At 36.7% G+C, this 288,358-nt stretch overlaps 3 protein-coding genes and 2 pseudogenes across 6 annotated transcripts; 3 read left to right on the forward strand and 2 right to left on the reverse strand.

The window, feature by feature from the left end:
• Positions 1 to 19,955: 19,955 nt before the first annotated feature.
• SH3BGRL (SH3 domain binding glutamate rich protein like) lies at positions 19,956 to 121,939 on the reverse strand. Its single transcript, XM_007992163.3, has 4 exons — positions 121,687 to 121,939; positions 35,240 to 35,425; positions 33,976 to 34,056; positions 19,956 to 21,299 (listed from the first exon to the last, which is right to left on the reverse strand). Exons 1-4 carry the CDS (start codon positions 121,729 to 121,731, stop codon positions 21,267 to 21,269), a joined length of 345 nt encoding a protein of 114 aa, XP_007990354.1. The 5' UTR covers positions 121,732 to 121,939; the 3' UTR covers positions 19,956 to 21,266.
• LOC119621116 (small ribosomal subunit protein eS28-like) lies at positions 36,288 to 36,730 on the forward strand. Its single transcript, XM_037989496.2, has one exon. The coding sequence runs from the start codon at positions 36,333 to 36,335 to the stop codon at positions 36,540 to 36,542; it is 210 nt and encodes a 69-aa protein (XP_037845424.1). The 5' UTR covers positions 36,288 to 36,332; the 3' UTR covers positions 36,543 to 36,730.
• LOC140710844 (vacuolar protein-sorting-associated protein 36 pseudogene) lies at positions 53,579 to 82,162 on the reverse strand (annotated as a pseudogene).
• On the forward strand, positions 91,018 to 102,142 carry LOC140710847 (large ribosomal subunit protein eL34-like; annotated as a pseudogene).
• A 151-nt stretch (positions 121,940 to 122,090) lies between the features above and the next one.
• On the forward strand, positions 122,091 to 209,356 carry HMGN5 (high mobility group nucleosome binding domain 5). Of its 4 annotated transcripts, XM_007992164.3 has the most exons (7): positions 122,098 to 122,198; positions 201,613 to 201,750; positions 203,519 to 203,548; positions 204,579 to 204,608; positions 204,854 to 204,907; positions 207,056 to 207,193; positions 208,177 to 209,356. In XM_007992164.3, exons 2-7 carry the CDS (start codon positions 201,736 to 201,738, stop codon positions 208,774 to 208,776), a joined length of 867 nt encoding a protein of 288 aa, XP_007990355.3. In that variant the 5' UTR covers positions 122,098 to 122,198; positions 201,613 to 201,735; the 3' UTR covers positions 208,777 to 209,356. The 4 variants fall into 4 exon arrangements, with proteins under 4 accessions (XP_072869651.1, XP_007990355.3, XP_072869652.1 ...); XM_073013550.1 differs by lacking the exon at positions 203,519 to 203,548 and having other exon boundaries at positions 122,091 to 122,198; XM_073013551.1 differs by lacking the exon at positions 204,854 to 204,907.
• Positions 209,357 to 288,358: the final 79,002 nt, after the last annotated feature.

A 288,358-nucleotide genomic window follows, 5' to 3' on the forward strand; every position in this document is an offset into this window, starting at 1 on the left:
ACAATGAAACTTCAGTCCAATATCCTTGATGAACACAGACACAAATTCCTCAACAAAGTACTAGCAAACTGAATCCAGCAGCACATAAAAAAGCTAATCCACCACAATGAAGTAGGCTTGATCCCTAGGATGTAAAGTTGGTTCAACATACACAAATCAATAAATATGATTCATCACATAAACAGAACTAAAACCAAAAATGACCTTGTCATCTCATAGATGCAGAAAAGGAGTTTGATAAAATCCAACATCCCTCCATGTTAAACACCTTTAACACACTAGGCATTGAATGAACACACTTCACAATAATAAGAGCCACCTATGACAAACACACAACCAACATCATACTAAATGGGCAAAAACTGGAAGCATTCCCCTTAAGAACTAGAACAAGAAAAGGATGCAATCTCTCAACTCTCTTATTCAACATAATACTGTAAGTCCTGTCCTGAGTAATCAGGCAAGAGGAAAAAAATAAAAATAAAGGTCATCCAAAAGGGAAGTCAAACTATCCCTGTGTGCAGATTATATGATTCTATATTTAGAAAACCCCATAGTCTCTGACCAAAAGCTCCTTGTAAAGATAAACAACTTCAGTAAAGTTTTGGGATACAAAATTAATGTATAAAATTCAGTAGCATTCCTATACACCAACAACATCCAAACAAAAAGCCAAATCTAGAACACAATCCCATTCATAATAGCCACAATAAATGGTGCTGGGATAATTGACTAACCATATGCAGAAAATTCAAACAGGACTCCTTCCTTACACAATATGCAAAATCAACTCAAGATGAATTAAGGACTTAAATGTAAAACCTAAAACTATAAAAAGGCCAGAAGATAACCTAGGAAATACAATTCTGGACATAGGACCTAGCAAAGATTTCAGGAAGATGTGAAAAGCAATTGCAACAGAAATACAAATTTATAAATGGGACCTAAATAAAGAACTTCTGCACAGCAAAAGAAACTATCGACAGAGTAAAGAGGCAACCTATTAAATTGGAGAAAATATTAGCAAACTATGCATCAGACAGAGGTCTAATATACAGAATCTATAAGGAACTTAAATTAACAAGCAAAATACATCCAGGTGCTGTGGCTCATGCCTGTAATCCCAGCACTTTGAGATGCAAAGGTGGGAGGATCCCTTGAGCCCAGGAGTTTGAGATCATTTTGAGTGACATGGTAAAATCTGGTCTGTACAAAAAATACAAAAATTAGCCATGTGTGGTGGCCTGCAGTTGTAGAACCAGTTATTCAGGAGGTTTATGTGGTAGGGTCACCTGAGCCCGGAGAGGTGGAGGCTGCAGTGAGCCAAGATCACACCACTGCACTCCAGTACTCCAGCCTGAGCAGGAAAGTAAAACCCTATATCAAAAAAAAAGAAAAAAAGGCAAAAACCAAACAACCCTATTAAAAGGTGGACAAAGGACATGAACAGAAATGTTTCAAAAGAAGACATACACATGGACAATAAGGATATGACTACATCACTAATCAGTAGAGAAATGCATATCAAACCCCAAATAATATTCCATCTTGCACTAGTCAAAAGGGCCATTGTTAAAATGGAAAAGAAAAAATGATCCTATACCTAGAAAACCCCATCGACTCAGCCTAAAAACTCCTTAAGCTGATAAACAACTTCAGCAAAGTCTCAGGATACAAAATCAATATGCAAAAATCACAAGCATTCCTATACACCAACAACAGACAAGCAGGGAGCCAAATCATGAATGAACTCCCATTCACAATTGCTACAAGGAGAATAAAATACTTAGAAATAGAGCGAAAAGGGGAAATGAAAGACTTCTTCAAGGAGAACTACAAACCACTGCTCAGGGAAATAAGAGAGGAAACAAACAAATGAAAAAAGCATTCCATGATCACAGCTAGAAAGAATCAATATCTTGAAAATGGCTGTACTGCCCAAATTAATAGGTTCAATGCTATTTCCATTAAACTACCACTGACATTCTTCACAGATTTAGAAAAAAAAAAAACTTTAAAATTAATACGGAACTAAAAAGAGCCTGTATAGCCAAGACAATACTAAGCAAAATGAACAAAGCTGGAGGTATCATGCTACCTGACTCAAACTATACTACAAGGCTACAGTAACCAAAACAGTATGGTACTGGTACAAAAACTAGACACATAGACTAATGGAACAGAATAGAGATCCCAGAAATAAGACCGCACATCTAAAACGATTTGATCTTCAACAAACCTGACAAAAACAATCAATGGGGAAAGGATTCCTTATTTAATAAATGGTGCTGGGAGAGCTGGCTAGCCATTTGCAGAAAACTGAAACTGGACCCCTTCCTTAAACCTTATTTTAAAAAAAACCTCAAGATGGATTAAAGACTTAAAAGTAAAACCCATAACTATAAAAACTCTAGAAGAAATTCTAGGCAATGCCATTCAAGACACAGGGAAGGGCAAATATTTCACGGCAAAGACAACAAAAGCAATTGCAACAAAAGCAAAAATTGACAAATGGGATCTATTTAAACTAAAGAGCTTCTGCACAGCAAAATAAACTATCATCAGAGTGAACAGACAATCTACAGAATGGGAGAAAATGTTTTCACTCTATCCATCTAACAAAGGTCTAATATTCAGAATCCACAAGAAACTTAAACAAATTCACAAGAAAGACACAAACGACCCAATTAAAAAGTGGGCAAAGGACATGAACAGAACCTTCTCAAAAGAAGACATATATGCAGCCAACAAACATATGAAAAAAAGCTCAACATCACTGATCATTAGAGAAATGTAAATCAGAACCGCAATGAGATATTATATCCCGCCAGTAAGAATGACGATTATTAAAAAGAGTCAAGAAACAACAGATGCTGGCGAGGCTGCATTTCTCTATGTTTTACTTTATCTCTGGCTAAGATATCTATCTTTTAACTGATAAATAAAAATTATATATATATTTATGGTATATATGATGATTTCTTAAAGATGAATTTTCTGGTTTGGTTCTGGGTTTTCTGGAAATTTTTCTCTAATCAAATTAAAGATATCACAGACTCTCTTTCAAGTGGTAAACAGGGCACTCTGTCCATGGCATGATGTGTCAATAGAGATATGCAAAATTTGACCATTGGATACTTCTAATTAAATACTTATAAAGGCAAGGTTCTGGGTTACCTTGTATTTGATAGCTTAGGACATTTTTGTCAAACTAATGGTTATAATGATATTGACAGGCTACTCCTAACTGCACTGGAGAAAGTAGGACAAGCAAAAAGAAGTTTCATTAAATTTATTTTCCAATTACAGTCTTTATGGGGAGATAGATATACATGCTTATAAATATGTATATAGTGACTGATGTAGATAAAGTCTTATATACTTATAGATCTACATTTACTTATTTATTGAGTCATGATTTAAGGTACACTTTTCACTGGAGATCATAACCAAAAAGTTTGAAGGCCATTATTATAATGGGTTGAAAATAAATGACTCAAGTTAAGGCTACTTTACATTATTTCAGATTGTGTATGTGAAGGGTGTGACAAGCTAAAGAACATTTGGGACCCGGAGTTTTCTGACTCCCTCCTTTCTATGTCAAGAATACTTAGCTGAGACTTTATTTCAGGTTAATTTTGAAAACTAATAGCATTGTGTACAACATATCTAACACAGAATAAGTGCTTGTAATGGTAGCAGTCCAAAGGATAAATAGTAAAGTATATTTCATTTATTTATCCATAGATAGTCTCTTGTAGTATCAGTTGCCTGATTTAATGATCCAATATAAAATCTGCTTATTAATCAAGTACATTAAAAATGAATCACTAGTTTGTTATATATATGAAGTCCATTGGTATAGTTCAGGGAAATATCAGTCTATGACTCTTTGTGTTTGAAAAATAGATATGGTATCTGAGTTGAAAAAATATATTTTAAATTATGAATATATAATATTTACAGTTCCTTTAGGCAGAAACATTTGTTCCTCAAGTGTAATGGCTTTCAAACTGTTCTTTAAAAAGGCTTAGGGTGTCCCAAGAGTTACTTGGTGCTTGAGATGGAGTGGGGGAGAGAACAAATACACACACACACTTATTTCACTCAGAAAAGCTTCACTTACAAATAGTTCATACTGGGCTTATACATTGTTCAAATAAATAACTCTTTCTGGTGTTTTCTAAGACACTAATCATAATCAGGGTGGATTAGCATTGAAAACAGAAATGCACGTTTTTCAAGAAAATCTTGAAGTATGCACTTTATAGTAATTTTCCTGTTACTTCAGAAAATTTCTCTTTCAAGATGACCTTAAAAGACATATAGTAGAAATACCACTGGATTGAGTAAGAAGCGCCAGAATTATTCTTCCTTTGCATGTTACAAGTTTTGAGTCCTGGGGTATCATTTGATTTTTCTGTATTTCAGTTTCCTTGTTGGTAAAATGAGGTTGTCTAGACTAGATTGAAGTAGCAAATAGGTTTTAACTCCTGTGCCAGATGTAATGACTGGTAGCATCTTCCTAAAGTAATGTGTTCAGAAGAATTCTGAGACTCCATAGGCAAAGAACATTTACTACTATAAGAATAGCACCAAGCCTTTCATGAGGAATCCTCCCCCATGTCCCAAACATCTTTCACTAGGCCCCTCGGCCCAACACTGCCACACTGGGGACCAAATTTCAAAGTGTTGTGGTGGGAACAAACCAATCATCCAAATGATACCCAAACCAAAGCATTCTCCCCGCCACCCCCCCCGCTCAACTCATGTTCTTCTCACATATGTCATTTCATCTCAGTAGTCTCAAAAGTCTTAATTTGCTCCGGCATTAACTCTAAAGTCCAAAATCCAGTCTCATTCAAGACTCAGGCAAGTTCCTTCCAGCTAGGAGCCTATAAAATAAAAAGCAAGTTTTTCACTTCCAAGATATAATGGTGGGACAGACATTTGGTAGACTTTCCCATTCCAAAAGGGAGAAAAAGGCCAAAAGAAAAATGATAAGCCCCATATAAATCTGAAATCCAGCAGGGCAGACATGCAGAATTAAATCCTTTTTTTTTTTTTTTTTTTTGAGACTGAGTCTGGCTCTGTCCCCCAAGCTGGAATGCAGTGGCGCGATCTCGGCTCACTGCAAACTCCGCCTCCCGGGTTCACGCCATTCTCCTTCCTCAGCCTCCCGAGTAGCTGGGACTACAGGCACCCGCCACTGCGCCCGGCTAGTTTTTTTTTTTTTGTATTTTTTTAGTAGAGACGGGGTTTCACCGGGTTAGCCAGGATGGTCTCGATCTCCTGACCTCGTGATCCACTCGTCTCGGTTTTTTTTTTTTGTTTTTTTTTTTTTTTTTTTTTTGAAACAGAGTCTTGCTCTGTCACCCAGACTGGAGTACAGTGGCATGATCATGGCTCACTGAAGCCTCAATCTCCTGGACACTACTGACCCTCCTACCTCAGCATCTTGAGTAGCTAGGATCACAGGTGTGTGCCACCATGCCAGGTTAATTTGTTTTACTTTTCACAGAGACAGGGTCTCCCCATGTTGCCCAGGATAGTCTTGAACTCCTGGGCTCACGTGACCTTATCGCCTTGGCCTTTCAAACTGCTGGGATTACATTATATCCTAAAGCTCCAGAATAATCTCCTTTGACATCGATGTCCTACATCTTGGGCACACTGGTGTGAGGGGTGGGCTCCCAAGACCCTGGGAAGACCTGCCAACATAAGTTTCCAGGATGTAGCCCATGTTACTGCTCTCACAGGTTGGAGTGTTGAATGCCTGTGACTTTTCCTAGCTGGTATTGCACACCGCCTGTGGCTCTATCATTCTGGGGGCCCAGTGGTGGCTCTGCCCCTATGGCTCCATTACGCAGTGCCCTAGTAGCGGTTTCCTGTGGTGGCTCCAACCTGTAGCAAGTTTCTGGATGGGCTCCCAGGCTTTCAGATACATCCTCTGAAATCTAGGTGGAAGTCACCTGGCCTCCATGACTCTTGCATTCTAGGCACTTGTAGACTTAGTACCATGTGGTAACTATCAAGGCTTACTACTTGGGCCTTCTGGAGCAGTGACCTGACCCATACCTGAGGCTGTTAAGGTGATGGCTGCTCTACCCAGAGTGGTTGAGAATTGGGGAGCAGCATCGTGAGTTGATGTAAGGCAGTGGTGCCCCAGGATCATCCTAGAAAACCATTCTGCCCTCCCAGGCCTCTGGGCTCGTGTTGGAAAGGACAGCCATGAAGATTTTCAAATGCCAGTGTAGCCTTCTTCTAATTGTTTTGACTATTTGCACCTGTCTCCTTTTTAGCCATGCTAACTTCTTTAGCAACAGGTTGCTCAGCCAGTCTTGATTCCTCTCCTGAAAATCCCTTTTTATTCTCTACCACAAGGCCAGGCTATGAAATTTCCAAATGTTTATGATCTGCTTCGTTTTTAATTATAAATTCTGGCTCTTAGGTCATTCCTTTGCTGCCTTAACTAATCATAAGCTATTGAAAGTAACCACACTAATTCTTGAGCACTTTGCTTTTAGAAATTTCTTCCATCAGATATGCTAGGTCATTATTCTTAGGTTTGGCCTTCCACAAAGCTGTAGAGCATAGACACAATGTAGCCAAATTCTTTGCAACTTTGTAAGAAGAGTGACATTTGTTCTACTTTTCAAATAAATGCTCATTTTTATCTGAAATCTCATCAGAATGTCCTTTACTGTCTATCACTACCACTTACCCAATCTCTAAAAAGTTGCAAACTTTCCCTCATTTTTTTAGTCTTCTTTTGAGTACTCACCAAAAGTACCCTAATGCTCCCATCGCTGCAATACCATCTCCTTCTAGCCTGCTCTTTCAAACTCTCCCAACTTCTGCCCTTTACCCAGTTCAAAGCCACTTTCCCATTTTCAGGTATCTATAACAACCCACTCCTTGGTACCAATTTTATGCCTTAGTTAATTCATTGTTGCCATAACAGAATACCTGAGGCTGAGTAATTTATAATGAAAAGAGGTTTATTTACTTCACAGTTCTGCATGATGGGAAGTTCAAGGGCATGGCTTTGGCTTCTGTTGAGGGATTTCATACTATGTGGTCATAACATGGCAGAGAAGGTCAAAGGGAAAATAGACACGTACAAAGAGGCAAAACCCAAAAGACATTATGGCTTATATTAACAGCCCAGTTTTGAGGTAATGAACCCATTTCCATGAGAACTAAACTAATCCATTCCCATAAGAAATAATTCAGTCTCACCAGAGAGAGAACTCATTGACTACTGTCAAAATGGCACTAAGCCATTCATGATGGGTCATCCCTCATGATCCAAACACCTCTCACTAGTCTCCACTTCTCAACACTGCCACATTGGAGGTGAAATTTCAAGATCAGTTTTGTTAGGAACAAACAAACCATATCCAAACCATAGCAATCAGTTTCTAAAAGTAGACATAATGTTTTGTTCACAATAGTATTCTCATTCTCTAACAAAGTGCCTGCCACATAGTATACAGTTAAAAATATGGGTGAAATCGGCCGGGCGCGGTGGCTCAAGCCTGTAATCCCAGCACTTTGGGAGGCCGAGACGGGAGGATCACGAGGTCAGGAGATCGAGACCATCCTGGCTAACACGGTGAAACCCCGTCTCTACTAAAAAATACAAAAAATTAGCCGGGCGAGGTGGCGGTTGCCTGTAGTCCCAGCTACTCGGGAGGCTGAGGCAGGAGAATAGCGTAAAAAACCCAGGAGGCGGAGCTTGCAGTGAGCTGAGATCCGGCCACAGCACTCCAGACTGGGCGACAGAGCGAGACTCCGTCTCAAAAAAAGAAATTAAAAAAAAAAAAAAATATGGGTGAAATCAGTGAATAATTATAATCACTATTGACAGTAGCACTTTACAGCTTAAACGTTACAAAATGTAGAGAATTTGATTTTACGACTGAGTTTTTTGATGACCCAGAATGTTTTCTTCCTTAATTATATATTCCCAAAGCATAGCATGGTGGCAGATACATTGTAGGAAACAACAACAAAAAAAGTAGAATTGAGTTGAAATGTCCATTGGCCATTAACCAATGTCCCATTTGCTGAGGAGTCAGTCATTAAACCAGATGCTAATTTGTGTTTTTCCCACCTCCACTCCAAGCTAGTTATTATAAATTTAGTAAACACACGCTTCCCCAATTCTTCCACTTAACACTTTACTAACACTTAGAAATAGTTGATATCACATGTGATCTGTATATATTTCCAATATATATAGTAAAAAAAAACTGAAAGGAAATAAAACTATCCACTGTTTCGTTCAAGTATCATCAACGTAAACAAACCTGTCTGATTATTTTAATTGACTTCACCTCTTCTAGCCAGTCCAGAAACTGTCAGTCCAATTCTTCATTTCACTTATTTTTACTGATGGAGCTGATAAAACCAACATAAGTATCAAAATTCTTTGTGAATAAAGAGCTAGATTAAAATTATACAAGATAAATAGTTGAGGTAAAATATGTACCTTCTCTGCTTTGTTTATCTAATTTACTTGCTTGTAGTATTTGCCTTAAAATTCTATTTCAAAGTTTAGACTTTCTGCTGCCAGAGAAACTGCAGCATTCAGTAAGACCAGGATGTAATTTTTAAATTTAATTAAAAAAAAGTGTTTGTGTCCAAAAATTTGACTTTATAGTCAGTGTTCAGGAATGTATTTATTTTATATATGGTCATCTAAAGGGAATTCAGGGATAGAGAGAGGCAGGAAAAATGGTTCCTTTCAGCCTCACTTTAAGAGGAATGGCAGTGAGTGGCAAAAACATAGATTTTAGACTTATTAATATTTAGAGAACTACTATTTCCCAGCTGTGTAACCCTGGGAAGGTTGCATAATTTCAGTTTCTCCATCAAAACTGTAGAGATAATAAAATCTACAGTATTAGTCAAGGTTCTCCAGATAAACAGATAGATATGTAAATAGCTATATACATATAAATCTCTCTCTATAAATATCGATATCTATATATCTATGGGCATAGATATATAGAGATAGCTATATCTATCTTCATATATGTGCTATACGCATATCTATATTCATATAGATATCTATGCATCTATAAAGACATACATCTATGCATCTATGTATATTGATCAATGTCTACATATCAAAAAGGATATATATTTATGTAGATATACATAGATATGCATGTATTTCTATCTGTATTTTATATATGTGTCTATATATACATATATAGCAAGAGAGAAAGAAAAGAGTGATTCATATAAGAAATTAATTTAAGGCCGGGCGCGGTGGCTCAAGCCTGTAATCCCAGCACTTTGGGAGGCCGAGGCGGCTGGATCACGAGGTCAGGAGATCGAGACCATCCTGGCTAACATGGTGAAACCCCACCTCTACTAAAAATACAAAAAACTAGCCGGGCGTGGTGGCAGGCGCCTGTAGTCCCAGCTACTTGGAGGCTGAGGCGGGAGAATGGCGTGAACCCGGGAGGCGGAGGTTGCAGTGAGCCGAGATCGCGCCACTGCACTCCAGCCTGGGAGACACAGAGAGAGTCCGTCTCAAAAAAAAAAAAAAAAAAAAAAAAAAAAAAATTTAATTTAAAAGATACATTTTAGGCAACTGGCTTACACAATTGTGGAGGCCGACAAGTTTGAAATCTGCAGAGCAAGCTGATCAGCTGAAAATTCCAGAAAGAGTTTATGTTGTAGTCTTGAGTCTGGAAGCAGAGTTGCTGCTTCCTCACTGGGCTTCAACCTTTTTCTCTTAAGGCTTTCACATGATTGAATGGGATCTGCTCACCTTTATGAACGGTAATCTGTTTTACAAAGTCTATTAATTTAAATGTTAATATATCCAAAGAACACCTTTATAGGAACATCTGGACTGGTGTTTGACCAAACTACTAGGCATCATAGTCTAGTTGGCACATAAAATTAACCCTCGTACCTACTTTTCAGGGCTATTGTGAAGATTAAGTGAAATTACGTATGCAGAGTACCTAGCAGAGTGCCCAGAGTAGGCGCACAACTTTCGTGATGTCCATTCACGATAACACAATTGAGACTTGGATTTTAAAAAATGGAGAAGAGAAAGGTGTTCTATATAAGTTCTATAGCCATTGTACTTTACTCAAAAGTAGGAGAAGGAAAATGAAAGTGCTAAAAACATGTGCCCGTTACTGTCTCTCTGACCCTTCCGCTGCATTACTTGAGTAGTAATACAAATCAAAAGCTCAAAGATTTTTAAAATATCAGTCAGTTAAATGATTTGGTAGGTCAAAGCTTTTAAATTTGTATATGAAATAAGATTTACTTTATTGTAAAAGGCAACCATGCTGAGCTTTTGTAATGGAAGAGTGAGGAACATGGCAGTCTTTGATACAACAAAACAATTCAAAAATGAAAATTATTTAAAACATAAGTTAAAGTTTCTGGAAGTTTTCCCTAAGGGCATAGAGCAGTACTGTCATAAGGAAATGACACAAGATGGTAACTCAATTCCACAGAAATAAATGGAAAGCCACAAGGGTAAATAAGAGTATACATATTATAAAATCCCTATATTTGTGTTCTGCTCTCTTCTCATAGTCTCTTTAAAAGACATAATATATAATGCTATAATTAAAACAATGTACTTATGGATTTGTAATATATATAGATGCAATATGTATAATTATAATAGCATGAAAATGGTAAAAGGGGACAGAGTTTATAGGAGTAAACTTTCCATACTTCACTGAAATTAAGTTAATATGAATCTGAAGGAAATTTTGATAAATTAAAATGCACATTGTAAGCCCTAGACAGAAACACTAAGAAAATAACTAAAAACACAATTTTAAAATAATCAACAGAATTAAAAGGTTACCCTAAAAATATATCCAATTAACTTAAAAGAAGATAGTAGAGAAGAAACAAAAATGACATGAGACAGAAAACGAAAAGCAAAATCACAGATGTCAATCCGACTATATCAATAATAACATTAATGTCACCAGATTGAACAATCCAATCTAAAAGCAGATAACATCACAAAAAAAACAACATCCAATTTTATATTTCTATGACACACACTCTAAATTCAAAGATAATAACTGGTTGAAAGTGAAAGGATGAAAAACAACAAGAAGATGAGTGACTATACTTATATCACAGAAGATAGATTTTAAACTAACAATAAAAGTTATTTAGAGAGAAAGAGGGACATTTCATAATGGGTTGTTACATAATGAAAAACGGTTCAATTCAACAAGAAAACTTAACTATTCTAAATATATATATACCCAAATTCAGAAAACTCCGATTCATAAAACAGGTACACAGAGACTTAAGAAGAGATGTAGATTATGATACAATGATATTAAAAGACATCAACACCCCACTGACAATGTTTCAGATCATCAAAGCAGAAAACTAATAAAGATATTTTGGATTTAAACTCAATGCTTGAACAACTGAATATAATAGACATCTACAGAATACTCCACCAAATAAGAATGGGATGCACGTTCTTCTCATCTGCATGCAGTACATGCTGTAAGATTGATCACATGCTTGACCATAAAACAAGTCTCAACAAATTAAAAAAAAAATCTAACCATATCACCCACATTCTAAGACCAAAGTATAACAATAATAGAAATCAACACTAAGAAGATCTCTCAAAAACAAACAATTACATAGAATTAAACAATGTGCTTAGAAATGACTGTGGGTAAAAAACAAAATTAATGGAGAAATCAATAAATTATTTGAAACTAATGAAAAAAGAGTCACAACATACTAGAATTGTTGGAACAGAGCTAAAGCAGTGTTGAGAGGTAAGTTTATAGCACTAAACACGTCAAAAAGTTAGAAAGATCTCAAAGTAACAACCTACCATCAAACCTGGAGGAACTAGAAAAACAAGAGCAAACCAACCCCAAAGCTAGCAGGGGAAAATAAATAACCAAACTCAGAGGAAAACCAAATAAAACTGAGATGCAAAAATTCATACAAAGATCTAAAAATCCAAAAGTTTGTTCTTTCAAAGAATATGCAAGATTGATAGTCTGCTAGTTCAATTAACAAAGAAAAAAATTAGAGAAGATAAAAATAAGTTTGATCAGAATAGAAAAAAGTGACATTACAACTAATCCCATAGAAATATGAAAAAAAAAATCAGAGATTATAACAAACACCTCTATGTACATAAATTAGAAAACCTAGAAGTTGTTTCTGGAAACACACATCCTCCCAACATTGAACCATGAAAAACTTGATACCCTGAGTAGACCAATAACAACCTCTGAAATTGAATCAGTAGTAAAAAAACACCTACCAAGCAAAAAATAAAGCCCTAGATCAGATGGATTTACAGCTGAATTTGACCAAATGTGCCAAGAAGAGCTAGTACCAATCCTACTAAAATTATTGCAAAAAATCAAGGAGGAGGGGCACCTCTCTAACTCATTCTATGAAGTCAGCACCATTAAGATACCAAAACCTCACAGAGACACAATAATAGAAGGACATTTCAGGTCAATACCCTTGATGAACATACACATAAAAATCCTCAACAAAATAGTAGCAAACGAAATTGAGCACCACAACAAAAAATTAATACCTCATGATTAAATAGGCTTCACTACTGGGATGCAAGGTTGATTCAACATATGCAAATCAATAAATGCGATTCACCACAAAACAGAATTAAAAACAAAACCACGTAATCATCTCAATAGATGCAGGGAAGACTTTTGATAAAATACAACATCACTTCATATTAAAAATCCTCAACAAATTAGGCACTGAAGGAATGTACATCAAACTAATTACAGCCATTTTTGAAAAACCCACAGTCGACATCATGCTGAATGAGCAAAAGCTGGAAGCATTCCCTTGGAGAACTAGCACAATGCAAGGATACCCACTCTCACCACTCCTGCTTTACACACTGCTGAAAGTTGTAGCCAGAGCAATTAGGCAAGAGAAAGAAATAAAAGGCACCCAAATAGAAAAAGAGTAAGTCACACTATCTCTCTTTGCAGATGATTTGATTCCATCACTAGAAAATGCTAAAGACTCTGCCACAAGGCTCCTAGAACTGAAAAATGACTTCAGTTGAGTTTCAGGATACAAAATTAATGTACAAAAATTAATAGCGTTTCTATATGACAATAACATTCACGTTGAGAACCAGATCAATAATGCAATCCCATTTGCAATAGCCACAAAAGGAATAAAATATCTAGGAATACATCCAAACAAGAACATGAAGGATCTCTACATTGAGAACTACAAAACAATGCTGAAAGAAACAATTAGACAACACAAACAATTGGAAAAATATTCCATGGTCATGTATGGGAAGAATTAATATCATTTAAATGGCCATACTGCCCAAAGCTATCCATATATTCAATGCTATTCTTATCAAACTACCAATGCCATTTTCCACAGAAGTATAGAAAGCAATTTCAAAATTCACATAGAACCAAAAAAGAGCCTGAATAGTCAAAGCAGTCCTAAGCAAAAAGAGCAAAACCATAAGCATCACACTTACCAACTTGAAACTACACTACAAGGCTAATGTAACCAAAACAGCATAATACTGTTACAAAAACACATCCATGGACCAATGGAACAGGAGAGGGAACCAAGATATACAGTTGTACACTTAAAACTATCTGATATTTGACAAAGGTGACAATGGCAAGTAATGGGGAAAGGACTTCCTATACAATAAATTGTGCTTTGATAACTGGATAACTATATGCAGAAGATTAAAATTGGACCCCTTTCTTTAATCATATACAAAAATCAACTCAAAGTGGATTAAAGATTTAAGCATAAGACCTCAACCTATAAAAACTCTAAATGAATACCTAGGAAATACTTTTCTCAACATAGGCCTTGCCTTGGCAAAGATTTTACGACTAAGTCCCAAAAAGCAATTGTAACTAAAACAAAAATTGACAAAACTAAAGAGCTTCTGCACAGCAAAAGAAACTATCAACAATGTAAATAGACTACATACAAAATGGGAGAAAATATTTGTAACTATGCATCTGACAAAGGTGTAATATCCAGAATCTATAAGGAACTGAAACAAATCAAGAAGCAAAAACCAAATAGCCCCATTTAAAAATAGGTCAAAGGACATGAGCAGACACTTCCCAAAAGAAGACTATTTAAAGCAGCTATTAAATATATGAAAATATTCACAACACCACTAATCATCAAAGATCTGCAAATCAAAACCACAGTGAGATACCATCTCACACCAGTTAATATGGCTATTATTAAAAAGTCAAAAAATAACAGATGCTGCCTAGGCTTGTGGTGAAAAGGAAATGCCTATACATTATTGGTGGGAATGTAAATTGGTTCAGCCACTGTGGAAAGCCATTTTGAGATTTCTTAAACAACTTGAAACAGAACTAGTATTCAAACCAGCAATTGCATTACTGGATATACATCTAAAAGAAAATATATCATTCTACAAAAAAGACACATGCACTCATATGTTCATTGCAGCATTATTAACAATAGCAAAGAAAGGAAATCAACCTAGATGCCCTTCAACAGTGGCCTGGATTTAAGAAAATGTGGTACATATAGACCCTGGAATACTACACAGTCATAAAAATAATTAAATCATGTCCTTTGCAGAAACATGCATGCAGCTTGAGGACATCATCCTAAGTGACCTAACACAGGAACAGAAAACCAAATATCACATGTTCTCACTCATAAGTGGGAGCTAAACACTGAGTATACAAGGACACAAAGTTGAGAACAACAGACACTGAGGACTAGTAGGAGAGGATAGTGGAAGTGGGTTGATAGTTAAAAAACTAATTATTGGCCGGGCGCGGTGGCTCACGCCTGTAATCCCAGCACTTTGGGAGGCCGAGGCGGGCGGATCACAAGGTCAGGAGATCGAGACCATGGTGAAACCCCGTCTCTACTAAAAATAGAAAAAATTAGCCGGGCGCAGTGGCGGGCGCCTGTAGTCCCAGCTACTCGGGAGGCTGAGGCAGGAGAATGGCGTGAACCCGGGAGGCGGAGCTTGCAGTGAGCCGAGATTGCGCCATTGCACTCCAGCCTGGGCGACAGAGCGAGACTCCGTCTCAAAAAAAAAAAAAAACAAAAAAAAAAACCTAATTATTGTGTACTATACTCTCTCTCTGAGTGACAGAATAATTCCTTCAGCAAACCCAGTTAACATGCATTTTACCCATGTAACAAATGGGTAAAGCACATGTAGCTCCTGAACCTACTTTAAAAGTTAAAAAAAAAAAAAAAAAAAAAAAAAAGAAAAAGAAAAAGCTTTTAGGTAAAACCAACTTAATACAAGTGGAAAACATATATGTCAAACTAATATTTCACTTAACAGCAAAAGCTTGACATGAGTAAATAAATAAATTGGGAACAAGACAAGGATTTATGCTCTAGAAACTTACTTTCAACATTGTAATCGAGGTTCTAATCGGGCCAATGAGGCAAGAAATACAACGTATCCAGATCAGAAAGGAAGTAAAAGTTTCTTCCTTTGCAGATGACAGGATTTTGTATTAATGTATAAAATATCTTAAAGAATCCACAAGAAAACCTATGAGAAGTAATAAACCAATTCAACAATGTTGCAAGTTACAAAATGAAAATACAAACATCATACGTTAAATACAGTGATCACGTGCGTTTATGTACACTGGATAGATATGAAGAAACCTAAATTAATATTAATAAAACAATTCTACTTATAATAGCAGCAAAAAGAATAAAATGTTTAGAAATAAATTTAACAAAAAAAAGGTGAAGTATAAACTCTGCAAACTACAAACCATTGCTGAAAGCAACTTAAAAAGATGCAATTAAATGGAAAGGCATCCATGTTTATGAATTAAAAGAGTTAATATTGTAAAGAAGACACTGCTTCCTATGTTCAACTAAAGATTCAACAGAATCTCTATCAAAATCCCAGCTGGGTTTTTTGCAGATATTGACGTGCTGATCCTATGAGTCATACAGAAATGCAAGGGATGCCAAAGGAAAAAAAAAAAGAATTTAAAAAGAAAGAACAAAATTGGAGGACTCACACTTCCAAGTTTCAAAATGCACTACACAGCTACAGAAATCAAAACTGTGTGGAACTGGCAAAAGTACACATATAGTACACTGACATACAGACCATAGAAAGAGAACCGAATGCCCCGAAATATACCTTTACACGCAGCATTATTTATAATAGACAAGTTATGGAATCAACGTAAGTGTCCATTAATGGATGAATGGATAAACAAAATATAATGTGTGTGTGTGTGTGTATATATATATAGCATTTTCTTTATAAAGATTATTTATAATTCTTTATAAAGAATATATATTCTTGGCCGGGAGCGGTGACTCAAGCCTGTAATCCCAGCACTTTGGGAGGCCGAGACGGGCGGATCACGAGGTCAGAAGATCGAGACCATTCTGGCTAACACGGTGAAACCCCGTCTCTACTAAAAAACACAAAAAACTAGCCGGGAGAGGTGGCGGACGCCTGTAGTCCCAGCTACTCGGGAAGGCTGAGGCAGGAGAATGGCGTAAACCCAGGAGGCGGAGCTTGCAGTGAGCTGAGATCGCGCCACTGCACTCCAGCCTGGGCGACAGAGCGATACTCCGTCTCAAAAAAAAAAAAAACCAGAATATATATTCTTTATAAAAATATATATAAAGGAACATATATATGTTCTTATGTTCTTTATATATGTTCTTATTATGTTCTTTATATATGTTCCTTTATATATGTTTCTTTATATGTGTTTCTTATATAACGTTTCTACTATATATGTGCGTGTATATTTTATATATATTACAAATACAACATAGTCTCACTTATATGTGGAATCTAAAACAATGTTGGTTAGCAGAGGCTGGGTGGGGTGGAACAGGGTGATGTTGGTCAAACGGTAAAAAGCTGCATCTGAACAGTAGGAATAAAGTAAAGTTACGGATATATTAATTAGTTTGACTAAATCATTTAACACTGTGCATATATACACATACATAATATATATTTTACATAATGGCATCACACTATTTGTAGTTGCAATTATAATTTGTTAAAATCATTAAAGTATTAAATATATAACTACATATTTATGATTATCTTATTTTTGACAAAGCTGTCAGGAAAATTTAATGGGGAAAGTGTGGTCATTTCAGCAAATGGTGCTTGGACAACTGAATGAACTTAAATCCCTATCCCATATCATATACAAAAAGTAACTCAAAATAGATCACAGACATAAGCACACAAGGTAAAACTATTAAATTAAAACAGAGAAGTAAATCTTTACGATCTTGGATGAGGCAATGTTTCCTTAGCAAAAACAAGACAGTAAAAGTAAAATATAAGCAACAACAACAAAAAAAATGATGAATTTGTCAAAATTTTAAACTTACATACTTCAAAGCATACCCTCAAGAAAATAAGACAACCCATAAAATGGTAAAACATTTTCAAACCATATATATAATAACAGACTTGTAATCAGAATATATAAGGAACTGTTAAAATTGAACAATAAAAATACAAATAACCCAACTTAAAGATGGACACAGTATCTGAAAAGACATTTCTCCAAAGAAGATACACAAATGGCCATAATCACATAAAGAGATGCTCAACATATTTAGCCATCAGAGAAATGTAAGTCACAACTACAATGAGAAACCACTTTATAGCCATCAGAATAACTGTAATCAAAAGGATAAATAACAACAAGCATTGGCTAGAAATTGGGGAAATCAGAACAATACTCATACACTGTTGGTGGGAATGTAAAATAGTGAAGTCAACTTGGAAAAGTCTCACGTTCCTCAAATTGTTAAATACAGAACAATCATGTAACTCTTCTACATATATATCCAAAAGACACAAAAACAGGTGTTCAAACAAATTTATACACCGATGTTCATAGCAGCATTATGCATAATATCCAAAAAGTGAAAACGACTCAAATGTCCATCAACTGATTAATGAGAAAACGCAATGTGCGTTTATTGAATGTTATTCAATAAAACATGTGAAGTACTAATGCATGCTACAACATGGATGAAGTTCAAAAACGTGGTAATTAAGGCCGGGCACGGTGGCTCAAGCCTGTAATCCCAGCACTTTGGGAGGCCGAGACGGGCGGATCACGAGGTCAGGAGATCGAGACCATCCTGGCTAACACGGTGAAACCCCGTCTCTACTAAAAAATACAAAAAAAAAAAAACTAGCCGGGTGAGGTGGCGGGCGCCTGTAGTCCCAGCTACTCAGGAGGCTGAGGCAGGAGAATGGCGTAAACCCGGCATTTGCAGTGAGCTGAGATCCGGCCACTGCACTCCAGCCCGGGCGACAGAGCGAGACTCCGTCTCAAAAACAAACAAACAAACAAACAAACAAACAAAAAACCAAAAACGTGGTAATTAGAAGACACAAACCACAAAAGACCACATATTGTATGATTTTAGTTATATAAAATGTCTAGAATAGGTAAATCCACAGAGACGGAAAGTAAGTTGGTGTTTGTATAGTGCTGAGGGAGTGGGGGATGGGGAGTGACTGCTATTGGGTAGAGTTTACTTGTTGGATCATGCAGCATTCTAAACTTATAATTGTAGTGATGGTTGCACAATTCTGTGAATATACTAAAAGCCACTGCTTTATACACTTTAAATGAGCAAAGTTTACAGTATGTGAATTGTATCTTAATAAAGATGTTAAAAAGACAATCGTGTGAAAATAGGAATTATGGTAACATTATAGAACTGTTTACAAAGGATTTCAAAATTTTGTTTGCTAAATAAAGGAAGGTGATAATAGATACAGGAGAAGAATGATGGATGGGAGCAGAAGACTAGAAGGTTCAAATTAATCAAATGTGAGTGTTTCTTAATCAATTTTATTGGAATTCTTCAAAAGAAAAGAAATACGTATTTTACAGTAAAAGATTAGACCAAAGTCAACCTTTCAATATTTTTCAGCATCCATACCTGGGTAATAAAATCCATGTGAATCCTCATTTTTCCTTTTGCTGAATGAATAGAATATGTGCAATGAAATCTGACTTCACCAAATTTTCTGTAAACTTTCCCAAGCAAGTAATTAACAACTTCTCTTTTAACATTCTGTTTACCCCTACACTCAGATTGCCAAAGAAATGTTGACATTTAACAATGCAATCGACATCCAATTTGCATTGTTTGGTCAAAATGAAAATCTTCCTGAGGGTCAAATATTCCCAAGAACAAACCAGCTCAATAATTGAACATAACAAATAAGCAAGTCTGATTTACAAACAGAAACAATCTGAATGAAATATAACAAGTAGCAAAGATTATATTTTCCAGCCAAATATTTTGAAAGATTTTTTAAAATAAAATTCACCTTAATATTCAGAATTTCACTTACATTTTTGTATCTACGAAACATATTTCTCAGCTGACAAAATAAAATATTTCAATTTAGGAAGACTCAATTCAACCTTTTACTTTACATATACTATGTTAATTTTAAGTTATATAAACATGGCAAAAAAATACATGTATTTTTAAAGAATGCCTGTTTTGCCAGCGTTGACTTATTTGACATTAAAATAAAAGTTAAAATGACCACATAAAATATTGCAAGTATCATCAGCGACATTTAATAAAGCTTAGGAGAAAATATTGACTAATTTTTTTTTTTTTGCGTTTTCTGGAGTGTATTACAAAGCACCCTGTTTTCTCTAGAGTTCTTTATACCATATTTTTGTAAACCCAATGAAATTGTTCATTTGATCCCACGTGTATTGTGAGAGTCCTAAAAAAATATAGAAAATGAAAAACTGGAATTGAATTCAAATGGTTTTCTTTCTATTATTTTCTTTTTGCATTCCCAACCCTCTAAAAAAAGATATTACTCATCTAAAATTACTATTATATCAACTCCAAGAACACATAAGTTATGTTTCTAAAAGTACTGAGTTTATTTTAAAGCATAGCATCAAGTTTGAATCTCATGAAACAAAGCCATCTCTTTATTATGTGTTGATTTTGGCAAAAAGTACAGACCAGCATACAACAGATATATATGATAACGTAGTTTAAAGTAAGAGGTGTTTGCTTTTGGTAATAAAGTAGTATGAAACTTACTATATAAATCTGTGCAGTTATTTAGGCCATATTTCTTGTCTTTTTAGAAGTCTTCAGACTTAATATTTTAAAAGTTGCCCTTTTTATTTGATACTTCTACTTTTTGCTGGAATAGAGGCACAGAAAATATTCTCACTGCTGAGACTAATACACTCATACAATACATGGCTAAACTGAAATTACAAGGTAAGATATCTTAGGAATAGTAGCATTTACGATTGTGAGTTGTTTTAAACGGGCAGCACTACTAAGATTTGTTTTAGCAAAAACTCAAGGGAAACCAATCTTGGAAAATGATCGCCAACCTGTTTTATAAGAGTTATTTAAAAGTCTAATCTCTTTGCTAGAGAATGCCGTTTTAAGCTTACTTGGCATCCCACTTTCATGATATACATATGCATATTTCACTGAGGGAAGGAACTTGGATATATCATTCCATCATAGCTGTGTAGTTAAACAAGGAAATTGTCCACTGAATGAATCTATTGCTTTTGTGTGTGTAGAAAGATATCTATTCTGATCACTGAAATGTGCAATGAAAGGCTACATTTAGAAGCTCGGAAAATCTGTGGTTCAATACATAGAAGTTTCATCTACAAAAGAATGGGAATGTTATAATTACCATAGGAAAATTACAATGTTTAACATATCATAAACATTACCTGCAAGTACTTTTTAATCACAATAATATAGCATCAAAAAGGTACATATTCTTGTTCACCAAAATTAGTGAGGCAACTTAGGAATGAAAGATAGGTTATTTCTTTTTCCTTTTTAATGTAGAGATGCAGATACACTTAAGTTGCCATAATAATGGCAAAAAAGGAGGGAAGGGTGTTTCTTTGTAAAATCAATAGTGTACACAGGATGCCTTGGCAGGTAGCAACACTATTTCTATGACATCTACTTACTAATATAATTTTGTGTTAATATCCCATTCTCCTCACCATAATGTTCAAATTTTAATTTCATATTCATTTTGAATGTTTGGATGTGAAAACACCAACTAATCTATCATTTCAACATTAAGCCTATTTCTTTTGAAGCAAAGCTGATTCTGCTATTTTAAAAAAGCAATGGAGACTCATTTTTCAGGATGTTTAAAGCACAGTGCTTAAGGTTCATGCTTGCTGCTTTGCTTGCACTTCTGCTTCCTGAAATGAAAAACAAACAAAAAAAGATAAGTTTAAACATCACAAAGCAAACATGCATGTGTATTTTAGTTAGACTACATTAGTTCCAACTACTAAGAATATACAAAAGCCCCCAGAAGAGATTTCTTAAAAAGTTCTTAGTAGAAAAACTATGTAATACAAACAGATTTCTAGAAACAGATATACTAAAAGACTACCTAATCATTCTTAATGATTTGGAATACTTCCATGAAAGCAAGTGATATACAGTTATAATTGATATTTTACTTAAAATAGTCAGCTAGTTTCCTTTTTGTGTGATTTTTCATGAAAATTGAGTATATAAAAACATGGTCACTTAAGTTTAAAATTAGTTGAGTTTTGGTTAATTAAGGTTTAAATTACTTAGAAAATGTGCTATCCATTAAAATATTGTAGTTTTCATGTTTTATGATAGTATACACACCAAAAACTCAGGTTGTCTTCCTCCTCTGGATAGTGAGGTACTCACCTCTAGCACAGGAACTCTGACCTACATGTGTGCTCTGGTGCTCAACATAATACTTGACATAAAATAAACTTCAAGGAAAGTTTGTTGAACTAAAGATGAGTGGCAAGACTGACTCCGGAAAAGGAAACATCAGACTTAAGTTGTCAAAATCAAGTGTGCTAGACAACATCATTCTAAACACCTGTCACTAAATCAATACTTGACAGTCTCAGGAGGACTTATACTGTACCAATGAGTCCCAGTATTACATCGAAAAGAAGGGAGAAAAGCTAAAAGAGACACTAGATTTTTACCCCCCAAAAAAGGCAAAAGGAAAGAAGAAAATATGAAACGACACCAAAATTCATTCTTCATATCCTTAAAAAAAATAATGAAATATACTACTGACTCATTGATATGGTTTGGTTCTGTGTCCCCACCGAAATCCCATGGTTTGGCTCTGTGTCCCCACCGAAATCCCATGTCAAATTGCAATTGCCAGTGTTGGAGGAGCAGCCTGCTGGGAGGATATTTGATCATGAGGGTGGTTTCTAATGGTTCAGCACGATCTTCCTACTACTGCTTGTCTAAAGTGTGTAGCATCTCTCCCTCTCTCTCCTGCCACCATGTGAGGACGTGCTTCCTTCCCCTTCACTCTTTGCCATGATTGTAAGTTTACTGAGGCTTCCCGAGCCATGGCTCCTGTACAGTCTTTCTTCCTTCCTTCCTTCCTTCCTTCCTCCCTCCCTCCCTCCCTCCCTTCTTTCCCTCCCTCCCTCCTTTCTTTCTTTCTTTCTTTTTCTTTTTCTTTCTTTGTCTTTTTCTCTTTCTTTGTCTTTTTTTTTTCCTCTTTCTCTTTCTTTGTTTCTTTCTTTCTCTTCTTTAGTTTTTCAAAATACCAACGTTTTCTTTCATTTTGTATTGTTTTCTTCATTTCCATTTGTAACTAGTATTTTGGATTAATACTAGTTACACATATAGGGAAAGAAGTTCATTTCCCTAAAGTGACACACTCTCAATCTTTCCTATAATTTGTCATAAATTCTGCAGCTCTAAGTTATCATTTTTAATGGGAGAAATCACTAGCATAGAAATCCAAAACAAAATTCATTTTAAAATTCTTTATAATTTGTCTTTAGAATACATCAAAGTTATAGTAAATTATTTACCTTTCTAATCATATTTTAATATCAAATATGTGGATTTATCTGAACTCTTTATTAGTGCCTAAAAGGAAATTGTCAGTATATATAGTATGAGTCATCTAAATCAAACAGAGAGCTTTAGGAGCAAGCATATGATGTTCTCTTCTCCGTATTCCCAATGTAAACATCATTCCATAAAGGGACTGGTTTTAAATCAGATAATCCTGGGCTAAAATTTCAGTTTTACTACTAAATCATTATATATCATCAGACAAATTACTTAAATTATCCTCTCTAAAGTGCCTCTAATTACATCTATCCTAAAGAGATGGTGGAAAGATAAAATGAGATGTACCTGAGGTGCCTATCTCAGTGCTTGGCCCATTATAAGCATCCATCCTTCTTTTCTGCTTTTCCCCTCTCTTTATTATTATTATTATTATTATTATTATTATTATTATTATTTTGCCTAGCAGCTAAAATCAATACCACAGCTAAGTTTATGAACATGCAGTCTCTCTTGGAGATGTAGTAAAAATAGGATGAATTCAGTATAAATAGGATTGCTTCAAATCTCACACCAGAGACAGACTCCATAGCTCCTCCCTGGAGCAATTTAATTCAACTAAAGCTAACAAGGACATTTCTCGGACCCATACCCTTTATTCTTTCAACATAAGTGAACATGCCTTTGCCAACAGAGTCGTTTTCCTTTCTGCACAAGCATCACCAAATATTTGTTTTGTAGTAAAAATATCAGTGATCTTATTTTATATCTCAAAACCATCATCTCCACTTTAAAGTAAGAAATGCCAGTACTAAGAAACGTTTCATATTGACAGAATTGAGTAAATCATAGTAAACAAATACATACCTTGTTTTAAACAATCAAATGTAAAAAAGAATACAACAATTATTGGTCTTACACAGAAGGATTCTTTGCTTTATGGAAATATTTGATACAGAGTACTTTTCAATATTAAGTTCTCCAATGCATTGGTTTTCAATCATTTTTTAAATGTAAAGAGTATGTTTGATAATTATTTAAAAGTAGAGAATAGGAGACAATGCATATTAACTACCTTTCAGTCTCTTTTTTTGTCCTATCTATACATTTTAAATGTAATTAGAATATTAACCATACTTAAAAAATAATTCTGTAGCTCATTTACATATATGTTTTAACAAACTTTCATTTTCTTCATGACAGCCCAAGTTCATTCATTATATAAACGACTTTTGTTGACACTATCGTTGGATACTTAACTAGTCTCTAAAGTTCAGAATTAGACACAGTATAATACTTTGATTCATGTTTTATCCATAAAGTTCATTCAATGCATGAATTAATTTGTTTGAACCTCTTGTTAAATATGTTAAGTATTTAACTTGTTTTCAAAGTTTTAAGATTATAATTAACACTTTGATTCACGTTTTCATCCATGAAGCTTTTTCCACATATAGAATTATTTCACTTGACTATAATACCCAATGTGAAGCCACTGGGTGAAGGAGTACCAATATTTTTGAGATTTTTGATACGTATTTGCCATTTTGGTTTTCAAAAAGGAGTACCAATTTATGCCAACACTAGTAACGTATTATAGCAACTGTTTAAATCCACCCTTCTCAGCACTATTATCATTTTGTTTTATTTTTGCTGATTTTACAGCTAAAAATTTTATCTCATTTTATCATATAACTTTCATTATCAATTCACTTTTTCAATGTGGGTTAACTAGTTGTCTTTCTTATTTAGTATACTTTCTGTTCATCTGGTTCTTTGTTGAAGGCTTATTGTCCTGTTAAAGGGAAAAACTCTAGAAATTGAGCTTAGGTATAAAAAATAATCATTCTGACATGAAATGGATCACTTCTAGTCTTGGAAAAACCTATTAAATACCAAAATTAAAAATCTCCCTATCACCAATACACCCTTCATGTTCACTGTCAATACCACACCTATTCTTGTTAACCCAATCTATCAGCTCCCTCTTGCTCATCCTTCATAACATTCACTATTCTTTTACTCTATTACTATCCCCAGGCTTAAGAAATGATGGAAGAAACATGATAGCCAAGATGTCTAGCTTCCTATGGGCTCATCAATTCTAACTACTGCTGGGCTCTGCTTAGCTGTTTTTTATTATTACTATTATATATGATCTTAGCCTATTCCCTAGACAATTTTCAACTAAATCCATTCAATTCTCTTCAGGGATCTAATGTTTCAAATTTCCCCTCACTCCTTGCAGATAAATTTTCCTGCTGCCTTGTATTTTCAAATGTGACCTTTCCTAACCTTCCTACACATTAAAATTTCTCTTTACTTTTATCCTTTTCTCCTAATTCCATCCATTCTAAGAACATCACATGCTCTTTCCAAGGCTAACTTCTTCACTGGATTACTGACTTTTCTATTTCCTCCATGACCTTTGTTTCATTTCCCAATCACCAAGGTTAGAGATCCCATGGCTAACTTTAATCCTGCTCAGTTCTTTACAGGCACAAGCAACTCATTAATTCCTAAATCCTGTAACATGTTTTTTTGTTTTGTTTTGTTTTGTTTTTTGGTGGGGGGTGGCTCCTAAATCCACCTTTTCCTTTCCAAAACTGCTGTCCCACTTCAGGCCCTCTCAATCACTTTTCTGAACTCTTAGGGTATCCTCTAATGGGTCAGTGTATTTCTAACTCTTAATTTCTCCAATATTTTACAATCCTTACAGCTGCCAAATTTATTTTCTTAAGACATACATTAAATCACATCTTGTTTTTTAACTTTTATTTTAGGTTCTGGGGTATATGTGCAGATTTGTTATAAAAATGGACAAAAGCTGGAAGTATTCTCCTTGAAAACTGGAATAAGACAAGGATGTCTTTTCTTACCACTCTTATTCAACACAGAATTGAAAGTCCTGGCTATAGCAATCAGGCAAAAGAAGTAAATCACATCTTAAAACACAGAGATGGTTATATAGTTATCTCTCCCCATTTCCCATCATGGTTTTTGGACACCTAGAGGATAAAGCTGAAACTACCTAACATAGCAATCCTAATCTCACCCCAACATACATAGCCAATCTCGCCTCCTAATACAGCCTCCTCTATTTAATATGTCTTATTCTGGAGCCATGCTGTACTACATTCTGCTCTGTGAACACGCCATCATGTGCAGCGACATCCCAATGGAATGGTTTCTGTAGCTGTTTCTGTGAAAGATGCCTTAGTGTTCCGTCAATATTTTGGAATCCCCAACAGCTTAAATACTACTCCCTCCATGAAATCATCCCCAGCCTCTGAGTAGGAATGTATTATTATTTCCTCTGGTCTCCTACAGCACGTTATTCACACAAATCTTATAAAATTTACCAAAAAGTGCCTTTAATTATATTATTTGCAGTCTTATTTGTTTTGTAATTATTGTATACATGTCCTTCACTAGGTAATTAGCACTTTGAATGTAGGAACTAGGCAGTATTCTCTGTACTTGCCTTACTATTAATATTCAGTTAATGCTTGACACTCAACAAATACTTTTTGAATGAAGAAATTAATGAATTAATTCTAATTTTATTGAAAAAGGAGTCATCAGCTGCAGAAAATAGACTATCTGTTCTTTCATACTTCCTCTAATCTTCACTGAACTCAGTGACAACTTGGGTCTTACTAACTTATTTTTTTTCCATAAGTTATTGGAGTACAGGTGGTATTTGGTTACATGAGTAAGTTATTTAGGGGTGATTTGTCAGATTTTGGTGCACCAATCACCCAAGCAGTATACACTGCACCATATTTGTAGTCTTTTATGCCTCACCCCCTCCTACACTTCTCCCCAAGTCCCCAAAGTCCACTGTATCATTCTTATGTCTTTGCATCCTCATAGCTTAGCTTCGCATATCAGTGAGAACATACAATGTTTGGTTTTCTATTCCTGAGTTACTTCACTTAGAATAATCGTCTCCAATTTCATCCAGGTCACTGCAAATGCTGTTAATTCATTCCTTTTTATGGCTGCACAATATTCCATCCCACGCGCACACACACACACACACACACACACACACATATATATACCATAGTTTCTTTATCCACTTGCTGATTGATGGGCATTTGGGTTGGTTCCATGATTTTGCCATTGTACATTGTGCTGCTATAAACATGTGTTTGCCCGTGTCTTCTTCAAATAATGACTTATTTTCCTCTGGGTAGATACCCAGTAGTGGGACTGCTGGATCAAATGGTAGTTCTGCTGTTAGTTCTTCAAGGAATCTCCACACTGTTTTCCACAGTGGCTTTCCCTGTTCACCACATCCATGCCAACGTCTGTTTTTTAATTTTTTTATTATGGTCATTCTTGCAGGAGTAAGGTGGTATCACATTGTGGTTTTGATTTGGATTTCCCTGATCATTAGTGATGTTGAGCATTTTTTCATGTGATTGTTGGTCATTGTATATCTTCTTTTGAGAATTGTCTATTCATGTCCTTGGCCCATTGTTTTGATGGGATTGTTTGATTTTTTCTTACTGCTTTATGTTCCTTGTAGATTCTGGACATTAGTCTTTTGTCAGATGTATAGAATGTGAAGATTTTTTCCCATCCTGTGGGTTGTCTGTTTATTCTGCTGACTGTTCCTTCTGTCATACAAAAGTTCTTTAGTTTAATTAGGTGCCAGCTATTTATCTTTGTTTTTATTGCACTTGCTTTTGGGATCTTGGTCATGAAATCCTTGCCTAAGCCAATGTCTAGAACGGTTTTTCCGATGTTATCTTCTATATATAATTTTTATAGTGTCAGGTCTTAAGTTTAAGTCTTTAATCCATCATGCGTTGACTTTTGTGTAAGGTGAGAGATGAGGATCCAGTTTAATTCTCCTACATGTGACCAGTCAATTATCCCAGCACCATTTGTTGAAAAGGGTGTCCTTTCCCCACTTTATGATTTTGTTTACTTTGTTCAAGATCAGTTGGCTATAAGTATCTGAGTTTATTTCTGGGTTCTCTCTTCTGTTCCATGGGTCTATGTGCCTATTTTTATACCAGTATCACACTGTTTTGGTGACTATGGCCTTATAGTTTGAAATCACGTAGTGTGATGCCTCCAGATTTTTTTTTCTTAGTCTTGCTTTGGCTATGTGGGCTCCTTTTTGATTTCATATGAATTTTAGGATTTTTTTTTCTGTGAAGAATGATAGTGATATTTTAATGGGAATTGCATTGAATTTGTAGATTACTTTTGGCAGTTTGGTCATTTTCACAATATTGATTGTATCCATCCATTAGCATGGGATGTGTTTCCATTTTTGTGTTATCTATGATTTCTTTTTGCAGTGTTTTGTAGTTTTCCTTGTAGAGGTCTTTCTACTCCTTGGTTAGGTATATTCCTAAGTGGTTTTTTTTTTTTTTTTTTTTCCAGCTATCATAAAAGGGGTTGAGTTCTTGATTTGATTCTCCACTTGGTCACTGTTGTTGATTTGTGTACATTAATCTTGTATCTGGAAATTTTGCTTAATTCTTTTATCAATTCTAAGAGCTTTCTAGAGGAGTCCTTAGGGTTTTCAAGATAAATGATGATATCACCAGGAAACAGTGACCAACTGACTTCCTCTTTACCAATTTGGATGCCCTTTATTTCTTTCTCTTGTCTGATTGCAATGACTAAGACTTCCAGTACTATGTTGAAGAGAAGTGGTGAGAGTGGGCATCCGCGTCTTGCTCCAGTTCCCGGTGGGAATGCTTTCAACTTTTCCCCATTCTGTATTATGTTGGCTGTGGGTTTGTCATAGGTGGCTTTTATTACATTAAGGTATGTCCCTTGTATGCCGATTTTGCTGAGAGTTTTAATCATAAAGTGATGCTGGATTTTGTTGAATGCTTTTTCTGCATCTATTGAGCTGATTATGTAATTTTTTATTTTAATTCTGTTTATGTGGTGCATCATGTTTATTGACTTGTGTATGTTAAACCATTTGTGCATCCCTGGTATGAAACCCATTTGATCATGGTGGATTATCTTTTTGATATTTTGTTGGATTCGGTTAACTAGTATTTTCTTAAGGATTTTAGCATTTGTGTTCATCAAGGATATTGGTCTGTAATTTTCTTTTTTGGTTGTGTCCTTTCCTAGTTTTGTTATTAGGGTGATGCTGGCTTCATAGAATGAGTTAGGGAGGGTTCCTTCTTTCGTTATCTTGTGGAATAGAGCCCAAAATATCGGTATTAATTCTTTGAAAGTCTAGTAGAATTTTGCTGTGAATCCATCTAATCCTGGACTTTTTTGTTAGTAATTTTTAAATTACCATTTCAATCTTGATGCCTGTTATTGGTCTTTTAAATGTATCTGATTCTTTCTGATTTAAGCTAGGAAAGTGGTATTTCTCCAGGAATTTATCCATCTCTTCTAGGTTTTCTAGTTTATGTGCATAGAGGTGTTCATAGTAGCCTTGAATGATCTTTTGTATTTCAGTGGTGCCAGTTGTAATATTTCCTGTTTCATTTCTTAGTGAAGTTATTTGAATTTTCTTTATTCTTTTCTTGGTTAATCTTGCTAATGGTCTATCAATTTTATTTATCTTTTCAAAGAACCAGTTTTTTGTTTCATTTATCTTTTGTATTATTTTTGTTTCAATTTAATTTAGTTCTGTTCTGATCTTGGTTATTTCTTTCTTCTGCTGGGTTTGGGTTTGGTTTGTTCATGTTTTTCTAGTTCTTTGAAGTGTGACCTTAGATTGTTTGGGCTCTTTCAGACTTTTTGACATAGGCATTTAGGGCTATAAACTTTCCTCTTAGCACCGCCTTTGCTGTATCCCAGAGATTTTGATAGGTTGCATCATTATTGTCATTCAGTTCGAAGAATTTTTAAATTTCCATCTTGATTTCGTTTTTGACCCAATGCTCATTCAGGAGCAGGTTATTTAATTTCCATCTATTTGCATGATTTTGAAGGTTCCTTTTGGAGTTGATTTCCAGTTTTATTCCACTGTGGTCTCAGAAAGTGCTTGATATAATATCAATTTTCTTAAATTTATTGAGGCTAATTTTATGGCCTATCATATGGTCTATGTTGGAGAAAGTTCCATGTGCTATTGAATAGAATGTGTATTCTGCAGTTGCATAAAATGTTCTGTATATATCTGTTAAGTCCATTTGTTCCAAGGTGTAGTTTAAATCCATTGTTTCTTTGTTGACTTTCTGTGTTGATGACCTGTCTAGTGCTCTCAGTGGGATACTGAATTCCCCCACTATTATTGTGTTGCTGTCTATCTCATTTCTTAAGTCTATTAGTAATTGTTTTATAAATTTGAGAGCTCCAGTGTTAGGTGCATATATGTTTAAGATTGTGATATTTTCCTGTTGGACAACGTCTTTTACCATTATATAATGTCCCTCTTTGTCTCTTTTAACCACTGTTGCTTTAAGTTTGTTTTGTCTGATATAAGAATAGTTGCACCTGCTCTCATTTGGTGTCCATTTGCATGAAATGCCTTTTTCCATCCCTTTACTTTATGTGCATCCTTATGTGTTAGATGAGTCTCCCGAAGGCAGTAGATTGTTGGTGAGTTCTTATCCATTCTGCAGTTCTGTATCTTTCAAGTGAAGCATTTAGGCCATTCACATTCAATGTTAACATCGAAATGTGAGGTACCATCGTATTCATTGTGCTCTTTGTTGCCTGTGTACTCTGGGTTTTTTCATTTTTTTTTCTTTTGCTTTCAAACTTGCATTTTTGTTTTATAGGTCCTGTGTGATTTATGCCTTAAAGACGGGTCTGTTTTGATGCGTTTCCAGGATTCCTTTCAAGATTTAGAGCTCCTATAGTGGTGGCTTGGTAATGGCAAATTCTCTCAGCATTTGTTTGTCTAAAAAGAGTTGAATCTTTCCTTCATATATGATGCTTAGTTTCACTGGATACAAAATTGTTGACTGAAAATCATTTTGTTTAAGGAGGCTGAAGATAGGGCCCTAATCCCTTCTAGCTTGTAGAGTTTCTGCTGAGAAATCTGCAGTTAATCTGATACGTTTTCCTTTATAGGTTACCTAGTATTTCTGTCTCACAGTTCTTAAGATTCTTTCCTTTGTCTTAACCTTAGATAACCTGATGACAATGTGCCTAGGGCGAAGATCTTTTTGCAATGGATTTCCCAGGTGTTCTTTGCGGTTCTTGTATTTGGATGTATATGTCTCTAGCTAGGCCAGGGAAGTTTTCCTTGATTATTCCCCCAAATATGATTCCAAGATTTTAGGATTCTCTTCTTCCTCAGGAATTCCAATTATTCTTAGGTTTGGTCGTTTAACATAATCTCAGACTTCTTGGAGGCTTTGTTCATATTTTCTTATTCTCTTTCCTTTGTCTTTGTTGGATTGGGTTAATTCAAAGACCTTGTCTTAGAGCTCTGAATTTCTTCTACTTGTTCAATTCTATTGCTGAGACTTCCCAACGAATTTCGTGTTTCTAGAAGTGTGTCCAAAGTTTCCTGAATTTTTGATTGTTTTTTTCCTTAAACTGTCTATTTCATTGAATATTTCTCCCTTTACTTCTTGTATCATTTTTTTGGATTTCCCTGCATTGGGCTTTGCCTTTCTCTGTTCCCCCCTTGATTAGCTTAATAACTAACCCCCTGAATTGTTTTTCAGGTAAATCAGGGATTTCTTCTTGGTTTGGATCACTGCTGGTGAACTAGTGTGATTTTTTTGCAGATGTTGAAGGGCATTGCTTTGTTATATTATCAGAGTTGGTTTTCTGGTTCCTTCTCACTTGGGTAGACTCTGTCAGAGGGAAGGTCTAAGGCTGAAGGCTGTTGTTCAGATTATTTCGTCCCATGGGGTGTTCCCTTGATGTAGTACTCTCCCCCTTTTCCTATGAATGTGGCTTCCTGTGAGCCACACTGCAGTGATTGTTGTCTCTCTTCTGGGTCTAGACACCCAGCGAGTCTACCCAGCTCCGGGCTGGTACTGGGGGTTGCCTGCACAGAGTCTTGTGATATGAACCATCTATGGGTCTCTCAGTCATGCATACCAGCGCCTGGTCTGGTGGAGGTGGAGGCGGGTGCAATGGACTCCATGAGGGTCCTTAGTTTTGGTGGTTTAATGCTCTATTTTTATGCTGGTTGGCCAGGAGGTAGTGCTTTCCAGAAACCATTAGCTGTAGTATTGTGGAGAGGGACCAGCAGTGGGCAGGGCCCAAGAACTCCCAAGATTATATGCCCTTTGTCTTCCACTACCAGGGTGGAAAGGGAAGGACCATCAGGTGGGGGCAGGGCTGGGCATGTCTGAGCTCAGACTCTCCTCGGGTGGGTCTTGCTGTGGCTGCTGTGAGGGGTGGGGATGAGATTCCCAGGTCACTGGAGTTCTATACCTAGGAGGATTATGGCTTCCTCTGCTGAATCATGCAGATTGTCAGGGAAGTCCTGGAAAGTCAGCAGTCACAGGCCTCATCCAGCTACCAGGCAAACCGAAGGGCTGGTCTCACACCCACCAAGCTCCCCTCCAACAGCCCTGAGTCTGTTTCCAGGTGGAGGGCAAGAGGGGCTTAAAAATTTCCCCAAGGCTATCCACCTCTCAGCTGTGGGAAAAAAAAGGGCTTTAGTTCTTCCCTTGCCTGTGAAGTCTGCAAGTGGGATTTGCACCCTCCCCCCAGTTCTGGCCAGGAGGCTTCTTGTCCCGTTCAAATTGTTACAAAATTTGGCTAGAGAATTTCTTCTTTCTGTGGAGTTTTAACGCCTGCTCCTCTGGCCACACTCCCGATGGATCCCTGTGGTGCCAGGCAGAAATGGGCTGCTTGGGGACCCAGCGAGATCCCAGGGCATTCCTATTGCTTCCTCTACCGCTGTATTTTGCTGGACTCTCTAACTTGACTCAGCTCCAGGTAAAGTTGGAAACTTCTCCCGCGAACAGACCTTCAGTTTCTCTAGTGAGGGTATGTGTTCGGGAGAGGAGGGTCTCCCTTTTGCTCTTCCTCAGTTGGGGCACTCACTGTATTTGGGGTGTCTCCTGAGACCTACAGGAGCAGACCGCTTCCTTGAGAGGGTCTGTGGGTCCTCTCAGGATTACTGGTTTGTTCTTGCAGTCTATCTGGGGCTGAAATTCACAATGCAAGCCTCCAGATGCTGCTCTGTCTGGATTGCAGATGCTGCAATCTAGTTCTCTTACTATCTTATTTAAAGAAAAGTGTCTTCAATCACTTTTCTTATGGCTCAAATTACACAAAGCCTAAAATATAACATTTTATCCATGAGAAAAGAAAGTTCGGCAAGAAAACCATTTCACAATGATATAAACATAGTACTAGTAAATTTTTGTCTAGTGAAAACAGACAGTAACACAGATTTTTAAGATAGGAGAGGGAATTGGAGTTCAAAGAATCTGTCTAACATACAATTAGTTGCTAAGAGCAAAACATAAAATGACACAGCAACATAAAATGATTGAGGCAGTTTGTATGAAGAACTACTATAAAAGGCAAAGGTATGTTTAAAGTTGATAGTTTGGGGATATCTCATTAGATAGACAATTTTATTGTTGCTTCCTTTATTTGGTCTGTCCTGAAAATGCTGCTACTTAAAAAAATTAATTTGTGTTGGCAGGAAAAAAGCCTCAAATTTGGCGAGCAAGTTAGTGACCAGTTTTGCAATGCAGATGCTCTTAATTAACTTGAATGGATGACTCTATCATTTGCTCTCACACAAAGACAATAAATGCTGCCAAGGAGATTACCATGAACTAAGATGCTTACTGTCGTCGTAGAACCACGCAGGACGGCTGGAATAATGAAGGCTTTAAAATTGCTAAGCACTTATTTGTGAGTAGGTCAATGAGAAATTTGCTCCCGTGGTCAGCTTGACGGGGAAATCACTCTACCTACCTGCTAAACACATAGTTTATGCATTTGGTTATGCACATCTTTCTGCCCTAATAGGAATTAAGTGGATGCAGAGAAGGCACTTTTTGCTGTAAAGGACTGTCTCTGACTTAATTTGAATACTTAACAAAAGTGAAAATCTTACTAACTAAAAAAGCTCAGCAGCAATAACATGATCTATAAAGCAGGAAAAAAAGGGTATCATACCTTTGAACCAGGTGGGGCTGTCAAGCCTAAGAAGGCATACACTGCGTTATTTTCTCTGGCTTCAAAGAAGGCATCATAGTCCTTGATGAAAAGAAGGTAAGATGAATTAGCAATATGCAACCAATAAAAGAAAAAAAGGAGATTTATTCGACCGAGTGCAGTGGTTCACGCCTGTAATCCCAGCACTTTGGGAGGCTGAGGCAGGCGGATCACCTGAGGTCGGGAGTTTGAGACCAGCCTGACCAACATGGAGAAATCCTGTCTCTACTAAAAATACCAAAATTAGCCTGGTGTGGTGGCACACGCCTGTAATCCCAGCTACTCAGGAGGCTGAGGCAGGAGAATCGCTTGAACCTGGGAGGAGGAGGTTGCAGTGAGCCAAGATCACGCCACTGCACTCCAGCCTGGGCAACAAGAGCGAAACTCAGTCTCAAAAAAAAAAAAAAAAAAAAAAAAAAAAGAGAGAGAGAGATTTATTCAGAATGACCTGACTAGTCGACAGAATCATCTGCTTCCTTAGGGACAGGCAGACTACCTTCCATAATACTAGAATTCTGGAAGGAGTAAGGAGTAATAAAGAGGCAAGGCTTCCGGATCTTATTTAATATAGGTTGAAAAGTAGGTATTCTATCGCACAAAAACTGCAGAACGGTTTATTCCACATCACATCAAATTTAAGTCTGCCTGCAGCTTCCTCCACTATGCAAAACAGCCACCTATTTCCCAGTAAGAAGATGCTTATTTCTGGTCAGACACTGTTGTTTCCATTCACCATATTTCTATTCCATTATTCATTTAGGTTGAGATTTTCTCAGAGCCCACAGTAGACTAGATATTAGCTAGATATGCCAAGGCCAGAAGAACAGTTAATCTTTGCTGTGTTTTGAGAAAGGCAATGAGATGTCCATGATGTATGACCAGAAGAGCAACCCAATAGTAAGAGGTTTCAACCTGGGGAATGCAAGATAATCTTCACATGACTAAATTTGGTTGGGATACCTACTGTCATCTTGTAAGCCACAAAACATTCTCAAAAAGTAACAAATAAACTTGCCTAAATTTGACTGTGATGCATAATCAATAGCAAACATATTTAGAAAATGTAGCCATTGTCTACATCCAGCCTTTGAGTGGATGCAAAGGACAAACGACTGTAAGCAAGCGACATGACTATATATATGCAGGTTTGGAGGCAGAGGTGAAAATAATGGATAGATTTGGGACAATCTATTTCAATAAACAAGAATTTACATTGTTTTCTTACCCCGCGATACTGGCTTTCATTGAAAATCTGAGGTGGCAGGGGATACCCTGTGGCTGGTCGACTATTTTCAGGTACATTTTCTCTCATCCACTTCCGATTCTCTTCATTGGCTGCAATATCTTTTTCCTCAAATCCTATTTTGTTGGCTTCTAGGAAACCAAGTACATCTTGCTGTTTCTTCTTAATCTAGGACCCAAAGAACAAGAAACCGTATTTTCCAATATTCGACAAAAGTTAAATGTTTGTGAGCTGGCAGAAATGAATTCAGACAGAACAAAGATTATGGTTTCACAGAAGTTATATGATTTTCCCTCTTTATTACTGTATTGTTAATAATGCCTCACAAGTGTATTGAAGAGCTTTTGGTCCACAGGTCCTTTTATCAAGGACTTTCTCTTTTTTTTTTTTCCATTGAAAATTCTATTTAATGATGTACATGCAAAACTAACTGATGCATATCAATACCTAAAAATGCAGTTAACCCCAAACTGTGTGTAGTGAAAAGTTATGTTTTCTGATACTCTACAAGCCTCTCTTAGTTTCAGCCTTTCTAGAAAGTTTTTCCAAATGACACAAGTCTGCTTCCCATCTTAACAAGAATAGTATACGCAATAGAAATGAATCTTTCCTTGACAAACTGCACAAGCTTCAAGCGTCATTCAAGCCTCAATTTTCATTGTTCAAAACAGAAACTGAACAAGAAGATATCAGTCAATCCTACAAACTATAAAGTTTGCAATATATCTGTACCATTCATTAGCCCTTATCATGAGCTGCTAAGGTATCTTTTATGTGTATCATGTATTAGGTTAGTGAAAAAGTAATTGCAGTTTTGGTCATTACCTTCAATGGCAATTACCTTTGCACGAACCTAATATATTCATCTAGATAACCAGGTAGAGATGACACATGTATTCTGTCTCCTCATCACAGCTAGGAGAGAGCTTTGAAAACAGTAAAATTAATACTATTCAGTTAAGTTTCTCTTCTGATATGCATTTCTTTGAGAACCTGAATTCACACATCAATGGTAATTAACCCATATTTAAAACCATAACTTAGCTCTCCGCCAGACCGCTGCCGCGCCGCCATCATGGACACCAGTCGTGTGCAGCCTATCAAGCTCGCCAGGGTCACTAAGGTCCTGGGCAGGACCGGCTCTCAGGGACAGTGCACGCAGGTGCGCGTGGAATTCATGGACGACACGAGCCGCTCCATCATCCGCAATGTAAAAGGCCCCGTGCGCGAGGGCGACGTGCTCACCCTGTTGGAGTCAGAGCGAGAAGCCCGGAGGTTGGGCTGAGCTTGCCTGCTCGCTGGGTCTTGGATGTTGGGTTCGACCACTTGGCCGATGGGATTGGTGTGTCACAATGTGCTCCTTTATTTTTTGCCCGCCACGCGGAATTGAGATGCTCCTTTAAATAAAGCGTTTGTGTTTCAAGTTAAAAAAAAATAAAAATAAAAAATAAAAATAAAAATAAAAAAATAAAACCATAACTTAACATTTCTGAGCTACAGGATCGTAATCAATAAGCAAGTTTCTTCATGGAATCACACTAAAAAGACACATGGAGTGTTGCCATCAAAAAATAAAATAAAATAAAATCTGCCCTGCCAATGAGAATAAAAATGCACAATAAGAAACTCACATACAGTCAAGTTCCTCTCTGGATGTACACACCTCCATCTACTCCCACATACATGCATATATGCATAAAGGTTGTGTCTTTGTCTTTCTCAGTTGCTTGTGATTGTGATTCAATAGTTTTCTCTATCATCACATAACCTCAGGAAAATAATTCTCAATTTTTCCCAACAGAAACTGAAAGTTTTTTTTGTTTTTTTGTTTTTTTGAGACGGAGTCTCGCTCTGTCGCCCAGGCTGGAGTGCAGTGGCCGGATCTCAGCTCACTGCAAGCTTCACCTCCTGGGTTCATGCCATTCTCCTGCCTCAGCCTCCCGAGCAGCTGGGACTACAGGCGCCGGCCACCTTGCCCGGCTAGTTTTTTGTATTTTTTAGTAGAGACGGGGTTTCACCGTATTAGCCAGGATGGTCTTGATCTCCTGACCTCGTGATCCGCCCGTCTTGGCTTCCCAAAGTGCTGGGATTACAGCCTTGAGCCACCGCGCCCAGCCAGAAACTGAAAGTTTTAAATGCTATTTTGATCAGAATACTGAATGTCCCTCTTTAAAGATCAGTTAGAATCTAGCAAAACTTGTTACACGGTAATTTTTCTACTGGGAATTCTGTTTTTTAATTGGCTTATAAAATCAAACTTTCATTCCTAAATATAACATATGCCCTCTTTTGAACTGAGAAAAATCAATGTAAAACTCAATAAATACAAGTGTCTAGTGGACTAATGCACTTGATGAAAGGTTCCATTAAATCAATGATTTTGGCCTCTGAAATACAGTAGGTGGGTTCAGTCAATGTCAAGTGTGTCAAATAATTTGTCGATCATTAGCATATTTACAAATTTGAGTAGATATAAAGATGTCCCATTAAGATTGTACTTTGAAGGCTGGGCACGGTGGCTCACATCTGTAATCCCAGCATTTTTGGGAAGCTGAAGCAGGAGGATTGCTTGAGCCCAGGAATTCGAGACTGGCCTGGGCAACATGTGAAAACCCTATACTTTAAGGGAACTTGCATTCCAACAGTTTTTTTTTTTTTTTTTTGAATGAGTGAAGAGACATGCTAAGAATTTTACATACATGAACCTGGCAGAATGTCATCAGTCACATTTGCATGAGCAGAGGACCTTTAAGAAAATTATTTTTTGAGGCTTTTCCTACCTTATTGAATGCTTACTTTGTTGAGAACGTGACTCCCTGTGCTAAGTTAAAATGGTCGCCAGGCCTGGTATCACTAGGCATGATAGTGTACTTTCACTGAAGTAATTACTCTCCAGCCATCAGTTGGAGAGTAACGACCAAGTATTTCGCCCATGCCCTGAGACTGCCTGATGACAAGTACACAAACCTACTAGTGTGTTCCACGTCTCCATAAAGTTGAACAGAATAGGCCGTAATCACACTTTGCTAATAGGTTCTGCCATGTCAAACATGAACTTTTGTTCAGCTTTCAATCTTCACGGAAAGTTAAAAAAACATTTCCTAACTTGACCAAATTTTCATGTCCAAAATTTCACATATGAAGTTTATTTCCAAGAAGGAATCTATTCCTTTAATTTTTTTTTTTTTCCAAAATAGGGTCTTGCTCTGTCACCCAGACTGGAGTGCAGTCGCGTGATCTTGCCTCACTGCAGCTTCAAACTTCTGCGCTCAAGTGGAGATTTCTAATATACAAATAATTATGGCTTTTTTTTTTTTTTTTTTTGAGACGGAGTTTAGCTCTGTCACCCAGGCTGGAGTGCAGTGGCGTGATCTTGGCTCACTGCAACCTCTGCCTCCTGGGTTCAAACGATTCTTCTGCCTCAGCCTCCTGAGTAGCTGGGATTACAGGCGCATACCATCACACCCGGCTAATTTTTGTACTTTAGTAGAGATGGGGTTTCTCCATGTTGGTCAGGCTGGTCCCATGATCCGTCCAACTCGGCCTCCCAAAGTGCTGGGATTACAGGCGTGAGCCACTGCACCCGGCCAATTATTGCCTTTCTTATACACCTATAGGCACATGTTCACTCTAACACACCCTCATAAGGGAGTATCTGGTGATGGTAATTTCCTAATTTCCCTAATAAGACTTAAAATAAAGGGATACAGTGAACACATGAGACTGCAAACCATATATTGCCAGAACCAAGAGGAATAGGTGTCATAAGCGTTCATTTAGAAATAAAATTTAAATTTCTTCCAGGATAAAAATGACTTTGGAGTTAAAAGGCTATTGATACCCTTTTCAGCAAATAAATGCATTTGCAAGTGGACAATGCACTGTCCAGGAATTTAAATAAATATTTTTCAAATAGTAAACCATAACCCTCACCTCTACCCAAAGAATTCCAAGACATTTCTGCCCGCATGTTACATTTTTGAGATTCAGGATATTCTTCTCTCCAAAGACACAGAGCAGCAGGTAATTAAACAATTGTTTCCTGGAGTAAACAGTTGTCTTCCCACAAGCCTTAGCAGGCTCCCTTTCTGTCATGCTAAGGGTCAAGTTTCTTTCAAAGACAGGGGAGTGACAACGTTTTTGCTTTAGAAGATGCCAGTGTGAATGTTGCAAATACCAAAGAATGATCAAAACTTCACTAATCATGCTTCCAATGGGAAAATACCCTTTTTATAAAAGAAAGTGTCAACTTTTCCAAAAAAGAAAAAAAAACACCCGTTTAATCAAAGTGGGAATTTTGCCTTTTTTTATGATCAAACTCTTATCACACTTTCTCTACTAACAGTTAATTAACATTGATAGAAGTTCTTGACTACGATGTGCTAAAATATAAAATGATTGTCAGAAGTTATTCAACAATATTTCTTGAGTGTCTCTTAAATGACTCTCAATGAACTTTGTTAGACTCTCTAAACTAGCTAAAGATAAATAGCCGTGATCCCTTCCTAACATTACAATCTACTGGGAGAGATTAGAAATATATGTATTTAAAAGTTCAATTACAATAGGTTATTTAAATAAGAAGCTAAGATAGCAATACAAGGTGGTTAGGTGAGAGGAGCCAAGAGAAAGGCAACACCAATGAGAGAAGAGAGAACAAGCATTTATTGCTATTAGCAATGCCACTTAGACTAAGCTTAATAAGGATAGCACAAATGTTAGATTTTTAATCCTTCTATACTGCATACAATCTATAGTTCTGGTGAAAGGGTGACGTGCTTAATAAAATTTAATATAACTGGCCAAGGGTAAAAACTGAGCTCACAAAGTTGACAGCATATTGAACTAGAACAATGAAGATACAGTATTACAAAATAAACTTGGAAACTTTCTAAATGGATACTCACAATTTCTCCTACTAAATTATTACATATAATTGAACTCTATAAATAAATCATGGTTTGTATGTGTATTTATTCGTTTTTTTTCAAACAGGTTAAAATTTTTGACTCAGTCAACATCCTCAAAGAGAAATTCAGATACGGAGTCTCTCTTCATTTGGCTCCATTTACTTCAAATGCTACCCCAGGAAGGGACACTCTTCATTTTAGAAAAGTAATGAGCCTGGGCCTGGCCTGGTGGCTCACGCCTGTAATACCAGCCCTTTGAGAGGCCAAGGCGGGCAGATAACAAGGTCAGGACTTTGGAGACCATTCTGACTAACATGGTGAAACCCCGTCTCTACTAAAAACACAAAAAATTAGCCGGGCGTGGTGGCAGGCGCCTGTAGGCCCAGCTACTCAGGCAGCTGAGGCAGGAGAAAGGCATGAACCCTGGAGGCGGAGCTTGCAGTGAGCAGAGATTGCGCCACTGCACTGCAGCCTGGGCGGCAGAGCAAGACTCCATCTCAAAAAAAAAAAAAAAAAAAAAAGAAAGAAAGAAAAGTAATGAGCCTGTCTCTGTCTAGTCTGTGTCAAATGATTTAAAAGTGGAGTGGACGAGGAGTGAACAAATAGCATTTAAAGCTGCCAATTCAGTCTTTTACTAAATTACTTACAAAATACCTAAAAGGAACATCAAATCTGAAACCCCAGTTAGTCATTTTGGCAATAAACGAGTGCAGTATTGTCACTGTGTAGTCTTTCAGTAACCAAACAGATCTGTGTACATTTTTAAATGAATACTCCCATGTCTTCTTAAACCATTGGCTTCCTTTTTTTTTTTTTTTTTTTTTTTTTTGAGACGGAGTCTCACTCTGTCGCCCAGGCTGGAGTGCAGTGGCACGCTCTCAGATCACTGCAAGCTCTGCCTCCCGGGTTCACACCATTCTCTCACCTCAGCCTCCTGAGTAGCTGGGACTACAGGCCTCCGCCACCATGCCCGGTTAATTTTGTTTTTGTATTTTTAGTAGAGACAGGGTTTCACCATGTTAGCCAAGATGGTCTCAATCTCCTGAACTCGTGATCTGCCCACTTTGGCCTCCCAAAGTGCTGGGATTACAGGCATGAGACACCATGTCCGGCCACCATTGGCTTCTTCTTGCTCAATTTCAGGGTATAACCACAGCAAGAGACATTTTTTTTTTCAGCTTGTCTGTTTGTAATATTTTCAAAAGTGGTTTGATTACAATCTGACACGTGAAACCTGTAATTCATATCTCTTTACCAACAAGAAACAAGTCTTGGTTAAAATGTCTAATAAGAATTTTCTTATTCTCTCACTTCCACCCCTGGCTCCCTACAGTTCTCATGACAGATGTTCGAAGACATTAAAGCATAATCTAAGATTTCCTATTTTATTCCTGCTAAAAGAAAAAGATCACTTCCAAGATGGCCATATAGGAACAGTTCCGGTCTACAACTCCCAGTGAGATCGATGCTGAGGACAGGTGATTTCTGCATTGCCAATGGAGGTGCCTGATTCATCTCACGGGGCTGGTTGGACAGTGGGTGCAGCCCACGGAGGGCAAGCCAAAGCAGGGCGGGGTTTTGTCTCACCGGGGAAGTGCAGGGGATCGTAGGATTTCTCTTTCCTAGCCAAGGAAAGCCGTGAGTGACTGTACCTGGAGGAGCAGTACACTCCTGCCCAAATACTGCACTTTTCCCAATGTCTTAGCAACTGGCAGACCAGGAGATCCCCTCCCGTGCCTGGCTTGGCGGGTCCCACGCCCATAGAGCCTTGCTCGCTGCTAGTGCAGCAGTCTGAGATTGACCTGAGACATGGGAGCTTGGTAGGGGGAGGGACGTCCGCCGTTGTTGAGGATTGAGTAGGCAGTTCCATGCACACAGTGTAAACAAAGTGGCAGGGAAGCTTGAACTGGGCAGAGTCCAACCCAGCTCAGCAAGGCCTACTGCCTCTCTAGGCTCCACCTATGGGGGCAGGGCATATCTGAACAAAAGGCAGCTGACACCTTCTCTGGACTTAAAGTTCACTGCCCACATGGATGAAGCTGGAATCCATCATTCTCAGCAAACTATCACAAGATCAGAAAACCAAACAATGCATTTTCTCACTCGTAAGTGGGAGTTGAACAATGAGAACACATGGACATAGGGAGGAGATCATCACACACTGGAGCCTATGGCAGGTGCAGGACTAGGGGAGGGATAACATTAGGAGAAATACCTAACATAGGTGACAGGTTGATGGGTGCAGCAAATCACCGTGGCACGTGTATACCTAACTGTGTCAACACCGCACGTTCTGCATATGTAATCCAGAACTTAAAGTATAAAAAAAAAAAAAAGAAAGAAAAAAGAAAAAGAAAAAAAAAGCTCTACTCTGACTGTTTTATTTTTTAGTTGCACTTCTACCATTCTAAAGTCATTCCTGCAGTACCTTTTCTAAAAACATGTTAAGGTCTAAATAATTTCAAAAATAGAGCTTAGAGTGAAAAGTAAGTAGATCCTTAAAGGATGTTTCTCAAAAACTGCTATGTCTTCAGGTGTTATCATTAAATATATATATATATACACAGTCATTCCCAGTTTCTGGGTTAAAAGTGTTTTTCTTCTTGACTATGAAATCAGTTCCGAAAAACTTCATCTATCCATTTCTTTTTTATCTGGAATTCCTATCTGTCTATACTTTTTCCTGGAGTCAGAAAGAATACTATTTAGTCAGTTTCCCATTTCTTCAGAGATGGCTTCATGAGGCTGTGAAATAAGGAGCACTGATAGTAACATCCTACACTAAAGGCAATTCTACTCTCGGAGCCTGAAAACCTACCATCACTGATTCCCTACTTTGGTCTTCACAGAAAGGGCAGACAGTGAGCATATTTGAAGTAGAGGGAGGGACTACCTAGAGTGAATCAGGTAATGAAGACAGTGAAGTTTCTTTGTCTCAGAACTTTGCCTAGAGTTGCCCCTATATATATTCTAACAGAGGGTCACATAATAAAGGAATAGGAAAAACCTCCCCAGATAATCCCAAAAGGAAATTTCCATGCCTTACTGTATGCTAGCAGCGAGATATGCACAGGATAAAATCGTTTACAGACAGAAGACTAACATTTGTTGAGTGCTTGTTAAGTGTTTTCTGAATATCAAACCCTTTTTGGGCTGGCTATCCATTTCACGGCCAAGGAAACAGAGGCTCAGAGATGTTAAGAAGCCTGCTCAGTAAGACAGAGCTATTAATGGTCTTTAAATCAAATTACATGTCTAAATTTAGCTGACTACAAAGCCTTGTTTTTGTTTTGTTTTGTTTTGCTGTTTTGTTTTTCATTACTTACAGTACACTACTTCCATGGGGGGATATACTAGATATACTCCAAATTCAGCTGGAGACTGACATATGAGCGAGTTCCTTCTAAAGTATGTAACTAAGTAAAACACCGAAGGTTGAGACATCTTATATTCTGTCCTAAATATCCCTTATGAGTGAACACCAATTCCTAGTTATTATAATCTCCTTTCTCTTGACCAGCCTAAACTGACTTCAACAAAGTCCTAACCCCCTATTATGTGGGCTTGCATGAACACAAGCAGCATGCACACAGGAGAACCGAGTAGAACACCACAAGGCCTCTGGTTTCCGGACCACACCGAGAACAATGCAGCACATGCCTCCATTTGTCAAGAGTTCAGTTACCTAACAGTTTTGAGTGAGCAAAGTTAGTGTGGAAGATATAATTTCTGTACTTCAAATTTACAAAAAAAAAAAAAAAGTGCAAAAGCATCAGACCCCTTCTGTTCTTTTTATTTTTCTTATTAAACACTGCACCCATCACTTTGAAAAAAAGAAAAAAGAAAAAACTGCCCAAGGAACTTTTTAAAGAGCAAAATGATCTAATTACAATGTATTCCTTTTGAAAGCAGAAACAAGCTTTGACTGAGTCAGTAACAATAAAGGGACTAAAGTTCCTTCTGACTCTGGAAAACAGCATGGACAGAGAAAAGTTCCAGACAAGAAAGGTCTGGATACATGAGATTATTCAGAAGTGATATTTCATTTAGTTAAGGAAAAGCCTTTTTAATCCAGAAAGTGGGCATGGCTGTACTTTCACCTCTTGCAGGTGAACATCGTCCCCACATAGTCTTATCAAATGTACATGCCAAGACAGTTGTTAGCTGATTAATATATGACAGTCATAAATTTGGCCAAAGGCTGAAATTCTAATAATTGAGACACATACAGTTATCCAACTGCTACTGAGGTTCCCTGTGGCCGGTTCCAACCCCTACCCTCTCTGACTGTGTAACTTTCTTTTTTTTTTTTTTTTTTGAGACGGAGTCTGGCTCTGTCGCCCAGGCTGGAGTGCAGTGGCCGGATCTCAGCTCACTGCAAGCTCCGCCTCCCGGGTTCCCGCCATTCTCCTGCCTCAGCCTCCGAGTAGCTGGGGCTACAGGCGCCGCCACCACGCCCGGCTAGTTTTTTGTATTTTTAGTAGAGACGGGTTTTCACCGTGTTAGCCAGGATGGTCTAGATCTCCTGACCTCGTGATCCGCCCGTCTCAGCCTCCCAAAGTGCTGGAATTACAGGCTTGAGCCACCGCGCCCGGCTGACTGTTTAACTTTCAACTCCCTGCATAATGAGGCCCTGCTTCATCTGCCTCTGTAAACGTATGCAGCCCCCTGTCTCCCAGATCAGATCAGGCTGCCTTTATTCTCCTCCGAACATGTCATGCCCAACACTCCAGTGCTTTTTCTCACTTTGTTCCCTTCATCTGCAAGTCTCCCCTCTCTCCACTGAGTATCCACTGAGAATCACGGAGTAGATTCTTCCAGATCTACTCCGTGAAGTCCTCTGTGGCTGCTCCATCAGACCTCCTGCAGTTTTTACCACCCAGTTTGGAGCTTAATCAAAGAGTACCAATGTTTGCCAATCATTTCGTGTCAAAGTCACATCTCTTCCGTTAGTTGATAAACTATCTGGAAGTAGGGACTATGCCTTTTGCTGTTATCTCCCCATATAGTGCTCACCACAGGGCTGGACACAAAGTAGATACTAATACTGATTGATCTCACAATTTTATTTCAAATTCAGCACCACCAAAATGTTTTCAGATTTTAATTATAATAAACTTTAATTTTGGAATGCAATTTACATTTACAGAAAAGTTACAACTCTAATAAAAAGTCTCCATATATCACTAACCCAGTTTCTGCTGTTGTTAACATCTTACCTCATAGTGGCACATTTATCACAACTAAGAAGCCAACATTGGTATGATACTACTAACTGAACTCCAGCCTATTTGGATTTCATCAGTTTTTCTAATAATGTTCTTTTTCTGTTCCTTTCCAGGCTGTGTCAGTACACTTATTTGCCATGTCTCCTTAGTCTCCTCTGGGCTGTAAGAGTTTCTCAGACTTTTCTTATTTCCTGTGACCTTGACAGTTTTGAGGGGCCCTGGTTAAGTATTTCGTAGAATGTCCCTGAGGTCAAGTTTGTCTTATATTTTTCCAGTAATTATACTGGGGTTATGGATATTTGGGACAAATACCACAAAGAAGAAATGCCTTTCTCATCACATCATGTCATAGGGCATATTATAGCAATTGACTTATTGATGGTGATATTAACCTTGATTAACTGGTTATAGTAGTGTCTGCCAGAGTGCTGCACTGTTTATCCCTTTTCCTCACTGTATATTTAGAACAAAGTCAATAAATCCAGCCCACACTCAAGTAGTGAAGGTGCTTTTATAAAAGCTCCTACTGCATCATGGGAGTCTGACCATACTTTCTAGAGTGTCTGGGAAGTTTGAGAAAAGTAAGGTGGCTGTAATCAGCAACCCATGACCGTTTATTAAAAAGTAATAAACATCAGTCTTTGGGGTTGACTGGGCAGGATTTTTCATGGTTCGATTCTTCTTTGGAAATACTTATTCAAAATAAATTTCCTGGATTAAACATCTCATGTACCAAATTAAATTGATGGGTTCTCCAAAATTGATTGGAGAAAACTCCATTAATTAGTGGGGTTTACTTATGCTTTTAGCCACTTTTTTGATGCCAGATATTCCTCCCACCCTTTAAGTACTAATGCCTGTGGAATGTACAATATGACTACATGCATTCTTTTTACCTAGGATTTGAATACAGGGAGACATTGTTCATAGTTACTGTTTGCACACAGATTCTTATCCATTCGCAACTAGCAAAGAACTTCCTTATTCTCCAAATCCTAGAACAAAGCTGATCAGAAGTAGGAGTCCTCAAAAATGCCCAGAGCCCTACAGAGTATCCTTCTAGCATATCCTATGATAAAGAGATAGCATCTGCTTTACCAAAACACAAAAAGGTTAAAGCACAACATTTTTACAAGATTTAGGGCTCTGGCCACACATATGTTACGGGCTTCTCCACCATAGAGAGACACTTCAGGCTATCAGAAGGTGCTCTGTAATTATTTCCAAATTCAGGAGGATTTCAATTTGAGGCTGTGTTCTGAAAAGACTGGAAGACAGATACTGTCTTCTTATAATTCATATTAGTAAGAGCTACCATTTGTAGAAGGTCAATTAAGTGATAATAGCTATAGTGGGCACTTTGCATATATTATTTCATTGAATAGTTATAGTAGCCCAGCAAGGTAGATATTATTATCTCCATTTTGCAGACTAGAATACTGAGATTCAAACAGGTTAAGTAAGGCCGGGCGCGGTGGCTCAAGCCTGTAATCCCAGCACTTTGGGAGGCCGAGACGGGCGGATCACGAGGTCAGGAGATCAAGACCATCCTGGCTAACACCGTGAAACCCCATCTCTGCTAAAAAATACAAAAAACTAGCCGGGCGAGGTGGCGGGCGCCTGTAGTCCCAGCTACTCGGGAGGCTGAGGCAGGAGAATGGCGTAAACCCGGGAGGCGGAGCTTGCAGTGAGCTGAGATCCGGCCACTGCACTCCAGCCTGGGCTACAGAGCGAGACTCCGTCTCAAAACAAACAAACAAACAAACAAAAAAAAAACCAAAAAACCGGTTAAGTAAATTTATCCACAGTCACAAAGCAACTGGGTGTCAGGACTGGAATTCAAACTTAGCTATCCCTAACTCTAAATCTTAAGTTTGTTCCACTATGTTTCACTGTCTAGCCTCATGATATTTTATATGGCTTTATTCTTGAGTTTTATAGAAGGTCGACAATCTTTTACAAAGAATATCACTTTTGATGTGTTCTTGCTAAATAATTTAAATCTAACTTCTACTTACTGGACTGTGATTTTGCTTCCTTTTTTATCCAAATGAGTATGTACACAATTTAATCAATCTCTACATCATTATAAACAAAATCAATGGAATACCCAATTTCAACTCTAAGATCTTCTGCTTCTAGGGAAGGATCAGTGTTCGACTCCTGTCTAACAATGTTAGGAGCTATAGTTCAATCAAGATTAGAGTCCGAGTACACATTGAGCCTAATGGCCACTGTTCTTACCCCAATAGAAGTAAAAATAAAATAAAGATAGTAGTTATGGTCTGAGGGAACTTTAATTACAATTATAAGGTCATATGTTCCATACTAGTAGATAATTTAAATGATGGAATCTAACAAGCCCTTAATCAAAGTTTGGCCTCTTTCTGCTACAGGTAAGTGGTTATATTAGGGCTGGGCTCATAAGAAGAAACAGTGAGACACAGACCCCACTTTAGAATGTGCTAGCAATGGGTTATGGAATTCTATATGTATTAAGTCTCTCTCTGCATTGCAGATACAATTGTATTGTAAAGTATAATACAATAATTATTATTTATTAAGTGCTTCCTATGGGCCAGGCACTGTGCTAAGCTCTTTACATGCTTATTTTGTTTAATTCTAACAATAATCTTATGAGACAGCTGTTATTATTTTCATTCCAAATTCATAGACAAAGAGACAAATGCTCAGATGGATTAAAGAACATGTTCCAAGTTACACAGTTACGCATGCTCTGTCAGACTAAAAAGCACCATTTGAACACCAAGCCTACGAATAACAAAATCACGCACTACAATGTATGTTGTCTCATGCTAATTAGACTGTCTGCCAACTTAATGAAGCCTACCTGAGTGCAGATATGACTCATAATACGTTTATATCACGCTTAATTCTAAAGTTTGGCCTAAGAAAAATCAAGAATCCCTGTTGGCTATTTTGAGTATTTTGAAGGTTTTATACACTATAGATTTTTTTAGGTAATCATTTTGTCCTTTCCCAGTCTGAGATCATGTGATAATGAAACAAAGAAACATGCCAGCAGCAATAAAAGCCTCCTGGATCTTTAAGATTCTGTAAGAAAAAGTTTCTGGGAAGAAGCAATGATTCATATGAATTACAATGACTTGACCAAAAGAAAGTCCTATCTCCATTTGAAATTGTTTTCATGTATTTAGTCAAATAAAGTGTGACGTTAAGAACATTGCACAACAGTGCTTCCACAACGTGTTTCCACAACAGTGTCAGTGGCTTGTGACCATAGGTGGCTACAGAAAATCAGTAGTAAAAGGGAATAGAGGAATAGGTACTTTAGGTTGTTCTGGGGGCTTTGGGAGTAGGTGCCCTTAAAGCAAAAGCCTTCCTTGAAACAAATCACACTGTCAAAAGCAAGTACCAACACTAAATATTTGTGACAAGTGCTAGCCTAATATATGTTGACCTTCCATTTCAAAAATTTCTGCCTAGAGTTACACTAAGATTTTGAAAGCAAACAAACCAGTTCATTCCAGCCTCCACTTCCCTGCCCTTATCACTACCACTATCAATCTGGTACAGTGAGTTTCTATGTAGATTTCAATTCTCTCTAGGGGAACTTTGTCAAGGGACAAGTTCAAGAATCTAGAGAATCAAGGGAATCTGACTAGTTATAAGGACCATTAAGAGCTATGAAACGATGATTATTTTATAGTCCATAAGATGTTCTCCAACTCACCACCTTCTCTATGCAACAAAGACAATCCACATCCTAAAACCACACTTCGGACAAATGCTACAGTGCTTCTAATTTTGGTCAGACAGATTCTCCAGGCAGCCTTCCCATATAAGGATAAGCACAAATACACAAACCTTCAAACAGGCTGATGTGAGGTCACAGGGCAGGCATATGCAAACCAAATTTGGTAGCTAAATTCTCCAGCTCACAACAGATACTTTAAAAAAAAAAAGACTGTAACTCCAAACTCCAAACTATCAGTTCTTGAATCACAAGAAAAGTAATAATCAATTAATCTGTTCTTGTTAGTGTTAACTGGATGACAACTATGATCCAGTCTACTGTGTGTAACATTAGCTTTTTTTCTTCTTTTACTTTTCTACTGCAGAAAACCCTACTGTAATATGTGCTGCTAAAGTGGATACATACAATAGCAGAGTACTGCATCTGAATAAATAAATTAGTCTAATCTGTCCCTGTACACAAGGAAATACAGATTTCCCAAATGTCCTGTGAGAATAGCCTCTGATCCATTGTAGGAAAGGCACTGTCCTACACTGTGACCAGGAAAAACATCCATAGACATGACATCATTTGATATGAAGGGTAAGGCAGTATTCTGAGGGTATCCATGTCTTCCACTTGAACTCCAGGGTAGAATAAGACCCTTAGAAATGGCCCATGGCCATGAAGAAAAGATAATTCTCCCCACTTCTCTCAACCAAAACACTTGGATTTAGGACAGGTAAAGATACTGTCTTCCCAGTAATCAAAGAGTTCCTAATAGCACTATCATATGCCTTGGCAATTTTGAAGGCTGTTAATTAAGTCAGTCCAATAAAATCAGAAGTATTTTGATAGCATGCACCTCGAGTCATGGAAATGTTCATGTTATTTGATCCAGTAATTTCACTTCTGGATTCCTAGTTTAAGTAAATAATACAAAAGACGGCAGAATTCTGAGTCTGAAAGTAGTTATGCACTGTGTTCTGTTGTTTTTGTTCATTCATTTGTTTTCAGTAGTGGAAGATTGAAAGTTGCCTGCATATCCCATCATTTGGAGATAAAATAAATGTTTGATGGCATGGACAGTTGAAAGAATGTTGTGAGCACGCTGAAAGTGACAGCTATATAATTTTGCAGCAACAAGAAAAAATGTTAATATCAAAAGTGAGAAAGGAATTCTGGAGAATAATGTATTTGCTCTGATTTCAGCAGTAAAAAGGAGAACTGTGCATATTTTTTAAAGACTAACAGGAAGTCAAACACCATCATTATGATGGCTTAGAGACAGCAGGCATAAGTACCTAGCACCTTGCTCAGGAGACTCATCGAACTGTGCTGGGATCATGAGATTATGGGGATTTTACCCCCAAACTTTTCTAATAGTGTTATATAGCTTTACAAAATTTTAAAAAATCAATTCATAGGTATTGAGCTCTTACTAGATGCAGCATGGTATAGTGGAACGACTGTAGATTGTGGAATCTGTGACCCACTCCAGTGTGGCCCCACCATGTTCCTGCCTCCTGGTATTCACTCCCTTGTATGCTTCCCTCCCCTTGAGTGTGGGTAGGATCTGCTATTTGCTTCCAACCAATAGAATTTGGCAAAGGTGATAGGATGTCATTCTAATGATGATGTTATGTTATAAAAGACTTTTTCTAGAAGACTCACACTAGGGTCTTTCTTTGGTGGCTATGAAGAAGCAAAATGCCACGAGCACTATAGCCTCAAAGAAATGAATTTTGCCAACATTCACATGAGCTTGAAAATTGATTCTGCCATAGTGGAGCCATCAGATAAGAAGTCAGTCCTCGCTGACATCTTGATTGTAGTTTTTCAGAGAACTTAGCTGAGCTGTGCCAGGACTCCTGACCCATAGGCACTGTGATGTAATAAGTGTGTGCTGTTTCAAGCCACTAAGTACTTAGTATTTGTTACACAGCATAGAAAACTAATACAGAACCTGACTGACTTGCATTTTAATCTCAGATCCTCCATTTATCTGTGTGACTGAGCAAGTTGATTAACCTCTCTGAGTCTCAAATTCTTCATCCATCAGTTGAGAGTCATAATACCCATCTCTTAGAATTGTTGCACAGAAAATTATATATAACAGATGCAATATGCCTATTGCACTTCCTGTCAAAAAATAAGCTAGATTGCTAATTATAAGTTCTCTCATGGCTCATCATGTTATCTAGCGCCTGCTGTCGTATCTGACCCATAGCAGGTATTCTATAAATATGCAGAGAATAAATAAATAAATAAATGATAATAAGTGCTCAAGGATTGGTAGCTAGTATTTTAAATATACATAACGAACTAGAGATATATAGAGTTGAGAGAAAATCCCTCCCCTCAAGCTATTAAAACTAATGAACGACAGAATAGTGCATCAACCATAATATAGGAAAGTCTTTCTAGGGCAGTATAATAGTGAAGGTATGTAAATGAAGAACTGGACTTTGGGATCAAACGTAAGAAAACTGTATCTGCACAATTCAATAAAATGTGTCTTAAGTTGCTGTCACTATCAATAGAAACAACAAATAAGGCAGATAAAGTGTTTAAAGAAAGCAATATAGTTGCTAGGTAGCACTGTCAGCCAAGTAGTTTACGATATGCTGGGCTGATGCCTGAGCATTAATGAAGCCTAATGACTTTCCTCACTCACATCATGGGGCTCTGAGAAACAAGATAGGCTGCTTTGTATGCCCAGTAAATGTTTAAAGGATCACTGGGAGACTGTAAATTTCTCCCTGAGAAACTTAAGAAGGCATAACAATTTATTGAATTACAGCAAAACTCCAAAAGTGTTGTGCTCAGAAAAACAGCTGACCAAAGTAAGAAATTATATCTTGATAATGATCCATTAAAAAGGAGCTTCTAAAGTAAGAGAATCTAATAAGAAAGTTGACTGGCAGTTAAATACTGTCGAGCAATATATTTCTTGAGCTCTAAGTCAATTCCCATCAAAGAACATCCTGCCAAATTGTAAAATTGCTATTTTCTTAGATTGACTGCAGTATTTGGCACCTATTAAATTGTTTCAAATGCAAAAGCATTATCTCTCCCAATGAATAGATAAATCTGAAGCAGCAGAAAATGTTCTAAAGTGAAATAAATCTGAACCTCAATCCCTACACTCAAAATCTACTCAAGTACTTAGCTAGTGTTCACTGTGAAAATCCACAAACATTTGTTTCTGAAAAAACGGGAAAACCAAAATCATTGTGAAATAATGAGGAGTAAGGAAGTTATTGACATAATCTCTGAACGTCCCTCAAATCATTCTATGAAGAAGGCCAATAATACCCAGAGAAACACACATGAAAATTCTCAGAAATGCAACTCCTAATGATTCTAGGTTGAAATAAATGTATTTCTCCACTTCTTTTTATTTTTCCAATGGGAAAAAAAAAGCTATTTTTACAAATGCCTTGCTGTATTTTCATCCCAGTAAAATGTCTCTTTGCTAGAACCAAATTTTCTCTCAATACAACAAAAATATTTTAAGGCAATGGCTTTTTTAAACTCAAAAGTGTTATTACAGTGGCAACCATAAATAACTGAACTATAAATAAAGTGAAAGAAGGGGAGCAAAACAGAAAATTATTCAAAGAGCACTGACCTATTGCTAATGGCATCACTCTGACAGAATCTCAACCTAACACTCACTGTGAAGCAAGCCATCAAATCCAGGAAAGAATCATAATCCTTTGGCATATTGATCAAGTTCACTGAAATGGCACACAATGCCCCAATTCAACTTATATAAATTTGTTTTATATACCCTTAATAATTATTATTCTATTAAATGTCTAATAGCAGAAGATACCAAATCTTTGTACACATTATATAACTGGGTAATTTCCACAGAAAATTCTGTCAGAATTTTAGATCACAAGATCAGCTTTCAAAACAATGAAACCCTTGTCTAACTAAATAGCATGCTTTATTAACTTCATATAATGAGACAAATAGGCATGCCTTTATTTTTTACACACTGAAAAATTAAACATAGCCACCCATTTCAAAACTAACCTTTAGTTACAGTCTATTCAGGGTAAAAGAGTTTAAATGGCCTCTCACAAACATAAGATGATTGCAATTTTGTTTTTTAAAAGAATTTGTGGCGGGGCGCAGTGGCTCACGCCTGTAATTCCAGCACTTTAGGAGGCTGAGGCAGGCAGATCACGAGGTCAGGAGATCAAGACCATTCTGGCCAACATGATGAAACCCCATCTCTACTAAAAATACAAAAATTAGCCAGGTGTGGTGGCGCACACCTGTAGTCCCAGCTACTGGGGAGGCTGAGGCAGGAGAATCGCTTGAATCTGGGAAGCAGAGGTTGCAGTGAGCCGAGATCGTGCCACTGCACTCCAGCCTGGTGACAGAGCGAGACTCCATCTCAAAATAAATAAATAAATAAATAAATAAATAAATAAATAAATAATAAAGAAGTTGTAAGAATCTCCACAAAGCAATGCATATTAATAAATGTTGCTTAACAATCTAAAATCTGTTTATATCAATGCCTCTTCAAGGCTGCACAGACTTAGTAGGTAGATAAGTCTTGATCAAGTTACTTTCACACACAAAAATACTGCATTTCCCTGGTCACTCTCTCTAGGCTGTTCTGGGAAAATAACTGTTAAACATCTGTCACTGATGGTGGGTCCATATGGTAATCATCATGCCTCAAGGGCTCCCCATGACTAAAGAAAACAAACACAACAAAAGCAAATACTACCTTTTCAGACTATGTTAGCTGTAACATTGGGCTTTTTCCTCTACAGTTGGTAAAGTGATAAGATTTCATTACAAAGGAAATTAAACACCTTCTTTTCAAGGGAGCCTAGCAACTTAGATAATTGTTTACCCACCAAAACAAATTTATTTGCCATAGGAAGAACAACTAGTCTGAAGCCACAGCAGTGTGCCCCAGATGAACATACCAGAAAGCACTATGAACGTACTCTCAGACACAAGCCAAAAAAGAATGTTCCAAACTTCCCAGCTGAGAACAACTGCCATACATTACCTAATTAGTTAAATAAGACCAGAATCAAATGATCCAAGAAGTTAATCAACTAGTAAACAAAGGGTGCTAAAATAAAAGGGGCTTGGATCATATAATTCTATGGGCTCATTACTGAATTTCTGTGCAATTAATTGTTAGCATAGTTATTTGAACTATGACTATCAAGAACAAGAGTATGTCCAGAAATAAGAACTACTGTCAAGAATGGTGGAGTCTGAGATTTCACCCTACTTGTAAACTAACTTGTAAGCCTGCCATAGTTTTAAGGATGCTGGCAGATAACATGAGACCCCTGGGCCACAGAAACAGCAGTAATCAGAGTATCAGCATTTTCTTTTACCTGCTTACTGATTCTCAATTTCTACATGATGATACAGAGGGAAAGGATACACAATCTGAATCCTTTATACTGGGCAGTAAGCAAATTTACCCTTTGCTCTGAAGGGTGACACTATATCTTTCAAGGATATTTGCATCTTTGAAAAGATAATACAGAACAAAAGCGGTCAGTGCCACTGCTCACAAGATGTATGAAAAAGCAAGAGACCAGTAAAAAATCGTATGCCAACATCTACCATTTACAACTTATTTTGACTATTATAAAGTGTCCAGATTTTTGAAAAGGAAGGTCATCTGAACATCAAATGTTATGTTGGGTGATTAAAGACTGTAATTTCACCACCTGGTTGAACAGAAAATGGTGGGTGTTAAGTTGTATAACAATTCAATTAAAAATAGGAGTCATGGATGCTTGAAGAATCCATCAACTGCCAGGCAAAGTGGCTCATGCTTGTAATTCCAGCACTTTGAGAGGCCAAGGTGAGAGGTTTGCTTGAGGCCAGGAAATTGAGGCTGCAGTGATCCATGACCACGCCACTGGGTAACAACCCAGGTAACAGAGCAAGCTTGTCTCAAAAAAAAAACAAAAAACAAAAAACAAAAAACAAAAAAAAAAACCCAACAAAACAAACAAAAAATAAAAATATTCCATCAAGCCAGACTAAACTCTTCTATCTCCAGGGATGATAATACAATTCCTTCATCACTCTCTTGTTAAGTGAGTTATTTATTTGTGAAATCAATTATCGTGATCCACATTACATCTTTACCTATTTTCACTCCAAAAGCAAATCTCCATATATTTATCAAAAGACAAAAAGTAAACCATGGCCTCATTTTAAAGTATATACCAGCTGCAAAGCATTTATTCACTCTATGAACATGCTTTTGCCTTAAGCATTTTGATCCTGATTCACAGAATCACTTATTGGCATAAATCTAAAAGTATTCAAGTTGAAAAAAGAAAGTAACATGTCAGCATCCTTATTGAAAGTAAAGTGCATGAAAAAAGAACTTTAATGTCTGGTGTTATTACTCAAGTGTTGTGTAAGCAGAACTGCTTTTTTCTCTTGTTTTGTTTTAATTTTATCAATATTAGTAGTAAGTATAACTTAAAGGAAATAAAATTGTAGAAATTCAAATACTCATTTTACCCACTGATTTTTAAAAATGCTGAACTGCTTACTGAAAATGTGGCTAAAACCTGTTGAAGATCCAGTGGGAGGCCATATATTAAAACAAGCTAGTCCAACCTGGGACCCGCAGGTCACATGTGACCCAGGATGTCTTTGAATGTGGCCCAACATAAATTCATAAACTTTTTCAAAACATTATGAGACGTTTTGGAATTTTTTTTAGCTCATCAGCTATCATTAGGGTTAGTGTATTTTATGTATGACCTAAGACAATTCTTTTTCCAGTGCGGCCCAGGGATGCCAAAAAACTGAATACCATCTTTACTGAAAAGCGAAGTTCAGTTATAAGCCAGTTTCCATGGTGAGAGAGTAAGATACATTTTCGCCATTAAAATGATGCATGCATATGCACAAGTGGAAGGATTTATTCTAAAGTATCTTAGGTGATTTATGCTAAAGTATCTGAGATGCTTTATTCTAAAATATCACTTAGTGATCCAACAATAGATAACTTATTAAAATATATCTAATTTACCTGAGCGTCGGACTAACTGACAAACAGGTATAACTGACAGCAAACAGGTATTGGATTCTGCCCATTATAACCTCTCTAAAATTTGAAAAGGGTACTAATCATCTCTGTGCTTCTGTACATCTCAAGTATGTTTCAGGTATATCTCAGGTAACATCTCAGGAATGTTTCTTTGTTTGTTGGTATAGATGCAGTTTCTGTAAATATTTATGGATATTTTAAAATATCTACATGATAAATATTTGTTAACGATTCTTCATCATAGAATACTGCAACTTTTTAACATTAGATTTGAAACAGACCAACACCTAAGTGACTATCTTTTTAGGGGAACAGGAAAAAAGCACTAAATATTCCCAGCCTTCCAGAATATGTAGAATTCCATATAAATAATTCAATTTTTCTTGATGTGAAAACAAGTGGAAGCATTAAGAAATAATTTAAAAAGACTGCTGCTATGTAGTAATTGTTTTTTTGAAGTTCTAATAAATTCTCAGTTGATCGGGGTTTATCTCTTAGCTCAATGTCATACAACCTCTACACGACGCAAGCATATGGACAAAAAGGATTTTAAACACAAAACCCTTAGCTCTGTGTCATAAATAAACTTGGGTAACAACGCAGGCCTTCCACTGAGTCATCACGGCAAAGATGGCCCATCTTCTGTGCAAGCAGCAACCTTTCTTTGGCTAGAAGGACAGACATGCCCACAAGCTTACCAAACTCTTCCGATGTTAGGGATCCCTTTTCTGAAACTGTCTCCAGGGCCTAGGCCACCATTTCCTCTTCCTTGTGAGACTGAAGCTCAATTACCATGACGCCACTGTCAAACACACGGAGCCTGAGAGGTAATTTCAGTGCTTCCAGCATCTTGCACGCATTCACTAAATCTTCTGGTGAGAGTAATTCCATTCCTCGAGCTCGGTTTACTAAGCAGTACACCTCCGTGAGTGACATTATTCCCCCTCGTTCCTCTAAAGGCACCTGCAATATTCCAGCCAGCTGTTTGGTCAATTGCATGTGTTACTGTGTGCCTGAGCCCTAGGTTTCTCTGGTAACTGGGTTAGCTATTCCCATGCTCAGCAAGTAGGATTTAAACCTGATGGTCTCATCTTCTGTGATGTCACCTTGTTTGTCTTTAATTTTATTAGCAATTGATTTTGATAACTCCACCATTTCCTTAGCCTTGATCATTAGTTTGCTGAGGTCTTCACAGGCCTGTAATCCCAGCACTCTGGGAGGCCGAGGCGGGTGGATCACAAGGTCAGGAGATTGAGACCATCCTGGCTAACACGGTGAAACCCTGTCTCTACTAAAAATACAAAAAAATTAGCCGGGCATGATGGTAGGCGCTTGCAGTCCTGCAGCAATTTTAAAAATGATTAATACTTTTTCTATATTCTTCAGTTCATGTTTCCAAGAAATATCCTAGCAGTGGAAGCTACCCCCGAAGTCCTGTAGGTTAGTTCTGGTTCCACAGCCTCGGTTTTCAGAAAGCAAAAAAAATTAGAAAATACTATTTTTGTTTTAGAATGTTTAAAGTTTAGTGGGACATTAAAATTCAATTTGCCATACTTCAGTGAAACATATGTGAGAATTATACATTTTAAATACTTATATCATATGCCAGACATGACACTAAGCACTGTGTCTCATTTTAATTAACGAGAAAGCAGTTCTCAGAGCAGTTTAACTTTCTTGCCCAAGAGAACACAGCTAGAAAATGGTGGAACAGAGATTCAAACTAAACAGCTCAACTTTAGAACCCATGATCTTTACCACCATATTATACAAGAGGAAATTAAAGAATTACGTCCTAAATAAAAAAAAAAGAATAACAGTAATTTGTTAAACAATCAGGAAATTTTTCATACTAAAAATTGAAAACGGGAAGCTAGCTAGTCAAACCAATGGAAAAAAAAGAGTGGCTTTAAAATAATAAACAGAAAACTATAGTATTAAAATATAAAATTACTTTAACAGTTAAAAACATATTTTAAGCAGTTATTCTAATAAATATTTTTGTCTAATACATTTTCCAGCATTCATTTCTTTTCAAGTATAGAATTGAAATCAAAAACATATTTTCAATGGTATTGCATAAAATCCATTCAAATACAAGTAATTTTCATAAAATGTCCCAGATTGCCAATTTAGTTTATGATAATCAGTAGAGAGCTGGGTGTCCCTTGACTTATGGAAAGTCTTAGGAGGTTTCTTTAATTATGCAGTCTTCATTAAAAATCAGCAGGACTTTTTATAAATATCACAAACTTAAGATTAGAAGCTATGGTATAACTTAAAGCAGTATTGTTTTAACTCTACCTGATGGTGTATTTATGAATATATTTTATTTGAGGTTTTGCTGAATGCATTCATTTCCTAAATAAACACACATCTGCTAAACAGAGTACAATTCTTATCACAACTTCTGGTCAATATAATTTTGGGGTTCACCTACATGCAGGTATGATTAATGAAGGTCTGGAAATTCCAGTCTTTCTTACCCCAACATTGTGTAGCCAGTTTGACCAAAAGTTAAGGCTATAAAATTTCTTGTAACTACTACATGTGCAGACACAGATGGAATTTATTTGTAATGTTAAAATTTTCCATTCAAAGAACTGCTGCAATTATTTTGCTCTTTTCTATCAAAATGTCTGATATATTGTAGCAATCTTTCCATGTAGCCTAGCGCAGAATAGGGGCCTCATCAACCCCAATAGCTTCTTGGCTAAGAAGTTATTTTCATAAAATGGTCTGGTCTGGAAAGGAAATTTCCATCATCTTTGCTTATTCAGCAGAGTATCAGGTCACAAAATGAAGCTGTCTAGCTTTTCCATCCAACAGGGGGACCAGGTATATTTGGATACATTCAATGACTGCCTAGTGCCTATTATCTACTAGTACAATTGAAGGAAAAGATGGCTCATGACTGTGAACAGTATTTACTGAGAAAAAGAAAAGCTTAAACTAAGGTCTAAATTCTGCATTTTTATTGCACCTAGGGTGCTTTATGAATAACAAGAATTTGGCCTTGAAAGTTTGTTCTGAGGAGAAAAAAAATAATTGAAGTTGGTAAACTTTATATAAATCAGGCTACTGTATATCGTTGAAGGCATAATTTCAACTATACTTAATAATTTCTTTTAAATGTGGAAAAGGAAAAAGAAGAGGATGAGTACAACACCAAACTTGGGTTATACCAAAGTATTATGCGGGAGACTAGGAAGGGAAATAATCACCTACCATTATAGTTGGGACTATATATATATACACACACACACACACACATATATATATATATATTTTTTTTTTTATTTTTTTTTTTTTTGAGATGGAGTCTCACTCTGTCACCCAGGCTGGAGGGCAGTGGCAAGATCTCGGATCTCGGCTCACTGCAACCCTGCAACCTCCGTCTCCCGGGTTCAAGCGATTCTCCTGCCTCAGCCTCCCGAGTAGCTGGGACTATAGTCACGTGCCACCATGCCCGGCTAACTTTTTGTATTTTTAGTAGAGACGAGGTTTCACCGTGTTAGCCAGGCTGGTTTCGATCTCGTGATCTCATGATCTGCCCACCTCGGCCTCCCAAAGTGCTGGGATTACAGGCATGAGAGAGCCACTGCACCCGGCCAGTTGAAACTATTTTTAAGAAAGAAAAAGCAAGTGCATAACTCCAGAACATGGAGACAAGATGTTGCTTAGTATACTGCATTAAAAAAAAAACAGTTAAAACCTTCATTATATTAAAAATATTTTTATATTTTATTTTAAATTATACACTGTGAAATTCACTTTTTTTGTTGTACATTTCTATGAATTTTAACAAATGCATAGAGTCACGTAACTACCATAGAGAACAGTTTAATTACTTCCCAAAAAGTTCCTTTGTACTGCCCCTTTAGAGCACTAGTTTTTAAGATTAAAATTTCCGTTCACCGATATTCTTCCTAACTACTTGCATAGTTACTTTCTGGTTTCTTTCAATCACTTTGTTGAATAAGAGTTTAGCTTTTTCACAAAAACACAAATGGATAACCGTCTGTGTGTCAGGGCAGCAAGTATTTATTAAGTACTCATTCTGAGCCTAGGAGTGTTCTGGGGACTACAAGAGAAGGCAAAAATACTACATAAGAAGGGAAACTATAGGCATGTAAAACTTTGCAGACATATAAGATATTCTGTAATGGAATGCTTAATTGCAAGATTCACATTACAAAAGGGATTGTTAACAGGATTCATGAGTCCCCTAATATAATGTGTATGTTATAAGCAATAAAATGAGACAAGGAAATCAGTGAGGAAAATTAGTATAAGAGAAGTATGCAAGATAGGTTGAAAATAGATTGTAGTTAAGAAATTATTGTTTAATCCAGGTCTGAAAGAACAAGGGTCAAGTGGAAGATATAAGTTGTAAAAATGCAGAGGAAATTTACTCTCTAAGAGACATTATTAAAATAACTAATGAGATTTGCTGATGTATTGGTTGGGAAAGATTAAGAATTAAGAATTATTCAATCAAGCACTCATTTAACAACTATTTATTGAGCTGAGACTTTTCTTGACACTTGTTCTAGGTGTCAGAGGAAGAGCAATAAAGATAGCTAAGTTTTTTTTGTCTTTTTGTTTTGTTTTCCCAAGAAGGTGTATTAGAGCATGCCTCAGCCACTTGGAAATAACAACATAGTTCATATAGATAAACTCTGTGAGCTTTAATTCAAGAAGGAAAATGAGGATTCACCAGAATTGTGAGGAACATCCCAGATCCTTGGGAGAAGAATGTCAGCAAACAGGCCCTGTGATGGCATAGAGCTGATAAAAGTGAGAAAAAATAAAAGTGATAAAAGTACATGAGAGAGGCAGAGAGCCTCCCACTATGATTCATCTTTCCACTGGGGATCCAAGAAACTCAGGCCAATGGACAGCGCTTTCTTTCTCCCAACCCCTGGAGCTAACATGGGAAGAGGCTTGAAGACACTGTGAGGGAAAGACACCAGGAAAAGCTGCGGATATTTTCCCATAGCCAAGACTAAGAGCAGGATGCGATTTTTAATCCGGGTTCATAAAAGTCAGTCATGCAACCTGGTGGCACAACAACGCAGGCATTGTAGTCCTTCGCCAGAGATTGGAAATTCTATTCTGGAGTTAAGTAGGGGGTCTCCACAGCCAAAACTGTGAAAAGTGCCTCAGCAGTAGGCACTGGAATTGTGCTCTGCCCTGCCATAAGCCTGGGTAGGGAAGAGAGCTGCTATAGCAGCTGTCTCTTCTGGACAATGAGACTTGCCACCAGGGCCAGCTTGTTGACCTGGAACTAGTCTGTGTGGGCCAGTGCTGGGTGCCCCAGCCTAGTCCACTGAAATTGTGACACAGCAGGGCCCTCATCAAAGAGTCTCTCGGTAAATGAGAATCAAGTATATACCTAGCTGTGTTGAGTGCAGCCAGCTCTTACCTGTAAGTGCCATCTACGGGCTTGTAGGTTTATCTGCATGGTACAATATAAAACCTGCTGACAGACATACACTATCTAGATTCACAAAGATAAAAAGACATAAGATTCAAATAAGCACAATCAGAAAGGACAAAGGTAACATTACAAATGACCCCACAGAAATACAAAAGATTCTCAGGAACCATTATGAACACTTCTATGCACACAAACTAAAACACCTAGAAGATATAAATACATTCCTAGAAACACACAACCTCCTGGGATTGAATCGGGAAGGATCTGAAACCCTGAACAGGCCAATATTGAGTTCCAAAATTGAAGCAGTAATTTTAAAAAACTTTCCAACCAAAAAAAAAGCCCTGAACCAGATGGATTCACAGTCAAATTCTACCAGTCAAAGAAGAACTTGTACCCATTCCTCTGAAAGTATTCCCAAAACAAAGCGGAAGGAAATCTCTCTAACTTATTCTAAAAAGCCAGCATTACCCTAATACCAAAACCTGGCAAAGTCACAAGGAAAAAGAAAACTACAGGCCAATATCCCTGATAAACCTAGACACAAAAATCCTCAACAAAATACTAGCAAACTGAGTCCAACAGCATGACAGAACGTTAATGCACCACAATCAAGCAGGACTTCATTCCGGGGATGCAAGGTTGGTTTAAGATATACAAATCAATAAATGTGATTCACAACAAAAACAGAATGAAAAACAAAAGCCATATAATCATTTCAATGGATGCAGAAAAAGCTTTCAATAAAATCCAGTATCCTTTCATGATAAAAACCCTCAAGAAACTAGGTGTCAAAGAATCATACCTCAAAATAAAAAGAGTAATCTATATCAAACCAACAGCCAACATCATAATGAATGGGCAAAAACTAGAATCATTTCTCTTGAAAACTGCAATAAGACAAGGATGCCCAGTGTCATCACTCCTTTTCAACATAGTACTGGAAGTCCTGGCCACAGCAATGAGGCAAGAGAAAGTATAAAAACATCCAAATAGAAAAAGAAGTCAAATTATCTCTTGTCACAGACAATACGATTCTATACCTAGAAAACCCTAAACACTCTTCTAAAAGCCTCTTGGAAATGATAAACTATTTCAGTACAAATTTCTAATACAAAATAAATATACACAAATCAGTAGCATTTCTATACAACAATAACATCCAAGCTGAGAGCCAAGTAAATAATGCAACTCCATTACAATAGGCACAAAAGAATAAAACACCTAGGAACACATCAAACCAAAATGTGAAAGATCTCTATAACAAAAACTACAAAACAGTTCCAAGAGAAATCAAAGACAATACCAACAAATGGAAAAACATTATATGCTAATGATTTGGAAGAATAATATTGTTAAAATGGCCGCACTGCCAAAAGAAATCTACAGATTCAATGTTATTGCTATCAAACTAAAAATAACATTCTTCAGAGAACTACAAAAAAAACTATTTTAAAATTCATATGAAACTAAAATATTGCCCAAATAGCTCTAGAAATCCTAAGCAAAAACAACAAAGCCAGAGGCATCACATTATCTGACTTCCAACTGCACTATAAGGCTACAATAATCGAACCAGCATGGTACTGGTACTAAAACAGACTTACTGACTAAGATAAAAAAAAATAGAGAACCCAGAAATAAAGTTGCACATTTACAGTCATCTGATCTTTGACAAAGTTTAGAAAAATAAACAATGGGAAAGAACTTCCTATTCAATAAACGTTTCTGGGATAACTGGCTACCCAAATGCAGAAGATTGAATCTGGGCCCCTTCCTTAAATGAAGTACAAAATTTAACTCAAGGTGAATTAAATATTTAGATGTAAGACCTCAAACTCTAAGGATCCTAGAAGAAATCCTAGGAAACCATACTGGATATCTTCCTTGAGAAAGAATTTATGACTAGGTAATCAAAAGCAATTGCAAAAAGCAAAAAAAAAAAAAAAAAAAAAGAAAGAAAAAACAAATAAAAATTGACAAGTGTAACCTAATTAAAGAACTTCTGCACAGCAAAAGAAATTAGTGCCAGAGTAAACAGACCAGAAGGTGAGATAATATTCACAAACTACACATCTGACCAAGGTTTAACATCCAGAATCTATAAGGAATTTAAACAAATTAACAAACGAAAACAAGTTAACTCCATTACAAATGGGCAAAAGACATGAATAGACACTACTCAAATGAAGATATATAAACGGCCAACATACATATAAAACAATGTTCCACGTTACTAATCATCAGAGAAATGTTAATCAAAACCACAATGAGATACCATTTCACACCAGTCAGGATGGCTGCTATTAACAAGTCAAAAAACAACAGATGCTGGCGAGGCTATGGAGAAAAGGGAATGCTCAAATGAAGATATATAAACGGCCAACACACATATACAACAATGTTCCACGTTACTAATCATCAGAGAAATGTTAATCAAAACCACAATGAGATACCATTTCACACCAGTCAGGATGGCTGCTATTAACAAGTCAAAAAACAACAGATGCTGGCGAGGCTATGGAGAAAAGGGAATGCTTATATGCTGTTGATGCAAACATAATTTATTTCAGCTACTGTGGAAAGCAGTTTGAAGATTTCTCAAAGAACTTAAAACAAAACTAACATTTGACCTAGAAATCTAATTGCTGGGTATATATCCAAAAGAAAATCATTCGACCAAAAAGACAATGTACTTGCATAGTCATCACCGTACTATTCACAACAGCAAAGACATTGAATCACCCTAGGCGCCCATCAGTGATGGACTGGACACCATAAAATTATAACAGACAGAACTATCTGAATAAAAAGAAAACTAACATGGTACAGCAAAACAAGATGATATATTCAGTAATTTCTATCTTTACAAGTTAAGAGGTTTTAATTTATATATAAATATAATGGTTATTCACACAGTAAGGCATGAACAATCAGTAAATTAATGCAATGTACTTCTCTTTTGCCTTCTACTTCCACGGTTACCTGCTGATATAACTGCTTCTGCATTTTAAGATCTCTTATTACATAAAAGCAAGCTTGCCAAGCCTAATCATTGTGTGCAAAGGAAGAAATCTGGAAAAAAAAATATACATACCTAGATATTTTTTGTGAAATATGATGTGAAATGTGAAAAAATACACTTTCACATAAAAGTCTTGTTATTTCTACTAGATAACAGAGTCTCCTCAAGGGCAGGTCTCACATCTGATTTATGTTGGTGTGCCTCAGAATACAGAACAGAGTGCCTTATACATTGTAAGTACTCAATAAATACTTTTAAGTATAGGCCTATTCAGAGCAGAAAGCCTTGTTTAAATCACAATGCATTATTTGGATAGTTCTCTCATGAGAATACTGACAAAATCTATTCTATTGATGCTGTAATCACTGTAAAATCAGTTACTAGCAGTATTTTTGTCTTTCAATCAAAGCCTGTTTTGGCCTAATTCTAAATCAGAAGACATTCACTGAAGAAAAGCAGAGTATATTGACTTTCAGGCCCAAGAACTAAACCAGAAAAGAGGGACGCAAAGTAATGAAGCAGGCAAAAATGCTCTGCTAGCATCTGACACCTTCTAGGTTTTTCTTCCTCTGCCTATCCCCAAGTTCTAAAATGACCTTTGTTTGTGGACAGGAAATAATCTTTCTTTTACATGAACACAGGGAGGGGAACATCACACACTGGGGCCTGTCAGGAGGTGGAGGGAGGGATAGCATTTTGAGAAATACCTAATGTAGATGATGGGTTGATGGGTGCATCAAACCACCATGGCACGTGTATACCTATGTAACAAACCTGCACGTTCTGCACAGGTATCTGAGAACTTAAAGTATAATTAAAAAATAAAATAAAAAAAGAATCTTTCTTAAAGCTGTTAATCAGACACTTGATTCATGAGCTACTAGAAATCCATTTAAAATTGGCTTAAGTTTAAAGCTTACTATATATTAATACATACAACTGGTTTTTGTTCTCTGCCTGTCTACTTTGAGAAAGCAAACAATTCGAAGATGATAAATACACCTTAGGGCAACAAGCATGACATTACATGTTGCATGTTGGCATAATAACCTAAACTTCATAAAATAGGAGGCTCAGCTAAACTTTTTCATAGAAATGTACCCTGTCAACTAACATTTTAAATATTAGATTAGGTGATGTCTCGTTACTTAACTACAGTCCTACAACTGATTGACAGAGACAACTACATGAACATAGTCCCAAATGAACATAATGTGTCCAGTCCTGTAATTTATGTGTTCCCCCTACCACTCCTTTCTCTTGGATTTTTTTCCTACATTTTTTGGTCTGTGTTTCCTAAAGAATTGTGAAGATTTGCATGGAAAAGACATACATTAGATACAAGGATTTTAGAAGTCAAGAAAGAAAGCCAACTTTCGTAGAAAAAAATAACTCAATAAAGATGACTAAATAAATTAATAAAATGCTGTAAAAATGTCTGACATATGATAAGCTTTCAATTAATGTCAGTTGTCATTATTACTGCTATCATTTCAATAGGTGAGGGAGACAATGTGGTGTATTAACAATAATACTGGACTTTGAGTCAAATTTGGTTCACCATTTGGCTATTTGACCTATTAGACATGAGGTAATAAGCAAATCACTTAAATCCTCAAAGCCTCAGTTTCCTGAGGTCCAAAAGAGGGACACGAGTTCTTACCCTCATAAATTATTATGATTATTCATGTAAATATATTAGAATATATGTAAAAGACCTGTATAAATACAATCAAGTAAGAATTTAAGTATTTTTTATTTTTTTTATTTTTGTGAGCACATAGTTGGTATATATATTTATGGGGGACATGAGATGTTTTGAAACAGGCATGCAATGTTAATAATCACATCATAGAGAATTCGGTATCCATCCCCACATCATCTAGAATCGGGTATCTATCCCCACAAGCATTTATACTTTTGTGCTACAAACAATACAATTATACTCAGTTGTTTAAAAATTTAGCAATTAAGTTATTATTGACAATAGTCACCCTGTTGTGCTATCAAATAGTAGGTCTTACTCATTCTTTCCAACTTCTTTTTACCCATTAACCATTCCAATCTCCTCCCGACCCTCTCACTACACTTCCCAATCTCTGGTAACCACATTTCTACTTTCTATGGCCATGAGTTCAATTGTTTTGAATTTTAGATTCCACAAATAAGTGAGAACACATGGCATTTGCCTTATTGCGCCTGATTTATTTCACTTAATATAATGATCTCCAGTTCTATCCATGCTGTTGAAAATGACAGGATCTCATTTTTATGACTGAATAGTACTCCACTGTGCATATGTACCACATTTTCTTTACATTTAATTTATCTGTTGATGGACACTTAGATTGCTTCCAAATCTTACCTAATGTGAATGCTACAACAAATATGGCAGTGCAGAATACCTCTTTGATATATTGATTTCCTTTCTTTGGGGTATATCCAGCAGTAGAATTGCTGAATCACATGGTAGCTCTACTTTCAGTTTTTAGAGGAACCTATGAGCAGTTCTCCATACTGGTTGTACTAATGTACATTCCCACCAACAGTGTATGGGGGTTCCCTTTCCTCCACATCCTCACCAGAACTTTTTATTGCCTGTCTTTCTAGATAAGCCATTTTAACTGGGGTGAGATGATATATCATTGTAGTTTTGGTTTACATTTCTCTGGTGATAAGTAATGTTGAGCATTTTTCCATATTTCTGTTTGCCATCTGTATGCCCATTTTTAGATTGGATTATAAGCTTTTTTTTTCCTCTAGAATTGTTTGGGCTCCTTATATATTCTGGTTATTAATGCCTTTTCAGATGGATAGTTTGCAAATATTTTCTACTACTCTGTGGGCTGTCTCTTCACTTTGTTGATTGTTCCCTTGCTGTGCAGAAGCTTTATAACTTGATGTGATCACAGTTATTCATTTTTGCTTTAGTTGCCTGTGCCAGTGCAGTGTTACTCAAGCAATTTTTGCCCAGACCAATATCCTAAAGTCTCCCCCAATGTTTTCTTGTAGCAGTGTCTTGTAGTACTTTCAACATCTCAGATTTAAGTCTTTAATCCATTTAAATATGATTTTTGTATATGGCAAGAGATAGGGGTCCACTTTCATTCTTCTGCATATGGATGTCCAGTTTTCCAGTACCATTAATTGAAGTGACTCTCTGTTTCCCAGTGTATGTTTATGGCACTTTTGCCAAAAATGAGTTTATTGTAAATGTGTGGATTTGTTTCAGGGTTCTCCTATCTGTTCTATTGGTCTGTGCGTCTGTCTTTATGCCAATACCATGCTGTTTTGGTTATTATAGCACTGTAGTATAATTTTGTCATGGGATCCTTGGGGTGTAATTTTGCAAGCTAGAAAACTCTGTAGCTGGCAGGACCTTGTGCTTCAGTATTACTTACAACTTCTAGGCTTATTCCACCCATTCAGTTTGGCAGGCTGCACTTGGCTCATGCCACTGTCCTGGATCCCATACCTCCCAAGGGCAAGCCAGGGGCAGAGAAGTGAGGGGTCTGTGGGTGAGCAAGTGTGGGGACCAGACACTGTGCAAAGCCAGGCATGCTGGCTTCTGCTGTTGGGCAGGCAGCTCCAGGCACTGACACAGGTACCAGCTCCATGCAAGGCTGTGACTGGACCAGATGTACCACATGTGCCTTCCACTGCAACCACCTGCGTCTGCATGTGGGGAACGTAGTGGTGCTTGGAAGCTTGCAGATGCCAGGAACTGCAGAGCCCCAAAGAGGATGTCACATCTCTGGCTCAGGGACACCCTAAGTCTGGGCTCCCCAAAAGACTGTAGCTCTTCTCTCTTGTTACCCACAACATAGTGAGCAGGGGTGCATGTGTCAGCCAGGAGATGAGCTTTATTGAGTGACAGACACTCAGGAGACCCAAGGTGAGTAGCACCTTCCTGCAGCTAGTAATCTCAGTGTCTGTCAGAGTCTGGCTGAGTCTGGGGTTTTTATGGGCTCACAGGGAGGAAATGGTTATTGATTGGTCCATGGGAAGCCATGGGTGGGCCAAGAAAAAACACCATAAGTTATCACTCTGGGCCATGGACTCCACCTGGAACTGGCAGCCTGGCCTCCAGGCTTCAGACTGTATCTGGCTTGAAGGTGGAGTTTCACCTGAAACCCATCCCTTTCCACCCAGGAGACTGTCTGCCTTCTGCCACCATCAACCTGCCATCCATAGCACCCAGGCTGTTTGTGCCAAGGGGTGCCTGCAGGCCCGTGCCAAGCAACCCTCAGTTTCCTTGGTATCCCTCTCATGATCCTCAGTGCTCAAAGTCCAGAGGAAGCTGAGGCAGCAGGGTCTGGTGTGTCAGCACCGCTCCAATCATGCAAACCCCCAGTTGGGTTGCTACAGCACCCAGACACGGCCACAACTTTGCTTCACCCAAGAGCAGGCACCAGGAGCGGGAAGAGGCCAGAGAGAGGGAGAAGGCACTTCTGAGCCTGCAGAAGCAGGGATGGCTTTCCAGCCCCACAAGAGGGCAGGGATGCCTGGGTTCAGAACTCTGGCTGGGCATTTGCAGCTGCACACAGGAGCATGGGGCTCCCACTCTGCCAATTCAGTAGGGGATGGGGCTCCCACCAGTTACCAGCCCCCGCTGGCTCTGCATAGTGTGTAGCCCCAGTTGCATCTCCCCCATTTTAGCTGGCATCCCCACAGAGGCTGCTCCAGATAGGCCACCACCACCATCAATTTGAAGTCAGATAATGTGATTCCTCCAGTTTTGTTCTTTTTTGTTTAAGATAGCTTTAACTCTTCTGTGTCTTCTGTGGTTCTATATAACTGTACAGATTATTGTTTCTATGTTTGTGAAGAATGCCATTGGTATGTTGATATGGACTGCACTGAATCTGGAGATCACTTTGGGTAGGATGAACATTTAAACAATATTGATTCTTCCAATCCATGAAAATGAGATGTATTTCCATTTTTTGGAGTCCTCTTCAGTTCCTGTCATCAATGTTTTATGGTTTTCATTAGATAATTTACTTCTTTGTTTAACGTCCAGTTATTTAATTTTATTTCTGGCTATTGCAAATGAGATTAATTTTTTATTTCTTTTTCAGATTGTTCACTGTTGGCATATAAAAATGCTAATGGTTTTTGTATGTTGATTTTGTATCCTACAACTTTACTGAATTTGTAGATCAGTTTCTAATAGTTTTCTTGCGGAGTCTTTAGGTTTTTCCAAATATAATACCATATGATCTGCAGAGATAATTTGACTTCCTCCTTTACAATTTGGTTGCCCTTTATTTCTTTCTTGTCAAATTGCTCTAGTAGGACTTCCAGCACTATGTTGAATAACAGTGGTGAAAGTAAGCAGCCTTGACATGTTCCAGATCTTAGAGAAAATGCTTTCAGTTTTCTCCATTCAGTATTTTGCTAGCTGTGTGCATGTCACATAGAGCTTTTACTAAGGTGACATATGTTTCTTCTATACCCAGTTTATTGGGAGTTTTTATAATAATGAGATGCTGAATTTTATCAAATGATTTTCAGCAACAATTAAAATGATAATATGATTTGTATTCTTCACTCAGTTGATATGTATCACGCTGTCTGATTTGCATGTTGAACCATCCTTGCACCCCAGGAATAAATACTGCTTGGTTATGATGAATGATCTTTCTAATATATTGTTGAATTTGTTTTGCTAGTATGTTGCTGAGAATTTTTGCATCAGTTTTCTTTTTTTGATATGTCTTTGTCTTGTTTTGGTGTCAAGGAGATGCTGGCCTCATAGTTTGGAAGTATTCCCTCCTCTATTTTTCAAAATCTTTGAGTAGGATTAAAAGTATTTCTTCTGTAAACATTTGGTAGGATTCAGCAGTCAAACCTTCAGGTTCAAGGTAGTTCTTTACTGGGAGACTTTTACTTATGATTTTGATCTCATTACTTGTTACTGTTGTGCTCAGGTTTTGGATTTCTTCCTGGTTCAATGTTGGTAAGTTTCATGTGTGTAGAAATTTGTCCATTTCTTCTATATTTTCCAGCTTACTGGCGTAGAGTTGCTTATAGTAGCCATTAATAATGTTTTTAATTTGTGCAGTATCAATTGTAATGTCTCCTTTTTCATGTCTGATTTTATTTATTTACATCTCTCATTTTTCCCTTAGTTAGTCTAGTTAAAGGATGGTCAATTTTGTTTAGCTTTTCCAAAAACCACCTTTTACTTTCACTGATCTGCTTTGTTTTCTTCATTTTAATTTCATTTATTTCCTTATTACTTCTTTTCTTGTACTAATTTTGCTTTTGGTTTGCTCTTGCTTTTGTTGTTCTTTAAGATGCATTGTTAGGTTACTTATTTCAAGTTTCCCCTTTTTCAGATGTAGACACTTATATCTATAAACTTCCCTGTTACTACTGCTTTTGCTGTATCTTATCCATTTTGGTATGTTGTGTTTCCATTATTATTTATTTCAAAATTTTTTTCAATTTCTTTCTTAATTCCTTCCTTGACGAACTGTTAATTCAGCAGCATATTATTTAATTTCCATACATCTGTATAGTTTGCAGCATTCTTCTTGTTATTTGGTCTATAATGCAGATTAATTTCAATATTTCTTTTTTGATTTTCCATCTGGAAGATCTGTCCAATGCTGAAAGTGGGATATAGGTCTCCAGTTAATATTTTATTAGGGACTACCTCTCTTTAGCTCTAACAATATTTGCTTTATATATCTGGATGCTCCAGCGTTGGGTACATATATATTTAAAACTGTTACATCCTCTTGCTGAATTGACTCCTTTATCATTATATAGTGACCTACCTTGTCTCATATAGTTTTTGTCTTGAAATCAATTTTGTCTTATATAAGTATAGCTATTCCTGCTCTTTTTTTGTTTTCCATCGAAATGGAATATGTTTTTCTATCCCTTTATTTTCAGACTATGTATATGTGCATATGTATCAGTCTATATCTATCTTTAGAGGTGAAATATGTTTCTTACAGGCAACAGATTAATTGCTTTTGTTTTTAATATCCATTCATTCACTCTTCAACTTTTGATTAGATAATTCAGTCCACTTACATTAAATGTTGTTGTGGGTAAGTAAAGACTTCCTCCTGCCATTTTGTTATTTGTTTTCTTGTTGTTTTGTGATCTTCTCTTCTTTCTTTCTTTCCTGTCTTCCATTAGCGAAGGTGATTCTGTGATATGATCTAGTTTGTTGCTTTTGTATTTTTTGTATATCCACTGTATATTTTTGAGGTTACCATGAGGCTTGCAAATATTATCTAATAACCCACTATCTTCGGCTAATAATAACACTGTTTGCATTAAGAAAGAAACATGCAAAATAAAACTAATAAAAACTTTACACCTTAACACCATCCCCCTGCTTTTTAACTTTCTGTTTTTACTATTTACATATTATTGTACTGTCTATGTCTCCAAAAGATGCTGTAGTTATTGTTTTTGATAGGTTTATCGTTTAGTTCTTCTACTTAGGATAAGAGTGTTACACACCACAGTCACAGTGATATAATAATCTGTGTTTTTTCTGTGTATTTCCTCTTACCAGTGAATTTTGTACTTTCAGGAGATTACTTTTTGCTCATTATCATTATAATTCCTTTGGCACTTTAAATATTTTGTCCCACTCTCTCCTAGTCTATAAGGTTTCCACTGAATAGTCTGCTGCCAGATGCATTGGAGATCCATTGTATGTTATTTCTTTTGCTGCTTTTAGGATCCTTTCTTTATCCTTGATCTTTGGAAGTTTGATTATTAAATGCCTTGAGGCAGTTTTCTTTAGGTTAAATCTGCTCGGCGTTCTACAACCTTCTTGTACTTGTTTACTGATATCTTTCTCTGTTTTGGAAGTTTCTCTGTCATTTTTCCTTTGAATGAACTTGTTACCCGTATCTCTTTCTCCACCTCCTCTCTAAGGCCCGTAACTTTTAGATTTGCCCTTTTCCACCATATCTTAGATTCTGTATGCATGCTACTTTTTTTTATTCTTTTTTCTTTTGTCTCCTCTGACTATGCATTTTCAAGTAGCCAGTTTTCAAGACCACTACTTCTTTCTTCTGTCTGATCAATTCCACTATTAAAAAACTCTGATGCATTTCTCAGTATCCTCATTGCATTTTCTGCTCCAGAGTTTCTTTTTAATTATTTTAATCTCTTTGTTAAATTTATATGATAGAATTCTGAACTCCTTCTCTGTGTTATCTTGATTTCTTTTGAGTTTCCTCATCACAGCTATTTTGAATTATCAGTCTGAAAGTTCACATACCTCTGTTTCTCCAGGATTGGTCCCTGGTGTCTTATTTAGTAATTAATGAGGTCATGTTTGCCTAGATGGTGTTGATGTTAGTAGATGTTCTTTGTCATCTGGGCATTAAAGAGTTAGGTATTTCTTGTAATCTTCAATGTCTAGGCTTGTTTGTACCTCTCTTAGAAAAGCTCTCCAGATATTCAAAATAAATTGGGCTTGTGATCCAAGCTGCAGCTGCTTCAGAAGGCATGCCAAGTCCATTAATGCTTTGGTTGTTGCATACTCATAGAGGTATCACCTTGATGGTGTTGGGCTGTTTCCAGGAGAATTCTCTGAATTACCAGGCAGAGCTCTTGTTCTCTTCCCTTACCTTCTCCCAAGCAATGGAGTTTCTCTCTCTCTCTCTCTCTCTCTCTCTCTCTCTCTCTCTCTCTGTTCTGCACTACCCAAAGGTAGGAATAGAGTGACACAAGTACCAGTGGCCACCACCACTATGACTGCACTGGGTCAGACCTGAAGCAAACAGCACTGTGTCTCACCCAAGGCCTGCTGTAATCACCCCCTGGCTACTGCCTGTTTGCTCAAGGCCCCGGGGCTCTACAATTAGCAGGTGACAAAACCAGCCTGGCCAGTGTTCTTCTCGTCAGTATGGTGAGTTCCCCCAGATCCCAGGTGGATTCAAAGGTGCTGTGCAGGAGGCAGATAATAGAGTCAAAAATCTTAGCAGTCCACCTGGTGTTCTACTATACTGTGGCCGAACTGGCACTCAAGCCACAAGAGGTAGTTCTTTCTACTGTTCACTCACTTTCCAAAGGCAGAGGTGCCTGAACCCATGGTCACTTCACCACTAATTTCCATGGTTTCAAGTCTTTAGACTGTGCCTTCTTTCTTACTGAAGGTTCCCTGCTACTTAGAAGCCACACCAGGGCCTCCTTGCACTGTCATCCTATTCTGTCTCTCTCTCTCTCTCTCCCCCTCCCTCCTTCAGTCTCTCTCTCTCCCTTCATCCTTCCCTCACACACACAACAAAACTTACTGGACTTTAGATCAGATAACTTTCTTTTCTTCTAGAATCTTGTGTATTATAACTCAAATGGTATCGGTTCCATAGTGTGAGGCAAATTGCAAATGCTGCCACTTTTTTATAGAAAGCGAGCATTCTCTAAACTATATACTTTTCAGCCCTTTCAGAAATACATGGCTCAGTCTTCTCAAGTCTTCAACTACATATGCTTCGTTACATATAGCTACTTGATGTTTTTTGATGGTGCGCCTGTTGTTGAAAATGCAGACTGTTGAGTCGCATTCCCATAGATCCAAATTTAATAAGTCTAGAGCACCCATGAATAAAATTTTAAACAGTCACCCTCTGAGACTTTTGAAGCAGGCGTTACTCATACTGCACCGTGAGAAACAATGGAGTGTTTATAGAAAACCTAACACTGAGTCATTTACCAGTCCTAAGTCATGTATTTGCTCTTACTGTTACCTCTCACAGGAGTGTCCTTTCTCTTCATCTCTAATAATAAAATTATTGTTTAGTTTTTGAGATTCTGCTTAAGTGCAGAATCCTTGTCCATTTCTCCACACCTAGCACATGTGCTTTTGCCTTTTCAGTTAGATATGGACATGATCGGCACTGGGGTACAAAGAAGTATTGGGTGAATATAGAATCTGTAGGCTATACACTCTGGAGTTTTGCATCTGAGCCCATACCCTTGAATTAAGTTTGCTATCGGGGCTCTAAATTGGGTAAACTTATAAAAAACAAACAATCCTGGGCATCAGATTGGTCAGGGTAGTAACTCAGACCACATAGAAACTAGGGAGAAGAATTGGCAGTCATGTCAGGACCAGACATTGTGGATGAGAGGTAAGGAAATTAAAAAAACAGCTGTCAGCTAGAAAACTGTACAAGTTCAATAGGGGGAGCCAGTGATAGCACTCCAATGGTTTAAGACCAAATGATGGCATGTTACACAACTATCTAATTGAGTATGTACAGTTAGTTGATTGAGTTACATGATAACAAGGAGAAAAAAAGGCTAGAGTGGTAAAAGCAGAGTTGGAGTGGAACATAAGAAGGACAGGAGCCATGGATACAGTTAATAAGTGGAAAAATAAAATAAAAATTTGAACTCATATCAACCTTTTTTTGTTATACCAGGAGATTTTCAAACCTCAGTATGACTGAAAATATACTTCAGAAAGTCAAGACCTGGGCCTAGGAATCTGCATTAAAAACACTACTCTGGGTAGAGATGGGTAGTCTATATATCATACCTGAAAACCAGTAAACTATTGCTCTTACTTGTTTGGTTGAGGCACTATTTCCCTTTCCCTATCTTACATTCTACTTTTGTCAACTGAGGCAAGTTTCCATATTCATTTTTCAGATACTCAACTACCTAGCAAGCCTAAGCATTAAAAATACAAATTATCTGATCCCTTTTCTCTCTCCCCAACCCTTCCAAACTCTGGGTTTTAAGACCTGGAGACTTCCTAAAAGAAAAAAGCAACTACTTTTTGGGACAGTTTGGTAGTGGTCTCTGCCAGGCATACTATATCCTAAATCTTTGAGCTCATAAGCATGTTTTCTTTGCTAACATTAAAATAATATTCATCATAATTTTGTTAGCTTTACCTTTAATTGAATGCTTTAATTGAGTGCCTATTATGTACTAAGCACAGTGTGAAGCACATAACATTATCTCTAAATCCTCAAAATAAATCTATGATGTTGGTATTATTATCTTCATTTGACAGATAAAGAAAGGAACTCTCTGAGAAGAGGGAAAACGTGAGTAACCTACTCAAGACAACCACCATTAAATGATGGCTTGATCCATTACATGAGATTTAAAAACATGTATCCTGAATCCAAAGTTTGTGCTTTTAATTGTTCAACTTTACAGTGTATGGAAACCCAGATGTCTCATAAGTACTCACTAGCTCATAAATATCCACAATAACTACTGGCATTAGTCCAAGACACAATCACAAAAATCTAAAAGGCAAAGGAAAGGGACATAGCTCAAAACCCAGAATTACAACCCTTTCTGATATTAAAACATGTCTAGTAAACTTCTATTAACAGGTACCTACAGTCAAAGTGAAGAATTCATATGTCTCAAGACGCAGAGAGCCTTAATGATTTTAGTGGGAGATGAAAAAGTAGAATATTTCCACAGTTAAGCTTCATCTAAGAACTTTAAAATTTCCATAAGTTCTCTTGCCGTTCAGTAGTACATACACTTTCACAACAGAAAAGTTTTCCATATTACACCAAAAAACTCAATGGAGAACGTTTTGCTATAATAAAAATCATTAAAAAAATGTAATTAATAATCACATCTCCTGGCCATATTTGAATGCAAAATAATGGAAAACTTGGAAGAATCGTTAATACCTTAAAAACGAAAAGCTGCACTGAACTGTTCATAAATTCACTTTGTAAAAATCATGAAAGAAAACTAAAGAGAAAATGAGGAAAGCCATTTCACCATCTGTATTGTATTAATGCGTAATGCAGAAATGATTTTTTAACATTTGCCTTATTACTTTGAGAAAGTGAGCAAGTCGAGGTGTTTCTATATTGATGCAACTTATTTGTAATTGTAATATACTTTTTAAAATCCAATTTGAAGAATTTAGAAAGGGCCAGTAAAGGAACTATCTATGTTTTTGCAACTTGCTCGAAATAGCCTGTGAAAAACAGACTATTCTAGACTATGTAAAGGAGCCTAGAGAGTAGAGGTCAATGTTAATAGTAAATCAATGAAAGACAAAATAATCTCTTGAATAACGGCCTTGAAAAACACACAAACTTCCTCAACAGGACATTTAAAAACACCTAGGCAGTTAAGATGGGCCTGCCAAAAGAGGAAAGTATAAAAGCAAACAACTAATTTCTGTATACTCCTGACTTACCAGTTTAAATTCAAACTTTTTTTTTTACCACCATTAACAGTGGCTGACTAGCTGACTTCTTCCTGTCTTAGTGGAACAACGAAAATGTAAAATCCTGGATACGGATCCTCGCTCTAAAATTATTGACTATAAGACCTTGGGCAAGGTATTCAAATGCTCTGAGACTCAATTTTCTTAAATGTAAAATGGGCGTAATAACACCTATTTCATAGACTACACGAAAGAGGAATGCAAAGTGCCTGGCTTTGAGCTTGGCACCCAAACGGCACTCAATAAATAGAATGTCTTCCCACATCCATTTACTCCTTTTCTCCTACTCATTTTTCAAATTCATGCCAAAGTCATGTCAATGTAAAATCCTGGATATGGATCCTGACTCGGCTAAGTTATTGGCTGTATAATCTTGGCCAAGGTATTCAAATGCTCATGGATATCAAAGTCCTATATTCTCTAAACATATTTTAGGCACACTGATTTTCCTTATATCTGAATTCTTACAGCAGTGGTTTCTAATCTGTGGTCCAGAGATCTCTGTCGGGATGAACAATAGGGAGGGAGAAACAGAGTTAGGGTTTGTAACTCTTTGTAGACCCATTGTAAAGGGTCTACAAAGCTCTATGTATGCAAAGCACTGTCTATAGACTGAATAAATAAGTCTTGCACTTAAACACACATTTTTTTTCAATATGTGTAGATGCTGTTGTTTAAAATACAAATTCATTTCAAAGTGTTATCAAATTCATGATAGCTTCTTGTTATTATTTGTTCTCCAAATCAATAGATAGTAAAAATTCAACTACTATTATAGATTTCCATATTCATACTCAGAAAAGGTGAATCCCACAATTGCAAGTTGTATTTATATCACATAGTTGTATATGATATCCTCCAGTGAGAGGAATGAGGCAGTAGTCATCCCTAGCATAAAATTTAAGAAGGCACCAAAACCACAATAGTAAAGATAAAAATACTTTAAAGAAATATTTTTAAAATAAAAACTAATGCAAAAACATATAAAGAACAAAATACCAAAAGTTTAAATAAAGACATGATCTGACAGGGTCAAGATACAGGTGAAGTGACTGAGGTGAGTCATAAAAGTTCCAGATCAGATGCTGTTTCATAAAAATAGTGAGGATTTCACCCTACATGTTTTAAGAAGGAAAGACTGGATCATTATTCCACAATATGAAAAGTGTTCATTAAAATGTACAGCTGGACCTAAAAAATAGTAAGCTAAACTATGTCATGGGTGCTTTCACAAAGAAACAGCTTGCTTTGGCATGCAAGAGTGAGAGAGAGAGAGCGTGAGAGAGAAGGCATGAGAAAGGACAGCAGGATAGGCATGTTAAAAGTGAATTTAGTAATAGAAACAATTCTGGGAGAGCATCAACTAGTAGTAAAATCCTGCTATTCAGAAAGACTAGCAGCTAGCCTACAATTCTTTTCCAGAGGACAGGTGACAGTGACATCATCTTCCTTATCATCATCATCATCATCGACATCATCATCACTAATTCACTACTATTTATTGAATAGTTACTGTATCCCAGATCTACATTGAGAACGTCACCCCTATTTATGATCTAAATTTCAGAGGGAATTAAATAACTTGCATTAGGTGCTATTTATATTTTAGAGATAATAGAGTTTAATAAGGTATACCTGTAATAATAATAATAAAAACAATAATAATATATAGTTATAGAATAGTTACTGTTTTAAGCACTGTGCTAAGCATATTGTCTCACTTAAACTTTATAACAGCCAAGTAAGTATTATTATCCCCAGTTTTACTGAGGCTTTGAGGCGTGTGTGTGGGTGTCTGTGCAGACACGCACACCTGTACATACATAAACATTTATGTGTGTATATATACATATATATATACACACACACATAGAGAGAAAGAGAGAGAAACACACAAAAACATGCATATAAATATATATGAACATGCATATATATTCAGTATCTAATATGTGCTAGTAATGATGCTAAGTACCACACAAATGATTTTATTAATTTCATTTGATAGCACCCAGAAAATATTGCTACAGCAGCCTTGGACCCAAAGCTGCCACTTTTACAACAAGGGTTTGCTAGTGGCTTGCCATGAGTCTATCTGAGTAAGCTGACTGAGCTCCAAAAGGTTCTCCTTAGAGTTATTGCCACTATAACCTATGAAAACCGATAAAGGCTACAATACCAGAACTGAAGAAGATGCTTGGAATTTAAATGGAAAATATTCTTACTTTTATTGCAAAGCAAAGTAGCTGGCCAGGATGGTGATGTGGTTTTTTTCCTAACACTTAAATATGTGTCATCTTTCCACACCAACAACCAATTCTCCATTCTCCAACACCGAGTGAGTGTCCCACAATTTGATTCTTGACACTATCTTTGTGGAAGTAATGTTAGATTGTTAAAAGGCTCAGTCCCAAAAGACTGTTCCCACTTCAGACGCCAGTCAAAAGTGGGATCCCATAGTGACCCACAGTTCTAACTGGTTAACTGAAACTTCAGGAGTTCCCACTATCAGCTCTCAGGATTGACAATTAACTAGAACAATTCGCAGGACTCAGGAAGTGCCCTACTTGCTATAGTTTGTTATAAAAGATAACAAATGAGTAGCAAGATGAATAGGTACATATGGCTTGTCCCAGAAGGGTCCCAAATGCAGGAGCCTCTGTACCTGTGAAATCAATTTGCACCACCTTCCCAGCATGTAGATGTGTTTACCAGTACAGAAGTTCCTGGAACACTGTTGTTTAGGGGTTTCTATGGAGGTTTCCCCTCTGGTGACCAGCCTCCATCCTGCAGCTCTCTGACCTCCCGACCTCCAAGAGTCACCTCATTAGTACAAACTCAGATGTGATTGAAAGAAACATTCCTCTATCTCGCTCAGGAAATTCCAAGGGTTTTAGAATCTCTGTGCCAAAAACCAGGGACAAAAATAAAATGTATCTATTTTTATTATATCACAGTGGTATTCTAAAAAATAAATAAGTCATTGTGAAAACTGTTAGCTCACATTAATTTTGCATAAATTGGACACTCTGTTTTGACTGTAACTATAATTTAATTTTTCAGCACAATTTTGACAGGTTAATCACAAAGTTGATCATCACCATTTAACAGACAGCAATTCAGTTAAATTGATAATAGCTATTGGTCAGTAAGAGTTAGGAATCTCCCTTCCAATCAGCTATATACAGCAACAAACTGACTACTTTCCAGCAAAGGACAAAATCCTATAACATAGTTTACTACTTTGTTTAGATCACTAGGTTCAGAGGGAACTGATTTTAAAAAGAAAGTAACCAAAACGATATCCTAATTTCTCTCTTCTAAAAGTGATGAACATGAATACTGACACTCAAAGGCTAACATTATAGAGAAAATAAAATTCAACTCTCTTTAATTAAAAAAGAAGCCTAATGATACCACATTTCACAACTCTTTTAAGTGATAAACTGAGTTAGGAGTGATGAGTATTCCCTTGACTCCAAATTTACAAATAGAACTTCATCTGTAAGTCCATCTTTTTAGATACGCGTCTGATGAAATGTGCCATTCTTATTGGCAGAATCTTTTGTTTTCCTAAGAGATTAAGAGTGAATAAAGCTTTTACTGCAGGCTGCTACTAAAATAATATTTAAATCTATTTCTACACAAACATTTTCCAAGGTCAATCCAACCTGGTTTTTCTGACTCCTCTCCTTGAAGAGCCACAGACCACCAAGTGGTGAACATATATGTCTTACTTCTGCACATCAACATATTGTTCTAATGAGCACTGATTCAGTGACCCAATTAGGAACCACAAGATATGAAAAATCTCATTTGGGGGAAAGTAACTACAGAAGAAACCTGAGTTTTTTTTTTTTTTTTTTTTTTTTGGGTCTTAAAGAAAGTTAGGGGAATCCAGCTTTCACCCAATTTAGCTCAGAGTCAAACCATAAAAACAGGAGTCCACAGACTTATCTTCATGTGTCAAGAGTCAGTTGGGGCCACACATTACAAGGATGAAAGAACTCAGCAATGTTATATTGATGATAATAGTGCCAATCATACCACCACCATTTTAAACTTGTATAGGATTTTACAGTTTATAAAGTTTACCACTGGCTTTATTTGATCTCTCCTCTGACTTCAATTCCAATTTTATTGCACATTATTCGGTCTGTTCTAGCCACACCAGGGATCACCTGTGTTCCTCAAATATGCCAAGATAATTTCCTCATCTAGGTCCTTTCAGTTGCTAGCCCTCAGCCTGAAATGTTATTTTCCTTGCACATCACATACCTGTTTCTTTCTTATTTCCTTTGAAACTCAGTTTAAGCATCACCTCCGGAGTGGCATCCTCCCTGATCACATTATCTAAAGCAAGTCTTTTGTTACACTCTCACTCTAAACTCTGTCCTCTTTCTTCTTGGTACTTATCAGAAGTCATAACTACATATTTATTTATGCATTTACTTCTTTAACGTCTGTATTTTCCAGTAGAATGTAACCTTAATGGAAGTAGGGACTGTGTCTATGTCGATCCTGTTCATCGCTGAATCCTCAGGGCCTAGCACAAAGTCAAGCACACAGAAGATGCTCAAAATATACTTGTTGATGAACAACTGAATTATGAATATATAATCTTTTTCATTATGACAACCTTATGGAATAGGTAGGGGAGTAGTATTATAATGTATAGTCATTTTTTAGTTGAGGTCACTGAGGTTCACAGAAATGAAGGGACCTGTAACACAGCTATGAATGGTGGAGTTCATACACAAGCTCTGAACTTCATACTCCAAGTTCAATGCCCCTTCCACTATGACATACACCTAGAATTGATACAGAAGTGGAGCATGGAAGTGCTGGGAAGGGAAGGTTGTGGTCCCTGGCTAGGGCGCCATCCCTGGGACTGTGCCCACACACCTAGGTGAGGACAGGTATTTCTGTTTTCCTGCCAAATGTTGCATTTCCCAAGACCACCTTGGCCCATTATGCCCCCATCCTGTACCCATAAAAACCCTAAGACCCTACTGGGCACACACACAAGCAGCTGGACATCAAGAGGAACACATAGGTGGAAGAACACACAAGCAGCTGGATGTCGAAAGGAACACACCAGTGTAAGAGCACACCAACAGTCGCTGGCAAGCCACCAACCACCACGACGTGCAGTTTGGCCAGGGCGGTCAGAGGACAGCCAGGCCACTGAGCAGCCTGAATCCAGGGGAAAACCACCTTCCCACTCCATCTCCCTTGTGGCTCCCCAACCATCTGCTGAGAGCCACTTCCGCTCAATAAAACCTTGCAATCATTCTCCAAGCTCATATGTGATCTGATTCTTCTGGTACAACAAGGCAAGAAACCCCGGGATACAGAAAGCCCTTTGTCCTTGTGATAAGGCAGGGTGGGGTCTAATTAAGCTGACTAACACAAGGCACCTACAGATGGCAAAACTGAAGGAGCATACTGTAACACACGCCCACTGGGGCTTCAGCTGTAAACATTCACCCTTGACACTGTTGTGGGGTCGGAGCCCCACAGCCTGCCCATCTGCATGCTCCCCCTAGAAGTTTGAGCGACGGGTCACCGAAGAAGTGAGCCATGCCCCCACAGCACATCCTGTAAGGGGTATAATGGAACTTTTCCCATTTCAGAATCTCCTTGATTACTATTAATTCCATGTCATTTAATCATGGACACTTGCTCCATAGCCCCTGGACACGAATTCTAGGGAGTAGAGACACTAATGGATCACAGACTTCCTTAAAAAGGAGCTGTCCAATTTTCCAGGTTCTTTGTAAAAGAGGACTGTCATTCTACTCAGGACACTCAAGATTTCCAAACTTCAGTAATATCGAATCTTAAACCCTCTAGATGCTGTGTGTAACTCACAAGCTGTAGTTCATATGTCACAGCTATAAGTCATTTGTGGCAAAGAGCTCTTAATGTCACTGTGTTGAGAAATGAATTTACATTATATACCCAAAACATATGAACAAAGTAATGTGAATTAACTATATACTGTATAACAAAAATAAAATCCAAAGCCCCCCAACCATCTAAATGGACCCCTCCTCTTGGCTAGGGGCATTCCAAAGTTAACCTGAAAATCTAGTTCAGGTTATGATGGGAAGGGAGAGCTGGACATGCCTCATTATACCTTCCTCCCTTTTATATTTACCAATAGAACAGGCTCTTTAGGTTTGATAAGAAACATTTACAAGCTATTCTCTCTGAAACCTGCTACCTAGTGGCTTCATCTGCATGAAAAAACTTTGGTCTCTACAACCCCTTACCTTAACCCAGACATTCCTTTCTATTGATTCCAGATCTTTAGATAGTAACTCTTTCAATCAATTGCCAATCAGAAAATCTTTGAATCTGCTTATGACCTGCAACCTACCCCCCCTCCCAGCACCTGCTTCCAGTTGTTCTGCCTTTCTGGACCGAACCAATGTACATCTTACATGTACTGACTGGTGTCTTATATCTGCCTAAAATATATAAAACCAAACTGGAGTCCAACCACCAACATGGGCACATGTTTTCATGATCTCCTGAAGGCTGTGTCATGGGCCATTGGTCACTTAGATATGGTTCAGATTAAACCTCTTCATAAATATTAGAGTTTGACATTTTTAATTGACAGTGTTATGGCTCCTTACATGGACCATTTTTCCATTTAAACCCATTAATATGAACCACCACTAGAAAAAGACTATACATATTTACAGGAAATCACTATAATATTTTTAAGCCCTGGTATCTAAAACTGCATACAAACTGCAATATATGAGAGAACAAGAAGTAACGTGGTCACAGTTTATTTTGTAATAACTTGTGTAAATTCATCAGACAGTGCAGAAATCCAAGAACTAAATGACGTATGTTATCATACGGGTTAATACTTCAGGCATTAGTTCACCAATGTACTTATCTCATTCTTGGTTTAGGCTATGTAACAGCGCTTTCAGCTTACAAGAATTGAAAAATAACAAATAAAAATAGATAAAATTATATTACTTGAAAAAGTATTTGCAAGTAAATATTATTATTTAAAACTTAAAAAGCAAATGGAATAATTATGTCTTTCAGAGACTTATCAAGATAGCAAGCAAAAAAGAAGTCATTTCTAAAGCAAAGGTAAAAACATAAGACAACTGATTTCCTTTAGGCTACGAAGCAGTCAGCAGTCCCAACAGTACAAGAATTTTTGCACATTCTTCACACAGACTTGAACTCCAAGGTTTTGCAACTGATGAGACAGGCCCTCTGTTCTCAGATAGAACCAGCAAAGTAAGGGTATATGGGTTAGCAACCGTGCAGAACAGAACATTTTGTTTGTTGTTAAGTAAAATTATGAAAATGCAACTGTTAAATAGGAAACTAATTGACCGCTTTAGCAATGGATCTGGAAATCTTCTGTAGATCAAAATAAAATGTGGCCATTTCAAATCCATAAAGTGACTGAAAAATTTCCACCATGTTTCTAACTGGTGTCGGGTCTAACAACCAATGACTCAATAACTGGTTTTTGATGCTCCATTTTTTCACAAGAATATCATTCTTTAGAAAAGTCCAACGTATTTATTTCAGGTACAACTTCACAATTCTTATGACAACCTCGAAAGATCTGTAATGTGTGCAATGTTAAACCCAACCTTATTTAAAAGGAACAAAAGCAGTGACAGAGTTAGGTGAACTGCACAAGGATACATGACTTAACAATGGCATAGTCAACAACTCTATTAGTTTCCTATTGTCAGTCTAACAAATTACCACAAATTTAGTGGCTTAAAACAACACGATTCTAAAGGTCAGAGCTTGAAATTAGTCTGACAGGGCTGAAACCAAGGTGGTGGTAAAACTCCTTCCTTCTGAGGGCTCTAGAGGAGATTCCATTTTCCTTGTCTATTCTAGTTTTCAGAGCCCATCTACATTTCTTGGCTTATGACTTTTTCCTCACATCACTCCAACCTCTTGTTTACATCATCATACCTCCTGTTTCCCTTTATGTCAAAAATTTTCCCTCTGCCTTTCTCCTAAAAAGACTGTCGTGATTACATTTAGGGCCCACACAGAGAATCCAGAATAATCCATCCTTCTAGTTATACTTAATTTAATCATACATGCAAAGTCCATTTGCCATATAAGGTGCATCTACAGATTCCTTAGATGGGAACCTGAATATCTTTGGGGGCCATTATTCAGCCTACCTCAGTAATAAAACTGAATCCAAGCATATTTATTCTTGATTCACTATGCCAAGGGTGACTTGCTCACAACTATACAGCTGCCATAGGTGGTTGTTGGTTTTCTGTGTGACCCTGAGATTCTGAAAAAAGAAATAATTTCTGTCTCTCTCTCTTTCTCTCACACACACACACATGCAGACAGACACACAAACACACATACATACATGCACATTATTAAGCCAGAATATTAATGTCATGGTTTAAAAGTGTTCTTTAGAAAAACATACAATAATAATAAAAATATAGATAAAAAAGTATTTTAGTCAATCTGTAACAGAGCAAATTATTTTTATGGTAAAAAACAAATTGTTAAATTATAGCTGCAACAATGCCATCAATAGACCAAAATGTAGAGTAAAATCTAAAGCCAGGCCTACAACTGAAGAAAAGAAAAGGAGGTCTGGTAATCATTTAGTGAATTCAGATATTGCAAATTACAAAAATCTAGTTAAACTAGATAATTCGTTATCCTTATCCTACCCCAATCCACTCCACAAAATATTCTTATCTCCATAAATAATTTGGAAGATTACATTTAAATTATGAATTTTAGCTTTTAGTTTACTTTCAGCAATTTATGTAGAACTGCATGTGATCTCCTAGTGACGTCACCGGTGAGCTTTGTGATCTTGATCAAACTCCTTTTCTCTGACTCAGTTTTATGTATGAAATGAGTTTAGACAAGATCACATCAAAAGTTCCCTTCAGGTCAAAAGTTATTACCATGAATGACGTAAATCATCACCTACAAATATATTTCCTTACTCTAGTGAAAGACAGTACAATCTAAAATACACACTGAAACCAGCAAAATTCTAATCTTCACTCTGTTACTACCTCTCTAAGAATTTCAGGAATAGTCATTTAATATCTATCATTCACTGATGCCGAACTAGCTTCATATAAATTAAATTTCCCTTGGCTTATCTTCTTCTAAAGCTTTGAGAAGAACTAATAAGACAATTATTACACAGCATGCTAATTGCTTTAGATAATGACAGATACGACACACTAGTTTATTCACAAAGATCTTAGGTATAGAAAATCAAGGAGACTTGCTTAAAATCTCCTTTGAGGCAGAAAATCATTGGAATTAGCCTTCAAAATAGGCCTGTGTTTTGTTTCTTCTGCCAAACTATCTCTAGCACTATCTCTATTACATAGTTCACAAGCATTCATTGAGAGATTAAGTCATACTGATAAGTCATAAAATACTGACTCTGCCCAGAGTGATGTGTCTCCCTCACAAAAACAAGCAGAAAGGCACAATTCCTTTGATGTCAAATTAGATATTCTTGAGTTCTGTTCATAGTCCCATCGAAACAACTGCAAAATGAGCAAATCATTGGAAAAACGTCCAATTGTTCCCTATGGAAATATCATCCTCTTTTCATTACTGGCAACATTCTAGGACTGCCTATTTTCAGTTCCCTGTAGTATATCCAGGGAAACTGAGACTAATTTGAATACTGGTGTATTAGTTTCATACTGCCTCTGTCACAAATTATCACAAACTTAGTGGCTTAAAACAACATAAATTTATTATCTGAAACTTCTGGAGGTCAGAATCCTATATGTGTCTTACTGGGATAAAACGAAGGTGTTGACAGTGCTCAGTTCTGTTCTGGAGGCTCTAGAAGAGAATCTTTTTCCTTTCTTTCTTTCTTTTTTCCACTTGCTAGAGGCTGTCTGCATTCCTTAGCTCATGGCCCCTTCCACCATCTTCAAGCCAGAAATATCTATGGAATCATTCCTATTTGGTATCACTCTGATATTGATTTTCCTGTCTCCATCTTTTACTTTATAATGAACTTTGTGATGACACTAGACTCTTCCAAATAGTCCAAGATAATCCACCTTCTTGAAATCATTAATTTAATCACATCTGCAAAATCTCTTTTGCCATATAAGGTAACACATTCACAGGTTCCAGGGATTAGGATGTGAAGATCTCTAGGAGGCTATTTTTCCGTCTACCACAATTGACCCTAAAACTAATAATTAATCCACTGTGATTGCACACAGGTACTCACCTGTGTAAATTCATTCAATGAATTCACCCAGTTAATGTAGTTAGAGTAGGCCATTGATCATAAAAATACTCCTCCCCAGTCTTTCCTACTAGAAATCAAGGGATTTGAAAACCATTTTCCACTTAACCATGAATCAGAAGCACAGCTCCTCCATCACATTTACTCCAGGTGCCATTGCCATCAGAATCTCTCTCAGTCATAAGGAAAATCCAAATACAACACTTGTTTTAATATATACATATATAAATATATGTATATTTATGTTTATATATATTTATATGTATATATAAATTTATATGTGTATATTTATATGTATATATAAATTTATATATGTATATTTATATGTGTATGTAAACTTTGTATATTTATGTATGTATATTTTCATATGTAAATGTTTTACACATATATAATATAATATATAAACAAAATATAATATAAATATCAACATAATATAAATATAAATAAAATATAAATATGTAAAATAAATAAATAGATAAAATATAAATAAAATATAATAAAAACTATATATACACACACACATATATACACACACATATATCCAAGACGGCATTGAAGACTTACACTGAAGGCTTCTGGATTAAACACTTTAAAAATATTAGGGAGGCTCAAATTAGAAGCTGGCAGCCAAGATAGTAAAGGGCATAAAATATATGCACCATACAGAATGTTTGAAAGAACTAGGAACGTTCAGTCTTTAGACAGATAATCAAAAGCTATTTTCAGAAAACTGCAAGGAGATATGACAAGGACCTTATCTTAGGTGAAGGGCTCTAATAGCAAGGAGAAGATTTACTTCAGAATACAAAAATCCCAACCACTGGATAGGTGTTAGAAAGAACCACATTTTGGTTTAATTTTTTTTTTTTTTTTTTTTTTTTGAGACGGAGTCTTGCTCTGTCACCCAGGCTGGAGTGCAGTGGCCGGATCTCAGCTCACTGCAAGCTCCGCCTCCCGGGTTCACGCCATTCTCCTGCCTCAGCCTCCCGAGTAGCTGGGACTACAGGCGCCCGCCACCTTGCCCGGCTAGTTTTTTTTTTTTGTATTTTTAGTAGAGACAGGGTTTCACCGTGTTAGCCAGGATGGTCTCGATCTCCTGACCTCGTGATCCGCCCGTCTCGGCCTCCCAAAGTGCTGGGTTAATTTTAAATCAAATTTAAATCTTTTGTACTAACTAGAGTTGTCTAACAATGGAACAGCCTATCTGAATACCCTATATTAGAGGTGTCAATGGGAGGTGGTTGGCGTTCCAGTCGGTGTGTTTCCTAAACAAAGGAATGAACACACAAGACAACACAAGACAAGACAAACATGGTGGCCGCCTTGAATGGCACGCTCTGCTTTATTTTATACAGTCGTTTGTGGAATGTTGCCAAGTCACAAGACACATTGTTGTTTTTCTGACCTTTCCCTGACTTTCTGGATTTTCAAGATGTTTACACATAAACAAGCCCCCAGGGTCTGCTGTTAGCAGCTGGCTCCTTCTCCTCCCTGTTTGCACGGAAGGAACGCCCTCCTCGTTTGCAAGAGCAGGACTTACCGGGAACGCTCTGCTTGGTTTCCAAGAGCAGGACTTATGGGGAACGTCTCGTTTGCGAGCACGTAGTCCTCTACAGGTTGGGGAGTTGTTGGTCAAAGGACACAAAACTACAGTTAGATAGGAAGAGATCTATTGTACACAGCATAGTGATTACAGTTAACGATGATATATTGTACTATTAAAAAATGATGAGAGTAGATGTTTAATGTTCTTACCGCAGAAATGAAAGCTATGTGAGGTAAAAAGAAACCATTCTTCAGAAGAAAAAATAATGTACTGCCAACACTTAGGTCAAGGTATCATTCTTCTTTCGGAGGCCTGGGATTTATTTACAATATAATTTGTAGTGACCCATAATACTGGTTAACATTTCAACTAGGATCACTGTGTTTTCTTAGTCTTAATTATACAAAATTAATTGTATCTAGCTATTGTGTTATTCACAATAGCCAAGTCACAGAATCAACCAGTGTCCATCAATGGATGATTGGATAAAGAAGCTGTGATAAAAATATACACCATGGAATACTACTTAGCCACGAAAAAGAATGAAATCATGTCCTCTGCAGTAACATGGATGCAATTTCCCATTATCCTAAGTGAATTAACACAGAAACAGAAAGTCAAATACTGCATGTTCCCACTTATAAATGAAAGCTAAACAAGGAATACACATAGTCATGCAGAGTTAAATAATAGGCAATGGTGACTATTAAAGGTGAGAGGGTGGAAGGGGGGTGAGAGATGAAAATTTATCTATTGGGTATAAAGTACACTATTTAGATGATGGGTACACTATGTAATATATCCATATAACAAAACTGCATTTGTACTCTCTAAATTATAAAAAAAAATAATAATAATTTCCTGCTCTATGCTAAAACAGTTATTCCCCTAATACTGAAGATTTAATCACATTTTATTTTTGTTGAAAGATAAAATTAATGTTTTTCCATGGTTAAAGAGCTGGTTAAAAAAAAATAAAATTGGTACTGGAGATGGCAGAGCTCACCTCAGGCTTGAAAGGCTTGAAAGAAGGCCTGAGTGTAGAGTGAAATATAGTCTCTATTTGTCCAGGGTTTTTATGAGAAAGTCATCTTAATTTCACATATCATTCATCAAGCAATTATCTGAATCATCACCTTTTTTTAGAAAAGACTGGGGCTGAGTTAGCTTTTAATCAGCAAACTCCAAGAAGAAATATCACCTTCTTGATGATTTCTCTAGTGACTTAGGGGAAAAAAAAAAAAAAAAAAAAAAAGTGTTCCCAACTCCAGAATTGAGGAAAAAGGACAAAAGACTATTGACAGAAAGAACAACAAAAAAATGATTGAACAAAGGATGATTCATAATCCATTTATTACATACTATGTCCAAAAATGTAGTTTAAGAAAAACGCAGTGGAATCATAAGTGAGGCTCAAAATAAACTTTTTGTACACAACGAAGTTAGAAAATACAAACCATCTTAATCTCACAAGGTAATTGTGACCTGAAATAATGCCTTCTAGTATCTATTCTTGATTTACTCTTAGTATTGCCTCCAATTTTATGGTTTTGGGTTTAGCACATAACTTGTGCCTCAGCTTGTCTTCCTGACTCATAAATTGTGTTTTAAAGAAGTCACATTAGGGTTTTAACCAATTATTTTGGGCTGCTAAGGAAAAAAAAAAAAAAATCCTTTATTTCAAAGAAATTCAAAGTACTTGCTATTAATCACATTTTAAAAATCTAACTACCATTCCTAGGAAGTAGGGTTAAGGTCATTTCTATCTTACCTGGTGACTGGGGTTGGGGAATGGGATGAAACAAAGGTTAACCCATTTCCCTAAGGCCCTTTACGCCCCAATACAGAGTTTCCTGGCTGATTAGCATACTGATGATGACAAAGATTTCTAACAAATTAGCATTAAACTACATTAAAAAGTCGCAGCATTCAGTATAGAGTTCTAAAACAGTGATATTTCTTCTACAACAACAAGCAGTATAATAATTCAAAGTTTTATGGCAAAATTTTTCTGGAAATTGAACCTTTTAAAGCATTGCATTGGGTATTACGTTAGCCATGACATGTAATTTTCTTCATTTATAGCACCATCAACTATCATGAATGAACAACTCCCAATACTTGAGCTTTAGGGAATTATTGATTAAAGAATTTGGCCAGGTGCAGTGATTCACACCGGTAATCCCAACACACTGGGAGGCCAAGACTGGAGGATCACTTGAGACCAGGAATTCAAGACCAGCCTGGGCAACACAGCAAGATCCTGTTTCTAAAAAAAAAAAAAAAAAAAAAAAAAAAAAAAATTAATCAATCAGGCCTGGTACTAGGGAGAGTATTGAGATGGGAAGATTGCTTGAGCTCAAAATTTGGAGGCTGCAGTGAGCTGTGACTGCACCACTGCAATCTAGCCTGGGCAACAGAGCGTGACTTTATCTCAAAGAAAAAAAAAAAAAAAGGAACCTTTAAAATTAGTTTTAATTCAGTACGTCTCAAGTTTCCTATAGGAATATTCCCCTTATCACATGATCTTACAGTGTACTGATCCACAGGCAGGAGCAATACACAGAATGCTTCCTAAAAAGAGAAGAGAGGTAGAAAAGAAAAAAAAAAAAATCAGACTTATTTTAAGTTTTTCAAAACAAAATTGCTTCTTTCAGAACTAAGGCCTTGTTCTCTACAGAGTTGAGTATTTTATTAGTGGGTACTTAGGAAATATATATTAAATTGATAACTACTGGCTTTCCATGTGTTGTACAGTGCTTGATTTCCTCTGCTTCCACAGTTTCAATAATCTGATCTCTCACTTCACCACAGAAAAAAAAAAGGTAAAAAGAAATCCTTCAGTGATCAGCCAGATTTCTGCAATCTCAGACTCAGAGTCTAGGACAATAAAAAATAGAAAGTATTACTGCAGCATATTACCAAAGGAGGTTGTATATTTCTTTCCTTGGAGAATTCACTATGGGAAAATTTATAATAATATTTCTGGGACAGTTCACAAACAGTCCTTACATGGATGGACTAGATGATTTCCCATGATCCCTTCTATACATATGCTTCTAATATTTTATTTGCAATATGTTTGATGGTGATGAAGGTGGGACAGACTAAAAGTCATTCTATACAATGGAGAAGGAACTGCCAGTGTTATGCTCGAGCTTTCTTAATAACAATTGACATTAATAACAAAAAAGAGTAATGTTTTGTTCCATGACCCTTCTACCTAGAAATCATTGTTTTAGTTCACCTAAAGCACCATTACAAAATGTGGAAAGCCATAGTGTTGTTTTAAAAAGAACAACTTTGATGCTAGGACAAAATTTATCCACTAGAGCAACATGGCCCAAATGGATTCTGATGCTTATTAACTCCTGGTAGTAAGACAACCATTTTGCCAGAGTTCAAATGTTTGCAGTGGGGATTGTTACAAATATACTGGGGAGAAAGATAAAGGGGAAAGGTGGAGCAAAAATTATGTTTACTTAGTTAGTAATCTGATGGAAACCTAAGGAGAAATAATTACTTTAGCACTTAGACTTTTTGCCATACAGTTGGCCAAAGGCAAACATTGAGCAGCCACAGCACTGAAAATTCTGGCACAATAGGTGATTCTTATCAAATTTAATTGTAGCAGCAGCATGAATTAACTCCAAAGTAAATAAAGCAGAAGGGGGAGAAGAAGACACATGCAACAATCACTGAAACACCCAGATATATAAGGCAAAAATTATTAGAGCTAAAGAAAGAAATAGACCCTAACACAATAATTGTTGGAGGCTTCAAGACCCATCATTCAGCACTGGACGGATTATACAAACAGATAATCAACAAAGAAATATTAGAATTCATTAGCCCTGTGAAACAAATGGATCTAATAGATATTTACAGAATATTTCATTCAATGACTGCAGAATACACATTCTTCTCCTCAGCACATAGACCATTCTCAAGAATAGACCATATGTTAGGACACAAAACAAGTTGTTAAAAATTCCTCAAAAATGAAATTATAAGAAATATATTTTCTGAACACAATGGAATAGAACTAGAAACCAATAACAAGAGGAATTTTGGAAACTATCCAAACACATGAAAATAAGACAATATGCTCCTGAGTGAACAGTGGGTCAATGAAGAAATTAAGAAAATTGAAAAAAATCTCTTAAATCAATAAAAAGAGAAACAGGATATACCAAAACCTACGAGATACAGAGAAATAAATAGTAAAAAATAAAAGTTTATAGCTACAAGGGTAACTTCAAAACGTTTTTAGAAAAACTTCAAATAAACAACTTAAAGATGCATCTCAAAGAACTAGAAAAGCAAGATCAAATCAAACTCAAACATAGAAGAAAATAAATAAATAAGAGAAGATCAAAAATAAATTAAATTGAAATTAAAAAAAAAACACTAAAAAAGATCAATGGAAAAAAAAGTGGGTTTTTTGAAAAGATGAAAAGAATGGACAAACTTAAACCCAGAATAAGAAAGAAGAGAGAAGACCCAATTAAATAAAATCAGCAATTAAAAAGGTGATATTACAGCCAATACCACAAAAATTGAAAAGATCATTAGAGGCTACTATGAGCAACTATATGCCAATTAATTGGAAAACCTAGAAGAAATTGATAAATTCCTGGACAAATACAACTTACAAATATTGAACCATGGAGAAATCCAAAACCTGAGCAGACAAAAAACAAGTAATGAGAACAAAGCTGTAATACAGTCTCCCAGCAAAGAAATGTCAGGACCTGATGGGCTTCATTGCTCAATTTTATCAAACATTTAAAGAAGAACTAATACAAATCCTACGTCAAAGTATTCTGAAGAACAAAAGAAGGAGGAAATACTTTCAAACTGATTCTACAAGGCCAATAGTACACTGGTACCAAAACTGGACAAAGACACATCAAAAAAGAAAACTATAGGCCAATATCACTGATGAACATTGATGCAAAACTACTCAACAACATACTAAAAAATTCATGAACGCATTAAAAAATCGTTATTCATGATCAAGTGAAATTTATCCCAGGGATGCAAGGATGGTTCAACAGATACAAACCAATCAATGTGATACATCATATCAATGGAATGAAGGACAAAAACCATATGATACTTTCAGATGATGTTAAAAAAGCATTTGATAAAATTCAACACACTCTCATGACAGCAAGTCTCAAAATACTGGGGATTGAAACATACCTCAATATAATAAAAGCCATATATGAAAGAATCACAGCTAGTATAACACTTAATGGGAAAAAAAAAACTGAAAGCCTTTCTTCTAAATCTGGAACATGACAAAGATGTCCACTTTCACCACTGTTATTCAACATACTACTAAAAGTCCTAGCTAGAGCAATCAGACAAGAGAAAGACGTAAAGGGCATCCCAATTTGAAATGAATAAGTGAATTTATCCATCTTTGCAGATGATGTGATATTACATTTGGAAAAACCTAAAGACTTCACCAAAAAATCTCATTAGACCTAATGAACAAATTATGTACAGTTGCAGGATATAAAATCAACACGCAAAAATGAGTATCATTTCTAAATGCCAATAGTGAATAATCTGAGAAAGAAATTAATAAAGTAATCCCATTCACAGTAGTCACAAACATAATAAACTACACATGGATTAACTTAAACAAGTGAAAGCTCTCTGCAATGAAAACTATGAAATATTGATGAAAGAAACTCAAGAAGACTGAAAAAATGTACACATATAAATGTACATATATACGTAAATATATATATATATATAGTTACCTGATGCTTTTGCCTCACAGCTCTTAAAATTCTTTCCTTTGTCTTGACTTTAGATAACCTGGCGACCACGTGCCTAGGTGATGATCTTTCTGTGACAAATTTCCCGAGTGTTCTTTGAGCCTCTTGTATTTGGATGTCTAGGTCTCTAGCAAGGCCAGGGAAGTCTTCCTCAATTATTCCCTCAAAGAAGTTTTTGATTTCTTTCTCAGATTGTTCACTATTGGCATTTAGAAATGCTACTGATATTTGTGTGTTGATTTTTTATCCTGCAACTGTACATAATTTGTTTATTAGGTCTACTGGGATTTTTTGGTGAAGTCTTTAGGCTTTTCCAAATGTAACATCATATCATCTGCAAAGATGCATAAATTGACTTTTTCATTTCAAATTGGGATATATCTATATCTACATACAAATAAATAGATATAGATATAGATATATAAAACCTGTCAGATTAACAGCAGATTTCTCAGCAGAGACCTGACAAGCAGAAGAGATTGGGGTCCTATCTTTAACCTCAGTAAACGAAAACAAAAAAATATATATAAGCTAAGAATTTTGTATCCAGTGAAACTAATCTTCATAAATGAAGGAGAGATAAAGTCTTTTTGAGACAAACAAATGTGGAGACAATTCCCCACTACCAAGCCAGCATTGTAAGAAATGCTAAAAGGAGTTCTAAATCTTAACACATAACCCTGAAATACACCAAAATAGAATCTTCTTAAAGCATAAATCTCAGAGGACCTATAAAACAATAACACAATTTTTAAAAAAGTATTCACACAACAATTAGCATGATGAAAAAACAGTACTTCATCTCTCAACACTAACACTGAATGTAAGTGGTCTAAATGTTTCACTTAAAAAATGCAGAATGGCAGGATGGACAAAAATCCTACCACCAATTATTTGCTGGCTTCAAGAGACTCACCTAACACATAAGGACTCACATGAATTTAAGGTAAAGGGGTGGAAAAAGATATTCCATGCAAATGAAAACCAAAAGCAAGCAGGAGTAGTTATTCTTATATCAGGCAAAACAGACTTTAAAGCAACAAAATTTTAAAAAGACAAAGGGGTATTATATAATGAAAAATAACAGTCCAACATGAAAATATCACAATCCTAAATATATATGCACTTAACACAGGAGCTCTCAAATTTATAAAACAATAACACTAGACATAAGAAATGAGCGACACAGCAAAACAATAATAGTGGGGAAATTCAATACTTCACTGACAGCACTAGACAGGTCATCAAGACAGAAAGTCAACAACAACAACAACAAAAACTGACTTAAAGTATACCCTAGAACAAATGAACTAAACAGATATTTACAGAACATTCTACCCAACAACTGCCGAATATACATTTTTTATCAGCACATAGAACATTCTCCAAGATAGATCATATGACAGGCCACAAAACAAGTCTCAATATATTTAAGAAAATCAAAATTACTATCAAGTTCTCTCTCAGACCACAATGGAATAAGATTGAAAATTCACTCTAAAAGGAACCCTCAAAACTATACAAATACATGAAAATTAAATAATCTTCCCCTGAATGATCTTTGAGTCAACAGTGAAATCAAGATGGAAAGTTAGAAAATTCTTTAAACTGGATGATAATAGTGATACGAACTATCAAAACCTCTGGGATACAGCAAAAATAGTGCTAAAAGGAAAGTTCCTAACATTAAAGGCCTACATCAAAAAGTCTGAAAGCATAAATAGACCATCTAAGCTCACACCTAATGGAACTAAAGAAATAAAAACCAAACCCAAACCCAGCGGAAGAAAAGAAATATCAAAGATCAGAGCAGAACTAAATGAAATTGAAACAAAAAAAAAAATAATAAAGATAAATGAAACAAAAAGTTGGTGGTTTGAAAATATAAACAAAATTGATTGACCATTAGTGAGATTAAGAAAATAAGAGAAGATACAAATAAATATATATAAATAAAATGGCTTTAATCCAAAGACAGACAATAACATGCTGGCAAGGATATGGAGAAACGGGAACCCTCGTACACTCTTGGTGATAAGGTAAATTAGTACAACCACTATAGAAAACAGTTAGAGGTTCCTCAAAGAAACTAAAAATAGAGCTTACATATATGTGATCCAGCCACCCCACTGCTGGGTACATATCCAAAAGTAAGACAATTGATATATCAAAGAGATAGCTGCACTCCTGTGTTTATTGCAGCACTATTCACAATAGCCAAGATTTGGAAGCAATTTATGTGTCCGTTGCCAGACGAATGGATAAAGAAAAGATGGCACATATACACAATGGAGTATTACTCAACTATAAAAAGAATGAGATCCTTTCATTTGCGACAACTTGATCAGCATTTGATATACTGATGTAGGCTTTCCTACAATACAGCTTCTAACAAAAGCAGGCTGTCACGAATCCCTGGTAATAGAATTGTTTACCTTTTTACCAACTTGAATATAACTGGAGGACATTATTTTAAGTGAAATGAGCCAGGCACAGAAAGACAAACTTTGCATGTTCTCACTTATGTGTGGGAGCTAAAAATTAAAACAATTGAACTCATGGAGATAGAGTAGAACCATGATTACCAGAGGCTGGGAAGGATAATGGGTAGGGAGGATGGGGATGGTTAATGGGTACAAAAATATCGTTTGAGTCAATGAATAAGATCTACTATTTGATAGTGCAACCAGGATGACTGTGGTCAACAATAATTTATTATACATTTTAAAAACTGAAAGAGTAGAATTGGATCATTTGTAACACAAGGAAAAGATAGATGCTTGGGTTAATGGATTCTCTATTTATCCTGATGTGATTATTATACATTATGTGCCTGTATCAGAGTGTCTCATGTGCCTCAGAAATATGTGCACCTGTGGTAAATGACAGAAACAGACAATGAAGCCACAAATCTTTAATTTATTATGACTGCAACATTTGGCTTTAATCAGAACTGTATAATAGTCATGTCTTTGTGGAATGTTCCAGTATAAAAAGGAAGTGCAAATTGTGCTTAGGACCTACTTTCCTCACTTTTCTGCACACACAAAAATTAAAAATTGAAAATTAAAACAAAAACAAAGTAAATAAGGCATATTGATACATAGAATACTGAACTAAACTTCAAATCAAACTGTCAGGAATTCTATAACCCTTGGAAAAGAAAGGGGAAAAGCCAAGGAGAGCAGAAAGAGTGACAAACAGAAAACGGTTGAGATTATAAATAAAGGAATGAATACAATTCAGATTTTTATAAGACATAATTGTTTGCACAAAAGATCAAAGCTAGGGTGATCTCAAGGTGAGGGAATTATAGAAAAGTCTAAAAGGCATTTTTTCAGATAATGAAAAAGGGAATTTAGTGGGCTTTGTTCCATAATCCCAGGGTAAATGATAGAAACAGACAATGAAGCCACAAATCTTTAATTTATTATGACTGCAACATTTGGCTTTAATCAGAACTGTATAATAGTCATGTCTTTGTGGAATGTTCCAGTATAAAAAGGAAGTGTAAATTGTGCTTAGGATCTACTTTCCACACTTCTGTCTAGTGAAATGGCAAGAAAATTGGGTAACAGTTCAACTGAAGTAATAAATTATCACTTTTCAGAACTGTCATTCAATAAGAAGATCATTGTCAGGGTGACTGGAAAGGGTAGGCAGAATATATTTGCACACTTGTTGGGGGACAGGACAATGCTAATTTCTGTGAGACAGCTTACCAACAGGCAGGCAGGGAGTCCCTAAAGTACCTCTGCCTTGACTCCCTTCTTATTTGCAGACCATGTAACTTAGTTCCTCAAACTGACATCTCCATACTTTCTCCCTCATTCTGGCTCAGGGAGGAGGCTGAGGAAATCTTTATTCCTGGCCTTTTCTCGTCCTTGAGAACCTAGGTCCAGAGTTTAGTCCAGTGACTGGCAATAAGTATTTTCTGAATGAATGAGTGGATTTGAGGGTGAAAGCAAGATAATTCCCAAGCACAAATCATAGATTCAGAATTGGCAGGACCTATCTACATAATCTATTTAAATTGTCCACCCTGCACAAGGCTCTGCACTTGAACATCTCTGCCAAGTGCTTATATGGTACATGTATGTGTACCTACTATCAAGTTAGTTCAATGTAGAAGTATTGAATGTAGAAGTATGAAATTCTAGGGGAGAGAGTTTATGGAACCAGAGCTCCATAAACTCTCTCCTCTAGAATTTAACAATGTCATTGATATGGAATCCCAAACTTCTGATTTAATTCCATTTACATTTCTTTATTTTCTTTCTTGAATAGTATTCACCAGATCCTAAGTCAGCCCAGAAATCTTAAAGGAAGTGGTATGCCTACCAATTTTCTAACCGTATACTCTTTCCAGCCTCCTAGATTGGCATTAGGAAGCTCCTAGATCCAGAAGCTAGACTGGCATTAGGAAGAAGAGAAAATAAGTGTAAAGTATTAGATCAGTTACACTTTCTTATGACTAAAATAATCCATCCCATAGCCAGAAGTCAAAGTGTAAAAAGCAATATGTTCTTTCCTATTCTGTGAAGAAAGACATTTGTAGCTTGATGAGGATGGCACTGAATCTATAAATTACCTTGGGTAGTATGGCCATTTTCAAGATATTGATTCTTCTTATTCATGAGCATAGAATGTTCTTTCATTTGTCTGTGTCCTCCTTTATTTCGTTCAGCAGTGGTTTGTAGTTCTCTTTGAAAAGGTCCTTGACATCCCTTGTAAGTTGGATTCCTAGGTATTTCATTCTCTTTGAAGCTATTGTGAATGGGAGTTCATTCATGATTTGGCTCTCTGTCTGTTATTGGTTTATAAGAATGCTTGTGATTTTTGCACATTAATTTTGTATCCTGAGACTTTGCTGAAGTTGCTTATCAGCTTAAGGAGATTTTGGGCTGAGATTATGGGATTTTCTAAATATATAATCATGTCATCTGCAAACAGGGACAATTTGACTTCCTCTTTTCCTAATTGAGTACCCTTTATTTCTTTCTCCTGCCTGATTGCCCTGGCCAGAACTTCCAACACTATGTTGAATAGGAGTGGTGAGAGAGGGCATCCTTGTCTTGTGCCCATTTTCAAAGGGAATGCTTCCAGTTTTTGCCCATGCAGTATGATACCGGCTGTGGGTTTGTCATAAATAGCACTTATTATTTTGAGCTACATCCCCAAAATACTGAACTTATTGAGAGTTTTTAGCATGAAGGGTTGTCGAATTTTGTCAAAGGTCTTTTCTGCATCTATTGAGATAATCATGTGGTTTTTGTCTTTGGTTCTGTTTACATGCTGGATTACGTTTATTGGTTTGCATATGCTGAACCAGCCTTGCATCCCAGGGATGAAGCCCACTTGATCATGGTGGATGAGCTTTTTGATATGTTGCTGGATTCGGTTTGTCAGTATTTTATTGAGGATTTTTGCATCGATGTTCATCAGGGATATTGGTCTAAAATTCTCGTTTTTTGTTGTGTCTCTGCCAGACTTTGGTATCAGGATGATGTTGGCCTCATAAAATGAGTTAGGGAGGATTTCCTCTTTTTCTATTGATTGGAATAGTTTCAGAAGGAATGGTACAGCTCCTCCTTGTACCTCTGGTGGAATTCAGCTACGAATTCTGTCTGGTCCTGGACTTTTTTTTGGTTGGTAGGGACGTTGTCTGCAGGCACTCAGAATGGTCCAGCATTTGATATACTGATGTAGGCTTTCCTACAATACAGCTTCTAACAAAAGCAGGCTGTCTCGAATCCCTGGTAATAGAATTGTTTACCTTTTTACCAAGAAGGTTGTGAAAGCACCAAAATCTGCATGTGGTGTGTGCCCAGGCAGACTTTGAGGGGTTCGTGCTGTAAGACCTAAAAATTCTTATGAGAATGTCCAAAACAAAGAAACATATTAGCAGGGCCTATGGTGGTTCCATGTGTGCTGAATGTGTTCCTGATAGGATCAAGCGTGCTTTCCTTATTGAGCAGAAAATCACTGTGAAAGTGTTGAAGACACAAGCACAGAGTCAGAAAGCTAAATAAAAAAATGAAACTTTTTTGAGTAATAAAAATGAAAAGACAAAAAAAGAATAAGGGAATAAGAGAATAAGAATAAGGGAGGAGACCACCCCTCATATTGTCTTATGCCCAATTTCTGCCTCCAAAGAAAGAAAAAGTAAAAATTAAAAGGCAGAAACAAAATCCACAAGCAGACAGCCCGGCGCCACACCCTGGGCCTGGTAGTTAAAAATCAACCCCTGATCTAATCGGTTATGTTATCTATAGATTATAGACAGTATATAGAAAAGCACTGTGAAAATCCCTATTTTGTTCTGATCTAATTACTGGTGCATGCAGCCCCCAGTCACGTACCCCTTGCTTGCTCAATTGATCACGACCCTCTCACACACACCCCCTTAGAGGTGCGAGCCCTTAAAAGGGACAGGAATTGCTCACTTGGGGAACTCGGCTCATGAGACAGGAGTCTTGCTGATGTCCCTGGCCGAATAAATCCCTTTTTTCTTTAACTCGGTATCTGAGGAGTTTTGTCTGTGGCTCGTCCTGCTACATTTCTTGGTTCCCTGACTGGGAAGCGAGGTGATTGGCGGATGGTCGAGGCAGCTCCTTAGGCAGCTTAAGCCTGCCCTATGGAACATCCCTGCGGGGGACTCTGACCAGCCTGAGCATTGCGCATCCTGAGAGCGCTCCTGGGTAGGCATTTACCCCGGTGGGACGCCTCACCAGAGCGGTGTATGGCAGGCCCCCGTGGAGGATCAACGCAGTGGCTGAACACTGGGAAGGAACTGGTACTTGGAATCCGGACATCTGAAACTTGGTAAGACTAGTCTTGAGAACTTGCCCACTCCATTTCAGTGAAAGCGTGGCCTGATCACCCAGGGCGTGCCTCTATCGGCACTTTGGTTTGGTTTTGGTTTTGGTTTTGCCTTGGTTTGAATTGCTTGACAGGACCGGTCTTGGGAACATGCCCACTCCATTTGAGTGAAAGCGTGGCCTGATTATCCACAGCATGCCTTTATCGGCACCATGGTTTTGGTTTTGGTTTTGGTTCTGATTTGGTTTAAATTGCTTGACAGGACTGGTCTTGGGAACTTGCCTACTCCATTTGAGTGGAAGCGTGGCCTGATCACCCACAGTGTGCCTGTACCGGTACTTTGGTTTTTGTTTTTTATTTGACTTGGATTGCTTGATACTTTGGTTTTGGTTTTGACCTGGCTTAGATTTTTTGATACTCTGATTTTGGTTTTGATTTTGGTTTGGCGTAAACTGTAAAAGTGTGTGTGTGCCCTTTTTACCTGTTCTTTGTTTTGTGGTGTGCGTGTGGTGTGAGTGTGGTGTTTTGTCTCGAGGAAACATGGGTCAGGCACAAAGTAAGCCCACCCCACTAGGAACTATGTTGAAAAATTTCAAAAAGGGATTTAAGGGAGACTATGGAGTCACCATGACACCAGGAAAACTTAGAACTTTGTGTGAGATAGACTGGCCAGCATTAGAGGTGAGCTGGCCGTCAGAGGGAAGCCTGGACAGGTTCCTTGTCTCGAAGGTATGGCACAGGGTAACCTGTAAGCCAGGGTACCCGGATCAGTTCCCATATATAGACTCTTGGTTACAGCTGGTTTTGGACCCCCACAGTGGTTATGAGGACAGGCAGCAGCAGTACTAGTAGCAAAGGGACAGTTAGTTAAGGAAGGTCCTCGCTCCACCCACCGAGGGAAGTCAGCACCAAAAGTCCTGTCCGACTCAACACCAGAAGAATCATGGCAGGAATTGGTACCAGCAATATCCCCTCCTTATCAGGAGGAATGGCTCCCCACTCCTGAACCCAGAGCACCTCCACCTCCACCAGATGACCACACCCCTAGACCACCCAGAGTAGACAAGAGAGGAAGTGAAGCCACGGGAGAGGCTCCTCCCTTGGAAGCTCACTTATGGCCCAAGACTGGAATCCAAATGCCCCTGAAAGAGCAGCTATATACTGGAGTAGATGAGGACGGACACACAGTGGAAAGGCGTGCCTTTGTGTATCAACCTTTCACCTCTGCTGATCTCCTCAATTGGAAAAATAATACTCCATCTTACACTGAAAAGACTCAAGCTTTAATTGACTTGCTCCAAACTATTATACAGACTCATAATCCTACTTGGGCTGATTGCCACAAGCTGCTCATGTGCCTCTTTAATACAGATGAAAGGCTAAGGGTGCTCCAGGTGGCAACTAAGTGGCTAGAGGAGCACGTCCCAGCTAATTACCAAAATTCCCAAGAATATATAAGAATTCAACTGCCAGGAACAGACCCCCAAAGGGACCTGAACGAGGGATCAGACATGGAGAAGCTAAGACGGTACGGTGAGGCATTAATAGAAGGTCTAAAGAAAGGGGTTCAAAAGGCTACAAATAAAGTCTCTGAGGTCATCCACAGAAAAGAGGAGAGTCCAGTGCAATTCTATGAAAGACTGTGTGAGGCTTATCGTATGTACACTCCTTTTGATCCTGATAGTCCTGAAAATCTGCGCATGACTAACAGGGCCTTAGTTAAAGCGCAGAAGATATCAGGAGAAAATTGCAGAAACAGGCTGGGTTTGTAGGTATTAATACCTCACAGTTACTGGAAATAGCCAGTCAAGTGTTTGTGAATAGAGATGCAACAAGCCACAGAGAAAGTCGTAAGGAAGGCGAATGCCAGGCTAGGCGAAATGCTGACTTACTGGCCGCGGCCATTAAGGGATTCCCCTGAAAGGAGAGGGGAAGGGGGGTTCAGGGAAGAATACCCAGTCTAATCGCCCATGCTTGCAACGTAACCAATGCGCCCATCAAAAGGAAATAGGGCATTGGAAAGATAAGTGTCCCCAACTGAAGGAAAAGCAAGGTGGTTCAGAACAAAAGACCTCAGATAAAGACGAGGGAGCTTTGTTCAATCTGGTTGAAGGGTTAATGGACTGAAGGGCACCGGGTTCAAGTGCCTCCAAGGAGTCCACAGTCAGGATTACAATTGGGGGCAAGGACATTAAGTTTTTGGTCAATACTGGTGCTGAACACTCAGTAGTGACCACCCTGGTTGCTCCCTTATCCAAGAAAACCATTGATATAATCAGAGCAACAGGAGTTTCCACTAAGCAGGCTTTCTGTCTACCACGGACCTGCTTGGTGGGAGGACATGAGATAGTTCACCAGTTCTTGTACATGCCTGGTTGTCCCTTGCCCTTGCTGGGAAGAGACTTGCTTTAGCAAGTTGAGAGCCACCATCCCCTTTACAAAAGAGGGCTCTTTACAGCTAAAGTTACTGGGAACAGGAGTTATCATGGCCCTTACAGTCCTCCGGGAAGAAGAATGGAGACTTTTTCTAACCGAGCCAGGCCAAGAGATAAAACCAGCTCTAGCTAAGCGATGGCCCCAAGTATGGGCAGAGGATAATCCTCCGGGACTAGTGGTCAACCAAGCCCCTGTACTCATAGAAGTTAAGCCTGGGGCACAGCCAATTAGACAAAAGCAGTATCTGGTTCCCAGAGAAGCTCTTGATGGAATCCAGGTTCATCTCAAGTGCTTGAAAGCCTGTGGAATTATAGTTCCTTGCCAGTCTCCATGGAACACCCCTCTCCTGCCTGTCCCTAAGCCAGGGATCAAGGATTACTGACCTGTACAGGACTTGCGCTTGGTCAACCAAGTTACAGTGACTCTGCACCCAACAGTTCCTAACCCTTACACATTGTTAGGGCTGCTCCCGGCAAAGGACAGCTGGTTTACATGTCTGGACTTAAAAGATGCCTTCTTTCGCATCAGAATAACTCCTGAGAGCCAGAAGCTGTTTGTCTTTCAGTGGGAAGATCCGGAGTCAGGTGTCACTACTCAGTACACTTGGACCCGGCTTCCCCAAGGTTTCAAGAACTCCCCTACTATCTTCAGGGAGGCCCTGGCTGGAGACCTGCAAAAGTTTCCTGCTAAGACCTAGGCTGTGTCTTGCTCCTGTACGTGGAGGACCTTCTGTTGGGACACTCCACGGCAGTCGGGCGCACAAAAGGGACTGATGCCCTGCTTTGGCACCTAGAGGACTGTGGGTACAAGGTGTCCAAGAAGAAAGCTCAGATCTGCAGACAGCAGGTACGCTACCTGGGATTCAGTATTCGGAAAGGGGAGTGCAGCCTGGGATCAGAAAGAAAGCAGGTCATCTGCCACATACCGGAACCTAAACCATAAGGCAAGTAAAGGAATTCCTAGGAGCTATGGGGTTTTGCAGATTATGGATTCCAAACTTTGCAGTACTACCCAAACCTTTGTATGGGGTTCCAAAGGGGGGTAATCGGGAGCCTTTTGAATGGGGGCCTCTACAACAGCAAGCCTTTTGTAAATTAAAGGAAAAACTTATACTGGCCCCAGCCCTAGGACTACCAGATTTGATAAAGCCCTTTACACTCTATGTGTCAAAAAGAGAAAAAATGGCAGTTGGAGTTTTAACCCAGACTGTGGGGCCCTGGCCAAGGCCAGTGGCCTATCTCTCAAAACAACTAGACAGGGTTTCCAAAGGCTGGCTCCCAGGTCTAAGGGACCTAGCAGCAACAGCCCTGTTAGCAGAAGAAGCAGATAAACTAACCCTTAGGCAAAACCTGAATATAAAGGCCCCCCATGCTGTGGTAACTTTAATGATTACCAAAGGACATCATTGGTTAACAAATGCTAGATTAACCAAGTACCAAAGCCTGCTATGTGAAAATCCCCACATAACCACTGAAGTTTGCAACAACCTAAACCCCACCACCTTGCTCCCGGTATCAGATAGCCCCGTTGAACATAACTGTGTAAAAGTTTTGGACTCAGTTTATTCTAGCAGGCCCAAACTCTGAGACCATCCTTAAACATCAGTAGACTGTGAGTGGTACGTGGTAGGGAGCAGCTTCTCTAACCCCTGCAAAGTGACTCTGAAGATGACGACAAGCCCTGCTCCAGTCACACCTGGAAGCTGACTGGTCCACACACGGCTGAGGTATGAGGAAACTCATTGCAGGGCTCATTTACCTTAAAATGTGGACTTTTACAGTAAGGACTTCAACTGATCTTCCTCAGACTGAGGACTGTTCCCAGTGTATACATCAAGTCACTGATGTAGGACAAAAGGTTGCTACAGTTCTATTATTTTATGGTTATTATAAGTTTACTGGAACTCTAAAAAGAATTTGTTTGTATAATGTTATTCCATACAAGGTATGTAGCCCAGGAAATGACCAACCTGATGTGTGTTATGATCCATCTGAGCCTCCCATGACCACAGTTTTTAAAATAAGATTAAGGATTGAGGACTGGTGGGGGCTCATAAATGATATGAGTAAAGTGTTAGCAAAAACAGAAGAAAAAGGGGTTCCCAAACAAGTCATCTTAAAATTCGATGCCTGTGCTGTCATTAATAGTAGTAAGTTAGGAAAAAGGTGTGGTTCTCTTAATTAGAAAAGAGACTATATGGCAGAAAATAAGTACATCCGTCATAAATCAGGACTGTGTGGAAATAAATGTAAATACTGGTCTTGTGTCATTTAGGCCACTTGGATAAAAAAAAAAAAAAATGAAAAGGATCTAGTCCACCTTCAGAAAGGAAAAAAATGGCCTTTCCTGTACTAAGGGACAATGTAACTCCTTAGAGGTAGTAATAACCAATCCCCTTGATCCTCGCTGGGAAAGAGAGGAGCGTGTGACCTTAAGAATCGACAGGGCCGGACTGGATCCTCAAGTAAATATCTTGGTTCGAGGAGAAGTTTACAAATGCTCTCCTGAGCCAGTGTTTCAAACTTTCTATGATGAACTAAATGTGCCAGTACCAGAAATTCCAGGAAAGACAAGAAATTTGTTTTTGCAATTAGCCGAGCATGTAGCCCAGTCTCTCAATGTCACTTCATGTTATGTATGTGGAGGAACTGTAATAGGAGACCAATGGCCCTGGGAAGCCCAAGAATTAGTACCTACTGACCCAGTTCCTGACGAATTCCTGGCTCAAAAGAATCACCCTGATAATTTCTGAATCCTAAAAGCCTCAATTATTGGACAATATTGCATAGCAAGAGAAGGAAAATAATTCACTCATCCCGTAGGACGACTTAGTTGTCTGAGACAGAAACTGTATAATGGTATCACAAAAACAGTCACTTGGTGGAGTTCAAATCACACAGAGAGAAATCCATTTAGTAAATTCCCAAAGTTGTAAACCGTGTGGACCCACCTGGAGTCCCACTGGGACTGGACAGCCCCCACTGGATTATACTGGATATGTGGGCATAGAGCTTATGCCAAATTACCTGATCAGTGGGCAGGTAGTTGTGTTATTGGTACTATTAAACCATCTTTCTTCCTACTGCCCATAAAAACAGGCGAACTCCTGGGCTTCCCTGTCTATGCTTCCCGCAAAAAGAGAAGCATAGCTATAGGAAATTGAAAAAATGATAAATGGCCCCCTGAGAGAATCATATAATATAATATTATGGTCCTGCTACTTGGGCACAAGACGGTTCGTGGGGATACCGGACCCCCATTTACATGATCAACCGAATCATACGGTTACAAGTTGTCTTAAAAATAATCACTAATAAAACCGGCAGAGCCTTGACTATTCTGGCCCGGCAAGAAACTCAGATGAGAAATGCTATCTATCAAAATAGATTAGCTCTCGACTACTTGCTAGCAGCTGAAAGAGAGGTCTGTAGGAAATTTAAGCTTACTAATTGCTGCCTACACATAGATAATCAAGGGCAAGTAGTTGAAGACATAGTTAGAGATATGACAAAACTGGCCTATGTGCTCGTGCGAGTGTGGCATGGATTTGATCCTGGGGCCATGTTTGGAAAATGGTTCCCAGTGCTAGGAGGATTTAAAACTCTTATAATAAGAGTTATAATAGTAATAGAAACCTGCTTACTGCTCCCTTGTTTGCTACCAGTACTTCTTCATATGATAAAAAACTTCATCACTACCTTAGTTCACCAAAATGCTTCAGCACAAGCGTACTATATGAATCACTGTCGATCTGTCTAGCAAGAAGACATGGGCAGCAAAAATGAAAGTGAGAACTCCCACTACTGGGTGAGAGTCTCAAGTGGGGCAGGGAATAAGGGAGGAGACCACCCCTCATATTGTCTTATGCCCAATTTCTGCCTCCAAAGAAAGAAAAAGTAAAAACTAAACGGCAGAAATGAAATCCACAAGCAGACAGCCCGGTGCCACACCCTGGGCCTGGTAGTTAAAGATCAACGCCTGATCTAATTGGTTATGTTATCTATAGATTACAGACATTGTATAGAAAAGCACTGTGAAAATCCCTATCTTATTTTGTTCCAATCTAACTACCGGTGCATGCAGCCCCCAGTCACATACCCCCTGCTAGCTCAATCGATCACGACCCTCTCACGCACACCCCCTTAGAGTTGTGAGCCCTTAAAAGGGACAAGAATCGCTCACTTGGGGAGCTTGGCTCTTGAGACAGGAGTCTTGTTGATGTCCCGGCCGAATAAACCCCTTCCTTCTTTAACTTGGTGTCTGAGGAGTTTTGTGTGCGGCTCGTCCTGCTACATTTCTTTGGCTCCCCACAGATCTCCTCTTTTGGTTTCTGGGCCAGGTGCACGAATGGCTTTGCAGGGAAGAGTGCCAGTCCCTTTCGGGCTGTTCAAGTCAGGGTCATTGAGGATGGAGAATTATGAGTCAAATACAAGTCCCAGTTTATCTTTATGGGTTTCATTTTCTCCTGCAGGTTCTAGTTTGCCCTTGCACAGCTCTACTTCAAATCCAGCTTTTCTTCCCAGTTGCCAGCTCTGCTAACCTATGATGACTTTAGCTCCATACCGGATGTGAAGGCAACTGCAAAGCTCCCACAACTGTGCAGGTCTAAAACTGAAAATAAATCCATTATTCCATATTACTATAGTAGTTCTGCTTCTCTAAGTGATAGGGATTCCAATAAATCTTTCCTATTCAGAATACATACTTGGTTACAAATATTCTTTTGTGCATGCCTTTCTTTTTTAAAATTTATGATATTTTCAAATGAAATAGTACTAATGTACTGAGCCTAAGTATGTTATTTTATTCTCCCTTGTTTTGGGGATAGGGACTTGGAATATACTCTTTCACACAATTCCTCTCAAAACTGGTAAGCTGAGGAATTGGGAGTCTGCTCCATAACCAGAGAATGCAGAAAAACTAACAACTAATGTGAACTTCAGTGTAATAATGAGTTAAAAACTACCTGAGTGAATTAGTTGTTTCTTTGAAATATGTCTTAATGTGACACTTGGAAAGTTATATCACTCATGATGAAATCTAAATATTAAAATGTTGGTAACAGGTTGGGCATGGTGGGAAAAAAAGCAATATGTTCTAAAGAATCAAACTGATCTTTACTAAATTTAAGCAAATAAATAGTGGTAATAAAAATTGTCCAGCTGTTCTTCATACATTTTATGAAAATTTTGACTTTGCTGCTTATTTTTTACAAGGATAATTAAATGCTTTTGAAATAATATGCATTTCTCTGATAAAATTATTCGTAGGGCATTCACAGGTAGAACAACATAAAAATATTTATTTGCTATCATTCTTTCCTATCACAAATATTCATGTTCTCTCTCTGTCACAATTTCCAAATATTAATTGTTGAATATTCCAGTCACTAGACACTGAAGTAGATTAAAGTTGATTCTATGGTGAAATTAAAGAATCAACAATGATCTGATAAATCTAGGCTGGGAAAACAGACAAACAGGATTTTTCTAGGAAAAATTCCAGTTCACTTAATTTTCTTCTTTTTTAGTAACTCTGGAATAATATCTTTTTATTTTAGCTATTTTCAGCAATCTTCTTTTTCCTTTCCTCTCACCAAACTAGTCAAATGTTAGTCTACATACTCATCTCTTCCTCATTATTTGTTCCATTTCTTAACCTTTCCCAATCAGGCTGTTGTTTTCACCAATCTACTGAAACTGCTTTTCTCCAAGGTCACTAATAATTTCCTTATTTTGAATTCAGTGACCTTTTATCAGTTTTCACAATTCCTGTATGGAACGAACAAACAATGCTCATTCTCCTTGAAAATTCTTCTCTACTATGGTTTCTATTACAAGATGCTACTCTGACCTTTCCTAATGAATCCACCTGTTTCCTGCTGTTCCTGTTTCTTTCACCTCCTCTGAAATGTGAACATTCAGCAAAGTCCTGTCCTTGGTTTGAGCTCTCTTCTCATCTCATGCTATAATTCCTTTCTCCTAGTGAGCTCATTCTTTTCCACGGTTTGAAGTAGCACCTATACATGAATGACTCCCATGTCTACTCTCCATCCACCATCTTTCCCAAACTCTAGTCACACGTTTCCAAATAGCAACTGCAAATCTCCACTTGGGTGGCCTGTTTTACACTTGAATTTCAACAGGCCATCCACTCATATGTGAACAAATATTTATTTAGAAACTTACCAATTTATAATTATATTCTGTGTAATAAGAAGTGAAAGGGGTAGATGATAAGTTGCTACTTATCACTTTGTTGAATTTTGAAATAGTACTACTATTCTACAGTAGAGTTCTACAAAGTATTTTTAACTTTTGATGGGTCCATTAATAAATGAGGAGGAAAGTTAAAAAAATAAACTGTAAAAATATTGACCATGCCACAAAATCTGTTCATTAGGTTCAGAAATCTGCCTTATATGACTTGAAGCAGTTGCTAAGAGGCAATTGCTAAAGCTTAAGAAAATATTTAGGAAAAATGCATAATGCTATTATATGCAACATGCCATCTATCTTTTTATCATATGCTTTTACATAGAATAATGACTCATCATTAATCATATGAAATAAAAAGTTCTATATATTTTTACTAAAACATACACAAATTAATGTCCACCATTCCAACTTCAAATATTTGAAGAAATTGTATGACATCAAGTGGTGGTTCTTTGTGGAGGTGTGGATGTAGAATTCGGTCATGATTACCTTAGTCATTGGGAGATAGTCAACTATTTTTTCTTATAATTGCTTTTGGAGAAATCCATGTTTTGACAATTCAAGGTTTCAAATTTCATTTTTTTTTCTTCCCCAAAATCTCTTCTCTTATATGAGCTGTCGCACAAGATGGAATCTCATTTTTTGTGCTAATAGCTCCTTTTGCGGCATTCTTCACATATATTCAGAATATAATGTTTATGCACTGTATCGCTAGTTTTATACTTTAACCAAAAAGTACAATTATAAGACTTTCCTACTCAATCACATTAGGAAATGAAAAAAAAATCAGTTCAATCTCTGTAAATGAATAATTTTCAAAAAGTAATTAGACATTGATTTACAGTAAATCCACTTGGACAGGTAGACATAATTTTGACAAGATCGTATTAGATGCTTTGGGTTTTCATGAAACCTAGAGTGACTGACTTTGGAAAGTACACACATGCTGTGTGTCTGCTGGGACCTGTCCCAAGCAGTCCCTGACATTTGGGCAGCATAAGGATCCCCTGGGATGTGTACTTTACTTCTCGAGTTCAACTCTGGGGTAGAGTCAGATTAAATCCCAAGTGAGACATGCACTCCTCTCTTAAGCGCCCCATACAGAGCCTAATCATAGTCACACAATTTCTAATTGGATGTAAACACACACTAACAAAACTCGTTCTACAACTTTAACTTAAAAATCTAATAAAAAATCCTAATCTGATCTGATGGGCAATCTGTAAATGTTTAGTCACATTTTTTTCACAATATTTTTTACTTGCCTTTCAACATCCTCTTTTCATATATATATATATATATATATATATATATATATATATATATCTCGCATGAATTCAAAGTTGAGCATAAAATTTTCCTTACTTTGGATCTTGTCACACTTCCATTTTGCTCACTTTAAAACTCACCAGGTGTTTGTCTTGTTATCTGGCAAATTGTCTCATCACCACCACCAACCCTGATTGTCCCTTCAACATTGTTTAGAAAGTTTAAATTTAACATCTTTATTCCTTTTTTTTATTATTTTTTTAAATTTTTTGTAGACACAGGGTCTTGCTTTGTTCCCCAAGCTGGTCTCAAATGCCTAGCCTCCAATGATCGTCCCCCTTGGACCTCCCAAAGTACTGGGATTACAGACATGAGCCATTGTGCCAGGCCTACCTTTACTCTTAAGTTTTAAGTAGAAATTCACTGAAAATATGTCACCCCAACTACTGCATCTTCTGAGAAGTTAAAACTATTTACCTGAATCACATGACCAATTGTTTTTTCTGAAAGTGTGAGATCAGATTTCATCATTTTTAGTAATGAATTTCCAATAACACTTTGTATTAGAGTTCTCTTAGAGGGACAGAAGTAGTAGGATATATGTATATATACATATGGGGAGTTTATTAAGTATTAACTTACATGATCACAAGGTTCCACAGTAGTCTTTCTGTAAGCTGAGGAGCAAGGAGAGCCAGTCCAAGTCCCAAAACTGAAGAACTTGAAGTCCAATGTTCAAAGGCAGGAAGCATCCAACACGGTAGAAACATGGACTGGGAAGCTAAGCCTGTCTCTCTTTTTCACGTTTTTCTACCTGCTTTATATTTGCTGGAAGCTGATTAGATTGTGCCCATCAGATTTAGGGTGGATTTGCCTTCCCCAACCCACTGACTCAAATGTTAATCTCTTTTGGCAACACCTGCACAGACACTACCCAGGATTAATACTTTGTATCCCTCAATTCAATCAAGTTGACACTCAGTATTAACCATCACACACTTCTAGAAGCTTTCTTTCATGATACTCTTCTTTTCTTTTCTTTTTTCTTTTTTTTTTTGACAGAGTCTCTCTGTCGCCCAGGCTGGAGTGCAGTGGCGAGATCTCGGCTCACTGCAAGCTCCGACCCCCGGGTTCATGCCATTCTCCCGCCTCAGCCTCCCGAGTAGCTGGGACTACAGGCGCCCATCACCACGGCCCAGCAATTTTTTGTATTTTTAGTAGAGACGGGGTTTCACCGTGTTACCCAGGATGGTCTCGATCTCCTGACCTCGTGATTCGCCCGCCTCAGCCTCCCAAAGTGCTGCGATTACAGGTGTGAGCCACCGCGCCTGGCCTACTCTTCATTTTAAGTTACTCATATTCAGTTTGTGAGAATGATGAGAGGCAAAGAAAGTTTTATGATCTACTCAAATCACACAGGCAATAGCCAATAAAACATATCTCACCCTTGCAGCTAAAAAAGCTTTAAAATCCCTTGAAAAAGCAATTCATCTTATCTTCTTTTCATTAGATTGCAATAAAATGATTTTCTTAAATCGAGATTAAGGTACATGTTCTGCATTCTAACTAATAGTATATGCTGAGCTCTTATAACTTTGATTTTCTCCTCTGATAAACTCAAGTTCTCCACTTGATAACAGACCACCAGAATTATCCTTAGTATCTATAGACCACCTGTTGCTATAGACCAATTAATTAAGAAGTATTTTTCATGGTTTTTCAAGTTCATCAGAAAAGAAGTATTACAATGACTTGTAAATCAGTTTCAGAGCTGCATTCAGAGTGGGTAATTAGTGAATATCATCAAGTACGCAGAATAGCATAGGGCTTCAGATGAGGGGCCCTGGAATCAGACAAACCTGGGGGATGCTTTGCTAGCTCTGTGACCTTGCTAGGTCTCTGAGCCTCTCATCTTAAAAACAGAGCTAATAAGAGTACTGGCTTCACTGAGTTGTCAGAAAAATGAAATAATACATGTAAAGTTCTTACCGGTGTGCCTGACTCAATGAATTATAGTTCTTAATATTATTATCCATTAAAGCTGACAATTTGCATAAGAAATTAAAGTAAGATGATTGATCATATGTTTAATAAATTAAGTACTTGTATATGTTTGTGTTCCTTCTAAATCAAATTTGATATAACATACTGAAGAGAACGGTCTCTAATATCATACAACTACTATTAAATATATATTTACTCATAATTTTAACAGAAAAATATGCTACACTTATAATGAAACAACTGGCTGAAAGGTGATGGTGAAACAGACATTTTCTCATGTAGTAAATGTTACCTAAGATGAATATTCTCTTGTGTTTGAAAGGTGAAATTTTATTTGTCTTGACTCATTTTTTGAAATCCCCCAAGCAGAAAGGGTTGGCTCGACCCTAACTCTAGGATAGGTCTCATTTCCAAAAAGGACTAAACCAAAGGGACAGAAATCAAAGACTAGAGTCTAAAACCAGAGTTTACAAGTAATAGCAGTACTGCCTTCCTGTTAATTTAGATTTACAGAATCATAGAAACCACCTTTTAATTATGTTGGCCTATAACCACATAACATGGAAGAGAATCAGTCATAAAAATTCAGTATGTAACACAGGCCAGCATAAGAAAGTACAGACAAATATTATTTTTAAGTGTGCCCTCGATTAATTCATTTGATTTAAAAAAAAAAAAAAAGAACTAAATTGTAAAAGAACATGGTGCTACTATCCTCCCTACCCCCAGCCTGCCCACCAATGCCAAGTCTCATCTCACTCTCGAGTATGGGTTATGAATGAGGACACATTTGCTACTTAGACATCATCCCCTCTTAAAAGACAATTGTATTTAAAACTCATATTAACAGGATTTTTATGTAGTATTGACAATTTCTATTCAATAACTATATACAGAGGATGTGTAAATAACACAGTGTTTAGGAGTGGGTTCTGAAGTCCAAACAACCGGAGTTCTAATCACAGCCCTGCCATTTCTAGCTCTTTGGTCTTGACCAATGTACCTATGTTTCTGGATCTTAGAGATACCCCCTCCAATTAGATAAAATGAATCTAATAGTAGTTATTACTATGTTAAAATGTTATTGTAAAGATAAATTAAATAAAATAATGTAGGTAAAGCCCTGGGCACCTTGCCTGACATATTCAATGCATAAATAAGTGTTGTCTTTACTATTACTAAAGTCAAATCTTAGCGGCTGAGCTCAGTGGCTCACGCGTGTAATCCCAGCACTTTGGAAGGTTGAGGAGGGTGGATCACTTTAGCTCAAGAGTTTGTGACCAGCCTGGGCAACATGGTGAAAACCCATCTCTACCAAAAATACAAAAGTTATCTGGGCCTGGTGGCGCATGTCTGTGGTCCCAGCTACTTGAGAGGCTGAAGCAGGAAGATCCCTTGAGCCTGGGAGGCAGAGATTGCAGTGAGCCAAGATCATGCCATCACACCACAGCCTGGGTGACAGAGTGAGAGTCCGTCTTAAAAAAAAAAAAAAAAATTAGTTATGCTAACGAAAGGGCAATACAGCAACAAAAAACCTAGCGTCATTGAATACTTTAAATATACAGTCTTTGAATTTGTTATGATATTTTTAAACTTATATTTGAATTTTTTGCCTGATGTTCTGGCAATCTGCAAGACTTCAAACAAACTAATAAACCAACATGCAAGACCTGGGCTAGAAACAAATCCCCTTGCTTAAAATTCTTCTCTGCAGCCCAAGTGTAAAAAGTCAGCTTTGTCTTTCATATTAATCAAAACAGTCATCATAAATGAACTGCCTCGTCTCTCTAAATGTACTTTTGTTTAGCCTTGGTCTGGATTGAAGAAAGTAATTAAAAACTGGGTTTAAAAGGCCTCCTAGTGGGCTGCAAAGTAGATCTGAAAGGAAACAGATGGTCAGATAGTTAACCAACAGCTTCTCTCTTAATCTGTTTACTTTTATCAGTAAGAAATGAAATACAAAATTCAACCTTGATAATTCCATTAAAGCAGGAAATGTTTTTGTAAATGATACATGGTTAATTGCATAATATATATTTCATAAAAGATTTTAAAGATTAGCTACAGAGAATATTCAATCTGGTTGATATTTGAGGTTTTATTTATTTTTTCCCTAGGCTAACCCTGGTGGAGGGTTTATTGATCAAAACCCTTTCTCAACAAAGTAACTAGTCTTTGTGCTAGAAATAAGTCCATTTTATCTTTCTCTTCTACCAAATAATGAATTTTTTTTTTTTTTTTTGAGACAGCGTCTTGCTCCGTCACCCAGGTTGGAGTGCAATGGTACGATCTCGGCTCACTGCAACCTCTGCCTTCCGGGTTCACGCCATTCTCCTGCCTCAGTCTCCCAAGTAACTGGAACTACAGGTGCCCGCCACCACGCCCGACTATTATTATTACTATTACTTCTTTTTTGTATTTTTAGTAGAGATGGGGTTTCACTATGTTGGACAGGCTGCTCTTGAACTCCTGACCTCGTGATCCACCTGGATCGGCCTCCCAAAGTGCTAGGATTACAGGAGTGAGCCGCCGCACCCGGCCCAGATAATGAATCTTTTACTAAACTTTCACAATATGTTCTTCCCTACAACCATTCAACATTTAAGCATCTTTCTAAATGCCCAAGAATCACCATCACTGATCACTGATCAGCCTCTTTTTGGGTCAAATTCTTCCAATGTTTCTGTGAAATTTAGGAAATCAGCCATCAAATACTAAGCATCAATTTGAAGGCACTGATCTTGAGTCTCTGCATTTGCCATGTGAAAGCTGCCATTTTCCACTGTTAACCACATCCAAAAAGCATGTCTCAGTCATTTGGTGAACAGTTTCTAATTTTAGTCTTCTAAGTGAACGTTTTCTATGAACACCTTTAAACAACATTCAAACAAACTTTGGAAGATATGACAAAAATCTTTGCATACACAAAATCAATGTTTAATGTAAAAATACAGAGAAAGAGCAGCAAAACATTCTGCACCTAAAATACAATTATTTGAGAATCACATAATGAAGAACTGTGTCTTGCTCTTCTATATTATCCAGATGAAGAAAATACTGTGACTAGTGACTAATGATTACACAATCAAGAATGTTGTTTTATCTGTTGTTATAAATTGTACAGAGTACAACCATAGAGGAAAATTATGTATATTTAATTTATGGACAATCCAAGCTACAACCAGCTTCTGTTTTATCAGTTATATAAAATATATCAATTTTTAAAAGTTACTTCACAATTAAAACCCTAAGAAATCTATTCCCCACAATCTTAAAATTCCTACACCAAGGCACAAATAGAATGCATAGATGCCATGAAATGGAGATCATTATGGGTCGTGGGGAAATAAGTATGGGGAAAAACTCCCAAACCAGTTAAAATTCTCCAAGCTATCATCACTCTAGCAATTCTCATCCTAGGCCAATGTTGATTTTTGTTTAAATAGTTATTGCAATCTATTAAGTTATGTAGGCTCTGGGATTCCTGTTTTCCATTAAATGTAAATTTACAAAGCATTACAATTTCAAGAAACAAAACGTGGCATATACCTCTGTGTCACAGTGAGTTAAAACATGCATAAACAATTCTGAACAGGCAGAAATCACTTCATATAGACAGACAACTTGGAAGCTGCCTTCTTGTTAAATGGTTCCCATTAAACTAAACAGTATTAAGGCCTGAATTTTATACCTTGACCTATACCAGACCAGTTTAGGCTTTCCAACTGTGTAGGTCTTCTCTATCTTCTTGGCCTTGGGTGAACAGTCACTTACCCTTCTTACTGACATTCCCTTTTAGACATAATATCCCTCCTACACACTAGCTGCCCATTTCTCTATTCCCCTATATGTACATGCCCGGGCAACTCTTCTTCCACTTACAGGACTTACTTCCTCCCCTACCTCTTACCTCATGTTCAAATTTATCTCCTCATGCCTACTAGTTGCCATAAATCACTGGGAGGATGCATTTCTTTGTGGTTAAGTATATATTCTTTGGATTCAAACATCTTGCTTGGATTCAAGCTCTATGGCTTACTAACTGTGTAACCTTGAGAAAGTTATTTACTCTTTGAACCTGTATACTGTATTTCCTTCTCTGAAAAATAGAGATAATCATAGTGCTTAATTCAAAGGATTTTTTTTTTTTTAATGAGATAGTATCTGACATACTTAAGGGTTTCTACTGACTATCATTATTATGGTTACCATCAAGAAGTCCATTACTTTGGTCTGAGCAAAGATTTTTTGGGTAAAACCTGAAAAACAGGCAATGAAAGTAAAAATAGACAAATGGAACTACATTAAGCTAAAAAGCTTCCGCACAGCAAAGGAAACAATCAATAAAGTGAGGAGAAACCTAGAAATGGGAGGAAATATTTTCAATCTATCCATCTGACAAGAGATTAATATGTGCAATATATAAGGGAGTCAGTAGCAAAAAAGAAACCCACAAAAAAACAAATAATCCAATTTTTTAAAATGGCAAATGATTTCAATAAACATTTCACAAAAGAAGACATACAAATTGCAAACAGGTATAAGAAAAACTGTTCAGCATCACTAACCATCAGGGAAATGCAAATCAAAACCATAATGAGTAACATCTCACTCCAATTAAAATGGCTATTACCAAAAAGATAACAAATGCTGGTAAGGGCACTGAGAAAGCGGAATACTAGTACACTTTTGGTGGGAATGTAAATTAGTACAGCTGCTATGGAAAACAAGACAAAGATTTCTCAAAAAAGCAAAAATAGAACTACCACATGATCTAGAGCTGCCATGGAAAACAGCATAGAGGTTCCTCAAAAAACAAAAATAGAACTACCACATGATTTAGCAATCTCACTTTTGGGTATATATCCAAAAGACAGGATATCAGTATATCAAAGAAATATCTGCACTCCCATGTTTATTAAAGAACTATTCAAAATAACTATGATATGTGGCTAAGTGTCCATCAATGGATGAACGAATAAAGGAAATGTGATATATATATTATGTATATTATATATACACACACACATACATATACACACACAAAATAAAATATTATTCAGCCATAAAAAAATGACATTCTGTTATTTGTGACAACATGGATGAGCCTGGAGGACATTATTTTAAGTGAACTAAGACATAACACAGAAAGACAAAAGACATATCACACGTTCTCACCCAGGTGGGAGCTAAAAAAGTCGATCCCATGAAGATATTGAGTAGAATGGTGGTTACCAGAGGCTGAGAAGGGTAGGGGGAAAGAGGGATGAAGAGAGGTTGGTTAATGAGTACAAAACTACAGTTAGATAGAAGGAATAAGATCCACTGTTCAATTGCACAATAGGGTGACTATAGTTACCAATATAATTTACTGTATAGCTAGAAAAAAACAGCTTGAATATTTGGAATGTTCCCAACACAAATAAATGATAAATGTTTGCAGTAATGGATATCCTAATTACCCTAATTTGATCATCACACATTGTGTGCATGTATCAAAATATCATATGTTCCCCATAAATATGTGCAATTATGATATAGCAATAAAAATTAAAAATGGAATCCATTGCAAAGACCAACATATTTGTTTTCATTTCTAAACCTTTAAGAAGCAAGTGCTACTCTTCACTATTAGGCCACTTTTTTAAAACATTTTTTTTAAATAAGGCTATGAGGTACAAAGACTCTTGGGATATAGACAAAATAAGTTAACATTGTCTTGCCAATTATCACAGATCCAGATCCCCCACTTGGCCCAGTATAACCAGTATAACATCTATTATTGTTTTTTTTAAATAACAATCAGTAGGAAGATTAAGAAACAGTCATTATTTATTTATAAATTGCTACTACCAATCCAAAGCAAAGAAGCTTTTAACTGTTCTTCAGACAACTAAAGTTAGTCACTTCAAATTGAAGTATCTCACTATCTGCAATTGTAGGGTTCCATCAGGATATTTGCTCAAAACTTTCTAACTTATGTATTAAAACAAATAGGGCATCAATCTTAAAGGAAAACTTTGGTACAGCAAACTGAAAAGTGCCTTTCTGAAGTAAATAATCACCACTCCATTCATGTTACAAAGAAGTACTCACTTTACACTGTTTTAGTATTATTTAAAAGTGTTGTAATATTATAATAAAGCAAGGATTTATTTTGGTATTATGAAGTAGAATTTTGATAACAGGTTCATATGAACTGTAATTACTACAGTAGATAAATTTCTAATTACCCATGATTAAAAAACTGAAATAAAATACAAATACCACAAACATCTGCCATTTGCATGGTCTTCAACAATAGAGTCCAACAAAGATGGGAACAATAGACACTGGAGACTACAGAGGAGGGAGGGAGGAAGGCAAAGGTTGTAAAATTACCTATTGGGTACTACACTCACTACCAGGGTGAGAAGTTCAATGGTACCCCAAACCCTGCACAGTATACCCATGTATCAAACCTGCACATGTACCCTTGGAATCTAAAATAAAAGTTGAAATCTAAAAAAAAAAAAAAAAAAAAATGGAATCCAATAAAGGAAATAATAGAAGACAGCAGCCATTTCTAAGCCTCTTGGAAACTTAAGACTTAACAAAGAGAGGTGCAGTTATTCTTACTTGAATAGAAATTCTGAAAGCAGTTTCTTCTTGAATCTACTTTTGAAGGAGGGGTAGAGGAAGGAGAAAGCAAAGGATAAATAACAGTATTGAAACTGTATGACTCCCAAAGCAAAACTAACTGCCTGATCTGTTCAGTCTCATTAGGGGTTTAAATAAAGGCATTAAGCTGGACTTTACAATTATTGGATTGAGTTGAGACTCTGAGCAACTCAAATTTTACTTTGAAGTATTAGACAATATGTATGGAAAATAATAAAGTAAGAGGCTCATAAAATGAAGTCCAAAGGCAATATAAAAGTTGTTCTTTTTTTCAACCTAAACTTGTTCAAAAAATGTCAGTTTAAATTTTCTGATATTTCAAAATTGCATAAACACATCCACACACGGTGGACAGAGAAGACAAAGTTCAAATATCAAGGTTCTTGTGATTTAACATAACCTCTAGTTCTATTCCACATCCTCTCAGGTGTAAATAAACAAGCCAAAAAATAAAAACACACAACCTGGATTAGCTCTGCTCTGCAGCTCAAGAAGAAGGAAGGGGTTCCTATATTCTACACCCTGAGCCCACACATTTGTTCTCGCCACTGTCTGCCTTTCTCTTGAGTTGTGAAAAGCAGAAGTACTTTCTTTTTTTTTTTTTTTTGAGACGGAGTCTCGTTTTGTTGCCCAGGCTGGAGTGCAGTGGCCGGATCTCAGCTCACTGCAAGCTCCGCCTCCCGGGTTCACGCCATTCTCCTGCCTCAGCCTCCCGAGTAGCTGGGACCACAGGCGCCGCCACCTCGCCCGGCTAGTTTTTTGTATTTTTTAGTAGAGACGGGGTTTCACCATATTAGCCAGGATGGTCTTGATCTCCTGACCTCGTGATCCACCCGTCTCGGCCTCCCAAAGTGCTGGGATTACAGGCTTGAGCCACCGCGCCCGGCAGAAGTACTTTCATTTATCATGAATATGCACTCATCCTTGCACCCCAGTTTATCATATTCTCCCGACAGCTGCTGAAAATTTGTTATTCTAAATTAAGAGTAAGTGAATCCATGAAGGAGAAAATCCTACCATTTGAAGCAGCAGCCACTCAGCCTGCCACTACACAAGAAGCAACTGAGTTCTCAATATATTTGAAGCAGTGAGGGAACTTTAAAAGTAAAATATTTTGAAAAAATAGAAAAAGTCAAAATAAGGGACAATATGGGGGGGGGGGAGACTGAATCTCTTGTTACATTAAGTAAAAAAAAATTTACGTCATTGTTCCCAACTTCCCCTCCCAGTTTGTCTAGTTCTAACAGGCCTTTAAGCTCAAGTTAACCACTCTCTCTTCTACACACTCTCAAAATAACTCTATTACCAGGGTCTCACTCACCCAGAATAATCACAATGCCTCAGTGGGCCTCCACTCAAACCCCACCAGTTACAGCACGTGTACCCCCATCCTTTACCGAAGTGCACTCCTCCTTGCCTCAGTACTTAGGGCGTATTCATCAAATGTCTCACTCTTGAAACTCACCAGTGTGCGATTTTACTTGACTTCACGTAACCCTAAAGACCGTATAGCACCAACTCTCACCTCCCAAAACTTGGTAGCTTTCGTTTTCCTTCAAAGGAGAAATGTGCCCCCCAATGTCACGAAGCAAACAAAGCTGAACTCTATGGGGGAAAAAAAAATGAAATCGATGCAACAAAGGGAAAAAAGGGAAGAAGAGGGGTGGGGTGGGGGATGCATGAGTCTTCCGAAGGAGAAGCTGCCAGAGGAACTTCTGCATTTTAATGGTTCTGGGGCAGCAGAGGACTGGTATGTAGGAAAACAACAAAGGTGGACTCCCCACTCTCCTTACCGCCGTAGAGCCAGAAGAAGATGCAATATATACACGGATCACCATCCTGGGAACAGCGGCTGCGGTTGTTTGGGTCCTGAAAAGGGCTGTGGAGCAGCTGCAGCAATGGCTGGAATCCAGCTAGGGGCTGAAACAGCGGTTGGCAGAGAAGGGTGGGGGAAGGTGGAAGGGGAACTCGCCAGAGCCCCGCCTCCGCCTTTAGCAGCTTCCACCGGGCTCTCTAAGCGCTGCAGTTCCAGCCCAAAACCCCGGAAGGAACAGGCTGTTTGCATCAATTCTATTTTTTTTTTTTAATAGGGAATCTCGAATAGCACCGCGAGATCTGTTGAAACATTGATTTTTGACGATTCCTTCCCTGAGAAGAGAGAGAGGAGAAGAAGAAAGAAAAAGGAGAACTGAATTGAATTAGATTAGCATGAAAGACCTTTTCACGCGGAGACTAAAAGTGCTGCGCATAACTTCCTGCTCAGAAATGTATGCAAATAAGAAGACAGATCCTGAAAGAGCAAGCTGTATGTTGAAAACCCATGTTCTCAAAGCCTTGCGCATTTTGAGATTCCTATTATGTAGTGATTTTTCTGATCTTAGCTCGTTGTAGGAATTAGGCACTGAAGTACTGAGCTTTGAAGGAAAAGCAGAGTTTTGAAGGAAAGTTTCAGGTTTCCTTAAGCCCAGAAATGGCAGGATTGGTTTTCTTTTTGAATTTTGTGTTAATTAGGGAACCCTGCTTCCGTGGGAATTTGCAGGAGGCCTGATTGGCAAGTGTAAGAATGAAGGAAAAAATTACAAAGAAAAAATTGAAAATATTGTGTAAAATGATGGATAATTTTAGTTTTGTTTTGCTTTTTAACTGACTGAAGTAAGGTATTGGGGAGAACATATTGCAGATGTTGAAATGGTGAAGAGAGAGAGTAGATGGTTATTTGTAGCTCTAAGGAAATGAGCAAACAGTTAATAATGTCCAGAGACAGACTATATACTTCAAAGTGTAGTTTTAGGTTCCCAGATCATGTTAAATGAACAGAAAAAAAGGAATTTGCAAGATGAATGAGAATGGAGTGAGTCGCTTGTCCTACTTCTTTACCTTTGCTGTTTTTCCACTGTCTCCAGTCTATGGTTTGCTATCTTTGTCTAGGCTCAGTAATTACAATAGATTTGTAACTGTTCCCTACCCACACGTTTTTGCTTCTCCAATCTGTCTTAAATACTAATTCCAAATTGATCTCTTTACATGTTGTCTTTAAAACAACCTCAAGAGGTGGGTGCTATTACATTAATTTTACAGATGAAGAAACTGAAACTCAGAAAAATAATTTTCCTAAAATCATATAGTTAATAAATTCCAGAGTCAGGACTAGAATCAGGTCCAACCAACTCCAGAGGCCACCTTCTTATTATTAATATTGTTTTAATTATACTTTAAATTATAGGGTACATGTGCACAACGTGCAGGTATGTTACATAGGTATACATGTGCCATATTGGTTTTCTGCACTCATCAACTCCTCATTTACATTAGATATTTCCCCTAATGCTGTCACTACCCCAGCTCCTCACCCCGTGACTGGCCCCAGCATGTGATGTTCCCTGTCCTATGTCCATGGGTTCTCATTGTTCAACTCCCACCTATGAGTGAGAACGTGCAGTGTTTGGTTTTCTGTCCTTGTGATAGTTTGCTTAGAATGATGGTTTCCAGCTTCATCCATGTCACTGCAAAGGACATGAACTCATCCTTTTTTATGGCTGCATAGTATTCCATGGTGTATATGTGCCACCTTTTCTTAATCCAGTCTATCACTGGGATATTTGAGTTGGTTCCAAGTCTTGCTATTGTGAATAGTGCTATAATAAACATACATGTGCATTTGTCTTTATTGTAGAAAGATTTATAATCCTTTGGGTATATGCCCAGTAATGGGATTGCTGGGTCAAATGATATTTCTAGTTCTAGATCATTGAGGGATTGCCACACTGTCTTCCACAATGGTTGAACTAATTTACACTCCCACCAACAGTGTGAAAGCATTCCTATTTCTCCAAACCCTCTCCGGCATCTGTTGTTTCCTGACTTTTTAATGATTGCCATTCTAACTAGCATGAGATGGTATCTCATTGTGGTTTTGATTTGCATTTCTCTCATGACCAGTGATGATGAGCATTTTTTCTTGTGTCTTTTGGCTGCATAAATGTCTTCTTTTGAGAAGTGTCTATTCATATCCTTTGCCCACTTTTTGATGGTTTTTTTTTTTTTTTTTTCCTTGTAAATTTGTTTAAGTTCTTTGTAGACTCTGGATATTAGCCATTTGTCAGATGGGTAGATTGCAAAAATTTTCTCCCATTCTGTAGGTTGCTTGTTCACTCTGATGATAGTTTCTTTTGTTGTGCAGAAGTTCTTTAGTTTAATTAGATCTCATTTGTCTATTTTGGCTTCTGTTGCCATTGCTTCTGGTGTTTTAGTCATGAAATCTTTGCCCATGCCTGTGTCCTGAATGGTATTGCCTAGGTCTTCTTCTAGGGTTTTTATGGCGTTAGGTCTTTCATTTAAATCTTTAATCCATCTTGAGTCAATTTTTGTATATGGTGTAAGGAAGGGATCCAGTTTCAGCTTTCTACATATTGCTAGTCAGTTTTTCCAGCACCATTTATTAAGTAGGGAGTCCTTTCCCCATTGCTTGTTTTTGTCAGGTTTGTCAAAGATCAGATGGTTGTAGATGTGTGGTATTATTTCTGAGGGCTCTGTTCTGTTCCATTGCTCTGTATCTCTGCTTTGGTACCAGTACCATGCTGTTTTGGTCACTGTAGCTGTGTAGTATAGCTTGAAGTCAGGTAGCATGATGCCTCCAGCTTTGTTCTTTTGGCTTAGGATTGTCTTGGCAATGCAGGCTCTTTTTTTGGTTCCATATAACTTTAAAGTGGTTTTTTCCAATTCTGTGAAGAAAGTAAATGGTAGCTTGGTGGGGATAGCATTGAATCTATAAATTACTTTGGGCAATATGGCCATTTTCACGATATTGATTCTTCCTATCCATGAGCATGGAATGTTCTTCCATTTGTTTGTGTCCTCTTTTATTTCATTGAGCAGTGGTTTGTAGCTCTCCTTGAAGAGGCCCTTCATATCCCTTGTAAGTTGGATTCCTAGGTATTTTATTCTCTTTGTAGTAATTGTGAATGGGAGTTCACTCATGATTTGGTTCTCTGTCTGTTATTGGTGTATAGAAATGCTTGCGATTTTCACACATTGATTTTATACCCTGAGACTTTGCTAAAGTTGCTTATCAGCTTAAGGAGATTTTGGGCTGAGACAATGGGGTTTTCTAAGTAAACAATCATGTCATCTGCAAACAGGGACCATTTGACTTCCTCTTTTCCTAATTGAATACCCTTTATTTCTTTCTCTTGCCTGATTTCCCTTGCCAGAACTTCCAACAGTATGTTGAATAGGAGTGGTGAGAGAGGGCATCCTTGTCTTGTGCCGGTTTTCAAGGGAATCCTCCCAGTTATTGCCCATTTAGTATGATATTGCCTGTGGGTTTGTCATAAATAGCTCTCATTATTTTGAGATATGTTCCATCAATACCTAGTTTATTGAGAGTTTTTAGCATGAGGGGCTGTTAAATTTTGTCAAAGGCCTTTTCTGCATCTATTCAGATAATCGTGTGGTTTTTGTCATTGGTTCTGTTTATGTGATGGATTACATTAATTGATTTGCATATGTTGAACCAGCCCTGCATCTCAGGGATGAAGCCAACTTGATTATGGTGGATAAGCTTTTTGATGTGCCACTGGATTAGGTTTGCCAGTATCATCGGAGATATTGACCTAAAATTATCTTTTTGTTGTTGTTGTGTCTCTGTCAGGCTTTGGTATCAGGATGCTGCTAGCCTCCAGAGGCCACCTTCTTACCTATTACTGTTAACTCACTGCCAGGAAGAAGGAAAGTACTAAAGAAAAAGTTAGCTAATTTTTCATCCTAAAACACCACTTTCTTATATCACTGAAGACGATGTAGGCAGAAATACTTAAATTAGCTCTCCATTAACCATCAAACTAAACCTAAATTATGTTGCTAAACAGTTTTCACCATAATCTAGGCCCACACTATTCATACAATCTTACTTATTGCTCTCTCAAACTAACTTCCCTATGTATGCAATCATTGTTGGCTACCCGCTGCAATCATCATGCTTATGGTCACTCTCATGCCTTTGCTCTTCCTGTTTCTTTCTTCGCCTTCTCCCCACATTCTCATAACCTTTTCTGCCCTCTCCACTTATCCAACTCTTGCCTTTTCTAGACACAACTCAAAATCTTTATACAAATAATCAGGCAAAAGTAAGTCAGCATGATCTAGTCACCCTCCTCATTGCCAACATCAGGGCTTCTGTTATTGCACTTTTTGGCCCATTCAACAGGAGACTCTTTCTTCTGTTGTTTTTTTTTTTTTTTTATTTTGCAAAATGAACATAATTTGTCTTATACTATCATAGTACGACCTCCCTTTCCCTTCTCAAGTGGACACTGCTATGCTCTCACCCGTCACTCAGAGCTAAGAGTCTCCAGGTGAGTAATTTTCATTCGCCACACCAAAAGTAGTTGAATTTTCTTGATCAGCAAATGCCCCCTCAGCAGAAGCACTCTTTATCATCACTGAGCTCTTTGGAGTTGTAATTCACCCTCTTTTCTTGCCCTGATAATTCCTCACTTTCCTCTTGAGGTCTTTGATATTTTTCATGTATTATAAAATACCTTCCAACATTTTAAATTCCCTTTATCAAGAGAGTTGTTCCAGATCACCTAGTCCCCACCATTTCCAGAAGCAGAAATTTTGCCTACTTTTAAACTTTTGAAAAAGTTAAAATATTATTTACCTACAAAACACTACAAAATTACAATGTAGAAATGTTTAATGAACTATCTGAAAAACATTATCATGTCAACTTCATTGAATATTAAGTTTACTATTTGTAAAAATTTCATTTCATTTGAAAACAATTTGGAGTTTACATTTTTATCTCACATAAGCAGAATTCCTGTTTCTGCAGAGAAATCACTGTCAAGCATATTTTAATGAATTGTTTGTGGCTGACAGTTTTTAAATTTTAAAACAAAGTTATACAAATCTTAGAATATGTTTGCTTAATATTTATATTTAAGAAGGATTATAGGTACATTTGCATTTTTATGTTTGATACACTGTGAAGTGGTGTGTATTAGTCTGTTTTCACACTGCCATAAAGAAATACCAAAGACTGGGTAATTTATAAAGGAAAGAGGTCTAATTGACTCACAGTTCTGCATAGCTGGGGAGGCCTCAGGAAACTTACAATCATGGTGGAAGGCAAAGGGGAAGCAAGCTTGGACCTTCTCACATGGCAGCAGGAGAGAGAAGAGGGAGGAGCAAGGGGAGAAGAGCTCCTTATAAAACCATGAGATCAGCCGGGCATGGTGGCTCATGCCGGTAATCCCAGCACTTTGGCAGGCTGAGATGGGCAGATCATGAGGTCAGGAGATGGAGACCATCTTGGCCAACAAGGTGAAACCCCGTCTCTACTAACAATACAAAAATTAGCCCGGCGTGGTGGTGGCCGCCTGTAATCCCAGCTACCCAGAAAGCTGAGGTGGGAGAATTGCTTGAAACCGGGAGGCAGAGGTTGCAGTGAGCGGAGAGCGCGCCACTGAACTCCATCCTGGGGACACAGGTAGACTCAAAAAAAAAAAAAAAAAAAAAAAAAAAACCATGAAATCTCATGAGAACTCTTTCACTATCACTAGACCAGCATGGGGGAAACCACCCCCATGATTCAGTCATCTCCCACCTGGTCTCTCCCTAGACGTGTGGGGATTATGGGGATTACAATTCAAGATGAAATTTGGATGGGGACACAAAGCATAACCAAATCTTCGTGTTTCCAAAATAAGAATGCCTGGACTCTTGGTGGTCTTCAAAGAGCCTTGATTTTTGGAAGAACCACCAACATCACTCAATGATGCCCTGGTGCCCACCTTCCTGCCTGTTCTGGCAGATGGGAGATCAGTAATTTAACATTTTTTCTCTATTAACACACAACACATTAACATATAAATATGTAAATCACATACAAAATTACCACACATTGGAAGATATACTGTTGTTCTCCTCAAGTACCAGCAGAAGGGGAGTATAGGCAGAGGAGATAGGGTAGGTTAAGTAACAGAGTGTTATGCTTAAGAATTCTTAGGCTGTCTCAGTCACCTGCTATGTAGTGATGGGCATCAGCAGGAAGCAACTTTTACTCCTTACCAGAGGGAGGCCTGGAAGTATTGTGTTTAGAGGTCTGATCTCACCCCAGATGGTACGTTCATAATTAGAGTCACTAGAGGGCGCCACTCACCTATAGAAAATAAATGTGCACGGCTTTGAAAAGCCAGACTTAGAGATGTAACTTTTATTAGCTCTTTACAGAATTCCAGCTGGGGGATAGAATGTCATTTCATTCGTTGTTCCTGAGCAGTAACAGTAAATGGTCTCAAGGAACAATAAGGCTCTACTCAAGAGCAACAGCTATTTCCAAAACCTTTTGATAGTTTGAGTAAGGGTTACTGCCCCACTCTTCCCTTAGGTATCACTGACTCCAGAGGAGAAGCCAGTAAATGTGGTTATCATTAGAAAGAGACAAGATAGGATAGGGTGGAATTTTAAACCCCTTAAAACCTCAGAAGTCAGTCTAACCCTCTGTGATGGTTAATTTTGAGTGTCAACTTGATTGGATTGAGGATGCAAAGTATTGTTCCTGGGTGTGTCTGTGAGGGTGTTGCCAAAGGAGATTAACATGTGAGTCAGTGGACTGGGAGATGCTGACCCACCCTCAGTCTGGGTGGGTACCATCTAATCAGCTTCCAGCACTGCTAGGATAAAAGCAGGCAAAGGAACGTGGAAGGACTAGACTGGCTTAGACTCCCAGCCCACATCTTTCTCCCTTACTAGATGCTTCCTGCCCGTGAACATCGGAATCCAAGTTCTTCAGCTTTGGGACTCTTGGACCTTCAACCACAGACTGAAGGCTGCACTGTCGGCTTCCCTATTTTTGAGGTTTTGGGACTTGGACTGGCTTTCTTGCTCCTCAGTTTGCAGCCGGCCTAATGTGGGACTTCACCTTGTGATCGTGTGAGTCAATACTTCTTAATAAATTCCCCTTTATATATACACCTATCCTATTAGTTCTGTCCCTCTAGAAAACCCTAATATGCTCTCTATCTTCCCCCCAACATCCTACCAGTAATAACTCCATAGGGCGGTTGTCCAGAAATTACTTATGAACACCTCCAGTTACAGTGAGCTGAAAATTCCAGAGGCATTTCCATTCTGCTTTTAGTCAGCTTAAAACATTAGAAAGTTATTTTCTGAGATTAAGCTGAGATCTGTTTCCTTTCATATTTCTTTAATTCTAATAATTACCCATCATAAACTCATCTTTATCCTTGTAGTATGAAGCCTTCTCTTCTCCAACTTAATATTTCCTGTTTCTCTAACCATTTTTCATATGTTGTGATCTCTAGAGATGTCTCTAAATATGTTTCAGTTTGTCCGTTTCTCTTTTCTACAAAAGGTCGTCCCAGAATTGAATGTCATAATTCAAGTATAGTATGACTAGCATTGTATAAATTAGCATAGGGTCCTCTTTCTGGACACTGTGTTTCTCTTTTAGCCCTTTTATTTTCCGAGGAATAGTCTTTCATTGTGGTTTTAATTTACATTTCCCTGATTACTAAGAAGTTGTGCATCTTTTCATATATTTATTGCCATTGATATATTTTTTTTGTGGAATATCTGTTAAGAATTTTTCCATTTTTCTATTTTTTTTTGTCTTTGTCTCTATTCCTAATAGGAGCCTTTTGTCCCTTATGTGTTGCAAGTAACTTTTATCCTTAGGCTAGCTTTTTTTAAAGATTTTTAATTAGTCATATGTAAAATATTTTTCTTTATGGTTAACGCTTTTCTGTGAGTTTTTTTAAGAAATCTTTCCAGACCCTGAGAACATGAAGACGTTATCTTACATTTATTTACAAAAGCTTTATTGTGGTGTTTTTTTCCATTTAGATCTACAATCCACCTGGAATTGATTTGTGTGTAAGGTTTGAGATATATGCCGTTTAATTTTTTTTTTTCAAATAGATATCCAATTATTCTAGCACCAATAGTTGAAACTACACCCTTTTCCCACTGTTTTGCAATACCACCTTTGTCAAAGATCTAATGATTATACATTCATGAGTCTGTTTCTGGTGTCTGTATGCTGTTTCATTTGTCTATTTGTCTACCTTTGTGCCATTAACACACTATATTAATTACTAGAAATTTAAATATCTTGAAATGTAACATGGCAAGTTCTTCTACTTTGGTCTTCTTCGTGAAGTGTCCTGACTATTCATTGCCCTTTATATTTCCTTTTAAAAAGGTAGAATGTTTATAACTGCTATATAGAAATACAATTGATTATAGTATGTTGACCTTGTATGAAGTAATTTTCTAAACTCATGTGTGAATATGAATAGTATAATCTGTATATTCTTTTACATTTTCTATTTACACAATTATATCAACGATAAAAAATTGCAGCTCTATTTTTTCCTTCCAATCTTATACTTTTTATTCATTTTCATTTCATTATTTCCTTTGACACCTCCAAAACACTCATTCCTTTCACCATTGTTGTGTAACAACCCCAAGACTTAGTGACATGAAGCAACCATCTTATTATACTCACAGATTCTGCAGGTCAAGAATTCAATCAGGGCACAGAGGTGACTATTTGTCTCTTCTCTACTGTAATTAGGACCTCAGCTGGAAAGCCTTGAAGTCACTTGATGGCTGCAGGCTAAAACCATTTGGAGGTTTCTTTATCTGTGTGTCTGGTGCCTGTGTTGAGATGAGTCAAACATTAAGCTCAGTAGTAAATGCTGACTAGAGTGCCTGCATATGGCCTCACCACATGACTTTCTCATGGCATGGCAGCTTCGGAGAGTTGATGTTCTCATACTGCAGCTTACAGTCCAATGAACAAGGCAGAAAGTAGATCATCTTTTATGACCTTATCTCGGAAGTCACATACCATCACTTCTCCAAACAGCTATAATCCAGGAACAAGAAAAAAACAAACAATTGAATGGACTCCAAAGGAACCTTTAAGGTGACTTGGATAGGCTCAAAAAGCAACAGTTATATGTCTTTGAAAAAAGATAGCATCATCTGGAGCTTCATTATTAGTACCACATTTTCATCACAAGGTCTAGCACTCAATTGAAAATAATCTTACCTAAAAAAATGGATGTGACTGAAAACTAAAGACTAGAAAAGCACACAAAAATTAAAAAGACATATTACCATAAAAGGAGCAGCAAAAAAAAAATTATTACTGACTGTATGTCAGAACAAATGAGAGGCAGAAGACAATGGAAACAGGGCTTCAATGTTCTAAAAGAATATAACTGTCAGCATAGAATATAACTGTGCTAAAATAATAACTGTCAGCATAGAAATCTAAAGCCAACAAAAATATCCCTTACAAACTAGTGTGAAATAAAGACACTTTCAGATAAACAAAAGAGAATTATTCACTAGAAGTTTCACACTAATTGAAATGCTAAAGGATGTATTTCAGGTAAAATAAAAGATTATAGCCAAGAGATACAGCAAGAAGTGAAGAACGACACAAATGTCAAATATCTGAGTAAATCTGAATGAGCAATGTGTGAAACAATAATAATGTGTCTTGTGAGTTTAAAATATGTACAGAACTAAAAAACATAAGAAAATTTTAAAATTTAAATTTTAAAATTTAAAAACTTCCCACAAAGTAAACTATAGGCCCAGATTGTTTCATTGGCAAAATTTACCAAACATTTAAGGAATAAATAATGCCAATTTTACCCATATTCTTCAATATAATAGATTTAAAAAGATATTTCTCAATCATTTCAAGGGCAGCTTATTGTTCATTCCAAAGCTTGATGAGTACATTTCAATAAAAGAAATTCACAGGCCTATCTCATCTCTTGAAAAATAGAAGCAAAGGTGCTAAACTAAGTAGTATCAAACCAAATCCAGTAGCATATAAAAAGGATAGTACTTTATGACCAAGTTGGATTATTCTAACTGTTAAGCAGAACATTGGGCATCACTTACTAATCCCTGGAATTGACTCTAATAGCATATGCCCATTGCATTGCTTTATCAGAGTCACAAAGAACATAATGCAGTCAAGCCCTGGATAAAACAACACTTTACTTACATAGAAAAAAGACAGAGCAAAATCAGCTTCAATGGTGTGTGTTGGTACCCCCCATGGCCAGCCAGTACCCCCTAGCAACAAACACAAAACAATTGGATAAGTATACCCTTCTTGTGCCTTAGAAGAAGGACCCTTATCTACACCCACCCCAACCCAGTCTGAAAGACAGAAAGCTAGGACATCCCTGAGAGCCATTGATGCATACACTTAGTAAAACAAAAGAACGCTTAGCAAGTCTGAAACAGAAAAATATTTCCAGCCTGGAACAGGGTTTGTAGGCTGCTTATCTCTTGCTAAGGAAATGTTTTAGTCCCAACACCTATTTTAAATGGCCAAGTGGGGGTCAAAAGACTGCATGCACAAGACTGCCTTTCCCAACACTAAGAATTCATGGTTGGTTCAACATTTGAAAAGCAATCAATGTAATATGCCTCATTAACTTAAGAAAGAAGAAAAATCACATGATCATCTCAATAGATGAAAAAAAGTAATGTGATAAATTCAACTTCCTTTCATGATTAAAAAATTAGCAAACTAGAAATAAAAAGGAGCCTCTTTAATCTGTTAAAACATGTATATAAAAAGCTAAAGCAAACACTGTACTTGGTGGTGAAATGCTAAACTTCTTCCTGTGACAATGGGAATGAAATATGAATAACTGCTATTACCTCTTCTACTCAACATAGTGCTAGATATTCTAGGCAATCTGATAAAAGAAGAAAAATAAAATAAAGTTATAATTATTGGAAGGGAATAAATTTAAATGTAGCCAATTGTAAATAATATACATGTATATAGAAAATACAAAAAAAAACTAATAAACTATTTTAAATAATAAATGGTTTGAGCAAGATAACTGCCTGCAAATCAATATATAAATAGAATGGTATTTGAAAATATTAGCAATAGACATGGGAAATAAAAATGTTTAAATATACCATTTAAAATAACATAAAACAATATTGAGGGAAAAGAACAGAGTTGGAGGACTGACACTACCCAATTTCAAGGCTTACTATAAAACTACAGTAATCAAGACAGTGTGGTATTGGTGAAAGAACAGACAAATAGACCAAAGGAACAGACTAGAGAGCCTATAAATAGACCTACATTAATATAGTCAAATTACCTTTAATAATGAAGGCAATTGAGCTAATGAGATAGTTCTTTTAACAAATGGTGCTGGAATAACTGGATATCTGCATGTAAAAAAAAATGAGTCTAGACGTGAGATTTTACACCCATTGCAATAATTAACTCAAAATGGATCACTGACCTAAATTTAAAATGCAAAACTATAAAACTCCTAGAAGATACCATAGGAGAAAATCTAGGTGACCCAGAGTTTAACAATGACATTTTAGATACAACACCAAAGCCACAATCTATAAAAGAAATAATCAATAACCTTAATATCATTAAAATTAACAAATTTCTTACATAGAATATGCAAATTTGCTTAGATAGAAAGTAGATTGGTAGCTACTAGGGGCTGGTGGTGAGGGATTGGGAAGAATAGAGGGGTTGAGAGGTAAGAACTAAAGGGTATGGGGTTTCTTTATGGAGTGGTGAGAATGTCCTAAAATTGATTGTGGTGATGATTACATAACTGAGTATAGTGCAGATAAAAACTACTAGATTGTACACTTTAAAGGAGTAAATTGTATCATATATGAATTATATTTTAATAAATCTGTTACCAAATAAAATGTAAAAGTTCAGCTCTGCAGAAGATACTGTCAAGAGAATAAAAAGAGAAGCCACAGACTGGGAGAAAATATTTACAAAAGATGTATCCGATAAGGGACAGTTTTATAAAATATACAAATACTTAACACTCAACAATAAGTAAATATACAAATACTTAAAAGTCAATAATAAGAATGCAAACAACCAACTAAAAATGGGCCACAGATATTAACCAACACCTACCTCATTAAAGAAATTATACAGCTGGCAAATATACATTTGAAAAGATGCTCAACTTCATATGTCATGAGGGAAATGCAAATGGAAACAACAATGAGCTATCACTACACAACTATTGCAATAACCAAAATCCAGAACACTGACAACAGCAAATGCTGGTGAGAATGTAGATCAACAGGAACATCATTCATTGCTGGTGGAAATACAAAATGGCACAGCCACTTTGGAAGTCAGTTTGGTGGTTTCTTACAAAATGAAGCCTACTCATACCATATTACCCAGCAATCATGCTGCTTGGTGTTTCTCCAAAGGAGTTAAACACTTACGTCTACAGAAACCAGCACACGGATGTTTATAGCAACTTTATTCACAATTGCCTACACTTGGAAGCAAATAAGATGTCCTTCAGTACATGAATGAACAGATTAACTGTGGTACATCTAAAAATGAAATATTATTAGGTACTGAAAAGAAATGATATATTGAGCCATGAAAATACATAGAGGAAACTTAAATCCATACTATTAAGTGAAATAAGCTAGTCTGAAAAGGCTACATACTGTATGATTCCAACTATGGGACATTATGGAAAAGGCAAAACTATGGATAGAGTAAAAACATCAGTGGATTCCAGGGGTTGGGGGTAGGTAGAGACAAATAGGTGGAGCTATTTGAAAATACAGTCTATTTGAAAACACACAGGCAGAGGAGACAAAATAAAAAACAATGAAGTACACCTACAAGATCTAGAAAATAGCATCCAAGGGAAAAATCTTAACACACTTACTGGCCTTCAAGAATAGGTAGAGAGAGAGAGGTTCTTGGGCAGCAGACTTTTTAGTGGAACGCTTACAGTCCAGCCAACTGTGGCATGCTATATTTAAAGTGCTGGAATAAGAAAACTTTTACTCTAGAATAGTATATTCAGCAAAAATATCCTTGAACATAAAAGAGAAATAAAGACTTTCCCAGGCAAACAAAAGCTGAGAGATTTCATTGACACCAGACCTGTCCTACAAGAATTGCTAAAAGGAGGACTTAAGTCAGAAATAAAAGAACATTAATAAGCCATGAGAAATCATCTGAAATACAAAGTAAACTGGTAATAGTAAGTACACAGAAAAACAAACAAAAATTGTAGCACTGTGATTGGGGTGTGTAAACTACTCTTAAGTAGAAAGGCTAAATGATGAACCAATCAAAAACAATAATTACAACATTTTGGCTGGGCACAGTGGCTCATGCCTGTAATCCTAGCAATTTGGGAGGCCAAGGCTGGTGGATCTTTTGAGCTTAGGAGTTTGAGACCAACCTGGAAAGTGTAGCGAAACCCCGTCTGTACAATAATAATAATAATAATAATAATAATAATAATTAGCTGTGCACAGTGGCACATGCCTGTACTCCCAGCTACTCAGGATGCTGAGGTGGGAGGATTGCTTGAGTCCAGGAGGCAGAGATTGCAGTGAGCCATGATTTTGCCATGGCACTCCAGTCTGGGTGAGAAAGTGAGACTCTGTCTCAAAAAAAAAAAAAAAAAAAAAGGAAAAATAAACAATAATTACAACTTTTCAAGGCATAGTACAATAAGATATAAGTAAAAACAACAAAAAGTTAAAACGAGGAATAAAGTTAATATGTATGGTTTTCAATAATTTTCTTTTTGCTTGCTTGTTAGGTTTTTTATTCAAACAGTGTAAAGTTTCTAGCTAAAAATAATGGGTTATAAGATAGTAATCTCTTGTAAGGTTGTAAGCTTCATGGTAACCTCAAATCAAAAAGCGTACAATAGATACACACACAAAAAAGCAAGAAATTAAATCATACAACCAAAGAAAATCACCTTTAATAAAAGAAAGACAGAAAGGAAGGAAAGAAGAAAGAGGAAACACAAATCAACCAGAAAACAAATAATAAAAAAGCAGGAGCAAATCCTTACAATCAACAATAACACTGACCAGAAATGAACTAAATGCTCCAGTGAACACACATAGACTGGTTGAATGGCTTAAAAAAATACCCAATTATCTGTTGCCTGCAAGCAGCACACTTCCCCTGCAAAGGTGCACATGGATCGAAAATAAAAAGATATAAAAATATATTCCATGCCAATGGAAACAATAAAAGAGCAGGAGTAGCTACACTAACATCAGACAAAATAAATTTCAAGAAAAAATTCCATAAGAAGTAACAAAGAAAGACACTATATAATCATGAAAGTGTCAATACAGTCAGAAAATATGACAATTTTAAATGTAAATGCACCCAACACTGGAACACCCAGATATATAAAACAAATATTATTAGAGCTAAAAGGAGAAAGAGGCCCTAATACAATAATAGCTGGAGACATCAAACACCCCACTTTCAGCATTGGACCGTTCTTCCAGAAAGAAAATCAACAAAGCAACATTAGAAATAATCTACCCTATAGACCAAAGTGAATTAACAGAAATTTACAGAACATTTCATCCAGTCCCTGCAGAATACACATTCTTCTCAGCACATGGATCATTCTCAGGGATAGACCATATGTACAGTAACAAAATAAGTCTTTAAAAAATAAAAAAAAAATTGAAATAATATCAAATATCTTCTCTAACCACAATGGAATAAAACTACAAATCAATGACAAAAGAGACTTAGGAAACTGTAAACACACATGGAAATTAAACAATATGCTCCTGAATGACTAGTGGATCAATAAATAAATTAGGAAGGGAATTTAAAAATTGATTGAAACAAATGATAATGGAAACACAACATTCCAAAATCTGTGAGATACCACCAAAGCACTACTAAGAGGGAAGTGTATAGCTATAAGTGCTACAATAAATAAATAAATAAATAAATAAATAAATAAATACTTCAAATAAGCAACCTAATAATTTATTGTGAAGATGCACTTATTTTACATTGCATGTCTATATCAAAACATCTCATGTGCCCTATAAATATATACAAATATATACACCTACTATGTACCCAAAAAATTAAAAATTAAAAAATTAAAATTAAGTAAAGTAAAAGAACGAGAAAAGCAAGAGCAAACAAAACACAAAATTATTCAAAGAAATGATAAATATCAAAGCTGAAATTAATAAATATGAAATGAAAAAATAATACAAAAGATCAGTGAAACAGAAGGTTGGTGTTCTGAAAAGGTAAATAACAAACCTTTAGCCAAACTAATTCTGAAAAAGAGAGATGACCCAAATAAAATCAGTGTTGAAATATGTGACATTTCAATTGATACTGAAGAATTTCAAAGGATCATTAGTGACTACTATGAGCAACCATATGCCAATTGGAAAATCTGGAAGAAATTAATGAATTCCTACACAAATATAAGTTACCAAGATTGAACCATGGATAAATTCAAAACCTGGACAGATCAGTAACAAGTAATGAAATTGAAGCCATAATAGAAAGATTTTCAGTAAAGAAAAGCCTGGAACCCAATAATTTCACTGCTGAATTCCACCAAACATATAAAAAAGAACTAATACCAACCTACTCACACTATTCAGAAAAATAGAAGAAGAGGGGACACTTTTAAATTCATTATATGAGGCCAGTATTACTCTGATACAAAAAACAAGACACATAAAAAAAGGAGAACTATAGGTGCATACCTTTGTTGAATATTGACACAAAAATACTCAACAAAATACTTCCAAACTGAATTCAATCACACATTAAAAACATCATTCATCATCACCAAGTAGCATTTATCCCAGGAATTGAAGGATAATTCAAGATATGCAAATCAATTATTGTTATATATCATATAAAGAGAATGAAATACTAAAATCCTATGATTATTTCAATTGATGCTAATGAAGCATTTGAAAAAAATCCAACATCCCTTCATAATAAAAGCCCTAAAAACACTGGGAATAGAAGAAATATACCTTTACATAGTAAAAGCCGTATATGACAGACCCATAGTTAGTATCATAGTTAATGAGGAAAAACTGAAACTCTTTTCTCTAAGATGAAGAACATGACAAGGGTGCCAACTTTCACCATTGATATTCAACATAGTGCTGGAAGTCCTAGCTAGAGTAATCAGAAAAGAGGAGCAAATAAAGTGTACCCAAATTGGAAGGAAAAATAAAAGTATCCTTGTTTGCAGATGATGTAATCTTATATTTGGTAAAACCTAAAAACTCCTCCAAAGAGCTATTAGAACTAATATACAAATCCAGTAAAGTTGCAGTATACAAAATCAACATATAATAACTACTAGCATTTCCATGTGCCAACAGTGAACAATCTGAAAAATAAATCAAGAAAGTAACCCCATTCACAGTAGTTACAAATAAAATAAAATAACTGGGAATTAACTTAAAGAAGTGAATGATCTCTACAATAAAAGCTATAAAACATTGATGTAAGAAATTGAAGAAAAGAAAAAAATTGGAAAGGTATTCCACAATCATGAAAGAATTAATACTGTTAAAATGTTCATGGTACCCAAAGCAATCTACAAATTCAATGTAATATCTGTCAATATAACAATGACATTCTTAACAGAAAAAGTCTAAAAATTTATATGGAACCACAATAAACCCAGAATAGTCAAAGCTTTTCTAAGAAAAAGAACAGAACTGGAGGAATCACATACCTGACTTCAAATTATATTACAAAGGTCTAGTAACTAAAACAGCATGCTAACACCATAAAAACAGGCACACAGACCAATGGAGCAGAATAGAGAAACCAGAAACTAATTCACACACCTAAAGTGAACTTGTTTTTAGCAAAGGCACCAAAAACATACACTGGTGAAAAGAAAGTGACTTCAATAAATGGTGCTGAGAAAACTGGGTACTCATTTTCAGAAGAATGGAACTAGATCCCTCTTTCTTGCCATATAGAAAAATCAACTCAAAATGGATTAAAGACTTCAACCTAAGATATCAAACTAAGAAACTACTGAAAGAAAACATTGGGGAAACTCTCCAGGACATTAGACTAGGCAAAAATCCCTTTGAGTAATAACCCACAAGCATAGGAAACCATAGCAAAAGTTGACAGATGATATCAAATTAAGTTAAAAAGCTTCTGCATAGCAAAAAACAAAAACAAAACAAAACAGAAAAATCAATAAAATGAAGAGACAACCCACTCAATGGGAGAAAATATTTGCAAACTACCCACCTCCATTACTCAGTTCTCACACTGCTATAAAGAATTACGTGAGACTGGGTAATTTGTTTTAAAAGAGGTTTATTTGGCTCACAGTTCTGGAGGCCATGCAGGAAGCATGATGCTGGCATCTGCTCAGTTTCTGGGAAGGTCTCAGGAAACTTTCAATTATTGAGAAAGGCAAAAAGTAAACAAACGTGTGTTACCTGGCCAGAGCAGAGCAAGGGGGCAGAAGGTACCGTACACTTCTAAACAACCAGTTTTCACAATAATTACTATTGTGATGACAGCTCCAGGAGGGATTGTATTAAACCATGATAAACTGCCCCCATAATCCAATCATCTCCCACCAGGCCCCTTCTCCAACATTGGGGATTGCAATTGAACATGAGACTTGGGTGAAGACAAAGATCCAAACCGTATCATTCCACCCCGGCCCCTCCCAAAACTCATTTCTTTCTCAAATTGCAAAATACAATCATGCCTTCCCAACAGGCCCCCAAAGTCTTAAATCATTTCAACATTAAGTCAAAAGTCCAAATTTCAAAGTCTCATCTGAAACAAGGCAAGTCCTTTCCACCTAAGAGCCTGTAAAATCAAAAACAAGTTAATTATTTCCAAGATACAATGGGGATATAGGCATTTAATGAGCACTCCTGTTTCAAAAGGGAGAAATCATTCAAAATAAGGGACTACAGGTCCCACACAAGTCTGAAATCCAGAAAGAAATTTATTAAATCTTAAATCTCCAAAATAAGTTTCTTTGACCCAATATCTCACATCCAGGGCACACTGGTGCAACACTGCTCCAACCCCACATTCCCCCTCCATGCTGCCCTAGTAGAAGTTCCCTATGAAGGCTCCACCCTTGCAGCAGGCTTCTGCCTGGGCATCCAGGCTTTTCCATACATTCTCTGGAATCTAGGTGTAGGCTCCCAAACCTCAACTCTTGTACTCTGCACACCCACAGGCTTAACACAACATGGAAGCCGCCATGGCTTATGGCTTTCACACTCTGAGGCAGTGGCCCAAGCTGCTTCTGGGCCCGTTTTAGCCACAGCTGGGGTTGGAGCAGCTGGGATACAGGAAGCAGTCTCTTGAGGCTGCACAGGGTGGCAAGACCCTGGGCCTGGCTCAGGAAATGATTCTTCCCTCCTAGGCCTCCAGGCCTGTGATGGAAGGGGCTGCCAATCTTGGCTGTCAGCACTTGCTTTTCTCTAAGTTATGAAAATTTCTGCAGTCAGCTTGAATTCCTCCTCTGAAAATGACGTTTTCTTTTCTACCACATGACCAGGCTGCACATTTTCCAAATGTTTATGCTTTGCTTCCCTTTAAAATATAAATTCCGGTTTCAGTTCATTTCTTTGCTGATTGGAAATTTCTTACATCAGATACCCTAAATCATCTCATAACAAAAGTGACCAAAACGTTTATTATCTTCATCTAAGACCTCCTGAGACTGGCCTTCATTCTCCATATCACTATCAGCATTTTGGTCATAACCTTTCAACCAGTCTCTAGGAAGTTACATACTTTCCTTCATCTTCCTGTCTTCTTCTGAGCCTTCCACACTCTTCCAGCCTCTGCCCATTACCCAGTTCCCATTACCCAGTTCCACTTCTACAATTTCAGGTGTCTTTATAACAATACCACACTCCTTGATACCAATTTGTCATATTAGCCAGTTCACGCACTGCTATAAAGAATACCTGAGACTGGGTAATTTATAAAGCAAAGAGGTTTAATTGGCTTATGAGTGGATAAAGAAATTGTGGTACATATACACAGGCAGGCGTACAGGAAGCATAGCAGCATCTACTTCTGGGAAGGCCTCAGGGGGCTTTAACTCATGGCAGAAGGCAAATCAGAAACAGATGTCTTACGTGGCAGGAGCAGGACCAAGGAAGGTGTGGGGGGTGGGTGCCACACACTTTTAAACAACCAGATCTCACAAGAATTCATTGTCATGACAACAGTTCCAATGGGAATGATGTTAAACCATGAGAAATCACCCCATGACCCAATCACCTGCCACCAGGCCCCACCTCCAACGTTGGGAATTATGATTGCACATGAGATTTGGCTGGGGACAAAGAACCAAACCATGTCACCATCTGACAAGGGATTTATAACCAGAATATATAAGGAGCTCAAACAGCTCTACAGGAAAATGCCTAGTAATCCAATTCAGAAATAGACAAAAGATTTGAATAGAGATTTCTCAAAAGAAGACACACAAATGATAAACAGATATATGAAAAGGCGCTCAACATCATTGGTCATCAGAGAAAGGTATATCAAAACCACGATGAGATATCATCTCACCCCAGTTAAAATGGCTTTTATCCAAAGACAGGCAATAACAGATGCTGGCAAGGATATGGAGAAATGGGAAACCATATACACTGTTGGTAGTAATGTAAGTTAGTACAAACACTATAAAGAACAGTTTGGAAGTTCCTCAAAAAACTAAAAATAGGACTACCATATGATACAGCAATCCCACTCCTAGGTATATACCCAAAAAGAAAGGAAATCAGTATATCAAAGAGATATCTGTACTCTCATATTTATTACAGCCCTATTCACAATAGCCAAGATTTGAAAGCAACCTAAGTGTCCGTCAACAAATGAATGAAGAAATTGTGGTACATATACACAACTGACTACTATTCAGTCATAAAAAAGAATGAGATCCTTTCTTTTGCAACAATATAGATGGTACTGTAGGTCATTATATTAAATAAAATAAACCAGGCACAGAAAGACAAACATCACACATTCTCACTTATTTGTGTGTGTTAAAAATTAAAACAATTAAACTCATGAAGATAAAAGCTAGAATGATGGTTACCAGATGCTGAGAAGGGTAGTGGCTAGACAGGGAGAAGTTGGAATGGTTAATGGGTTCAAATAACAGAAAGAATGAATAAGACCTAGTATTTGCTAGCATAATAGTGTGACTATGGTCAAAAATAATTTAATTATACCTTTTTCAGTAACTGAAAGAGTATAATTGGATAGCTTGTAACCAAAGGATAAATACTTGAGGTGATGGATACCCCATTTACATGACATGATTATTGTGCATTGCATCTCTGTATCAAAATATATTATGTAACCCACAAATATATGCACATACTATGTACCCACGAAAATAAAAAATAAATAAAAAACAAACAAAAAATTTAAATTTTAATTAATAATAAGTAACATTTGGTGTTAAAGATGTGTGAAGGGATATATAAATTTTCTTTTTAAATTGTTTTTATTATACAGTAACTTCTACAGTACATGTGCACAATGCGCAGGTTTGATACATTGGTATACATGCGCCATGTTGGTTTGTTGCACACATCAACTCGTTGTTTACATTAGGTATTTCTCCTAATGCTATCTCTCCCCCAGCCCCCCACCCCTGACAGGGCCCTGTGCATGATGTTCCCCGCCCTGTGTCCAAGTGATCTCATCAGTCAATTCCCACCTATGAGTGAAAATAAACGGTGTTTGGTTTTCTGTGCTCGTGATAGTTTGCTAAGAATGATGGTTTCCAGCTTCATCCATGTCCCTGCAAAGGACATGAACTCATCCTTTTTTATGGCTGCATAGTATTCCATGGTGTATACATGTCACATTTTCTTAATCCACTCTATCATTGATGGACATTTGGGTTGGTTCCAAGTCTTTGCTATTGTGAATAGTGCTGCAATAAACATACGTGTGCATGTGTCTTTATGCTAACATGATTTATAATCCTTTGGGTATATACCCAGTAATAGGATTGCTGGGTCAAATGGTATTTCTAGTTCTAGATCCTTGAGGGATCACCACACTGTCTTCCGCAATGGTGGAACTAATTTACACTCCCACCAACAGTGTAAAAGTGTACCTGTTTCTCCACATCCTCTACAGCATCTGTTGTTTCCTGACTTTAATTATTGTCATTCTAACTGGTGTGATGGCATCTCACTGTGGTTTTGATTTGCATTTCTCTGATGGCGAGTGATGATGAGCATTTTTTCTTGTGTCTGTTGGCTGCATAAATGTCTTCTTTTGAGAAGTGTCTGTTCATATCCTTTGCCCACTTTTTGATGGGATTGTTTTTTTCTTCTATATTTGTTTAAGTTCTTTGTAGATTCTGGATATCAGACCTTCATCAGATGGGTAGATTGCAAAAATTTTCTCACATACTGTAGGTTGCCTGTTCACTATGACGGTAGTTTCTGTTGCTGTGCAGAAGCTCTTTAGTTTAATTAGATCCCATTTGTCTATTTTGGCTTTTGTTGCCATTGCTTTTGGTGTTTTAGTCATGAAGTCCTTGCCCATGCCTATGTCCTGAATGATATTGCCTGGGTTTTCTTCTAGGGTTTTTATGGTTTTATGTCAAACATTTAAGTCTTTAATCCGTCTTGAATTAACTTTTGTATAACATGTAAGGAAGGGATCCAGTTTCAGTTTTCTACATATGGCTAGCCAGTTTTCCCAGCACCATTAATTAAATAGGGAATCCTTTCCCCATTTCTTGTTTTTGTCGGGTTTGTCAAAGATCAGATGGTTGTAGATGTATGGTGTTGTTTCTGAAGTCTCCGTTCCGTTCCATTGGTCTATATATCTGTTTTGGTGCCAATACTATGCTGTTTTGGTTACTGTAGCCTTGTAGTATAGTTTGAAGTCAGGTAACGTGATACCTCCAGCTTTGTTCTTTTTGCTTAAGATTTCCTTGGAAATGGGGGCTCTTTTTTGTTCCACATGAACTTCAATCTACTTTTTTTCCAATTCTGTGAAGACAGTCATTGGTAGCTTGATGGGGATGGCATTGAATCTGTAAATTACCTTGGGCAGTATGACCATTTTCAAAATATTAATTCCTCCTATCCATGAGCATGGAATGTTCTTCCATTTGTTTGTGTCCTCTATTATTTCATTGAGCAATGGTTTGTAGTTCTCCTTGAAGAGGTCCTTCACATCCCTTGTAAGTTGTATTCCTAGGTATTTCATTCTCTTTGAAGCAATTGTGAGTGGGAGTTCACTCATGATTTGGCTCTCTGTTTGTCTGTTATTGGTGTATAGAATGCTTGTGATTTTTGCACATTGATTTTGTACCCTGAGACTTTGCTGAAGTTGCTTATCAGCTTAAAGAGATTTTGGGCTGAGACAATGGGGTTTTCTAAATATACAGTCATGTCATCTGCAAACAGGGACCATTTGACTTCCTCTTTTCCTAATTGAATATCCTTTATTTCTTTCTCTTGCCTGATTTTCCTTGCCAGAACTTCCAACAGTATGTTGAATAGGAGTGGTGGGAGAGGGCATCCCTGTCTTGTGCCAGTTTTCAAAGGGAATGCTTCCAGTTTTTGCCCATTCAGTATGATATTGGCTGTGGGTTTGTCATAAATAGCTCTTATTATTTTGAGACACATTCCATCAATACCTAGTTTATTGAGAGTTTTTAGCATGAAGGGCTGTTGAATTTTGTCGAGGGCCTTTTCTGCATCTATTGAAATAATCATGTGGTTTTTGTCATTGGTTCTGTTTATGTGACTGATTATGCTTATTGATTTGTGCATTATGAAGCAGCCTTGCATCCCCAGGATGAAGCTGTCCTGATCATGATGGATAAGCTTTTTGATGTGCTGCTGGATTCGGTTTGCCAGTATTTTATTGAGGATTTTCACATCTATGTTAATCAGGGATGTTGGTCTGAAATTCTCTTTTTTAGTTGTGTGTCTGCCAGGCTTTGGTATCAGGATGATATTGGCCCCATAAAATGAGTTAGGAAGGATTCCCTCATTTTCTATTGATTTGAATAGTTTCAGAAGGAATGGTATTGGCTCCTCTTTGTACCTGTGGTAGAATTTGGCTGTGAATCTGTCTCCTCCTGGACTTCTTTTGGTTGGTAAGCTATTAATTATTGCCTCAATTTCAGAGCCTGTTTTGGTCTATTCAGAGATTCAACTTCTTCCTGGTTTAGTCTTAGGAGAGTGCATGTGTCCAGGAATTTATCCATTTCTTAGATTTTCTAGTTTATTTGCATAGAGGTGTCTATAGCATTCTCTGATGGTTATTTGTATTTCTGTGGGGTTGGTTGTGATATCCCCTTTATCATTTTTTTTATTGCATCTATTTAATTTTTCTCTCTTTTCTTCTTTATTAATCTTGCAGTGGTCTGTCAATTTTGTTGATCTTTTCAAAAAACCAGCTCCTGGATTCATTGATTTTTTGAAGGGCTTTTTTTGTGTGTGTCTCTATCTCTTTCCATTCTGCTCTGATCTTAGTTATTTCTTGCCTTCTGCTAACTTTTGAATTTGTTTGCTCTTGCTTCTCTAGTTATTTTAATTGTGATGTTGGGTATCAATTTTATGTCTTTTCCTACTTTCTCTTGTGGGCATTTAGTAATATAAATTTCCTTCTACTCACTGCTTTAAATGTGCCCCAGAGATTCTGGTATGTTGTGTCTTTTTTCTCACTGGTTTCAAAAAACATCTTTATTTCTGCCTTCATTTCGTTATTTACCCAGTAGTCATTCAGGAGCAAGTTGTTCAATTTCCATGTGGTTGTGCAGTTTTGAGTGAGTTTCTTAATCCAGAGTTCTAATTTGATTTCACTGTGGTATGAGAAAAAATTTCTTGTGATTTCTGTTCTTTTACATTTGCTGAGGAGTGCTTTACTTCCAATTATGTGCTCAATTTTGGAATAAGTGTAATGTGGTGCTGAGAAAAATGTGTATTTTGTTGATTTGGGATGGAGAGTCCTTTGATGTCTATTAGGTCTGCTTGGTGTAGAGCTGAATTCAAGTCCTGGATATCCTTGTTAACCTTCTGTCTCATTGATCTATCTAATATTGCCACTAGGGTGTTAAAGTCTCCCATTATTATTGTGTGGGAGTGTGAGTCTCTTTGTAGGTCTCTAAGGACTTGCCTTATGAATCTGGGTGCTCCTTTATTGGGTGCATATATATTTAGGATAGTTAGCTCTTCTTGTTGAATTGATTTCTTTACCATTATGTAATGGCCTTCTTTGTCTCTTTTGATCTTTGTTGGTTGAAAGGCTGTTTTGTCAGAGACTAGGATTGCAACCCCCACTTGCTTTTGCTTTCCATTTGCTTGGTAGATCTTCCTCCAGTCCTTTATTTTGAGCCTATGTGTGTCTTTGCATGTGAGATGGGTCGTCTGAATACAGCAGACTGATGGGTCTTGACTCTTTATCCAATTTGCCATTCTGTGTCTTTGAATTGGGGCATTTAGCCCATTTACATTTAAAGTTAGTATTGTTATGTATGAATTTGATCCTGTCATTATGATGTTAGCTGGTGATTTTGCCCATTAATTGATGCAGTTTCTTCCTAGCATTGATGGTCTTTATTATTTGGCAGGTTATTGCAGTGGCTGGTACGGGTTGTTTCTTTCCATGTTTAGTGCTTCCTTCAGGAGCTTGTACGGCAGACCTGGTGGTGACAAAATCTCTTGGCATTTGCTTGTCTCTAAAGGATTTTAGTTCTCCTTCACTTATGAAGCTTAGTTTGGCTGGATATGAAATTCTGGGTTGAAATTTTTTTTCTTTAAGAATGTTGAATATTGGCCCCCACTCGCTTCTGGATTGTAGGGTTTCTGCTGAGAGATCTGCTGTTAGTCTGATGGGCTTCCCTTCGTGGGTAACTCAACCTTTCTCTCTAGCTACCCTTATCATTTTTTCCTTTATTTCAGCCTTGGTGAATCTGACAATTATGTGTCTTGCTGTTGCTGTTCTTGAGGAGTAACTTTGTGGTGTTCTCTGTATTTCCTGAAGTTGAATATTGGCCTGTCTTTCTAGGTTGGGGAAGTTCTCCTGGATAATATCCTGAAAAGTGTTTTCCAGCTTGGTTCCATTCTCCCTGTCACTTTCAGGTACACCAATCAAATGTAGATTTGGTCTTTTCACATAGTCCCATATTTCTTTGAGGCTTTGTTCATTTCTTTTTACTCTTTTTTCTCTAACCTTTTCTTCTCACTTTATCTCATTAATTTGATCTTCAATCACTGATACCCTTTCTTCCACTTGATCGAATAGGCTATTGAAGCATGTGCATGAGCCACAACGTTTTCATGCCATGGTTTTCAGCTCCATCAGGTCATTTAAGATCTTCTCTACACTGTGTATTCTAGTTAGCCATTTATCTAACCTTTTTTCAAGGTTTTTAGCTTCCTTGTGATGGGTTCGAAATGCTCCTTTCGTTTGGAGAAGTTTGTTAATACCAACCTTCTGAAGCCTACTTCTGTCAACTCATCAAAGTCATTCTCCATCCAGCTTTGTTCCATTGCTGGTGAGGAACTGTGATCCTTTGGAGGAGAAGAGGTGCTCTGATTTTTAGAATTTTCAGATTTTCTGCTCTGTTTTCCCCCCATCTTTGTGGTTTTATCTACCTTTGGTCTTTCATATTGGTGACCTACAGATGGGGTTTTGGTGTAGTTGTCCTTTTTGTTCATGTTGATGCTATTCCTTTCCATTTGTTAGTTTTCCTTCTAACAGTCAGGTCCTTCTGCTGCAGGTCTATTGGAGTTTGCTGGAGGTCCACTCCAGACCCTGTTTGCCTGGGTATCACCAGTGGGAGGCTGCAGAACAGTAAATATTGCTGCCTGATCCTTCCTCGGGAAGTTTTGTCCCAGAGGGGCATATAGATGCCTATATGAGGTGTCTGTCGGCCCCTACTGGGAGGTGTCTCACAGTTAGGATACACAGGGGTCAGGGACTGACTTGAGGAGGCAGTCTGTCTGTTCTCAGAGTTCAAACGCCGTGTTGGGAGAACTACTGCTCTCTTCAGAGCTCTGTTGGAAATGCAGAAATCACCGTCTTCTGGGTCAGTCATGCTGGGAGCTGCCAACTGGAGCTGTTCCTATTCGGTCATAGTTCCATGTGGCTGGGGGAAGCCTCACAGCAGAAGGTGAAAGGCACTTCAGTTAAAAGCAGGGGCTCCAATGGGGTAAAGGCATGCTCCATAACAGATTATTGGCCTACAATGGCGGGTGGAGCCAAAGAGTTGGGAGCACAGGCTGTGGGAGCTACAGCGATTGACCACTCGACATGCGGCTGGGGAGCTTCTGGGATATATAAATTTTCAGATTTAAGGGTTATGGAATAAAAATATGTAAGTGATCCTGAAGACATGTTTTCATCTTACATTTACGAAATTTCTTCACACTCCTTATATAAATTAAAATATAACATGATTGCTTATTTTCCTTTCCACAAGTCTTGTAAGTCTACAAATAAAGAAAATTAACTAAAAACTATAATTAACCAAAACTATATTTCATAGGCCATCAGTCTAGAATAAGGATAAATAATACACATATATGCACAAACACACACACACACACACACACACACACACAAATAGAATTGTTCTGTGCTCAAATACTTTGCTAAATACCTGTTTCCCATATTTATTTGGCCATAGAACAGAGTTTTAAATTCTAGCACCATTATATTAACATTTAGTATTCTGAGGGACACGAGTTTAAGTAACACTGGTTTCGCATAATACATTCGTAGTGAATCCACATTGACTTTTAGTAACATCCATTTCTTTTTCCAAAGTGGTTTTTAATACATTTAGAATCTTTCTTAGACTTCCACTCTTATGTTCAAATAAATAAATAATATTCTTCCATCATCAGTCTTTTGGACTCTCTTTTATTCTTTTTAGTAAGATTACTAATAGTTGTTCATCAGTTTCATTTACTAATCTTCTCACTACTTATTCTAAGTTGTTCCCCCATACCTTGTACAGCTTGAGAATTATGACAAGAGTACCATGTGTGAATATAAAGTCTACTTGTAAGTTTTTGGAATGGAGTCATATACTACATATACTATAAAGCAGATAAATGCTACTCTTAGGAAAAAAAATAGATTGCAAAAAAGAACATTTCTGTTTCTACACTATAAGACTTTAAAATACTTATTAAAATACTTATTATATGCCAAGCAGTGTGTATTTTATATACTTTCATTATTTCATTTAACTATTCATAGAAATCCTGTGAAATAGCTACCATTATCCTTATTTGACAAAGGATATATCTAAGGCATAATATTTAAGCAATTTGCTCAAGGTCATGTAATTAATAAAGAGAGAAGCAATGTTTCAGAAGTAGATGTATTTAATTCTATGTTTTTAATTACTATGCTATACTGCCTCCCTGAGGACAAACTTTATATTTATTCCTTAGTATCTCAGAATGCCTAGTATAGTAGTTGCTCAAAAAGTATTTACTGAATGAATAACTATATAAACAAATGAATTTCAGCTGGGTCAAGGGACTTTCATGCATTCAAAGAATTTATGTACTCTAGGAAAATATCTCTTTCCATCTTTAAACGCCTATTTACTAGTGTTATTCTACCCTTAGCAGTCTATAGAAGTCTGTCTAAACACTATGAGTGTCTTTCAAAATTAATTCTTGAAATTCTGTAAGTTAAATAAAAAGGAGATTTTAAAAACAGCTTAACAGATTTCCGCATACCCTTTAATAAAGGACTGTATGATGTGTGAGGTCTCTGTGGATAAACACATAAGTGTAATAAATATTTTCTTAAGATTTGTTTCTTATCTTCCTATAATGAGATTATTATTTTAGTAGAGAGTGATCATCTTACATATGATAATATTAATATCTTTGGTTAACTTAGGAGGAATTACAGATAAAATATTTCTAACTTAATGGAAGTCTCTCAGTTCACTGTCTTAATTTAACACATACCATATCTCCAGGAGTTCACATCATAAGGACAAACATATCTAAGTGAGAAATTCTAACATAAGATAGTGATAAATGCAATAAAATAGACACAAGTAAGATATTATGGGAGGAGATTCACTAAGACAAGGTGGACCTGAAAAGGTTACATTCATTCAAAGACAGTTTACTGGATAACTACCACTTGCCAGGTACTATGCTCATTATGAGAGAGACAGCAATGCCTTAAAACAAAGTTTCTACACTTTAGGAGTTCGTAGCTTTGCTGGAATTACCAATAAAAAATAAAAAAGTATAGTACTCACTAAGGAGTGTTATAGAAAAGCAGTATATCAAAATAGCGTGGAAGCACAGCAAAAAGAAATATTAAATCTTGTGGGGAGAAGTGGAAAATATTTGCTGTGGAGCTAACTTTCCTCTTTTAAACTGTTACTTATTTATCTTGTTTTCAATGTGTAATATAGTCACGTTTCAAAATAAAGCAATATAACAAGGTTTATATTCAGAAGTCCCATTTCTATCCTTTCTCAATCTACATGGCTCCTCCTACCCCCTCCATTAACTGTTTTTATTCAATATTGTGGCTAATTCAAGTGTTTCTTTATTTAAAAGCAAGAAAATGATTATATACTTCATTTTCATTTCCATCCTTTATTTATTACAAAGGTACTGTACTATAAATACTCTTCCTTTCCTTGCTTTTTTTCACTTAACTATATATCCTGGAACCTTCTCATATCAGTATAAATAAAGAGTGGATCTTCATTCTTTGTTTTTTAAACAGGTGCGTAGTACTCCATTGTATGAATGTACCATAACTTATTTAACCAGTTCTCTGTGATGTACATTTGAGTTATTTCTAGTATTTTATTAATTCAAACAGTACCCCAATAAAAAGCTTTGTATATATACATACACAGGTATATCTGTAGACATAAATTCTAGTAGGATTGTTGAGTCAAAAAACAAATTCATTTGTATATTTTATAAATATTGTGAAATTACCCTTCATAGGGATTGTTCCACCAAAATATATGAGAGTGCTTACTTCCTGAAGCTTATTGCTGAACATTCTTTTTCATTGTAGTTTAATCCATATTTCTCTTTTATGAGTAAGGTTGAGCATTTTTCATATATGTCTTATCAATTTCTAAAAGTAGGAGGATGTGCCACATTTTCTTAATCCAATCTGTCACTGATGGACATTTGGGTTGATTCCAAGTCTTTGCTATTGTGAATAGTGCTGCAATAAACATACGTGTGCATGTGTCTTTATAGCAGCATAATTTATAATCCTTTGGGTATATACCCAGTAATGGGATGGCTGGGTCATATGGTACATCTAGTTCTAGATCCTTGAGGAATCGCCATACTGTTTTCCATAATGGTTGAACTAGTTTACAATCCCACCAACAGTGTAAAAGTGTTCCTATTTCTCCACATCCTCTCCAGCACCTGTTGTTTCCTGACTTTTGAATGATCGCCATTCTAACTGGTGTGAGATGGTATCTCATTGTGGTTTTGATTTGCATTTCTCTGATGGCCAGTGATGATGAGCATTTTTTCATGTGTCTGTTGGCTGTATGAATGTCTTCTTTTGAGAAATGTCTGTTCATATCCTTTGCCCACTTTTTGATGGGGTTGTTTGTTTTTTTCTTGTAAATTTGTTTGAGTTCTTTGTAGGTTCTGGATATTAGCCCTTTGTCAGATGAGTAGATTGCAAAAATTTTCTCCCATTCTGTAGGTTGCCTGTGATACACCATGGAATACTATGCAGCCATAAAAAAGGATGAGTTTGTGTCCTTTGTAGGGACATGGATGCAGCTAGAAACCATCATTCTTAGCAAACTATCACAAGAACAGAAAACCAAACACCGCATGTTCTCACTCATAGGTGGGAACTGAACAATGAGATCACTTGGACTCGGGAAGGGGAACATCACACACCGGGGCCTATCATGGGAAGGGGGGAGGGGGGAGGGATTGCATTGGGAGTTATACCTGATGTAAATGACGAGTTGATGGGTGCAGCACACCAACATGGCACAAGTATACATATGTAGCAAACCTGCAGGTTGTGCACATGTACCCTACAACTTAAAGTTTAATAATAATAAATAAATTAAAAAAAAAAAAAGTAGGAGGATTAGGTCTTATCTGTTTTATCAGTTGCAAATATTTTTTCCAGTTTTTCATTTGTCATTTAAAATTTTTTTATCATGGTACATTTTATGATCATGTAAATTTTTTGTTTATTTGCTTTTAAAGTAGTTGATATTATCAATCTTTGTTTCTTTGGCTTGTACTTTTTACCATAGTTTAAAAAGTATTTCCTGTCACTCAATTATACAAAAATTCACCTGTTTTCTTCTTCTTCTTTTATACTTATTTTTTTTGACATTTGGTGCTTTTTTCTGGGTATTCAGTGTACATAACAACAATCTCTTTACATGTATTCTCTCCTTTGCTTTTTTCTGGAATACTTAAAAGAAAAATTCAGACATTATATTAGTTCACTCCTTAATATTTCAGAGTACATATCAAACTAATAGGACTTATTTTTCCACATAACCACCCTTTCATTGCCATACCTACCAAAATTAAAAATAAGTTTTTGATAAAATCTAACACCCAGGTTAGGTTAAAATTTTCCTAATTATCTCAAAGATATCTTTTTCTAACTGTTTTCTCATCAGTATGCAAATAATGTCCACACATTTGATTTTTATGTTTCTTATGTTTATTTTATTCTACATTCCCCTGTTTTTTTTCCTCTATTGTGTACATAAATTTAAGGAGCAGAGGGGTAAAGCAAAAGAGTGAAGTATTGCTCTTTGAAACTGGATTTATAGCATCCTCAATTTTTTATTTTAGGGAAAGAAAGATGATTTAAACAAACAAATAATATTTAGCTTTGTTCAAAAACCTTTAATTTTATCACAACACGATTCATAAGAAGTAATTTGTTTTTAATAGAGCTACACTTTATGGAATTAATCTAGGTTTCTTTACTTTGTTTCTTGTGAACGTTCTTATCAGTTTTCATTTTACATACTTATCGTTTATTTCAAATATTTTCTTATAGGAGGACAAAATAATTTCAGTAATGTATCATAATTTGGGTACAATACGTACAATGACCCTGAACCAGTGTGGTTGGAATGTAGTGATCACGGGTTGGAGTGACTTGAGATGAAGTACAAAAAGAGAAGCAGATGCTAAACTGTGCAGCACTTTCTAGGGCCATTAAGGATTTTAGTTTTTATCCTGAGAACAACAGTGAGTCATTAAAAAGTTTTAATTTTCCAGTTGTATACTTTTATCTCAGGAAAACCATGGATATTTCTATATGTGATTAACTATCTCCCACAAAAATATACAAGGAAATGTAATCTTTTTGGCTCTTATTCATAAATATGTGATTCAAAACAATGAATTTTTAAATAACTGCACAAATTATGTTGTCAAGTCTGGAAACATGGCATTACATATCTATACACATTTCCACTGACTTCCAAAGTTTATGTAAAGCTAGAACTGACCTGCTACCTGGAATATTCAGGGTTCAAAAGTTTCTATTTGAAAGAAAGTTATATTTATAAAAATCAAAAGTTTATATAGTCATCTTTTCAGGTGGTAACTTCAGTCCTATTCATTTTTCTTCTCACTTACCTAAAATTCATGCTTTTCTGTGATAAAAGCTGAAATCTTATCACCTTCGGTTGGTCCATTTGTAAAATCCCAAGCTCTCATATGCAGATCTCCAAAGTGTGTTTTGTCAATCACTGAATATTCACCAAATGAGATTTAAGGAACTAACAGTACACAAATAAGATGTTAAAATAAAAACACATTCTCCTGAGTCTCAACAGCAATGTGTGATTCTTGTGACAGCTGTGTACATTTTTCCACACTCATTTCAATCTCTCAAAATCAACCTCCTTGGAAGGCAGCATATTATAATAGAAAGAACATCAGGATTGCAGTCAGTTCGAACAGGATGGCAAATCCAATTCCACCACATAATTGCTGTATATCTCAGAGTCACAATCTCTCTGAGCCTCAGTTTTTCCATCTACAAAATGGCAATAATAGTACCTAATGTGCAGGGTTGCTGGAAGGATTGAGTGAGATAGTTTAAATGAAGCATCTGGCACATAGTAGATGCTCAATGTAATTATGATGTTTTCTTGTGGTATTTAATACATTACTAATGGTAATAGAGTGGGGAATTTGAGATATGTTAGCATTTCCTATTATATATATTACCAGTTAGCTGATAATACCTCATTGATTATTGATATATTTAATCAACTATATATCTTGTTGATAATACCTCACTGACAGCATTTGAAGGATGATTGATTTTACTCTTTATGCCCTGGGTGCACCCACTTATAGTTTTATAAATTAGGCAATTAACATTACTAGACAAATTGATTTGCATGATTTTGATTCATTTTCTTAATATAGTCAATTCTTTTACTTTTATACACTTATTTTCTTACTAGAAAAGTAATATAACCATAATTGATTTTCATTTCACAGGCTACATAATCATGGATATAAAATAGAGTTATGTTAACAATCATCAAATAATATCTCTATGACTCTGAACTCATTTGTTTTAAAAATATGTAGTGCTTGCTCTACTTCGCTCTATTCATGGACTCAGTGCATCACAAACAGTTTTGCAAGTACTTATGCAAGATGCCGTGAGAACCAATCCTCTTGGCTACAATATCATGACTTTTATTTTCTTCTCCTTCTTCTCCTTGCTTCTCCATAGTAATGCCTCCTATGCCAAAAGAAGCTATGGGATCCATTGCCTCTTAAGATATCTCTCACTACTGATGACTGTTGAAGGTTATTGCTGCTGGTGATATGCCTCAATGGTTTTTTTTTTTTTTTTTTTTTTTTTGAGACGGGTCCCACTCTGTCTCCCAGGTTGGAGTGCAGTGGGGCGTTGTCAGTTCAGTGCAATCTCCGCATCCTGGGTTCAAGTAATCCTCCCACCTCAGCCTCCTGAGTAGCTGGGACTACAGGAGCGCACCACCATGCCTGGATAAGTTTTGTATTTTTTGTAGAGACAAGGTTTTGCCATATTGCCCACCTGGTCTCCAGCTCCTGGGCTCAAGCAATCAGCCCACCTAGGCCTCCCAAAGTGTTGGGATTACAGGAGTGAGCCATTGTGCCCAGACAATATTTTTATACTAAGGCTGCTGATGTCCACTCTCCTTGCCTAGGAGGGAAATCTTTGTTTTTTCTTGATGTTCTTCTATGACTAAAACATGAATCTCTATAAATGAGCTGGATTAGTAACAAATCTAACTGAGTGATATATGCCTATTCTGTCATTTGAATCACCCTATCTAATGGAACCGGCCAGTTGTCTTTGAACTCATCTTGAGTTCTGTGACTTTCTCTTCCCTAAGGACAAATTATTTAACAAAGGATATTTGGCCCGTTAGGTAGCTAGGATCTTGGCATTGTTTTTTTTTCAAGCGGTTCTCCAAGTATGCTCAGACCTGTTAAAAGCTTAAGTGGAACAGTGGTTGAGGATATGCTGAGATCCCCTACAACTTTTATTTTACTCTTCCATGTATAATAAAAACTTTATAGTACATGTTACAGTCTATATTTTTCACTAATGAATTGGCTCTTGCAAGAATGGGATAATAAGCAGCCCTTTATCTGGGCACTGTAAGCTTGGTTTATAGACTCAGATTCTCACATACGGAATAGCCCTGTATTTTGTGACATCCTCCCCCAGGGTAACCAGAGTGATAGAACAAAGCTGGGCTATTATCCAGGTTTCAAATTACTCCTGGTGTGAATTAGCATTCTTTTTCAAGATGAGCATTTTCCCTTCAGTTCCTTGTTCTCTTACCTTAGAGACACAGACCTTCAGGTTTTATTTCTTCTAGAAATTCCTGAGGCCTCTCTGGAAAAGCCACATGTTCAAAGACCACTGTCCATTAGAAAGTCTATGGGTATGGGTAGGCAGACTCCCTTGCTTATGATGACAACCACTCCAATCTCATTTCTGACTCACTCTCTTACTTCGTTTCTCTGTTTCCCATGGAAATGAGACATAGTCAACTGTAAACTTTTCCTAGGCAAAAGACAGCCTCATCCATCAGTCTTAGTTCCCAAGCACTGGGCTCGCAGACGTAGAAAGTCTTCTCCCCAATTAATCTATAGTTAATAAATCATACTTGTAGACCCTCTGTATTAGATCCATCCTATTTTCTGCCAACAGTTTTTATACAGGCTGTGGCCACAACCTTTAGCCCCACCATATGGTGTGTAACTGTACCCCTGACATTCATTTCATACTGAAAAGGGAGACGCAAAGTCTACAGTAGTACTCATCACCCATCTTGAAACTCCTGGTATCAAACTAGGGCACTGACAGTACTGTTGTGAGTCACAGTGGTATTTCATCTGGGAATTTCCAGGTGTAGTTTCTCACTTCACTTACCCACATGCTAGGTCAAGCTTATTGAATCTCCATTCTCAATAGCCACTCCAAATTAGAGGTCTGTGGACAGTCAGCACTCCCACAAAATACCCCAAAATAAAAGATGAACAAAGTGGACATTTTTTAGAACCTTCATAGCCACATGATAAGAATGTTATGTACTGGTTCTGTTAACCCCTTTACTGTGCCCCCACTCCCTGCTTCCTAGTATGTACAGCAAAGTCCAACCAAATATTTTAAGTTGTGAATCATAAAGAGGATGTTCTGGATTTTTGTGTATCCACTACCTCTAAAGTACTTTGCATAATAGTCCATATATAGAGGTCACCTGAAATACCTCACATAATAGCCTATAGAGAAATATTTCTTCCATAAAATCTAGGCAACTGTGATTAGAGCCCTTTAATTTGGGGCATGATGGGTAAAAGAATTGGTTTCCAAGAGTCGGCTCCCACAAGTTCTGCTATCTGGTTTTAAAAACAAGAAGTCTTTGTTCATTAACTCTATGAGCTTGCCATTAAGGATTGTTTCCAGATAGGCTGCCAAATTTGGAGGTCTTTTGCAGTATGCAGAAGTTTCACAGTGTATTTAATGTCTTCAATCACCCTTGGCAAACAAAACAAAAAAAAAAATCAAGGTCTAAATTAGTTCTAGGGTCTTTCTTTTTTAATAGTCACAGCCATTGCTTAATGCTTTCACAAGTACATGCTCATATCCTCTGAGAAAAATAAGATGCATAAGAAAATAAAATTTTATACTTCCCTTACATAGACCAATGCGAAATATAACTTAATACCTGACTTACTATTTTTAACTTTTGTCATTCTTAAAGTAAAATCTTAATCACACTAGAAGAATATTTTTCAAAGTGCAGATCTTAATCCACTAAGTTATTAAATCAGTTCAGTTGGTCAAAAACAATATTTTTATAAAAGGAAGTATAAGATAGAAAAATAAGTATAACAATATGTGGCATTTAGAAAAGTAATTATTTTGTGAAACTTTTGCTTCAGTTATGTGTTTGTTTGTGTGTGTGTGTGTGTGTGTGTGTACACAAATATGTTTGCTGGATAAAGTCATAAAATGTATTTCATTTGTGGATAGTAGTCAAAATAATTGAAGATTTAAAATCCACTATCATGGAAGAGTCACCAGTCTCCAAGGTGTAGAAGGTCTTTCTCTCTTAGCTCATCATGCTATCCTCTACACCATACGTTGAGGCACCGAGGGTTTATGCAACGCAACATAGCTGATAGCTACTACAGATACTGTCTGTAGGTTGTCCTAAGTTTTCAAACGGGCTTGCCTTCCTAGAGTGCCATGTACTCTGGAAATTCCAAATAAACTTAATTCCCTCTAGGGGGATAGTTTCTATTTCCCTTAAGTGGAACACTTGAGATGACATATGCACACCTTTATTGTTAATCTTGGCCCTATAACATAGATTGAAGCCTTACAATGATACGCAGAGAACATCACCACCCACTTATGCCTAGTGATATCTAATCTGAAAGTGGTATTCAGTCCCCTCTCCAAGACAGGCAAGTTGTTGGAGACAGTAAAGACCAAGGTAGGATGTGATATTCTGGGAGTCCGTGCCAGCAGTGATACTGAAATGACTGTTTGGGACCTTGTTGTTCATGTAGCTGGGCTGATTGAGTCCAAGAATGTATGAGACTTTGCTTGAACCTTTCTGAAGTTCTTCTTTGCATGAATCTCTCTTGAATAGCATCACCATGGAACTAGTACTTTTCTATAGGCATTTTCAAATTGGCTATACCTAAGTGGTTTGTGACCTTAAACAGCCAGCATCCATGTTCTTCCAGTTGCAGAAGGCTTTGCTGTCATTCAGGACTACCTATACTTCTAGGTAGTTCATGTAACCCACTGCCTTTCCATTAGGTGTTGTGGAGTGGCGGAAACTTTTGTTTTCCACTGACATATTCTGTTAAACTGATAAAGATCATTTTTAATTCATCTTTATCAACTCTTGGAATCTGGTGATTCCTGATCTACAAATGTAATACAGTGATTTACTAGCTTTCTGATAAGCCATTCTGTGTATCTTATATCATCCATAGTAATTATGTATTATTTAATATGCATATGCATATATACATAAATTGTAAGTATACATATGTAGTAACTATGATAATCTGTGCCCATTGAAAAATTTCCAGTTCTTTATTTTCTCATTACCATAATAGATGAGGTATATATATGGAAAGAAGAATTTGGTAATAATCCCATTAGTCAATTATCTTTAAAATGATTTCTCATATCATCAGTCTGATACAGCAATTCTCCTAGATCAGTCGCTATTAACTAGGGGCAATTTTGTCATTCAAAAGACATTTAGCAATGTCTAGAGACATTTTGACTTGTCACAACTGTGGCAGTGGTGCTACTGGCATCTAGTAAGTAGAGGGCATGGATACTGCTAAACACTATACAATGCACAAGGCAGCCCCCCATCTCCCCCACACAGAGAGAGAATTATTTGGTCCTAAATGTCAGTGGTGCTGATGTTGAAAACTCCTGCCCTGATCCTAATATTTTTATTGTTGTTGTTTTTAAGGACTTTTATCCAAAATAGGTCACCAATTAACTGCAGCTGATAATTGTTATTAATTAGCATTTAGGGCATTAACGATATAATCATTTATCATAATACACAAAGAAAGGTAGAACAAGAAAGAATAATGTAGCTTTTGTATACATAGCTGATCCTGACATTTGACCCTGACATCTACTTAAGTCATTCGAACATAGTAGGCTATTCCTTTTTTACACACTTCTATTTATAGAGAGACTATACCATGGCAATAACCCTGATCTTCCTTCTCAAGCTTTCATTCAACTTCTCAGAACTTGAAGAGAGCCCAGACTCCAAATTAAGTTAACTTACATCTTAGACTTGGAATTTTATAGGATAATGCCCTGGAGGAAAATAGAAAATGAGAGCTCTTTGTTTCTCTTTGTCTCTAACTTCTGGTGAGCTAATGTGTATAAGACAAGTAAGGGGAGTTTTGTTAAGGATCTATCATCAGTCTGCTGCTAGAAATAATATTCTGGAACTCAAAAAGGCTAAAATTAGCCTCAATCAATGTTATATACACTACAGCAGGCTTGATTCAGCTCATCTCAGTGGCAAATATGGGGGAAATATAATGAGTTCAATTTTAAATATCATGAGTTTGAGGTGCCTGTGAGTCATTCAAGCAGAGATGTCAAGTAGATAATTGAATACATGGAATTGCAGGTATAAATAGAAATGTAGGCATCATCAGCTTAGAGACAGTAATTGAAGCCATGGGAATGGATGAGAACAACTAAGGAAAAAATACAGATTTAGAAGAGAAATTAGCCCTTACTGAATTCTTAGGTACTTTCAATATTTGATGTCAGATAAGGGATTATTCCAAAACCAATGACCTTTCCACTATATCACACTGTCTCCCAGATAGAGAGTGAGCTGCATTTAATCATTCAATAAAATTTCACATTAAGCACCTCTCATATGCCAGACACTATTGTAGGCACTTGGGATACATCAGTTTAAAAAACTGACAAAAACCTCAGAGCTTAAGAGAGGTTATAGTCTAGTGAGTTTCTTTATAATGAAACAGGGGTATCCTTCCACAGCTCAGCTGATAGAGTGGAGGACTGTAGGGGTTATAATAAAACAAGGGTTACAGAAGGCTTTACTTCCCTGCTGTAAAGCCTCTAACCCCCTGAAACTCTCAATCCCCTCACCTTCAATATTAGAAAGAAATCCTAGACAGCAACTTATTCTTCCCTTTCCCCTACTCCAGTTTCTTTATTTGGTACTGCATGTGACTAGTTTTTATACAAATTTGTCAGTTGCCTTGAACAAATAGATAATAGAGCAACTAAGAAATTAGAGAGACATTGACCTTGGGTGAAAAGAAAGAGAAAGAATGTCACATAAAAAGGAATGAGAAGCATTCATAATAAAATAAATAACATTATAGGCCCAAGTTAAGATAAGTGGACAAAGAAATCTCAGTTCCTAGATTGACAAAATATAACAAAGTTGGGAAAACATAGCAACACAGTATTAGAGAGAATGAGGGTAAAGAGGTGGTCCTGGTTTGAAAATACTAGCATGCATTAGGAAGGAAGAATTAGAGGAAAATACGGTAAACTCACACAGTTATCTTTCTGATTCTGTATCTTTCTTCTTGTTATCTTGGATTCAGTTTTACTCCCATCAAGCAACAAATTGATGTGAGTCACACCACATAATAAATACATTGAACTAAAATTTCATGATAAAAGTTTTGACTTTCTCAGTACTTTAAAAATAGCTCTGTTATTTGAGGGGACTGGGATTCACTTAGGGAAAGAGCACAGTAACACATAAAGACAGCTTTTCTGCTGCTTCTTAAAACAGCATTGATTGTGTTGGGTATCTATCTGCTTTTGCACATCTCTGACATTTCTGTTCCAACCCAGGGGCCACTTTTAAACAAATATGAAACTACAGAGCTTTATGTGGCACTCCAAGGACATTTGTAAAATAATTATTTCCTTAGTTCTTTGCCATGCCCCCTGACTGCCTAGAATTGAAGGCCTGTACAATAAATAACCTGTCTCAGATCCCAGTAGGATATTAGTGTACAAATCAGTGAATCTCAAATGGAGATCTCATAAGAATCTCCCGGATTTAGGGACTTTTAAAAAGTACACATTCCCCCATCCTATTCCCTGTAGATTATTATATATACTTCCTATCCTTATACCTAAAAGTTACTTCTATAGAGAGACAATATTACTTGTGAGAAAAGGTTTCATTCTTTAGGTTAGGAAGGTAGAAAGGTTGAAGAATACTGACCTGTTTGACATTTTTAAATATATTCCATAGATACATCTCTCTGACAAACTGCCAGTTCCAACAGTAGTGAGTTTTCTATATCAGTACTGTTTCCAGACTAAAACAAACAAATCATCAAAAGTCTAGAGATGGAATTCCTCAGCCAGAACTGTCCAGTAGAACGTTCTACCTGTCTGTCTAGAACTTGATTTAAGATTCAAGGGTACTTGTTATCAGGTACTGTTCCAGTTACTATTTCTATGTGACAAGTCACCCAAACTTAGTGGCATACAACAATTGATTTATTAAGCTCACAGATTCTGAATCAGGGTCAGAAATTTGGAAAGGACACAGCAGGGATGGATTGTTTCTGCTCCACAGTGTCTAGGGCCTCAGCTAGGAAGACTGAAAAGTCTGAAGGCTAGTATTATCTAAAACTTCACTCACTCCCACGTCTTAAGTTGATGATGCTGAGTATCAGTCATGATCTCAGCTGGGGCTGTCAGCTGAAACACCTATGTGTGACTTCTTCATGTAGCTGCTTCGAGTTCATCACAGTATAGCAAATGGGTTACAAGAACAAGTGTCCAAAGAGTCATGGCATAAACTAGCTTTGGAAGTCACAAAACATTACTTGTACTAAGTCACAATTCCACTCAGATTGAATGGAGGGGAATGAAGACCCCATTTCTTGATGAAAGAAATGTCAAAGTCACATGTTCAAAAGAGGATGTGGGATTGGAGATATACGATGTAGTCATCTTTGGAAACTACAATTTGCTATAATCTGCCCACTAGCTACAATAACTAATATCCTCCCAACATTCAAAGTATTCTAATTCCCTCCTCCAAGACCTCTAAGTCTAACAGCATAATGACAGCAGCTCAGCTACAAAGGTCTCATTTTCTATATTAGGTCCAGGTACAGATGAAGATCCTAAGGTTTGATTCTTTTGAGTACAGTTCCATAAGCACCTCTTGACCTGAAGACAAGCAAACTAAAGTTACACGTTACCTGCTCTACACATTCAACATACAATTATGGGACCAGACCTAGAATAATTGTCATAGGCCCTCTCATGGAAATGGAAGAGGGGATGGAAAGACTGCAGCAGTCACTAGCTCATAACAATTCTGAAATATAGCTAAGTACATATTGCCGGTTCCTTGTTTTGTCCTACTGCTTGAGATCTACTCTCTAACACGTCTTGATCTGCCTCTAGTCCCTTGGTTCCATTTTCTGTGTCATCTTTCCTTGTTTCGTAAAAAAAGCTTATGTTTACAACTAAATGGGTTTTTTTTTTTTTTTTTTTGTTTTTTGTTTGTTTTCTCCTGTGGTTGTCTGGAAGTCCAAAGCACTTCATTTTGTACTATCTCAATCCTTTTAAGTCCAACCTGTTGCCCAATTCCTTGAAACATTTTCTATGTACGAATTTATAATCCACTCTATCAGACAAAAGCCATAATAAGAGATTTCTATTGTTTTTTCTACCTTGGGCTCCCTGTGAGGCTACTGTGGTATAACCCTCTTAAACTTAAAAGCTCCATCACTCAGCAAAAAGAGATCTGTATCTGTCCTTAAGATCCTTAGAAGGCCTTTGTTCTTTCTGAAAGATTCTAGGAGGAACTGCTTTAGGTATTTTTGAGGCTTTACCTATCCCAACCTGGTTTTTATCTTTAGCCTAGAGGCTTTCTTGACTTGAGAATCTCTGTATGGAGAGACTGGGAAAGAGAAATAGTATTGTATTCAAACTCAAGTTTGAATAGTATTGTATTCAAAATCAAGTACTGGATTCTTTATAATAAGAGTCAAACCTTTAACTCATATCTTTCCATTTGCATTTTATCATATGTAGTGAAAAGAAGCCAAGTGGTACTTTACACATCTCTATAGCTAGTTCATCAAGTTTACTAGGTGTATCCTGTTTTTCATGTGTACCACAGAAGGGTGTTGCTGACTTTCTGCTACTAAAGAACAAGGTCTCCATTTCATTGAGCTTCCAATTTTTCTTACTTTCTTTTAAGCCCTCACCAACAGCCCCTTTAAGGCTCTGAAGACTTTTTTCTACCACTCTCTTCAAGAGTCTTTTGTACACCTTTGCTTCCTGGTCCACACATTTACAAGTTTTCTTATAACAGCACTCTACTTACAGGTACCAAATTACATTTCAGTTAGCAATAATTGAGTAACAAATCATTCTAAACTTAGAGGCAAGAAACAACCACCATTTTATTATGCTTGCAGATTCTGTGGGCTTAGAATTTGGAAAGGACATAACAGAAATGTCTTGATTTTGCTCAAAAATGTCTAAGGCCTCAGCTGGGAATACTCAAAGACTAGGGGATGGAACCATTTGAAGGCTTATTCATTCATATATCTGGCAGTTAATGCTAGCCATTAGTTGGGCCAGAACTCCTACATGTGGTTTTTTCATATGACTGAATGAAGACTTTATTTATAGAAATAATTTTGAGGGCACTCATTAACATGTGTCCAGGGGTCAGTCATCACAACCTGGAACATCAGATCAATAAGAAAGCACAGCTCATATTTCACACAATGGGCGATATCCTTGGGGCAATTCAAGTTCAAACATGCACATACTAGGTAACCAAAACTTCTAGGTAGATGCATTGTCATGTAATCCAGGATGACATGGGGTAGCAGGAGCCACTTAACCCCAGAAGATCCTCTACTCTGGAAATTTCATAGATGTCTATCAGCAGTTGGAAATAACTCATCAGATATAAACAACCAACAGATGATTACATATGTCCTTGCTTGAAGTCCTCTGTGAAAGACACTGAACTTGTAGACTGAACTAGTAACACATTCCACAGAATGATTGGTTGAAGATGTCCACTCAAAAATTCTGCACACAAGCACTATTTACAATAACAAACACATGGAACCAACCCAAATGTCCATCAATGATAGACTGGATAAAGAAAATGTGGTACATATACACCATAGAATACTATGCAGCCATAAAAAGGAACGAGATCATGTTCTTTGCAGGAATATGGATGAATCTGGAAGCCATCATCCTCAGCACATTAACACAGGAACAGAAAACCAAGCACCACATGTTCTCACTAACAAGTGAGGGTTGAACAATGAGAACACATGGACACAGGGAGGGGAAAAACACACACCGGGGCCAGTTGTGAGGTGAGGGGCAAGGGGAGGGAAAGCATTAGGAAAAATTGCTAATGAAACCTAGATGACAAGTTAGTAGGTGTAGTTACCCACCATTGCACACGTGTACCTATGTAACAAACCTACACATTCTGCCCTTGTATCCTAGAACTTAAAGTAAAATAAAAAATAATAATAAATAAATAAATAAGAAGCAAGAAAAGAAAAAGAAGAAAGAAGTCTGCACACAAGTTATTTGCCTCTGGACATTACAACAGGGCCTTCTTAATACACTGATAGTAAATTTTCTGGGATTTCTATTGATTTTATATCTGGAATGATGTCTTCAATAAGTCACAAATTTTCCTGAATCAAGAAACACACAACAAATCCTTAACCTGCTAAGATATCTTTACCAAGGTTGATATGGAATTGAGAATTCAGATTATATAGTAAATACAATTTTGAATGAGCTCTCTTCACCTACAACAATATCATAAGCATTTTTCATGTAATTGCATTATTTTCATAACTAGAAATATTAATTTCAACAGTTTTCCCTTAAGATTTAATTGCATAAAAATATTTGAATGATAAAAACACTCAAATATATCAATAAATTATATCTACATTTCAAATCTCAGAGATGAATATTGTATAAGGATTCATTTTGAAGTAAAGAAAAAGTACTCCTTTTTAAATTAATACATTAAAAGTTGTGCTTTTATCATAAATATATTTTTTATTATTAAAAAACTGACTATGGCTAATGCCTGTAATCCTAACACTTTAAGAGGCTGAGAGGGGCCATGGCTTGAGCCCAGGAGTTTGAGACCAGCCTGGACAACATAGTGAGACACTGTCTCTACCAAAAAAAGAAAAAATAGAATTTCACAGATAAGTTAAGTATTAACCAAGAGAGACAAAATTATCCTAAAATTTTTGTTTACCTTCTTCACTACCATTTAAGTTCTCCCTCTGGCTCAAATGGTTATTGGTTCATCTTATCACCCAAGACGCTCTGGCCTTCTGGGTAGGACTCTTACTGAACTCTCCACAGCCTAAAGTGTAGGACATGATTGTCGTATTATGAAACCCATAGTTTCAGAAGCACTACACATATTGATATAGATGAGCTGGCAGCAATTGTGCAGACTTTTCTTTTTTTAATTTTTATTTTTATTTGAAGTTCTGGGGTACATGTGCAGGATGTGCAGGTTTGTTACATAGGTAAAAGTGTATCGTGGTGGTTTGCTGCACCTATCAACTCATCACCCAAGCATTAAGCCCAGCATGCATCACCTATTTTTCCTAATGCTCTTTCTTCCCACACTCTACCCCCCAATAGGCCCCAGTGTGTGTTGTTCCCCTCCCTGTGCCCATGTGTTCTCATTGTTCAGCTCGCACTTATAAGTGAGAACATGCAGTGCTTGGTTTTCTATTCCTGCACTAGTTTGCTGAGGATAATGGCTTCCAGCTCTGTCCATGTCCCAGCAAAGGACATGGTCTTATACCTTTTTATAGCTGCATAGTATTCCATGGTGTATATGTACCACATTTTCTTTATCCAGTCTATTATTGAGGGGCATTTGGGTTGATTCCATGTCTCTGCTATTGTGAATAGTGCTGCAGTGAACATACACGTGCATGTATGTTTGTAATAGAATGATTTATATTCCTTTGGATATATACCCAGTAATGAGATTTCTGGATCAAATGCTAGCTAAACATTATTAAAAAATTAACTCAAGATGGATCTAAGACTTAAATGTAAAACTCAAAACTATAAAAACCTTAGAAAAAAATCTAGGCAATACCATTCAGGACATAGGCACGGGCAAAGATTTCATGACGAAAACTCCAAAAGCAATCACAACAAAAGCAAAAATTGACAAAGGGGATCAAATTAAACTAAAGAGCTCCTACACAGCAAAAGAAACTATCCTCAGAGTGAACAGGCAACCTACAGAGTTGGAGAAAATTTTTGCAACCTATCCACCTGACAAAGGTCTAATATCCAGAATCTACAAGCAACTTAAACAAATTTACAATAAAAGAAAACCATTAAAAAGTGGGCAAAGGACATTAAAAAGTGGGCAAAGGACGTGAACAGACAATTCTCAAAAGAAGACATTCATGTGGCCAACAAACATATGAAATAAAGCTCAACATCGCTGATCATCAGAGAAATGCAAATCAAAACCACAATGAGATACCATCTCATGCCAGTCAGAATGGTGATTATTAGAAAGTCAAGAACAGATGCTGGCAAGGTTGCAGAGAAATAGGAATGCTTTTACATTGTTGGTGGGAATGTAAATTAATTCAACCATTGTGGAAGACGGTATGCAGTCTTTTCATTGGGACAACACTGGAAGGTAACCAAGCAATTTTTGGAAAAAAGCAATTATAGAACTATTGGTTCTTAATCAAAGGTCCTACTCCTACATCTTGGGACACAACATTTGCACATTTTTTTTCAGGCATATAATGCCATTTAAAACATTTTACTTTTCCTGGGTCAGTTGATAAAATTTTTTATATTTTTTGTATAACTCCAGGAAACTCAGGCCTCATAATTCTGAGGAAGGGAGAATATTTTAAATATCCCGTCTGATGGAAAATACATAGACTAGGTCATTCTGTCTGTATGTCCCTATGCCAGACCTATTTCAAATTAGTATTAACACTCTGGAGGGTATGTGACTTCTTGTTTATGAGGAGACACCAACACTTTCAAGGTTGGGGACAGACATTGTGTAAGAATTCCAGTTTTGGTGTATAAGAATGCTTGTGATTTTTGCACATTAATTTTGTATCCTGAGACTTTGCTGAAGTTGCTTATCAGCTTAAGGAGATTTTGGGCTGAGACAATGGGGTTTTCTAAATATACAATCATGTCATCTGCAAACAGGGACAATTTCACTTCTTCTTTTCCTAACTGAATACCCTTGATTTCTTTCTCTTGCCTGATTGCCCTAGCCAGAACTTCCAACACTATGTTGAATAGGAGTGGTGAGAGAGGGCATCCCTGTCTTGTGCCAGTTTTCAAAGGGAATTTTTCCAGTTTTTGCCCATTCAGTATGATATTGGCTGTGGGTTTGTCATAAACAGCTCTTATTATTTTGAGGTACGTTCCATCAATACCGAATTTATTGAGAATTTTTAGCATGAAGGGCTGTTGAATTTTGTCAAAAGCCTTTTCTGCATCTATTGAGATAATCATGTGGTTCTTGTCTTTGGTTCTGTTTTGGAAAAGATGTGCTATGTAATAATACTGCCCTAACCATGACATTCAAGGAATGACATTCAAGAAAAAGCTTTCAACACTTTTACGTTACACTGTTGTAGATCACTAAGGCTGGCCACCTGGGATCTATATATACAGCTGAAAGGCTACCCAGTCAACTGCATCCACCTCTTAGACATCCTGTTTCAGTCTATCACCAGCTATGACTGAGTGAATATACTAGCAGAAAACATTTTATTGCAGAAAATTCAGCCACTTTATGTAAAAGTGTGCCAGGCCTGCTGGCAAGAAATGCTGCAGCTACTCAGTAATTATAAAATCAGCTAAGCCCTCCTGCTCTACCTTTATCTAAACTGGTGGGGCGGGGGAGGATCTTGGCTGCCCATCTAACCACACACTGACAGATTTCAGGACAATGGGAAACTTAATAATGGTCCAGCAGACCCAGACTCACTTCAAACCTCTGCCAGACTTTGCACACATGTAAAGGGAATCTGCTTCCAAGAGAGACCCACTATCCATAAGAATCTACTAGGGTAGGAAAATTCATGGAGCTTCTCATGCTATGTTGGTACTTAAACTTAATTGTTCTAGACCCACAACTGAACTATAATCAGAAGCATCCTGAACTATGAGCTTCATCTTAAACAACTGATAGTATCAATGCCCACAGGTTATTCAGGAGTGCCTGCTTTATCAGTCACACTGACAAGCAGAGTGCAAAAGAAGAAATCAATCTTCAGAGAAGCCATCTCTCAACAGAAGACAGAGGAGTTACCCCATTTATTCAGTTATTAAATAGATAATTATTGAACACTTACTATGAGATAAGCCCTTGGGATACATTGGTGAGCAAAGTAGACAAAAATCCTTGCCCTATGGAGCTTACATTCTAGAGTAGGAGATAGAAAATGAACCAAATAAATAAGTAAATTAAATTGCTTATTGAAAGTGATAAGTGCTATGGAGATAAATAAAGAAATAAGGGGAATACAGAGATTATTTTTTAAATAAGTAATCAGGAAAGGTCTCACCGAGACTCTAATATTTAACCAATGACTTGAAGTTTGAAGTTGGAAGACCCACAGGTGTGTGGAGTTCTAGACAGAGGGACCAAGATTTGGGAATTTCAACTCTCATTTAAACTTTAGGCTGAGGCCTCAGTCATTTTGATTAAATAACAAGTGAATCAGCATGATGGTAGCTGTTGCTAATATGTGTTAGCCTGGCTTCACTTCTGGCCATTCCTTGGCCTACCTTGATTTATATCACATTCACATAGTACAATGTCTGCTCCCATTGCTACTTTGGAGGCAAACATATTGCAGGAGGATACCAGCCACACCAACAACTACAATGACCATTTAATTTTTAGAAAACAAAAGGACATTGAGTATTTTGGAGAACAGGTTGACAAATTCTATTCTATGAGCCAAACTCATCCATCTTTTTTAAATTGAAAATTTTGTTGAGAGAACTATAGATTCATATGGAGTTGTAAGAAATAATATAGAGTGATTCCATATACTTTACCCAGTTTCCAACAGTGGTAATGACTTTCAAAACTATATCACAAACAGGCTATTTACAAGAGACAATCCTCTGACCTTGTTCACACTTCTACATGTTTTTATGCACTCATTTGTTTGTGTGTGTGTATTGAGTTCTAAGAAATTTTATCACAAGTATAGGTTCATGTATACACTATCACAGTCTAGATACAAAACATCTCCATTATGACAAGGATCCATTGTGTTGTGTTTTTCTAACTACTCCCCCCAGCTCCTTCCCAGTTTCTACCCTGTTCCTAATCCCTGGCAATCTGCTATTTATTTCTAAAATTTTGTTATTTAAAGAATGTTTTAAAAAGGATTCACAAAATATGTGACTGTTTGGGGCTGGTTTTTTTCACTCAACTTAATTCCCTGGAAATTCATTCAAGCTATGAATGAATGGATGTAGCAATAGTTTATTCCTTTACATTGCTGTGTAGTATTCCATGGTATAGATGTTCCATAGCTTAACCATTAACACATTGAAGGACATTTGAGTTTTTACAGTTTGTGGCTATTCTGAATAAAGCTGCTACAAACATTCCTGTACAGCTTTATGTGTGAACATAAGTTTTAACTCTCCAGGGAAAAATGACCCAGAGGGCAATTGCTGAGTGGCTGTGCCATTTTACATTCTCACCGGCAACATATACATGATCCATTTCTCCACATTCTTGCCAGAATTTTCTAATATCTCTAATTTATATTTTAGCTGTTTTCATAAATGTGTAAAGATAACGTTTTGTAGTTTACTTTGGATTTCCCTAATTGCTAATATTGCTGAACATCTATTTATGTGCTTATTTGCCATCTGGATATCCTCTTTGATGAAATGTCTATTTGTGTCTTTCAGCCACTCTCTAATTACTTCTAATTGTCTAATGGGTTGTAGGGAGTTTTTTGGTTAAGTTTTAAGAGTTTATATTTTATATATATATATATACACACACACACACACACACACACACACACACACACTAGACCTTTGTCTGATATGTAATTTTCAAATATTTTCTCCTTGCCCATAGCAGGTCTTTTCATCCTCCTCACAGCATCTTTCATAGAGCAAAAGTTTGGTTTTTGCTCTATGATTTGATTGGGCACAATTTATCAATTTTTTTCTGTTATGAATCATAATTTTGGTGTCAAATATAAGAACTCTGTCTAGTTCCTAGACATTAAAGATTTTTCCCATATTTTTAATAAAAATTTTATAGTTTTGCATTTTACATGTAAGTCCATGATCCATTGTGTGTTTTTTTGTTTTGTTTGTTTTTAATTTTTTATTTTTGTGGGTACATAGTAGGTGTATATATTTATGGGGTACATGAGATGTTTTGATTCAGGCTTGCAATGTGAAAAGAATCACCTCTTGGAGAATATGATATCCATCTCCTCAAGCACTTACACTTTGTGTTATAAACAATCCAATTACACACTTTAAGCTATTTTAAAATGTACAATTAAGTTATTATGGACTATAGTCACTACATTGTGCAGTCAAATAGTATGTCTTATTCATTATTTCTAACTATTTTTTTTACCCATTAACCATCCTCCCCCACCCCCACCCCTGAGCCCTGCACTGTGCTTCCCAGGCTCTGGTAACCTTCATTCCACTCTCTATGTCCATGAGTTCTTTATTTTATTTTATTTTTAGATCCCACAAATAAGTGGAAACATGTGATGTTTGTCTTTCTGCACCTCGCTTATTTTCCTTAATGTAATGATCTCCAGTTCCATCCATGTTGTTGCAAATGACTGGATCTCATTCCTCTTTTATGGCTGAATAGTACTCCATTGTGTACATGTACCACATTTTCTTAATCCATTCATCTGTTGATAGACACTTAGGTTGCTTCCAAATCTTGGCTCTTATAAACAGTGCTGCAACAAATATAGGACTGCAGATATCTCTTCAGTATACTGATATCCTTTCTTTTGGGCATATACCTGGCAGTGGGATTGCTGGATCATATGGTAGCTCTATTTTTAGTCATTTGAGGAACTTCCAAACTGTTCCCTACAGAGGTTGTACTAATTTACCTTCCCACCACCAGTGTACAAGGGTTCCGTTTTCTTTACATCCTCACCAGCATTTGTTATTTGCTGTTGTTTTTGGATGTAAGCCATTTTAACTGGGGTGAAATGATATCTCATTGTAGTTTTGATTTGAATTTCTCTGATAATCAATGATGTTGAACACCTTTTCATATGACTGTTTGCCATTTGTATGTCTTCTTTTGAGAAATGTCTATTCTAATCTTTTGCTCATTTTTAATTGGATTATTAGATTTTTTTCCTATAGAGTTGTTTGAATTCCTTATATATTCTGATTATGAATCCCTTGTCATATGGGTAGTTTGCAAATATTTTATGCAATTCTGTGGGTTGTCTGTTTGCTTTGTTGATTGTTTCTTTTGCTGTGCAGAAGCTTTTTAACTTGATGTGATCCCATTTGTCCACGTTTGTTTTGGTTGCCTGTGTTTGTGAGATAATGCTCAAGAAATTTTTGCCTGGTCAGTTGTTGTGGGGAGTTTCTCCAATGTTTCTTTGTATTAGTTTCATAGTTTGAAGGGTCAGATTTAAGTCTTTAATCCATATTGATTTGATTTTTGTGTATGGCAAGAGATAGAAGTCAAGTTTCATTATTCTGCATGCTGATACCCAGTTTTCCCAGCACCATATATTGAAGAGACTGTCTTTTCCCTAGTGTATATTCTTGGCACCTATGTTAAAAATGAGTTCACTGTAGATGTATGGATTAACTCTGAGTTTTCTATTCTGTTCCTTTGGTGTATATGTCTATTTTTATGCCAGTACCATGTTGTTTTGATTACTATAGCTCTGTAGAATTTAAAGTCAGGTAGTAGAATTCCTCCAGTTTTGTTCTTTTTGCTTAGGATAACTTTGGCTATTCTGGGTCTTCTGTGGTTCCCTATACATTTAAAAATTTTTTTTTTCTATTTCTGTGAAGAATGCCATTGGTATTTTGTTAGGGGTTGCATTAAGTCTGTAGATTGCTTAGGGTAGTGTGGACATTTTAATAACATTGATTCAATCAATGAACATGAGGTATTTTTTCGGTTTTTTTTTGTATCCTCTTCAATTTATTTCATCTTGTTTTATAGTTTTCGTTACAGAGCTCTTTCACTTTTTTGGTTAATTCCTAGGTATTTAATTTTATGTGTGGCTATTACAAATGGGATTACTTTTTAAAATTTCATTTTCAGATCATATGTAGATTTTGTATCCTGCAACTTTTCTGAATATTTTAATCAGTCTAATAGCTTTATTCTGGAGTTTTTAGTTTTTTTCAAATATAAACAAGGATGTGTATATATATATATATATATATATAGAGAGAGAGAGAGAGAGAGAGAGAGAGAGAGAGAAAGAGAGAGGTAGAGTTTTGCTCTGTCACCCAGGCTGGAGTGCAGTGGCTTGATCTTGGCTCACTGCAACCTCTGCCTCCTAGGTTCAAGCAATTCTTGTGCCTCAGCCTCCCGAGAAGCTGGGATTACATGCGTGGGCCACCACACCTGGCTAATATTTGTATTTTTATTCGAGATTAGGGTTTCATCGTGTTGGCCAGGCTTGTCTTGAACTTCTGGCTTTAAGTGATCTACCCTCCTCAGCCTTCCAAAGTGCTGGGATTACAGGTGTGAGCCACCAAGCCCAGCCTGATCTTTTTAGTGTGTTGTTGAATTCAGTTTTGAAGTATTTTGTTGAGGATTTTTGCATTCAATATTCATGAGAGATATTGGTCTGTAGTTTTCTTTTTTTGATGTGACTTTGTCTGGTTTTGGAATCAGGGTAATAGTAGCCTTATAGAATGAGGTTGGAAGTATTCCTTGTGCCTCAATTTATCAGAATAGTTTGAATAGGATTAGTATTAGTACTCAGTTAAATGTTTGGTAGAATTCAGCACTGAAACCATCGGCTTTTCTTTACTGGGATACTTTTTCTTACAGCTTCAATTTTGTTACTTGTTCGTCTGTTCAGGTTTTGGATTTCTTCCTTGTTCAATTTTTGTAGGTTGTATTTGTCTAGAAATGTGTTCATTTCTTCTAGATTTTCCAATTTATTGGCATATAGTTGCTCATGGTAGTCACTAATGATCCTTTGAATTTCTACACTGTCAATTGTAATGTCTCCTTCTTCATTTTCCATTTAATTGAATCTTCTCTCTTTTTTTCAGTTAGTCTGCCCATAGGTTCATCAATTTTGTTTAACTTTTCAAAAAAGGAACTTTCTGTTTCATGGATCTTTTGTTTTGCTTTCTTCATTTCAAAATAATTTATTGCTGCTCTTATATTTTTTTATTTTTATTATTTTTATTTTTTTAACATTTTTTATTTTCACTTTTTTTGGTTTTTGTTTTTGTTATTGCTTTGTTTTGTTTTCCAAGACAGAGTTTAACTCTTACTGCCCAGGCTGGAGTACAAAGGTGCGATCTCAGTTCACTGCAACCTCCACCTCCTGGGTTCAAAGCAATTCTCCTGCCTTAGCGTCCTGAGTAGCTGAGATTACAGGTGCCCACCACCATGCCCAGCTAACTTTTTGTATTTTTAGTAGAGACAGGGTTTCATCATATTGGCCAGGCTGGTCTTAAACTCCTAACCTCAGGTGATCCACCTGCCTTGGCCTCCCAAAGTGCTGGGGTTACAGGCGTGAACCACCACACCCAGCATATGTGTTTTTATAGTTTGCAAAATTACTTTTGTTATTGATTTCTAATTTTATTCCATTGTGTTCAAAGAGGACACTTGATAATATTTCAATTTTAAAAAATGTTTTAAGACTTGTTTTGTGACCTAACATATGGTCTATTCTTGAGAATCATTTATGTGCTGAGGAAAAGAATGAGTATTCTGCAGCCTATGAATGAAGTGTTCTGTAAATATCTGTTATAACCATTTGGTCTGTATAGTGCAGATTAAGTCTAATGTTTCTTTTTTGATTTTCTGTCTGGAAGATCTGTACAATGCTGAGAGTGGGGTGTTGAGGTCTCCAGCTATGACTGTATGGGGACCTATCTGTCCCTTTAGCCCTAGTAATATTTGCTTTATAAATCCAGGTGCTCCAGGGTTGGTGCATAAATGTTTAACATTGTTAAAGCATCTTGCTGAATTGGCGACTTTATCATTATATAGTAACCATCTTTGTCTCTTGTTATAGTTTTGTCCTGAAATCTATTCTGTCTGATGTAAGTGTAGCTACTCCTGTGCTTTTTGGTTTCCATTGGCATGGAATATATATTTACATCCCTTTATGTTCACTCTATGTGCGTCATCATAGGTGAATTATATTTCTTTCAGGCAACAGATCCATGGGTCTTGTTTTTTTTTAATATTATACTTTAAGTTCTGGGGTACATGTGCAAAATATGCAGATTAGTTACATAGGTATACATGTGCCATGGTGGTTTGCTGCACCCATCAAGCCATCATCTACATTAGATATTTTTCCTAATGCTATCCCTTCCCTAGCCCCCTGCCCCACCCCTGACAGGGCCCAGTGTGTGATGTTCCCTTCTCTGTGTCCATGTGTTCTCATTGTTCAACTCCCTCTTATGACTGAGAACGTGCAGTGTTTGGTTTTCTGTGCTTGTGTTAGTTTGCTGAGAAGGATGGTTTCCAGCTTCATCCATGTCCCTGCAAAGGACATGAACATATCCTTTTTTATGGCTGCATAGTATTCCATGGTGTATATGTGCCACATTTTCTTAATCCAATCTATCATTGATGGACATTTGTGTTGGTTCCAAATCTTTCCTATTGACAACTGTGCCACAACACACATATATCTGCATGTCTTTATAATAGAATGGTTTATAATCCTTTTGGTATATACCTAGTAGTGGGATTGCTGGGTCAAATGGTATTTCTAGTTCTAGATCCTTGAGGAATTGCCACACTGTCTTCCACAATGGTTGAACTAATTTACACTCCCACCAACAGTGTAAAAGCATTCCTATTTCTCCACATCCTCTCCAGCATCTGCTGTTTCCTCACATTTTAATGATCACTGTTCTAACTGGCGTGAGATGTTATCTCATTGTGGTTTTGATTTGCATTTCTCTCATGACCAGTGATGATGAGCATTTTTGCATGTCTGTTGGCTGCATAAATTTCTTCTTTTGAGAAGTGTCTATTCATATCCTTTGCCCACTTTTTGATGGGATTTTTTTTTCTTGTAAATTTGTTTAAGTTCTTTGTAGATTCTAGATATTAGCCCTTTGTCAGATGGATAGATTGCAAAATTTTTCTCCCATTTTGTAGGTTTTCTGTTCACTGTAATGGTAGTTTCTTTTGCTGTGCAGAAGCTCTTTTTTTAATTAGATCCCATTTGTCTATTTTGGCTTTTGTTGCCATTGCTTTTGGTGTTTTAGTCATGAAGTCCTTGCCCATGCCTATGTCCTGAATGGTATTTCCTAGGTTTTCTTCTAGGGTTTTTATGGTTTTATGTCTAACATTTAAGTCTTTAATCCATCTTGAATTAATTTTTGTATAAGATGTAAGGAAGGGATCCAGTTTCAGCTTTCTACATACGGCTAGCCAGTTTTCCCAACACCATTTATTAGACGAAGAATTCTTTCCCCATCGCTTGTTTTTTTCAGGTTTGTCAAAGCTCCAGATGGTTGTAGATGTGTGGTGTTGTTTCTGAGGCTTCTGTTCTGTTCCATTGGTCTATATATCTGTTTTGGTACTAGTACCATGCTGTTTTTGTTACTGTAGCCTAGTAATATAGTTTTGAAGTCAGGTAACATGATGCCTCCAGCTTTGTTCTTTTTGCTTAGGATTGTCTTGGCTATGCAGGTTCTTTTTTGGTTCCATATGAAATTTAAAGTAGTGTTTTCGTATTCTGTGAAGAAAGTCAATGGTAGCTTGATGGGGATAGCATTGAATCTGTAAATTACTTTGGGCAGTATGGCCATTTTCACGATATTGATTCTTCCTATCCATGAGCATGGAATGTTTTTCCATTTGTTTGTGTCCTCTCTTATTTCCTTGAACAGTGGTTTGTAGTTCTTCAAGAGGTCCTTCACATCCCTTGTAAGTTGTATTCCTAGGTACTTTATTCTCTTTGTAGCAGCTGTGAATGGGAGTTCACTCAAGATTTGGCTCTCTGTTTGTCTGTTATTGGTGTATACTAATGCTAGTGATTTTTGTACATTAATTTTGTATCCTGCAAGTTTACTGAAGTTGCTTATCAGCTTAAGGAGATTTGGAGCTGAGATGATGGGGTTTTCTAAATATACAATCATGTCAACTGCAAACAGAGACAATTTGACTTCCTCTTTTCCTAATTGAATACCTTTTCTTTCTTTCTCTTGCCTGACTGCCCTGGCCAGAACTTCCATGTTTTATAGGAGTGGTGAGAGAGGGCATCCTTGTCTTGTGCCGGTTTTCAAAGGGAATGCTTCCAGTTTTTGCCCATTTAGTATGATGTTGGCTGCGAATTTGTCATAAATAGATCTTATTATTTTGAGATATTTTCCATCAACACCTAGTTTATTGAGAGTTTTTGGCATGAAGCTAATGCCTTTTCTGTAGCAATTGACATAATCATGTGGTTTTTGTCTTCGGTTCTGTTTGTGTGATGGATTATGTTTATTGATTTGCTTATGTTGAGCCAGCCTTGCCTCCCAGGGATGAAGCTGACTTGATCGTGGTGGATAAGCTTTTTGATATGCTGCTGGATTCAGTTTGCCAGTATTTTTTTGAGGATTTTCACATCGATGTTCACTAAGAATATTGTCCTATAGTTTTCTTTTTTGTGCGTGTCCCTGCCAGGTTTTGTTATCAGGATGATGCTGACCTCATAAAATGAGTTAGGGAGGATTCCCTTTTTTTTCTATTGTTTGGAGTAGTTTCAGAAGGAATGGTAGCAGCACCTCTTTGTACCTCTAGTAGAATTCGTCTGTGAATCCGTCTGGTCCTGGACTTTTTTTGGTTGATAGGCTATGAATTGCTGCCTCAATTTCTGAGCTTGTTATTGGTCTATTCAGGGATTCGACTTCTTCCTGGTTGACTCTTGGGAGGGTGTATGTGTCCTGGAATTTATCCATTTCTTCTAGATTTTCCAGTTTATTGGCGTAGAGGTGTTTATAGTATTCTCTGATGGTAGCTTGTATTTCTGTGGGATCGGTTCTGATATCCCCTTTATCATTTTTATTGTGTCTATTTGTTTCTTCTCTCTTTTCTTCTTTATTATTCTGGCTAGCAGTCTATCTATTTTATTGATCTTTTCAAAAAACTAGCTCCTTGCTTCATTTATTTTTTGAAGGGTTTTTTGTGTATCTCCTTCAGTTCTGCTCTGATGTTAGTTATTTCTTGTCTTCTGCTAGCTTTTGAATTTTTTTGCTCTTGTTTTTCTAGTTCTTTTAGTTGTGATGTTAGGGTGTCGATTTTAGATCTTGCCTTCTTTCTCTTCTGAACATTTAGAGCTGTAAATTTCCCTCTACACACTGCTTTAAATGTGTCCCAGAGATTCTGGTACGTTGTGTCTTTGTTCCCCTTGGTTTTAAAGAACATCTTTATTTTTGCCCTCATTTCATTATTTACACAATAGTCATTTAGGAGCTGGTTGTTCCGTTTCCATGTAGCTGTGCACCTTTTAGTGAGTTTCTCAATCTTGAGTTATAATTTGATTTCACTGTGGTCTGAAAGACTGTTACGATTTTCATTCTTTTGCATTTGCTGAGGAGTGTTTTACTTCCAATTATGTGGTCAATTTTAGAATAAGTGTGATGTGGTACCAAGAAGAATGTATATTCTGTTGATTTGTGATGGAGAGTTCTGTAGATGTCTATTAGGTTCACTTGGTCCAGAGCTGAGTTCATGCCCTTGATATCCTTGTTAATTTCTGTCTCATTGATCTGTCTAGCGTTGATAGTGGGGTGTTAAAGTCTCTCAGTATTATTGTGTGAGAGTCTAAGTCTCCTTGTAGGTCTCTAAGAACTTGCTCTATTAATATGGGTGCTCCTCTTTGGGATGCATATATATTTAGGAAAGTTACCTCTTCTCGTTGCATTGATCCCTTTACCACTATGTAATGCTCCTCTTTGTTTCGATCTTTGTTGGTTTAAAATCTGTTTCATCAGAGACTAGGATTGCAACCTCTGCTTTTTTACATTTCCATTTGCTTGGTAAATATTCCTCCATCCCTTTATTTTGAGCCTATGTGTGTCTTTCAACCTGAGATGGGTCTCCTGAATACAGCACACGATGGGTGTTGACCTTATCCAATTCTCCAGTCTGTGTCTCTTAATGGGCCCATTTAGCCTGTTCATCTTTAAGGTTAATATTGTTATTTGTGAATTTGATCCTGTCATTATGATGCTAGCTGGTTATTTTGCCTATTAGTTGATGCAGTTTCTTCATAGCATCGATGGTCTTTACAATTTGGTATGTTTTTGAAGTGGCTAGCACCAGTTGTTCCTGTCCATTTAGTACTTCCTTCAGGTGTTTTTGTAAGGCAGGCTTTGTGGTGACAATATCTCAGCATTTGCTTGCCTGAAAGGATATTATTTCTCCTTCACTTATGAAGCTTAGTTTTGTTGGATATGAAATTCTGGGTTGAAAATTCTTTTCTTTAAGAATGTTGAATATTTGTCCCCACTCTCTTCTGGCTTGTAGGATTTCTGCCGAGAGATCTGCTGTTAGTCTGATGGGTTACTTTTGTGGGTAACTCAATCTTTCTCTCTAAGGTCTGGCTGTCATTAACATTTTTTTTTCTTCATTTCAACCTTGGTGAATCTGACGATTATGTCTTGGGGTTGCTCTTCTCGAGGAATATGTTTGTGGTTTTCTCTGTATTTCCTGAATTTCAATGTTGACCTGTCTTTCTAGGTTGGGGAAGTTCTCCTGGATAATATCCTTAAGAGTGTTTTCTAGCTTGGTTCTATTCTCCCCATCACTTTCAGATACACCAATCAAACGTAGATTTGGTCTTTTCACATGTTTCTTGGAAGCTTCATTCATTTATTTTCACTCTTTTCTCTAATCTTGTCTTCTCACTTTATTTCATTGAGTTGATCTTTGATCTCTGATATCGTTTCTTCCGCTTGATCGATTCAGCAATTGATACTTGTGTATGTTTCAAGAAGTTCTCGTGCTGTTTTTCAGCTGCATCAGGTCATTTATGTTCTTCTCTAAACTGGTTATTCTAGTTAGCAATTCATCTAACCTTTCTTCAAGCTTCTTAGCTTCCTTGCATGGGATTAGAACATGCTCCTTTAGCTCAGAGGAGTTTGTTATTACCCACCTTCTGAAGCCTACTTCTGTCTGTTCGTCAAACTCCTTCTTCATCCAGTTTTGTTCCCTTACTGTCGAGGAGTTGTGATCCTTTGGAGGAGAAGAGGTGTTCTGGGTTGTGAAATTTTCAAGCTTTTTGCACTGGTTTTTCCTCATCTTCGTGGATTTATCTACCTTTGGTCTTTGATGTTGGTGATTTCAAATGGGGATTCTGTGTGTACATCCTTTTTGTTGCTGTTGATGCTATTCCTTTCTGTTTGTTAATTTTCCTTCTAACAGTCAGAGCCCTCTGCTGCAGTTCTGCTGGAGTTTGCTGGAGGTCCATTCCAGACCCTGTTTGCCTGAGTGTCACCAGCGGAAGTTGCAGAACAGAAAAGATTACTGCCTGTTCCTTCCTCTGGAAGCTTTGTCCCATGGGGGCACCTGCCAGATGCCAGTGAGAGCTCTCCTGTATAGGTGTCTGTTGGCCTTTACTGGGGGTGTCTCCCAGTCAGGATACACAGGGTTTAGGGACCCACTTGAGGATGCAGCCTGTCCCTTATCAGAGCTTGAACACTGTACTGGGAGATCTGATGCTCTCTTAAGAGCTGTCAGGAGGGACGTTTAAGTCTCCTGAAGCTGCATCCACAGCCATTCCTTCCCCTAAGTGCTCTGTCCCAGGGAGAAGGGGGTTTTATCTATATGTCCCTGACTGGGGCTGCTGCCTTTTTTTCAGAGATGCCCTGCCAAGAGAGGAAAAATTCTAGAGACGCAGCCTGGCCACAGCAGCCTTGCTGAACTGTGGTGGGCTCTGCCCAGTTCGAACTTCCAAGTGGCTTTGTTTACACAGTGAGGTTAAAACTGCCTACTCAGGCCTCAGCAATGGTGGATGCTCCTCTCTGCACCAAGCTTGAGCATCCCAGGTCGACTTCAGACTGCTAGCAGTGAGAATTTCAAGCCAGTGGATCTTATCTTGCTGTGTTCCATGGGGGTGTGACCCACCAAGCCAGGCACCGGAGGGAATTTCCTGGTCTGCCAGTTGTGAAGACCACAGGAAAAGCACAGTATCTGGGCCAGAGTGCACTGTTGTTCCTGGTACGGTCTCTCATGGCTCCCCTTGGCTAACAAAGGTAAATCCCCCAACTCCTTGCATTTCCTGGGTGAGGCGATGCCCTATTCTGCTTCAGCTCACCCTGTGTGGGCTGCATTCACTGTCCAACCAGTCCCAATGAGACGAAGTGGGTACCTCAGTTGGAAATGCAGAAATCACCTGCGTTCTGCATCAGTCTCGCTGGGAGCTGCAGACAAGAGCTGTTCCTATTCAGCCATCTTGCCAGCAAGTCTCCTGGGTCTTGTTTGTTCATTCATTCAGCCACTCCATGTCTTGTGATGGGAGAGTTTAGTCCACTGATATTCAGTGTTATTATTGATAAGTAAGGACTCACCCTGACATTTTGTTATTTGTTTTCTGGTTGTTTTGTGGTGTTCTCTTCTTTCTTTCTCTCCTTTCTGTCTTCCTTTAGTGAAGGTGATTTTCTCTTCTGATATAATTAAGTTTCTTATTTTTTGTGTACCCATTGTATGTTTTTTTGTTTGAAGTTATCATGAGGCTTGCAAATGCTATCTAATAACTAATCGTTTCAAGCTGATAATAGCTTAATGCTGTTTGCATCAACAAAAAAACAATTAAAAACTAATAAAACTTTACACCTTAACTTCATTCCTTGCTTTTTAGCTTATTGTCATTTCTATTTATATCTTATTGTATTGTATATGTCTTGAAAAGTTGTCACAGTCATTATTTTTTATTGATTCATCATTTAATCTTTCTACTTAGCAAGAGTAGTTTACACACCACAGTTATGGTGTTATAATATTTTGTATTTTTCTGTTTACTTACTATGACCAGTGAGATTTGTACCTTCAGGTGATTACTCATTGTTCATTAACATCCTTTTCTTTCTGACGAAAGTACTCCCTTTAGCATTTCTTGTAGGACACGTCCAGTGTTGAAATCTCCTTCATACTTAAAGGATATTTTTACTGGATATGCTATTCTAGGATAAACTTTTTTTTTTTTTTTTTTTTTTTTTTTTTTTTTTTTGCTTCAGTACTTTAAATATGTCATGCCACTCTCTCCTGGCATGTCAGGTTTCCACTGAAAAATCTGCTGCAAGATGTATTGAAGCTCCACTGTATTAAATATGTTATCTGTTTATTTTCTCTTTCTGCCTTTAGGATTCTTTCTTCATCCTTTGTATTTGGGAGTTTGACTATTAAATGCTTGAGGTAGTCTTCTTTGGGTTAAATCTGCTTGATGCTGTATAACCTTCTTCTGCTTAGATATTAATACCTTTCTCTTGGTTTCAGAAGTTCTATGATATTATCCCTTTGAATAAATTTTCTACCCCCTCTTTCTTTCTCTGCCTCCTCCTTAAAGTCAATAACTCATAGATTTGCCCTTTTAGGGCTGTTTTCTAGATCCTGAGGATGTGCTTTAGGGTTTTTTATTCTTTTTTTTTTTTTCCTTCGTCTCCTGTTACTGTGTAATTTTGAATACCTCGTCCTCAAGTTCACTGATTGTTTCTTCTGGTTGGTCAGTTCTGCTATTAAAAGACTTTGACGAGTTCCTCAGTATACCAATTACATTTCTCAGCTTCAGAATTTATGCTGGAAACCTTTTAATTACTTCAGTCTCTTTGTTAAATTTATCTGATAGAATTCTGAATTCCTTCTCTCTATTATCTTAAATTTATTTGAGTTTCTTCAATATAGCTATTTTGAATTCTCTGTCCTGAAGTTCACATGTAGATATGTTTCTCCAGGATTGGTCCCTGATTCTTTATTTAGTTCATTTGGGGAGGTCATGTTTTCCTGGGTGGTGTTGATGCTAATAGATGTTATTTAGTGTCTGGGCATTGAAGAGTTTGATATTTATTGTTGTCTTCATTGTCTGGGCTTGTTTGCACCCATCCTTCTTTGGAAGGCTTTCCAGATATTCAAAAGTACTTGGGTGTTGTGTTCCAAGCTGTATCTGTTTTAGGATGCTTCCAAAGCTCAATAACACTTTGGTTCCTGAAAACTAGCAAAAGTACCACCCTGATGACCTTTGATGAGATCTAGGAGAATACTCTGTGCTACCAGGCAGAGACACTTGTTTTCTTCCCTTACTTTCTCCTAAACAAAAGTAGTCTCTCTCTCTCTCTCTCTCTCTCTCTCTCTCTCTCTCTCTCTCTCTCTCTCTCTCTCTCTTCTGCATCAGTTGAAGCTGGGATTGGAGTGAAATAAGCACTTTTGTGACCACTGCAACTATAACTGATCTGGGTCAGACCTGTAGCCAGCACAGCACTGGGTCTCTCCCAAAGCTTACTATAACCACTCCCTTGCTACTGCCTATGTTCATTTAAGGCCTTGGGGTTCTACAATCAGGAGATGGCAAGGCCAGCTAGGCCTGTGTCCTTCCCTGCAGAGTGGTGACTTCCCTCAGGCACTGGGTGAATCCAGAGGTGCTATCTGGGAGTCAGGGACTAGATTCAAAAACCATGGAAGCCTACCTGGTGTTCTATTGTACTGTGGCTGAACTCACACTCAAATCAAAAGATGCAGTCCTTCCCACCCTTCCCTCTCCTTTTCAAAGGCAGAGGAGCCTCTCCCAGTAGCTACCACCATCCCAGGCCATGGGGAGTTCTGCCAGACTACCACTGATGTTCTCTTAAGGCCCTTCAGTCAGCTTGTGATGAATGCTGCCTGGCCTGAGACTCACCCTTCGGGGCAGTAGGCTCCCCTCTGGTGCAGGGCAGGTCCAGAGATGCTGACCAAGAGTCAAGTCCTGAAATCAGGGATCCCAGGGGCCTGCTTGATGCACTATCCCCACATGGCCATGCTGGTAACTAAGGTGCAAGACAAAATTCCCTTTACTTTTCCATCTGCTTTTCTCAAGCAGAAGGAGTTTTGCACTTTATCCACCACAGCTGGTCATATGCTGAATCTCACCTGAAGGCAGAAAATCTCAGAGGCTCACCCAAGGCCTTGGTGTAGTACCAGGTAATCGCTACTGGTTGTTTAGGGACAAAGGGCTTTTCAGTTAGTGGGTGATGAATGCTGACAGACAGATCCCTGACAGAGTCCTTCCCTTCAAGGCAGCAGGTTCCCTTCTGGCTCAGGGTATGTCTGGAAATGTTATCTGGGAACTAGGGCCTGAAACAGTGACCTCACAACTCTGGTGCCCTCTCCTGCTGTGACTGAGCTGGTATCCAAGATACAAGACAACTTTCTCCTCATTCTTTCCTCTCCTCTCTTCATGCGGAAAGAAGAGGTCTCTTTTAAGACTGCGAGCTATGCAGCCTGGGGTTAGGGGAGAGCTGATGCCAATATTCCCTTGACTGCTCCAGCTGGTGTCTCAGTAGGTTGCAAGCTCCCCAGTCCACTGTCTCTAGGCTCAATTCAGCCCTAGGACTTGCCTAAGAGTTGCAATCGTTATGTCATAGATGTCTTTCAAGTTTACTTGAAGACATAGGGTGCTGGAGCCCTCCGTGGTGAGGTTTTCAGGAAATCAAGTCTTGACCACTAGGATTCACAATTCCCCTGTGACTAGGGCTGGTTTCAATGCTCCCTCTGTGGGCAGGCATCAGCTGAGTTTGGTTCAGTTCTCCTTTCTACTATAACAGAATAGCACTGAGTTCAGTGTCTCACTGCTGCTGTACTCTTCCTCCTGCAGTGTCGAGCTGCTCCCTGCACCATGCTGCTTCTGCTGGAGTAGTGGCGGAGGGGCAGTATCAGCCATTCAAGACTGCTTTTTCTGTCTTCAGTGCCTCTTTCAGCAATATAGAGTTAAAACCAGGTACGGTGAGGGCTCACCTGATTTTTGCTTCTTATGAAGATGTTTTTTCTGTGTAGATAGTTGTTAAACTACTGTCCTTGCGGGGAAGATAATTGATGGAGCTTTCCATTCTGCCATTTTACTCTGCCTCTTTGTGAGTTAAGTTTTTAAGATAAGGTGTAAGTTAAGGTCAAGGTTCATTGTTGCCTATGGGTATCCAGTTGTTCTAGTATCATTTGTTGAAAAGACTACCGTTCATTGATTTGTGTTTGTACCTTTACCAAAAATCAGTTGACTATGTCCCTTGATCTATGCATCTATTCCTTTGCCAAACCACACTGCTTTGATTACTGTGGCTATAGTAAACCTTAACATGATATGAAGTGATTCTTCCTGCTTTGTTCTTCTTTTTGAAATTGCTCTACCTATTCTAGGACCTGTGCATTTTCATAGAGATGCTAGAATATGACTATGTCTATGTCTACAAAAGCTTGAAATTTTAATGAGAATTACATTAAATCTATAGACCAATTTGGAGAGAATTGACATCTTTTATATACTGAGTTTTTCATCCTGTGAGCATGATATGTCTCTCCATTTGTTTATTTTCTTCATCAATAGTTTGTAATTTTAAGCATATAGAACTTGTACATATTTTAAGCATATACCTAAATATTTTATTTTATTTGTAACAATTGTAAATGGTATTGTGCTTTTAATTTTACTTTCCACTTGGTCATAGTTAGTACATAGAAGTGAAATTAACTTTTGTATGTTGATCTTGTATCTTCCAAACTTACTGAACACACTTATTAGTTCTAGAGGTTTTTTATAGACTTCACTGGATTTTCTATGTAAACAATCATATCATCTGCAAATAGGGACAATTTTATTCCTTTCCTTCCAACTGCATACCTTTTATTTCTTTTTTTTGTCTTATTGTGCTGACTAAAACATCCTGCACAGTGTTAAGAAAGAGTGGTGAGAACATACATCTTTCCCAGTCTTAGGGGGAAAGCATCAGTCTTTCACTATTTAATATGATGTTAACAATAGGATTTTTACATGTTCTTTATCAAGTTGAAGTAATTTCTCTCTATTGCTAACTGGCTGAGAGTTTTTATCATCAATATCTGTGGAATTTTGTCAAATGTGCCTTCTGCATATGTTAATATGATCACACGATTTTTCTTCTTTCACCTGTTGATAAATATATGCACCTTCTATGTACCCACAATTAAAAATTAAAAAATTTAAAATGATGGATTACTTTAATTGAGCCAAATGTTCAACCAGTCTTGCATACCTGGAATAAATCACACTTTGTCATTGTATCTAATTTCTTTTATACATTGTTGGATTAGGTTTGCCAACATTTTATCAAAAATTTCTACTTCTAAGTTCTTGATAGATATTGGTCTACAGTTTTCTTATTTTATACTATCTTTGTCTGATTTTGGTAGCAGGGTAATACTGGCCTTGTAAAATTAGGAAATGTTATATCTTTGAATTTTTGGAAGACATCATGTAGAATTTATTTTAATTATGTTTTAAGCGTTTAGTAACAAGGATTATTCATCATGGTTGAGATTTTAGAGTGTGTGATTTTTAGGAAACTGGTCCATTTCTTATAACTTCTAAAATTTATAAGTTTAGTTGTTCATATTCCTCCATTACCCTTTCATTAACTACAAGATCTGTAGTGCTATCTCCTGTTTCATTCCCCATATTGGTTACTTGTGCAATCTGTTTTTGTTTTTGTCAGCCTTCCTAAAAGTTTATCAAGCTTATATATTTTTTTAGAACCAGCTTTTAATTGTATCAATTTTCTCCAATGTTTTTCTATTTTCAACTTCATTGATTTCTCCCTTTCTCTGTATTATTTCATAATCTTTCTGCATGCTTTGTGTTTCTCTTTTTTCTTTTTCTAGCTTGCTGAAGGTATTAGAATATTAATTTGAGACTTGCTTCTTGTTTAATATAATCATTTCATGCTATGAACTTCTCTCTGAGCACTGCTTTAGCTGCATCTCCTATATTTTGATATGTTTATTTTGTTGTTTAGTTTTGCTAGAGACTTTCTCTTTGACTGATGGGCTATATAAATATATTTTGTTTAATTATGAATTTTATGGATATTTTCTTGTTTTGTTTTATTATTGATTTCTAATTTGATTTCATTATTGTCAGAGAACATATCTGTATCATTTCAATTCTTTTATATGTATTGAGATGTCTTATGATGCTGGGTATGGTATATCTTGATGAATGTTCAATGAATGCTTTAAAAATGTGTATTCTGCTGTTTTTATGTGGAGTGTTAAATATATATCAATTAGATCCTGTTGGTTTATTGTATTGTTCAGCTCTTTTATATCTTTGATGACTTTCTATCTAGTAGTTCTATCAGTTGCTATGAAGAATATATGGAAGTCCCCAACTACACAGATCCATACGTATAGTTGGGGACTTGAACATACTCTTTCTCCCTTTGGGTCTATCAGGTTTTGCTTCCTGCATTTGCTTCATTTATTTGTTTTGGGGCTCTATTGTTTAATCCATGCATATTTAGGATCATTATGTCTTCAGGGCGAATTGATCATTTTATCGTTATTTTATCATTTATTACTCTATCTATCTCTAGTAATTTATTTGCCCTGAAGTTGACTTGACTGGATACTAACGTATTAACTCCTACCTTTTTAAAATTAGTATTTACTTGGTATGTCTTTTTCCGTTCTTTTATGTTTAACCTACCCCGTCATTAAATTTGACAAGTGTTTCTTGCAAACAGTGTATCACTGGGTAATATTTGCTTGTTTCCTTCCAGTCTCTGTCTTTTGATTCCAGTATTTAGACTGTTTACATTTAAGGTTATTATTGATATGTTAGAACTTAAGTCTGCCATTTTATTCTTTGTTTTCCATTTGTTTCCTCTGACTCTCATTCCTCTACTTCTCTTTTCGTGCCTTCCTGTTGATTACTTAAACATATTTTAGGATTCCATCTTGAGTTATTTGTAGTGTTTTTGAGTGTATATTTTGTATAGTTTTCATAGAGGTTGCTGTGGGTATTACAATACACATATGTGACTTACCACAGTCTCCTGGTTTCACTATTTTACCACTTTTAGTGTAGTGGGGAAAACATATGTCCATTAAGGTTCCTTTACCTTTCCCACTTTTTAAATACTATTGCCTTTAGCATCAGATAATGCTATTTTTTGTTTCAATCATCAACTATAATTTATCAAACTGATGAGGAAGAAGGGAATTTATTGCACACACTCACGTTTATTTTTTAACAGCTTTAGTAAGAAATCATACAGGCACCATATAATTCATTCACATAAAGTGTAAAATTCAACGTTATTAGTATAACAGGGTTATGCAACATTCGCCCTGTCTTAGTTTATTTTCTGTTGCTATAACAAAATACCTGAGACTGAATACATTATCAAGACAAGAAATTTACTTAGCTCACAGTTCTGGAGGCTGGAAAATTCAAGATCAGGTGGCTGAATCTGGTGAGAGCCTTGTGCTGCTTCACAGTTTAGCAGAAAAGTGGAAGGGGAATTGGGTATGTGTTAAGAGAGAGGAGACAAAGTAGGCTGACCTGTTTTATAACACAATCTGTTTTTGCAGGAACTGATTCAGTTTCATGAGGACTAACCCAGTCTCCTGAGAAAGACGGTAATCCATCTTAATGAACTAATCACCACTTAAAGGCCCCACCTCTCAACATGGTTATACTGGCATTAAATTTCAACATGAGTTATGGCAGGGAGAAAACACATCCAAAACATAGCACACTGCAATTATTTTTAGAATATTTTTCCCTCTAGAAATAAATCCCATATCCATTAGCAGTCACTCTTAATTTCCCCAAATTCTCCCTCCTTGCCAGCCCCAGGCAACCACCAAGATATTTTTTATCTCTATTGATTTGCCTGATCTGGATATTTCACATATATGAAATAAAATCATTTGTAGTCACTTTGTTACTGGGTTATTTCACTTAGTATAATGTTTTTAAGGTAGCATGTATCACTATCTTATTCCTTTCTACTGCTGAAAAATATTCAGTTGTAGTGATTTACTACCTTTTACTTACCCATTTATCCATTGATGGGCATTGGGGTTCTTTCTACTTCGCTATAATGAATAATGCTGATACAAACAACTGTGTATAAGTTTTTATATGCATATAAGTTTTTATTTATATTTGTTATGAATCTAGGAGTGGAATTACTGAGTCATATCAAATATTTTTCCCATTTATAAATTGGTTTGTTTGTTTTTTTCTTATTGAGTTGTAAGAGTTCTTTATATATTCTGGATAAAAGTCCCTTATCGTATATATGACTTGTAAATATTTTCACATTGTATGGGTTGTCTTTTAACTTTACTGATGATACAGCTTGCAGCACAAAATATTTAAATTCGATGAAATCCAATTTATCTGTTTTTCTTTTATTGAGTGTGCTCTTGGTGTCATATTTAAGAAACCATAAGTTAATTCAATGTCATGTAGACTTACTCTTATGTTTTATTGTAAGAGTTTTATTGTTTTCACTCTTACATTTAGGTCTATCATCTATTTTGAGTTGATTTTTTGTGTGTATGATGTGAAGAAGTTCACTCAGTTTCATTTGTTTGTATGCTGATTTTCATTCTTCCAGTGTCATTTGTTTGAAAGACTGTTTTTTGCTGTATGGAATTCCCTTTGAACTTTTGTTGAAAATCAGGTGACCACAAATGTAATTGTGTCTTTGTGGATTCTGAATTCTATTCCATTGATCCACAAGTCTCACCCTATGCCACTGTCTGTCTTAATGATGCTTTGTAATGAGTTTTGAAACTGAGAATTCTGAGTTCTTCAACTTTATTTTTATTTTCCAAGGGTACTTTGACTATTCTGTGTCCCTTTAATTTCCACGTAAATGTAGAGATGTGTTAAATGGCAGATACATTGCGGGAGGGAGTTGGGGAGAATGTGAAGTGACTACTAATGGGCAAGGGATTTTTTTAGTGGGTGGTTTAAATGTTCTAAAATCTATCGTGGTGATGGTTGCACAACTCTGGATATACACAAAAAATATACTGAACTGTACCCTTTAAATGAGTTCAGTGTATGGCATGTAAATTATATCTCAATAAAGTTTATTAATGAATAAGAAATAAATCTAATAATGAAATCTGAAGCTCTCATCACAAATTTAAAATATGTAATTAAAGAAGCCAAATATTGTATCCAAAACATACTGGAACACTCAAGTTCAATATGAAATCAAATGATAGTGTCCAAATTCATCATGAATATCCTAAACCGGCTATAATCAATGTTTGTAACCAAAATTGAGAAATGACAATACAGTACATAGCATGATTTCTAACAGACCAAAATTCAGTATTTAGTCAGCTGCTATGTTTAAATTAGAAACGTTTTGTAATATTCATAACTACTGTTTTCTAGTGTCACTCTTTTTTTTGCTAAATCTAAATGTACTCGTAGTTTCATCATCAATAAATTTGTTCATTTATTGTACTCCTGGAAAACAAACAGGTATTTTTATGCTCATTATAATAAAAATATAATGGAAATTCAATTTACTAAAAACCTAAACCTTTTTATATTTAAAAATTTAATTGAACCATTGAAGTAATTGCTAACAAAAACCTAAAGAAACTATCAAGTTTAAAAGATAGCTTTTTATAATTCTATTTTAAGTATAGGGGTATAGGTGTAGGTTTGTTACATAGGCAAATGTGCGTTATGGGGGTTTGTTGAAGAGATTATTTATGGGTATTAAGACTCATACCCATTAGTTATTTTTCCTGATCCTCTCCCTCCTCTCACCCTCCAACCTCTGATAAGTCCCAGTGTGTGTTGTTCCCCTCTGTGTGTCCATGTATTCTCATCATTTACCTCCCACATATAAGTGAGAACATGTGGTATTTGGTTTTCTGTTCCTGTGTTAGTTTTCTAAGCATACTGGCCTCCAGCTCCATCCATGTCCTTGCAAAGGACATTATTTCATTATTTTTTATGGCTGCATAGTATTCCATGGTGTATATGTACATTTTCTTTATCTCATCTATGATTGATGAACATCTAGGTTGATTCCATATCTTTGCTATTGTGAATAGTGCTGCAATGAACAAATGTTTGCAGGTGTTTTTATAATAGAATGATTTACATTCTTTTGGGTATATACCCAGTAATAGAATTGCTGGGTCGAATGGTACTTATGTCTTTAGTAGGTACCTGAGGAATTGTCACACTGTCTTCCACAATGGTTGAACTAATTTATACTTTCATAAACACTGTATAAGCGTTCATTTTTCTCCACAACCTCACAGCATCTGTTATTTTTTTGATTTCTTCATAATTGTTATTCTGACTGGTGTGACATGGTATCTCATTGTGGTTTTGATTTGCATTTCTCTAATGATTGGTGATGTTGAGCTTTTTAAAATATGATTGTTGGCCGCATGTATTTCTTCTTTTGAGAATTGTCCGTTCAAGTCCTTTGCCCACTTTTTAATGGTGGTGTTTTATTTCTTCTAAATTTATTTAAGTTCCTTCCAGATGCTGGATATTAGACCTTTGTCAGATGCATAGTTTTCAACTTTTTTCCCATTCTGTAGATTTTCTGTCCAGTCTATTGGTAGTTGGGTAGTTTTTTGTTTGTTTGTTGCTGTGCAGAAGCTCTTTAGTTTAATTAAATCCCACTTTTCAATTTTAGCTTTTGTTGGGATTGCTTTTGGTATCTTTGTTGTAAAATCTTTGCCTGTTCCTATTTCAAAGATGTCATTGCCTATGTTGTCTTTTAGGGTTTTTATACTCTTGGTTATTACATTTAAGTCTTTATCCATCTTGAGTTAATTTTTCTGTAGGATGTAAGGAAAGGGTCCAGTTTCAGTATTCTGAGTATCACTAGGAAGTTATCCCAGCACTGTTTATTGAACACGGAATCCTTTCCCTATTGACTGTTCTTGTCAGGTTTGTCAAAGATCAGATATTTTTAAGTGTGTGGTCTTTTTCTGGGTTTTGTATTCTATTCCACTGGTCTATGCCAGTACCATGCTGTTAGGTTATTTAGCCCTGTAGTATAGTTTGAATTTGGGTAGCATGATGCCTCCGGCTTTGTTCTTTTTGCTTAGGATTGCTTTGGCTATTGGGTCTTTTTTGGTTCCATATGAATTTTAAAACAGTTTTGTTCTAGTTCTGTGAAGAATGTGAATTGTAATTTAATGGGAATAGCATTGAATCTCCAAATAGCTTTGGACAGTATGGCCATTTTAACGATATTGATTCTTCCTTTCCATGATCATGGCGTGTTTTTCTATTTGTTTGTGTCATCGCTGATTTCTTTGAACAGTGGTTTGTAGTTCTCCTTGTAAAGATCTTTCACCTCCCTAGTTTGCTGTAGTCCTAGGTATTTTGTCATTTTTGTGGCAACTGTAAATGAAAGTCTATTCATGACAGGTCTTGGCTTGACTGTTGTTGGTGTATAATAACGCTAGTGATTTTTGCATATTGATTTTTCATCCTGAGACTTTGCTGAAGTTGCTTATCAGTTTAAGTAGCTTTTGGCTGAGATGATGGGGTTTTTGAGAGATAGATTCATGTCATCTGCAAACAAGGATAGTTTGACTTCCTCTCTTCCTATTTCAATGCCCTTTATTTCTTTCTCTTGCCTGATTGCCTTGGCCAGAACTTCTAACACTATGTTGAATAGGAGTGGTGAGATGGGGCATCTTTGTCTTGTGCCAGTTTTCAAGGGGAATAATTCCAGCTTTTGTTCATTCAGTGTGATGTGGGCTGTGGGTTTATCATATATGTTTCTTATTCTTTGAGGTAAGTTCCTTCAATACATAGTTTATTGAGAGTTTTTAATATGAAGGGATAAAGGTAAATAATTTTAATTTTTCATATGTCAGTGAAATTATGTGACATACACGTGATGGTATATATGCCATATGTTCGCCAGTCTTGTCTAGTCAACATCTTAAGCAAGGAGGCTAAATTATCCCACAGATCAGCTGGAAGATTCATATTTGCCCTTGTTTGCCTAAAATGGAAGCTGCAAGGTCATATTTTCTATTCATTCTGGATACTCATAAAGTCCTTTTCAATCCCCACACAGTTCCTTTGCAGGAGTTCACCTAACTATACTCAATGCAGTGTTCCACTTCTCTGTAGTCAAGAAAGAAAAACAAAATGTCATCCATTCACCACTGCTTAAGAAAGGCATAGCCTACATGGACAGCAAATGTCCAGTTATATAAAAAACCCACACAGCTGCACTGAGCCCTGGGAACGATGCCAGTATTACTAATAGAGCAATGCTTCTCAATGTGTGGATACACTACCACTGGTGGTCCACAAGAAAATTTGTGGGGACACACTGGCAAATGTTTTAATAGTTACGTATTTGTTTTCCTGTGTATTAAGAAAAATATACTTAGCACACAAAATCTGTGTTCTCAAAAATATTACTTTTTGAGGATGGGTAAAAATTATGGTATTATTATTAATTCCTTTACTTAAAATGCTCATCCATCTCTGTTGTTTGTCTTTGCCTCCTCAGTAAGTCCTTTCCTGACCCAACTTTCAGACTGTGTTAGTTGGTTCTTCCTCTGGTCCCCATACTATGTTTCACATACCTCGTTTATATCACATTTCAGATTACAGTGTAATTTTTATAAGCACGGTTATTTTTATTAGAGTGTGAGCCTCTCAAGAAGTAGAGTCAAATCTTTGTATCCTTAGTGCCTGATACAGAGGTTGGACCCTTGTAGTGCTCAATTAATATTTGTGGAATTAATGCATATGAATTACAACTGTGGTCAGAATAATTACGTTCTACAAGCATTGATCTAGTAGCTATTTCTCAGTTGGAGGCACAATGGCAGGGTATCTCAGGGAGAACTGAAAATTTAAAACCACGAGACAGGAAACCAAGCATAATTAATTCTCTATCAGATTAATTGCATTAGCAAAATTTTATATGATGAGTTTTCTTATAAATAATGGATTTCTGAACTAAGATTCAAAAGCAGAATCACTGAAAAAAATAAAGGTTGAAAGAACTGAAATTTAATTAAGAGAGCAGAGGCTCTGGAATCAAACTGCTCTGAGTTTGAATTCTTACTCAACAATTACTAGCTTTATCATCTGTAAACTTAGGACCAGAGATAATTCATATAAAGCCTAACAAAGTACCTTATACATAGTGGAAGCTGTTATTACTAATTTAAAGCATATATTAGTAATTATGTACAAGTAGTAATTCTGTGACATCTGGCCTAAGGGAAAAATATAAAGAAGTCCAGTTCTCCCCTCTTACTTTGTTACCATTCCTACCCCAACCCTCTCTCATGATAGCATTATGATCATTACCTTCCAGACTTATACCAACTACCGGTCTAAAGCACACCTGGTCTCTCTCTCTCCAAAGTTCCTGGTATAAATCTTCGCTATACAAGGAAATAAATCATTTTCTAATTCACACTTTCCTGGTAGCAAGGAGATAATTGTTTAAATGTAAAAGCTTTTTTCATCTAATTTCTACTGGGTTAGAGTAACTCAGAATGCTGTCAAGCCAGGAAAGTACTTAATTAAGTAGAGAAGGTGACAATGAGTCAGTGTACTTTGTTGGAAAAATTACAGACCAAAAGTTTAAGTAGGAGACCAGATTTCTAGTCTCAACTTTGCTAATAACTTACTTAGAAACTTTAGGTGAGTTGTTTAACTGCTCTATGCTCAACTTCCTTACCTGAAGATGGTAAGTTCTATGCTGCCGAGATACTGGCTTATATTTTCAAAAAATATAAAGCTGTATCCACCACTCCTGAAACCAAAATAAATTCCAGAGGACTGAACAAATATTTAACTATAAAAAGTGAAATGATATACTTTATAAAGAGAAGTGTAAATGGATTTGTTTATACCTTTGGAATAGGGAAATTCTTCTAAAGGAAAACACAACGAGAAGTAACAACGGAAAATGATAAGACTACATAAAAGCTTAAGTCTTCTCTCTAGAAAAAAATACCACTATTAAAAGCTGAAAAAATGAAAGAGAAAATCCAGTAGAAAAAGAAAGGATATGGTCGAAAAATTCACAGACAGGAAATACAAATGGTCATCAAACATATGAAAAGATGATCAGCTTCACCCGTAATTAAAGATATGCAAATCAAAAAACCTATTTCAACCTATTCAATTTTTAAAAACGAATACTTTTTCAGATACTAAATGCTGCTCAAGGTAATCAAAATGAGCATGCTTCTGTGTTGGTCAGAGTGTAAATTGGTGCTGCTCTCCAGTGCCAGTTCTTGCCACCTGTCTCTGAAGTACTTCTTTCCCAATCATTCTCAGAGATGACCCTCTTCCACTATTCCTATTTTCTGATTTGGCGTCCCACAGCCACTTTATAGTCTGGGACACTATGTGCAAATAAGTACTCTTTTCCGTCACACATCATGTCACCTCCTCTGCTTTCTGGAAAGTTCAAAGTTCCTTCAGTATGGCTCTTTTTCTCTCTCCTACTCTTTGGAGTCTCTTCTCTGATAAACAAGTTCCACAAATTCCAAGAACCTAGCCAATGTAATTCTCAAATAGTCAGTAGCAATTGGCTGACTGGAAGAAACGAAGACTTGAGTAAGCTCTTAAAATGTAAACAAAAAATTAATATTCAAGAAATTAATCCTACCACGGTTATTTTAAAGATGAAATTAAGATAACCAAATATAATAGAATGCTACCTTTTATAGACAAAAATTAGCATAAACTCACAAAACAATGTTTCTGTTTTCAAGAGCTATACAAATAATAATATTTTTCAGAGCAAAACCCATCTCACAAACCAAAAAAGCATGAACCATATATTTTATTACCTTTTTTATCTCCAGTGTGGGCCTTATTCAGAAGAAATTAAGTGCTAAATAGTATCCCATCTTACAATAAATTTAGAAGTAAACTACAACATAAAAACAAGTAGGAAACTGAAGGAGTAATTATATTTTCCCTTAAACCTGAATTGATCATGTGTCTGTATATGAAGTAGACTAAACAATATATATTCCAACAAATAAACTATTTAGAGAGCATATTTTTAAAAATATTATCTTATTTCCACTTAGGCAATTTAACCCTGAAACCAAGGGAAGGAGTTCCAAAGATATGCTTAGTTTATTGGAAATAATGAAAATATGTAAATGTGGATTTGTACTATTGTCATTAAAATTTGTGAGAATTGAGCATGTCCATTTGCTTGAATGATTACTCATTTCAATATAAAATATAATTTTTTAAGGTTCTGAGTAGGTGGTAAATGATTGAAGCATGTCAGCTATTGTTTAACAAAGGAAGTGAGCATAGACTGAATTTAAAAAGGATAGAAATAAACAAAAAAGAATGAGTCTTTGAAAAACAAGTAAATAATAGAATGTCACCATGTCCTTAGAAGGTAAGAGCGCACACACACACACATATATGTGTGTGTGTGTATATATATATACACATATATATATATAAAGCCCAAAACAGGAAAAGGAAAAACAAATCCTAGCATAACACAAACTGAAGAAAATCAATTGCTACAGGCATCTAAAAAATCACATTTAACTTTAACTTTTGGTTAAAATGACATCAGTTTACTAAATTGAATATTTTTCTTAATAAAGACGTTGGTTTCTAACACACAACCTATTTGACAGGTCGCCACTATTCTCTCATGAAGGGTGGTTATTTCTAATCAACCCTCACTAGTGAACAGTTGGACTACACCGAAAACTGATCTATTCTTGAAAATAGGCTCTTGTCTCATATAGGCAGCATGGGGCATTTATCAATTCTTGAATTCTTATTTCATTTCTTTTTATAAGAATAAACAGCATTCATGAACTTTCTAAGGAGAAAAAGCCTGAGCATTAAGGCCAATTAAAATAAATAAAGTGAAAATATAATTGCTTTAAACTAAAGATGTCATTTTTTCAATGTGCCACAATAGCCGCACAACTTCAGAAGTGTCACAATCTATGTTTTCATATTTTATAAGCTATGAATTAATATCTGTGCTTCTATAAGATGAGGATGAAGGTTAAATATTCCAAACATATTAAGATTTTAAATGTCTCATATTTCACACAAAAACATAGTACCAATAGTATAAATTAAGTTCAATAGATAGGATTTAGTAAATACCCTAGAATTTTTCTAAGAGAGTAGATATTAGGTGCTCTTACCACAAAACAATAATTTTTTTGTTGTTGAATGTGTTGACTTGCTTGACCGTAGTAATTGTTTCATTATATGTATATCAAAACATCATGTTGTACATCTTAATATATACAATTAATCTTTTAATTTTAAACAATAAATATGTATTATAAATAAATTTAAGGGAAGCAGAAATCTTATAAAGTAAGAAAATTTGAAATTCTTTTCAGTTAAATGATGACACCTACTGGATGTTAGAAATCTTCAAATACCTACTGGATGTTAGAAATCTTCAAATAACTTTTAACCGATAATTAATCTCATCTGCAATTTTATCTGAAAACCTCTCTTCTGGCAAGGGAAAGAAGAAAACATGGGCAAGCATTTGGATGTTCAAGATTAAAAACTCACATTCACTAGACTTACCTTAGACCAAAAAACAAATAAAGGAATAAGGTAAAAAGTAGTTTCTCTCTTCTGAATTTTCTACTTCTTGAGGTATAGAAAACTGACTAGAGAATACAAGTTTAAGATCACAGATGAGTGAGGATCCAATGAATCAGTAAAAAGATATATCCGAAGTAGGTTGACAGTCAGAGTTTCTTCTTGAGTTTTAAGGTCATTGAGATAGAACAGAACTCGTGTTTACCAGATGTATCATTTAATCATTAACATTTCTGTATAAATTGTATAATTGCTGATATCACAACCATAGATAAAATTTATAGTAAAGAAGTGAAAAAAACTGCCTGATTATTTATTTTTATTTATCTATTTTTTTTTTATTTTTTATTTATTTATTTATTTATTTTGAGACTTAGTCTCGCTCTGTCACCCAGGCTGGAGTGCAATGGCGCAGTCTCGGCTCATTGCAACCTCTGTCTCCCAGGTTCAAGTGATTCTTCTGCCTCAGTCTCCCGAGTAGCTGGGATTACAGGCATCCACCACCACGCCCGGCTAATTTTTGTATTTTTGGTAGAGATGGGGTTTCACCCTGTTGGCCATGTTGACCTCGAACTCCTGACCTCAGGTGATCCGCCCACCTCGGCGTCCCAAAGAGCTGGGATTACAGGGTGAGCCACTGCACCAGGCCAACTGCTTAAATTTTAATAGATGATCTTTGGCAAGTCATTTAAGCTCTCTGGACTTGTGCTTATTCCAAGGGTATTGAAACTAGAAAATCTCTATCAGTATCCTCTAAACTTGAATGTCTGAAAGCCTAAAAATAGCATTCTTTTAAATTGTTACTTTAAAAGTTGGTAGAAATTTTACAAATAGAAACATAAAATGCATTATATGCCTTCTACCCCTACAAAGCCGCTCAATTTATTTTTACCACTGGAAAAATAATCTAGCTGTCATATCAATGGCCACTCTTTAATTCAGTATTTTATTAGTCCTGGGTCTGCTGCAAATAAACATAGGGCATAGGAAGATTTGGGTCACCAGAATTATAGTTTTTCCTGAGTCAATCTCAGCTAAGTGGCATCATCAATCCAAATAAATTTTTCATATCAATCTTAAACAAGGCTCAGAAATAAGTGCATTGATGTATTTGGCTCACTGTAGATTTGTATTTATTTTACCCTCTGAAAATACCAACAAAAATATCTAAAACACTGTGTTTTAATAATATGCTAGAAGTCTTGCATTATTTGCTGACAACAGTAAATAGTTTTCCAATTTTTTATTTTATTAAAATACAACGGAATAATAATGGTGTTGCATGAGATCAAAATTAGAGATATTTTAACAGAGAAAATAAAATTTTTCTTACTAGTCAATCAGTATTTTTGAGACCCCTTTGCATGCAAAGTAGTGTATCTAGAATGCTTTTAATTAATCATATATATATATAATTTTAAACTATGAATATACAGAATATTTGAAGACCTGTTTTATCTTGGCTGTCTAGCATTTCTTTTCTCATAAATACATAATATTTTCTTTTGGATTCTCTGTCTCAAAGTATTTTAATGTTAATGTCTTTAATCTGTAGATTTTCATATCTTCCTGTGTCATTTTCAACTGGTTACTAAATGGACATGTTACAGTTCCTGTAAATTTTGGGAGCGGTAGTAGGCATGCTTAGTAGCCGGGTAAAATAAGGGAATTCTGGCAATCAATTTTCCTAGTCATTAATAAAAAGAGAAACAAGCCAACGTAATTTTAGAAAAGAATAGTCCAGTAAAAAGTCTCACTTTGACAATTACACAAAAATAACCTTTTTACTCTGCAATAATTTATCAATTTTAGAAAAATATATTGTAAAAGTAGTAAATTCTACAGAACGTATGTAGAGTGTGATATGCTGAGTAAATATTTAGGCAAAAGGAAATAAATATATACAAGTTTGACCCAATTTGAAGAAGTTTGATGGAGTGGTTGGGAAAAAAAGGAAAAATCAAGCTTGCTTGTGTCATATGAGTGGTACAATCTAAATTGCATAGTATAACAGGAGGGAAGAATTTCTTAGGGCTAAAATGTGAAGAAGGCTTTTGTCAAAGAGGTGATATTTGGATTGGGTCTAAACAGTTTCGTAAACATTTGATAGGTGAAGATATATGGGGCTCAAGTCAGAGGTAATAATACTGCAAAGGCAAAGCGCCTGAACAGGTTTGCTAATGTAAAGGACCGCTCTGGTTAATGGTTAGAAGGAAGAACATGAGGAGATGGGGGATTGGGGTCAAGAAACAGAAGGATGTTTCACACTTAGAAGATGTTCTTTTGCATGCATGACTATTTTTTCAGTTTAATAAGATATAAATCACAGTTGCAACACGTTAGCCTTCAAGAAGGAAAACCCAGCCAAAAAAAAAAAAAAAAATTGCTGACAAATTTAAGAGGAGTTTTAGAGCTCACTGATCTGCACATTTTGCTTTTCTTCAAATCTCTAAGCTTTACCTTCCAAGGCTCCTCAAGATAATTTGTTTCAACCCACTTGGACTAGGCACTATGTTCCCTGAACAAGTACAAACTTTTCCTGCCTCTGCATTTGCTATAATGTAACAGTCTACCGAACTGTTCACAGGCAAGCCAAATTCCACTTCCTCAATCAAACCCTTTGCCAAATTACCTTAGTCCTAAAAGATCCTTCCCTCCTGTTTTATTATTGAATTTAGATTGCACCATTCAGATAATACAATCAGCTTTGATTTGTAAATAGGTATGCATCTGTTTGCTCAATCCTACAAAATTATAAAATTCCTTAAAGACAGAAGCTGTGTAATGCAACTTTGCGTGCTACAGGGTTTCGCATTTTCATAAGCTAGTCTACAAAAACAAAATCCGACTCACAAAATAATGCTAAATAAGAATTTGTTGAAGGGATGCATTCCACGGCTGACAAATTTTCATTCCCTTCATTTTTCTCCTTATCCTTATGAGGCAATCCTTATATTAAAATCAATTTTTATGCTTATCTTCTAACTGTTGGAGAATAAAATGATTGAAACATATCTAGGTTCACCCAGGAATACTTTTATCATAAGGGCAAAATGTGACATCAGGAACGTCTAGGGATTATCCCAATAACTATGGACCAAGGAAGCAATTTAAATGTCTTTCTGATTTACTTACTTGAATTAGAATGCAGTATGAAGTTGGGGGAAGGAAACTGAGCAGCAGTCACGCAGGCTTATTCTACCTGATCTATTTAATTCCACACTATCAGTGCTGGGGAAGAATGGGCAATAATAATAATAATAATAATAATAATAATAATAATATAAAAATATAACAAAATAAAAATAATATAATAAAACAATAGTAAATATAATTATAATGGTTATTCTGTTAGGCTGTATTTTTGCTTGAAGGGATGGTTTGGCACTCGGTAGCAGATATAGTGTTTATCTCTTAAACTAATTTTTCCAAATTTTTTAACCTACATGAACACAAATGAATTCTTCCTAAAGTAACTGTTCAAAAGGTTAACTTTCTTTTTTGATTAACCCTCCAGGATAAGGATTTGCGTTGTTGTTTGGGAGCACTTTTATACACAACCACATCAAGGCGCCTCTGAGAAAGGGCGGTGGGGAATTAGATCCTCTATTTTAATCATATTTATTCCAAAGTAATTTATTCATCAATCTCCACCTCAACCCTGAAACCTTTAGGTCTCAGAAACTGACACTGAAAGGCACCTATAAGCCTCTCTTACAGTCGAAAGTCACCTAAATATGGCTGGGATTAGAGTGACGCTGTGGAGACATTCTCCTTTGGCAAAAATTTTAAAGGGCCGCCTAGAAACTCAGTAATGAAGATACTTAATATTTTTAGACAATCTTTTTAAATATCAAAATTCTTGCAAAAAAGTCCATGATTTTAAGTCTTTTCAAAAATTTAAATAAAGACAGGATCCTACCCTACACTTGCGTGACTCACCTCACTCGCCTCATCCTAGTCTCCTGGGTTTTTGTCACAAGCTTAAATTTTGTGCCTGAGGTGAGTACCTCAATCGCCTTATGCTAGTCTAGGTTCTGAGTCCTAAATACTTTCGTGGATAGCACCTTCTTGAGTCCTTTCACTAAATGCAACCTTCAGATTAAAAATCTATTCTCAGGGCTTTTCCTTTGGATAGACCTCTGCTATTACACATTTCCCTCGGAGTCCCACTGAATTCTTCGTATACCCGCTCCAAGTGGGATAACGGTATAGCTCCCAGTTTTGTCGCTACTCTCCACCTGCGGAAAACACGCCATTTTGGCACCCTCTCCTTGCCAGCACCACAGTTCTGCTTTGGGGTGATGTTCCCACACCAGAGAAACATCTCCACTCTTTTGCACTTTCTGAATGAATGTTCCTGTCGGTTCAACACCATCCCGCCCAAGGTGGCAGGGAAAGACCGGAGCCCAGACTCAACTGGTCTTAAAAGCACTTTCCCCGCTAGGAATAGGGAAGGGTGGCGGGTTTGGAGACTGTGAAGAAAGCAACTGTTGTGGCTTTCGTCTGTCATTATAACATAAAAGAAAAAAAAAAAAAAAAAATGATCAAGGCAGCTCTGGCTTTCCTGCCGTTCTTATTCCTGATCGCTTAGCCCTTGCTAAGTTCGCGTGCTCCTCCACTACACCAGCGGTTGGAGCCGACAGGGAACGAGGGCTTCGGGCAAGTTCGCGGGCCACACCCCTCAAAGCCGGCTGCCTCTCTTTATTGGCCTGAGAGCCTGTCACTCCAATGTGGCTCCCACTCCGGTTAACCATTCACGTAGTTTGGTTGCGTCTTGGCGTGTTTAATGTTGCCAATAACGAGGGATTTTTTTTTTTTTTTTTTTTTTTTTTTTTTAGAGGAGAGTACAGGTCGTGCTGCAATTAGTTCATTGAAAACTCATTTGCTCTTGGAGCAGTCAGGCAGTGACTGCCTTCGGCTTTTTTTCTGCTGACTAAGATCTCCTATAGAGAGCTACAACAATGCCCAAAAGAAAGGTAAGTGAGATGGAAAGACAGACGGGGAATTAGCTGCTGAGTTACCTATTTCCTAATAGGAAGAATTTATTTATTTGTTTGTTTGGGTTTTTTTTTTTTTTTTTTTTAAAGCTTTTTGGCTTCTTCCATTTTGTGATGTAATGAAACGGAAAGGGGGAGAAGGGCAAAGAGCAGTCGGTGTAAGATTTAGGATGGTGTTGCATGCAACTGGTAGTTCACTTTTGGAGTGTTTTGTTTAAGGGGAGAATCTCTTGAAAGGTGTCTCCATGCTGAATTACAAACAGCCATAGCGCTGTGCTGTCGCTTCCTACCCCAACCCCCTTCCTCCGCTTACCCTATTGGAGAATACTTCTCCCAACCACACTTCAGTATCCTCCTCTGCCACCGGCTTTTCTTGGGGAACCGTCCCGTCTGGGGAACGAAAGCCATGGCTTTCTCCTGTATTTGCCTTTGTTCTTCCCGTTTTCTTTTTTCTTTTTTTTTTTTCTTCCCTCCTCCTCCACTTCTTGTCAGGCCAGATGGCTATGCAATGGTAATCCTGTGCCATTAGGCGGCGCAGACTTCAAACTGTCCTAGAGAACAGAGATTCACCGCTGTAATTAAAAACTTCAGGGGTGAGAAAGCTGGACCTTCCCTAGCTCTTTAGCTAAAGATGGGAAGATTATAAGGAAACAGCGTCGGATAAACTTGCCGATGTTGGGGTAGCATGAATTTGTTGACTTTAGTAATGCAGAATTGATCTGAGCCTTTCGAGCTCCACAGGTCTTCTGCAAACCCTCACTTCACAATTCCTGGTTCCTTTCAGACAGGAAACAAGTTCACGCTCGGCGTTTTTTTTGGTTGTTGTTTGGTTTGGTTTGGTTTTTTCTTAGTCTCCTAGAAGTGAAATCGAACGCTGTTTCATTGCTTGGTAAAACCGTAAAACACTGTGCTAACTTAAGACATTATGATTGTTTCTGGATTATTCCTATAAACAAGTCCACCTTCCTTATTCCTAAAACATAGAAATAATACTGAAATTCCCCCGTGCTCTGTGATTGTATGAATCGTGCAATAGCTTGATAATTCTCAGGCTAAAGGGCTGCTCAGATATGGAAAGCAACTGTTTCTAATCACCATCCCCCCTTCCTGAGATTCCCGCCACTGTGCTTTTCTATACTTGTGCAGTAGGTCTTTCTGTTTTGCAGAGCTGACAGCAACCTTAAAGCAGGTAGTGGCGGGAAGTTTTTAAATCGGCGGTCAATGTCTTAGAATAAAGCATTGACTTTGTAGCAAAGAGGTCTACCCCACAAAACACTGTGGTGGCTGTAATTCTTGCATGCAAAACTTGGAAAGAATAGTCCAGAGTCAGTGGAGAGGTTAAGATAGGTACAATTGCATGGCAAACATAAGGCAAGAAAGGGAAATTGCATGAAGCTCCGCCTTCATTTGACCCACCCCCACATTTTTGGCTTTTACATTATCTAAAGCAGGTGGATTTCAAAATTACAAAGGTTTACTTTCAGGAGATGCAATTTACACAAAAGGATGAAATTAACTATCAATTGTGTTAAAGTATGTCTTGTGCATGCAGTTGCATCTTGGCGCACATTAGTAAAACAGCAGTATGTAGCGTGGTTCCTAAGAAACAACACGTGTCTACTTGAGCAGGAACCCAGGAGAAAGTAATAAGCAATTATATTGAAATTTGTAATCCGCAGGCAGTGTTTTCTGATTTATGTGTTTCTATCAATGACCTTATTTCTGTGTGGTTTTCTCCTCTGTGTAGGCTGCAGGTCAAGGTGATATGAGGCAGGAGGTGAGTTTCTTTAGTCTTAGCATCTATTAGGAAAAAACCACTCGTTTTATAAACTTGACACACATAAGCAGCTAAAAAATAGATGCTGGTTGGTATATTTGTACAATATGAGTACCAATATGGTATGCCAGTGAGCTCTCTCAAAAATATATATCTGAATTTCGGAAGAGAGGACTTTTTTTACATTGCCATTCATAATAAAAGAAAAGGCTTTTGCACTTTTTTTTAATAGAAATGATGTTAAGGAAATATTCTTGACCATAGAGATGTGCTAATATTTTATTTGGGTGTTTTGTGAGTTAGACTATCATTTTGGTGTGTGTACTTTACAGGCTTACATGTTGCTTATTTTAGAAAGTTGAGGCTCTAAATGTTCACATATGTGAAACATTTCTTAACGTACTATATAGTCTTTGTTATTGTATTCAATGTATATTGTTCTAACTCTTAGAGTATGCCATCTTCTATATGTCCTACAAAGCGAGAATCATTGTTGTGCAACAATTATATTAAAGAAACCTCTCAGTTTACCTTTATGGCCTTATTAATGTTTTGGTCAATGCATATTATTAATTTTAATCTAATTAATGCACAATAAAAATATACTGAGTGTGAAAAAATATATATATAGTAAGTATTAAAAACTGCAAGCTTCTTGGAATTTAAGACCTTATTGTGCTTGTTCAGATGTAGCGAGAACTTCTTCCTTTTAAGCAAAATAATTGCTTTGTCATTTGGCAAGAAAAGGCTATATTTTCATTTCTAAATGTGCTCCTTGTTACTAGCTACTGTGTTAATTTAGCCTAGCCACTTAAGCATAATTTGGGACTTTTTCTTTAGTATATAAAGTGTTCAGAGGAAGGAAAAATCAAAACTTGTATTTCTCTTGTATTTTCTAACAAAATTCACAATTGCTTCTTTAATGACAATATTTATGTATTGTTACACCAAATATTTTGACCTCAATAAAAGTAATTCTAGCTTTTTGTATCCATAATTCACTTAACAGATTTTTGTTTTTAACTTATAGCCAAAGAGAAGATCTGCCAGATTGTCTGCTGTAAGTAATCTTTTCAAAAAGCAGCCCATGTATTATGAAATGTCATTTTAAAATTTAGGGAATCCTAAAAAATTCAATACACGATTTATTTTTGAAGTTTTAAGAAAAATTTTCACACCAAGGAAATGTGTTTTTTTTTTTTTTTCTAATGCTCATTTATTTTAAGTCAGAGGTTGGATTTCATTTTTAACGTTCTTTCTTCAAATGTGATTTTTTTCCTTTTCTTTTCCCACAACTTGATGCAGATGCTTGTGCCCTTTACACCAGAGGTAATGCCCAAAAGAACATCAAGTTCAAGGGTAAATATTCAACTTAGAATATTGAAATAAATTTGCTTTTTTTAAAAAAAAAAATAATTTTTGAAATGGCATACAGCTGATCATTTTACTTTGCTTATATTTTGTTCTGTTAGTAATATATTATATTCTTTCATATGATACATGTACACTCCTTGGGTGGGGAATATTTGCTCGTGTTTTGTGATTGTCCACAGTGTTTTGACATTTTCATTGGGTAGAGACAAAACAATTTCAGTTGGATAGGCCCATTAAATGTACATGCCTTTGCTATCATATAGTGACAATACTGTTTCCCTGGGAAAACAAAAGGTGAAAACAGTAGTAACCCCAAAGTTGTGCTTTGTAATAAAAGTAGTAACTAACATTTGATAATATTTTACAGTTGGCAAAGTATATATAAGATTATATATAATTATTTACATAATATATATGTGAGATGTATTTGCATATGTTAATTTCAAATGGACACAATTGATTTTGTATAGACTTATATACTCTGGTATTGTGGCTAAAGGCACGTAGAAATAGATACAATCTCAATATTTAGTTTACTGTTAATTGCTTAATACATAAGAATATTGGTTGAATTCCTGAAATCATAAAAGGTTAAAGCTATGAGAAACATTAGAGAGCATCTAATCCTATCACTTTGTAGTTGAAGAAAGTATAAACTGTCATCATGCTCATAAATGAAATCCTTTGTTAAAAAATATTGCTAAACTTAGGGCAATTGAAGTTTTAGTAATAATTGATATATTTAATGGTGACAAAAGAAAGTGTTTTTTCTGCATTTTACTTTTCAAGTCCACTATTATGTCAGGTTAAATATTCAACTTTTAAGTTTTTAAAACAGTAAATACAGCGTTTTCTTTTAAAAAGAAAAGTAAGTCCAGACGTGGTGGCTTACGCCTGTCATCTGAGTACTTTGGAAGGTCGAGGTAGGCAGATTGCTTGAACACAGGAGTTTGAGACCAGCCTGGGCAACATAGTGAATCACCGTCACCACAGAAAATACAAAAGTTAGCCGGGCATGCCTGTAGTCCCAGCAGCTTGGGAGGCTGTTGTGGGAGGATTGCTTGAGCCTGGGAGGAGGAGGATGCATTGAGCAGAGGTTGCCTCACTCCAGCCTGGGCGACAGAGGGAGTCCCTGTCTCAAAAAAAAGAGAAAAGAAGAAAAGAAAGAAAAGGAAAGGAAAGGAAAGGAACGGGAGGGGAGGGGAGAGGAGGGGAGGGGAGGAAAAAAAGAAAAGAAAAGAAAAGAAAAGGGCTAGACTAAAACATATACTATGTAACCATAGACTTTACCCTCCTTGGCTGTTTCTCATGTGTTAAAAGAGTAATAACTTATATCTATATTATAAGTTACAGTTTCTAAAGCTTTTTTCCCATGTGTTTTCTCATTTTCTCCTTATAACATCCCTGTGAGGTGGGTGGTATTAGTCTCTTTTTATATTTGAAAATAACAGCCTCAAAGATGCTTATGCCTTTGCTCAAGATCACATCACGTAAGTGGCAGATCTAGAATTCAAACACAGGTTTTCTGGCCCCTCAATCCAGTGATCTTTCTATTACATACACGGGTAGGCAAAAAATTTTCTTGATAAAGTCGTCATGAATCAGGGCATTCCAAACTTGTAGATACAAAGATTGAAACACTTACATCACCGTAAGGTCTTTTAAAACTGTATCTAAATTGATGTTCTCACTAACAGCATTTCTCTTAATTATTACCAATGGAGACTTAACCATCAACAAAACCCTGTTCCTTATTCATTAGACTTGACAAAAATAAACTGACCCTCTCTGGTCAGAAGGAATTAATTGATCAGTCTAACTTGATGCCAGCAGTTTGTCCTTGGCAGCAACTAGTCAGCATTCTAACTGGTTGCCTCTCATCTATATCACTCAACTTAAAGTTTATTTTATTTGTATCAAGGGAACATTGTGCATTTTTAATGCTGTTTTAGGCTTACAATGAAACTTACAATGAAGGTATTATATGGTAATTTTATTGATATCAGGTTTATATGTGATACTTTAAAACATTTGCATAAATTATTACAATAGCTGGTAAAATAATTGTGACCATTTAATCAACACAGCAGTTAAACTGTACATTTACTTTTATTGTTTTATATTGCTTGGCAGAAAATGAAGACAAAAAGTGATATGATGGAAGAAAACATAGATAAAAGTGCCCAAGCAGTTGCTGAAACCAAGCAAGAAGCAGTTCTTGAAGAAGACTACAATGAAAATGCTAAAAATGGAGAAGCCAAAATTACAGAGGTATCTTCTAATGTTAACAGTTTTATCTATTTGAAAGTTTAACAATGGGTACAACTGAAAGAAATCCTATTTGCCTTTTAGTTTACAAGTTGGAAAAAATTAAGTGAGCCGTGGTTCAATAGTATAATGGTATCTAAGGGGAAAATAAAATTAACTTAAAATATGAGAATTTAGATTGACCAGTAGTGCGAGCAGTGGCTTAGCATTGCTGCTACTAGAACAATGCCAATGATGATGACTTAGTACTAACATAACCACCTTCTCATTAAATACAGGCCAATCTTTATTCATTTTATCAGCACACAGGCTATTTGTAAATCCCTTTTCCAGAATTTATGATTCTTTTATTTCCTTTGTAGATGGCAAAGCAAATCATTATATAAATGTTTTTAACCTTATTTTGCATATTTAATGCATACAGCATTTTTAGGTATTGTAATAAAACACTGAAAATGGGATGTAGTCACCAAATCTATAAAACAAACATATGCAAATATGGAAAATCTTTTGTAAGTTATCTTATAATATCTGGTATAGTACTTTTCAAGTAATTTTTACATTAAAAAAATATCATTATTATAGAAACAAAATATGTTATTTTTCCAAGGACTATATTTTGTTTACATGCATAGTCCTCATTAAGAATTGCTGATATAGAATAAATACAAGTCATCCTTTAAGTATTTACTTTGTGCTTCATATTTGAAATGAAAATTATTTATAAGTGTTTCTGTGTTTATTGTTTCAAATATCTATTTGTAGATATTTCTGTGGACATATTTTAGTTAATCGCATTTCTTAGAATGTTTTCTCATAATGTGATATTTAGCAGGCTTCTTTCACAGGAAAATTACTTTCTTTAAAAGAAGTATTAGTCTTTCTGTGAAATAGATGTAATCCAGTGTAAATATTTAGGGGAAATGGTTCTAAATTTACTAACAGAATCTTGTTGGTTTTTTTTTTTTTTTCCACCATGCATACAGGCATCAGCTTCTGAAAAAGAAATTGTGGAAGTAAAAGAAGAAAATATTGAAGATGCCACAGAAAAGAGAGGAGAAAAGAAAGAAGCAGTGGCAGCAGAAGTAAAAAATGAAAAAGAAGATCAGAAAGAAGATGAAGAAGATAAAAACAAAGAAGAGAAAGGGGAAGCTGGAAAAGAAGACAAGGATGAAAAAGGGAAAGAAGATGGAAAAGAGGATAAAAATGGAAATGAGAAAGGAAAAGATGGAAAAGAGGAAGATGCAAAAGAGAAGGAAGATGGAAAAAAAGGTGAAGACGGAAAAGGAAATGGAGAAGATGGAAAAGAGAAAGGAGAAGGTGAAAAAGAGGAAGAAGATAGAAAAGAAACAGGAGATGGAAAAACAAATGAAGATGGAAAAGAGAAAGGAGATGAAAAGGAGGAGAAAGATGTAAAAGTCAAAGAAGATGAAAAAGAGAGAGAAGACGGAAAAGAAGATGAAGGTGGAAATGAGGAAGAAGCTGGAATAGAGAAAGAAGATGAAGAAGAAGAAGAAGAAGGAAAAGAGAAAGACGAGATCAAAGAAGAAGATGGAAAAATAGAGGAGCCGCAGAGTATTGTTTAAAACTGCCCTATATAGTTTCATAATTTGGTAACATGTACCTTCATGTTGTAAAGTTAATAGAGATAAATATTTTTATCAAAAATTTTATAAACACAGTCTTTCTTTAGCATTGATTTAATTTCAGAACATCTTCATATTGATTTTTAGCCATAAAGTTTCTAACATGAAACATTTATCTATAAATTTTGTGATTATAGTAGTGGAATATATAGAAAAAATATGCTTTCAACTTTGCGAGTGAATTTCGTGTTGTGTAAGTTATGTGTCAAATCTTTGAATTTTAATTTTACTCTTTTATATATGTGATAATTTCATAAAGTGAGGGATCCCAAAAAAAGAGTTGCATCCAACGTTCTTGTTCTCTAGGATGCTTTTATAAAGAAGGTGAACTATTTTCATGTAATGCTAAGAGTTAAACTTATCTTTCCCAAATATAACTTTATTATTAGCTTGGGAAAAATGAAATTGTATTTGCATTTTTAAAATAAATACATATGTTTATTTCAGAAGGGCAGTTTTGATTATATGTGAATGCACAAATTTTACTGGATTTATCTTAATAAAAAGACTCTGACGATGATTGTGTTTTGTTATATCTTCAAAAATGTAGCTAGTGAAATATTATGCTTAATTTTTTTCTATTGTGGTTTTCATGAAAATATTTAAATGTTCACTGACATAAAATTAATATAACATAAAATTCACCATTTTAATTATAATAAAAATAATAAAGTATGTAATTCAATGTTTGTCAGTATATTCACAATGTTGTGTCCACTGTTTAATTCCAGAGCATTTTTATCACCCAAATCAGAAACAAAGCACCAATTAGCAGTCTCTCCCCATTTTCCCCCAACTTATCCCCCACCTTCCATCCCTTGGCAACCGCTAATCTGCCTTCTGTCTCTATGGATTTGTCTATTCTGAACATTTAATATCAATGTAATCACACAATATGTGTGTGGCCTTTGGTGTCTCGCTTCTTTAACTTAGCAAAACGTTTTCAGGTCAATCCACGTTCTAATTTGTATCATTACAGCAGGTCTCAATTTTGTTCAATGCTGTTTAGTTGTAATGTTGATGAAAACATAGATTCCCAGCCGGGGCCACTGTTTGTGGAGGTGGCAAGTTCTTGCCATGTCTTCATGAGTTTCCTGCAGGTATTTCAGTTTCCTCGTCCGCCCCAAAGAAGTGCTTAGGTTAATTAGCATGCCTAACGATCCCAGTATGAGTGTGTGTGTGTGTGTTCCCTGTGATGGACTGGAGTCCTGTCTAGGATGGGTTCCCGCTTTGCCTTCTGAGCTGCTGAAATAGGCTGCAGCGATCCACTACTGTAAACTGGAATAAGCATGTAAATAATTATCTTGTTCTTATTAATTGTTCTTAATTGTATGAATAGCTTATATTTATTTCAGTGTTTAACATTGGAAGTATTTTAGCCTTTATTTAGAAGTTTGGTGATGCTGTGACCAGAAATATTTGGTAGGAACTTAACTCTTATCTATTTCAATTAGCCTATTGGTAAAATTGGTTTCCTTATGTGTCGCTTAACTTAAAATTACAGTTTCTAAAAACCTGTCAACGATGTTAAGTGAGGACTTACTGTACTTTATTTGTTCTAATGGCTGAATAATATTCTGTTAATATACCACATTATGTTTGTTGATGGGCATTTGGGTTTTCTCCATGCTTTTTCAATTATAAATAATAATGCTGTGAACATTTATGTGCAAGTTTTTTTTGTGGATGTATGTTCTCATTTCTTCTAAGTATATATCTAGGAGTGAAACTGTTGGATTTTATAATAGTTCTATGCATAAATTTTTGAGGAACTTTTGGACTTTTCCAAAGTGGCTTCAGCATTTTATATTTCTACTAGAAATTTATGAGTGTTCTAATTTCTCCACATCCTTGCTAACACTTATTGCATGTTTTTTATTATAGCCATTCTAGTAGAGTGATTTGGAAGTGATGCAAATCATGTGATCTTGATTTGCATTTCTTTAATGATGTTGAGCATCTTCTCATGTGCTTATTGGCCATTTGTATATCTTCTTTGGAGAAATGTCTGTTGAAATAATTTTCCATTATTTAATTGGGTTGTCTCTTTAGCCTTGAGTTCTAAGATATGTATATCTTTTACATACAAGTCCCTTGTCAGATATATGATTTGCAATATTTTTCTCCCATTCTATGGTTTTCATTTTCTTGATAGTGTCCTTTGATACACAAATTTTTAATTTTTATGATCAATTCATTTATTTTTTTCTTTTATAGCTTATGTTTTTGGTGGTATATCTAAGAATCTTGTCAAACCCTGGGTTACTAAGATGTACACATATGTTTTCTTCTAAGAGTTGTATACTTTTTTCTCATACATTTAGGTCTTTGGTACATTTTGTGTTAATTTGTGTATATGAAGTGAAGTAGGGATCAATTTTCACTCATTTACATTTGGTTATCCATTTTCCCAAGTATTATTTATTGAAAAATTCTTTCCCCATTCAATAGCTTTGGCACCTGTGTCAAAATCAATAAACCATAGACGTATGGGTTTATTTCTGGACCCTGAATTTTGCAACGTTGACCTATGTCAATCTTTATGTCAGTACCAACATTTTGATTACTGTAGTGAGTAAGTTTGACATCAGAAGTGTCAGTTCTCCAACTTTGCTCATTATTTTGGGTCCCCTGCAATTCCACATAAATTTTAGGATTCGCTTGTCCATTTCTGCAAAAACAAGGCAGGAAGCAGTTGGTGTTTTTATTGGGATTGCAATTAATATGCAGATAAATTTGGAGAATATCGCCATTTTAACAATACTAAATCTTCCAATCCATGAACACAGTATGTCTTTCCATTTATTTAGGTTCTCTTTAATTTCTTTCAGCAATAATTTGTATTTTTTTTTTTTTTTTTGGTGTACAAGATTCCCACCACTTCCTTGGCTACATTTATTCCTATTAATCTTTGCTGGTGTAAGTGAAATTCTTAATTTCCATTCTGGATCATTCATTGGGAGGGTATAGAAATACAACTGGTTTTTGTATATAATCTTGTATTCTGCAATTTGGCTGAACTTATTTATTAGCTGTAATAGGCATTTTGTGGAATTTTCAAGGCTTTCTATTTTATGATTATGACATCTGTGGAGATAGTTTTACTTCTTCCTGTCCAATTTTGATGACGTTATTTTTCTTGCCTAATTGTCCTGGCTTTAAAAAGACTTCACAATATTAAGAATAAAGAAGGAAATATGCAAAATGCAAGAGGTCTAACTTTCTAAACACAGACCTCTGACTCTACTTTTTCCAGGGCTGGCAAGTCCTTTACCATTTTACACCCTCTCTCAAACTTTGTACAATGCTACAGTTATCAAAACCAACCCCAAAGATCAGGTTGAACTTCTACGCACCTTGCTTGGATCCCCTGCTTCCTAGCCACATTGTGCAAACACAGGGAATGGATTCATACAACTTTCAATAGAGAAACTAGTCTCTTAAACACCTTGACCTCATTAATTATCAATGCAAAATGAAAATAACAATCTTGGCTTCCTATTTAGAAACATATTTCAGGTTTCTAGCAGAACTGTGGTAATGGATTATCTTGAGTTTTCATGTAAAAGCTCGCCTTCTACAGAAGTAAGGTAGTCAGCTTCCCCGTGCAATGTTATTTTAACTACATGATAAAGCCTTTATATAGCAAGAACACTGTAATGTACTAAAACAGGGTCATTTCTTCACACTATAATACAAAAGTAACCTTTCTTCCTCAGGTCCTATTTTGTTTCTTGATGTTTAATTGGATTTTACTTTCCGTTTACCATCCAAACATTGCCTCACACAGTTTCTCTCCTAAAAGCCTCAACAACTGCAATATGTGGAGGGAAGAGTGGGGTAGGGGTAGTGGTAATTTACAAAGACAGTACACCATCACTGTAAATGAAAATGAATGTACATTACAAATCTACTGTAGTAGAACAATCTTTACCGAAGTTGGAGAGAAGTAGCCAATAGTACAAAAAAATCTATAAGGAATACTACAGGGAAAAGTTGTTCAAAAAGGACTCTTGGTGCCTCTTTAGTAATATGAGACATATTTTGTTAATTATCTCATTTACAACATAAGTTTTCAGTAACACATAATGCTGATTTAGACAATAGTTGATTTTCTGAGTATATACTGCTGAAATTTTAATCTAAAATTTTCTGGCGACACTATAAAGTGTTTACCCCGAAGCTTTATTTTGTCTAGTAGGGAGGCATTCCTCAGAATCAACAGTTTTCTAATGGGAATAACCTTAGAAGTCATATTGTAATTAGATGTGAAAGTATGATTCTGTTTATTGTTTATTGTTGTTCCTTAAAAAAAGAACCATTAAACGTAATTCTTCTGGGGCATTTCTACTACATAAAAAAGGCCTGCTGTTAATGTTTCCTCCAATAATGTTTAAAATGTTCTATGCTGGTTATCATTCATCTTTGTTTTAAAAACCCACTTTTAATATGGCATGAAAAAAGGAGATATAGAGCAAGTGCATGTCAGAGCTGAAGTCTAATCTTATGAACCATAATATAAAAGGCATTATTAATGACCTATTGAGATCACACAGGTAAATCCTGACATCATTTTTTTAAATCAGTTTTTGATAATGATTTTAAAATAGTAAACCAAACAGTAATGTATTGGTCCTAAAAAAAATATTTTTGAATATATGATTGCAGCAATTTTCTAAAATTAAAAAGCAGAACTGTTAGAACAAGTTGTTCAACATATAAGAAACAGAGAAAAAGTACACCAAGTCAGCTCTGGTTTAGAGCCTCCTGTGCTGAAATTAAATTACATCTAAGCCCGGCAGTAGCCAAATTACTCGTGTGAGAGAATACTTTTTAAGAATACAGATACATGATTGCCTCTGCCTTGGTCACCTCAGGATCCACCACCACTGCCTCAACTGCCTTGACCACCTTTCACCTACTCTGCCCAACCCACCCTGGCCTCCCTTCAACAGCCTATAGGATAGCACATTGGAGATATATTTCCACAGAATCTGGCATTACATGTTCCTGTTCAGAAGTGAATAGTCAGTGTAACTGCTATCCTCTACAGGACTATTTACAAGAGAGAATCTCCTCACATGGTTCTTTGTGAACACTTAGGAGAGGGCTTATCTAGATCATGTGCTATGTGGACTTCACACAAAAAAGTCAATCTTTCTATAAATCAGTCGTTCTGGTTATGATTTCTCTGGGTAACAATAAGTTTACACCTTTGCTTTCTATGAATCTGCTATAAATGTTATAGCCTGCTTACGGGAGAATGCTGGTTACCTGAGAAACCATGTTGGGATGCATCATGACAGCAGACACAGAAAGCAGAGAGGAGCAAAGCTGGGAACCACCCTATCTGGGCTCAACATGGAGCCAGGAGAGCCTCTCCATCATAAGAAAGGGTGGGTGAGTGAGAACTCCCTGGGGGATTCACACTCTCCATGAGGACCTGTGCAAGACAAGAAAAGTGAAAATCCCCTGGCCTTCCCTCATCCCTGCCACCAACCTTGTAGACTAAGGCAAAGAGTCACCCAGATGTTTTGTGGGGGCAACTTTCAGGTTCAAGGGAACCTCTGCAAGCCTTGGGCCCAAGAATAGATAAGCACTGGCACCATTGCCCCGACAGAGGACATAGTCATGGGACCTGTGAGCAGAAAGATTGCTTAACTCCCACTTGCCGGATGAGGTTCAGTACCAGCTTTCAGCCCAGCAGTCCTGCTTCTGCTGAAACTCAGCACAGGCACAGCAACCTGCTGTCCCAGGAAGCATTTGAATGGCTGGGCAAGATACCCCACCCACCACTGCCAATGGTAACACCGCAGGCAATGCCTGCTAGAGATTCCAGCCCAGTGCTCCATCTTCTGTGTTAACTCAGCCAGACGATGCAACCTCCTGTTGTCCCCAGAAACACCCAAATGGCAGGTTGGGTGACCCTAACCTCTCCACTAGTAGTCTGATGGACAATGCCTGCTAGAGCTTCCAGCCCAGTGGTTTGCTTCTGTCTGAACTCAGCCAGTGGGCATAGCCTCCCATTATCCCAAGTAACATCCTGATGTCAGGATGGGTTTATTAGTTTTTTCTTGCACTGCTATAAATAAATATCTGACACTGAGTAATTTATAAAGATTAGATGAGTAGTTGGCTTTTGATTTTGCATGCTGTACAGGAAGCATGGTGGGATATACTTCTGGGGAAGCCTCAGGAAACTTACAATCATGATAGAAAGCAAAGGGGAAACAGGCATGTCTTACATGGCCAAGACAGGAGGAAAAGGAGGGAGGGTAGAGGTGCCACACACTTTTAAACAACCAGATCTCAGGAGAATCCACTCACTATCGTGAGGACAGTACAAAGAGGGAAATCTGCCCCCATGGCCCAATCACCTCCCACCAGACCCCACATCCAACATTAGGGATTACAATTTAACATGAGATTCGTGTGGGGACACAGATACAAACCATATCATTCTGCCTCTGGCCTCTCCCAAATATCACATGCTTCTCACATTGAAAAATGCAATCATGCCTTCTTAACAATGCCCCAAGCTCTTAATTCATTCCAACATTAACTCAAAAGTCCAAAGTCTCATCTGAGACCAGAAGAGCCCCTTCCACTTATGAGCTTGTAAAATAAAAAACAAGTTAGTTACTTTCAAGATACAATGGGGGTATAGGCATTGGATAAACATTCCTCTGCAAAAGGGAGAAATCAACAAAAAGAAAGGTGCTACAGGCCCCATATATATCTGAAACCCAGCAGGGAAGTCATTAAAACTTAAAGTCCCAAAATAATTTCTTTTAACTCCATGTCCAACATCCAAGATCCATTGGTGTAAGGGGTGGGCTCCCTAGGCCTGAGGTATCTCTGACCCTGTGGCATTGCAGGGTTCAGCCTCAGAAGCTGCTTTCATGGGCTGCCATTGAGTGCCTGGGGCTTTTCCAGGTGCAGGCTACAAGCTGTTGGTGAGTCTACCATTCTGAGGTCTGGAGGATGGCGACCCCCTTTGCAAAGCTCCACTAGGCAGTGTCCCAGTGGGGACACTGTGTGGGAGCTCCAACCCACATTTTCCCTCCACATGGCCCTACTAGAAGTTCTCCATAAGGACTCCACACCTGCAGCAGGCTTCTACCTGGACATTCTGGCATGTTCATACATCCTTTAAAATCTAGGCGGAAACTCCCAGCCTCAATTCTTGCACTTTGTGAACCCACAGTCTTAGCAACACATAGAAGCTGCTGAGGTTTATGGCTTGCACCCTTTGAAACAGTGGCCCAAACTGTACCTGTACCCCTATTAGCCATGGCTGACCTGAAGCAGCTGGGATGCAGACAGCAGTGTCCTGAGGCTGTGCAGGGAAGTGAGGCCTTGGGCCTGGCCCAGGGAATCATTCTTGTCTCCTAGGCCTCCAGGCCTGTGATGGGAGGGGCTGCCATGAAGCTATCAGAAATGCCTTCAAGGTCTTTTGTCCATTGTCTTGGCTATCAGTAATTGGTTCTTATTTTTTTGGGCAGATTTTTGCACCTTGCTTGACTTCCTCCCCAGGAAATAGATTTTTCTTTTCTACTGCAAAGCCAGGCTGAAAATTTTCCAAATTTTTGTGCTCTGTTTTTCTCTTAAATATAAGTTCCTGTTTCAGGTCATTTATTTGCTCATATACGTGAGTGTAGGTGGTTAGAAGCTGCCAGGTCATATCTCGAACATTTTGCTGCTTAGAAATTTTTTCTACAAGATACCCTAAATCATCTCTCTCTCAAGTTTACAGTTCCACAGATCCCTAGGGCAGGGGCACAATGCAACAAAGCTCTTTGATAAAGGACAACAAAAGTGACCTTTGCTCCAGTTTCCAAAAAGTTCCTCATCTCCATCTGAGACCTCCTCAGGCTGGACTCACTGTCCATATCACTATCAACTTCTTGGTAACAACTATTTAACAAGTCTCTTGGAAGTTCCAAATTTCCCCTCATCTTCTTGTCTTCTTCTGAGCCCTCCACACTCTTCCAACTTCTGCCCATTACCCAGTTCTGAACTCACCTCCACATTTTCAAGTATCTTTATAGCAATGCTCTGTCTTCAGTACCAATTTTCTGCATTAGTCCATTCTTGCATTGCTATAAAGAAATACCTGACACTGGGTAATTTATAAAGAAAAGAGGCTTAATTGGCTCATGGCTTTGTGGGCTAAACAGGAAGCATAGCAACTTCTCTTTCTGGGGAGGCCTCAGGAAACTTTCAATCATGACAAAAGGCCAAGGGGAAGCAGGAACATCTTACATGGCCAGAGCAGGAGGAAACGTGGGAGGAGGTGTTACACACTTATAAACAACAAGATCACGTGGGAACTCACTAACTATACAGTACCAAGGAAGGATTGTATGAAACCATTCATGAGAACTCTCCCCTCACGATCCAATCACCTCCCAGCGGGCCCCACCTCCAACATTGGGGATTACAATTTGACATGAGGTTTGGATGGGGACACATATCTAAACCATATCAGCAGGTGGCCCTGACTGCCCCTGATGCTGGTAGCCAGGCAGGCAATGCTAGCTAGACTTTCCAGCCCAGTGATACTTCTTCTATCAGAAGTTAGCCCATTGATGAAACCTCTTATTGTCCCAGAAAACACCTGGACAGCAGGTGGTTTTCCCAACTCTCATAGCCAGGCAATCCATGCCTGCTAGAGCTTCAAGCCCAGTTGTATTAATTCTGCCTAAATTTGCCAAGAGTTTCAGCCATAGAAATACTGGATCAACAGGGTGGACAACCCCCACTATGCCCAGCTCCCATAGGCAGACAGGCTACACCCACTAGAGCTTCCAGCCCAGTGGGCCTGAATCTGCCTGAACTCAGCAGGCAAGTGCAATCCTGCATTCCCCAGAGAAACACTCAGACAGCAGATTAAGGCCAACCAAGCAAGGATATGACCTCTCTGCCAACTGCAGTACCTACTTAAGAAAGTCTTATGGACCAGAACACACAAAAACAAAATGAGGCCATGGAGGCAGAAATTGGAGGGGGCTCCTCTGAGCCCCAGGATAGGACTAGAATAAAAGCCAGTTGACTGAACCCACCTTATACCACAATCAAAAACTGAAGGGCATAAAAAAATAAAATAAATGAACAACAAAAAACCTAAGGACAGCCGCTTCAAAAATGAAAGGGACATCAACCCATGTAGATTAGAAAAAACCATCACGAGAACTCCAGCAACTCAAAAATTCCGACTCTTGTTACCTTCAAACAGCCACACTTGTTCCCCAGTAATGACTTTTAACCAGGGTTAAATGGCTGAAATATCATAAATATAATTTAGAATATGGATAGGAATGAAGATCATCAACATTCAAGAGAAAGTCAAAACTCAATTCAAGGAATTTAAGGGATACAATAAAATAATACAGGAAATCAAAGATGAAATGGTCATTTAAGAAAGAACCATACTGAACTGATAGAGTTGAAAAATACACTTCAAAAATTTCATAATAAAATTATAAGTATTAACACCAGAATCAACATAGCAAAGAAAAGAATCTCAGACCTTGCAGACTGATTATTTAAAATAACACAATCTTAAAAAAAAGAAAAATCAATAAAGAAGAATAAATAAAACTTCCAAGAAATATGGAAATCTGTAAAGAGAACAAATATATGACACATTGGCATCCCTGAAAGAGAGGGAGAAAAAGGAAGTGACTTCTAAAACATATTTGAGAATATCACCCATAAAAATTTTCCCAACCTTGCTACAGAGACAGACAGTCAAATTGAGGAAATGTAGAGAACTCCTGTAAAATACTATACATATGCCATCCACAAGACACCTAGTCATAAGATTCTATGAGGTCAAAATGAAAGAAAAAATGTTAAAGACATCTAGAGAAAAGAGGCATTTTCATGTGCGAATGAAACCACATCAGGCTAATAGAGGACCTTTCAGTGGGAACTCTACAAAACAGAAGCATTCATAAAGAAAAGAAATTCCAACCAAGAATATCATACTCAGTCAAACTAATCTTTATAAGTGAAGGAGAAATAAGATTCTTTTCAGACAACAAAATTCTGAGGGCATTTTTTACCACCAGATCTGCCTTATAAGAGGTCCTTAAGGAAATGCTAAATATGAAAAAAAAAAAAAAGATTGTTACCAACCACCAGAAATACATGTATACTTCAGTACATAGACCACTGGCACTATATAGCAGTCACACAATCAGGTATCCTTAGTAACCAGCTAAGAACACAATGACAGGATCAAACCTACATATATATATATATTTCAGACAGAGTCTTACTCTGTCATCCAGGCTGGGGTGCAGTGATGCATTCTCAGCTCACTGTAACCTTTGCCTACTAAGTTCAAGTGATTCTCGTGCCTCAGCCTGCCAAGTAGCTGGGATTACAGGCACACGCCACTACGCCCAGCTAATTTTTGTATTTTTAACACGGACGGGTTCACCATGTTGACCAGACAGGTATCAAACTCCTGACCTCAAGCAATCCACCTGCCTTGGCCTCCCAAAGTGCTGGGATTGCAGGGGTGAGCCACCACACCCAGCCTAAATATATATTAATATTAATCGTGAGTGTAAACATGCTAAATTCCCCAATTAAAAGGCACAGAGTGGCAAATAGGTTAGTAAGACACAACTGTTTGCTGTCTACAAGAGCCCCATACACATGCAATGACACTCACAGGCTCAAAGTAAAGAGAGAAAAATCTAACAAGTAAATGGACAACATAAAAAATCAGGGATTGCTATGCTAATTTCAGGCAAAACAGACATTAAACTGATAATGATCAAAAAAAAGAAAGAAAGAAAAAAGGGCATTGCATAATAGTAAAGGGTTCGATTCAACAGGAAGACCTAACTATCCCAAATATATATCCATCCAACATAGGAGCACCCACATTCATAATGCAGGTTCTTAGAGACCTATGATGAGACTTAGATAACCACTAAATGATAGTGGGAGATTTCAACACCTCATTGACAGTATTAGAGGGACCACTGAGGCAGAAAACTGACAAAGTATTCAGGGCCTGAACTCAATGTTTAACCAAATTAGCAAAACAGACATCTGCAGAACTCACCATGCAAAAACAACAGTATATACATTCTTCTTGTCTGCACATAGCATGTACTCTAAAATCAACTACAGAATCAACCATAAAACAATCCTCAGCAAATTCAAAAAAATTAAAATGATAAAAAAACACACTATTTGACCACAGCACAATATAAAGAAAAATAAATCCTAAGAAAATCACTCAAAACAATACAATTGCATAAAGATCAAGCAAACACCTCCTGAATGACTTGTACATAAACAAAGAAATAAAGGCAGAAATCAAGCAATTCTTTGAAATACATGAAAACAAAGATAAAACATACCAGAATTTCTGGGATACAGCTAAAGCAGTGCTAATAGGGAAGTTTAGAGTGCTAAACACCCACAGTGAAAAGTTAGAAAGATCTCAAATTAACAACTTAAAATTACACCTAGAGGAACCAGGGAAACAAGAGCAAACCAACCCCAAAGCTAGCAGAAGACAAGAAATAACCAAAATCAGAGCTGAACTGAAGTAAATTAAGATGTGGAAAATGTTACAAAAGACCAACAAATGTAGGTGTTGGCTCTCTGAAAAAATAAGATTGATAAACCACAAGCTGCCCTAATAAAGAAAAAAAGGAGAAAAAATCTAAATAAGCACAATCAGAAATGAAAATGTTAAAATAACCACCACCTCCAAAAAAATATAAAAATCCCCCAGAGAGTATTATGAACATTTCTATGTACAAGAAATAGAAAACCTAGAAGAAATGGATACTTTTTTGGAAACATACAACCTCCCAAGATTGAACCAGGAAGAAATTAAATTTCTGAACAGACCAAAAACTTGGTCTGAAATTGAATTAGTAATGAAAAGGTTACCAATGAGAAGAAGCCAAGGACCAGACAGCTTCACAGCTGAATTCTACCAGATGTAAAAGGAGCTGCTAACATTTCTACAAAAACTATTCCAAAAAGTTAAGGAATAGGGACTACTCCCTAACTCATTCTATGAGGCCATCATCATCTTTGTAACAAAATCTGTCCGAGAAACAAACAAACAAAACTTTCGGGGCAATATCCTTGATGAACATAGATGCAAAATTTTTTAACAAAATAGTAGAAAGCCATATCCAGCAGGACACAAAAACCTAATCCACCACAATCAAGCAGGCTTTATCCCTGGGGTGCAAGGTTGGCTCAATATATGCAAATCAATAAATGTGATTTACTACATAAACATAACTAAAAACAAAAACAACATGATCATCTCAATAGATGCAAAAAAGCTGTTTGATAATATTCAACATTTCTTTGTGTTAACAAACCTTAACACACTAGGCATTGAAGGAATATCCTTCAAACTTATGTGAGCCATCTATGACAAATACAAAGCCAAAATCATACTGAATGGGCAAAAGCTGGAATTACTCCCCTTGAAAACCAGAACAACACTAAGATGCCCACTTTCACCACTTCTATCCAACATAGTATTGGAAATCCTAGCCAGAACAGTGAGGCAAGAGAAAAAAAAATGAAATGCGCACCAATAGGAAGCAAGGAAGTCAAACTATCTCTGTTTGTAGATGGTATTATTTTATATCTAGAAAACTCCATAGCCTCTGCCCAAAAGCTCCCAGATCTGAATAACACCTTCAGCAAAGTTTCAAAATACAAAATCAATGCATAAAAACTGACAGCATTTCTATGCACCAACAACGTCCAAGCTGAGAACCAAATACAAATACAATTCCATTCCTAATAGCCACAGAAAAGTATCTATGAATACAACTAATCAGGATGATAAAAGATCTATACAACAAGAATTACAAAACACTGCTGAAATAAGTAAGAGATGACACAAACAAATGGAAAAATATACCATGCTTATAGATAGAAAGAATCACTATGTCACTATGTTTAAATGGTCGTATTGCCCAAAGCAATTTACATATCTAATGTTATTCCTATCAAATTAGTAATGGCATTCTTCATAGAATCAGAGAAAACTATTTTAAAATTTATATGAAACTGAAAAAGAGCTCAAATAGTCAATTCTAAGCAAAAAGAACAAAGCCATAGGCATCACATTACCTAACTTCAAGCTATACTACAAGGCTACAGTAATCAAACAATCATGGTGCTGGTACCAAAACAGACACAAAGAGAAATGGAACAGAATAGAGGACTCAGAAATAAAGCCACACACCTACAACCATCTGATCTTTGATAGTCATGAAAAATGAGCAATGAGGAAAGGACACCCTAGCCAGTAAATTATGCTGAGATAACTGGGTTGCCATATGCAAAGATTGAAGTTAGACCCCATCTTTGCACCACATACAAAAATCAACTAAAGATGAATTAAAGACTTCAATGTAAAACGTAAAATTGTAAGAACCCTGGAAGATAACCTAGGAAATACTATTCTGGACATAGGCCCTGAAAAGATACCATGATAAAGATGTCAAAGCAATTGCAACAAAAACAAAAATTGACAAAAGGGATCTAATTAAACTAAATTGTTTCTGCACAGCAAAAGAAACTATCAACAGATAGTAACCTACATAAGGGGAGGAGAAAACATTACCTACATAACTGGAGAAAACATTTGTAAATTACACATCTGACAAAGGCCTTATAGTCAGAATTTATAAGAAATTTAAACAAATTTACAAGCAACAAACATACAGGCCCATTAAAAAGTGGACAAAGAATATGAACAATTTTTAAGCAAAGACATACACGTGGCCACCAGGTATATGAAAAATGCTGAACATCACTAATCATTAGAGAAATGCGAATCAAAATCACAATGCAATACTATCTCACATTGGTCAGAATGGCTATTATTAAAAAGTCAAAAAATAACAGATGCTGGTGAGGTTGTAGAGAAAAGGGAATTCTTATACGCTGCTGGTGAGAACGTAAATTAGTTCCCTCACTGTGGAAAGCAGTTTGGTGATTCCTCAAAGAATTTAAAACAGAAGTAACATTTAACCTAGCAATTCCATTATTGGATATATACCCAAAGGAACGTAAATCATTCTACCACAAAGACAAACGCACACATATATTCATTGTGCACTATTCACAATAGCAAAGTCATGGAATTAACACTAATGCCCACCAACAGTGGACTGGATAAAGAAAATGTGGCACATATACACCATAGAGTACTACATAGTCATATAAAAGAGTGAGATCATGCCCTTGCATCAACATGGATGGAGTTGGAGGCCATAATCCTAAGTGAACTAGTGCAGAAAAAGAAAAGCAAATACTGCACATTGTCACTTATAAGTGGGAGCTAAATATTGAGTACACATGGACACAAAGATGGGAATAACAGACACTGGGACCTACTTGAGCATGGAGGTTTAAAGGAGGAAGAAGCTTGAAAAACTACCTATTAGGTACTATGTTTATTACCTGGGTGATGAAATATCTATAAACCAAATTCTGGTGACATGTAATTTACCTATACAACAAACCTACACATGTACCCTGAACATAAAATAAAACTTAAAAAAATAAAAATTAATACATTTAAAAAGGTTCCCACACGCATAGTTTTATGGGTGAATTATAACATAATTTTAAGAAACACTTGATTTGTAACATACACATTTTTTTTCAGAAAATAGAAAATAGAAGCTTCCTGGCCTTTTATATGATGGAAAGGTAATCTTGACTCCAATATCATAAAATTTCAGAAAAGAAAAAGAGAACAGGACCATTTCATTAGTAAATATATTTAAAATTTAATAGAAAATATTAATTTACCAATTTCAGAGGTACACTTAAAACAATTCCAAATAAAACGTTGTGATCAATACAAAAAAAAAGAAGAATGTAGAATGGGTTTCTACTGTGATATTTACACAGAATATATTATTAACTTTTTATCTTAAAATACATGTGTTTAAGATTATTACCTCTTATTTATAATACTCTATTTGCCTCTCATAAATACAATATAGTCTTTCAGATTATGTTAACTACCTTAATATGAAATAGTAAGGGGCAAAAGCTCAATTTTATATGAAATAATAATCATTTTATCTCACATATTATCTCTCTGAGTTGTTCATTCTGATTGTTTATTAATAGTTTAAAAAATATCTTTTTTGAAAAAGTGTTTTTTCTCATGAATATTGTCCATATATATGTATATCAAGTGCCACATAATAGTGTAAGTCAAAATGGATTTTATTTCTTCAAAAGAGTTAAACATTAAAAATTAGCCCTTAAGAACCCAAACAATGATTTATTACAGCTCACATTATAGTGTATGCCTTTTAAATCATAATTATTACAAACAAAATAATTTAAAACAAGCTTTTAATCACCTAGGATTATACACTTCAGGTTTGGTGAAATTTACTAAATAAAATGAATTAACACAAAAATTTTAGAGATTTAGTTTCAGGTTATATAATGGGAAAGGGAGTCTGTGTGTGTGTGTTTTTTTCTTTTTTAATTTATTTTTATTGTACTTTAAGTTCTAGGGTAAATGTGCACACTGTGCAGGTTTGTTACATATGTACACATGTGCCATGTTGGTGTGCTGCACCCACCTACTCGTCATTTACATTAGGTATATCTCCTAATGTTATCCCTTCCCCATCCCCCCACCCCACAACAGGCCCCAGTGCGTGATGTTCCCCTTCCTGTGTCCAAGTGTTCTCATTGTTCAATTCCCACCTATGAGTGAGAACATGTGGTGTTTGGTTTTCTGTTCTTGTGATAGTTTGCTGAGAATGATGGTTTCCAGCTGCATCCATGTCCCTACAAAGGACATGAACTTGTCTTTTTTATGGCTGCATAGTATTCCATGGTGTATATGGGCCACATTTTCTTAATCAAGTCTGTCATTTTGGACATTTGGGTTGATTCCAAGTCTTTGCTATTGTGAATAGTGCTGTGAACATTTAAGTCTCTAATCCATCTTGAATTAATTTTCGTATAAGGTGTAAGGAAGGGATCCAGTTTCAGCTTTCTACATATAGCTAGCCAGTTTTCCCAGCACCATTTATTAAATAGGGAATCCTTTCCCCATTTCTTGTTTTTGTCAGGTTTGTCAAAGATCAGATGGTTGTAGATTTGTGGCATTATTTCTGAGGGCTCTGTTCTGTTCCATTGGTCTATATCTCTGCTTTGGTACCAGTACCATGCTGCTTTGGTCACTGTAGCCTTGTAGTATAGTTTGAAGTTAGGTAGCGTGATGCCTCCAGCTTTGTCATTTTGACTTAGGATTGTCTTCGCAATGTGGGCTCTATTTTGGTTCCATATGAACTTTAAAGTAGTTTTTTTTTTTTTTTTTTCCAATTCTGTGAAGAAAGTCATTGGTAGCTTGAAGGGGATGGCATTGAATCTATAAATTATCTTTGGCAGTATGGCCATTTTCACGATATTGATTCTTCCTATACATGAGCATGGAATATTCTTCCATTTGTCTGTGTCCTCTTTTATTTCATTGAGCAGTGGTTTGCAGTTCTCTTTGAAGAGGTCCTTCACATCCCTTGTAAGTTGGATTCCTAGGCATTTTTTCTCTGAAGCAATTGTGAATGGGAGTTTACTCATGATTTAGCTCTCTGTTTGTCTGTTATTAGTGTATAAGAATGCTTGTGATTTTTGTACCATTGATTTTTTATCTTGAAACTTTGTTGAAGTTGCTTATCAGCTTAAGGAGATTTTGGGCTGAGATGATGGGGTTTTCTAAATATACAATCATGTCATCTGCAAACAGGGACAATTTGACTTCCTCTGTTCCTAATTGAATACTCTTTAATTCTTCTCCTGCCTGATTGCCTTGGCCAGAACTTCCAACACTATGTTGAATAGGAGTGGTGAGAGAGTGCATCCCTGTGTTGTGCCAGTTTTCAAAGGGAATGCTTCCAGTTATTGCCCATTCAGTATGATATTGGCTGTGGGTTTGTCATAAGTAGCTATTATTATTTTGAGATACATTCCATCAATACTGAACTTATTGAGAGTTTTTAGCATGAAGGGCTGCTGAATTTTGTCAAAGGTCTTTTCTGCATCTACTGAGATAATCATGTGGTTTTTGTCTTTCATTCTGTTTATATGCTGGATTACGGATGAAGCCCACTTGATCATGGTGGATAAGCTTTTTGATGTGCTGCTGGATCTGGTTTGCCAGTATTTTATTAAGGATTTTTGCATCAATATTCATCAGGGATACAGATCTAAAATTATACTTTTTGTTGTGTCTCTGCCAGGCTTTGGTATCAGGATGATGTTGGCCTCATAAAATGAGTTAGGGAGGATTCCCTCTTTTTCTATTGATTGGAATAGTTTCAGAAGGAATGGTACCAGCTCCTCCGTGTACCTCTGGTAGAATTCGGCTGTGAATCCGTCTGGTCCTGGACTTTTTGTGGTTGGTAGGCTCTTAATTTTTGCCTCATTTTCAGAGCCTGTTATTGGTCTATTCAGAGATTCAACTTCTTCCTGATTTAGTCTTTCTCCGACCTTTCTCTCTGGCTGCCCTTAACATTTTTTTCTTCATTTCGACTTTGGTGATCTGACAATTATGTGTCTTGGAGTTGCTCTTCTTGAGGAGTATCTTTGTGGCGCTCTCTGTATTTCCCGAATTTGGATGTTGGCCTGCCTTGCTAGGTTGGGGAAGTTCTCCTGGATAATATCCTGCAGAGGGTTTTCCAACTTGGTTCCACTCTCTGCATCACTTTCAGGTACACCAATCAGATGTAGACTTGGTATTTTCATATAGTCTCATATTTCTTGGAGGCTTTGTTCATTTCTTTTTACTCGTTTTTCTCTAAACTTCTCCTCTTGCTTCATTTCACTCATTTCATCTTCAATCACTGATACCCTTTCTTCCAGTTGATCAAATTGGTTACTGAAGCTTGTGCATTTGTCATGTAGTTCTTGTGCAATGGTTTTCAGCTCTATCAGGTCACTTAAGGACTTCTCTACATTGGTTATTCTAGTTAGCCATTTGTCTAATCTTTTTTCAAGGTTTTTAGCTTCTTTGCGATGGGTTCAAACTTCCTCCCTTAGTTCGGAGAAGTTTGATCATCTGAAGCCTTCTTCTCTCAACTCATCAAAGTCATTCTCCATTCAGCTTTGTTCCATTGCTGGCAGGGAGCTGTGTTCTTTGGGAGGGGGAGAGGCGCTATGACTTTTAGCATTTTCAGCTTTTCTGTTTTGTTTTTTGCCCATCTTTGTGGTTTTATCTACCTTTGGTCTTTGATGATGGTAACGTACAGATGGGGTTTTGGTGTGGATGTCCTTTCTGTTTGTTAATTTTCCTTCTAACAGTCAGGACCCTCAGCTGCAGGTCTGTTGGAGTTTGCTGGAGGTCCACTCCAGATACTGTTTGCCTGGGTGTCAGCAGTGGAGGCTGCAGAAGAGTGAATATTGCTGAATAGCAAATGTTGCTGCCTGATTGTTCCTTTGGAAGCTTCGTCTCAGAGGGGTACCTGACAGTATGAGGTGTCAGTCCGCCCCTACTGGGGGATGCCTCCCGGTTAGGCTACTCAGGGGTGAGGGCCCCACTTGAGGAGGCAGTCTGTCCGTTCTCAGGTCTCAAACTCCGTGCTGGGAGAACCACTACTCTCTTCAAATCTGTCAGACAGGGACATTTAAATCTGCAGAGGTTTCTACTGCCTTTTTTTTGGCTATTCCCTGTCCCAGAGGTTTAGTCTACAGAGGCAGGCAGGCCTCCATGAGCTGTGGTGGACTCCACCCAGTTCGAGCTTCCCGGCCACTTTGTTTACCTACTCAAGCCTCAGCAATGGTGGGCGCCCCTCCCCCAGTTGCTGCCTTGCAGTTACATCTCAGACAGCTGTGCTAGCAATGAGGGAGGCTCCGTGGGTGTGGGACCCTCTGAGCCAGGCACAGGATATAATCTCCTGGTGTGCCATTTTCTAAGATCCTCATTTGGAAAAGCAGAAATCACCGGTCTTCTGTGTCACTCACGCTGGGAGCTGTAGCCTGAAGCTGTTCCCATTCAGCCATCTTGGAACTGCTGGTTGTGTTTTTGTTTTCTACAGGAGAGAGAAAGAATTAATTGTAAAGTGAGATGAATGATTTTGAAATGTTTTAGTATTATTGGCTTAAATGGTTACTTTTGTCATATTGATGAGGCTTTCAAATCAAGCATTAAATAATTTCTTCACATATTTAACATCTATAAAGTGTTTACTATGCTCCAGATACCATTCTAAGCAGTTTACATATATTACACACACATATAAAAATATATGTACATATAGCAACCCTATAAGGCAGGTACTGTTACTATTCTCATTTGATAGGTGAGGTAACTAAAACACAAAGGCCTATCAGTTTTTTATTGGCAAATGCATGATTTCCAGTATTCAAACAATGTTATGTTGCCTCTCTTCCATTCTTCCCAATTCTTCTAAATAGGATCCTTCCCAATAGGATTTTGGACTTTGCTTTGAAAAAATAATCTGAGAAATCTAATGAGAAAAGACAAGTTACCCTCTGATGTTAAAACTTAGATTATTTAATGTATTCAGTCAGTAAATATTTATTGAGTACCTATTAGATGTTAATTAGGTATTCATGTTACATCAGTGAAGAAAATGGGGATATTCTTTGCCCTCATTCAGGAGAGAAAACCAGTATATTTTAACCACATAAATAATTACATAATTACAATTTTTTGATTCTGTATAAGAATAGTAATGTAGCTAGAAGACAGTATGACAGAGACCTGGAAAAAGGTAGTACTTGTGGGTTATTAGCATTGCCTACTTTCAAAAAATGTAGTATCTAACTCACCCAGACATATAAGTTAACTGGGCTCAATTGGGAAGTTCTCACTTGAGGTTTATCATATATTGTTGTAGGCATATAATGACTGGGGCTAGAGTCAACTAAAGGCATGACTGGGAAGGCATTTAATAAGATGGCTTCCTCAATCACATGTCTAGCACTTCAACTGGAATGGTGTTTCATATAGTTAACTTAGTCTTTTTTACAACATGGTAGTCTCTAGATAGTGCAACTTACTCCTGGTGGTTGACTTCCCCAAGAGTGTGCATTGCAAAGACTCAGGCACAAATTGCAAGGTTTCTAATGACCTAGGCTGTAAAAACACATATTACTTCTGTCACATTTTATTGATCCTAAAGCAAATCAAAGGTCAGCCCAAATTCAAGGAGAAGAAAATAGGCAGGGACATGAATATGGGAGGCATGGTTCATTGGGGAGCCATGTTTGGGTATTAGCTACCACAATTTTCCATTTTCTCTATTCTCTGTTTCCACAGCTTCTACTGGATGGATGTTGGAACTTGTGGATTCATTTCCTATTTTAAAAAATATTTTCTCTTCTATTTTGCTTCTCTCAGTCTTTTTCTTCTTTCTGGAATATTTTCTTAACTTTTTATCCAACCTATTTATTGAGTTATATATTTCTGTTTTATTTTTTATTTTCATGAGCTTGTTCTTATCCCATACTTTTCCTTTTTTCATAGTATGCTGTTCCTGTTTCTTGATACAACATTTTTTTTCTCTCTCTTCTCATGTTAATTTTACAACAGCTTGCGCTGTTGCGAGTTTTGTTTAAGTTTACTATCCCTGGACTACTATATTTCCTCCAATGTTCTCACTCTATCCCAGTTTTGGCCTGCTTTTGTCTCTGCATTGAATGTTAAAGGCTTTTCTCAAATACCTTGTGATTTAAGACACTTAATCCTCAGATTTAAGAATGAGGCACTAAAAAAGTTGATTGAGTGAAGCTTATCAACTAATGGCACCATGAGAAATTTTGTAGGAATTTGGTCATTTTATGGGCCTTTTCTCATTAGCTACTGAGTTTCCCTAGGAAGGAATCATCCAAATTCTTGTCTAGATGTATAAGTTTAAGTACCAATATTCTAAAAACCCAAGTAAAAAGGGAGGCTGTTGGCTTCTGTATTTCTTAGTTTTCTTCAGAGAAATCAAACCAATGAAATATGTGTATACACAGAAAGACATGTATTTATATAAAGAGATGTGTGTGTGTTTGTGTATAGTAAGAAATTTATTATTAGGAATTGGCTTATGTGACTATAAAGACTGGCAAGTCCAAATCTTCCATGTAGGTCTACAGACACTAGATCCAGAAGAGCCATTGGTGCAGTTCCAGTCCACAGGCTGGCAAGCAGAGACCCTGAAGGGTTGATGTGCAGGTAAAATCTGAAGATAAAGGTAAAGTCTTCTGGAGAATTTCATCTTGCTCAGGAGTTCAATCTTTTTGTTGTATTTAGGCTTTCAAGTGATTACACTAAGCCCACCCACATTATAAAGAGCAATTTGCTTACTCAAAGTTCACAAGTAGAAATCTTAATTTCATCCAAAAACACCCTTAAAGTTGACATATAAAATTAGCCATCACAGTCTCACTGATTAGTATGTAGACTTTCAACTAATTTACTGTGAGGTTTTCAAAAAAGTACCTTATCTTCATTATTAGTTGTAACTGGTATCACTAAGACCAGAGTCCCTCCCTTTTTTAAGAAATTGAGTATCACTATGTTGCCCAGGCTCGCCTTGAACTTGTGGTCTTAAGCAATCCTCTCACCTCAGTCTCCTGAGTAGTTGGAACTACAGGCATACAACAACATGCCTGGTTCCTGAGTCCTTTTGTTTAAAACTCTTTACAGACTAAACTTCCAGCCCATGGCTGCTTTGACCAATAGAATGTGGCAAAAGGGATACTATGCCAATTTGGGGCCTAGACTTTATTTTTTATTTGGTATTGATACTCTGTAACTTGTAAATTGTACTTTATTATTAGAAGCACTCTACTACTTAACTTTTCCAGGTCAATAAGAAAAAATTACTTCATGACCAGGAATAATAAGATATAAGAAAGATAATTTTAGCTAAAACGTGAAAGATGGATTTGTTTTTATTGATTTTTTAATTTTAATAGCTTTAGAGCTACAAGCGGAATTTTTTGTTACATGGATGAATTGTATAATGGTGAAGTTAGGATTTTAGTGCACCCATCACCTGAGTAGTGTACATATTACCCAATAGTTAGTTTTTCATTCATCACCTCCTGCCCACCCTTACCCCTTCTGCTTCTCCAATGTCTATTATGCCATTCTGTATGTCTTTGTGTATCCATAGCTAAGATTCCCACTTATATGTGAGAACATGTGGCATCTGCTTTTCAATTCCCAATTTAGTTCACTTAGAACAATGGGCTCCATTTCCCTCCAAGTTGCTACAAAAGTCATTATTTTGTTCTTTTTATGACTGATTAGTATTTTGTTATATATATACACATATATATTCATATTTATACTAATATTTATATTCCATTATTTTTATCCACTCATCAGCTTATAGGCAAGTAGCTTGATTCCGTATCTTTGCAATTGAAAATTGTGCTGCAATAAACATACACATGCAGTTGTCTTTCTGATATACTGACTTCTTTTTCTTTTCCTTTGGGTAGTTACCCAGTAGTGGGACTGCTGGATCAAATTGTAGAGCTACTTTTAGTTCTTTGAGAAATCTCCATACTGTTTTTCATAAAGATTTTGCTAATTTACATTCCCACTGGTAGTGTATATGCATTTCTTTTTCATCATATCTATGTCAATATCTATTGTTCTTCAATTTATAAAAATGGCCACTTTGACTGGGGTAAGGTGACATCACAATAGGATTTTAATTTGTATTTCCCTGATTACTAATAATGTTGAAAATTTTCTTCATGTATGTTGGCCATTTATATATCTTCTTTTTTGTGTTTTGTTAAGATTTTATACTTTTGTAGGTTTTTTGGGGAACAGGTGGCATTTGGTTACGTAAGTAAGTTCTTTAGTGGTGATTTGTGAGATTTTGGTGCACCCATGGCTTGAGCAGTATACACTGAACCCTGTTTGTAGTCTTTTATCCCTTACACTTTTCCCTCCCTTTCCCATTGAGTCCCCAAGGCCCATCGTGTGATTCTTATGCCTTTGCATCCTCACAGCTTAACTCCCACTTATGAGCGAGAACATACAATGTTTGTTTTTTCATTCCTGAGTTTCTTCACTTAGAATAATAGTCTCCAATCCCATCCAGGTTGCTGTGAATGCTATTAGTTCATTTATTTTTATGACTGAGTAGTATTCCATTGTATATATATACCATGGTTTCTTTATCCACTCTGATTAACGGGCATTTGCGATGATCCCACATTTTTGCAATTGAAAATCGTGCTGCTGTAAACATGTATGAGCAAGTATCTTTTTCGTCTGGTTACTTCTTTTCCTCTGGGTAGTGGGATTTCTCGATTAAATGGTAGATCTACTTTTATTTCTTTACGGAATCTCCACACTGTTTTCCATAGTGGCTGCACTAGTTTACATTCCCACCAGCAGTGTAGAAGTGTTCCCTCTTCACCACATCCATGCCAATATCTCTTTTTTTTTTTTAATTTTTTGATTATGGCCATTCTTGTAGGAGTAAGGTAGTATCGCATTGTGGTTATGATTTAAATTTCTCTGATCGTTAGTAATGTGGAGCATTTTTTAATATATTTTTTGGCCATTTGTATATCTTCTTTTAAGATTGTCTATTCATGTCCTTAACCCACTTTTTGATGGGATTGTTTGTTTTTTCCTTGCTAATTTGTTTGAGTTCATTGTAGATTCTGGATATTAGTCATTTGTCAGGTGCATAGATTGTGAAGATTTTCTCCCACTCTATGGATTTTCTGTTTACTCTGCTTACTGTTCCTTTTGATGTGCAAAAGCTCTTTAGTTTAATTAAGTCCCAGCTATTTATCTTTGTTTTTATTGCATTTGCTTTTGGGTCATTGGTCATGAAATTCTCGCCTAAGCGAATATCTAGAAGCGTTTTCCCAAAGTTATCTTCTAGAATTCTTATAGTTTCAGGACATAGATTTAAGTCCTTGATCTTTATTTTTGTATAAGGAGAGAGGTGAGGATCCAGTTTCATTCTCCTGCATGAGGCTTGCCAGTTATCTCAGCACCATTTGTTGAATAGGGTGTTCTTTCCCCACTTTATGTTTTTGTTTGCTTTGACAAAGATCAGTTGACTGTAAGTATTTGGGTTTATTTCTGGGTTCTCTATTCTGTTCCATTGGTCTATGTTCCTATTTTTATGCCAGTACCATGCTGTTTGGTGACTATGGCCTTATAGTATAGCTTGAAATCAGACAATGTGATACATCCAGATTTGTTCTTTTTGTTTAGTCTTGCTTTGGCTATGTGGGCTCTTTTTTGGCTTTATATGAATTTTAGGATTTTTTTTCTGTTCTGTGAAGGATGATGGTGGTATTTTGATGGGAATTGCGTTGAATTTGTAGACTGCTTTTGGTAGGATGGTCATTTTCACAATATTGATTCTACCCATTCATGAGCATGGGATATATTTCTATTCATTTATGTCATCTATCATTTCTCTCAGCAGTGTTTTATAGTTTTCTTTGTAGAGGTCTTCGTTAGCTATATTCCTAAGTATTTTTTTTCAGCTATTTTAAAAGGGGTTGAGTTCTTGATTTGATTCTCAACTTGGTTGCTGTTAGTGTATAGGAGAACTACTGGTTTGTGTACACTAGTTTTGTATCTTGAAATTTTGCTGAATTCTTTGATTACTTCTAGGAGCTTTCTGGAGGAGTTTATAGGGTTTTCTAGATATACAATAATATCATCAGTAAACACCGAGAGTTTGACTTTCTCTTTACTAATACGAATGTCCTTTATTTCTTTCTCTTGTCTGATTGCTCTGGCTAAAACTTCCAGTACTATGTTGAATAGAAGTAGTGAGAGTGGTTATCCTTGTTGTGTTCTGTGTCTCAGAGGGAATACTTTCAACTTTTCCATGTTCAGTATTATATTGGCTGTGGGTTTGTCATAGATGGCTTTTACTACATTGAGGTATGTCTCTTGTATGTCGATTTTGCTGAGAGTTTCAGTCATAAAGGGATGTTGGATTTTGTCAAATGCTTTTTCTGTGTCTATTGAGATGATCATGTAATTTTTGTTTTTAATTTTGTTTGTAAGGTGTGTCACATTTATTGACTTGCATATGTGAAACCATCCCTGCATCTCTGGTATGAAACCTACTTGATCATGATGGATTATCTTTTTAATGTTGGATTTGGTTAGCTAGTATTTTGTTGCAACTTTGGCATCTATGTTAATCAGGGATATTGGTCTGCAGTGTTCTTTTTTGGTTAAGTCCTTTCCTGGTTTTGGTATTAGGGTGACACTGGATTTACATAATGGTTTAGGGAGGATTCCCTCTTTGTCTATTTTGTGGAATAGTGTCAATAGGATTGATACCAATTTTCTTTGAATTCAGCTATGAATTCTTTGAATGACGGGTAGAATTTCATCTGGTTCTGGACTTTATTCTGTTGGTAATTTTTAAATTACCATTTCAATCTCACTGCTTGTGGACTGTTCAGGATATCTATTTTTTCCTGATTTAAGGTAGGAGAATTGTATTTTTTCAGAAATTTATTCATCTTTTCTAGGTTTTCTAGTTTACGTGTGTAAAGGTGTTCATAGTAGCCTTAAATAGCCTTTTGTATTTCTGTGATGTCAGGTGTAATGCCTTCTGTTTCATTTCTAATTGAGTTTAATTGGGTTTTCCCTGTTCTTTTCCTGGTTACTCTTGCTAATGGTCTATCAACTTTGTCTTCTCAAAGACCCAGCTTTTTGCTTCCTTTACCTTTAGTATTTTATTTTGTTTGTTTCAACATTTATTACTGCTCTGATCTTGGTTATTTCCTTTCTTCTGCTGGTTTTGGGTTTGGTTTGTTCTTGTTTCTCTAGTACCTTGAGGTGTGACCGTAGACTGTCTATTTGTGCTCTTTCACACTTTTTGATGTAGGCATTTAGGGCTATATATGTTCCTCTTAGCACCACATTTGCTGTATCCCAGAAGTTTTGATAGGTTGTGTCACTATTGTTATTCAGTTGGAAGATTTTTTAAATTTCTATCTTAATTTTGTTGTTGACCCAATGATCAATCATGAGCAGGTTATTTAATTTCCATGTATTTGCATGGCTTTGAAGGTTCCTTTTGGAGTTGATTTCCAATTTTATTCCACTGTGGTTTGAGAAAGTACTTGATATAATTTTGATTTTTAAAATATATTGAGACTTGTTTTGTGGTCTATCATACAGTCTATCTCGGAGAAATTCCCATGGGCTGACGAATAGAACGTGTATTCTGTGGTTGCTTGGTAGAATGTTCTGTAAATATCTGTTAAGTCCATTTGTTTCAGGATACAGTTTAAATCCACTTTTTTTTTTGTCAATATTCTGTCTCAATGATGTGTCTAGTGCTGTCAATGAAGTACTGAAGTCCCTGACAATTATTGTGTTGCTATCTATCTCATTTATTAGGTCCAGTAGTAATTGTTTTATAAATTTAGGAGCTCCAATGTTAGGTGCATATATATTTAGGATTGTGACATTTTCTGTTGGATAAGGGTTTTTATTATTATATAATAGTTCTCTCTTTTTTAACTGCTGTTGCTTTAAAGTTTGTTTTGTCTGATATAATAGCTACTCCTGCTTGCTTTTGATGTCCATTTGCATGGAATGTCTTTTTCCACCCCTTTACCTTTAGTTTATATGAGTCCATATGTATCAGTTGGGTCTCTTGAAGGCAGCAGATGGTTGGTGAATTCTTATTTATTCTGCAAGTCTGTATAAGTCTGCATATTTTAAGTGGAGCATTTAGGTCATTTACATTTAATGTTAGTATTAAGATGTGAGGTACTATTTTATTCATCATGCTACTTGTTGCCTGTATATCTTGGTGCTGTTTTTAATTGTATTTTTGTTTTACAGGTTTTGTCAGATATATGCTTTAAAGAGGTTCTGTTTTGATGTGTTTCCAGGATTTGTTTCAAGATTTAGAGCTCATTTTAGCAGTTCTTGTAGTGCTGCCTTGGTAGAGGTGTATTATCTGCATTTGTTCAAAAATGACTGTATCTTTTCTTCATTTATGAAGCTTAGCTTTGCTGGATACAAAACTTCTTGGCTAATAATTGTTTTGTTCAAGGAGGCTTAAGATAGGGCTCAATTCCCTTCTAGTTTGTAAAATTTCTGCTGATAGATAAATAATCTGATAGGTTTTCTTTTACAGGTTACCTGGTGCTTTGACTCAAAGCTCTTAAGATTCTTTTCATTATCTTAACATTAGATAACCTGATGACAATGTGCTTAGGTGATAATCTTTGTGTGATAAATTTCCCAGGTGTTTTCGAGCTTCTTATATTTGCTTATCTAGGTATCTGGCAAGGCTGGGTAAGTTTTCCTATATATTTTTCCAAATATGTTTTCCAAACTTTTAGATTGCTCTTCTTCCTCAGGAAAGCCAATTATTCTTAGGTTTGGTCATTTAACATAATCCCAGACTTTTTGCAGGCTTTGTGCATTTTTTCTTATTCGTTCTACTTTCTTTCTTTCTTTCTTTCTGTTTTTTTTTTTTTTTTTTTTTTTTTAACTTCAAGTTCTGGGATACAAGTGCAGAACGTGAAGGTTTTTTTACATAGGTCTACATGTGCCATGGGAGTTTACTGCAACTATTAGCTTGTTAACTAGGTTTTCACAATAGCATGCATTTGGTATTTGTCCTAATGTTCTCCATCCCCTTACCCCACATCCCCCAATAGACCCCGTTGTGTAATGTTCCCCTCCCTGTGTCCATGTGTTTTCCTTGTAAAATTCCTACTTTTGAGTGAGAATATGCGGTGTTTGGTCTTCTGTTCCTGTGTGAGTTTGCTGAGAATGATGGCTTCCAGCTTCAACCATGTCGTTGCAAGGGACATGAACTCATTCCTTTTTATGGCTGCATAGTATTCCATGGTGTATATGTGCCACATTTTCTTTACCCAGTCTATCATTGATGGACATGTGGGTTGGTTTCAAGTCTTTGCTTTTGTAAATCGTGCTGCAATAAACATGTGTGCATGTGTCTTTATAGTAGAATGATTTATAATCCTTTGAGTATATACTCAGTAATGGGATTGCTGGGTCAAATAGTATTTCTGGTTCTAGATCCTCGAGGAATCGCCAAACTGTCTTCCACAATGCTTGAACTAATTTACATTCCAATCAACTATGTAAAAGTGTTCCTATTTCTCCATAACCTCACCAGCATCTGTTGTTTCCTGATTTTTTTAATGATCGCCATTCTAACTGGTGTGAGATGGTATTACATTGTGGTTTTGATTTACATTTCTCTAATGACCAGTGATGATGAGCATTTTTCCATGTGTCTGTTGGCTGCATAAATGTCTTCGTTTGAGAAGTATCTGTACATATCCTTTGCCCAATTTAGATGGGGTTGTGTTTTTTTTTTCTTGTAAATTTGTTTAAGTTCCTTATAGATTCTGGATATTAGACCTTTGTCAGATGGGTAGATTGCAAAACTTTTCTCCCATTCTGTAGGTTGCCTGTTCACTCTGATGTGATAGTTTCTTATGCTGTGCAGAAGCTCTTTAGTTTTATTAGATCCCATTTGTCAATTTTGACTTTTGTTCCAATGACTTTTGGTGGTTTAGTCATGAAGTCCTTGCCCATGTCTTTGTCCTGAATGTTATTGCCTAGGTCTTCTAGGGTTTTTATGGTTTTGGGTTTTACATTTATGTGTTTAATCCATCTTGAGTTAACTTCTGTATAAGGTGTAAAGAAGGGATCCAGTTTCCATTTTCTGGATATGGCCAGCCAGTTTTCCATAACCATTTATTAAATAGGGAATCCTTTTCCCATTGCTTGTTTTTGTCAGGTTTGTCAAAGATCAGATGGTTGTAGATGTGTAGTGTTATTTCTAAGGCCTCTGTTCTGTTCCATTGGTCTATATAACTATTTTAGTTCCAGTACCATGCTGTTTTGGTTACTGTAGCATTTTAGTATAAAGTCTGGTAGCATGACGCCTCCAGCTTTGTTCTTTTTTTCTGAAGCTGATCTTGGATATGTGGGCTCTTGTTTGGTTCCATATGAAATTTAAAGAGTTTTTTTCTAATTCTGTGAAGAAAGTCAGTGGTAGCTTGATGGGGATAGCACTGAATCTATAAATTCCTTTGGGCAGTATTGCCGTTTTCTTGATATTTACTCCTCCTATCTATGAGCATGAAATGTTTTTCCATTTGCTTGTGTCCTCTCTTATTTCCTTGAGCAGTAGTTTGTACTTCTCTTTGAAGAGGTCCTTCACTCCCTTGTAAGTTAAATTCCTGGGTATTTTATTTTCTTTGTAGCAATTGTGAATGGAAGTTCACTCAGGATTTGGCTCACAGTTTATTTTTTGGTGTATAGGAATGTTTGTGATTTTTGCACATTTATTTTGGATCCTGAGACTTGGCTGAAGTTGCTTATCAGCTTAAGGAGATTTTGGGCTGAGACAATGGGGTTTTCTAATATACAATCATGTCATCTGCAAACAGAAACAATTTGACTTCCTGTCTTCCTGTTTGAATACCCATTGCTTCTTTCTTTTGCCCGATTGTCTTGGCCTGAACTTCCAATACTATGTTGAATAGCAGTAGTGAGAGGGCATCCTTGTCTTGTGCTTCAAGATTTTGACAATTCAGTATGATATTGGTTATGGGTGTGTCAAAAATAGCTTTTATATTTTGAGATACATTCCATCAATACTTAGTTTATTGAGAGTTTTTAGCATGATGGGATGTTGAATTTTATCAAATGCCTTTTCTGCATGTATTGAGATAATCATGTGGTTTTTGTCATTGGTTCTGTGTATGTGATGGATTAAGTTTATTGATTTGCATTTGTTGAGCCAGTCATGCATCCCAGGAATGAAGCCACCTTGATCGTGGTGCATAAGCTTTCTGATGTGCTGCTGGATTCAGTTTGTCAGTATTTTATTGAGGATTTTTGCATCAATGTTCATCAGGGATATTGGAATTAAATTTTATTTTTTTGTTGTGTCTCTGCAAGATTTCGGCATCAGGATGATGCTGTCCTCATAAAATTAGTTGAGGAGAAGTCCCTTTTTTTCTATTGTTGAAATAGTTTCAGATGGAATGGTACCAGCCCCTCTTTGTACCTCTGGTGGAATTTTGCTGTGAATCCATCTGGTTCTGGGCCTTTTTTGGTTGGTAGGCTATTAATTACTGCCTCAATTTTAGAACTTGTCGTTGGTCTACTCAGGGATTTGACTTCTTCCTGGTTTAGTCTTGGGAGGGCATGTGTGTGTCCAGGAATTTATCCATCTCTTCTAGATTTTCTCGTTTATTTGCATAGCGGTGTTTGTAGTATTCTCTGATGATCTTTTGTATTTCTGTGGAATCAGTGGTGATAGATATTCCCTTTATCATTTTTTATTGTGTCTATCTGATTCTTCTGTCTTTTCTTCTTTATTAGTCTAGCTAATGGTCCATCTGTTTTGTTAATCTTTTCAAACAACCAGCTGCTAGTCTCGATTTTTTTGAAGGACTTTTCGTTTCTCTATCACCTTCAATTCTGCTCTAATCTTATTACTTGTCTTCTGCTAGCTTTTGAAATTTTTTGCTCTTGCTTCTGTGGTTCTTTTAATTGTGTTATTTGAGTGTCGATTTTAGATCTTTCCACCTTTCTAATGTGGGCAGTTAGTGCTACAAATTTCTCTCTAAGCACTGCTTTAGCTGTGTCCCAGAGATTCTAGTATGTTGTATCCTTGTTCACATAGGTTTCAAGGAACTTCTTGATTTCTGCCTTAATTACTTTATTTACCCACTAGTCATTCAGGAGCACATTGTTCAGTTTCCATGTAGTTGTGCGGTTTTGAGTGAGTTTCTTAATCCTGAGTTCTAATTTTTTTGCACTGTGGTCTCAGAGACGGTTTGTTATGATTTTCATTCTTGTGCGTTTGCTGAGCGGTGTTTTACTTACAATTATGTTTTCAATTTAAAATACATGCTATGTGGCACTGAGAAGAATGTATATTCTGTTGATTTGGGATGGAGAATACTGCAGATGTCTATGAGGTCCACTTGGTCTAGAGCTGAGTTCACGTCCTGAATATCTTTGTTTATTTTCTGTCTCGTTGATCTGTCTAATATTGACAGTGTGGTGTTAACGTCTCCCACTATTACTGTGTGGCTGTCTAAGTCTCTTTGTAGGTCTCTAAGAACTTGTTTTAAGAATTTGGGTGCTCCTCTATTGGGTGCGTATATGTTTAGAATAGTTATCTCTTCTTGTTGCATTGATCCTTCTACCATTATATAATGCTCTTCTCTTTTTTTGACCTTGTTGGTTCAAAGTCTGTTTTATCAGACTCTAGGATTGCAACCCCTGCTTTTTTTGCTTTCCATTTGCTTAGTAGATATTCCTCCAACCCTTTATTGTGAGTCTGTGTGTGTCTTTGTACATGAAATAGATCTCCTGAAAGCAGCACACCAATGAGTCTTCACTCTTTAGCTAATTTGCCAGTCTGTTTTTTTTTTTAATTGGGGCATTTAGCCCATCTACATTTAAGGTTAATATTGTTATGTGTGAATTGGATACTGTCATCATGATGCTAGCTGGTTTTACACATTAGTTGATGCAGTTTCTTCACAGTGTCATTGGTCTTTATATTATGGTGTGTTTTTCCAGTGACTGGTCCCAGTTTTTCCTTTCCATATTTAGTGCTTCCTTCAGGAGCTCTTGTAAGGCAGACCTACTGGTGATAAAGTCCTTCAGCATTTGCTTGTCTGTAAAGGATTTTATTTCTCCTTTCCTTATGAAGCATGGACTGGCTGGATATGAAATTCTGGCTTGAAAATTCTTTTCTTTAAGAATGTTGAATATTGGCCCCCACTCTCTTCTGGCTTGTAAAGTTTCTGCAGAGAGATCTGCTTTTAGTCTGATGAGCTTCCCTTTGTAGGTAACCTGACTTTTCTGTCTGGCTGCTCTTAACATTTTTTCCTTCATTTCATCCTTGGATAATCTGAAAATTATGTGTCTTGGGGTTGCTCTTCTTGAGAGATATTTTAGTGGTGTCCTCTTTATTTTCTGAATTTGAACTTTGGCCTGTCTTGCTAAATTAGGGAAGTTCTCCTGGGTAACATTCTTAAGTGTGTTTTCCAACTTAGGTCCATTCTCCCCACCACTTTCAGGTACACCAATCAATCATAGGTTTGGTCTTTTCCCATAGTCCCATATTTCCTGAAGGCTTTGTTTGTTCCTTTTTTCTACAATCTTGTCTTCATGCCTTATTTCATTAATCAAATTGATCTTCAATCTCTGATATACTTTCTTCCACTTGATCGATTTGGCTGTTGATACCTGTGTATGCTTTATGAAGTTCTCGTGCTGTGTTTTTCAGCTCCATCAGGTCATTTATGTTCTTCTCTAAATTGCTTATTCTAGTTAGCAGTTCCTGTAACCTTTTAGCAAGGTTCTTCGCTTCCTTGAATTAGGTTAGAACATGCTGCTTTAGCTCAGAGGACTTTGTTATTACCCATCTTCTGGAGCCTACTTCTGTCAATTCGTCAATCTCATTCTCCACCCAGTTTTGTGGCCTTGCTGGAGAACAGTTGTGATCATTTGGAGGAGAAGAGGTATTCTGGATTTTGGAATTTTTATCAATTTTGTGCTGTTTTTTCCCTCATTTTGGTGGATTCATCTAGCTTTGATCTTTGAGGCTGATGACCTTTGGATGAAGTTTTCGTGTGGGGGTCCTTTATGTTGATATTGATGTTGTTGCTTTCTGTTTGTTAGTGTTTCTTCTGACAGCCAGTTCCCTCTTCTGCAGGTATGCTGCAGTTTTCTGGAAGTGTGCTCCAGACCCTGTTCACCTGGCTATCACCAGTGGAAGCTGCAAAACAGCAAAGATTTCTTCCTGCTCCTTCCTCTGGAAGCTTCATCCCAGAGGGGCACCAGCCTGATGCCAGCTGGAGCTCTCCTGTATGAGGTGCCTGTCGACCCCTGCTGGGAGGTCTCTCCCAGTCAGGAGGCTTGGTGGTCAAGGACCTACTTTAGGAAGCGGTCTGTCACTTAATAGAGCTGCTGTGCCGTGATGGGAGAATCTTTCCTGTCAGGATCAGCTGCTCTCTTTAGAGCTGGCAGGCAGAAATAATTAAATCAGCTGAAGCTGCACCTATAGCCACCCCTTTCCCCAGGTACTCTGTCCCAGGGAAATGGGGGTTTTGTCTGTAAGCCCCTGACTGGTGCTGTTACTTTTCCTTCAAAGATGCCCTACCCAGTGAGGCAGAAACTAGAGAAGTAGTCTGGCCATAGCTGCTTTGCTGTGCCCAATCCAGATCTCCCAGTCTCCTAGCATTGTCAGGGAAAAACCACCTACTAAAGCCTCAGTAATGTCAGACACCCATCTCCCCTCCAAGCTCGATCATCCCACATTGACTGCAGACTGCTGTGCTGGCAGCAAGAATTTCAAGCCAGTGGATCTTAGCTTGCTGGGCTTGGGGGAGTGGGACCCACTAAGCGAGACCACTTGGCTCCCTGGCTTCAGCCCCCTTTCCAGGGGAGTGAATGGCTCTATCTCACTGAGGTTCCAGGTGCCACTGGGGTATGAAAAAAAACTCCTATAGCTAGCTCGATGTCTGCCCAAACAGCAGCCCAGTTTTATGCTTTCAACCCAGGGCCCTGTTGGTGTAGGCACATGAGGCAATCTCTTGATCTGCGGATTGCAAATACCTTGGGAAAACCATAGTAATCCAGCTGGGTAGCACATTGCCTCATGGCTTCCCTTGGCTGGGGGAAGGCTGGTCCCGGGCCCCTTGCACTTCCTTGGTGAAACAACACCCCACCCTGCTTCTGCTGGCCCTCTGTGGATTGGACTCATTGCCTAGCTGGTCCCAATTAGATGAAGTGGGTACTTCAGTTAGAAATGCATAAATCATCTGCCTTCTGCATTGAACTCACTGGGAGCTGCAGACTGGAGCTGTTCCTATTCGGCCATGTTGGCCCCTCCCTCTTGTTCTTTTTTCTTTGTATTTATAGGATTGGGTTAATTTGAAAACCTTGTCTTCGAGCTCTGAAGTTCTTTCTTCTGCTTGTTCAATTCTATTGTTGAGACTTTCCAGAGCATTTTTCACTTCTCTAATTGCATCCACTATTTCCTGAAGTTTTTATTGTTTTTTCTTTCTGCTATCCATTTCACTGAAGATTTTTTCCCCCATGTTCCTTGTATCATTTTTAAAAATATTTTTAAAATTTGTCTTCATCTTTCTCTGGTGCCTTCATGATTAGTTTAATAACTTATCTTCTGAATTCTTTTTCAGGTAAATCAGAAATTTCATCTTGGTTTGGATCCATTGCTGGTGAGCTAGGGTGATTTTTGGGGGGTTTTAAATAATCTTGTTTTGTCATATTACCAGAATTGTTTTTCTGATTTTTTTCTCATTTGGGAAGACTATGTCAGAGCAAAGATCTAGGACTCAAGGTAGCTCTTCAGATTCTTTGATCTCATGGGGTGTTCCACTGATGTAGTACTCTCCCCCCTTTTTTGGGCATGTGGCTTTTTCAGAGCTGAGCTGTAGTGGTTGTTATCTATCTTCTGGATTTAGCCACCCAGCAGGTCTACCAGGCTCCAGGCTGGTACTGGAGGTTGTCTGCACATATTCCTGTGATGTGAACCCTCTGCAGGTGTCTCAACCATTTATACCAGAACCTGCTCTGGTGGAGGTGGAAGGGGGCTGAAATAGACTCTGTGAGGTTCTTTAGTTTTGGTTGTTTAATGTACTAATTTTCGGCTGGTTGGCCTCCTGCCAGGAGGTGGCACTTTCAAGACAGCCTCAGCTGTGGTAGCATAGGGAGAATCAGGTGGTGGACTGTGCCCTAGAACTCCCAAGAGTATATTACTTTTGTCTTCAGCTACCATGGTGTGTAGGGAAAGGCCATTAGGTGGGGATAGGGCTAGGTATGTCTCAGCTCAGACTCTTCTTGGGTGGGTCTTCCTGCAGCTACTGTGGGGGATTGGGGTATGGTTCCCAGGTCAATAGATATATGTTCCTGGGATGATTATAGCTGCCTATTCTGTGTCATGCAAGTTGTCAGGGAAGTGGGGGAAAGCCAGTAGTCACAGCCCTCACCTAGCTCCCATGCAACCCAAAAAGCTGGTCTCATTCCCACCATACTCCCTCAACAGCACTGAGTCTATTTTCAGGCAGTGGGCAAGCAGGGCTTAGAACATGCCCCAAGCTGCCGGCCTTCCAGTTGCAAGAGCAAGGACGGCTTTTGTGCCACCCCACCTGTGGAGTCTGCACACTGAAATCATGCCCTCCCTTGAGTTCTGGCCATTAGACTTTGTGTTCAGTTGGAATTGTTACAAAGTTCGGCTGGAGGTTTCCTTCTCCCTGTGGTTTTTTCCCAGTACCTCTGGTAGCCCTCCAAAAGGACCCCTGTGAGACTAGGCATAAATGGTAGGGGACCCAGTAATCCCACAGGGCTTTTCTCACTGCTTCCTGTACCCCTGTATTTCACTTGACTGTCTAAATTGACTCAGATCCACATAAGGTAAGAATCTTCTCCCATTACCTAGACCTTCAGTTTCCCCAGTGAGAGTGTGTGCCTGGGGGCAGAAGAACCCTCTTTCCTACATTAACTGCTTGGGTACTCATAGTATTCGTGGTGTCTCCTGGGTCTTGCAGGGTCAAGCCACTTTCTTCAGAGGGTCTGTGGGATTTTGTGGCTTTCCTGGTTTATTCCTGCAGTAGTTCTGGAACAAAAGTTCATGATGCGAGTCTCCACACACTGCTCTGTCCATATGTGTGGGAGCTGCCTATGTATCTTCTTTTGAGAAATGTCTATTTATATCCTTTGGCCACTTTTTAATCAGATTATTTGCTTTTATCTTGCTGATTTGTTTGGGTTCCTTGTAGATTCTCGATATTAGTCCTTTGTCAGATACATAATTTGAAGATATTTTATCTTGTCCTATAGGTTATCTGTTTAATCTGATTTTTTGTTGTTGTGCCGAATTTTTTTGGTTTAAGTCCCATGTGCTTATTTATTTTTGTTGCATTTTATTTTGGGGGTTTAGTAGTAAATTCTTTGCCTAGGCCAATGTCCAGAAGATTTTTTTTTTTAAAAAATACATTTTCTTCTAAAGTTTTTATAATCTCAAACCTTAGATGTAGCTTACTCCATCTTGAGTTAATTTTTGTATGCAATAAGAGAGAAATCCAGTATTATTCTTAAACAGGTGCCCATCCAATTTTCCCAGAATCATTTATTCAATAGCATGTCCTTTCCTCAATTTATGTTTTTTAATGCTTGTTCATAAATTAATTTATTGTAAATATTTGGCTTTATTTCTGGAGTCTCTATTCTGTTCCATTAATTTATGTATCTACTTTTATACCATACTGTTGAAGGCCAAAAGAATGAGGGTCTAGATCAACTCAGTATACCACTGGAGTCTATATGAGTAAACAGCAAACCGTTTCTCATAAAAGCAAGATATTGGCAAACTGATAAACTGTGTCTGCCGCCCAGGAGGAGTGCTGAGGGCAGTCACAACCCAGGCACAAGTGTTTCTTGTGATTAGGCATAATTGAAGCCTGTTAGCAATAACATGAACCTGTGATCAATTAAGCTGTTGAGCATTCCTTACCTCCTCCTCCCTGCTCTTTCTACCTAATAAATACGAAGGGCTGTAGAGGCTCAGGTGGCTGCCTTTGCTCAGTAGAAGCAGGGAGCCCTTTTCTTCATTTCTTCTTTCTTCTTCTTCCCCATGTTACCCTTCGTTTAAAATAATTACTTTTGTCTTAAGTTTTCATTTCTACGTCCATCCCCCTTTATTCAGTCTCATAATGATGATCTCAAGTAGTAACAGTAGTAGCTCTTGTAATGATGGTCTTAAGTAGTAACAGTAGTAACTGCAGTAATGAGGGTCTCAAGTAGTAACCATGGCAGTCAGTCACAATATACCATGCTGTTTCCATTACTACAGCCTTGTATAATTTGAAGTTGTGTAATGTGACGCCTCCAAATTTATTCTTTTTGCTTAGAATTGCTTTGGCTATTAAGGTTCTTTTTGATTCCATATGGATTTTAGAATTTTTTTTCTAATCCTATAAAAATGCTGTTGTTATTTTGATAAAAAATGCATTTAATCTCTAGATTGGTTTGGGTAATATGGTCATTTGCATAATGTTTATGATACTGATTCTTCCAATTCATGATCATGGGATGTATTTCCATCTGCTTGTGTCATCTATAATTTCTTTCAGCAGTGGTTTGTAGTTCTCCTCATAGAGATTTTTAACCTGCTTCTTTAAGTATATTCCCAGATTGTTTTTATAGTTACTATAAAAGGGATTGAGTTCTTTATTGGATGCTCATTTTGGTTATTGTTGGATGTATAACAGTACTACTTATTCGTGTACATTGATCTAGTATCCTAAGACTTTACTGAATTTATTTATCAGATCTAGGAGTCTTTTGGAGTTGTCTTTAGGGTTCTCTGGGTATAAGATTATATAAATGACAAACAGAGGTTGACTTTCTCTTTTCCAATTTGAATGCCTTTTTATTTCTTTTTCTTTGGGCCTAGACTTTAAAACAGGTTTTCTCAAGCTTGGCACTATGGCCATTTGGGGTTAAAAAATTATTTGCAGTGGCTGGGCGCGGTGTCTCATGCCTATAATCCCAGTACTTCGGTAGGCCATGGCGGTTGGATAACAAGGTCAGGAGATCAAGACCATCCTGGCTAACATGGTGAAACCCCATCTCTACTAAAAAAAAAAAAAAAAAAAAAAAAAAAAAAAAAAAAAAAATTTAGCTGGGCATGGTGGCATACACCTGTAGTCCCAGCTACTCGGGAGGCTGAGGCAGGAGAATGGCATGAACCCAAGAGGCAGAGCTTACAATGAGCCGAGATCATGCCACTGTACTCTAGCCTGGGTGACAGAGTGAGACTCTATCTCAAAAAAAAAAAAAAAAAAAAGTATTTGCAGTATTAGACTAGCCTCTACATTGCAGAGTACCTAGCAGCATTCCTGGCCTCTACTAACCAGGTATCAGTTGCACTCTCTTTCAAGTTGTGACAACTAAAAGTTATCTCTAAACATTGTCAAATATCCTCTAGTACAAAATAACACCCAGTGAAAATCACTAATTTTAAAAGATTAGTGGCTTCTGCTTTCTTTTTAGTGGAACACTTAATGTGTGCTCTGAGGAAAGCCAGTCTGACTACCCTGAAATAATCATGCTATTAGGAAGCCCACATATGGAAAGAGATGCCTGCTTGTCCCTCAGCTATTCTGACTATCACAGCCCAGGTGACAGATATGTACATTAAAAAGTCATCCTGGAAGAACATACCATGCTCATGGATAGGAAGAATCAATATCGTGAAAATGGCCATACTGCCCAAGGTAATTTATAGATTCAATGCCATCCCCATCAAGCTACCAATGAGCTTCTTCACAGAATTGGAAAAAACTGCTTTAAAGTTCATATGGAACCAAAAAAGAGCCCGCATCTCCAAGACAATCCTAAGTCAAAAGAACAAAGCTGGAGGCATCACGCTACCTGACTTCAAACTATACTACAAGGCTACAGTAACCAAAACAGCATGGTACTGGTACCAAAACAGAGATATAGACCAATGGAACAGAACAGAGTCCTCAGAAATAATACCACACATCTACAGCCATCTGATCTTTGACAAACCTGAGAGAAACAAGAAATGGGGAAAGGATTCCCTATTTAATAAATGGTGCTGGGAAAACTGGCTAGCCATAAGTAGAAAGCTGAAACTGGATCCTTTCCTTACTCCTTATACGAAAATTAATTCAAGATGGATTAGAGACTTAAATGTTAGACCTAATACCATAAAAATCCTAGAGGAAAACCTAGGTAGTACCATTCAGGACATAGGTATGGGCAAAGACTTCATGTCTAAAACACCAAAAGCAATGGCAGCAAAAGCCAAAATTGACAAATGGGATCTCATCAAACTAAAGAGCTTCTGCACAGCAAAAGAAACTACCATCAGAGTGAGCAGGCAACCTACAGAATGGGAGAAAATTTTTGCAATCTACTCATCTGACAAAGGGCTAATATCCAGAACCTACAAAGAACTCAAACAAATTTACAAGAAAAAAACAAACAACCCCATCCAAAAGTGGGCAAAGGATATGAACAGACATTTCTCAAAAGAAGACATTCATACAGCCAACAGACACATGAAAAAATGCTCATCATCACTGGCCATCAGAGAAATGCAAATCAAAACCACAATGAGATACCATCTCACACCAGTTAGAATGGCGATCATTCAAAAGTCAGGAAACAACAGGTGCTGGAGAGGATGTGGAGAAATAGGAACACTTTTACACTGTTGGTGGGATTGTAAACTAGTTCAACCATTATGGAAAACAGTATGGCGATTCCTCAAGGATCTAGAACTAGATGTACCATATGACCCAGCCATCCCATTACTGGGTATATACCCAAAGGATTATAAATTATGCTGCTATAAGGACACATGCACACGTATGTTTATTGCAGCACTATTCACAATAGCAAAGACTTGGAATCAACCCAAATGTCCATCAGTGACAGAATGGATTAAGAAAATGTGGCACATATACACCATGGAATACTATGCAGCCATAAAAAAGGATGAGTTTGTGTCCTTTGTAGGGACATGGATGCAGCTGGAAACCATCATTCTTAGCAAACTATCACAAGAACAGAAAACCAAACACCGCATGTTCTCACTCGTAGGTGGGAACTGAACAATGAGATCACTTGGACTCGGGAAGGGGAACATCACACACCGGGGCCTATCATGGGGAGGGGGGAGGGGGGAGGGATTGCATTGGGAGTTATACCTGATGTAAATGACGAGTTGATGGGTGCAGCACACCAACATGGCACAAGTATACATATGTAGCAAACCTGCACGTTGTGCACATGTACCCTACAACTTGAAGTTTAATAATAATAAATAAATTAAAAAAAAAAAAGTCATCCTGGATGGTCAACCAGTAAAGTTTTATTTATTTATTTATTATTTTTAAGGATATTTTCAACTTTTGGATACAAGGGGTACATGTGCAGGTTTTTTACATGGGTATATTATGTGAAGATGAGGTTTGGGATAAGGATCCTGTCACTTATGTAGTGAGGATAGTACCCAATAACTAATTTTTTGACTCATGTCTTCCCTCCTTGCCTATTCCCTCTTGGAGTCCAGAGTGTCTATTGTTTCCATCTTTATGTTCATGAGTACCCAATGTTTATCTCCCAATTATAAATGAGAACATATGATATTGATTTTATTTTCCTGCATTAATTAACTTAGGATGATGACCCCCAGTTGCATCCATGTTGCTGCAAAGAATATTATTTCGTTCTTTCTCATGGCTACATAGTATTCCAAGGTGCTTGTGTAACATATTTTCTTTATCCAATTCACCAATGATGGGCACCTAGGCTGATTCATGTCTTTGCTATTGTGAATAGTGCTCTAAAGAATATACTAGTGTGTGTTTCTTATTGATAGAACAATTTATTTTCTTTTGTGTATATACCCACTAATATAATTACTGGGTCAAATAACATGTCTGCTTTAAGTTCTTTGAGAAATATTCACACTGCTTTCCATGGTGGCCAGACTAATTTACATTCTCACCAACAGTGTATAACTATTTCTTTTTCTCCTCAGCCTCTTCAACATATTATTATTATTATTATTTTTTACTTTTTAGTAGTAGCCACTCTGAATGATTTGAAAAGGTATCTCATTGTGGTTTTTATTTGCATTCCTCTGGTGATTAGTGATGTTGAGTTTTTCTCATGCATTTGTTTGCCACTTGTGTGTTTTCTTTTGAAAAGTCCTTGTTCATGTCCTTTCCCCCTCCCCTTTTCTAATGGAACTATTTGGTTGTATTTTATTGATTTGTTTAAGTTTCTTATTGATTCTGAATATTAGACCTTTGTCAGATGCATTACTTGAAAATATATTTTTTCCATTCTGTAGTTTGTCTGTTTGCTCTGTTGATAGTTTCTTTTCCTGTACAGAATCTCTTTGTTTTAATTAGGTCCTACTTGTCAATTTTTGTTTTTGTTGCAATTGCTTCTGGGAACTTAGTCAATAATTGTTTTTTGCCAAGACTGAGGTCGAGAAGATTATTTCCTAGGTTTTCTTCTAGGGTTTTTATAGTATGTGTTCTTACATTTAAATCATTAATCCACCTTGAATTTATTTTTCTATGTTGGTAATCTGCTAGGTAGGTTAACAAAGACAAACATGAGAAGATCCAGTTAAGTTTAATCAGGAATGACAAAGGTGACATTACAAACGAACCTGCAGAAATACAAAAGGTCCTCAGAGACAATTATCAACAACTCTGTGCACACAAATTTACAAATATAGAGGGAATGCATAAATTCCTGAGGACATATAAGCTCCCAAGATTGAGTCAGGAGACTATGAGAACCTGAAGAGACCAATAACGAGTTCTGAAATTGAAAAAGTAATTTAGAAAATGTATCAATCATAAAAAACCTTGATCAGCTGAATTCTACCAGATATTCCAAAAAATTGAGAAGAAAGGATTCTTCCTTAACTTATTCTATGAAGCCAGCATCAGCCTGATGCCAAAATGTGGGAGAGACGCAATAACAAAAAAAGAAAACTTCAGGCCAATATCCCTGATGAACATAGATGCAAAAATCTTCAACAAAATACTAGCAAACCAAATACAACAGCAAACCAAAAAGCTAATCCACTGTGATCAAACAGTCTTTATTGCTGGGATGCAAAGTTGGTTCATCATACACAAATCAAGAATTGTGATTCACCACACCAACAGAACTACAAGCAAAAGTCATATTATCATCACAATAGATGCAGAAAAAGCTTTCAATAAGAACCAATCTTCCATTATGGAAAACAGTATGGCGATTCCTCAAGGATCTAGAACTAGAAGTACCATATGACCCAGCCATCCCATTACTGGGTATATACCCAAAGGATTATAAATCGTGCTGCTATAAAGACACATGCACACGTATGTTTATTGCAGCACTATTCACAATAGCAAAGACTTGGAATCAACCCAAATGTCCATCAGTGACGGACTGGATTAAGAAAATGTGGCACATATACACCATGGAATACTTTGTAGCCATAAAAAAGGATGAGTTTGTGTCCTTTGTAGGGACATGGATGCAGTTGGAAACCATCATTCTCAGCAACAGAAAACCAAACACCACATGTTCTCACTCATAGGTGGGAACTGAACAATGAGATCACTTGGATACCGGAAGGGGAACATCACACACCGGGGCCTATCACGGGGAGGGGGGAGGGGGGAGGGATTGCATTGGGAGTTATACCTGATGTAAATAACGAGTTGATGGGTGCTGACGAGTTGATGGGTGCAGCACGCCAACATGGCACAGGTATACATATGTAACACACTTGCACGTTATCCACATGTACCCTAGAACTTAAAGTATAATAAAAAATAAAATAAAATAAAATAATGATCACAATAAAAATAAATAATAAATAATAAAAAAAACTCTTAACAGACTAGACATCGAGGGAACATACCTCAAAATAATAAGAGCCATCTATGACAAATCCACAGCCAACACAATGCACAAAAACCGAAACCATTCACCTTGAGAACTGGAACAAAACAAGAATGTTCACTCTCACTACCCTTACTCAACATAGTCCTGGAAGACCTAGCCAGAGCAATTAGGCAAGAGAAAAAAAATAAAAGTAAAAAATACCCAGCTAGAAAGTGAAGAAGTCAAGCTATCTCTTTTCATGGACTATATGATTATATAACTGGAAAACCCTAAATACTCCAACCAACAAAAGGCTTCTAGAACTGATAAACAACTTCAGTACAGTTTCAGGATACAAAATCAATATTCAAAATCAGTAGCCTTTCTATACATAAATGACGTTCAAGGTGAGAGTAAAATAAAGGACACAATTCCATTCAAAATAGTCAAAAATATTGAAATATGTATGAATGCAGCTAATCAAGGAAGTGAAAGATCTCTACAAGGAGAACTACAGAACACTTCAGAAAGAAATTAGAGTTGACACAAATAAATGGAAAAATATTCCATGCTAATGGATTGAAAGAATCAATATCATTAAAATGACCATACTGACCAAAGTAGTTTTAGATTCAACATTATCTCCATCAAACTTCCAATGTCATTTTACACAGAATTAGTAAACAACTATTCTAAAACTCATATGTAACCAAAAAAGAGTCTAAATAGCCAGTAAAGTTTTAGATTATTCTAGCCCTATCACCCATCACCATTTAACTGTAACCACATGAGGGACTCCAAATGAGAAGCTGATTCTTGACAACCTATGGTTTTATTGTAATGGGTTAAAATTAAAATTTATTTTATTTTGATTTTAAGCCATTAAATTTTGGAATAGTTTGTTACAACATAGTAAGTGGAATAGAAATTATCGAAGTAATAATGCAAGAATATTTATAAGATTAAAGTAATTAAAATTTTATATTAAAAGAATCCATCAATTATTTGGCACAATGATCTTTTAAAAAAGGAAGTTTGCCAAGGGATACACAGTATCCAAAAACTTAAAACATGATGGATTAAAAGAGCAATCTAAAAGTGTACTCATTTATATTCTCTTTCTGTCTCACACATGTCCCACAGAAGGTTAAACAAAAGAGTGGCACAGGACTTCCCAACAACAAGACTAGAAGCTTGAAGATGAGTCATATCTTAAAAATTATGAGATAAAGTAATTTGTAACCTAGATTTCTATTTCTAGGCAATTTATCAATCAAGTATGGAAGTAAAATTAGAACATTTTCATAATGTAAAGCTTCAAAAAATTTATACTCTATGCACTCTTTCAGAAAAATAACAGAAAAATTATTTCATTATGCCAAGTGTGCAGACTTTATTTTGTCAAAAAAGCCTTCCTGCACTGCCAGAACACCTCCTTTGAGAACTCTCCCATTTGGGATGGGCAACAATATGGTTGTTTACTGGAAGTGAGACAAACCTGGACTTCAGTCACCATCTAGTGACGAAAAGGTGGAAGCAACTTAGAGAAAAAATATGTAGAAAAAAAAAAAAGAAAATCAACAGATAAATTACAAAGAATGTCTAAACAAACATATGCAATATTCAATGAAAAGCAAAAAAAAAAAAAAAAAAAAAAAACAGAATATGGGAATAAATAATCAACACTTCAATGCAAAAACATAGACTTAGATTTGCAAGACAAGACAAGAAACAAGGAATCATGACCTCCTCAAATGAACAAAACAAGAGACCAGTGATTGACCCTAATGAGATGGCTATAAATGAACTCTGACCAATAATTTACAATATCAATTTAAACGAAACTCAGTAATCTCCAAGATAGCACAGAAATGCAATTCAGAAATTTATCAGAGAAAATTAACAAAAAAATTAATGAAAAATCAAATAGAAATATTTGAACTAAGAAATACATTTGCTGAACTGAAAAGTTTATCAGAGTCTCTCAACAGCAGAAAAATCAAGCATAGAAAAGAATCAGTGAGCTTGAATGCAGGCTATTTTAAACACACAGAGGTGGAAAAAAGGAATGAAAAGAAATGAAGATTGCCTGCAATACATAGAAAATTACCTCAAAAAACCAAATCAAAGAATTATTGGTCTTCGTAAAGGAGTTGAGCAAGTGCAAGGGGTAGAAAGCTTCTTCAAGTAAATACTAATAGAAAAGTTTCCAAAATTTTAGAAAGGGGTGGTTATCCATGTACAGGAAGATCAGATAACACCAAACAGATTTGATCCAAATAACCCTACCCTAAGACATATAATAATCAGGCTCTCATATGTCAAGCACAAAAAGAGGATACTAAAAGTAGCAAAAGAAAATAAGGAAATAACATGTAAAAGAGCTTCAATTCATCTGGCAACAGACTTTTCAATGTAAACCAAACAGGCCAGGAAAGAGTGGGACAACGTGTTCAAAGTGCTGAAAGAAAAAAAACCTGTCATTCAAAAATACTGTGTCGAAAGTAGCTATCCTTCAACTGTGAAGGAGAGATAAAGTCTTTCCCAGAAAAACAAACACTGAGAGAATTCACCACCACCAGAAACATCCTAGAAGAAATGCTAAAGGGAGTACTTCAATCTGAAAAAGAAAACTACTACCATGAAAAACAAACCACATATATTTAAAAGTACAAAACCTACTGGTAAAATTAAGTAAGAAAACAAATTCAAAATACTCTAACACTGGAATTGAGTTGTGCAATCCAGTCTACCCATCAAGTCCAAATGACAAATTTATCAAAAACAAAAATACCTACACCAATCTGTTAAGAGATAGAAAATATAAAAATATGTAAATTGAGACAACATAAAGTAAAAATATGGGGAGATGAAATAAAAATATGGAGGGTTTTCTAGTTTTTGGTTTGTTTGTTTCTATTTATCTGTGATCTAAAATAAGCTGTCATCTCTTTAAAATATTTTGCTATATCTATAAAATGTTTCTTTGCAAATCTCATGGTAACCACAATATAAAAACCTACAATAGATTCACTAAAAATAAAGAACAACTAATTAAAACATACTATCAGACAAAATCGCACAACCACAAAGGACAGTAAGAAAGGAAGAGAGAGGCTACAAAACAACCAGAAAACAAGCACACAAAAATGGCAGTAGTAAGTTTTTACCTATCAATAATAACACTGAATGTAAATGAACTAAATTTTTCAATTAAAAGGCATGGGGGGCTGAAGGGGTGAAGAAACGAGACTCAACTATATGCTGCCTACAAGAAACCACTTCACCTATGAAGACACAAATAGACCAAAAGTGAATAATAGAAAAATGTATTCCATGCAACTGTAAACTTTAAAGAGCAGGAATAGTTATACCTATATGAGTCAAAATAGACTACAAATAAAATTCTGCAAAGAGAGACTAAGAAGGCCACTATATAATAATAAAAAAGTCAATTCAGCAAGATTATATACTAATTCTAAATATATATGCACCCAAAACTGGAGCACCCAGATATATAAAGCAAATATTATTATCTCTAAAGGGAGAGATTGACTCCAATAAAATAAAAGTTAAGGACCTCAATTGCCCACTCTCAGTAGTAAACAGACCATCAGCAGAAAATCAACAAGGAAACATCAACATTAGCATACATGCTAGATCAAATAGACTTAACTGACATTTACAGAACATTTCAACAAACTGCCAAAGAATACACATTCTTTTCACTAGCACATGGAACTTTCACCAGAATGGACCATATCATAGGCCAGAAAACAAATCTCAATAAATTTTAAAAAGTACAAATCATATCAAGTATGTTTTCTGGCCACAATAAAATAAAACTAGAAATCAATAACAATAGAAACTATGAAAAATGCAGAAACACATGGAAATTAAACAACTTGCTTCTGAACAATTATTGAGTCAATAAAGAAATTAAAAAGAAAATTTAATATTTTCATGAAATAAGTGAAAATGGAAGTACAACATACTTAAATCTATGGGACATAGCAAAAGCACGAGTGAGAGATTAGTTTTTAGCAATAAACAGCTAAATCAAAAAAGGAGAAAGCCTTCAAATAAACAATCTAACAATTCATTTCAAGGAACTAGGAAAACTAGAACAAATCAAACCCCAGATTAGTAAAAGAAAAGAAATGATAAAGATTAAAGCAGAAATGAATAAAATTGAGACTAAATAGAAAACAACACAAAATATTAACAAAATAAAAAGCAGTTTGTCTGAAGAAAAAAAAAAAAGAAAATGGACAAATCTTTAGTTAGACTTAAAAAACAGGAAAGAAGCCCCAAATAAAATCAGAAACAGACAAACAAACAAAAGACATAACGACGGTGACTGCAGGAATACAAAGAATTATTAGAATCTATGATGAACAATTATATACCAACACATTGGGCAACCTAAGAGAAATAAATTCCTGAACACACTAAGATGGAACCACTAAGAAATAGAAATCCTTAACACACCAGTAATGATTAATGAGATTGCAGCTGTAATAAAAAGTCTTTCATTAAAGAAAAACCCAGGATCTGATGGCTTTACCACTGAATCCTAAAAACATTGAAAGAATAACTAATGCCAAGCCTACTCAAGCTCTTCAGAAATAGTGAAGAGGAGAGAATACTTCCAAGCTCACTCTGTGATGCCAGCATTATCTTAATACCAAAATGAGACAAGAACACAACAAAAAAGGAAAACAACAGACTAATAAATATCACTCATAAACACAGATGCAAAATCCTCAGCAAAATACTAGCAAACTTTTATTAACTTTTAAGTTCAGGGGTACAAATGCAGGTTTGTTACATATGTAAACTATATAACAAATGCATTATTTGCAAATGTTTTCTCCCATTCTGTAGGTTGTCTGTTTACTATGTAGGTAGTTTCTTCTGCTGTGCAGAAGCTCTTCAGTTTGATTAGATCTCACTTGTCAATTTTTGGTTTTGTTGCAATTGATACTAGCAAACGTAATTCAGCAACACACTAGAAAGATAATTTGCTATGATCAAGTGGAATTAATCCCCAAGATGCAAAGGTTATTGAACACATGCAAACCTATAAATGTGATATATTATGTTAACAGAACCAAGAACAAAAACCATGCGATCATTTTAATACAGGCTAAAAAAGCATCCAGTATAAAGGAAACATCTCTTAATGACAAAAGCTCTCAACAAACTGAGCATAGAAAAAAAGACATCTCAAAATAATAAAGGTCATATAGAAGAAACCCACAGCTAACATTGTTGTTGTATCGAATGGATAAATATTAAAAACGTTTCCTCTAAGATCTGGAACATGACAAAGATGGCCACTGTTACTACTGTTATTCCACATAGAAGTAGAAGTCCAGGCCAGAGAAATTAGGCAAGAGAAAGAAATAAATGGTATCCAGTTGAAAAGGAAGACAGATCCTGATTTACCACTGAACTGTGATGAAGACTGAATAAACTGAATGTTGAATATTGCTCTTCAGCTAACCACATGACCTGAATTACCCATTATTAATTATATGGAATCAGATCCACATAGCCAAAAATACCCCTCCATTATCAAATGGAGGTATTACATAAGATACTTATCCCAAGCAGGCCCTAAAGGCCCAAATAAGTGCCACACACAGTTTGCTTACACTTTTTAGAATACTTGCTTCTGTCACATTGTTATCTCTCTCTTGATTTTCATCCATGGCCTTATGAAGTGTTCACCTAAGATGAGATTGTTTTCACATATATGGCTCTACGTAATAATGCCTGCCAAAAGTTGACAGATGTGGCTTCGTAGACCACACATTTCAGGGGAAATAGAAAGACCAACAAAGAAAAGAAAGCCCCACAATGGGCAGAGCTTTAAGCTCTGTATACTTATCCAAGAAGGAAAGAACATCTAAGTTCAGAATATACACTAATTCATAAGCAGTGATTAATGATCTGGCCACAAAAGTCAGAGATTTGGAAGGAATACAACTGGTGATCAGACTAGTTGAGGAAGGGTCAGGGGGTTAACTTCTCCAAATAGGTTCAGAGTCATAGAATACTCAAGTTCCATATAAATGTTCATCTGAAAGTTAACTCTGCAGCAAAAGATTTTTAACAACCCAAAACACAAGATGGCCTTTTCTATAGACATCAATCTACCTTCTTCCTTGGTCAGTGCAGCTCTAGTTCAAATAAGGTACCACTTCCCCAGCCAAGGTAGACATAGTGAGGAAAGGATCAGAGGGTTGGGGAAGTTTGCAATTTTCTAAGTCCTCTAAAATCAAGTAGATATTGCTATTCCTTTTGTCAGGATCTTTTCTAAGTAATTCCTTAACTTCTGTATAAAAAAAACAAAATTGATAATTTAAATGGTATTTTAATTTAACTAACACAATCTGACTTGGAGTTTGATTGTTAGCAATCTCAGCCCTACAGTTTCAGGTAGTAACAAAAACACTCTGAAATTTCTGAAATTCCTTCTGTTTTATTTTATTTTTTATTTTTATTTTTATTTTTTGGTGAAAATCTCAGGATTTAAGATTTTAGTTGTCTTGCATTAAACCATTCATACCATCAGAAGTAGCCAAAATATTTTGGAGTTTCAGTGTTTCTCATTTTCTTGATATTATTCCACAGCAAATGTCCTAGATGTTTGCTTTCACTGAGTACTTGGTTTTAGGTCACCACATATAATAAACTAACTAGCTGTTTTATTACTGCATGCTATGAGCTGGAATATAAATGGGTGTCTCACAATCTTATTCCTCATCTCAGCTAGATAAGCAATTTCAAATACTCTAAATTTCCTTGAGATTCTGTTGCCTACAAGCTATTTTTTAGAACCAGTTTCTATATCACTTTATGTTATTTAGTTGCAAATAATAGAAATCAACTCTGGCTAACTTAAGCAAAAGAAGAATCTATTGTGAAGATAATGGGTCTCTCACAGAATCAAATGAGAATCTGAGAAACCATAGCAGCATGCAATTTACCCATGTAACAAATCTGCACACGTACCCCTGAACTGAAAATACAAGTAGAGGAAAAAAGGCAAGGCTGAGCAACCAAACCTCAGCAAGTACAAGTAAAAAGGAAGTTCTTTGCCATATAACAATGAAGACAATGTACACTCAAATCTAACTAACTTAATCGTTGTGACCTCCTACTCAGCCAAATTTTCAGAATAGCAAGACTGATTGACCCAGTTTATGTCATGTACCCATGACCAGCAGCTTTGAAACACTATGATTCACAGTCCCTTTAAGATCACACAGAAAGAGGAAAGGACATTTCTGAAAATAAAAGCAGGATGTTGTTATCACAAAAAAAAAGGAGAGAAAAACAATGCATACGCACAACATTAACAATGACTCAAATGATAGTTCCGTATGTATAAAATATCAGGAGAATAAAGATGACAGGTAAAAGGACAAAAATCATTAATATATATTTCTATTGTTAAGTTCACTGTCAAAAAGTTAGGGTGAGGCAAACAATATGCTTCCTCTTACCTGTTTTCTAATACAAATTTCATTTTTTTTTTTAGTTCGGGGGTACATGAGCAAGTTTGTTATATAAGTAAACTTGTGTCATGGGGGCTTGTTGTACACATTATTTTGCTACACAGGTATTAAAACTGATACCTATTACTTATTTTTCCTGATCCTCTCCCTCTTCTCATCCTCCATCCTCCACCTTCTGATAGGCCTCAGTGTGTGTTGTTCCCCTCTATGTGTGCATGTGTTCTCATCATTTAGCTCCCACTTACATGTGAGAACACATGGTATTTGGTTTTCTGTCCTGTATTAGTTTGCTAGGGATAATGGCCTCCAGCTCCATCCATGTCCCTGCAAAGGACATGATCTCATTTTTATGGCTGCATAGTATTGCATAGTGTATATGTACCACATTTTCTTTATCCAGTCTATGATTTTTTTTTGATTTTTTAAAATTATACTTTAAGTTCTAAGGTACATGTGCACAACGTGCAGGTCTGTCACCTAGGTATACATGTGTCATGTTGATTTGCTGCACCCATTAACTCACCATTTACATTAGGTATTTGTCCTAATGCTATCCTTCCCCCTGCTCCCCACCCCATGACAGGCCTCAGGATGTGATGTTCCTTGCCCTGTGTCCAAGTGTGCTCATTGTTCAATTCCCACCTATGAGTGAGAGCATGTGGTGTTTGGTTTTCTGTCCTTGTGATAGTTTGTTCGGAATGATGCTTTCCAGCTGCACCCATGTCCCTGCAAAGGACATGAACTCATCCTTCTTAATGGCTGTATAGTATTCCATGGTGTATATGTGCCACATTTTCTTTATCCAGTCTATCATTGATGGGTATTTGGGTTGGTTCCAAGTCTTTGCTATTGTAAATAGTGCCACAATAAACATACATGTGCATGTGTCTATAGTAACATGATTTATAAACTTCGGGGTATATGCCCAGTAATGGGATCACTGGGTCAAATGGTATTTCTAGTTCTGGATCCTTGAGGAATCACCGCACTGTCTTCCACAATGGTTGAACTAGTTTACACCCCCACCAACAATGTAAAAGTGTACCTATTTCTCCACATCCTTTCCAGCATCTGTTGTTTCCCGACTTTTTAATGATCGCCATTCTAACTGGTGTGAGATGTTATCTCATTGTGGTTTTGATTTGCATTTCTCTGATGACCAGTGATGATGAGCATTTTTTCATGTGTCTCTTGGCCGCATAAATGTCTGCTTTTGAGAAGTGTCTGTTCACATACTTTGCCCAATTTTTGATGGGGTTATTTGTTTTTTTCTTGTAAATTTGTTTAAGTACTTTGTAGATTCTGGATATTAGCCCTTTGTCAGATGGGTAGATTGCAAAAATTTTCTCCCACTATAAAGGTTGCCTGTACACTCTGATGGTAGTTTCTTTTGTTGTGCAGAAGCTCTTTAGTTTAATTAGATCCCATTTGTCAATTTTGGCTTTTGTTGCCATTGCTTTTGGTGTTTTAGTCATGAAGTCCTTGCCCATGTCTGTGTCCTGAATGGTATGGCCTAGCTTTTATTCTAGGGTTCCTATAGTTTTATGCCTAACATTTAAGTCTTTAATCTATCCTGAATTAATTTTCGTGTAAGGTGTAAGGAAGGGACCCAGTTTCAGCTTTCTACATATGGTTAGCCAGTTTTCTCAGCACCATTTATTAAATAGAGAATCATTTCCCCATTTCTTGTTTTTGTCAGGTTTGTCGAGGATCAGATGGTTGCAGATGTGTGGTGTTATTTCTGAGGCCTCTGTTCTGTTCCATTGGTCTACATATCTGTTTTGGTACCAGTACCATGCTGTTTTGGTTACTGTAGCCTTGCAGTATAGTCTGGAGTCAGGTAGCATGATGTCTCCAGCTTTGTTCTTTTGGCTTAGGATTGTCTTGGCAATGTGGACTCTTTTGGTTCCATATGAACTTTAAAGTAGTTTTTTTTCCAATTCTGTGAAGAAAGTCATTGGTAGCTTTATAGGGATGGCATTGAATCTATAAATTACCTTGGGCAGTATGGCCATTTTCACTATATTGATTCTTCGTATCCATGAGCATGGAATGGTCTTCCATTTGTGTGTGTCCTCTTTTATTTCATTGAGCAGTGGTTTGTAGTTCTCCTTGAAGAGGTCCTTCACATCCCTTGTAAGTTGGATTCCTAGGTATTTTATTCTCTTTGTAGCAATTGTGAATGGGAGTTCATTCATGATTTGACTCTCTGTTTGTCTGTTATTGGTGTATAGGAATGCTTGTGACTTTTGCACATTGACTTTGTATCCTGAGACTTTGCTGAAGTTGCTTATCAGCTTAAGGAGATTTTGGGCTGAGACAATGGGTTTTTCTAAATATACAATCATGTCATCTGCAAACAGGGACAATTTGACTTCCTCCTTTCCTAATTGAATACCCTTTATTTCTTTCTCTTGCCTGATTGGCCTGGCCAGAACTTCCAACAGTATGTTGAATAGGAGTGGTGAGAGAGGGCATCCTTGTCTTGTGCCAGTTTTCAAAGGGAATGCTTCCAGTTATTGCCCATTCAGTATGATATTGGCTGTGGGTTTGTCATAAATAGTTCTTATTATTTTGAGATATATTCCATCAATACCTAGTTTATTGAGAGATTTTAGCATGAAGGACTTTTGAATTTGGTCAAAGGCCTTTTCTGCATCTATTGAGATAATCATGTGGTTTTTGTCACTTGTTCTGTTTATGTGATGGATTATGTTTATTGATTTGCCTATGTTGAACAAACCTTGCATCCCAGGAATGATGCTGACTTGATCGTGGTTGATAAGTTTTTTGATGTGTTGCTGGATTCAGTTTGCCAGTATTTTACTGAGGATATTCATATTGATGTTGATCGGGGATATTGGTCTAAAATTCTCTTTTTTGTTGTGTCTCTGCCAAGCTTTGGTATCAGGATGATACTGGCCTCATAAAATGATTTTGGGAGGATTCCATCTTCTTCTATTGATTGGAATAGTTTCAGAAGGAATGGCACCAGCTCGTCTTTGTACCTTTGGTAGAATTCAGCTGTGAGTCTGTCTGGTTCTGGAGTTTTTTTTTTTTTTTGGTTGGTAGGCTATTAATTATTGCCTCAATTTCAGAGCCTGTTATTGGTCTATTCAGAGATTCAACTTCTTCATTTTTTAGTCTTGGGAGGGTGTATGTGTCCAGGAATTTATCCATTTCTTCTAGATTTTCTAGTTTATTTGCATAGAGATGTTTATAGTATTCTCTGACGGTAGTTTGTATTTCTGTGGGATCAGTGGTGATATCCTGTTTATCATTTTTTATTGTGTCTATTTGATTCTTCTCTCTTTTCTTCTTTATTAGTCTTGATAGTGGTCTATCAATTTTGTTGATCTTTTCAAAAAACCAGCTCCTGGATTCATTGATTTTTGGAAGTGTTTTTTGTGTCTCCGTCTCCTTCAGTTCTACTCTGATCTTAGTTATTTCTTGCCTTGTGTTAGCTTTTAAATGTTTGCTCTTGCTTCTCTAGTTCTTTTAATTGTGATGTTAGGGTGTCAGTTTTAGATCTTTCCTGCTTTCTCTTGTGGGCATTTAGTAATATAAATTTCCCTCTACACACTGCTTTAAATGTGTCCCAGAGATTCTGGTACGTTGTGTCTTTGTTCTCATTGGTTTCAAAGAACATCTTTATTTCTGCCTTCATTTCGTTATGTATCTAGTAGTCACATAGAAGCAGGTTGTTCAGTTTCCATGTAGTGGTGTGGTTTCGAGTGAGTTTGCTAATCCTGAGTTCTAATTTGATTGTACTGTGGTCTGAAAGACAGTTTGTTGTGATTTCTTTTCTTTTACGTTTGCTGAAGAGTGCTTTACTTCCAACTACGTAGTCAATTTTGGAATCAGTGCAATGCAGCGCTGAGAAGAATGTATAGTCTGTTGATTTGGGATGGAGAGTTCTGTAGATGTCTATTAGGTCCACTTGGTCCAGAGCTGAGTTCAAGTCCTGGATATCCTTGTTAACCTTCTGTCTCGTTGATGTGTCTAATATTGACAGTGGAGTGTTAAAAAGTCTCCCATTATTATTGTGCAGGAGTCTAAGTCTCTTTGTAGATCTCTAAGGTCTTGCTTTATGAATCTGGGTGCTCTTGTATTGGGTGCATATATTTAGAATAATTAACTCTTCTTGTTGAAATGATCCCTTTGCCATTCTTTGTCTCTTTTGATCTTTGTTGGTTGAAAGTCTGTTTTATCAGAGCACAGGATTGCAACCCCTGCTTTTTTTTTTGTTTTCCATTTGCTTGGTAGATCTTCCTCCATCCCTTTATTTTGAGCCTATCTGTGTCTCTGCATATGAGATGGGTTTCCTGAATACAGCACACTGATGGGTCTTGACCCTTTATCCAATTTGCCAGTCTATGTTTTTTAATTGGGGCATTTTGCCCATTTACATTTAAGGTTAATATTGTTATGTGTGAATTTAATCCTCTCTTTTTTATATTAACTGGTTATTTTGCCCTTGAGTTGCTGTAGTTTCTTCCTAGCATCGATGGTCTTTACAATTTGGCATGTTTTTGCAGTGGCTGTTACCAGTTGTTCCTTTCCATGTTTGGTGCTTCCTTCAGGAGCTCTTGTAAGGCAGGCCTGGTGGTGACAAAATCTCTCAGCATTTGCTTGTCTGTAAAGAATTTTATTTCTCCTTCACTTATGAAGCTTAGTTTGTTTGGAACTGAAATTCTGGGTTGAAAATTCTTTTCTTTAAGAATGTTGAATATTGGCCCCCACTCTCTTCTGGCTTTTAGAGTTTCTGCCAAGAGATCTGCTGTTAGTCTGATGGGCTTTCCTTTGTAGGTAACCTGACCTTTCTCTCTGGCTTCCCTTAACATTTTTTCCTTCATTTCAACTTTGGTGAATCTAACAATTATGTGTCTTGGGGTAGCTCTTCTCAAAGAGTATCTTTGTGGTGTTCTCTCTATTTCCTGAATTTGAATGTTGTCCTGCCTTGCTAGTTTGTGGAAGTTCTCCTAGATAATATCCTGAAGAGTGTTTTCCAACTTGGTTCCATTCTCCCTATCACTTTCAGGTACACCAATCAAATGTATATTTGCTCTTTTCACATAGTCCTGTATTTCTTGGAGGCTTTCTTCATTTCTTCTTACTCTTTTTTCTCTAAACTTCTCTTCTCACTTTATTTCATTAATTTGATATTTAATCACTGACACCCTTTCTTCCACTTGATCGAATTGGCTATTGAAGCTTGTGCATACATCATGTAGTTTTCATGCCATGGTTTTCAGCTGCATCAGGTCATTTAAGGTCTTTTCTACACTGTGTGTTCTAGTTAGCCAATCGTCTAATCTTTTTTCAAGGTTTTTAGCTTCCTTGCAATGGGTTCAAACATCCTCATTTAGCTTGGAGAAGTTTGTTATTACTGACCTTCTGAAGCCTACTTCTGTCAGGTCATCAAAGTCACTCTCCATACAGGTTTGTTCCATTGTTGATGAGAAGCTGCAATCCTTTGGAGGAGAAGAGTTTCTCTGGTTTTTAGAATTTTCAGCTTTTCTGCTCTGGTTTCTCCCTATCTTTGTGGTTTTATCTACCTTTGATCTTTCATGTTGGTGACCTACAGATGGGGTTTTAGTGTGGATGTCCTTTTTGTTGAGGTTGATGGTATTCCTTTCTGTTTGTTAGTTTTCCTTCTAACAGTCAGGTCCCTCAGCTGCAGGTCTGTTGGAGTTTACTGGAGGTCCACTCCAGACCCTGTTTGCCTGAGTATCACCTGCAGAACAGCAAATACTGCAGAACAGCAAATACTGCAGAACAGCAAATATTGCTGCCTGATCCTTCTTCTGGAACCTTCGTCCCAGAGGGGCACCAGCCTGTATGAGGTGTCAGTTGGCCCCTACAGGAAGCTGTCTCCCAGTTCGGCTACACGGTGTTCAGGGACCCACTGAATGAGGCAGTCTGTCCATTCTTCGAGCTCAAACACTGTGCTGGGACTTTTAAGTGTGCAGAAGTTTCTGCTGCCTTTTGTTTAACTATGCCCTGCCCACAGAGGTGGAGACTACAGAGGCAGCCGGCCTTGTTGAGCTGTGATGGGCTCCACCCAGTTTGAGTTTCCCTGGCCACTTCATTTACCTACTCAAGCCTCAGCAATGGCAGATGCCTCTGCCCTTGCCAGGCTGCTGCCTCACAGGTTGATCTCACGCTGCTGCACTAGCACAGTGAGCAAGGCTCCGTGGGTTTGGGATCTGCCAAGCCAGGCGTGGGATATAATCTCCTGGTGTGCCATTTGCTAAGACCATTGGAAAAGTGCAATATTTGGACGGGAGTGTCCCGTTTTTCCAGGTACCATCTGTCACGGCTTCCCTTGGCTAGGAAAGGGAAATCCCCTGACCCCTTGTGCTTCCTAGGTGAGACGATGCCCTGCCTTGCTTCAGCTCACCCTCCGTGGGCTGCACCCACTGTCCAACCAGTCCCAATTAGATGAACTGGGTACCTCAGTTGGAAATGCAGAAATCACCCATCTTCTGTGTCGATCATACTGAGAGATGCAGTCTGGAGCTGTTCCTATTCAGCCATCTTGTAACAGACCCTAACCAGTCTATGACTGATGGACATTTAGGTTGATTACATGCCTTTGCTATTGTGAATAGTGTTGCAATGAATATACCTGTGCATGTAACTTTATGATAGAACAATTTATATTTCTTAGTGTATATACCCAGTAATGGGACTGCTAAGTCTAATGGTATTTCTGTTTTTAGGTCCTTGAGGAATTGCCACACTGTCTTCCAGAATGATTGACTAATTTATACTTCTACCAATAGTGCATAAGCATTCCTTTTTCTCTGCAATCTAGCCAGCATCTGTTATTTATTAACTTTTTAATAGCTATTCTAACTGGTGAGAGATGGCATCTCATTGTAGATTCAGTTTTCTTATTATTATTTCATTTTTTGATTTAATTTGATTGTATGATAAGAAAATTTGTTTATGTTTGTATTTAAGTAACACAACGATAATAAAAATCATTTATGCCAACTCAGGATCTATGAAAACTTATTTTTTATAAAGTGTTCCATTTTAAGAGCCTTGTATGAAAAAAACATCTGGATCCATATCTCCATATAAAAAACTAACTCAAGATGGTTTAAAGACTTAAATGTAAGACCTGTGAACATCCTAGAAGAAAGCCTAGGAAAATGCCTTCTAAACATTGGCTTAGGCAAAGAATTTATTACTTATTCCTCAAAAGCAAATGCAACATAAACAAAAACAAGCAAATGGAATTTGATTAAATTATAAAACTTCTGCATAGCAAAAGAAAACAATAAATACAGCAAACAGATAACCTTCAGAATGGGAGGAAACATTTGCATATTCTGCATCTGACAACTCAACAAGAGTAAAACAGATAACCCTGTTAAAAAGTGGGCAAAAGATATGAACAGACATTTTCCTAAAAAAGGCATACAAGTGGCAAACAAACATTTGTAAAAATTCTCAATGTCACTAATCATCACAGAAATGCAAATCAAACACAATGATGTGTCATCTCACACCAACCAGAAAGGCTGTTATTGAAAAGTAAAAAACCAACAGATGCTGGCAAGGATGTGGAGAAAAGGGAACTCATACACTAAAGGTGGGTATGTAAATTACTACTACTTCTATGGAAAACAGCATGGAGATTTCTCAAAGAACTAAAACTATAACTACCAGTCAATACAACATTCCCACTATTGAGTATCTGCCCAAAGGAAAAAAATCAGTATATCAAAAAGACACCTGTACTCATATGTTTATTACAAAACTATTCACCATAGCAGAGATATGGATTAATCCTAAGTGTGTATTAATAGACTATTAGATAAAGAAAATTATGTGTGTGTGTGTGTGTGTGTGTGTATTATCTCACAGTCTCATAGACCATTACACACACATACACACACACACTCACACATCATGGCATACTACCCTGCTATATTAAAGAATGAAATAATGTCCTTTTCAGCAACATAAAGGAAGCTGGAGGTCCTTCTGCTAAGTGAAACAACTCAGAAACAGAAAGTCAGATACTGCATGTTCTCACTTACAGGTGGAAGCTAAACAAAGGGTTCATGTGGACACACAGAGTGGAATAATAAACATCGGAGGCTACAAAGGTGGGACGGTGGAAGGGGGTGAGGGTTAAAAATTAACTGTTTAGCACAATGTTCACTATTTTAGCTATGCTATTTTACTTTTCATATATATTTCAGAATAAGCTTCTCAATCTTTCAGAGACTTTGATAGACATTACATTAAACCTACAGATCAATTTGAGGAGAATTGAGAATTGATATATTTACTATATTGAGTCTTCCAATTTATAAACACAATATGCTTCTCCATTTATATTATTTTATTTCTTTCATTACCAGTTTATAATTTTTATCACACAGATCCTATATATATATTACTATATTAGTACTCAAGTTTTTTATTTTTGAAATCAAAGTAAACAGTATTTTTAATTTAAGTTTTCATGTTCATTGCTAGTGTATATAATCAAAGCAGATTATCTGCTTTGATTAAAGACCATTAAAAACCATTAAAAAATGGTTTAATTGGACTTACACTTCCACATGTCTGGGGAAGCCTCAGAATCATGGCGGGAGATGAAAGGCACTTCTCATGTGGTGGTGGCAAGAGAAAATGAGAAAGATGCAAAAGCAAAAAAATGGTAATCTGCTTTGATTGTCTACACGAAATGATTATCATGTGATATCCTTTCAATGCAACATACTTTCATACCTAGAATGTATGCATCCTAGGGGGCGCCTATTCAGGTATAACAGCACTATTTTGCTCTTACATCATTTGCTTAAACATTTCATAAATGGTTACGAAGGCGATAAATGGAAAAACAAAGATAAAGGTTGCTCCTAATAAATGTAGTGGTATTTTGAAAGTAAACAGATTTTCCATGAGACACATGCTCATAGGATTCAACATCTTCAAACAGTTTCATCTTTTCACATGATTATGAAAACAAAATATTTGCTTAAATGTGCATAAAAATCAATGTTCTATTCATGTTCATCATCCAATTTTAAAATATCTTTAATCATTTGTTTGACAGGCACAATTATGGGTAGGTTTGCTTTCTTTCACTGATGACTACATTTGAAATTAATAGGTTTTAGAGATAATTATTTTTGAGGTATCTAAATAGAAAGGAAAAGTGTGAATCCATTTGAAACATCAAAATATTCACTAAATTCTGTGTAATTACATATTGATCTTATATGTAATGTTTAATTCACTGAATATGGCATCTTATTTGAATACGTTTTCAGAATAAAATCAGTATGAGAATACACAACTCAAAGGTATTTAAAGTTTCACGAGTTCTGTAATACATCCACTAGATTTCAATTTCATATTTAGACTTTATTTTTACATTTTATTTTTTAAAAGACAGGGTCTCATTTAGTCATCCAGGCTAGAGTGCAGTGGTACAATCATAGCTCATTGCAGCCTCAAACTCCTGGGCTCAAGTGATCCTCCTGCCTCAGCTTCTGGAGTCGCTAAGACCACAGGCATGTGCCACCATGCCTGGCTAATTTTTTTTTTTTTTTTTGGTGGAGATGGGCTCTTACTATGCTACCCAGGGTGGTCTCAAACTTATGAGTTCAAGCAATTCTCCTGCCTCAGCTTCCCAAAGCAGCAGGATTACAGGTGTAAGCTACCATGCCCGACCAAGTTAGAGATGGACTTTGACAGCTATAAAGACAATGGAGGATATTTAGTTCAATATTCTTATTTTTCATATGAGAAAACTGAGGTCCACAAAGTGTAAGTATATTATCCAAGATTCTACAGCTCTTAAATGGCATCACTGGCGACTTGCACCTAGAAATTTTGATTCCCAATGTATTAGTCTGTTTTCATGCTGCTGATAAAGACATACCCGAGACTGGGAAGAAAAAAATGGTTTAATTGGACTTACACTTCCACATGTCTGGGGAAGCCTCAGAATCATGGCAGGAGATGAAAGGCACTTCTCACATGGTGGTGGCAAGAGAAAATGAGAAAGATGCAAAAGCAAAAAACCCTGACAAAACCATCAGATCTTGTGAGTCTTATTCACTACCCAAGAACAGTATGGGGGAAACCACCCCCATGATTCAAATTATCTCTTACCGGGCCCCTCCTACAACACATAGGAATTATGAGAGTACAGTTCAAGATGTGATTTGGGTGGGAACACAGAGCCAAACCATATCACCCAGGCCACCATTCTCACAATTAGCCATAACTGGGATGAATAAATGATTCATCAATTATTCAATCAAATCTTGGCTTATTCTATCAAAACAATCATTTCGTACACAATTGTATGCATCAGGTAATCCATTTGATTCACTAACTGGCAAGTGTACTAGAGTGGCCATCCTTCAATCAAGTATTTTCATAAAACAAATACTAGCTTTTAATTCATTATATGTCAGGCGTTTTAACTAAAGTTTCAGAAAGATTAATTATCTAACTTCAGACTGAAGTAGATAAATGAAGGGATTTTCTCACTAATTTAGAGAGAATACTCTCTATCTGAAATAGTCATAATTGAGGCAAGCATTTCTCTCAATCTAAAATAGTCAATGGCTAGAATGCCTCACTTCTGTGATTTATGCAAACCTGGAAACTGATGACTACTATCTGTCCAATAATAGAATGATGGGTCTTCTCTAATCAGAAAATGAGATAATATGCCATCTATCTGAGTTTTAAAATTGTTATGTAGATTTAATATTTATTCATAAAGACATTTCACAGAATTTCTTGCTATTTTAAAATTAGATATCATGTTGGGAAGTCACTGCAACACACTGCTATAAGAAGATGAGGAAATGATTTTCAGCATTGAAAAATAATCTGTTGACAAACCAGATTTTTTTTTTTTTTTGAGACAGAATCTTGCTCTGTAACCCAGACTGGAGTGCAATGGCTCAAGCTCAGCTCACTACAACCTCTGCCTCCTAGGTTCAAGCAATTTTCCTGCCTCAGCATCTTGAGTAGCTGGGATTACAGGCATGTGCCACCATGCCCAGCTAATTTTTGTATTTTTAGTAGAGATGGGGTTTCACCATGTTGGTCAAGCTAGTCTCGAACTCCTGACCTCATGATCTGCCTGTCTTGGCCTCCCAAAGTGCTGGGATTACAGGCATGAGCCACTGTGCCTGACCGAGAAGACAGATTTAAATAGAACTTTCATGCTTGAAGGCAGAGAAAACTGAATAGAACTGGAGGTCATTGTCCTAAGAAAACTAATGAAGAAACAGAAAACAAAATAATGCATGTTCTCCCTTAAAAGTGGGAGTTAAACAGTGAGAACACATAGATTCTAGGAAGGAAAAACACACTGGGGCCTACTTGAAGGTGGAGGGTGGGAGCAGGGAGAGGATATGTTGATGGGCATCTAGGATGATTCCATGTTTTGCTACTGTGAATAGTGCTATGATGAGTACATGCATGCATGTGTCTTTTGAATTGAAAGGTAGTTCTGTTTTAAGTCTTTGAAAAATCACCAAACCGCTTTTCACAGTGGCTGAGCTAATTTACATTCCTACCAATAGTGTATAAGCATTCCCTTTTCTCCACAACCACACCAACACCTGTTATCATCATTATTGTTGTTGTTGAACTTTCTCATAATAGCCATTCTGACTGGTGCAAGATGGTACCACTTTGTGGTTTTGATTTGCATTTCTGTAATGATTAGTGATGTTGAGCGTTGTTTCATATGCCTGTGAGCTGCATATATGTGGTCTTTTGAAAAGTGTCCATTCATGTCCTTTGCCTACTTTTTAATGGTTTTCTTTTTTTCTGTTTTTTAAACTTTTATTTTAGGTGCAGAGGTGCATGTACAGGTTTGTTATATAGGTAAACTGCATGTTCCAGGGGTTTGGTGTACAGATAATTTTGTTACCTGGATGACAAGGACAGTACCTGATAAGTATTGTTCCTTATCCTCTTTCTCCTTACACCTTCCACCCTCACCTCAAATCAGCCCCAGTGTCTGTCGTTCCCTTCCTAGAATCCATGTGTTCTCATTGTTTAGCTCCTGCTTATAAGAATATACAGTATTTAGCTTTCTGTTTCTGCATTAGTTTGCTTAAAATAATGGCCTCCAGCTCTATCCATGTTGCTGCAAGGAACATGATACCATTTTTTATAACTGCATAGTATCCTATGGTGTATAGGTACCACATTTTCTTTATCCAGTCTACCATTGATGGGTATTTAGGTTGTTTCCATGTCTTTGCTACTGTAAATAGTGAATTTCAAAGAATTTCTTGATGTCTACCTTGATTTCATTGTTTACTCAGAAGTCATTCAGGAGCAGATTGTTTTATTTCTATGTAATTGAATGGTTTTGAGACGTTTCCTTAGTATTGATTTCTATTTTGATTGCACTATGGTTCGAGAATGTGTTTGTTATGTGATATAGTTTGGATCTGGGTCCCCACCCAAATCTCATGTTGAAATGTGCAACCCCAATGTTGGAGGTGAGGCCTGGTGAGAGGTGATTGGATCATGGGGGTGGATCCTTCATGAATGGTTTAGCACCATCCCTTTGGTGCTGTTCTTGTGATAGAGTTCTCATGAGATCTGGTTGTTTAAAAGTGAGTGACACCTTCTTTCTCCCTCTCTTGGTCCTGCTCTTGCCACATAAGATGCCTGCTCCTGCTCTGCTTTCCACCATGAGTAAAAGCTTCCTGAGGCCTCCCCAGAACTAGATACTGCTATGCTTCTTGTACAGCCTGTGGAACCATGAGCCATTCAAATCTTTTTTTTTTTTTTTTTTTTTTTTTTTAAATAAATTACCCAGTCTCTGGTATTCCTTTATAGCAGTGTAATAATGGACTAATACAGTATGTTTTCTGTTTTTTTTTTTTTTTAATTTTCTGAGAGTTATTTTATGGTGAATGATGTGGTCAATTTTAGAGTATGAGCCACGTGTTGTAGATGAGAAGAATGTATATTCTGTTGTTTTGGGGTGGTGAGTTCTGTAGATGTCTGTTCGGTTTATTTGGTGAGGTGTATAGTTGAGGTCCTGAATATCTTTGTTAGTTTTCTGCCTCAGTGATCTGTCTTATAGTGCCAGTGGGATGTTGAAGTCTCTCACTATCATGGCAGGGTTATCTAAGTCTCTTCATAGGTCTCTAAGAACTTGTTTTATGAATACAGGTCCTCCTGTGTTAGGTGGATGTATATTTAAGATAGTAAGGTCTTCTTGTTGAATTGAATCCATTACCATTATGTAATGTCCTTCTTTGTCAGTTTTGATCATTGTTAGTTCAAAGTCTGTTCTGTCTGAAATTAGAATAGCAACCCTTGCTTTTTTCTGTTTTCTGCTTCCTTGGTATACTTTCTCCTTTCCTTTACTTTATGCCTATGGGTGTCATTGCATGTGAGATGGATCTCTGGAAGACGGAATACAGTTGAGTCTTGCTTCTTTATCCAACTTGCCACTCTCGTGTTTTTAATTGAAGCATTTAGCCCATTTACATTCAAAGTTACTATTAATATGTTGGATTTAATCCTGTCATCGTGTTGTTAGTTGGTTGTTATGCAGGCTTAATTGTGTGGTTGTTTTACAGGGTAAATGGTCTATGTACGTAAATACATTTTTGTGGTGGCCAGTAATGGTCTTCTGTTTTTATATTTAGCACTCCTTTAAGGACCTCTTGTAAGGCAGGTCTGATAGTAATGAATTCCCTTATCATTTACTTTTCTGAAAAAGGTCTGATTACTTTTTCACTTATGACACATAGTTTGGCTGGGTATGACAATCTTTCTTGAAGTTTATTTTATTTAAGTATGCTGAATATAGGCCCCCAATCTGTTCTGGTATTTAAATTTTCTGAAAGTCTGCTGTTAGCCTGATGGGGTTCCTTTTGTAGGTGACCTGCCCCTTCTCTCTAACTGCCTTTAACATTTTTTCTTTTATTTCAACCTTAGAGAATATGATGACTCTGTGTGCTGGAAATGGTCATCTTATCTTATATCTTGCAGCGGTTCTCTGCATTTCCTGAATTTGAGTTGGCCTCTCTAGTGAGGTTGTAGAAATTTTTGTTGATGATACCATCAAATATGTTTTTCAAGTTGCTTGCTTTCCCTTCCTCTCTTTGAAAGACACCAATGGGTCATAAATTTGATCTTAAATAATCCAATATTTTTTGAAATTTTATTAATTTTTAAAACTTACTTTTCTTTATTCTTTTTCTGAGTTAATTTGAGGAATCAGTCTTTGAGCTCTTACATTTTTTCCTCAGCTTAGTCTATTCTGCTGTTAATGCTTATAATTACGTTATAAACTTATTATCATGTATTTTTCAGCTCTATCAGATCAGTTTTGTTCTTTCTTAAAATGGCCATATTATCTTTTATCTCTTGTATCATTCATATATATATATACACACACACATATATATATACACATATTTAGATTTTTTGAATTGTGTTTCAACTTTCTCCTGAATGTTGATGGTCTTCTTTCCTATCTATGTTCTGAATTCAATTTTTGACATTTGATCCATTTCAGCCTAGTCAAGAACTATTGCTGGATAACTAGTGTGTGGTCATTTGGTGGTAATCAGACACTCTGGCTTTTACAGTTGTTAACATTCTTGCACTGGTTAATTCTCATCTTTGCATCCTGATGTTGCTTTAAGTTTTGAAATTCCTTTCTTTTGGATGGGTTTATTTGCTTTGATCATCTTTGATACCCTTGTGGTTCTGATTGTGGTATAAGGTAGGTTCAGTCTATTGGCCTTGATTTTAGAAGTCTTCAAGGGGCCAAGTTTCTGTTCAGCACTTCTGGGATTCATGCTCTAATTCTGGCGGCAGGTATGAGGCCCACAGGATTATTCTCTGTCCCCTTGAGCTTAGGAAGCTACTACACTGGAGGGGACGAGGTGTTCCCTGTCTGCCGGCCACAGCACTCCCATGGGGGTGGTGCTGGCCAAAGTGCTTCACTGGGGTGGTGGTAATGAAATCTCTATGCTTGATCACAGCAGGTTACATGTGCCTCAGCTGGGGTATTGCATCAGTGGGAGAATATGGTGGCATCTCTGCATGCATTCATGCTGGCAGCAGTGGTGTGGTAAGAGTGGGGCACCAGTTGGGGCAAGGTTTCAGCGTCTGTGCATGCACTTGCACTAATAGCCATGGCAGCAGGTGGGGTTGGGCCATGGATGTGTACATGCTGTTAAAGTGGTGGTGGGGGGCGGGGGCTGCAACAGGGAGAGGCTATGGGTGGACTTGTCATATCAGCAGGGGCTGATTTGTTGGTGCTCTCTGAGGGGTAGGGATGGTGTGTCAGTGAAGGAACTATGAGGAGGGTCCCCTGGAAGCACCATGGTTGGACATCAGAGGCTGTGCTACAAGTGAGTGTGACTAGGCTGTGACCGCAGGAGAGGCTGGTTGGCAGGGGGCTGATCAGATGGAACTGGCTCTGTCCCACAGGCAAGATTACACTACTCTGTGTAGGCTCAACAGCCATCCAAAGGATAAAGCCACATAGAGGAGTTGGCAAGCCTCAGATGGTGAACAACACTGGCCATGTTCCACTTCAGCCATTCTTGTGCCAAATCCTCTGATCTCCACACAGACGGGGAGTCCTCTTTTTGCTACCTCTCTAAGCAACTCTCCTTGCGAGCTCAAGTGTCTGTGGTCATGGGGTGTCCTGTAGCTAGGATTCCAGAGGTCTGTGGTGAAAGCAGACCGCTGCTCACCTGTTCCACTTACTCCTTCCCCAGGAGTCACTGGGGGCCAGGAATGGGTGCCAGTGCTGGACAGACCTGTGCAGAGTTCCCAGCTTCCTCCACCTACACTCTGGTATCTGTGTCCTCTCCCCATTCACCCTCAGTGCCTTCCCTTCGATGATCTGCTCAAAGTGTGCCAGTTTTCCCAATGATTCCGTCTCTCAGTGGTTCTCACAGCTGCATCTAGTCATCCATCTTGTCTCTCTCTGCCTGATTTTAGTAATTTTCTAGAAAAGGAAATTAAATATTTTCTGATTTTGCAAATTGTTAAAAATCAGAAAGGTAGCTTAATGAAAATAAGCACAATCTTTATACATCTCCAAGGACTATTACACTGGGTATTCAAAATGCCTAAGGATCACTGCCTTACTACTTTTTCCCACAATCCTAGAAAATATGTGTGTGCTACCATAGCACTACTATTTTATATCCTCTGAAAGTAGTGAAAACACAAGGGTACTTCTTACCTCTATTTTAGGTTTATTTTCTTTCCTATATATTGTAATTTTAATTGTCTTAAAATATGTGTGAAAAGTAGATAAATGCAAATCAAAATGTCAATGAGATACCATCTCATGCCAGTTAGAATGGTGATCATTAAAAAGTCAGGAAACAATAGATGCTGGCAAGACTGTGAAGAAATAGGAAGGCTTTTACACTGTTAGTGGGAGTGTAAATTAGTTCAACCATTGTGGAAGACAGTGCGGTGATTCCCCAAGGATCTAGAACTAGAAATACCATTTGACCCAGCAATCTCATTACTGGGTATATATCAAAAGGATTACAAATCATTCTACTATAAAGATACATGCATGCATATGTTACTGCAGCACTATTCACAATAGCAAAGACTTGGAACCAACCCAAATGCCCATCAATGATAAACTGGATAAAGAAAATGTGGCACATATACACCATGGAATACTATGCAGCCATAAAAAAAGGATGAGTTCATGTCCTTTGCAGGGACATGAATGAAGCTGGAAACCATCATTTTCAGCAAACTAACACAGGAACAGAAAAACCAAACACCACAGGTTCTCACTCATAAGTGGGAGTTGAACAATGAGAACACATGGGCATAGGGAAGGGAACATCACACACCAGGGCCTGTTGGGAGTGGGGGGCAAGAGGAAGAATAGCATTAGGAAAAATACCTAATGTAGATGACGGGTTGATGGGTGCAGCAAACCACCATGGCATGTGTATACATATGTAACAAACCTGCACATTCTGCACATGTATCTCAGAACTTAAATTATATTTTTAAAAAAGTGTGAATTCTTTACAATTCTATTTTTGGGAGTTTTGCTTTAAGTTTGGGGGATGAAATCAACAACACTAAATAACTATATATGTATGTATTAATAAATGCATAAACACATCATCATCATTATCATCATTACCATCAGTGGCAAAAGGTCTTATGAGGGGCTTGAAATCTTTAAAACTCAACACACTCAATTTTGAGATAAACAAACTGAGGCCCAAAGAGGAAGACTTGTCAAAGGTAAAAGAAATAGCAAATGTCAGAGTCTGGACTAGCATTCAGCATTTCCACTGCAAAGTATAGCAGTTCTGAACAGCCACTAAAAGTATTCCCAATGATTTTTAATATTTGCTCACAAAACTATGGATAGGCTTTGAATAAAGCCTATACAGACATATTTATTTCAATTATCCCTCATATGATTTAATCCACAGGAAATTTTTTTCTTAATCCTTGGCAAACTGTGGATGAGCAAAAAGGAACAGAATGCATTTAACAATTTCAAGGCTGATAACCCAGGTAGAAAGGAAATAAAAATTTATACAGTGTCTGATAACCCAGGTAGAAAGGAAACAAAATTCATACAGTGTCTTAGCAATACGATGTGGGAGTAGGTTGGTCTAAAAATGAAGCTGCAAATCAAGCACATGAGAGTAAAATTGGCTTCACTAATAAGAGAACAAAGGAAGCCACAGGTGATAATGTTATAAGGTAAATGGAATGCCACAGAATGCTATGTACGCTCTATGGGAATCACTCAGCAAAAGCATGTAATTATTGGTTGAAAGCCAATTAGAAGTATGAAGTAAAGCATGATTACTGTTGCTATGCTTGTATCCAAGCAGAAATACATTATGATTAGGCAAATAAAAAAGTGTACCATGTAAGTGCAAAAAATGGAGGCTACGTTTTCCAACTATCAGCTTTACTGAGCACATGAAATTAAACATCAATCTTCTCTCAAAATGCCAGACAGCATTCTTTCTTCCCGAATATACTGGACCAGACTTCTCCACTATGTTTATAAAATAAACTAATTTTAATATTTTCTAAGACAAATGTAAAATGATAAATAATCATATATGCACTCATTTAATTCAAAAAATACTATCTACTATGTGCCAGAGATTGTACAAAGAACTGGGACATATTGGTATAAATGATAACATGTTCAAAAGCTAAATATAAATGACATGAAAACTATCTTTTGTTTCTCAACAGGATGGATTTGAATCCCAGTTCTGCCCCTTACTAATTGAGTGGCACTAGATAAGTCATTTACTTACCGTGAATCATAGTTCTATCAACTGTAAAATGGGAATACTAATAACAACCTTTTAAGAAATCTGTGAGAATTAAATTAGATAACATATGAAAAGTGCCTAACATGGTGCTTGGTACACTGTGGAAAATTAAATGTTAGCAAAAATGTTCTAAATGAAATGACTTGATGTTGCTATGTTCTTTCTTTACAGGTTTCTTAAGGCTAAGCATGAGTGAAGAATGTGTCAAATGTTTTATTACTATTGTTATTATTTTAATTTTTGTGGGTACATGCTCAAAAGAAAGGAAATGAATATATCAAAAAGATATGTGCGCTCCTTTGTTTGCTGCAGCATTATTTACAATACCTAAGATTTGGAATGTGTCAAAACTTGATGAATTTTTTTTTTTTTTGGCCAAGATGATGACTTTAGCCTCCTCTGAGCAGGTCATTATGTTTATATTCATTCCCACTTTAATATAAGTGTATTTATTCACATAAAAACTTTGTTCTCAATGTTCTTTGTGCCCTCTGTACTCAAAGACTACTTAACAATAGTAGTCATCACTGAATAGTAATTTTTTTATTTTATAATTGTCACATGGTAATGGATAGAGGTAAGTTTTGCTATTGTTTAATTGGATGTAAATTATAGACATCCTAAGTATAATTATTGACTGTTATTTGTGTTGACAGTGGATATTGTAAAAGAGATTCACGTAGGAATTGAGGTATTAGATTAGAAGTTCTCTACAAGTTGCTCTGATAGTATGATATCATAGAATGGTTGCACTGTATCAACATATATAAAGACCTATTTATATATCTCTGGGTCTAGAGGCAGCCAAAGACATCTTGAATTGTTTTATTTTAAAAACTAAATTTAATAATGTGCCTATAGATGGTGGTAATATCTGAGTATTTTTATATCATGCTACTTTAATTAGGTTACCATTTTGGCTAAAAGAGAAGCATTATAGGACAAGTTAAAAAAGAACCACTGTACTAGAAGAAACTAGTAAGATGCTCTTTTTGAATTTGCATGCTTGCATATTCATTTGACACTGATACAAAGCACTGTGTACTCATAGACACATAGTAGGACATTTCACAAATGTTGAAGTTAAGCAATTGCAGTGAATACTGTGCACTTAATACATATAAACTCAAGATTACATATGTATATATATACCAAATTATTTCATTTATCAAATTATAGAATTACATATATTATATATTAAGATATTCACATATTTAGAGTTAAGAAAATACAATGTATTCCTTTAACTATACATTCTTCCACATAGTGCTTTTCTCCTTAGAGAATACATACTAAATCTGTGAATTCTGACCAGGCATTAAAGATTACAAAAGTCCAGAAGGGGCCTTTTATCATGATTTGTCCTTCTTTTGAGAGGAATTTCCCTATGGGGGCTTACATTTCAATTGATTTTATATGCAGACCATAAATATCAAATAAGAAACCACCCAATACACAGAATAGAAGAAGAGGGAGAAAGGAGACTTAGCAGGAGGAAAGTTGGAAGCGTAAAGAGAAGAGATTTAAAAAGCTAACAATGTAGTCAGTTTCCTACAAATAAAAAAAAATCAAGAGCTTCTCCTTTAAACAGTGTTTCTCAGCTTTTTTGAAAATTAATGGGCAAAGCAGTAAAAACCGTGATTGAACAGCATTTATGGGCGTAACACAGTGGTCTGTTCTACTGCAGTCAGAAAGATACAGAAAATTTTAGCTACACAAGACTTACAAGGTAATCCAGCAATTCTCAAACATTTGCTCTCAGGACTTCTTTACATTCAAATCTTATTGAGAAGCCCAAAGAGCTTTTGTTTAAAACTGATAATAACTGTTCAATCAATATGAATTTATTTAAAAATAGTAACAAAAATCCATTATTATGTATAACATTTTATGAAAAATATTCATATATCTAAAAACAGTAATAAGAGTGATATTTTTCTAATTTTGCAAATCCCCTTAATGTTTAGCTTAATAGAGAACAGCTAGGTTCTCAATCTGCTTCTGCTTTCAGTCTGTTGTGACATAACACATCTTATAACCTTTGAAAAACTCTGCTTTACACAAAAAAAAGAATGCGAATGAAAATGGAAAATAATTTTGTAGAATTATTAGGAAAATCATTTTATCTCACAGACACTCATAAGAGTCTCAGAAGTTTTTCTGATCTTTCTACAAGGGAAGAAACAACTTCTTTTTTGAGTTTATATGCACAGAGTATTTTAAACACCATGTACATGAATACAAAACAAAGCAATCAAATATTATTGCTGTATACATGGACTTAATATATTGCTTATTTTTGTTACATAAACTCTTAATAAGTAGGATTAAGTGTATCTTGATCTGCTATAGCAAGCACTGTCATCTAACAAGCAGAAGAACTCATCTCACTCTCACTAGGTGACTAGCAAACCTTCTCTCAATCTGTGTGTCATGCTGATGTATGAACCAAAATCAATACCTACAATTGGCTGCCTGCCTGTGAAAAGTAATCAAGCAAAGTAGAGAATCTCCAAATGGTATAAAGACATAAGATAATATTTTATATATAAGAAAATAATTATGCAATAAGCTTTTCTCTAGTTTAGTCATAAGACCATTATAGGACTTGAGTGTCCACAGCACTCTTCCTCAGCCTAATTATCTGACATTTCATTTCTGGAATTTTAAGTAAATATTTGATCTCATAATTTTGAGTGGCATTATTCCCCAACGTGGCAAAAATGTGCCACATAACTGCTGGTATTTCCTGTCTGTGCTAGCAACACGTTGCCTCCTTATGCTGCCTGCCCCTTCCTTCCTTACCCATAGTGGCATTGTGCTGAAAAAAAAATAGACATTATCTAAATTAAAAACTTTTCATCAAAAGACACCATTAAGAAAATATTTAAACTACAGACTAGGAGAAATATTTGTAAAACATATATCTGAGAAAGGACTGGAATCCAGAATGTATAAAGAATTCTTCCAATAATTATAGAAAGACCCAATATAAAATGGACAAAAGCACCAAGAAACTAGGAAAAAGAAGAACAAATCAAACCTGAAGTTAATAGAATAAAAGAAATAACAAAAATCAAAAGAGAATTAAATGAAATGGAGAAAAAAATACAAAGAATCAATAAAACAAAGATTTGGTTTTTTAAAAAATAAAAAAATTGATAAATCACTAGCTAGACTAAGCAGGAAAATAGAAAATCCATATAAACATAATCAGAAATCAAAATGAGACATTACAAGTGATGCAACAGAAATACAAAAGATCATCAGAAACAATTACAAACAACTATATAGTCATAAACTAGAAAACCCAGAGAAAATGAATAAGCTACTAGAAACAGACAATCTCCCAAGGCTGAACCAGGAAGAAATAGAACTCCTGAGCGGATCAATCAATAATGAGTAGCAAGATTGAATCAGTGATAAAAAATCTCCCAATAAAAAAATGGCTGAGAAACAGATGGATTTATGGCAAAATTCTACCAAACATGCAAAGAGTAATTAACACCAATACTTCTGAAACTACTCTAAAAAAAGTCAAGCAGGAGGAAATTCTCTTTAACTTATTCTACATGGTCAGTATCACCCTGATACCACAACCAGACAAGGACACAAGGAAAAAAGAAAACTACAGACCAATATCCCTGAGGAACATAGATACAAACATTCTCATCAAAGTACTAGCAAGCAGAATCAAATAGCACATCAAAAAGATAATACACCATGATCAGGTGGGATTTACCCCGGGGATGTTATGTTTCAACATGTGCAAATCAATAAATATGATGTATTACATAAACAGAATTAAGGACAAAAATTTTATGATCATCTAAATAGAGAAACAGCACTCAATAAAATTTAGCACCCCTTTACGAGAAATATCCTCAACAAACTAGGCATAAAAGAAACATACTTCAACATAATAAAGGCTATATATGACAAGGCCACAGTCAACATCTTACTTAATGGAGAAAAGTTTAGAGCATTTTCTCTGTGAACTAAAACAAGCCAAGGATGCCCACTTTCACCACTCTATTCAACATAGCACTAGAAGTCCTTGCCAGAGCAATCAGCAAAGAAGAAAAAAAAAAAGCATTTAAATTGAAAGAGAAGAAGTCAAATTATTCCCATTAACTGATGATATGTTTTGATCCAGAAATATCTGAAGACTCCAACAAAAATACTCTTAAATTTGATCAATATATTTAGTAAAGTTTTAGGACACACAATTGACTCAGTAGCATTTCTGTACACCAATAATGATCTAACCAAGGACCTAATCAAGAAGGTGATCTCATTTACAACACATTTTTTTTTAAACTTAGGAATATATTTAACCAAGGATGTGAAAGACCTCTACAAGGAGAACTACAAAACACTGATGACAGAAATCAGAGACAACATCAACAAATGGAAAAATCCATGCTTATGGATTGGAATAGCCAATATTGTTAAAATAATTGCACTTCCCAAAGCAAACTACAGATTTAATGCAATCCCTATCAAATTACCAGCATTGTTTTACACAGAATTAGAAAAAAATCCTAAAATTAATATAGACGGAAAAAAAAAGACAAAATAGCCAAAGCAATCCTGAGCAAAAACAACAAAGCTGGAGACATCACATTATCTGACTTCAAATCATATTGCCAGGCTATAGTAACCCAAACAGCAAGCTACTGGCATTAAAATAGACACATAGAAAAGTTGAATAGAATGGAGAACCCAGAAATAAGGTTACATACTTACAATGTACTTATCTTTGGCAAAGTCAACAAAAATATACACTGAAGAAATGGCATCCTATTCAATAAATGGTGTGGAAAAAATCTGCCATGTGCAGACATTAGCCACGTGCAGAAAAATGAAACTGGACACATACCTCTCACCATATAAAATATTAACTCAAGATGAACTAAAGTCTTAAATGTAAGCCTTGGAACTACAAATATCCTAGAAGGAAATCTAGGAAAACTCTCCTGGACATTGGCCTAGGCAAAGAATTTATAACCAAGACCTAAAAAGCAAATAAAAGAAAACCAAAAATAGACAAATGGGACTTAATTAAACTAAAAAGCTTTTCCATAGCAAAAGAAACAATCAATAAAGTAAACAGCCAAACTATAGAATGGAAGAAAATTTTTGCAAACTATATATCTGACCAAGGGTTAATATCCAGAATCTACAGGAAACTCAAACAACTGTACAAGAAAACAATAAATAATCCCATTAAAAAGTGGGCAAAAGACATCAATAGGTACTTTCTAAAGGAGACATACAGGTGTCCAACAAACATGAAGATATGCTCAACATTACGAATCATCAAAGTAATGCAAATCAAAACCACAATTAGATATCATCTGATACCAGTTAAAATGGCTATTATTAAAAAGTCTAAAAACAGCAGATGTTGGTGAGGATATTGAGAAAAAGAAATGCTTATACACTTTTGGTGGGGATGTAAATTAGTACAACATTTTTGGAAAACAGTATGGAGATTTTCCAAAGGATTAAAAAATGACTAAAAATGGAATGATCATTTGATCCAGCAATCCTGCTACCGGGTATATATGCAAAGAAAAGAAATCATTATATCAAAAAGATGTCCACACTTGTATGTTTATAGCAGCATGATTCATGATTGCAAAGTTATGGAATTAACCTAAGCACTCATCAACAGACGATTAGATAAAGAAAATATTTTATGATATCATGCATGTCCTTTGCAGCATCATAAAGGGAACTGGAGGTCATTGTACTAAGTGAAATAACTCAGAAACAGAACTCAAATACTGCACGTTCTCACTTATAAGTGGGAGCTAAACAAAGGGTACACCTGGACATACAGAGTGTAACAATGACACGTGAGACTATAAAATGTGGGAGAGTGGAAGGGGATTGAGGATTGAAAATTATTTATTGGGTGCATTGTTCACTATTGGGGTAATGGATACACTAAAAGCCTAAACTTCACCAGTATGCAATACACACATGTAAGAAAACTGCATTTGTACTCCCTAAATATATAATAAATTAATTAAAATAATAAAATGTGCAAAAATTTGAACAGACACTTCATAAAAAATGAGAAGAATGATCAATAACAAAAAATTATCTACAAAATATTTATCAAAAGACTTAAAAATAAAATCACAGTGAAATACTACTAGAATTTACCAGAATGGCAAAAATTAAAGTCTGATAGTACAAAATGTTAACAAGGAATTAAAGCAACTGAAAGTGAAACTGGGAGTATAAAGTGATACAATCACTTTGAAACAATTTCTGGCAGATTCTTATAAAGTGAAATATATGTTCAACCTGTAATCCAGAAATTTCACCACTAAATATTTACATAAGAGAAATAAAAGCATACATTTATAGAAAGACTTGTACAAGAATAATCACTGAAGATTACTCGTAATAGTTCAAAACCGGAAACAGGGCAGGCATCTATCAACATAAGAATAGATAAACTGTGACATGCTCATACAATTGAGGGAGATTAATTTTTTTTAACTACCAATAGACACGACATAGAAGAATCCCAAAAACATTATGTTGAAAGAAGTTTTACACAAATGAATGCACACCTATGATTCTATTTATATGAAGAAGAGTTTACAAATTTTGTGTAAAGGGCTAGATAGTAAATATTTAAACTTTATGGGTCATTAAGTAATTGTAACTACTTAAATCACCTATTGTATTAAGAAAGCAGTTGTAGACAATAGGTAAAAAAATAAGCATGGCTGTGTTTCAATAAAACTTTATTTATAAAAACAGGTAGTGGACTGGATTTGGACCACGGGTCATAGTTTGATGACTCCTGATATAGAACAAGCAAAACCAATATATGACAGAATAAAATTAGAACAATGATTGCCTCTGAGGAATATGCAGGTACAGATTTACTGAGAAAGTTAACAGAGGAACTTCATGGGATCAATGCATTTGTTAGAACACATGGAATAATATATTCAAGAATTGTGTTTTTCAAATCACGTAAGTTTTACCTCTATGATAGGCAATTCTAAGATGATGTCTAAAATTGATTTCCTCTGGAGAACATGCCCTATGTGATTCCAGGGAATATGAATATAATGGATTTTACTTTCCTGATTAGGTTGTGTTATATGTCACAGTTGACTTTAAGAAAAAGAGACTGTATGGGCCAACCTGACCTAATCACATGATCCCTTTAAATCTAGGTCTAGATGTCAGAAACAAAGAAGTCAGATAAATTTAAAGTGTGAGAGAGATTCAGTACAAGGGAGGTTTATGGTTGCTAGATGAAGAGGGGCACATCTAAAGGGAGCCACATGGTAAGTAATATGGATGGTGGTATTCAAGAGATAAGAATAGCCCCTGCCTGATAGCTAGCAAGAAAACAGGAACTTCCATTCAATAGTCAAAAATGGTTTAGCATATGTGAATCAACAAATGTGACTCACAACATAAAATGCATCCAAATTGAAAAAATAAATTAAAATTGTCCCTCTTTGCAGATGACATGATCTTACATCTAGAAAAACCTTAAGACTTCACCAAAACAAAACAAAACAAAACAAACAAACAAAAACCTCTTGTGTCTGATAAACAAATTCAGTAAAGTTGCAGGATACAAAATCAACATACAATAATCAGTAACATATTTATATACCAATAGTGAACTGACAAAGAAAGAAATCAAGAAGGCAATCCAATTTGCAATGGCTACAAGAATATAACTAGGAATAAATTTAACCAAGGAGATGAAAGACCTCTACAAGAAAAACTACAAAACACTGATGAAATAAATTGAAGAGGACACAAACAAATAGAAATACATCCCATGCTCATGGATTAGCAGAATTAATATTGTAAAAATGGCCATACTACCCAAAGAAACCTACAGATTCAATGCAATTCTTATAAAAAACTGATGTAATTTTTCACAGAAATAGAAAAGAAATCTTTAAAACTTTGTACAAAACCAAAAAAAAAAAAAAAAAAAAAAAAGCCTAAATAGCCATACCAATTCTGAATAGAAAAAATAAAACTGGAGGCACCACATTGAGTGAATTCAAAATATATGAAAAGCCTATAGTAACCAAAATAGTATGACATTGTTATAAAAAAAGACACATAAACCAACAGAACGGAATTGAGAACACAGAAATAAATCTACATATTTACATCCAACTGATTTTTGACTAAGGTGCCAAAAGCATGCATTGGGGAATCGAGACATTCTTCAATAAAGAGTACTGAGAAAAATGGATATTCATATGCAGGACAATGAAACTAGGCCCTTATCTCTCACCATACACAAAAATCAACTCAAGATAGATTTAAAAGTTTAAAAGTGAAACCCCAAAGTATACAACAACTAGAATAATATATAGGGGAAATACTTCAAAGATTGGCCTAGAGAAAGATTTTATGGCTAAGATGTCAAAAGCATAGGCAGCTAAAACATAGAGAATTGGAACTACATTAAACTAAAAAGCTTTTACACAGCAAAGGAAACAATCAACAGAGTAAAGAGAAAAGCCGCATAATAGGAGGGATCATTTGCAACTCTGACATTCATCTGACAATGGATTAATATCTAGAATACATAGGAAATTCAAACAACTCAAGTAAAAACACTAATAATCTCATTAAAAATTGGGAAAAAAATACATGAATATACATTTCTCAAAAGAATAAATACTAATGGCCAACAAGTATGAAAAAAATGCTTAATTATGATTCATCATCAGGAAAATGCAAATCAAAACCACAATGAGATATCCTCTTACTCCAGTTAAAATGGCTATTACTGAAAAGTCGAAAAACAACAAATGCTGGTGAGGATGAAGAGAGAGACTCTTATACACTACAGAGGGAAATATAAATTGGTACAGCCACTCTGAAAAATGGTATGGAGATTTCTCAAAGAATTAAAAGTAAAACTACCCTATGTTTCAGCATTCCTACTACTGGATATATATCCCGGGGGGAAAATCAGTATATCAAATAACTGCACAGACATTGGCAAGGATGCATAGAAAAGGGAATGCTTCTACACTGTTGGTGGTAATGTAAATTAGAACAAACTATGGAAAACAGTATGAAAATTTATCAGAAACCTACAAAAAGGACTACCCTTGAACTCAACATTCCCACTACTGGGTATCTACCCAAAGGAAAATAAGTCAATTTTTTTTTTAAATCGAAAAGACACTTGCACTGGTATGTTCATTGCAGCACTATTCACAATAGCAAAGTTATAGAACCAACCTAATTATTCATTAACTAATGATAAAATAAAGAAAATGTGGTATATATCTACCATGTAATACTACTCAGTTATAAACAAGAATGAATGAATGTTGCAACAACATGGATGGAACTGGAGGCTATTATCTTTAGTATGGAAAGTTAAAACCCGCATGTTCTCACTTATATGTGGGAGCAAAACAATGGGTACACACTTACAAACAAGTGGAATAACAGACATTGTACACTCCAAAAGGTAGGAGAGTGGGAGGGATGAGGGATGGAATACTACCTGTTGGGTATAAAGTACAGTATTCAGGTGAGGGGTACACTAAAAGCCTAGATTTCACCACTACACAATATATCCATGTAACATAACTGTACTTGTACCCCTAAATCTATAAAAATAAAAATTAAATTGAAAAAGACAGCTGCACTCTCATGTTTATTACAGCACTACTCACAACAGAAAATATATGGAATCAATGTGTCAATCAACAAATTGATTAAAAAACTGTGATATATATACACAATGGAATACTATTTGGCCAGTAAAATAGAATGAAATCATGTCATTTGTAGCAACATGTGTGGAAATGGAAGTCATTATGTTAAGTGAGATAAGCCAGGCACAGAGAAACAAATATGATGTGTTGTCACTCATATGTGGGAGATGAAAAAAGTTGATGTCATGGAGGTAGAGAGTAAAATGATGAATACCAGAGGCTGGGAAGGCCTGTGTGTTGTGGGTGGGGATTAAAGAGTGGTTGGTTAATGGGTACAATTATTTCCATTATGTTAGATAGAAGAATTGTGTTCTAATATATGATAGCAGAGTAGGGTAACTTTAGTTAAGAACAATGTACTGTATACTTCAAAATAGCTAAAAGGGAGGAGCTTGACATCTTTCCAATGCATAAAAACAATAAATATTCAAGTTGATGAATATGGTAAATACCTTAACTTATTAAGGTAAATACCTTAACTTTAATAAGTTAATACTTTAACTTATTAAACATTATATGCATGTAATAAAATATCACATGGCCTCATAAATATGTGCAAATAATATCTGTAAATAAAAACACCCTTGATGTTGATCTTGACAATAATTTTTTGGATATGAAATCAAAAACATAGGCAGCAAAAGCAAAAACAAACAAGTGGGACTACACCAAATTTAAAAACTTATTTTTTTGCTTTTTTAACTTTTATTTTAAGTTCGGGGTACATGTGCAGGTTTGTTACATAGATAAACATGTCATGGGGGTTTGTTGTGCAGACTATTTCATCATTTGAGTATTAAGCCTAGTACACATTAGTTATTTTTCCTGATCCTCTCCCTCCGCCAACTCTCCACCCTCCAATAGGCCTCTGAGTGTGTTATTCCACTCTTATTTGTTCATGTGTCCTTATCATTTAACTCCCACATATAGTGAGAACATGCGGTATTTGGTTTTCTGTTTCTGTGTTAGTTTGCTAAAAATAATGGCCTCCAACTCCATCCATGTCTCTGAAACGGACATAATCTAGTTCTTCTTTATGGCTGTATAGTATTCCACGTTGTGTATGTACCACATTTTCTTTATCCAGTTTATCATTGATGGGCATTTAGGTTGATTCCACGTCTTTGCTATTGTGAAAAATGTTGCAGTGAACACACATGTGTATGTGTCTTTATAATCAAATGATTTATATTCCTTTGAATATATACCCAGTTATGGAGTTGGGTCAAATGGTATTTCTGTCTCTTTTTATTTATTTTTTTATTTTACTTAAAGTTCTGGGATGCATGTGCAGAACGTGCAGGTTTGTTGCATAGGTATATGTGTGCCATGGTGGCTTGCTGCACCTATCAACCCATCACCTGGGTTTTAAGCTCCACG

The sequence above is a fragment of the Chlorocebus sabaeus genome, chromosome X (assembly GCF_047675955.1).
Source record: "Chlorocebus sabaeus isolate Y175 chromosome X, mChlSab1.0.hap1, whole genome shotgun sequence".
Classification (NCBI taxonomy): domain Eukaryota; kingdom Metazoa; phylum Chordata; class Mammalia; order Primates; family Cercopithecidae; genus Chlorocebus; species Chlorocebus sabaeus.

Bases quoted from the DNA above. Each gene is read 5' to 3' on its own strand.
- LOC119621116 (XM_037989496.2), top strand. From the start codon at position 36,333: ATGGACACCAGTCGTGTGCAGCCTATCAAGCTCGCCAGGGTCACTAAG.
- SH3BGRL (XM_007992163.3), bottom strand. From the start codon at position 121,731: ATGGTGATCCGTGTATATATTGCATCTTCTTCTGGCTCTACGGCG. The intron at 35,426-121,686 runs GTAAGGAGAGTG...TTTGGGTCCTAG, and splicing joins CTTCTTCTGGCTCTACGGCG to ATTAAGAAGAAACAGCAAGA. The intron at 21,300-33,975 runs GTATGATACCCT...TTTTCATTTCAG, and splicing joins CAGCCCCACCTGGTTCAAAG to GAAGCAGAAGTGCAAGCAAA.
- HMGN5 (XM_007992164.3), top strand. The intron at 204,609-204,853 runs GTAAGTAATCTT...AACTTGATGCAG, and splicing joins GATCTGCCAGATTGTCTGCT to ATGCTTGTGCCCTTTACACC. The intron at 207,194-208,176 runs GTATCTTCTAAT...CCATGCATACAG, and splicing joins GAGAAGCCAAAATTACAGAG to GCATCAGCTTCTGAAAAAGA.